At 44.5% G+C, this 215,569-nt stretch overlaps 5 protein-coding genes across 10 annotated transcripts; 1 reads left to right on the top strand and 4 right to left on the bottom strand.

Moving 5' to 3' along the window:
• The first annotated feature begins 4,763 nt into the window (after positions 1 to 4,763).
• Positions 4,764 to 70,361, top strand: LOC137306045 (cytochrome P450 2F3-like). 3 transcript variants are annotated; one of them, XM_067975075.1, is made up of 9 exons: positions 4,764 to 5,034; positions 21,556 to 21,718; positions 25,334 to 25,483; positions 27,547 to 27,707; positions 33,448 to 33,627; positions 34,829 to 34,970; positions 38,888 to 39,075; positions 43,647 to 43,788; positions 69,778 to 70,361. In XM_067975075.1, exons 1-9 carry the CDS (start codon positions 4,855 to 4,857, stop codon positions 69,846 to 69,848), a joined length of 1,377 nt encoding a protein of 458 aa, XP_067831176.1. In that variant the 5' UTR covers positions 4,764 to 4,854; the 3' UTR covers positions 69,849 to 70,361. The 3 variants fall into 3 exon arrangements, with proteins under 3 accessions (XP_067831176.1, XP_067831177.1, XP_067831175.1); XM_067975076.1 differs by lacking the exon at positions 69,778 to 70,361 and adding an exon at positions 56,939 to 57,415; XM_067975074.1 differs by lacking the exon at positions 69,778 to 70,361 and adding an exon at positions 45,699 to 49,213.
• LOC137306044 (heterogeneous nuclear ribonucleoprotein U-like protein 1) lies at positions 58,904 to 99,853 on the bottom strand. Its single transcript, XM_067975073.1, has 15 exons — positions 99,375 to 99,853; positions 90,303 to 90,458; positions 84,709 to 84,847; positions 83,452 to 83,525; positions 83,195 to 83,334; positions 78,890 to 78,989; positions 74,383 to 74,495; positions 73,391 to 73,654; positions 70,745 to 70,867; positions 69,802 to 69,930; positions 63,403 to 63,571; positions 62,703 to 62,945; positions 61,977 to 62,158; positions 60,962 to 61,129; positions 58,904 to 59,836 (listed from the first exon to the last, which is right to left on the bottom strand). The coding sequence occupies exons 1-15, from the start codon at positions 99,592 to 99,594 to the stop codon at positions 59,723 to 59,725; spliced, it is 2,334 nt and encodes a 777-aa protein (XP_067831174.1). The 5' UTR covers positions 99,595 to 99,853; the 3' UTR covers positions 58,904 to 59,722.
• Positions 99,854 to 105,271: 5,418 nt separating this feature from the next.
• On the bottom strand, positions 105,272 to 123,041 carry ech1 (enoyl CoA hydratase 1, peroxisomal). 3 transcript variants are annotated; one of them, XM_067975071.1, is made up of 10 exons: positions 122,935 to 123,041; positions 120,061 to 120,238; positions 118,343 to 118,431; positions 116,970 to 117,094; positions 116,242 to 116,290; positions 115,434 to 115,498; positions 114,014 to 114,084; positions 110,635 to 110,706; positions 108,800 to 108,950; positions 105,272 to 105,497 (listed from the first exon to the last, which is right to left on the bottom strand). In XM_067975071.1, exons 1-10 carry the CDS (start codon positions 122,969 to 122,971, stop codon positions 105,393 to 105,395), a joined length of 942 nt encoding a protein of 313 aa, XP_067831172.1. In that variant the 5' UTR covers positions 122,972 to 123,041; the 3' UTR covers positions 105,272 to 105,392. The 3 variants fall into 3 exon arrangements, with proteins under 3 accessions (XP_067831172.1, XP_067831171.1, XP_067831173.1); XM_067975070.1 differs by having other exon boundaries at positions 122,902 to 122,991; XM_067975072.1 differs by lacking the exon at positions 122,935 to 123,041 and adding an exon at positions 122,765 to 122,859.
• A 3,328-nt stretch (positions 123,042 to 126,369) lies between these two features.
• Positions 126,370 to 148,204, bottom strand: LOC137306041 (heterogeneous nuclear ribonucleoprotein L-like). Its single transcript, XM_067975068.1, has 13 exons — positions 148,085 to 148,204; positions 144,810 to 144,940; positions 142,232 to 142,469; positions 141,377 to 141,462; positions 140,063 to 140,159; positions 139,533 to 139,605; positions 133,900 to 133,959; positions 132,827 to 133,110; positions 132,444 to 132,565; positions 131,391 to 131,592; positions 128,605 to 128,662; positions 127,428 to 127,523; positions 126,370 to 126,720 (listed from the first exon to the last, which is right to left on the bottom strand). Exons 1-13 carry the CDS (start codon positions 148,157 to 148,159, stop codon positions 126,662 to 126,664), a joined length of 1,581 nt encoding a protein of 526 aa, XP_067831169.1. The 5' UTR covers positions 148,160 to 148,204; the 3' UTR covers positions 126,370 to 126,661.
• A 12,832-nt stretch (positions 148,205 to 161,036) lies between these two features.
• Positions 161,037 to 203,387, bottom strand: LOC137306040 (heterogeneous nuclear ribonucleoprotein L-like). 2 transcript variants are annotated; one of them, XM_067975066.1, is made up of 15 exons: positions 203,250 to 203,387; positions 200,360 to 200,481; positions 196,975 to 197,206; positions 195,487 to 195,572; positions 193,124 to 193,220; positions 191,884 to 191,956; positions 182,226 to 182,285; positions 179,313 to 179,623; positions 177,780 to 177,904; positions 177,491 to 177,692; positions 175,382 to 175,439; positions 173,802 to 173,822; positions 169,762 to 169,782; positions 162,916 to 163,011; positions 161,037 to 161,422 (listed from the first exon to the last, which is right to left on the bottom strand). In XM_067975066.1, the coding sequence occupies exons 1-15, from the start codon at positions 203,289 to 203,291 to the stop codon at positions 161,376 to 161,378; spliced, it is 1,593 nt and encodes a 530-aa protein (XP_067831167.1). In that variant the 5' UTR covers positions 203,292 to 203,387; the 3' UTR covers positions 161,037 to 161,375. The 2 variants fall into 2 exon arrangements, with proteins under 2 accessions (XP_067831167.1, XP_067831168.1); XM_067975067.1 differs by lacking the exon at positions 169,762 to 169,782.
• Positions 203,388 to 215,569: the final 12,182 nt, after the last annotated feature.

Here is a 215,569-nt window from a genome sequence, read left to right as displayed (position 1 = left end):
TGAAAAGGAGGAGATCGGGGAGAAGAGAGGAAGTTCGGAGGAGAGGGGAAGATCAGGGTGAAGGGGGGAGATCGTGGGGACATCGGGGAGGGGTGAAGAGGGGGAGATCGGGGGGACATCGGGGGGAGTGAAGAGGAGGAGATCAGGGGGACATCGGGGACACCGTGAATCAGAAGCGATGGGCAAGCCGCCCAGGTAAGTTAAAAATTGTTCTAAGTCACAAGTAAGGTGCCTTAAGTACCTCAATGAGGTACATTTGGCTCTTTAACTATCATCCCGCCGGCTTTAATTGCCGGCGGGACCTCCGGATTTGGGACACCCGCACGCACACAGGAGCGTCCGTGGGGAACTCAGAAGTCGGCGGGTTGGAGCCGGCTTCCGAACCCGAATGGGATTTCCCCGATTTTCGGAGCCCCCAAAGCACCCACAATTTCCCCGTAAAATTGGGCCCCACATGTCAGTATGGTGTAATAGTGAGTGGGCCCCACAAAGTAGACATCCTTGTAGACTGGTCCCGGGGAGTGTGAGGCATTTGTTGACTCAGTGGCTGGTGGGTGTTGGTTGAGCTGTCTTTGTTTTGAGGGCTGCCGAGTTCCAATGGGTTGACGCACAACCCTCTCAGATGGTGCTTGATTGAGGCTATGCTTTCTGATGTGATACCAGTAGCCGGGAGAGACCCCCCAGGAAACAAATGCCCAGACTTCATGTTCAAAACATTTGCCAAAAAAAAATCCAAATATATCAATGAAGCTTGACGATAAATTGTTTTAGGAATGAATTTATCACAAAAAGATGAAGGGGAAACTGTCACCTGGCATAATTAATTGATGCAGCCGACATAGTAGAAACTTCTGTTGACAAGACCAGGCTTGTATTCGCTAAGTTACGTTGTGCAGTCAGTTATAAACAGACCTGCTGATTTAACGGGTATATTTAACACTGCAGCATGCTTGAGGAACGCAATGCAATGATGATGGTGGGCCCTATCTTCCACAATGCAGAGCACCATGGACGCGGTCCTACCTGCAATACAGGGCCACACAGCTCTCTGGGAATACCTCGTTTTACATGTGCGAGCATAAGGATTCAGCTAGATGTGGGCGTAAGAAGGCAGCAGGCACAGCACTTAAACTGTCTGAGACAAGGGCCCATCGGCACCTGAAAGGAGGTCAGCAAAAAGAAAAAATCAGACTTTAAGAAAGAAGGATTTACATTTATATAGTGCCTTTAATGACCCCAGGACGCCCAAAAGCACTTTACAGCCAATGAAGTTTTTTTTTGAAGTGTAGTCACTGTTGTAATTTGGGATACGCTGCAGCCAATTTACGCACAGCAAGCTCCCACAAACAGCAATGTGATAATAACCAGATAATTTTTTTTAATGATGTTGGTTGAGGGATAAATATTGCCCAGGACACCAGGGAGAACTCCCCTGCTCTTCTTCGAAATAGTGGCTGTGGGATCTTTTCTGTCCACCTGAGAGGGCAGACGGGGCCTCGGTTTAATGTCTCATCGGAAAGACAGCAACTCCGACAGTGCAGCACTCCCTCAGTACTGCACTGGAGTGTCAGCCTGGATTACGTGCTCAAGTCTCTGGAGTAAGACTTGGACACACAGGGCGCTAATTTGGGCCATGTAGCGCCCGTTGTTTCGACGCTACACGGCCCCTCCGACATCCAAGATGGCGTCTTGGATGTGCACACACGTTTGCTGCGTGACATGCGCCAGACGCCATCTTGGTATAGGAGTTAGCGCAAACCCCAAAGTCTGGAATCATGTAAAATAGGGAGAAAATGGCTTCAATCAATGTGCAACGCTGATTTAAAGTGATAGACACCATTTTGGGACTTAACGCTCAACTCAACGCACAGTCTTAACCCCGACCATCTGAACGTGTCTTAGAGTGCCTGGAGGACCCCCCACCGGCGCTATTTAAAGGGACCAATCAGGATTTATAGGTTAGTGGCTGGATTTTTGCCTCTGGCTGCCGAGACATTTGTAACTGTTTTTGGAGGTCTCCTAGACTTCAATACTAGGACGCGGGGACATAGTCTAACATTTAGAGCCAGGACGTGCAGGAGTGAAGTTAGGAAATGCTTCTACACGCAAAGGGTGGGAGACGTTTGGAACGCTCTTCTGCAAACGGCAGTTGATGCTAGCTCACTTGTGAATGTTAAATCCGAGATTGATAGATTTCTGTGAACCAAGGGTATTAAGGGATATGGGGCTAAGGTGGGTCTTTGGAGTTAGGTCACAGGTCCACCATGATCTCACTGAATGGTGGAACAGGCTCGAGGGACTAAATGCCACTGCCACTTGATATGCACCACCTTCTCCTGCAAAAAAGCGGGACATGTGTCTGGGTGATGTGCCTGTCATGGTTGAATAGCTGCCAGTGTGTGTGGCCTGTGAATTGTGGGTGGGTGGCTTGAAACAGTAGTAATGTGTAAGGGCGGGAAGAAGCATCTGATTGGAAGATTTGAGTAATGATGGAAAGAGTTTATTGGTATGTGGGTGATGGGGGGGTGTAGTGCGTGGTGCAGTTGGTAGGAGACGCCACTTGACAGTTGACCTCACTCACCTTGACCACTCATATCAAAGCATTGAACTTCTCCTGCACTGCATCCATGTTCATGGTGCTGTGCGCCTGGCATTGACTTCGTCCCCCACTGCCTCCCACTGTCTTTTGGGAATATGTCTGGAGGGCCTCTTACCCCCCCCCCCCACTGTGGATATAGGATGTCCCTCCTTCTGTCCACCTCTTGCACCCAAGGTCTCTAGTGCATCAGCAGAGAACCTTGGTGCATGCACTCTCTCAGGCCTGGTACCAACTCAGATCGGCAGATTGGTGAGGTCTGGTGTGCAGATTGGAGGATGTGGGATTTAGTAATGAGCTACCTTTATTCAATATTTTAACATAACTCATCAGTATGTAAACATAGGGATGGGATCTGCATCTGTGTTTTACGTGTGCGACGTCTGATCTCTGTTCAGACTCCATGCAGACAGTAGACTGTTATTTTCATCAAATAACAGGTACAAGTTACCTTTAAGAGATTTCTAAAAAAACATCCTCCCTTTAAGAGATGGCGCTCCCTCTGGTGGTGGAAAGTGCAAATTGCATTCATTCCACGTGCAAGGCCTGGAAAGGAACGCCAATGGCAGGTGAGTGCTCCCTGGGGACCAAACTTGCGTCTTGCCTGCCCAGGGTCCATCGGGCGTGGGGTGTTAGCGCATCGCACTACCATCGCCCAGAACGGACCCTTAACCAATTTCTCCCCCACAGTCTTTTGACTCAGAGGCGAGGGTGCTACCCACTGATCCGTGCGGAGGAGGGGACGCTATGGTGAGGGAAAGTGGGCCCATCAGGCCTGGAGTGAGGTAGTTTTTTATCCTGCTTTGTTGGGTGAACTGGAAGGGATTGGCACAGTTGGATTTTCTTAGGAACATTTGCGGATATTTTCCATATTGGGCTGAGTACTGGCTCTGCGCTGTGGGAAATAGGGCCTGCCATAGCTATGAGATTGAATTTTTGTACTTTATGGTTCAAACAAAAAATTTAAATAAGTATTGTATTCATAAAAAAAAACAAATCAGAGACCTCGCACCACTATGGCATTGGATCAGAGCACACTGACCTCTGGATGAACCTAGTCTAATCCATACCAAATGTACAATTCATAGGAAAATGACAGCTCTGTGAGCCGAGCCAATATAGTCATGTTGCAATTAAGCATCATGATCCCCACCCATCCCACGCTCCCCTCCCATGTAATCTCCAGGGAGAGGCACAAAGTCAAGGTGTGCCCCCATTGAGTGGTCTCTACCTCAGTGTGTGAGACACTGTACACTGGGGCACACAGGTCTGGTGTAACGACTCCCTCATTTATAATTTTTGTTCGCATGGTAGCCTAGTGGCTATTGTACTGGACTAGCGACCCAGAAGTCATGAGGGAGGATGTCCTTGCCATGGAGAGAGTGCAACGAAGGTTTACCAGACTGTTTCCTGAGATGGCAGGACTGACGTATGAGGAGAGATTGGGTCAACCAGGCCTATATTCACTCGAGTTTAGAAGAATGAGAGGTGATCTCATCGAAACATATAAAATTCTAACAGGACTAGTCAGACTAGATGCAGGGAGGATGTTCCCGATGGCTGGGGAGTCCAGAACCAGGGGTCACAGTCTCAGGATACGGGGTACGCCATTTAGAACCGAGATGAGGAGAAATTTCTTCACTCAGAGGGTGCTGAACCTGTGGAATTCTCTACCACAGAAGGCAGTGGAGGCCAAGTCATTAGATGTACTCAAGAAGGAGATAGATATATTTCTTAATGCTAAAGGGATATGGGGAAAAAGCGGGAACAGGGTACTGAGTTAGACGATCAGCCATGATCATTTTGAATGGCGGAGCAGGCCCGAAGGGCCGAATGGCCTACTTTTGCTCCTATTTTCTATGTTTTTATGTCACGGGTCGAATATCTGCTTGAGTGAAGTAATAAAGTTGTGGTGAAAGCTCGAGAATCAGGGGAGGAGGGGAGAAAGTTAGAAAAACGTGGGGCAAAACTGGCTGATACCTGAACCAGCACCAAGTCGATGAATGCACAAAAATCAGCGAGTCGCAATGTGAGGACATAGTTTCACTCACTTTGCCATCGAGCTCTATACCTCACAATACAGCAGTCTCCACCCACAGAGGGAGGGGACTAACCTCCCCATATATCATAAGGCTGCACAGCTCACTGCAAGACAGTCACAGCTTCCCTAGCACTTGTCAAAACGCAGGCTCTATCCTGTGATCAGCCTGAGGTGTGAAGCTTTGGACGGCGTAGCTGGGAACTGAACCCGGACTGCAATGGATTTCAGTGCAGCTGGAGTGACTTTCGCAGTCCTTGTTCTGACTGTTGTACTTCTTGTGCGCTCTTGGAGAAGGAAGGGGAGACTCAGCAGGCTCCCCCCAGGTCCTCCTGCCCTCCCATTTCTGGGCAATGCACTGCAGATAGACAAGCGAGCACCTGATCAATCTCTCATTAAGGTAAGGAGACTTTCTGTCCCTCCTCTGTCTTCTTGTGTAATTCATTCTGTGTTGGGTATTTCGCACGATCTGTGAGGAGGTCTGTTTGAATGTTCGCACTGCAATACCAGCCCTAGAGCGGAGGCAGAAGACAAAATAACATGAACACTCTGCAATTGCACAAAAGCTCCTTACCTGCTGAGGTCTGTAACGGTCCTTAATGCTGCTGGATCAGCATTGTCCAATACATGGACCACTAGCCGCATGTGACTAATTGGGAATTCAGATGCGACTAATTGCATTTCTGATGAGTAAATTTAAAAAATGAGTAATAGATCCTGTCGTTGGGCAGTGTGATCTCAATACCCATAATCGCACGGCACGCGAAGTTTAACCCTTTAGTGCGTTTGTTGGGGTGTGCCAGTGTTTGTTGACTGTTGTGAGTGCTTTACCTCCTTGGTTACTGAATGGTGGTAAATGTTTAAGTAGATACCCACCTGTGAAGTACATTTACCTGTGTTGTGTGTGAGGCCTTTTCTACTAAAATTAGTGCATGTGACTAAAACTGTGTGGCCATAGCATGTATCTAGTCAGTGATTCTACTGGAGAAACACAGCTCATACTCCCAGTGTAACGTGGGCAGTCTCTAAAAGGAAAAAAATATTTATTTTGTAGATAAAAACGTAAGTGGGTCGATCTTGATTTTGTGCCCCAGTAAAACGGGCGAAAGTGAGCCAGCACCCTGGATTTACTTTCTCTCCAGATTGAAGTCAGTGGAAGTAAAAATCGGACAAAGTCAAGATCTAGCCCAAGAGTTCTGAACAGGCCGTTTCACGGGCAGTCTGGGGAACAGAACCTCCAAACACCCAGACAAGCACAAAGCACACCCTGCCTCCCCTGTTCAACATAAGGTGAAAGCTCGCAGCCAGAAAATGCACATTGCGAGAGAGACCTGTCAACAGTTGTCAGAAATATTTGGAATTTACTGTGTTTTCTGCGAGATGTGAATCTCTTCTTGTGGCGAACTCCCACCTTCCCTTATTAAAGGGTGTCAGCAAAGCAGAAATGCAGGCTGAGCTTTTTAAATTCAACTTCACAGGAGTTTATTGTCTTGGGGTAACAGGAAATGCTTGATGAGCACACAAATCAACACACTCGATGTTTACAAGGGATGGGAAATTCCACTAATAAACCTCAAGTAATGTCAAGTACATTCTTGCAATTAAACTACCACCCATCAGCCTTACATCGTCTATCTGTATTGAGCAACCCTGGGCAGTGTAAGCACCATCAGCCTCCCACAGCAGCGCACAGTGAGATGGGTCACCCTTATGTGGGAGGATTTGAGTACAGGAGTAAAGATGTCTTACAGCAATTATATAGGGCCTTGGTGAGACCGCACCTGGAGTATTGTGTACAGTTTTGGTCTCCTTACCTAAGAAAGGATATACTTGCCATAGAGGGAGTGCAACGAAGGTTCACCAGACTGATTCCTGGGATGGTGGGATTGTCGTATGAGGAGAGATTGAGTAGACTAGGCCTGTATTCTCTAGAGTTTAGAAGAATGAGAGGTGATCTCATTGAAACATACAAAATTCTTACAGGGCTCGACAGGGTAGATGCAAGGAAGATGTTTCCCCTGGCTGGGGGAGTCTAAAACCAGGGGTCACAGTCTCAGAATTAAGGGTTTTTTTTTTATTCGTTCACGGGATGTGGGCGTCGCTGGCAAGGCCGGCATTTATTGCCCATCCCTAATTGCCCTCGAGAAGGTGGTGGTGAGCCGCCTTCTTGAACCGCTGCAGTCCGTGTGGTGAAGGTTCTCCCACAGTGCTGTTAGGAAGGGAGTTCCAGGATTTTGACCCAGCGACAATGAAGGAACGGCGATATATTTCCAAGTCGGGATGGTGTGTGACTTGGAGGGGAACGTGCAGGTGGTGTTGTTCCCATGCGCCTGCTGCCCTTGTCCTTCTAGGTGGTAGAGGTCGCGGGTTTGGGAGGTGCTGTCGAAGACGCCTTGGCGAGTTGCTGCAGTGCATCCTGTGGATGGTGCACACTGCAGCCACAGTGTGCCGGTGGTGAAGGGAGTGAATGTTTAGGGTGGTGGATGGGGTGCCAATCAAGCGGGCTGCTTTATCTTGGATGGTGTCGAGCTTCTTGAGTGTTGTTGGAGCTGCACTCATCCAGGCAAGTGGAGAGTATTCCATCACACTCCTGACTTGTGCCTTGTAGATGGTGGAAAGGCTTTGGGGAGTCAGGAGGTGAGTCACTCGCCGCAGAATACCCAGCCTCTGACCTGCTCTCGTAGCCACAGTATTTATATGGCTGGTCCAGTTAAGTTTCTGGTCAATGGTGACCCCCAGGATGTTGATGGTGGGGGATTCTGCGATGGTAATGCCGTTGAATGTCAAGGGGAGGTGGTTAGACTCTCTCTTGTTGGAGATGGTCATTGCCTGGCACTTATCTGGCGCGAATGTTACTTGCCACTTATCAGCCCAAGCCTGGATGTTGTCCAGGTCTTGCTGCATGCAGGCTCGGACTGCTTCATTATCTGAGGGGTTGCGAATGGAACTGAACACTGTGCAGTCATCAGCGAACATCCCCATTTCTGACCTTATGATGGAGGGAAGGTCATTGATGAAGCAGCTGAAGATGGTTGGGCCTAGGACACTGCCCTGAGGAACTCCTGCAGCAATGCCCTGGGGCTGAGATGATTGGCCTCCAACAACCACTACCATCTTCCTTTGTGCTAGGTATGACTCCAGCCACTGGAGAGTTTTCCCCCTGATTCCCATTGACTTCAATTTTACTAGGGCTCCTTGGTGCCACACTCGGTCAAATGCTGCCTTGATGTCAAGGGCAGTCACTCTCACCTCACCTCTGGAATTCAGCTCTTTTGTCCATGTTTGGACCAAGGCTGTAATGAGGTCTGGAGCCGAGTGGTCCTGGCGGAACCCAAACTGAGCATCGGTGAGCAGGTTATTGGTGAGTAAGTGCCGCTTGATAGCACTGTCGACGACACCTTCCATCACTTTGCTGATTTGTCCTGCTTTTTGTGGACAGGACATACCTGGGCAATTTTCCACATTGTCGGGTGGATGCCAGTGTTGTAGCTGTACTGGAACAGCTTGGCTAGAGGCGCAGCTAGTTCTGGAGCACAAGTCTTCAGCACTACAGCTGGGATGTTGTCGGGGCCCATAGCCTTTGCTGTATCCAGTGCACTCAGCCGTTTCTTGATATCACGTGGAGTGAATCGAATTGGCCGAAGACTGGCTTCCGTGATGGTGGGGATATCGGGAGGAGGCTGAGATGGATTATCCACTCGGCCCTTCTGACTGAGATGAGGAGAAATTTCTTCACTCAGAGGGTTGTGAATCTTTGGAATTCTCTACCCCAGAGGGCTGTGGAGGCTCAGTCATTGAGTACATTCAAAACAGAGATCAATAGATTTCTAGATATTAAAGGCATCAAGGGACATGGGGATAGAGCAGGAAAATGGCGTTGAGGTGGACGATCAGCCATGATCTTGATGAATGGCGGAGCAGGCTTGAGGGGCCGAATGGCCTACTCCTGCTCCTATTTCTTATGTTCTTAACTGACCGTCTCCATGACAATTTCAACTAGAAAGAAAACCAGGGGCTTCTGATAGGACCCGACTGTCGTACGCTCTGTCTCAGTACCTCACATGTCCTCCTGCCTCGGGGCTACTGCTTCCCGCCTCCCTCTCCTATCTCTCTGCTGCTCTTCTCAACACTCCCTGTATGGTTTTTAAAACTACCCTCAGGATTTACATGACGTAGAAGCTGATTTTCCACCGGCTGTTAGAATTAATAGACGGTTCTCCCGCAGGCAGGTGAAACCTTACCCAAGCAGCCCATCTTTCACGCTTGAGCCAGAACGGCGAATGTTATTGGGCTATTTGACCAAGGGAGCCATCGCAGCTGAGCTCAACCTCATCTTCCTCTATTCTCCACACATGTGCGCTACCCAGAATCTTTGGATACTGTTCATGAGATGGCATTTTAACTCATTTTGGTCCTTCTTGGCACAGGGACACTGATGCCAATTGTAATGCCTCTCACACCACCACACTGCCCCAGTTGAGATCAAATAACTTGGCAGAAGATCAAACCTGGGACTTCCCTGATTAACATCGCTCAGTAACCAGGTGACACATTTATTTACTGGCCTATGGAACACACATGTTCAATATTTGCAAAGCAGAGGTAATAAGATGACTCTGTACAACCAATAATGTTATATTTTGAAAAGCGCTTGACTTAAAGAGCCTCCAATGGAGTTGTATATTCAGGGGGTTCTGTCTTCAGGAGACCAAAGCCCCAGTCATGGACTGAACCTTCATTTCAGCTCAAAATGTATTTTGTAATATATTTGACCCTACTGGCCAATACTTTGCTGCTGGGCTAACCAACTTTCTGTCACTTGATTCTGGTAGAAAAACCATCAGATTATCAGAAGTGGGATATTTAAATATTCCTAACGTACAGTGATAAATCCCCACAGTGAAAGTGTTGAGATTTATCACCAACGGAGAGATGCCTGTGGGAGAACCTTCACCACACGGACTGCAGTGGTTCAAGGCGGCGGCTCACCACCACCTTCTCAAGGGCAATTAGGGATGGGCAATAAATGCTGGCCTCGCCAGCGACGCCCACATCCCATGAATGAATTTTTTTAAAAAACATGGGGCTTTCGAGACTACTGCTTTAGATTTAAAAAGGTGCAGAATGGGAAGGTAAAGTAAGATAAGGGAGAAACAGAAAGTAAAGGTGATGGAGAGAGGGGAAGAGAGGGAGAGAGTGAGAGGGAAAGAGAGAGAGAGGAAGAGGGAGAGTGAGGGGGAGACAAAGGAAGAAGTAGAGAGTGAGGGGGAAGAAAGAGAGAGAGTGAGGGGGAGACAGAGGCAGAGAAAGAGAGATTGAGAGAGGAAAAGAGATGAGGAAAAGAGAGTGAGTGAGGGGGAGACAGGGGAAGACGGAGGAAGAGAGTAAAAGGGGAGAGAGTGAGGGGGAAGAGAGAGAGGGAGAGAGCGAGGTGAAGAGGAAGAAAGAGGCAAAGCAGGAGAAAAAGAGGAAGGTAGGGAGAGAGGAGACAAAACAAGAGAGAATGAAAAGAAAGGGGTGGGGCAAAGGAAGAGAGGGAGTGAAAAAGAGGACAGACAGAAGGTGGATAAGAGAGGGAAAGAAAGACAAAACAGAAGAGAGGTAGAGATAAAGAAAGAACTTGCATTATATCATGCCTCTTACTACACTTCAAAAATACTCCATTGGCTGTAAAGCACCTTGGGACATCCTGAGGTTGTGAAAAGTGCTATATAAATGCACACCTTTCTTTCTTTTACAATATCAGGAGGTCCCAAAGCACCTTACAGCCAATGAATTATTTTTGAAGTGTCACAGTTGTAACGTAGGCAAATGCAGCAATCAATTTGAGCACAGTAAGGTCTCACAAACAACAATGAGATGAATGAGCTGTTAGATATGTTAGATATTTATTGGGCAGGGCACCGAGAGAAATCCCTGCTCCTCTTTAAACCGTGCCATGGGATCTTTTACATTCGTCTCAACAAGCAGAAGTCTCCTTCTGAAAGACATTTGAAAGACAGCACACCTCTGACAACGCAGCACTCCCTCAAGAAAAGGAGATAGAATGACAGGGGGAGAGGGATGGGCACAGAGAGAGAGAGAGATTATAGCAGCACAGTCAATCTACAGTCAGCTCTTTAAAGGATTTTGTCAGTCTCCATGTTGAAAAGAGAAAACTGTTTAGACTAGCAGGAAATGTTTCCTAAAGGATTCTCTCGTTTAAAAACTCATGAGGAGAGGGACTTCTGAACCTAAAACCTCACATTGCCTCAGCGAATCCCTCAGAACATTTCAACATTTGAAGATTTTAGGACTCATAAAATCCTAGCTCCTTTGGTAAATGATTGTTTGTTTGTTTTCCTGGGCGAGTTTTGTTTACCCTGAGCATCCTGTGGGAAAGTTTGCTCTCTCCGTGTATAAACTGTAAGCTCCGCTGACTCGTGTGGATTCCAGATGGACCACAGCTGTCCGCTAAACAATTATTTTCCTTTTTTTTTATTAAATCTAGCATTTTTTCGTTTTAAAATTTGGCAGAGAGCAATAAATAATTAAACCGCAACCTTTAATTTTGAACAAGGCGAGCACTGTAGGAGCAAAATTCACCTGTGGGTTATGATGGATGGGTTTATATACATGTAATAAGCAGGGACCGCTCCCAAGAACAGCACAACATTTACAAGCATGATGACACAAAATGCTGGAAGCACAGAGCTAGGTCAGTTGGCATCTGACGAGCAAAACTTGAACTGGTTCTGTTGGGACATGTCACCAGAGCAAATCTTGTGACTTTGTGCAGATTGACAGACTACTAAAGGTTAACAAAGGGCAACTCCACCCCTCCCCCTCAACCCACCCCCCCCCCCCCCACCCCCTCCTCCAAAAGAGAGCCCAAGATGTCCACCAGGGAGAGCCAAGACAAGAAGGAAACAATTGGAAAATTGAACAATTTTAATAATTAACGATAGGGCAGGCACACGACCGCCTGACCTCCCGACCTCCTGACCACCAAATCACCTGACCTCCCGACTTCCCGGCCTCCCGGCCTCCTGACCTCCAGTCGTCGTGACAACCAAAGAATTGTTTCATGTTAGCCAAACAGTGACTTTTTAAAAATTCATTCTTGGGATGTGGGCGCCGCTGGCATTTATTGCCCGTCCCTAGTTGCCTCTTGAGAAGGTGGTGGTGGGCTTTCTTCTTGAACCGCTGCAGTTCATGTGGCGAATGTGCTCCCACCGTACTGTTAGGTGGGCAGTTCCAGGATTTTGACCCAGCGACGATGAAGGAACGGCCGATATATGTCCAAGTCAGGATGGTGTGTGACTTGGAAGGGAACTTGAAGGTGATGGTGTTCCCACTCACCGGCTGCCCTTGTCCTTCTAGGTGGTAGAGGTCGCGGGTTTGGGAGGTGCCGTCGAAGAAGCCTTGGTGAGTTGCTGAAGCTCATCCTGTGGCAGGATGCGCCGGTGATGGAAGGCTGGCAGTAGGCTATTCAGCTGTCGGGGACAATCGAGCCTAATCCCATCATCTGTGCACAAGCACCTCCAGACAAAAAAAAAATCAAAGGAAATGAAAATCGGACGGTCTCTATAATGGGCGGCCAGTCCACAGCGACAGGTTTATGCTCAGGTGGCAAGTTGACAATCTACCCCACAGTGTATTATTCTGCTACTAACATGAAGCTGGATCTAAGTGGCCTGTTCCTTTAAGGCCACAAAGTCTAATCACTATAAGTAAACACAGCTTGGGGTCAATCAGAGATGATTGCTGTTCGGAGAGGGAAGTTTGCAGCTTGGAATGTGCTTGTAAATTTTTGGCTCCAGGTCAGATAAAAACAGCAGAAATGACTGACCTTTTTTTAAAAAAAAAATGTAATACTTTGAATGCAGCATCTGAAGTGCAATGGATGCTGTGAAAACATTTATATAAATAGGGAAATAGAAAGAAAGGTTGATTGATTGATTCAGAAGGGCAAATTCAACCTAAGAATGTTTCAACTTTGTTATATTGTACATTTCCGGTTTCATTGTTTTAAACAATCTGACTCAACTGGAATCTGTTACATTGAAGCAGATCACGATGGGGAGATTTGTATCTTCCACTGTCATCATAGGATAAGCAATCAGTTCCTCCTTGGTGCCAGGGTCAAGGATGTCACTGAGCTGCTGCAGAATATTAAGGGGGGAGGGTGAACAGCCAGAGATTGTGGTCCATATCAGTACCAACGACATAGGTAGAAAGAGGGATGAGGTCCTGCACGCAGATTTTAGGGAGTTAGGAAAGAGACTAATAAGCAGGACCTCATAGGTAGTAATCTCCGGATTACTCCCGGTGCCACGCGCTAGTGAGTATAGAAATAGGAGGATAGAGCAGATGAATGTGTGGCTGGAGAGATGGTGCAGGAGGGAGGGCTTTAGATTCCTGGGGCATTGAGACCGGTTCCGGGGGAGGTGGGACCTGTACAGGCCGGACGGGTTGCACCTCAACAGAGCTGGGACCAATGTCCTCTCAAGGAAGTTCAGTAGTGCTGTGGGGGAGGGTTTAATTTAATTTGGCAGGGGGGTGAGCACCAGGATGCAGCATTGGAAGGGAGAAACAAGGTGCACAAAGAATCAGGGGAGACAGATAGCACCAGAGTAAGAAATAGTACAGTATTAGGTGGGATCAGGCTAAGAGAGAATACAAGAAAGTCTAAGATAGGTTTACAGTGCATGTGTGTAAACTCACGAAGTTGGTGAGCTGCAGGCGCAAAGAGCCACAAGAGAATATGATGTTGTGGTGATAACGGAGACCTGGCTCAAAAAAGGGCAGGATTGGGTACTAAATATTCCTGGATACAAGGTGTTCAGGAAAGATAGGGAAGGAAAGAAAGGAGGGGGGGTAGATGGCAGTATTTATTAAGGAGAATATTGCAGAGCAGGAGAGAGAGAATGTCCTGGAGGAGTCAAGGACAGAATCTATTTGGTTAGAGTTAAGAAACAATAGAGGTGCCATTACACTACTGGGTGAATTCTGTGGGCCACCAACTAGTGGGAAGGATATAGAGAAACAAATTTGTAGGGAAATTACAGAGAGGTGCAAGAACCATAGAGTAGGGATAGTATTGGTGTAAAGGGCAGAGTGGGGGAAGAATTTCTGAAGTGTGTTCAGGAGAATTTCCTTGACCAGTACGTTTCCAGGCCAACGAGGAAGGAGGCATTGCTGGATCTGGTTCTGGGGAATGAGGTGGGTCAAGTGGAGCAAGTGTCAGTGGGGGAACATTTAGGGAACAGTGATCATAGCATCTTAAGGTTTAGATTAGTTATGGAAAAGGACAAGGAGCAATCTAGAATAAAAATACTCAATTGGAGCAGGGCCAATTTCAGCAGGTTGAGAACGGATCTGGCCCGGGTAAACTGGAATCAAAGATTGGCAGGCAAAACTGTAATCGCACGATGGACGGCCTTTAAAGAGGAGATGGATCAGGTAAAGTCTAGGTAAAGTCCCACGAGGGGGAAAAGTAGGGCAACCAAAGCCAGAGCTCCCTGGATGATGAAAGTAGAGAGTAAGATGAAGCAGAAAAAGGGGTGTATGACATGTGTCAGGCTGATAATACAAGTGAGAACCAGGCTGAATATAGAAAGTTCAGAGGGGAAGTGAAAAAGGAAATAAGAGGAACAGAGAGAGAGTATGAGAATAGACTGGTGGCCAACATAAAAGGGAATCCAAAAATCTTCCACAGGCATATAATAGTAAACGGGTAGTAAGAGGAGGGATGGGGCCGATTAAGGAGCAAAAATGAGATCTACTCATTTACTAGTCCAGTAACATAACCACTATGCTACCGTACCCTGCACCATCACAGAAGCCAGTCTTCAGCTAATTCGATTCACTCCACGTGATATCAAGAAACAGCTGAGTGCACTGGATACAGCAAAGGCTATGGGCCCCGGCAACATCCCAGCTGTAGTGCTGAAGACTTGTGCTCCAGAACTAGCCGCGCATCTAGCCAAACTTTTCCAGTACAGCTACAACACTGGCATCTACCAGACAATGTGGACAATTGCCCAGGTATGTCCTGTCCACAAAAAGCAGGACAAATCCAATCCGGCCAATATTTAGGGTGGTGGATGGGGTCCCATCAGTCTACTCTCAATCATCAGCAAAGTGACAGTGCTATCAAGCAGCACTTACTCACCAATAACCTGCTCACTGCTGCTCAGTTTGGGTTCCATCAGGACCACTCGGCTCCAGACCTCATTACAGCCTTGGTCCAAACATGGACAAAAGAGCTGAATTCCAGAGGTGAGGTGAGAGTGACTGCCCTTGACATCAAGGCAGCATTTGACCGAGTGTGGCACCAAGGAGCCCTAGTAAAATTGAAGTCAATGGGAATCAGAGGGAAAACTCTCCAGTGCCTGGAGACATACCTAGCACAAAGTAAGATGGTAGTGGTTGTTGGAGGCCAATCATCTCAGCCCCAGGACATTGCTGCAGGAGTTCCTCAAGGCAGTGTCCTAGACCCAACCATCTTCAGCTGCTTCATCAATGACTTTCCCTCCATCATAAGGTCAGAAATGGGGATGTTTGCTGATTATTGCACAGTGTTCAGTTCCATTCGCAACCCCTCAGATAATGAAGCAGTCCGTGCCCGCATGCAGCAAGACCTGGACAACATCCAGACTTGGGCTGATAAGTGGCAAGTAACATTTGCACCAGATAAAATCTAGGCAATGACCATCTCCAACAAGAGAGAAACTAACCACCTCCCCTTGACATTCAACGGCATTACCATCGCCGAATTCCCCAGTATCAACATCCTGGGGGTCACCATTGACCAGAAACTTAACTGGACCTGCCACATAAATTCTGTGGCTACAAGAGTAGGTCAGAGGCTGGGTATTCTATGGCGAGTGACTCACCTCCTGACTCCCCAGAGTCTTTCCACCATCTACAAGGCACAAGTCAGGAGTGTGATGGAATACTCTCCACTTGCCTGGATGAGTGCAGCTCCAACAACACTCAAGAAGCTCGACACCATCCAGGACAAAGCAGCCCACTTGATTGGCACCCCATCCACCACCCTAAACATTCACTCCCTTCACCACCGGCGCACTGTGGCGGCAGTGTGTACCATCCACAGGATGCACTGCAGCAACTCGCCAAGGATTCTTCGACAGCACCTCCCAAACCCGCGACCTCTACCACCTAAAAGGACACGGGCAGCAGGTACATGGGAACACCACCACCTGCATGTTCCCCTCCAAGTCACACACCATCCCGACTTGGAAATATATCGCCGTTCCTTCATCGTCGCTGGGTCAAAATCCTGGAGCTCCCTTCCTAACAGCACTGTGGGAGAACCGTCACCACACGGACTGCAGCGGTTCAAGAAGGCGGCTCACCACCACCTTCTCAAGGGCAATTAGGGATGGGCAATAAATGCTGGCCTCGCCAGCGACGCCCATATCCCATGAACGAATAAAATAAAAGGCAGAGGTACTAAATGAGTACTTTGCATCTATCTTTACCAAGGAAGAAAATGTTGCCAAAATCAACGTAAAAGAGGAGGTAGTTGAAATACTGGGTGGGCTAAAAATTGATAAAGAGAAGGTACTAGAAAGGCTAGTTGTACTTAAAGTAGATAAGTCAACAGGTCCAGATGGGATGCATCCTAGGTTGCTGAAGGAAGTAAGGGTGGAAATTGCAGAAGTGCTGGCCATAATCTTCCAATCATCCTTAGATATGGAGTTGGTGCCAGAGGACTGGAGAATTGCAAATGTTACACCCTTGTTCAAAAAAGGATGTAAGGGTAAACCCAGCAACTACAGGCCAGTCAGTTTAATCTTGGTGGTGGGGAAACTTTTAGAAATGATAATCCTGGACAAAATTAATAGTCACTTGGACAAGTGTGGATTAATAAAGGAAAGCCAGCACGGATTTGTTAACGGCAAATTGTGTTTAACTAACTCGATTGATGTTTTTGATGAGGTAACAGAGAGGGTTGATGAGGGCAATGCGGTTGATGTGATGTATACGGACTTCCAAAAGGTGTTTGATAAAGTACCACATAACAAGCTTGTCAGCAAAGTTGAAGCCCATGGAATAAAAGGGGCAGTGGCAGCATGGATACGAAATTGGCTAAGAGACAGAGAACGGTTGTTTTTCAGACTGGAGGGAGGTGTACAGTGGTGTTCCCCAGGGGTCGGTACTAGGACCACTGCTTTTTTTGATATATATTAATGACTTGGGTGTACAGGGCACAATTTCCAAATCTGCAGATGACACAAAACTTGGAAGTGTAGTGAACAGTGAAGAGGATAGTGATAGACTTCAAGAGGACATAGACAGGCTGGTGGAATGGGCGGACACGTGGCAGATGAAATTTAACCCAGAGAAGTGCGAAGTGATACATTTTGGTAGGAAGAACGAGGAGAGGCAATTTAAACTAAATGGTACAATTCTAAATGGAGTGCAGGAACAGAGAGACCTGGGGGTATATGGGCACAAATCTTTTAAGGGGGCAGGACAAGTTGAGAAAGCGGTTAAAAAAAGCATATGGGATCCTGAGCTTTTTAATTGAGGCATAGAGTACAAAAGAAAGGAGGTTATAATGGACCTTTATACAACACTGGTTCAGCTACAACTGGAGTATTGTGTTCAATTCTGGGCACCACACTTTAGGAAGGATGTGAAGGGTATAGAAAAGATTTACTAGAATAGTTCCAGGGATGAGGGACTTCAGTTACGTGGATAGTATGGAGAAGCTGGGGTTGTTCTCCTTAGAGCAGAGAAGGTGGAAAGGAGATTTGATAGAGGTGTTCAAAATCACGAGGGGTCTAGACAGAATAGATAGAGAGAAACTGTTTCCATCGGCAGAAGTGTCGAGAACCAGAAGACACAGATTTAAGGTGATTGATAAAAGAACCAAAGGCGACATGAGGAAAAACTCTTTTACACAGCGAGTGATTAGGATCTGGAATGTACTGCCTGAGGGGGTGGTGGAGGCAGATTCAATCTTGGCTTTCGAAAGAGAATTGGATAAGTACTTGAAGGGAAAAAAATCTGCAGGGCTACGGGGAAAGGGTGGGGGAGTGGGACTAACTGGATTGCTCTTGTAGAGAGCCGTCACGGGCTTGACAAGCCAAATGGCCTCCTGCTGCGCTCTAAACATTCTATGATTCTACGATTCGATGATTCAGAGCAAGTGACGACAGGGAATGTTAAGAGTGAGGTGAAGCATAAACCTGCTTCCACATACATGCAGCTGTGTTTTACGTTGAGTGAGAACATGACGGACTTTAATAGCCCAGAAGTGAAGTGGACTGAGGAGAAACAACAGGAAGGGAGCGGTCTACGTAGATACATTGAGATAATCTTCACAACACAAGAGGAGAAGCAGAGGTTACACCACTGCTAATGAGTGGCCTGAAAACACACGACTATTAGATTTTAGTGGCCATTATTTAATTTAATTCGATATTGTAACTGACGACTAGACCAAAGGCAACAGTGTAATTGGACAAGATTTACACAGTCAAACTTTGGAGCGATGGGGACGAGATGCAGGGTAGGCCAAATGAGGCAAGGAACTAGATAATAAAACAACTTAAGGAAACTGAACGTTTCCAGAATGTTTGAAGAGACAATCGAAAAGAAATATCACCTGGAACTTCTGACTGTGCCATTTCTCCAGGGTTTCTGCTGATTACCTGCCGAAGTTACGGGCCGAGGGTATCGAGAGAAGCTGACGGCCCCTGTCTGCCCTCTCAGGTCGATGTAAAACATCCCATGGCATTATTTTGAAGAAGAGCAGGGGAGTTCTCCTGGCCAATATCTATCCCTCAACCAGCATCACTAAAAACAGATTATCTGGTCATTATCACATTGTGGGAGCTTGCTGTGCGTAAATTGGCTGTCAGGTTTCCGACATTACAACAGTGACTACACTTCAAAAGTACTTAATTGGCTGTAAAGGTCTTTGGGACATCCTGAGGTGGTGAAAGACGCTATAGAAATGCAAGTCTTTCCTTGCGCCACACGATGTTCTACTGACAGATCAGGAAGAACCCGGTTCATCGCTGATCTCTGCTCAGTCGGTGTTGTGAGCAGACTGAGGATGCAGAATTTCAGCAAGGAATTCCCCTTTCTATTCTCTGTCCAGCGAATCTTTGCTGGGGAATATCTTACGGCCTGTAATTGCTCAGCTCTTCTGGTGAGGGAGGGCGGCTGAATGGCATGGAGTCTGGTCCACCGCGTCCCGGCCTACGCTAGAAATCCCCATTGGACCCTGTAAGAGGCAGCACCTCCATCTATCCACATATAAGGTCATTGACACTAAAGGCACTCTCCAAGTTGGAAGTTTCCTCAATCAGGACTCAATGCATGATTGGCGCAGTTACACCTGGTCTCATCAGGTGCACCTGACCTTGGGGTGGGGGGGGGTGCCGGTCAGGCTGAGATTAAGGGTTGGGGTCCACTCGGGCATCTGAAATGTTCTTCTAGGGGGGGACCAAGCACGCTACCTCCACGCACCGCGCACGTTTCCTGGGGTACGCCACTGATGCGGCCACACACCACCAAAGGCCACGGCCACCGCCCCCCCATGACCTTCCAGTCCCTGGTGAGAACTGGATTAGGTTTGTAGATGATGCCCCCGCCAGTTGAATAACCTGCTGACGTTCACTGGTGAGGACTCAAACTCAAAGGATGGTCATTCGACCGAGCCGTCGGACAGCTTCCAGCACCCATGGAGCCAACGCCATCAGGGAAATAAATCAGCTCACCGTGCGTGGGGGGTGAGGAGAGCATTGCGTTCGCCTGCGATGCCTCTATGGTCCAATAGCCTGATGGCGCACAATGTCTAGACTCAGAAATGAAGAGCGGCCATCTGGGTGGGGCGGCAGAGGTCATCGGGGGTCATCACGGGGGAAGGCAGTGAAAGTCGGGGGAACACTAAGCGGATCCTTTAACTGATTTATTGTCTGTTTAAACTACAATTTGAAACCCGTTCAAATTCCCTCCGCCAAAAGCAGTGATAATGAATTCCTTCTGTGTATACAGAGCCACTAATAAACTCAAAACTCTTCTCCACCAGACCTCACAAGAAGACTGGTCGTGCAAAGGATGCAGAATGGGACACAGAGAACTTACGTTCAACGTAGTGGGACAAATGCTTTGGGGATTCATGTGAACCATCCCAAAGTAAATGCCCGATGAAGAGCTCTCTCCCTCTACAGTGCCTGCTAACTTAAGAGAGGGTCTCACAGTGATGATTCTCAAACCGGTGATTCCTCTGTGGCTGAATAGCCAACTGCATTATGCAGGGTCCCAGCTACAAACACTGGACAATGCTGCGTTAGCTGATCGGAGCGAAGGGCTATAAATTGGCCTCTTTAAGAGGGTCTTAAAAGAGGAGTGAGAGAGAGAGAGAGAAGTAATTCCACAAAGTAGGACCAAGACAGCTGAAGACAGGGCCGCCAATGTTGAAGCAAAGGCGGGAGAGGGAGGGGGAATTCACAGGAGGCTGGAGAGACTCTCCACCAGAGGAGATTGTTGGAATGGTCTGTGGTCGGTTTTCAGATGGGACGAGCTGTCACACGCAGCCCCTCCCTGCCTTCTCCTTCCGATTTATTTTGGACACACAAAATAACCACAAGCTGAAGATAGCTCTGGCTTTTGGAGGTGAATGATTAATTGTTACATGTTGCAGATAGATATTTGCACGTTTGAGAATTCCACGAATTCACTGAACTGTGCGAGGGGGAGCCGTCCTAAACCACAGGGTGAGGTCATTAGCAAAGCTTTAGGAACGTCACAGAAAACTGCATCAACGAGTATTTTTATCATTATGTAAATCCAGTTCACAGACACACCCAATCCTTGTTCCCACCGAGAGCTACTAAGGTTAACCACAGATTATTTACCTTTCACTGAGTGGCAGGGGACGATATGCAGCGGTTGTGGTAACTGGACTAATAATCCAGAGATCATAAGTTCAAATCCCACCATGGCAGCTTTAATTCAGTCAGGTCAGTACATAAATTCAGTTTTAAAAAAAGCTGGTATCTGTAAAAGTGACCATGAAGCTGTCGGATTGTCGTAAAAACCCAACTGGTTCATTGATGCACTTTACAGAAAGAAACCTGCTGTCCTTACCTGGTCTGGGCCTATATGTGACTCCTGTCCCACACCATCGTGGCTGACTCTTAACTGCCCTGTGAAGTGGCCTAGCAAGTATCTCGGTCCATCACCACCTTCTCAGGGCAACTGGGGATGGGCAATAAATGCCAGACTTGCCAACGACACCCGCACCCCCGAGGATGAATGAATTAAACTCTCCAGGGATCATGTGTTGGAGCCGTTCTCTATCAGAAGTTGATTTTGTTTCTTTGTGTTTTAGCAATGCTATCCTGGAATTCAATCTTTTTTCCTCGGACAATTTCCTGGCTTCCTCTCCTGAAACCATTGACTCCTCACTCAGAGTATGGTCTCCAGATGCTGGGAGCTGTCTAATGTTCCCCGCCATCTATTGTGCGAGAGTCCTGTCAGTGTGTCTCCGTGGGCTATTCTACTGCTGGAGGCGTCTGAGTCCAGGCCCTGTCCTCACTGGATGTCCACACACTCCAGGCGAGCAGCAACCCTGTTCCATTTTACCCTCCCTTAACCTCAGGGGCGTTGTAACCTCAAATGTAGCACCCCTGCCTCTCCCTTGACTGAGATCAGCAAAGTGGCCACAGGACAGGGAGCAAACCTGAGGCCTTCGTAGACTGTGCTCAGTCGGACAAATCCAGTGAACCATCCGGGGGGGGCGGGGAGGGGAGGGCGAGATGGGGGAGGGGAGCGAAGCTGGGAATCTCGAGCCATTTCACACCTGGAGGGTCAGTTTTGTGACCGAGCCCAATTAATCCGATTGCGCCTCTCTGTCTCACAGGCACTGATCCCCACTTCTTTGTCTTTACAGCTGAGCAGGAAGTACGGCCCGGTGTTCACCGTCTGGCTAGGACCCCGGCCAGCGGTGGTCCTGTGTGGCTTCGAAACTGTAAAGGAAGCCCTGGTCGATCGAGCAGACGATTTCGGAGCCAGAGGCACGGTCCCGTCAATCAGGAAGGTCACGAATGGATATGGTAAGAACGGGGATCAGACCGGTTGCCCAGACAACCCAACCTGATCCCTGACCCTTGACCTTTCTCTGTTCCCTCCTCAAACCCACCCCCGCCCTCCCAGACATGTCTTTCAATGGATGCAATGTCCAGTTCCACCCATATTTCCATGATGCTGTACCTTACGTTGGCTCCAAGTGCTGGATGAACCAGGTCTCTCGCAGTTCTGTAACATCACCCTTCTTCTGTCATACAATCATAGAAAGGTTACACTTCAAATGGAGGCCATTCAGCCCATCGAGCCTGTGCCAGCTCTTAGTAACAGCAATCCAGTTCATCCCATTTCCTTGCTCTTTCCCCGTAGCCTTACAAATTTTTTCCCTTCAAGTATTTATCCAGTTCCCTTTTGAAAGCCACAATTGAATCTGCCTCCACCACCCTTTCAGGCAGCGCATTCCAGATCCACTTGCTGAGTAAAAGGTTTTTCCTCATGTCGCCTTTGGTTCTTTTGCCAATCACCTTAAATCTGTGTCCTCTGGTTCTCAACCCTTCCGCCAATGGGAACAGTTTCTCTTTATTTACTTGATCCAAACCCTTTCATGATTTTGAACACTTCTATCAAATCTCCTCTCAACCTTCTCTGCTCTAAGGAGAACAACCCCAGCTTCTCCAGTCTATCCACGTAACTGATGTCCCTCATCCCTGGAACCATTCTAGTAAATCTTTTGTGCACCCTCTCTAAGGCCTTCACATCCTTCCTAAAGTGCGGTGCCCAGAATTGGACACAATACTCCAGTTGTGGCCGAATCAGTGCTTTATAAAGGTTCATCATAACCTCCTTGCTTTTGTACTGTTTGCCTCTATTTATAAAGCCCAGGATCCCGTATGCTTTTTTAATCACTTTCTCAACCTGTCCTGCCACCTTCAAAGATTTGTGCATCTATACCCCTAGATCTCTCTGTTCCTGCACCCCATTTAGAATTGTATCATTTAGTTTAAATTTCCTCTCCCCGTTCTTCCTGCCAAAATGTATCACTTCGCACTTCTCTGCGTTAAATTTAATTTGCCACGTGTCCGCCCATTCCACCAGCCTGTCTATGTCCTCTTGAAGTCTATCACTAACCTCCTCACTGTTTATTACACTTCCAAGTTTTGTGTCATCTGCAAATTTGGAAATTATGCCCTGTACACCCAAGTCCAAGTCATTAATATATATCAAATAAAGCAGTGGTCCTAGTACTGACCCCTGGGGAACACCACTGTACACCTCCCTCCAGTCCGAAAAACAACCGTTCACCACTACTCTCTGTTTCCTGTCTCTTAGCCAATTTCGTATCCATGCTGCCACTGCCCCTTTTATTCCATGGGCTTCAATTTTGCTGACAAGCCTGTTATGCGGCACTTTATCAACCGCCTTTTGAAAGTCCACATACACCACATCAACCGCATTGCCCTCATCTACCCTCTCTGTTACCTCATCAAAAAACTCAATCAAGTTAGTTAAACTCGATTTGCCTTTAACGAATCTGTGCTGCCTTTCCTTTATTAATCCACACTTGTCCAAGTGACTATTAATTTTGTCCCGGATTATCATTTCTAAAAGTTTCCCCACAACAGAGGTTAAACTGACTGGCCTGTAGTTGCTGGGTTTATCCTTACACCCTTTTTTGAACAAAGGTGTAACATTTGCAATTCTCCAGTCCTCTGGCACCACCCCCATATCTATGGATGATTGGAAGATTATGGCCAGCTCTGCAATTTCCACCCTTACTCCCTTCAGCAACCTAGGATGCATCCCATCTGGACCTGGTGACTAATCTACTTTAAGTACAGCCAGCCTTTCTAGTACCTCCTCTTTATCACATTGTAGCCCATCCAGTATCTCAACAACCTCCTCTTTTACTATGACTTTGACAGCATTTTCTTCCTTGGTAAAGATAGATGCAAAGTACTCATTTGCTACCTCAGCCGTGCCCTCTGCCTCCGTGCGTAGATTTACACGGTTCCAATTCCACACACGTGTTGTGGGGATGAAACTGTTCTATGCCAATACCATGGAACCAGTTCATGGTGAAATCAAGGGAACAGAAAATCAATGCGATGTAGAACACTACGAGCCCATCTCACAATACTGGCATAGTCCAATCTCACCCCCTCCTAAGATCATTACAAAAAGAGGCTGATTTTTTTTTCCTCTTCATTTATCATTTCTCCTTTCTCTTTTGCCCTTTTCTCTTTCCCCTCCTCCTGCCCCTTCCGACATTAAACCGGCAGCCACTTTCTCTTAGGGTGCAGCCTTCCTCGGGCGCAGTAGCCTGGTGGTTGTGGTGTTGGAGGAGTAACCCAGAGAGGGTGAGTTCAAATGCTGAAGAAAAGGTGGGAGCTAAAGTTGATGTGTTGTGAATGTTAGACTTTCGAGCCTTTGGCCAAGGGCACATTCTAGCAGCACGTCTGTCTCCTGCCATCGGTGTCTGTCAGGTTAATCTCTGTTCACTGTCAACTGTCTCAATATTATGCTCCCAGGGGACGTATAAAACCACTGAGTGCAGAATACAAGCCTCAGACATCACCTCCGACTTCCCCACCCTGACTTATAAAGGGAAGCTAGATAAATGCATGAGGGAGAAAGGAATAGAAGGTTATGCTGATAGGGTTAGATGAAGTAGGGTGGGAAGAGCATAAAAACACTGGCATAGACCAGATGGGCCGAATGGCCTGGTTCCGTGCTGTAGATTCTACGTTTACCACATTCGCCCTCTCCAAATGAATTTACCAATTCCTGGAATTGATTCCTGGGATGAGAGGGTTGTCCTATGAGGAGAGATTAAGTAGAATGGGTCTATATTCTCTGGAGTTTAGAAGAATGAGAGGTGATCTCATTGAAAGGTATAAAATTCTTAGAGGGCTTGACAGGGTAGATGCTGAGAGATTGTTTCCCCTGGCTGGAGAGTCTAGAACTAGGAGGCGTAGTCTCAGGATAAGGGGTCGGCCATTTAGGATTGAGATGAGGAATGATTTCTTCACTCAGAGGGTTGGAATTCTCTACCCCAGAGGGCTGTGGATGCTCAGTCGTTGAGTATATTCAAGACTAAGATCGATGGATATTTGGACACTAAGGGAATCAAAGGATATGGGGATAGGACAGGAATGTGGATTTGAGGTAGAAGATCAGCCATGATCTTATTGAATGGCGGAGCAGGCTCGAGGGGCCTTATGGCCTACTCCTGCTCCTATTTCTTATGTTCTTATGTGCCACTTGTAGGCCCAGTTCTCAAAGGTGAAAGGTCAGAGTCTAACCCGACTCTCCTTGTCCTTCAATCTGCCCAGACACGCAGTTCTGTTTGGACCTGGCTCACCATGACCTGATTCGGGTACAGCTAGAGACGGATTGACCTGGCGTTAACCCCGGGGTGGGGGGAACTCTGCATGGATTCTCCTGCTCGGGCGCTGTAATGTCAACAGAGGGAGCCACGGAAACCCCCGTAAAATGGCCGCCCACTCTGCTTGCACATGTTTCCTCCCCCCGGGATTCTCCCGCCGAGGCGGAGGAGCGGGAGAATCCAGGCGGAAATTCGACCCCGCCCTTCTAACAATGCGAAGTGGGGCTTTCCGGATCATGGCTGCTCTCTTCTCCCGCAGGCATCGCCAGTAGCAACGGGCACCGCTCGTGCCTCCTTCGCCGCTTCGCGGTCGCCACCCTGAGAGACTTCGGGAAGGGGAACAAGACGCCGGAAGACTTTGTCCGTCAAGAGGCGGAGCATCTGGTGGAAGTGGTCAGAAAGACCAAAGGTTAGTAGCTTCTCTTACACCACAGCAGACTGCCAACCGAACACCAATTGCGCTCAACGCTCACTCCCTCAACCCACAGACCGTGACCGTCAAGGTCGGCTGTGTAGCTGGTCCCAGTCGAACAACGTCTAGAACCCTGTGTCCCGCTGAGACTCTGTTTATTCTGGGAGCTCTGCTACTAACTGATTCCCATGGGTTTCCTGCCCTGCACCCCCCCCAACCCCAAAATTTTCTCCTGTCGTCACCTCACTCTCTTTTTTTTTTGTGTGTGGGGTACGGGTTCCCCCAAAGTGCCCATCCTTCACGTGCTCACCTGCAGAGTGAGTGTGGGCTGGATATTCCACCACGGAGGGCATCGCAGTTGAGGCCGATCCTGCTCTCGCCCAGTGACGCCGGATATGGCAACAACAATCGCTGCACAGCGATCGGGCACAGCCACTCAGACAGAGGTCAAAAAGAAAGAACTTGCATTTACATAGCGCCTTTCACAACCTCAGGGCGTCCCAAAGTGCTTTACAGGCAGTGAAGTACTTTTTTGAAGTGTAGTCACTGTTGAAATGTAGGAAACGCGGCAGCCAATTTGCGCACAGCAAGATCCCACAAACAGCAATGTGATAATGACCAGATAATCTGCTTTAATGGTGTTGGTTGAGGGATAAATATTGGCCAGGACACCGAGGAGAACTCCCCTGCTCTTCCTCCAAATAGTGCCATGGGGCCTTCTACGTCCACCTAAGAGGGCCTCGGTTTAACGTCTCATCCGAAAGACGGCACCTCCGACAGAGCAGCACTCCCTCAGTACTGCACCGGGAATGTCAACCTAAATTTTGTGCTCAGGTCTCTGGAGTGGGACCCTCTGACACAGAGGAGAGCAGATAATCAGGCTCAGCTATGATTTCCCCCGTGGTTGAATAGGCTACTCACAATTGAAGACTGGCCACTCGGACAAGTAGTTGAAGTCAACGGAAATAAAAATCAGGAGAGATGTAGTACGGGCTGCCGACTCGCTATTATCAACCATTTTACACTGGCAGACAAAGTCACGACTCTCCCCATTGTACGTGGAATGCCTTGGGGTGAGCTGTGGATGTGATGTATAAATATCTCAATGCAAGGTCCTTTATTCTCATTTCTCTTCTTATAAGCTGAGGGCTGCAGGAGCTCAATTGTTATCTTTTGTTGTTGAGTTGCCACATACTGTGAGACACTGCGACTTGAAGAGCTGAACCTTTGACAAATAATGGTATCGCTTTCAGTTAAGGCAGGGCGGAGAACACAGCGTGCATTGAGAAAAAAAACGTTTACACCAGGTCTACAAATATCCGGCCTCATCTGGATGTTTGCTCTTCAAGCTGTTAGACGCCCTTACACAGAAATCTCTTATTTTAAGGCCTTCATCAGAAGCACTTTCAGGAAATTACTGCTAAAATGCTTCAAAATTATTACCTTAGTAATATTGTGAGCAGCAAACATGTCATTTTAACTTTTTGGCTTTAAGTGTAAAATGGGCAATATCGTAGAATCTTACAGCACAGAAGGAGGCCATTTGGCCCATCATGCGTGTGCCGGCTCTTTGAAAGAGCCTATCAGATGTGTTAATTACTGGACAGGAAAATCGGGCAGGTGGATAACGGGCGGCCAATCTGATGTCACCTACTTTATCCAATCGGCCAATCCGAAGTTGCCTGTTTTATTCTATTGGCCAATCCGATGTTGCCTGTTTTATCCAATCGGCCAATCCGAAGTTGCCTGTTTTATCCAATCGGCCAATCCGAAGTTGCCTGTTTTATCCAATCGGCCAATCCGATGTTGCCTGTTTTATCCAATCGGCCAATCCGATGTCACCTACTTTACCAAATCGGCCAATCCGAAGTTGCCTGTTTTGTCCAATCGGCCAATCTGATGTCACCTGTTTTACGCTATCAGCCAAAAGTTCAAATTACTGCCACGGTAACTGCGGATAAATAAGCCTTAGCCCCTCCCCCCAACTCATGACGCTCTCCGACGTCAAGCAATACTCCACTAACCAAGTCACACTTTACTGTTCCTTATTCTCTCACCAGAGTCGCCCTTTGACCCCACGTTTCTGCTCACTTGTGCCACGGCTAACATAATGTGCGCCATTGTCTTTGGGAACCGGTTCGATTACACAGATGCGAAGCTGCTCACCCTACTGGGCATGATCACAGAAAACATGAGAGTCATTAGCAGCCCGTGGGGGCAGGTAGGTCGACCAGCGCCGCTGATTCCTCTCCATCTGCTTTTATCTGTTACTTGCTCAACAATACGTGAATTGCTTTATTTTATTACCTACCAATAAGCTCTGACCTTTGAACTCACCCCCGGTCTGATGGTGACTCCTTGTTCCAGCACATTCACCACCTCCCCCCGCCCCGCCACAGCCTGAGGTTGATCCCCCTACTACCAGAACTCACCCACATTTTCAATTCACATCTTGTTTCTTAATTCACTGGTACATTTTACATCAAATAGAATAAATGAAGGGTTGCTGGGAGCTCCAAGCCCAGAATAAGGAAAATCAAACAACAGCTCACCCCTCAACACGCAAACCGGTTCACCCTCATAACACGTTCCTCAATAAAGACCAGAAGGATGAATGCAATAACTGCAGATTCTTTAATGGCAAAACTTTTATAAACTTTACAAACATTCTGTTTGTCTAAATTCTCTACATCTGTTCAGTGTGAGAGTTGTCTATATGTTCAGTGTGAGAGCTGTCTATACATTCAGTGTTGTGGAGATGCCGGTGATGGACTGGGGTTGACAATTGTAAACAATTTTACAACACCAAGTTATAGTCCAGCAATTTTATTTTAAATTCACAAGCTTTCGGAGATTTTCTCCTTCCTCAGGCAAACATTTGCCTGAGGAAGGAGAAAATCTCCGAAAGCTTGTGAATTTAAAATAAAATTGCTGGACTATAACTTGGTGTTGTAAAATTGTTTACAATATACATTCAGTGTGAGAGCTGTCTATACGTTCAGTGTGAGAGCTGTCTATATGTTCAGTGTGAGAGTTGTCTATATGTTCAGTGTGAGAGCTGTCTATATGTTCAGTGTGAGAGCTGTCTATATGTTCAGTGTGAGAGCTGTATATGTGTTCAGTGTGAGAGCTGTCTATGTGTTCAGTGTGAGAGTTGTCTATGTGTTCAGTGTGAGAGCTGTCTATATGTTCAGTGTGAGAGCTGTCTATACGTTCAGTGTGAGAGCTGTCTATATGTTCAGTGTGAGAGCTGTCTATGTGTTCAGTGTGAGAGCTGTCTATATGTTCAGTGTGAGAGCTGTCTATATGTTCAGTGTGAGAGCTGTCTATATGTTCAGTGTGAGAGTTGTCTATGTGTTCAGTGTGAGAGTTGTCTACGTGTTCAGTGTGAGAGCTGTCTATATGTTCAGTGTGAGAGCTGTCTATATGTTCAGTGTGAGAGCTGTATATGTGTTCAGTGTGAGAGCTGTCTATGTGTTCAGTGTGAGAGTTGTCTATGTGTTCAGTGTGAGAGCTGTCTATATGTTCAGTGTGAGAGTTGTCTATGTGTTCAGTGTGAGAGCTGTCTATATGTTCAGTGTGAGAGCTGTCTATATGTTCAGTGTGAGAGCTGTCTATATGTTCAGTGTGAGAGCTGTCTATATGTTCAGTGTGAGAGTTGTCTAAGTGTTCAGTGTGAGAGCTGTCTGTAGGTTCTGTGTGAGAGTTGCCTATATGTTCAGTGAGAGAGTTGTCTATGTGTTCAGTGTGTGAGCTGTCTGTGCGTTCAGTGTGTGAGCTGTCTATATGTTCAGTGTGTGAGCTGTCTATATGTTCAGTGTTTCAGCTGTCCATATGTTCTGTGTGTGAGTTGTCTATATGTTCAGTGAGAGATTTGACTATATGTTCAGTGAGAGAGTTGTCTATATGTTCAGTGTGTGAGCTGTCTATATGTTCAGTGAGAGATTTGACTATATGTTCAGTGAGAGAGTTGTCAATATGTTCAGTGGGTGAGCTGTCTGTAAGTTCAGTGTGACAGTTGTCTATATGTTCAGTGTTTGAGCTGTCCATATGTTCTGTGTGTGAGTTGTCTATGTGTTCAGTGTGTGAGCTGTCTATATGTTCAGTGTGAGAGTTGTCTATATGTTCAGTGTGAGAGTTGTCTATATGTTCAGTGTGAGAGTTGTCTATGTGTTCAGTGAGGGAGTTGTCTATGTGTTCAGTGTGTGAGTTGTCTATATGTTCAGTGTGAGAGTTGTCTATATGTTCAGTGTGTGTGAGCTGTCTATATGTTCAGTGTGAGAGTTGTCTATATGTTCAGTGTGAGAGTTGTCTATATGTTCAGTGTGAGAGTTGTCTATGTGTTCAGTGAGGGAGTTGTCTATGTGTTCAGTGTGTGAGTTGTCTATATGTTCAGTGTGAGCTGTCTATATGTTCTGTGTGTGAGTTGTCTATATGTTCAGTATGTGAGCTGTCTATATGTTCAGTGTGAGCTGTCTATATGTTCAGTGTGTGAGTTGTCTATATGTTCAGTATGTGAGCTGTCTATACGTTCAGTGTGAGCTGTCTATATGTTCAGTATGTGAGAGTTGTCTATATGTTCAGTATGTGAGCTGTCTATATGTTCAGTGTGAGCTGTCTATATGTTCTGTGTGTGAGTTGTCTATATGTTCAGTATGTGAGCTGTCTATATGTTCAGTGTGAGCTGTCTATAGGTTCAGTGTGTGAGTTGTCTATATGTTCAGTATGTGAGCTGTCTATACGTTCAGTATGTGAGAGTTGTCTATATGTTCAGTATGTGAGCTGTCTATACGTTCAGTGTGAGCTGTCTATATGTTCTGTGTGTGAGTTATCTATATGTTCAGTATGTGAGCTGTCTATATGTTCAGTGTGAGCTGTCTATATGTTCTGTGTTGAGCTGTCTATATGTTCTGTGTGTGAGTTGTCTATATGTTCAGTATGTGAGCTGTCTATACGTTCAGTGTGAGCTGTCTATATGTTCAGTATGTGAGAGTTGTCTATATGTTCAGTATGTGAGCTGTCTATACGTTCAGTGTGAGCTGTCTATATGTTCAGTATGTGAGAGTTGTCTATATGTTCAGTGTGTGAGCTGTCTATATGTTCTGTGTGTGAGTTGTCTATATGTTCAGTATGTGAGCTGTCTATACGTTCAGTGTGAGCTGTCTATATGTTCAGTGTGAGCTGTCTATATGTTCAGTGTGTGAGTTGTCTATATGTTCAGTATGTGAGCTGTCTATACGTTCAGTGTGAGCTGTCTATATGTTCAGTGTTTGAGCTGTCTATATGTTCAGTGTGTGAGCTGTCTATATGTTCAGTGTGTGAGCTGTCTATATGTTCAGTGTGTGAGCTGTCTATATGTTCAGTGTGTGAGCTGTCTATATGTTCAGTGTTTGAGCTGTCCATATGTTCTGTGTGTGAGTTGCCTATATGTTCAGTGTGAGAGTTCCCTATATGTTCAGTGAGGGAGTTGTCTGTGTTCAGTGGGTGAGCTGTCTATGTGTTCTGTCTGAGAGTTGTCTATATGTTCAGTGAGAGCTGTCTATATGTTCAGTGTGAGAGTTGTCTATATGTTCAGTGAGAGAGTTGTCTATATGTTCAGTGAGAGAGTTGTCTATATGTTCAGTGTGTGAGCTGTCTATATGTTCAGTGTGTGAGTTGTCTATATGTTCAGTATGTGAGCTGTCTATATGTTCAGTCATGATGTGGAGATGCCGGTGATGGACTGGGGTTGACAATTGTAAACAATTTTACAACACCAAGTTATAGTCCAGCAATTTTATTTTAAATTCACAAGCTTTCGGAGGCTTCCTCCTTCCTCAGGTAAATGTTCAGTGTGAGCTGTCTATACGTTCAGTGTGAGCTGTCTATATGTTCAGTGTGTGAGCTGTCTATATGTTCAGTGTGTGAGCTGTCTATATGTTCAGTGTGTGAGCTGTCTATATGTTCAGTGTGTGAGTTGTCTATATCTTCAGTGTGTGAGTTGTCTATATGTTCAGTGTGTGAGTATTGGTATTGCTCCTTTCTGGAGCACTTGATCCAGGAATCGGCCCATCTACATTCTAGATGAGTCTTATTATGTACGAGCTGCTCTCTATCTGCACCATAGGATAAACTCACCGACCCCCATGCTACTGGGGTCGGGGGGGGGGATCAGTGCTAGAATGGAGTGCGGGTTGGGGCTGCAACTACGACATGCTAGCACCGACTTTCCCCGACCCTCGCACCCTTTCAAATGGAGCGTGCTGGTGGGAGCACAGGGTGGGTGAGTCCCCTTAGCTGGGGCACACTGTAACTACCTTCTGTCAGTTTCTTCAAATAGTCCCAGTTGCGTTCTCCACGTGCGAGGCACAGATGGCTGTTTGTGTCATTCAGCAACTGGGTCGAGAGCTTGCGCCTGTTTCTCATGCACCTTCCCACATCTGTAGCTCATCTTCCATCCTCCTGTCACTCCAACATATCTCACCGTTTAATGACTCAGTCCCCATTGCCATGACGACATTAATAACTCCCAATCAGAATCATCTGGGATGCCCTGACAAGATCCCAATGGTAACCAGTTGTGGCAGCCAGCAACACCTCACACTGACAGTCACGTTTTGGGGGCCTGGTTGGAGCATCAGCATTCCCCGAAAAACGTTAACACAGGCCAGCCCCCTCTTTTCCCTCCGCCCCCATGACACTGCCCCGAATGTACGGGGCCAGGTCACTCTCTCCCTTCCAATCCGCTTCCAATGCTGCGGCTGGATGGTGGCCCCTGTAGGTGGAAATTCTCATCAAAACAAGGGCCATGGTTACCCTGGGTTCCAAAGTACAGCAGCACACAGAAGGGAAGGCAATTGGGCCCAGTATGTTAGCAGCCAGACCGGGGTAGAAGCAGCACTGAGCAGTTGCGGGAGGAGGACGAGATGGTTGGCAATCCTGCCCCACACAAACAGTCCCCCCCCCACTCTCCCCATGGTGCTAAACACTACGGTGGATGTGACAGTCACTCGTTTTTGTTAATGGTCCAATTTCCTTCTCTTCTGCCTTTTCCGCAGCCCTCAATGGTGTCTCCTGTTGGGATAGGATTGGCTCAGCTGTACCTTCCTCAAGTGTCTAGTGTGAATCTAGGCAGCGAGTGTTGACATTTGGCACCATGAGGGGTATCAAGGTACTGGAGCCACACTGAAGCCAAGAGTTACACCCCTACACTGGCTGAGATCAGCTAATTCAGCACGGAGGGACATTCTAGGTTAATGTAGCTCAGTTACCCCCTATACAGTGTAGTTAGCTACTTAAGATGTCAGCTGTGGCTCAGTGGGTAGCACTCCCACCTCTTGAGTCAGAAGGTAATGGATTCAAGTCCCACTCCAGAGACTTGAGCACATAATCCAGACTGACACTCCCAGTGCCAGTACTGAGGGAGTGCTGCACTGTCGGAGGTGCCATCTTTCTGATGATATTAAACCGATTTCCCCCGTTTGCCCTCACATGGACGTAAAAGATCCCACGGCACTATTTGATGTGGAGTTCTAGCCAATATTTTTCCCTCATTATCACATTGCTGTTTGTGGGATCTTGCTGTGCACCAAGTGGTTGCCGTGTTTCCTACATTACAACAGCGACTACACTTTCAAAGTACTTTATTGGCTGTAAAGCGCTTTGGGACATCCTGAGGTTGTGGAAGGTGCTATATAAATGCAAGTCTTTCTTTAATAGTTCATGTCAAAACATCTGTGTAAAAAGAACACTGATCATAAACAATATCCAGTGACACGAAATAATCGAGACTTTATTCTCCCATTATTTGACCTCTGACTCTCCCCAAATAAGGCCAAATAATTGCTGATAAGGTTAGATGAAGAGGGTTGGGAGGAGGCTCATGGGGAGATAAACGCCGGCATAGACCAGTTGGGCCGAATGGCCTGTATCTGTGCTGTAGACTCTATGTAATTAAGCATTTGTTATATTTCTTTCTACAGCTGTATGATTTGCTTCCAAACCTTTTGGATTATCTGCCGGGCCCTCACAACCGGCTTTTCGAAAATGCAGCTAAAATAAAAAGTTTCCTGAGAGAAATGATCCAAAATCACAAAGACAAGCACACCAAAGGCAGCACACCAAAGGATTTCATCGACAGTTTCCTCATCAAAATGGAGGAGGTTCGTAAAGAGGTTTTGAACAAACTCTGTCGGCAATGATCTATCACTGAATATCTTTAATGGGGTCTCTGGGCTTTGGACTGTGGAAGGGTTCACTAACTCTGACTCAATTGAAGAAGAGTCGCTTTTCGATAAATGAAGGAACATTGGTTTGAGTTGGAAAAGGAGCAATGGTTCAATTTGTTTCTGAGACAGAGACCGGGGGCAGTTTTAACTAAACCCGTCTGTCAGGAAACTGACAGGATCGGGTGCAATGCTGGCTTTACATCCTGCGATTTTACTGTCTGTTGAAGTCAATGTGGAGTAATATTGGGCAGGATGTGAAACCAGCATTCCTCCCGATCCCATGGGGTTCCTGCCCAGCAAGTTAGGTTAAAATCGACTTCCCATCTTCCCCCCCCCCACCACCTAGAGATTTTATTTTTGTTCTTACATTCTGACACTCTTAACTGCCCTCTGAAGCTAACAGCACCTGCACCACACCGACTGCAGCAGTTCAAGAAGAAGGCCCACCACCACCTTCTCGAGGGGCAACTAGGGAGGGGCAATAAATGCCGGCCTCGCCAGCGATGCCCACATCCCGAGAATGAGTAAATGAAAGCTTGAGGTATCCCATGGCACTACTGGAAGTAGAGCAGGAACATTCTGCCAACATTTACCCCTCAATCAACAGCTCCAAAAAATAAAAAATACGATGAACTGTTTGTTTATTTTATTTGCTGTTTGTGGGAGCTTGCTGTGCCCAAATCAACAACAACTTACGTAACAACAGTGACTACACTTTCCAAGTACTGCGTTGGCTGTGTAGCACTTTGGGACGTCCTGAGGACGTGAAAGACGCTGTATAAATGTGAGTTCTTCCAATAATGATGTTATTACAGTAAACTACTTATTGGCATCGCCAAGGATACCAACGGCAATAGCTCAGTGGGCGGCATAGACGGAGCATGATCAGCTGACCTCCGCCCAGGAGGTCATGAGAGATCCCTATCGTTCATTCCCCCAGGCTAGAGGACGGGAAACACTGTCCAGGACTTCTCCATACCTGCTTGCTACCCAGTGACTGCTAATTGTAAAATGGATCTTGCAGAGGGTTGGGATTGGGCTCAGCTCTGATACCCAACTTGTGCACCTGCCGTTTGTCAGGCAGGGCTCGTCAACAGTGTGATAACGCCAAGCCGCTATTTTCTTTTCCTCGCAGGAGAAAGACGATCCCAATTCTGAATTCAATGATGAGAACCTTCTGCTGTCCACGTTTAATATATTTCTTGCCGGGACTGACACCACCAGCTCGACCATGCGATGGGGGCTCCTGCTATTCCTGAAGTATCCAGAGGTCCAGGGTGGGTATGAACAAGAACAAAGTCATTGCCTATTCTGCCCCCCTCAAAAAAAGGTCCAAGGCAAACTTTTCCACTGTTAGTTAGCTCAGTGGTACCATGGACAAGATACCTTTAGGTTATGAAAATCGGGGTGGGCGGGAGTCAGGCCTAACTTATTTAAATGAGACCTGAGAGTTAAAATTGCCCAGGGCGAGCTTGTTGCTCATCCCATTGGCTCCAGACTCGCCCCTCGTCCCCGGTTAAACTCAGGGCTCACCACTTGAGCACATAATCCATGCTGACACTTCAGTACAATACTGAGGGAGTGCTGCACTGTCGGAGGTGCCGTCTTTTGGATGGGATGTGAAACTGCAGCTCTGTCCCACCCTGTTCAGTTGTATGTTAAAGATCTCGTGTCACTATTCAAAGGAGAGCAGGGAGTTTTTCCAGTGCCCTGGCCAATCGACCAACTCCATCAAATTGTGTCAGCCTCTGCTCTGTTGGTAGCACTCTCACCTCTGAGTCAGAAAGTCATGGGTTCAAGTCCCACTCCAGAGGCTTGAGTACATAATCTAGGCTGACACTCCAGTGCAGTACTGAGGGAGTGGGACTATTCGATAATGAGTTCTCCTTGGTGTACTGGTCAATATTTATCCCTCAACCAACATCTAAAACAAATTATCTATTTCTTTTCATGGGACCTTGCTGTGCGCAAATTTGCTCTGTTTTCAAGATGCTACTGTACACGACTACAGTGAGACACTGTGACACTACTGTATACAACTATAGCGACACACCGTGACACTACTATACGCAACTATCCCGACAGACTGTGACACCACTGCACACAACAACAGCAACCGTCTGTGACACTACACCACCAGTGCATGCTCGCTGAGTCAATTGTAAGGATAAAAAGGAAAATCACAATCTGAAATAAAAAGTGGAAACATAAGAAATAGGAGCAGGAGTAGGCCGTACGGCCCCTCGAGCCTGCTCCGCCATTCAATAAGATCATGGCTGATTTTCAACCTCAACTCCACTTTCCCGCCCGATCCCCATATCCTTTCATTCCACTAGAGACCAAAAATCTATCGATCTCAGCTTTGAATATACTCAATGACTGAGCATCCACAGCCCTCTGGGGTAGAGAATTCCAAAGATTCACAACCCTCTGAGTGAAGAAATTCCTCCTCATCTCAGTCTTAAATGGACGACCCCTTATCCTGAGACTATGCCCCCTAGTTCTAGTCTCTCCAGCCAGGGGGAAACAACCTCTCAGCATCGACCCTGTCAAGCCCCCTTAGAATCTTATATGTTTTAATGAGATCACCTCTTATTCTTCTAAACTCCAGAGAATATCGGCCCATTCTACTCAATCTCTCCTCATATGACAACCTCTCATCCCAGGAATCAATGTAGTGTGGAATAGGGAAGTGTGGGAATAGCGGGGTGGGGGTCAGTCAGAACAATTTTACCTTTTCATTATTTTCTGTTATTATTTTGTTTTGTCAGTGTCTGTCCCTGCAATGTCCTGTAATCAAACTATTTCACTCCAGCATCACGAAAAACTATACTTTTTTTTTTAACATGAATCTGCATTGGTTGGTGCCCATTGGATTTTGCTTTCTAATAAGCTAAAGAATTGCACCCAAAATACAATTTAAAAATAAATTATTCTTAACTTAGAAAATTTCTCTTCTCACTTTTGGATTTTCTGCAGATAACGAGGCTGGGTCAATTTTTGCACCGTTCACTGTGATGTGTCAAACCTCAGCAACTCTCACAACTGTCACATGGGAAGTGCTCAGAAAGTGTGATATGACAGCAAACGTGCAACGCTGCTCAGTAATAGAAAACAACAACGGTCGTTTCAAACGTCTAGACGAGAAGATTGCCTCAAATTAAAGTTAAATATTTTTGTTAGGTAAAAGGGCATCAGGGGACATGGGTCAAAGGGCAGGTAAATGGGGTTGAGATACCGATCAGCCATGTTCTAATTGAATGTCGGAACAGGCTCGTGGGGGTGAATGGCCAATCTAAAAAGCTACAAAAAGCTGACCAATGGGTTCAAGAAAGCTAACACATCACCCAAAAAGCTGACAGTTCAAAAACCAGCTCAGAATATAGGCATTTAAAGATAAGGAGTTAGGGAGAACTTTCATTTCTATAGCACATTTCACGATTTCAGGACACCCCAAAGAGCGTCACAGCCAATTAAGTACTTTTGAAGTGTAGTCACTGTTGTAATGTAGGAAATGCAGCAGCCAATTTGCGCACAGCAAGATCCCACAAACAGCAATGTGATAATGACCAGATAATCTGTTTTAGTGATGCTGGTTGAGGGATAAATATTAGTCAGGGCACCAGGGAGAACTCCCCTGCACTTCAAAATGGTGCCAAGGGATCTTTTATATCCACCTGAGAGGAAAGACAGGGCCTCAGTTTAATGCCTCATCTGAAAGACGGCACCCTCTGACAGTGCAGCACTCCCCTCAGTACTGCAATGGGAGTGTCTACTTAGATTTTGTGCTCAAGTCTCTGGAGTGGGACTCAGAGGCGAAAGTGCTACCACTGAGCCAAGGCTGGATACAAGTTAGACTAAAAGTGCAGCAGGACATGGGTTTGTCATAACCTATGCTGAGGTTATATCCAACATTCAATGACTTTTATTGCAGTACACAAAAGCAGCAATGATAATTTGGAAATTACTGAAGAGGGATGTGAATGTTGAAGGCAGGGGAATTATTGTCAATACTCACCCTAACCCAAAAAACATTTTGATCTTTGACTCCTGATGTGGTACATTTATTGGCATTTCCGAGTGTGAATTTCTGTATCATTTGTAATGAAATAATGTAAGAACATAAGAAATTAGAGCAGGAGTAGGTCATACAGCCCCTCGAGCCTGCTCTGTAAGTAAGTAAGATCATGACTGATCTTTTACCTCAGTTCCACTTTCCCGCCCTATCCCCATATCCCTTGATTCCCCTTAGAATCCAAAAATCTACCGATCTCAGTCTTGAATATACTCAACATCATTCCAACCCCACTCCCTATTTTGTTTCCAAACTTTGGCAGTTCCATAAGTTAATTGTCATATAAAATTAGCTAATGAATTCACAGCAAGGAGTATCCATTTTGTCTCTACAAAGTAGCTGCAATCAGTATTGAAGAAAATAAACATCACATAACAGTTGGGCATATACCTGAAATGTTTTAGAAGCTGCATTTTATTTGTTATTTATAATTTCTTTGGGGACAAACACTAAATAAGCACTGGGACTCTCCGAAACCATCAACTCATTTTAATTTTTTCTGCCTTAACTTTGTCCACAGCAAACAGTGGGGGACAGTAACATCTGATTGGTTCCAGTCCCACACTCCAATCTATATGGGCCTGATAGACTTCAGTCCTATCTTCCAAATGATCTGATTGGCCCATATCGATGGACTCAATGCCCTATGAGGTTCACTCACTTCTGGTCCCATGTGTGCGAGAGACTCCCAGTGTGTGTGTGTGAAATTGGGTCAGTGACGGGGTAAGCGAATGATTTTTACAATCAGCAAGGGAGGCAGAGCTTGCAAACACGCCTAAAGATCGAGAGGGGGAGGTTTATTTTCAAGCGCGACTAAACATTTTCAAAGTGTTGTCACTTATAATGAGTGACAGTTCGTAGATCTGGAGTCAGGGCAGTTTGATTCTTGGCACTGGAAAGAATTTACACAGATCATCGAGAATGGAGAGATGGATTGGGTGCAAAGCCCCCCCAAAACCTACATCTCCCACATCGGGCCTGAACCCCACAAGCCTAAATCCCCCCCAAGCCTCTTCCCCATCCCCATCTACAGCCCCTCAATCCTGCACCTCCAGCCCCCTCAATCCTGCACCCCTTGCAGCTCTTTCCTATGCTGATGATGACTGTATTTTTTTTTAGAAAAGATTCAAAGTGAGATTGACAAGGTGATCGGGTCCAACCGAACCCCGACGATTGCAGACAGAGAGAAGATGCCTTACACCAACGCAGTCATCCATGAAATCCAGCGATACTCCAATATTATCCCGTTAAATCTCCCGCACACCGTGTCAAGGGACACCGAGTTCAGGGGATTCATGATTCCAAAGGTAACACAACCAGTGTATTTGTCGTTTTGTTTCTCGTTACTTCACAGTTTCCAGTGGGATATACCCAGTGTAATAAATCCAGTGTGATATCCCCAGTGTGATAAATCCAGTGGGATATCCCCAGTGTGATAAATCCAGTGGGATATCCCCGGTGTGATAAATCCAGTGGGATATCCCCAGTGTGATAAATCCAGTGGGATATCCCCAGTGTGATAAATCCAGTGCAGTTCCCCAGCACTGTTATTCGAGTCAGGAGATTCAGTGGGTAGCACTCTCACCTCTGAGTCAGAAGGTTGTGGGTTCAAGTCCCACTCCAGAGACTTGAGCATATAATCTAGGCTGACACTTCAGTGCAGTACTGAGGGAGTGCCGCACTGTCAGAGGTACCGTCTCTCAGATGAGACGTTCAGCCAAGGCCCCATCTGCCCTCTCAGGTGCACATAAAACATCCGATGGCACTATTTCGAAGAAGAGCAGGGGAGTTCTCCCCGGTGTCCTGGCCAATATTTATTCTTCAATCAACATCACTAAAACAGATTATCTGGTCATTATCTGATTACTGTTTGTGGGAGCTTGCTGTGAACAAATTGGCTGCTGCGTTTCTCACATTGCAACAGTGACTACACTTCATAAGAACATAAGAAATAGGAGCAGGAGCAGGATTAGGCCAATCGGCCCCTCGAGCCTGCTCCGCCATTCAATAAGATCATGGCTGATCTGATCCTAATCTCAAATCTAAATTCATGTCCAATTTCCTGCTCGCTCCCCGTAACCCCTAATTCCCTTTACTTCCACAGCTTCCTGGGGCAGCAAATTCCACAGACCTACTACCCTCTGAGTGAAGAAGTTTCTCCTCATCTCAGTTTTGAAAGAGCAGCCCCTTATTCTAAGATTATGCCCCCTAGTTCTAGTTTCACCCATCTCTGGGAACATCCTTACCGCATCCACCCGATCAAGCCCCTTCACAATCTTATATGTTTCAATAAGATCGCCTCTCATTCTTCTGAACTCCAATGAGTAGAGTCCCAATCTACTCAACCTCTCCTCATATGTCTGCCCCCTCATCCCCGGGATTAACCGAGTGAACCTTCTTTGTACTGCCCCGAGAGCAAGTATGTCTTTTCTTAAGTATGGAGACCAAAACTGTATGCAGTATTCCAGGTGCGGTCTCACAAATACCTTATATAACCGCAGCAATACCTCCCTGTTTTTATATTCTATCCCCCGAGCAATAAAAGCCAACATTCCGTTGGCCTTCTTGATCACCTGCTGCACCTGCATACTAACTTTTTGATCTTCTTGCACTAGGACCCCCAGATCCCTTTGTACTGCAGTACTTTCCAGTTTCTCGCCATTAAGATAATAACTTGCTCTCTGATTTTTCCTGCCAAAGTGCATAACCTCACATTTTCCAATATTGTATTGCATCTGCCAAATCTCCGCCCACTCACCCAGCCTGTCTATATCCCCCTGTAGGTTTTTTATGTCCTCCTCACTCTCCACTTTCCCTCCCATCTTTGTATCATCTGCAAACTTTGATACGTTACACTCGGTCCCCTCCTCCAAATCGTTAATATAGATTGTAAAGAGTTGGGGACCCAGCACCGACTCCTGCGGAACACCACTGGCTACTGGTTGCCAGTCCGAGAATGAACCATTTATTCCAACTCTCTGCTTCCTGTTAGATAACCAATCCTCCACCCATGCCAGAATATTACCCCCAATCCAGTGATTCTTTATCTTGAGCAATAATCTTTTATGTGGCACCTTGTCGAATGACTTCTGGAAGTCTAAATACACTACGTCCACTGGTTCCCCTTTATCCACCCTGTACTCAAAGAACTCAAGCAAATTTGTCAGACATGACTTCCCCTTCGTAAAGCCATGCTGACTTTGTCCTATTAAATTATGTTTATCCAAATGTTCCGCTACTGTCTCCTTAATAATAGACTCCAAAATTTTACCCACCACAGATGTTAGGCTAACTGGTCTATAATTTCCAGCCTTCTGCCTACTACCCTTTTTAAATAAGGGCGTTACATTAGCAGTTTTCCAATCTGCCGGGACCTTTGCCGAGTCCAGAGAATTTTGGAAAATTATTACCAAAGCATCCACAATCCCTACTGCCACTTCCCTCAAGACCCTCGGATGTAAGCCATCAGGTCCAGGGGATTTATCCGCCTTGAGTCCCATTATTTTACTGAGTACCAATTCCTTAGTGATTTTAATCGTATTTAGCTCCTCCCCCACTAGAGCCCCCTGTTTGTCCAGTGTTGGGATATTCTTAGTGTCCTCTACCGTAAAGACTGAAACAAAATATTTGTTCAGCATTTTTGCCATTTCCATGTTTCCCACCATTAATTTCCCGGTCTCATCCTCTAAGGGACCTACGTTTGCCTTAGCCACCCTTTTTCTTTTTATATAACGATAGAAACTCTCGCTATCTGTTTTTATATTTTTTGCTAATTTATTTTCATAATCTATCTTCCCTTTCTTAATCAATCCTTTAGTTACTTTTTGCTGTCTTTTGAAGACTTCCCAAACCTCCCACTAAGTTTGGCTACCTTATATGTCCTTGTTTTTAGTCGGATACTATCCTTAATTTCTTTACTTAGCCACGGATGGCAGTCATTTCTTTTACACCCTTTTTTCCTCAGTGGAATATTTTTTTTTGAAAGTTGTAAAATAACTCCTTGAATGAACACCATTGCTCATGTACTGTCTTACCCTTTAATCTATTTTCCCAGTCCACTTTAATTAATTCCGCTCTCATACCATCATAGTCTCCTTTATTCAAGCTCAGTACGCTTGTTTGAGAACCAACCTTCTCACCCTCTTATTGGATATGGAATGTAACCATGTTATGGTCACTCATTCCAAGGGGATCCTTAACTAGGACATTATTAATTAATCCTGGCTCATTACACAGGACCAGGTCCAAGGTTGCTTGCCCCCTTGTAGGATCAGTTACATACTGCTCAAGAAATCCATCCCTAATACACTCAATAAACTCTTCCTCAAGGCTGCCCTGCCCAATTTGATTTGTCCAGTTAATATGATAGTTACAATCCCCCATAATTATAGCTGTTCCCTTATTACATGCCCCGACTATTTCCTGATTAATACTTCTTCCAGCAGAGTTGCAACTATTAGGAGGCCTATATACTACGCCCACTAGTGTTTTTTTCCCCTTATTATTCCTTATCTCTACCCAAACTGTTTCATTATCCTGATCCTTTGTCCCAATATAATTTCTCTATATTACAGTGATTCCTTCCTTTATTAACATAGCCACCCCACCTCCCCTTCCTTCCTGCCTGTCCTTCCTGATTGTTAAATACCCTGGCATATTTAATTCCCAGTCGTTGTCACCCTGCAGCCATGTTTCTGTAATGGCCACAAGATCATACCCATACGTAGTTATTTGTGCCGTTAACTCATCCATTTTGTTACGAATGCTACATGCATTCAGATAAAGAACTTTCAAATATGTTTTGTGACACTTAGTTCCTGCTTTTTCCTTTTTTAACACTTTACCTTTTACTCCATACGTTCTGTCCCTTCCTGACACGCTTTCCTCTGTCTCCCTGCTCAGGTTCCCAACCCTCGCCACAGCTTTGATGCTGGGTTAATCGCCTTACGCCTTCTAGTTTTTATTTTTTCTGTCGTGCCTAAAGTATACTTTCTTTCCGCTGCTCTACGCTTTTCCCTTTCACTTGTTCTTGAACAATTGTTTGTACTATTTGTATTGTAGATTTCCTCTGGGTCTTCCCCTCTCTTGCTGCTCTCAATTTTATTCCCTTCTGACTCCCCACTCAGGTTCCCATCCCCCTGCCACTCTAGTTTAAACCTTCCCCAACAGCACTAGCAAACACTCCCGCGAGGACATTGGTCCCGGTCCTGCTCAGGTGTAACCCGTCTCGCTTGTACAGGTCCCACCTTCCCCAGAACCGGTCCCAATGTCCCAGGAATCTAAATCCCTCCCTCCTACACTAGGAAAAGCAAGGCAAAGCAGCACCTCCTTCCCTCTACTCCCACATGTACCAAACTCTCAGTTCACACTGTGTATCCGCACACCGTGCTGTTCGCACTGACAGGCCCCTGTATTTCTACAATTTGAGACTCAGATGAGTCAGGCCTGCCTCACCTTCAGGTACCAGTTTAACCTAGCTAACCAATTAACTTGCTACAGCAGCTCTCTCTGCTGAAGCCTGACAGAAACTTAAAAATTTAAACTTTAAAATTGAACTTAAACAGCTAATAGCAATTGAACTTAAACAGTTGAAAGCAATATGCACTAGATTTTAAAGAGATTAACCCTTAAACTCCCACAAGAGATTAACCCTTAAACTCCCACACGTACCAAACTCTCCGTTCACACTGTGTATCCACACCAAGTACTTCATTATCAGTAAAGTGCTTTGGGACATCCTGAGGTTGTGAAATGCGTTATATGAATGCAAATTCTTTCCTTCTTTAAAGGGCCAAACCACGGACCTTTCCAGGATCGAGACTGGCCAGGTTAATGATGTGGGTGGTACATTGACTTTAATCTCTGTGTTTTCTTTTAGGGAATGATTGTGATCCCTCTCCTCGCATCTGTTTTGTATGATTCCAGTTGTTGGGAGCGTCCGGAATCATTCAACCCGGATCATTTTCTGGATGAAAAGGGACAAATGAAAGAAAATGAGGCCTTCATGCCATTTTCTGCAGGTTTGGGCAATATTTATGTATGTGTGTGTTTTTTCTCTTTTAAATTGCAAAAGTGAGGTGAAGGGGTCAAGGCCCAGAGTGCAAGATGGCAGCTAGGCTGAAAAGAGGAAGGAGCGAAGACTGAGTTCCTGGGAAAGAACGAGTTAAAATAGGAGATTTCAACCCATCAGAATGTGTGTTTAAGGTTATTAAAGGAGTCGATTGGGTAGAAAGGGAGAAACTATTTCCTCTGGTGGGGGGAGTCCAGAACAAGGGGCCATAACCTTAAAATTAGAGCTAGGCCGTTCAGAGGTGATGTCAGGAAGCACTTCTTCACACAAAGGGGAGTGGAAATCTGGAACTCTCTCCCCCAAAAAGCTGTTGAGGCTGGGGGTCAATTGAAAATTTCAAAACTGAGATTAATAGATTTTTGTTAGGGAAGGGTATTAAGGGATTTGGAACCAAGGCGGGTAAATGGAGTTAAGGTACAGATCAACCGTGATCTAATTGAACGGGTGAACAGGCTCGAGGGGCTGAATGGCCTACTCCTGTTCTTATATGTGGGACAGTGTAGTTGGAACTTAGGAAGAATAACAGAGGAACGTACAGAGTAATAGAGCCTGCCCTTTTCTCTCTGAACTACCCTTTCTCCGTCTTCTGTTGTTTAGTTTTCCACCTTGCTTTATTAACCTAGTAGATCTAGGGTTGTGAGGCTGTTGAAATGCACTGCCAGAGTTAGCGACTGACGCAGAGACCGTAGGCTTGATTTTAACTGCCAGCGGGTTTCCGGTGGGAAATCCACGCTTGCGAATTAATTTGCCGGCCGCCCACGGCCGAATGTTAACAGCCAGACCTCATTTAAATCCCGCTGGCTGACTTCCCACCTCGAACAGGTGGGAATCGGCAGAAAACCACACAGACTGGGTGGTGGGATCAGGTTCTGGGGTCTTGTGTTCGCAACGTTGGGAGGGGGAGGCCTAAGCTTTCCTTATGGGGCTCGAAGGAGTTCTCCTGCTCTTCCTGGGCCCCAACAAAGGACAGACAAACCCTTCCCTTTCTTGGCCTCTCCTGGACCTGATCCTCTTCTGTCTCAGGGAGGCCTGGAGGGAAAGTCACGGCAGTTTCCCCACTCAGGCCTGAGTTAAAATGGCAGTCGGGTCCCAATGACATCATCAGGACTCGCCAGGCCTATGTAAGGAAGGACCCTGCCGGGTTTGGGCGGGTGTCCTGGCTGCCTGCTCAGGAGAGCAGGTTAAAATTGCAGATGGCAGCATCCTTGCATTTTAACTGCCTACCTGTCCGGTTTCCGTCAGGGTGGGTGTTGGGTTAAAATCACCCCCTTTAAGAATAAGTTAGATAGATGGTTGAAGGCAAGGTGAATAAAGGGATATGGGAACAGGGTGAGCACAAGGGATTAGGATACTGCTCGTGTGGAGGATAAACACCAACACTGACTGGATGGCCATGTTGTCATTCCCATGTCATCCCCCTCATAACACTTTTTGATGAACTCACATTATTGTGGCTCCCTGGTTGGAAAACAACAACAACTTGCATTTATATAGCGCCTTTAACGTAGTAAAACGTCCCAAGGCGCTTCACAGGAGCGATCAGCAAACAAAATTTGACACCGAGCCACATGAGGAGATATTAGGACAGGTGACCAAAAGCTTGGTCAAAGAGGTAGGTTTTAAGGAGCATCTTAAAGGAGGAGAGAGAGGCGGAGAGGTTTAGGGAGGGAATTCCAGAGCTTTGGGCCTAGGCAGCTGAAGGCACGGCCACCAATGGCAGAGCGATGACTATCGAAGAACCAATATAACCCCCCACCCTGTAAAAGGCCAGTTTGAACGCGTGTTCTGGTGACTCCCCATTACACTGTTGTACTGAGGTCGGTTCCTTACACCCCTGAATTACTTGTGTATGTTTTACAGGGAAACGTATGTGCATCGGTGAGGCCGTAGCTCAAATGCAGCTTTTCCTGTTCCTGACGACCCTGCTGCAGAACTTCACCCTCCGATCCCTCACAGGCCCAAACACCATTGATATCACCCCACTGTCCAGCGGCTTCTCAACCCTGCATCGTCCATACCAATTATATTGTGTTCCTCGTAAATCAGCATGAACAAAAAAATATCAAGCCACGTGGTCAATAAGGGGTTGAAATTACTCTCACGATGTTACTGTATAAGGAGCAAGTTTTAATTTGTTCTCGGGATGTGGGCTATTAGAGTCACCAAATCTCCCCGAGTGTCCTGGAGTCTCCAGCAATTGAAGATTAATCTCCTGCTGCGATTAAAAACCCGGGAGAATAATCATGCAAACAAAAATTGTGAGTGTTTTTAGAAAAAAAAAATGCTTTGACCATTTTGTTTATTGCTTCGAAAAGAAATCGGAGGTCGGCAAAAAAAAGGCTGTTTGACCAGGTGTGGCAGGAGGTCATGTGATGAAACCTCCAGGAATACGTCCGACTAGAGTTGGCAACCCTAGCTGGCAAGGCAGTATTTATTGCCCATCTTTAGTTGGGCATTAAGAGTCAACTTTATAGTGTGGATTGGAGTCATGCGTAGGCCCAGACCGGGTAAAGACAGCAGGTTCCCTTCCCTGAAGGACATTTGTGAACTAGTTGGGTTTTTACGACAATCCGGCAGATTTGATGCAGTAACATCACTGAAAGTAACTTCTACCCTTTAAACCTTTTATTTCGAGTGCCAGTCATCGGTTGAAGAATGATTGGGCAATGCTTCAGGCTGGTACCTGGAACAGCCCAGACATCCCCATGGAAGGGGATACCAGGTGTGATACTGAGCCACACCACCCAGTGGAAGCCCCGGCTTTAGTCCCTGGTCCATACCGAGTTATCTGATCCCAGCCGATGCGGCAGTAAACATGACCCTCGGCCTCAGTGCCCAATGGCTATGGAGGGAAAATCAGCTCCCCCATGGATTTCCCCCCCCCCCCCCAAATCGGGTGGGGAAACAGTGGGGAAAATCGGGCGCGTCCTGGTCCCAACGCTCTCAGCTCCCCCACCCCCACCCCAGTCGGGACCGCCACAAGGCAGCTCTCCCCTGCCAACTGCCTTTAAATGCCTGGGTTCCCGGCCCACTTCCCTCCCATCCACCCCCCAGTCCCTGGGACTGCCAGGTGAAGCCTGGCAATAGCCTCTTGCGGGATGAAGTCTCTTGAGTGAGGGACAGGGCCTAGTAAAGGCCTCCTAGATGCCAGTCGCGGCTCAGTGGGCAGTACTCTCGCCTGAGTCAGAGGTTCTGGGTTCAAGTCCCACTCCAGAGACTTGAGCCCAACATCACTGAAACAGATTACCCGTTTCACATTGCTGTTTGTGGGATCTTGCTGTGCGCAAATTGGTTGCCGTGTTTCCTACATTACAACAGTGACGACGCTTCAAAAAGAAGTACTTCATTAGCTGTAAAGGGATATGGGAAATCCATGGGTTTGGGACATTCTGAGGTTGTGAAAAGTGCTATCTAAATGCAGGTTGTCTTTCTTTCTCTCCATTTCTGCCCCAATCTCTTACCTGCTGTGGGTGTTGGTTGAGGCCTTCAGGAAATGGTTGATTGTGGCCCAGTGGCCTCTTGAACAGCTCCCGTGTCTTCTGGAGCTGCAGAGCCGCCTGGATCTACCTAGGGGCAGGGGCCATTGGGCAGGTTCCCACTCACTGGCGGATATCCTGCTGGAAACCTACCAGGCATACACGTAATGACCCCCGACCTAGGAAACCAATCCGGGGGTCAGGGGGCGGGTGGAAGTTGCATAGAATTACATAGAAGGTACAGCACAGAAACAGGCCATTCGGCCCAACTGGTCCATGCCGGTGTTTATGCTCTACGTGAGCTTCCTCCAACCCCTCTTCATCTAACACTACACCCTCCAGACCCAGTAGGGGCAGGAATAGGAAAAGGCAGCAGTGGACCAGTCTCGGCTGTGATTTCTCCCACACCCCTCCCTCAAGTCAACAGATGGGCCAACACTTGACATCCGGGCTTGCACGTCCAGACAGCGTCAGGTAGCAAGGGCAGCCAGCATCTGTGCAACAGCTGGGCGTTGCTAAATGATATTGGGTCAGTAAATCTCCTCTGATGTGTGTGTGTGTGTTTTGCAATAAAACTCGCCCGGCCCAATAACCCAGGGCGTGTACTTACACAGGCTACAGCTTGTTAAATAAAGCACCGGGCATCTCCCAGTTAACAGCAAGAGCAAGGCAGGTAGACACAGACTGTCGAGATACGGGACCTCCAGGCTCTGCATTCCAGAGGGCGTACTGACAGTAACAATGCAGTGTCACAACTTCCTCCTGAGGTGCAGGAGTTACTGGCAGTGTCTTGCTTAGCATTTGTCCTTTCTTTGGCCGATGTTAACAGGATATGTGGCATTTTTTTTTATCAGGGTAGATCTTATATGAAATGTCTTACGTATCAGATGTCAATCTAGCTTCCTATCTGTAACCAAGAAACATCAGCAAGGTCCTAAAGGCACTTTAAGTTAGTAATATGATTGTGTCTGACATTTTTGAGATATATTAATATCTAATGGGAATTAGAAAGGGAAGGAAAAATGTAACAATAAAGTTACACTTTACCAACAATCAGATGCTGGATTGTGTTAATTAACCAGTAACTAAGTGAATCTAAACCAAACCAGCCCTGGCTAGTCATATTATAGGTTCCTTCAATTCACAAACAGCAATTAACAATATCTCGTTTGACTGTTCAGACCTGATCTTTCTCCCCATTTAAATATCAAAGTTTGGAGCAAGCCCTTTCACATTCGAAATGCTCACCTTTCTGAGTATTATTTAATCCAATACGATTTAGCCACATTTTGGGCCAATTTTCATTATTATTGATGGCTTCTGATATGAAAATTAAAATCTGCTGAAAATATTCGTAAATTGCAATAATTTTAGTTAATTTCCTTTTCACTAAGATAAAAATCTGCATCATCAGGGTGTAGGTCCCACACTCACTAAGTCTCCAATCAACTAGTGAGAGAGAGCAATAGAGAGAGGGAGACAAAGAGAGCAAGAGAGAGATAGAGAGACAGATACAAAGAGGGCTTAGAAATCTTAGAGATACAGGGAGCAAGAGAGAGACACAGAGAGCAAGAGCGTGAGCGAGAGAGAGCAAGAGACAGAGCAAGAGACAAAGATGGAGAGAGTGATAGAGAGAGCCAAAGTGTTTGCATGTTAGTTGCAGATGTTCATCTGGTTAGTTGCAGATGTTCAGCTGGTTAGTTGCAGATGTTCATCTGGTTAGTTGCAACAACAACTTGCATTTATATAGTGCCTTTAACGTAGTAAAACATCCCAAAGCGCTTCAAAGGAGCGTAATCAGACAAAATTTGACACTGAGCCACATAAGGAGATTAGAGCAGGCGACCAAAAGCTTGGTTAGAGAGGAGCATCATAAAGGAGGACTGAGAGGTGGAGGGGGGGGGGAGAGGTTCAGGGAGGGAATTCCAGAGCTTAGGGCCTAGGCAGCTGAAGGCACGGCCACCAATGGTGGGGTGATTAAAATCAGAGATGCGCAAGAGGCCAGAATGGGAGGAGCGCAGAGATCTCGGACAGTTGTAGGGCTGGAGGAGGTTACAGAGATAGGGAAGGGCGAGGACATGGAGAGATTTGAATACAAGGCTGAGAATTTTAAATCAAGGCGTTGCCGGTGTGGGAGCCAATGTAGGTCAGCAAGCACAGGGGTGATGGGTCTACAGGCAGTTCAACACTTCTAACACATTGTAAAAAATATATGCAAATTATATGGAAATATTCTGATTCCTAAAAACTAGCAGCATTTCAGCTCCTTAACCCTAGTCATAAATGGTAAAAGTGCTTATATTCATCATCCATCTCCAACCCTGCCTCAGCTCATCTGCTGCTGAAATCCTCATCCATGCCTTTGTTACCTCCAGACTGGACTACTCCAATACTCTCCTGGCCGGCCTCCCATCTTCCACTCTCCATAAACTTGGGCTCATCCAAAACTCTGCTGCCTGTATCCAAACTCGCACCAAGTCCAGTTCACCCGTCACCCGTCACCCCTGTGCTCGCTGACCTACATTGGCTCCCGGACTGGGAAGACCTCGATTTCAAAATTATCATCCTTGTTTTCAAATCCCTCCACGGCCCACTCGCCCCTCCCTATCTCTGTAACCTCCTCCAGCCCTACAACACTACGAGATCTCTGCACTCCTCCTCTTGCGCATCCCTGATTTTAATCGCTCCACCATTGGCGGCCATGCCTTCAGCTGCCTAGGCCCTAAGCTCTGGAATTCCCTCCCTAAACCTCTCCGCCTCTCTCTCCTCCTTTAAGATGCTCCTTAAAACCTACCTTTTTGAACAAGTTTGGTTCTAATACCTCCTTATGTGGCTCGGTGTCAAATTTTGTTTGATAACGCTCCTGTGAAGCGCCTTGGGACGTTTTACTACATTAAAGGCGCTATATAAATGCAGGTTGTTGTTGTTGTGTTATATTTAACTTTCTGCCTTCAGTTAAACAGTAATAGGAAGTCACTTCATACTAAAGGTCGCATGCACCCCCAGTGTAAGAACATGGGGACTGCAGGAACTATTCTATTTAATAATCTGTGAAGAATATGAGTATTGATTTCTCTCTCAGTCTCCTACGGGAGACTATGACACTTTTTAGCAACCAGCCCTCATGTATTTATTCTAACTTCATAATCTGATAGAACCCAGACAAATAGGGTTTGAAATATTTATAGCAACAAAGGCCAATAAATATATTCAAATAAGTGTTCTGTTTTTTTTCATTAAAATATACTTCATTCATAAAATTTGCAGCAAAACATACAATACAGTTGTCATATCACATTCCAAATATGATTGTACAATTTGCAGGTTACATCAAGTACAGTTCAATGAACACATTGTACATAATTACAATTCATGACACTCTGGGGTGTCTCATTGCTTTATACTCAATACAGATTATTGATTACAGATTAATTACAGGTACATTACAGATTCATTACATCAATTTGAATTTTACATTCTGCCCGGGGGGGTTTTTCCCTGATTGCAGCCCCTCGGTATACAATGGTGGAAAGCCTCTAAACGGTTGCCTTTCCCCACAGAGCCTTTGCGGCGGCTGCACCCATCCTCAGTGCGTCCCTGAGCACGTAGTCCTGGACCTTGGAATGTGCCAGTCTGCAACACTCGGTCGAGGACAGCTCCGTGCACTGGAAGACCAGCAAGTTTCGGGCAGACCAAAGGGCGTCTTTCACCGAGTTAATGGTCTTCCAGCAGCAGTTGATGTCCGTCTCAGTGTGCGTCCCCGGGAACAGCCCGTAGAGCACAGAGTCCTGTGTTACGGAACTGCTCGGGACGAACCTGGACAGATACCACTGCATCTCTCTCCAGACCTTCTTTGCAAAGGCACATTCCAGAAGGAGATGGGTGACGGTCTCGTCTCCACCGCAGCCTCCTCGGGGACAGCGCGCGATGGCGCTGAGACTCTGGGAGTGCATGAAGGATCTGACGGGAAGGACCCTTCTCACCACCAGCCAAGCTAGGTCTTGGTGCTTGTTTGAAAGCTCTGGCGATGAGGCGTTCTGCCAAATGACATTGACAGTCTGCTCGGGGAACCAACCCACAGGATCCACCATCTCCTTTTCCCGCAGGGTCTCGAGGACGTTACGTGCGGACCACTTGCTGAACGCCTGTGGTCAAAGGTGTTTTTCTGCACAAACTTTTCCACGAAGGGCAGGTGGGGCGGAACAGTCCAAATGGACGGAGCGTTCCGTGGCAGTGTGGCCAGGCCCATCCTTCTCAACACCGGGGACAGGTAGAACCTCAGCACGTAGTGACACTTTGTGTTTGCGTACCGAGGGTCTTCGCACAGCTTGATAAGGATGAGGGCCATGTTTGGCACGCCTTTCCCCTCTTTCTCTGGAGGTTTGTACATCGTGTCCCTGCGGACACGGTCCATTTTTGATCTCCAGATAAAGTTGAAGATGGCTCGGGTGACTGTCGCGGCGCAGGAGCGAGGTATAGGCCAGACCTGCGCCACATACAGCAACACCGAGAGCACCTCGCACCTGATGACCAGGTCTTTGCTCACGATCGAGAGGGATCGTCGATCCCACAGTCCCAGTTTCTGCTTCACCTTGGCAATACGCTCCTCCCAGTTTTTGGTGCACGCCCTGGCCCCCCCGAACCAGATCCCCAGCACCGGCCTGACGGTGAAGGGGACAAAGGATCGGTCGGTCCAGTTCCCAAAGAACATGGCCTCTCTCTTGCTACCATTTACCCTGGCCCCCAAGGTCAGTTCGAACTGGTCGCAGGTGCTCTTCAACCTGCGGACCGACAGCTGATCCGAGCAAAAGACGGCGACGTCGTCCATGTACAGGGAGGCCTTGACCTGAGTGCCTCCACTGCCTGGGATCGTCACCCCTCTTATGCCCGCATCCCTCCTGATGGATTCGTCAAAGGGTTCGATGCAACACACAAGACGGAGGAGAGAGGACAGCCCTGCTTGACTCCAGATTTGATCAGAAAGCTTTCTGATTCCCGCCCGTTGATTGAAACTGCGCTACTGATGTTTGTGTAGAGCAGTTGGATCCAAATGTGAGATAGATAGCTTTTTGGCAACCAAAGGGATATGGGCCAAAGGCAGGTATATGGAGCTAGATCACAGATCAGCCATGATCTTATCAAATGGCGGAGCAGGCACGAGGGGCTGAATGGCCTATTCCTGTTCCTATGTTCCTATGTTCAATTGCGGATTCCCTCTCCAAACCCCATTTTGGAGAGCACGTCCATCATGCACGTGTGGGATATTCTGTCAAAGGCCTTCTCCTGGTTCAGGCTGATCAGGCAGGTGTTCACCCCCCAGTCCTGTATGTAGGCGATCATATCCCTGAGTAGCGCCAGGCTATCAGAGATCTTCCTGCCGGGTACGGCGCAGGTCTGGTCGGGGTGGATCACCACCTCCAGGGCTGACTTGACCCGATTGGCGATGACCTAGAACTAGGGGGCATAATCTTAGAATAAGGGGCTGCTCTTTCAAAACTGAGATGAGGAGAAACTTCTTCACTCAGAGGGTAGTAGGTCTGTGGAATTTGCTGCCCCAGGAAGCTGTGGAAGCTACATCATTAAATAAATTTAAAACAGAAATAGACAGTTTCCTAGAAGTAAAGGGAATTAGGGGTTACGGGGAGCGGGCAGGAAATTGGACATGAATTTAGATTTGAGGTCAGGATCAGATCAGCCATGATCTTATTGAATGGCGGAACAGGCTCGAGGGGCCGATTGGCCTACTCCTGCTCCTATTTCTTATGTTCTTATGACCTTGGACAGAATTTTGTAGTGCCAATTTTTGATTTCTTCTCCCTCCCCCTTCTGCTTGTAGATGAGGGTGATGATGCCTTTCCTCATGGAGTCTGACATGCTGCCTGCCAGGAGCATACCTACTGTAGGTGGGAGTCTGGTGTAAGGTGGAGCTAGGAGATGTGGGGAGCTGACTCGCACTGAGCTCCCACACACACACTTCTGACTAGTTGTGGCTGACTGCACCCATGGTCTTCTTTGTACTCTCCTGGGACTGCTGTGCTGACATTTTTACAAATCCAATCAACAACAGCAATTTGCATTTATTTGGTGCTTTTAACGTAGAAAAATGGTGCAAGTCGCTTCACAGAGAGACCTAATCAGACAAAAATGGATACTGAGCCAAGGAAGGAGCTATTAGGAGGGGTGACTAAAAGCTTGGTCAAAGAGATGGGTTTTAAGGAGGGTCTTAAAGGAGAGAGGTAGAGAGGTTCAGGGAAGGAATTCTGGTGTGGGGCTAGATGGCTGAAGGAACCGCTGCCAATAGTGGAGCACAGAGAATGGGGATGCACAAGAGGCCAGAGGTGGAGGAACGCAAAGGCTGTAGGTTGGAGGTTACAGACATAGGGAGCGACGAGGACATGGAGGGATTCGAACATGATGAGAATTTTAAATTGGAGGTTTTGGGGGACTGGGAGCCAATGTAGGTCAGTGAGCATAGGGTTGATGGGTGAATGGGACTTGGTGTGACTTAGGATACGGGCAGCAGAGTACAGAGCTTTGATGAGACCACACCTGGAATACTGTGCAGTTTTGATCTCCTTATCGAAGGAAGGATATAGAAGCGGTCCAACAAAGGTTCACTGGATTAATTTGTGGGATGAGAGCGTTGTCCTATGATGGGAGATTGAGTGAAATGGGCCTCTGTCCTGTGGAGTTTAGAAGAATGAGAGATGATCTCATTGCAACATATAAGATTCTGAGGGGACTTGACAGGGTAAAGGCTGAGAGGTTGTTTCCCCTGGCTGGAGAGTCTAGAACTAGGGGGCATAGTCTCAGGATAAGGGGTCAGCCATTTAAGACTGAGATGAGGAGGAATTTCTTCACTCAGAGGGTTGTGAATCTTTGTAATTCTCTACCCCAAAGGGCTGTGGATGCAGAGTCATTGAGTATATTCAAGGCTGAGATAGGTAGATTTTTGGATTCTAGGGGAATCAAGGGACATGGAGATCGGGCAGGAAAGTGGAGTTGAGGTTGAAGATCAGCCATGATCTGATTGAATGGCGGAGCAGGCTCGAGGGGCCTTACGGCTTACTCCTGCTCCTATTTCTTGTGTTCTTATGTTTTGGACGAGCTGAAGTTTACGGAGAGTGAAACACGGGAGGCTGGCCGGGAGAACATTGGAGGCAACAAAGACATGGATAAGGATTTCAGCGGTAGATGGGCAGAGGCGGGCGATGTTATGGAGTTGGAAGTCGGCGGTGATGGAGCGGGGATGGAGTTGGAAGCGCAGCTCTGAGTCGAACAGGACGCTGAGGCTGCAAACAAAATGGGTCGACCTGAGACAGTAGTTGTGGAGGGTTGCATATGACCCATCAAGGATATGTCTCTAAAACAAACACCCGTGACTTGAAAGGTTTCTTTTGACAAAGACGTTGGCCTAACTTAGTTCAGTTTCACTCATGCAGCTGGGTCTGTTCAGTGAGCATGAATTTCACATTACCCACATACAAACATTGCATCTGGAAGTCTATATTATCAAACTAAGAAATGTTCTACAGAGGATACTTTAAGTCCTTTTGATCTGAATTCTCTAAGTTATTTATGCCATCATGTGTCTTACTGCTTCGGTGTAATTATATTACTCGTAAATAAATCCAAATTTTAAGTAAAAACAGAAAATGCTGGAAAAGCTCATCTGTGGAGAAAGAAACAGAGTTAACATTTCAGGTCAAAGATCTTTGGTCAGAACTGGAAGCTGTTAAGAGTTAAAGTTTTTCAGTAAGTACAGAGCCAGGGATTTCCCTGAAACGTTAACTCTGTTTCTTTCTCCACAGATGCTGCCTCACTTGCTGAGCTTTTCCAGCATTTTCTGTTTTTATTTCCGATTTCCAGCATCTGCAGTATTTTGCTTATAATCCAAATTTTAGCCTGGATGCAAAGGCCTGACGGTGTGCTATTTGCCAGTGTGTGGAGTAAGGTGGAGAAAGTGATGAGCATCCCATATGGACGCTGGTTTAATAGTCTTGCCATTAAATGGTGACTGTTAATCCCTTGGCACACTATCCCACTCACATAAGGATGCAGATTTCAGTTCATCAGATACTCAGTCTGATGGAAACTGCTTTTTCAAAGTGTTGGGAGAAGCCCGGACTGTAACACAGTCAAGTGCGATTCAAGAACATTTTGAAGGTCATCCCGACCACTGCTAACATTTTTGCAAAATCGTAATGAGCTTCAAATTTCAAAGCTAACGTACAATATTGACCAGCTGTAGTTTGCACGTGGATGATAGAAGGGCTGTCATTGAAGAGGAAACCGATGAATTCACCTACTGTACTACTCTATAACCAATCTTTAAACATAACCTTTAATATCTCAGCTCCAAATAAGAGAGGCCAGCACTACAGTGGCCTCACAGCATGAAGCATCCATAGGTCAAGAAAGGTATAGCCTGATACAGAGTAAAGCTCTGTCTACTGTGGTTTGTTAGTGATGCTCAAATGATTGGAACACATAATCTAAGCTGACACTTCACTGCAGTACTGAGGGAGTGCTGAACTGTCTTTCGGGTGAGGCATCAAACCGAGGCCCCGTCTGCTCAGGTGGATGTAAAAGATCCTGTGGCAGTATATTCAAAGAGCATGGGGTTCTTGTAGTATCCTTAACCACCACCTCCAAAATAAAAATTAGGTGGTCATTTATCTTATTACTGTTTGTGGGAACTTGCTGTGCACAAACTGGCTGTCACGTTTGCTTATAAAACAGTAACATTTCAAAAGTGATTAATTCTGAAGCACTTTGGGATATCCCAGGGATTGAAAGGTGCTTTATAAATGCAAATACTTTCTTCAGGGCTGTAAAAATATTCCTATTTCTCTATGGCCTCTGAGGCTTCCCATGTATAATAAATTATCAACAGTTTTGTGCAGCGGGCTCAGCCCCTCGAAATATGGCAGCACAGCCATACCTGCTCTCAAACCAAGGTACATGGTCAGAGTCAAAACAAATCACAGCAACAAGCAGGTACCTGGGAATCTCGCTAGCTTTGCACCTGTTTGGTATTTCAAGAAGCAGAGATGAAACCTTCAGGTATCCGGATATGTGGGAGGCCTGTGTGACTGCGTTTAAAGCAACACCTTTCTTCCAGTGCTGGTATAACCAGTGTTTCACTGGAATAAAAACAGAAACTGCTGGAAATACTCAACAAGTCAGGCAGCATCTGTGGAGAAAGAGTTAACGTTTTAGGTCACTGACCTTTCATCAGAACTGGAAGAAGTTGAAGATCAAATAGTTTTTAAGCAAGTACAAAGCCAGGCAAAAGGGTGGTGGGGAGGGGGAAGAACAAAAGGGAAGGTCTCTGATAGACTGGAGGGCAGGAGTGATTGAATGACAAAAGGGATGATGGTGCAAGGCAAGGAGGGTGGTAATGGGACAACAAACAAAAGGAACGTTAACTCTGATCCTTTCTTCACAGATGCTGCCTGACTTGCTGAGTATTTCCAGCATTTTTTGTTTTTATTTCAGATTTCCAGTATCTGCAGTATTTTGCTTTTGAATCAGTGTTGCACTGGCTCTGCCCAAATTTTAATCCATCAGAGGGTTTATAAAAAGCACAAACATCTCTAAATCTTGGTATTTTACCTACAGGTTGATCGTCTGGGTGCCAAAGCTGGATCACAGATGCAGAAATTAACATACCTTGTCCCACATAATAGTGCCCTACCCCAATGTAAAGTTGGTTGGCGCCTGCTTAAATTGTAGACATCAAGTGCAAACAATGTACAGCTGAGTTTAAAATACATTTTTAATGACTTTTTATTTAAACATAATGGTTCAGTTTTAGGCATTGCAACAAAGTACCGACAATCACAAAGCAACAGCTTTAGTACTTAATCAAATGTAAAGTTAAATGGCAGGTATCAGGAGGGAAAGAAAACAAACATTCTCACACTATGAAGCATTCAGTCTAGATCGACAGTCTGACAGGACGTAGGCATCTTGGTGATCAATGTTCATAGGATCACATGTAACATATTTTCACTATAAACCACTGGAATAAAACTCTTGTAATAACTAGTCTTCGCCTGTGTAGCAGAGCAATGGAAATGAGAAAAGTTTCTAGTCATACACTTGTTTACAGGATAGTGAAAATGCAAGAAAAAATCTTCAAGTGTGATTTTTACAAATGCACAAATGAATTTACTTTTCCACAATAAGCAATTGTTAATCTATTAATTTCATGTCTACATTACAAGCCATCTATAAAGTCAAATAAAACAGTATCAAGAGATAGTGTATGGGTCACCACAGTGGGAGTCACTACAGTGTGGGTCACCTTGCAGGCAATCATTTCTCGTGGAGATTTTTAAAAATTTTCTCTCCCCCCTCAAGTTGCTTTGGTTTAGTCCCACAGGTGATTGGTACCATCCCCAAGTAGCCACTCTTCACCTGTGTTCACGTGTCAGCAGGTTACATTATTGCAGGATAGCAGAGTCAAATCCAGCCAATCTTCATCCACACACACACAGATATACACTTCAAGTAGGGCGGGTCACTAGATCAGTAGGACCCCTTGCTGATTTTTTCCCTCCCAAAGCAAGCAGCGTTGGGGTAGATTTCCATGCCCTATACAGTTTCCCATCTGATTTTTATCCTATTTACATCCATGGACTGAAAATCTATACAGGTTCTATACAGAGCAGGCGTTTCACCCCACCAGATGACCACCCAGACAGCAAAGTTAAAAACATACCCCATTGAGGCTAATTTTATTGTCTCTAGCTAACCCAGCCCATATCAGGAATCATAGGGGAGACCTTTCTTGGGCTGTACGGTTCAGCGATTCATTAGGGACACCTGGCTCAGGCATCATGGGGAACGCCCCTGTAGCACTCTTAATACTCTAGGATAGTTATTCGACACCAGGACTGTGCAACTTGTGCGTTCCCCAGATGCGTTATGAAGAGTTCCCCAAATAACTCAGTGAAGCGGACTGGGACAGAGAGGTGAATTATAATTTGAAATGTGCTTCCCATAGGCCAACTGTTAGCTGTTGCAAATGTGGAGAAACTGGTGGTCTCGTAACGACTGACCTACTAGTTGACAGTGGTTAGTGGCCAAGTGGAGTGAAGAGAGTAAACCAAATTCCATAAGCTGCGTAAGAGTAAACTTAACTAAGTTACCATTTCTCAGGTCTGGTTTGGGATCAAGTTATTCACCACCAGGCCACAAGCCAAGCAGTTCAGAGATACAAGGGCTCAGTTCGGGAGCTGGCCCACTCATCATACTTTTCAGAAATCCGTTTCTTATTTGGAGTCTTCCAATGTGGCCACAAGAAATCTAAACAACGACAGTGGAGATCACTTGTTCTATCACCTTGTGATAAACAGCTGGGGTTACAAGGTTACCGAGCACTCACTGTTACTGTAAGTCTTAGACTGTCACTATCTGCCTGCCTCATTTGCACAGCACCTCAGGGAGGGTAACTAGCTATGGCAATCACCTCTCTTTCCCTGTCCCTCCCTTTCTCCCCAACCCCTCCAGGTACAACCTGGTACATACCGCACACCACTTTCAGGAACCAAGTGAAGTAAAACACAACCAAAGCTGAGAGATAGGCAGATTTGTTTTTATTAACAGTAAATGTTTTGTCAGCTTCTGGAGATGGAAGACAATTCAGTTCATCAGCCACACTGGTGGGGAAATAAAAATCGACTGCCTGAATGATACTCAAAATGTTTGGTTTGTACATAATATGGAGTGTTTTATTTTCTTCTTTTGACTCCCTGCTTTTTACAATAGCACAACTGCCAGACCTGATAGGAATTCAGAGATAGCTCCAAGCATTCCTAGTCACCTAATGTAGATACAATACTAAAACCCAACATTAGGATCAAAAATATTGCTCGGGTTCTTAATTATATTTCACTCAAACACAAATTCTTGTAAGACATAATTGAGAGCAATAAAGGACACCAAAAGCCATGTATGTTGTTCACTCTTAAATTTTCCCAGATACAAAAGCTGTTTCAACCTGACTCAACAGAAAAGCACAAGCAAAGTCACATGAATTGTTATACATTATATAAAAAAAGTTACACATGTTCAAGGTGTCGCCTAATTGTTTTTTTAAAGAAATTTTGTCATTAATTATCCTGACAAAATATCGACAGCTTACTGACAAGTAAAAAGTTACATAAAAATCTAAAAAGGCGGCGTCATTACATGAAACATCCCAGAATCTTAATTGTTTATTCCTTCTTTTAGCAATTTTACAATCACTACTACTATATTGACACAATAAAATGCTTGCAAACTGGTGTGTGCCACACCTTGACGGAGCTTTTAAATCTTTGTACAACTGACGGCAAGTAGAATTATTTTGTGTTTTTTTTTAAAAAAGGTTTTGCGATGATAGCTTCAGTATCGGTTTTACTGCGTCCCAGAGCCCTGGGATCCTCCCGAGTAATTCCCATAGTTGTAGTTGCCGTAGTATTGGTTCCACTGACTCTGGTTCTGGTAATACTGGCTCCACTGCTGAGCGTACTGGAGAACAAACGGAATGCAGGCAATGTTAAATTCACAGATTTAAATTCATTAAAAGCAATATAAAACATTTCAAGAGTGAGTCCAAGATTTCAAAAAGCATCAGTCCAGCCAGCTGCTTTTTAAAAAAAAATGCACTCTCACCAAGGCAAGGAGTGTGTTGCTGGGAGTTGGAGCACTTGTTTTGCACGTCATCCAGTGTGCACTGAATACATTAAAGGTCCGTCAGAGTACAAAGACAGTAAAGCTCCTTCTGTTCTGCCCCAATGTGTCTTACCCTAACCTCAGACAATCTCTAAAGCCCCTAGTGTGCACTTTGCCACGCCAATAACCATAGCAACCAATTCCTGGCCAGTCTGTATTCTGGGTTTAAAATGGTCCCAAGCATAACAATGAGGTAAGATTTTCATCCTATCTGTCTTAGTTTGCAAACCCAAAATGCGTCACCCACTGTGCCACCCAGCTCCCGAAAACTATTTAAACATTTTCTCCATGCAAACACCACAAGACTGCCATTGTGCAGGCAGCCGTCCCAATGCAGCAAGAGTTCACACTTATCCATCAAGGTGGTATTCATAGCTGGCACTTCCATAGATGGACATTCCTGTAGTTTGAGACTGCCTACGTGGTACACTGAGCATAAATAGCATCTCTTTGAACAGTCCTCCACCTACAGGTAAATACTGAGTCAAACCTTCCTCACCTGACCTCTCTGTCCAAAGATCAGAATTAATTACGGTTCCCTGTTAGTGTGATCAGGGGACCCAGTCACACGATTCTCATTATTTCTCAGGGTGTGGATGACACTGGCAAGATCGCATTTAGTGCCCACTCCTAGTCCAGCTGTTTTACAATTGAGTAGCTTTGCTGGACCACTTCAGCCACAGTGTGGGACTCGACTGGGTTTGGGGCAGGGTGGGGGTGGGTTAGCAGATGCCCTTCCCCGAAGAACGAGTGAACCAGTTGGGTTTTTACAACAATCCAGCAGCTCTCAGTCATTTCTTCCCCCCTCCTGGTGCCAGCCCACAAAGTACCAGATTTATCCCGTACCCAGTGCTAAGAGAGAGAGTTAAGACATGCACTCCAGTTTCTCTGCCTCACACATTCCGACGCTGTGAATCTCACCTGCTGGTACTGGTTGGGGTACTGCTGGCTGTAGGTTTGTGTGGCAGTCTGGGGCTGAGTGTAGCCTTGGTTGTAGTTCCCATAGTTGGCATAGTTCCCATAGTTGTAACTCGGAGTGTATGCTTGATTGTAGCCCTGACTATAACTCTGCCCATACGTCGTCGTCGGCTGAAATAGAAACGAAACATGGCAAGTTTGTTACAAGTTTGGAGATCAAAGTTCAGCATGGCAAATTGCACAAGTTTTAACTTCAAGTCGGAAATGTTGGTACATTTTAAACAAGTAAATAAATGTTAAGCTCTTTGCAGTGTTAGGTATAAAGACCATTTTTGAGAAACTTTCTAAAACCAATGCAGCGAATCCAACAAAAGCAGGCACAGGTGGGAAGGTTGAAGAAAAAACTTCAGCACAAGTTCCTAATGAACCAACAGGCAGCTAGAGAACCCGAGGATGCACCAAGCTGAAGATTCACTGGCTCAGTGGTAGCTCTCACCACGAAGTTAGAGGGTCGTGGGTTCAAGCCCCACTCTAGGTACAGCACGGAGTCTAGGCTGACGTGGAGTACTGAGGGAGTGCTGCATTGTTGGAGGTGCCGCCTCTCAGATGAGGCGTGGAGCCGATGAACCGAGGCCCATGGCACTATCTGAAGAGCAGGGAAGGTGCTCTGGCCAATATTTATCCCTCAACCAGCACCACCAAAAACAGATTATCTGGTCATCTAGTGTGTTGTACTTTGTTGTAGATAAACTGACAGCCATGTGTGCTTACATGTCAACAAGTCATTCATTGGCTGTAAAGCACTTTGGGACAGCCTTGAGGACATGAAGGTTACTGTATAAATACAAGCTCTTTCCTTCTTATACCCAAATGCTTGCACTAAGGACATAAATCCTGTAAAACTGGTTGCTTACTCTCTCTCCTATTCCCCTAATGAGGATCGGCAAGAACCTCATTTCCAGCAGACTTCTCCACCCCGACCCCCGGACCCCAATTATTTATCTATTTAACTGGTTACCTGGCTCGGACTGTAGGTGGTTTTGTTGTAGGTCGGTGTAGGGCGGGTTGAGTTGTAGCTCTGGGTGCGATTATAGGTACCACGGCTGTTGGTGCTGCTGTTGGTGCTGCTGCTGTTGGTGCTGCTGCTGGTGCTGCTGCTGTTGGTCCAACGGTTCTGAGTGTTACCTCCACGGTTGAAGCCTAAATTCAAAAGTAGACAGATTTTATTCACGACAAGTGTGGGCCCTGCCCCTGTACCGGGGGTTAACAGGCCAAAAAGTCTACCATAAAACTTTCCAGCAACAATTAACATAGGAACAGGAGGAGGCCATTCAGCCTCTCAAGCCTGTTCCGCCATTCAATTGGATCATGGCTGGTCTGTGTCTTAACTCCATCTACCTGCCTCGGTTCCGTAACCCTTAATACCCTTTGCCTAAAAAAAAATCAACCCGTTTTGAAATTTCAATTGACCCCCAGTATCAACAGCTTTTGGGAGAATGTTTTCCAGATTTTCACTATCCTTTGCATGAAGAAGTTCTTCCTGACATCACCCTTGAGCTGCCTAGTGCTAATTTTAAGGTTCTGCCCCCTTGTTCTGGACAGATATGGTGTACGTAGAAAATTTGCGGTTTTAATCATCCTCTGTTGTTAACTACCAAACAAAATAGTGAATAAACTAGTGGTCATTTTTAAAAACGATTCCAGTACAAAGCCAGGACTTGCCTCTGCGGCCCCAGTTACAAACCTGCTCTGTACCCTCCGCGGGTGAAGCCACGTGCCGCCTGCCCGCCGCGATTGTCGAATCGAGTGAAGCTTCCGCGCCCACGGAACCCGGCGGGCCTGTTGTCGAAGCGCTTCTCTGGGGGGGGCCCGGCCTTCTTGCCTTCTTCGTTGTACTCGCTCACCAGCTTCAAGGACTCCTCCTTCTGCAGCTCGATGTAGGTCACGTCGTCCAGGAACTCGTCGGCCTCGGGCAGGGTGAAGTTCGCTGCACACCACAAAAAAGAACACACAGCAAGAGGTGGAAAATTAATGACCGCAATCAGAAACCGTCAAAAAGATCGATCTGTCACAGGACGGATCACCACACCGCTCATCACTGGGAGAAAGTGGGGTGTAAGGGGGAAAAAAAAGATATTGCGAACCCCCAGAAAACAGCTTCTGAATTTCCAAGCAGATCGCTTGGCATTGTGTAATCGGTTACCGTCAACGCACTTATGGACATCACATAAATCAGAGAATCTGGTGATGGCCATAACATTCTTGGTGTACTGACCTGGGGTCTACAACGTGTACATCTGGTAAGAGGGAAGAGGCGGTGAAATGGGTTTGATGTGGGGGCAACAATAAAGGATGAAGAAGGGGAGAGAGCTATCTGACTTTTTGCTTTTGTTTTTTTTTCTTCCGACTGGTTTTTAACAGGATTTGCGTTTCCAGTTTCCTACCTTTCATTTCTAAAACTGCATGATCAGGAACATCCTTTCCTTCCTCATCAGTGCGCTTTATTGTTCGTTCTTTTAAATCGGCATCCGTGGGACAAATTACAATAGCCTTGCGTTGAAACCCTTCAAAAGGACGCATTTTTCGTCTCTGTGCTGATCCATAAACATTTGTCTAGCAATGGTGACAAAGAAGAGGCAAAATTGTTCATTATTTGTTGCTTGGTTTGCAGACATCGAGGCCTGTAAACGACGAAATAAACATTTTTCCCCCTCACAGCTCACAAGCTTTCTGGCAGGGTGGGCACCCCCTTTCAGAACCTACCTGCAGAGTTTGGAATCTCCGTACTGGACGTTTTTAAATGTTATATAAATTATAGACGTGGGCTTGTGTGCGAAATGAACACTAGAGGTTTAGGAAGACCCCATACTGCTCCATAATTTAGATAAACCAAGCTAATCGTTTAAGCTTCTCAGCATCAGATCTTAAGATGGAAAATCTGAATCTCTTAAACACCTGTATCAAAATTGCTAAAAGGGGAAACTAGATCAGCACATGAGGGACAAAGGACTAGAAAGATATGCTGATAAAGTGAGATGAAGGAGAAGGCTCGTGTGGAGCATAAACACCAGCGTGGATCTGTTGGGCCAAATGGCCTCTTTGTGCTGTAAATTCTATGTAATACCATTCCTACAACTGTTACTGGAATATCTGAATGCTTCTAGTCTCTTGACGGTAATTAGCGAAATGTTAAAAAGCAAACCCAACAGGTAAATCAGACAGTGCTGCGTCAAACTATTCCCCCCACCTGAAAACTGCCTACTTTGACGAACCAGAATTTAGTGCACAAACAAGTAGCTCATACCTTAATTTTAAAAGTCTACAAATCACACCATTAATAACTTAAACGACACCTGAACAAATTTTTTTTTAGTCATTTTGATTGGGGTAGTTCACACATAATTGCAATAAATGTTCCTTTTCTCCTCATCTTTCCACAAGCATCACCTGATATTAAAAGCTGCAATCATGAGTTTGACGCAAATGGGTCTGATAACTGCAGAAGTGTTTTCATTTTAAAAAATCAGTGGAGACAATTATTTTTTTTTAAATTAAAAAGGCTGCATATAGCAACACCACAAATCCCAGCCGGAATGGAAATGATTGGGTAATTCCCCCATCAACTACGCCTGGAGACCGCAATGCTGTGAGCGACTGATTGATTTTACATTCACTGCATTTTGCTGGAGAAATAATCCTGCTTTTATCAGGAGACTTCCACTGTATTTTCGGTCACGAGTTCTGTATGCTGTAGTTTGTAGAGATTCTGCTGTAGTGCGTAGAGACTGTTTAAATAGACTCTGCAGTGTGGAATTGACTGTTTACTGGAAGTCTGTTTTGCAATTACAGGAGGGCTATGCACCATAAGAATTTCTGTAATTATTTCAGATCTATTTGCTGCCTCTATTGGGGAGCTCGGCAATCTGCTCCGCAGCACTCCTGTTATTATGGTAACCCTTCCATCAGCAGTATAAAATATATTAGGGCTTTTCAGCTTTCAGGCACCCCTTGAATGTAAAATGATTTCAATCAAACGATCACCGAACACTTAACTCTTCCTGTGCTGCCTGCCCATCACCCCAAAAATAACTGCACAACAGATCCATCGCTGAATGAAATTAGCACGGGATCCCCGTCCCTTCCCACTCTCCAACTGCAATCAAATCACTATCCCTCTATTAGCACAGAACAACCAATGCCAGGTGTACTTCCAGTGAGAGACAGTGTTTCCCAAAAGTTGGAAAAATAGTCTGCAGATCAGAGTTATTACAACATCACTTACAATACTGCTCTTCTTAAAAGATAAAAATACTTCCCTCTTATATTTTCTTTTGGTTTGATTTAATACTCCTTAACCTCATTCTGCAAATCCCTTATTGGATTACATATTTTTACTCCGATTCTTCACAGCTTGAATTTGTTTCTCAACACTTTTACTCCATTTTCTGTTTTACTTTCCCCTAGCTCTGTTCTTTTCCATTTCACAGCTCTGTCCCATCATCCCCTGAATGCATTCTGATTTCCTATACTCACAAGGATTGGGTCAGTGCATCTCAACCATATTTGTAAAATCACACGTGCAGAGACTTTAATTAATTTATAGTGTTTGAGACAACATATAGCCACAAAAAAAAGTATTAACTTAATAATGAAGTCATGCTTTTAAGCAAAATTCAGCCATCCATATCCTGCTCTGCACCAAGTCCCACTCACAATTACCCCCATCTTCGTGCACTGAATTTAAAATTTTCACCTTCAATTCTTCCATGGAGTCATCCCACCTTAGCCCTGCAACCCCCTCCTGCACCTTCAGTCCTCAGACTCTGGCCATTTGTACAATCTCCACATGCCCCACTTCACCTCCACCCACCTCAATCCTCTCTGGAATATTCTCCCTACAACTCTCGGCTCCTCTCCACTTTTACAAACCTTCTCAAAACTCACCTTTCTGGTCATTTCTCCTCGCTCTCCCATCACAGCCCACATCCACTTTCATCTTTTCCCCCCATCCTCCTTCCATAAAGCACCATAAAGGTGTTTTCTAAAATGCACCATGTATGAATGTTAGTTGCTGCTGTATTGACATTATAATAAATGGAGGGAGATAAGGGTAGTTAAGGACTAAGTGCTTCCAGGTCTCAGTAAAACAGGGCTCCAACTGCATCCCTGACATGATCCAATTATAATCATGAAATCCTTGATACCTTAACCTCAATATTAAAAACAAACAGCGCAGCATAAACTATGAAAACTCCAGACACTAACTAATGAAAAATATTAACCATCACAAAGCTAGGATTTGAAAGAAAGCAACAATTCCCACATTGGATGCAACAATGAGCAGCATAGCTCATCCTAGCCAGTGGAAAAAGTATATATCTATATGTACACAGAAGCATTTTATCATAGACGCTAATACAGTAGTTATACCTGAAACTATATTGTATTGAACCAATGAGATTTACAGCACAGAAGGAGGCCATTTATCCGTGCCGGTTTTTTTGCTAGAGCAATCCAAAATTGATCCCACTACCCTGCTCTCTCCCCATGGACCTGTGTTGTCTTCTGTCTCAAATGTTGATCCAATTTTCCCTTAAAAAAATACAACGGTCTCTGCCTCAATCCCTCTCTGTGGCTAAGAATTCCAGCTCCTACAACTCAGTGTAACAAAATTTCTCCTAACCTCTCTCCTCACTCTCAGTGTGAGTGTGACCATAGTCACGGCCTCCCCAACAAGAGGAAATAGTCTCTCTATGCACCCCATAAAACGCTTCATAATTTTACAAACCTCTACTAAATCTCCTCTTGGCTTTCTTGGCTCCAGTGGAAATAGTGCTAGTATCTCAAGTCTCTCCTCTTAGTTTCCCAGCCCCGGGATCATCCTGGTGTACATGACTAATGAGGCACCCAAAATTGCACTGTTCTCTAACTATGGCCAAACCATTGTTTTGCACAACTGCCTCTTTGCTCTTGTGCTCTCTGCCCCTATTTACAAAACCCCAACTGCTAATGCCCTTCTTTTTTTTTTTAAGGCTTTATTCACCCGAACTTGCACTCTCAGGGAATTGTGTTTAAACCCCTCTCTCTGTTCGTCGGCATCCTTCAGTGTTTTTCCCAAACCAGGCAACTCTAACCCTTCATATCCAGCCCAACTTCCAACTTTCTATCAGCACTGCTACATTTTCTCTTCTATCATCACTTGAATTTTGGTAACAAACCTCATGTGACATCTAATGAATGTTTTCTGAAAATCCATACACACTGCATCTACTACATTCCCTTTATCCAAGCAGTCTTCAAAAAAAATTACATTTATAAAACACAACTGGCTGTCCTTGATTTTGCCCAATTCTGATACTAACTTGTTTATAGTTACCAGTTTATCCTCCTTTCCCTTCTTGAACAGAGCTGTTAATAGTGGTTATCCTCCAGTCCCTGACAATTTTCATATCTAAGGAGGGCTGAAAAATTCTCAGTCCCTGCATTCTCCTGTGACTTGCTTCAACAGCCTATGTAGCACCCATCAGGGCCTAATGACTGATCCACCTCGAATTCTGCCCACTTTGAGAATCCAGCTCCTTTTCTAGTTACTGCTGTGGTAGCACGAGGGAAAGGTGGACGAACAAGACTACAATATCTCCCATTTCTAATATATGCATGAAAATCATCCCCTAATTTTGAGTTTGCTCTCAAAAAACAAAAAAAGTCACAGTGAACCATGATATGCATTTTACGCACGTAGGCACCACTTCTGCAACCCCCCCACAGATTGATCAAAGGACCTTAACGTTTGTGCATACATCAGAGTTTTATGCCATTCTGTAGCAGACCTCTTACATTCCTCACTACTAGTTTCAGTGGAATTTTTAAAAAATTGTCTAAAAGGGTCCATTCAAAATTGTACTCAATTTCTCCATGTAGAAGTCAATCTGGTTCAGGTTTAGTTATACAAGATTGGCACCCTCAAACTTTTCAAACAGCAAAAATAATTAAATTCACACATGCTGGACAGTCTTCAATATTTTAGTTTCTCAACACAGTAGTAAAGCATTAATGTAAATCTACACTGGAACACAATTTCACTCTCCTCCCCCTTTTAACAATAAAGTTTCTGGAGGACACAAAACTGATTTTTTTACCAAGTTGTAACTGTGTTCAACGTATTAGATAAAACTATTCTGATACACATTATGTAATTCAAAACACATAAGCTACTATCTGAGCCATAGCACTAGAGTATCTGCCCATTAATATCCATTTTGGCATGCATATAAAAACTCAGTAAAGCAACTAACAAATCCGCCCAGTTAGCATTTAAATTTCAAAATTCAAGATCACTTCCGATTTTAAGATTGAAATCACAAATTGCCAGTACTAAAAAGGATACCTAATGTTAGGGAACACAATGCAAGCCAATCCAGTATAGAATCCTGCCTATAGTCATATATTTACTTGTTTAAAAGCTATGAACTATTCGTTTTCACAAGATGGTTGGCAACATTAAATTACTACATGCAACAAACATGCAAAGTGATGATATACCTCATTACATCTGTAAACTGTTCAGCGGTTAAACTATATCTTGTATCCTTTTTTTACACAAGTACTAAAAAAGGACATTACAACCCTCCAAGATCATTTCAAAATTATGCTTAATTGCCACTCTTTAAAATGCTTCCTAATTAGAAACTCTGTGCAAGCATAAAATTTGCTTGATCTGCATTTAAAATTCAAGTCATTTCCAGACTTGGATTACAGAAATTATGGAGCAAAACAAGACCTAAAACCCTTGCAGTACAAACCAACTGCAACATACACACCAAACATGGGTGTGAAATTTAACCACACACATCTTTAATGTGTTCCAAGATGTGTTAGGTACAGACATGCCAATCTTCAGTGAACGTTTTGAGGATTAGAGCTATCTAATTCTCTTGTGGTACAAGGAATCCATACATTTAGTTAATGTGTGGGTCACTGTGCTGCTAGAATGGAGAACGTCTCATCCAAGGATCCAATTAAATATTTTCAGAAACTTTGATTTAATCAAAAAGCCAATTTTAATAACAGGATTTTAATGGTAGAACGAATAAGACGAGTGTATCAGAGCAATTGTGGCTCTGTCAGTGGATGACTGCTTATTAATTCTCGTGTAGAGTAGCAGCCGAAAACGTAATTAGAATTCCATCCTTTGCACTCCTCTGACTAAGGGATCAAGCAACCTTACAAAAGCCATCCAGAAAGTGTGATGTTTTTCCTTTCTCGACCCTGACTACACTCACTCTCACATACTTACCTTTACTTACCAGTTCTTCATAAGAACATCTGCCCCAGACAAGACAACATACAACTACTTACCAGTGGTACTTACAGTTATCCTGTACCAAAGAATGTCCTTTAGACTTGTACTTACCTCGCCCATCTTGTAGGCCCTGGCCCTGGAAAGCCAACATTCATTAGTGATAACTTACCTGCACACCAATTATTTAACAATCAACAAAGTTCCAATTACTACGTCTACTTTTAAAAATCATGTTTTTTTAAAAAAACTTAGTAACAATGGAGATCAGTCACTTACTCACCATTGGTGTTTTATTTTCTAAGCAGCAACATCATTAAATCTCATCTTGTATTTTTGCTCTTTACATGGGATGGGTATTTTCATTTGATCCCCAAGCAATGAAACAAAGTTGATCTTTTATTTACAATGTGCTTTTTTTTTTAATTACAAGAGATTTAATTTGCTGAATAAGCATATAATTAATGTGTTGCCATAAACAAGCTAAAAATAAAAGGTATCTTATCTAAATTTACTTCAGTGAAGCATGGAAACACAACAGTACCTGGTCAAGAATGTAGTTGCGTTTCTTGCGAGCAGCAATCTGGATGAGGCGGTTCAAGCACTGAGTAGCTTGCTGGATTAGGACATCCCAACGGCCTGCGTAGTTGCGTTGACGCCGAAGACCCATCACCTGTGAAAATGGCAGAGACGTCTGTTGTTGAAAGGACCTGATTCTTTGGCTTGTGGTGACCGTTCGCTTCTAGTGTGCAGCCATTATATTGCAACTGATGCAATTACCCCTACTTGTACTGAAATAGGCTTTCTAATGTTAGCCAGGACCTTCCTTCTGCAGTATTTTTTGAAAATTACCAACACTCCTTTATACTCTGTCTCAATTTACAATCCTGGCTTTTGACACCAGGGAGACAATAACCATTTGATATGCATTTTACACAGAGGCACCACTTTATGCACACATGGAAACGGTAACTTAAAGTTCAAATGATCACACTTAAGTCACAGATAAGACCCAACTTCTGCCCACCCCTATAGATTATTCAAATAAAGAACATTAATGTTTGTGCATACATTCATGTTTTATGCCGTTCTGTAGCAGAATAGAGAACAATTAAAAATATCACTGCACAAGCTGACTTTTGACCCTTGTGTAATGACACTATACTGAACGGGGCTGTTGATGGAAAAGTGTTTTCAACTGTTCTGATATTGTGCTGCAGCGCAGCTAGTTCAGTGAAAAATGCAAGTCAGTCCGCAGAACTGCTAATGGGCAGTTACACCTGTTCCCATTAGATTTTTCACTTCGCCGTCATTTACTTCTGATAGTAGATTGGATATATACTGACCTCATAAGTGTTTTACCATATTTTTGGAGGACTTCATTAATTGAGTTCAGTTTTAAAGACATCAGCTGAGCAGTTCCAAACAACTTACTGGTTCAGGCACGAACATAAGAAACTGGGTCATTCTGTACACCCTATACCTACCTTCATCTTTTCCATAATGGCATTTGTTCCGAGGATGTTATATTTCTTCCATGGAGTGCTAGCTGCATGCGTTATAGCCCATGTCGTCTTCCCTGCTGCAGGTAAGCCAACCATCATCAGGATCTAAAGAAAATGTCTTTAGTAAAATTCTGCGACTCAAAATTCTTTAAACAAGGTGTTGTGCTCCCTATTTTCTTTAGTTTCCCCTTCCCCGTAGCTTTTCCTCTTTAGTAAATCACAGCCTTACAACAATAAATTGCATTTATATAGCCCCTTTAACGTAGTAAAATGTCCCAAGGTGCTTCACAAGGGTGTTATCAAACAAAATTTGACAACAATATAAGGAAATATTAGGACAGGTGATCAAAAGTTTGGTCAAAGGGGTCATTACAAAGGAACATCTTAAAAGAAAGAGAGGGGTAGAGGGGTTTAGGGAGGGAATTCCAGAGCTTAGGGCCTAGGCAGCTGAAGGCACAACTGCCAATGGTGGAGTGATGAAAATCAGGGACACGCAAGAGGCCAGAATTGCACTATGGTCTCAGTGCCGTAAGCCTTCAGTGACGGCTGCTCCGGAACTGGCCTCTTCAGAATCTTGCCTTGAAACAGAAACTGAGGAATGCTGCGTCAGATCTGGCTGTTCAAGTCACAGACATGACTGGCAATCAGAGTGGTTATGTGCCAACAGGGACAGCAAGTTCATTCTTTCTGGATTCTTGCAGACCTCCCGAAGTTAAATCTCCCTCTGGTTTGAAAATCCAGCTGCTTTCACAAAAAGATTTGCCCGTGTTTAGCCTAACCCTTTACTGCCCTCTGCAGGATTATTTACCAGATGCTACTGGCATATTTTTAAGGCTTTTCAGCATTATCTCAATTTACTCTCTGACCTGAGAGAAAGCTCCACACACTCCTTGAATTGGGTGAAAACATGAGATTCTGAAGAGGACAATGATCTGAGCTGCAGTTCTTAAGATGTCCAAGGTGAACTAATGCAGCAATTTCACTGGCTGGAGAATGCTGTCCATATTAGGCTGCACCTGGTTCCTACCATACAAAAGGTGAATGATCGCTCGATCAACTTGGGTACAGAAATTTCACCTAGTTAGCTTGGCTACCTTCAGCTCAAGCTTTCCACATGGACAGGTTTCTTACCCCACCTTTTCATGAGCAATTAAGGCTTTTCTCCAGACAAACAAAGCCATCGTCTTCAGACCCAGTCATAAACTCCGCTCCCTCACCACCCAACAATATTCTTCCTCCCCACCTACAGTGTCAGGCTGAACGAGATTGTTCACAATCTGTGTCCTATTTGACCCCAGGTTTAGTTTCCGAACCCATATCCCCTCCATGACAAGACTGCCTACTTCCATCTCCGTAACATTGTCTGCCTCCAACCCTATTTCAGCCCATCAGGCACTGAAACCCTCATCCATGGCTTTGCCATTTCCAAACCCCACTATTGCAATGTTCTTGTTGGTCTTCCAGTCTCCACCCTTCCTAAAATTCAGCTCATCCAAAGCTCTGCTGACCAGATCCTATCCCGCATCAAGCTCACCCATCACCCCTGTCCTACAGTGGCTCCTGGCTCCCCATGCCAGTCAAAATTCTCATCCTTATGTTTAAATCTCTCCATGGCCATGTCTCTCTCACTCCTCCAGTGTTATAAGGCCCATGAACTGTCCGTTCCTCTGTTGCATCCCCCTCCTTTTGTCTCACCAATGGCATCTATGCCTTCAGCCAACTTGTCCCCAAGTTTTGGAATGAGGATGACTAAAAGGCATCAAAGCAGAACGGTCTCGCACCTCATTTAGAAAGGCGTTACACACACACACACAAAGACCACCAACTCTTATTCATTACCCCTCAAATCAGTGATTTAAAACTGACTGCCTTCCAACCCCATATCCAGCCATCCTCCATTGCCCCAGAAATCCAAGATATTACACTGTTATCCTCATTTGCTTAATAAACTGAACATCTTTCAAATATGTACACCAGCATGGCATTTTTTTTTTTTAAAAACAGCTCCTGAAATTGTCACATCCAACGCAATTAAAATAAAACCGAGCATAGGGATTGTGAGCTAAATCTTGATAAAAACATAGTTGATTTGTAGTGTAATTCTATGCTTGCACTACACAAGCAATGGACATGGACTGTGCAGATGGAATTAAGTAGAATGGACTCTAAAGCACCTGGTCAACAGGGGATCTCATTCAAGGACAAGCCCTTTCCCATTATGTTCTTGATACTGTGTAGACTTGAATCCAGATAAAACAGATTTGGGGGTGCATCACCCCCAATCACATTCCTATCTCTATCAGTCCTTCCTCTGTACCTTTTTGCATGGTTTGCCCACTGCAGAATTATGATCTGTGGGAGTACAACGGGAGAAGACCTCCGTCCCAACACCAGGCACATACTGCAAAACCAGGATTTGAGGAATGCTACATTTTCTACAAATTGAGCAAACTTAAAAGTAGGTAAAATTATTTAAGTAAAGTCAAACAAGATGGGTAAAATTAAAATTAGACCACGTGGGGAATTCGACCTAAAAAAGTGTTGCAGCACAAGGGAAAGGTTTCCTTGAAATAGGCTGTCCAGAGCTAAAATCATAATAACTCTTCCAACCTTAATCAGTACACCCACCTCACACTCAGACTTGCTCTTTGGTCCTGCTGTGCCTTGTATGCGCTGATCTACAGGCACATGCTGAATGTATGTGAACCCATCAGGAATTCTGCACCACGGTTCCTTCTGTCCAAAGTTGAATTCAATGGCGCAGTTCTTTGTCAGCACATGTGGGAACAATGGCCATCCACCAAGAGCCATTTTCTTGGCCCTGAACGCCACACCAAGCCACTTTCCATTCTTTGTAAAGGACATCTCCACATCTTCACCAGCTTCAAAGTTCTATAGATGTGACAGACAGTAAAGGTGAAATGTGCAGCAGTGAAATGTTTCAGAACTGGTTTAAACAACTACCTCCATTTCCCCCTTAGTGCAGTCCCCTCAAGCTAGCAACAAATCTCATCTCGCCATCAGTCCGCTGCACCTTGCCCAGTAAGTCAGTAACCAGGTTGCAATAGACAACTACATCCATTGCTCTATCCCCGTGTCACTCCTAACAATCTGGCCAAGAGCCAAAAAGACCCCGACATAGTATAGATCCAGTCATTCCACCAACTAGCAAAGTAGTTTTAAGCAGTGGCAAGGCCAGACTTCTCAACCATGTGGATAACCACAACTTATGATTACTGGACAGCACCCACAGCCTCTGCAGCAGAAAGCAAACCGACACTGCAAAGTTAAAACAGCAGCTTTGTCATTCTAGCATGAAATCTGTGGTAGAACAGCTTGTTAATTTCCCTTTGCAGTTCTAAAGGAAATACCAAGTTGATATCATGTGAACAAGTGAAGTATGAAGAGTCAAATCCTATTCTGACCTGTTGTACCAGTTTGAATGCTAACAAAACAATACCATGTAACAGAACAGAGCTCCAAGACATTTCAAATTTTGAATAAGAAAATCTTCAGACATTGATGGGTTCAAATGATTATGCAGGAGCATCTTTAAACAAATTTCCATAATCCCATAAACTGTCAAATATTATAATTCAAACCAAGTTTGCAATTCTTACAATTAGGCAGCCAATCACATCATTTTCAGAAAATCGCTCTCCATAGTCCTGAAACTTGCAGCTTGATGACTTCTTTGCAGTCCCTCCGTACCCATATGAGAAATCCTCCTCACCTAAAAAAAAGTACAGTTAATTTAGGATCTGAGAGGCCATTTCTAGAATAGTCGCTACTGGGTGTAACTGCAAATCAAGTACTTTCATGGAGGAGTTTCTCTAGTCAGTCAAATTCTGATACTGTGACTCTTACTGATCTCATTCAGCAATCCATGAGGTGCCCTGGGGTGCTTAGTATATACAATGAGTGATGAAAACATTCCATGGGTGTACTTGCCCAGGCACAACAGCCCTTGGGCAAGTATGCAGGCATGCACAGGTGCTTTATTGTTACACTAATTTCACTCATAAGAAACTGTCAGTCACAAAAATATTACAGCAACCTCCAGCGATAGAATTACCTGACTTAAGAGTACAATAATTGGTATAATTCACTGTGTGAACTCGGAAAAGGTTTGTGAGTATACTGATCCAGGATCACAGAGAAATAAACAGATAAACACAGACATAGCACTTAACTGTTACAACAGACAAATTATTAGAGTATTAATATTCCACAGGTCAGACAGGACTATAAATACTTTAATAATCTGCTGTAACATATCTCTGACCAAGTTGACAAAATTTTAGGATACATGGTACAAATTCATCAAACATTACAATTCTAATTTAAGCTAGCGGCAGGACTGCAAAGAAGCTTGAATCAAGGAGGCCAAGGCGCAAGAGTCAAGACTACGTGTACTTATTGATTCTAAAAAGGACAACGCCAACTTTTATTGAACTGCAGCAGTTTGTGTAGTGGATACCCAGGCTGATCAACATGACAAAAGGACAAGAATTTAAGGATGAGAAATTTAAGTACCGGTCTTTAAAATTATTTTGTGATGCTCTCTTTTTTCCTTAAAACAATGAGACAGCATTCCCACTGCTGATAATCATCCAATAAAAGGTCACTGTGATGCAGAGGTGTCATTGAAGAAGCTGACCAGCTCCTCTATCAATGCCCCAAATTTCTTGCTTTGCCACTAAAAAAAAAATCACCGTACTCATCACAACCCTCCAGAGCATCAAAAACAGCACTGAGCATAGATTCGACATAGGCCCCAACTCCTCTACTAAACAAAGGACATCGTCATTTTGGTCCACAAAACCTTCCTGAGGCTTTCAATGAGCAGGAATGTTATCTGTAGATAGCCTATTGGACAGGGGGATGGAGAAGTGGTGCAAAAGACATGGGTGCAATGGGCTGGATTGTACAGTAGATTATTGACCTGGATGGGAGACAAGAGTTTATGAAGGGATTCAAAAACAAGCAGCAATACAGTCAAGTCATCGCCTGCAAGAGGCTGGGTTGAGCTGCACTCCCTTGTCACGGCATATACCATCTGCCTCATCTAGGTAATGGATAAGCAATAGTAAGAAGGAAAATGCAGAGCCATTCCAGGTGCACAAAGGGACAGGATGCTCAACCACACAAGGGAAATCTGACTTTGAACTTGCAAATAAGAGTTAAATACAATTAGCCCACCAATCCAGGACGAACGTTCTCATCTTCCCTAGGTTAAGGCAAATCTCCCAAACCCACTGTGTGTTATACATTTTTAAAAAGCATAAAATCTAGTGCTCATTAAAACCCAAAGATCCTCTAGTAAAAAGGGACATATGGATAGGTGCGGCTCTCCCCCAAAAGTCAGCAATAGCCAATGAGTTCCTGAGACCCAAGGATCTGAAATCTGACGGTCTCTTCCCACTGCACTCCCTAGAATGAAACCAGTGCGACAGAGGAAAAATTGCACATTCTGCAAAATTTACATTACAGATACAAAGATCGTAATGTGTTCTCCACTTCCTTCAAAAAAAAAATCAAATTTAACCCACTCCCACACACAAATGAAATTCACTGCAAGGCTCTTTCATTCCCCTTCCCCTCCCCCCCCCACCTTTCAACTTTTGTTCCCACCAAAATCAAGCAAAGGGGAAAAAAAAGTTACAATTAAATGAGGAGGGAGGTCACCTAAAAATAAACTTTGCTGCTAAGGACAAGCATGGTGCCAACTACCACTTCCATCAGATGTCATGGCACAGCAAAACAAACCTAAATTAACACGGTAATATATAGCTTCCAACATAATCAGAACAACAATGCCCAAAATACACTACTGACAAGACCCAATCAATCTGCACTGGGAAAATCCACTGTGTATGCAGTAACACGCAAAGTACCAATGAGACGCAATTTACCACATCGATATACATAAAAATATTTAACCATCCGGTAATTCAAATCAAGTATTTTTTTCCACCCAGTCAGAAATATAAAATCAGCATTTCTACCGCTTATGATAGCACAAATTTCTATAAACATCTCAGGGAAATACCACAAATGAACAAATAATTTTTAATATTGACATTCCCAGAGAGTAACTCTAGCCAACAGTTTGGCACCAATAAGTGGTTTTAATTGATTGACATGATTGCATACAGAAAATTAAATTACCATTGATCAGACTGTCCAGAGCTAGGGCAACCCTGGAAACAGAAGGCATCAACTGAACCTCCATATTATTTGATATTCACTTCAGTCAACTTGGACTCAAAAGCCAGAGGTCCACTAGTCAACTATGGGAAAATAATGCTCTGCACTGCCACCTCAAACATATGCTAAGAAACATGGCTTAAACAAGTCTTATAGCATCACCAATAAGTCACAAAATACAGAACAGGTAAGCCGGCCAGCCAGCATTTAAATAAATCAGTTCATCAGCACAGTCTGCATGAGTCCCTGACAACAATCTAATCACAGAATACCGATTCACCACCATTGTCTTCATAAGTCAACCACTGCAGCTACAGTAATTAAGGGCATGATTTTAACACCAAGCAATCTATTTGAGCGATTAGATACCTAATGAGGCAGTATAAAAAGCTGGAAAGGAAAAGAGGAGCAAAACAGACAAACATTAGGGATCAGGAGTCACTCCAGGAAGATCAGAACTGTGAGCATCAGATCTAGCAGTCAGATTCACACCCCACGACAAGGTTCGGGCTACAGGTACAGCCGGATCTGCCAAGGAACAGAGTCACGATCTTCTCTTTCAGCAACTGCTAACAGCGACGCTACTAAAGGATTCAGAGTACAAATCCTTACTATGTTAAAGAAATTCTACACAGCTTCTAAAGACAGTGTTGAGGCCTCGGAGATGGGCAACGTAAGATATAGAATAGTCCCTGGCTTTTTCTCCCCGTGTATTTATTTAATAAAGAAACTTAAGTTTCTCGTGATAGATTCTCAAAACAAGAGGTGCTATCACTGCCGCTCAATCCCACACCAAGTTTTGAAAGGATTTTTCTTGAGTTTGATATAATGAGAACAGCAAGCCAACAGTAAGACGATCTGAGCGGCTTTAGGGACTAAAGTACATTGTGATAGATCCAGCTTTAGTCAGAGGGATTAGTAGGAGCTTCTGAATAAAGGGCATCATGGAGCACCTACAGCGCAAGAACCTTGAAAATTCAATATTGTTTTGCTTAAACCTTTTCTCAAAGTCAAAGACATTACAAAAGGAATTTTTCCCACTACATTAAGCGATCTTCTCCAAAATAGCTGCTCTCTGCCGCTTCAAAGCGAGCCTCCCTCGCGGCAAATTTGAGTTAATCCATCTCAGCACACCAAGGTTTCATGCTGCAAGTTTCTGCCTCATGGCCTTAATCTCATTCAGTATCATAGCAACAAATAATTCTCGACGTGTACCCAAACCAGAAAGCTCCTTTAGGAGCTGACTTAACAGGCAAACTGTAACTGTTAACCGGGTTCCTGAGCTTGCAACTGACAAAACAAGCAGCCCAGTTAAATGTAAAGGTTCACGAAGTTTCCCTTTACTCATGCTGTGGACCAGAGTCAAATATTGCAAAGCTCTGCAGGAGCAAAACTGGCACACAACCATACACAAATGTTCCTTGAGCATTTCTTTTACCACCTCATCTATTTGGTTTATAATGTTTTTTTCTTCCTTCTCTCTCAACTAGCTCCTTCCTTCCTTCATTCTTCCCATTATTTTTCTCTTCCCCATCCTGTCCTTTAGTTTAAATTTCCAATAGTTTGTATACATCTTCAGCGATCGAACAGCCATGTGGGGAGGCTGAAGTTGGCAAGTCAGAAAGTAGCCAGAGACAGCGAAACTGGATTTATTTATTTACTGAAAACTACTATATTCTTAAAGCTCAATTCCCTTTCTGTTTCAATATCGGCCTGTAGGTGGAGGATCTGCATGGAACTAGTAAAACAAGCCAATACAAAACTCCTACCAAACCACAACATAATCCACGCCATTGATTACATACCACCCGAGATAGGAAGAAAGAGTTAACACTCTAGAGCTAACCATGATCCGAATTCAATACAATCCTCGGTGTAAGTGTGACTTATCAAAAAGTTAGAGACAAAATTTCTTACCTAGCTGGGTACTGCATGAATCAAGTGACCAACCAACACGAACCACGTGGGGATCAGGCTCAGTTGGAGGGAGATGCTTAACTGGAATCTCTTCATTAATCTACAAAAAACAAATTCAGTAATTTTACTATGCTGACAGACATCTTAACTAGCAACGTCACATACTAAAGTCCTACTTGAAGTCCAAATGGGAACGTGCAAAATCAGACTCCGTGAATGGCCTAAACTCGAGCTAAAAAGTTTGTTTCTATAACTCGAGTTCAGCTACCCAATTATAGTAGTCAACGGGCATTATATACTTTTGCAAAACTGGGGTTATTTCAATATCTTTTTTTTCTACACACTTTCCCAGCAGAAAGATTGCTTCTTTTCTCCTGTCACCACCTGAATCTATTGACTCCTTGCTCAGGTATAGGTCCACCAGTGCCAATTATGCTCCAGTGCCTCAACCAGGGTCCATTACTTAAGCATGAGCCTGAACTGGGTGTATTAGACTATAAAACTGCAGGAGCATCACAGCCAAGACCCATCCTATTGCCCTCCAATATCCATGCACAAGAACTTCCAGCCAGGGTCACTGGATAGCAATTAGAAATGGGTACCCTTATCAAGTTTCTATCTTTAATACCCGGGGTGCCTAGGTCAACTTTACTGCCCCAGCTAAGATTAATTCAGCACAGAACTGTGATTGAACTTTGTACATTCCTGGTCTGTATGACTCAACCACTCACTGAAGCATGTGATTAGACCCACGTCACAAACAGGGAGAGAATCCCATAGGCCATATTCTCACAAGAGGTCATGGTGCCAGATGACTACCATGGCTCTCTCCTCATGCACTGTAAGCAGCTTCCAAGGAGAAAGTATATCAAGATCCAAATGTTACAGAATATTAGTTTATGTATGGTTAATTAACTATAAAAATAGTTAATTGTGGAGAGAAAAAAATAGCTCTACAGGTGCAGTGCACAAGTCCATCCTCCTCTCCACCCCGAGTCCTAAATCTCACCCTCTCCACCTGCCTGACTGTAGTAACCAGCTGGAGTTAGTCAACACGCATTCTCCTGAACAGTACCTGAAACATTTAGAACTCTGACTTTGAAGAGAAGAGTGTCTTTTTAAAGTGCCAGTGAGTAGAGCATGTGTTGACCAACATCAGCTGGTAACAGATAATTTGTTCCATCATCAGGTAGGGGCAGCCAGTGCTACTCCCCATTGTTTAGTGGAAGTTTGTTCATGCTACCAATAGCATAAAAATGTCCGATCTGTACCTCAACTCCACATTCCTGGAAACCCTAACCTAAGAAAAATCTATCGATCTCAGTCTTGAAAATTCCAATTCTCCCAGCATCACATCACACCCTTTTTGGGAAAGGGAAGAGGAGGAGAAAGAGTTCCAGATTTCCACTGCCCTTAGTGTGAATTTGGATCATTCGTGTAAACTGGTGACATGGGACAGGATATTTAATACTAACGTATTGCATCTTTTGTGAAATGCGTAGCTCAAGTACAAAACGAATGGAATAAAATTAACACATTCAAAAAGGACCTGCGAGTAATGGCCTCGTCACTGTTAATGGCTGAACAACCCGGTGAGGTAATTGAAAAAAAGCTAACAAAAACATGAGATGCAGAGCCAAAACGGTGGAAGTCTACTAAAGATATGCTGATGATGTATACTGCACTGTTCAGAGCTACAAGAAAATCTTCGAAGGCTCAATTTGGAAGCCCAGAGAGAAACTTTAAAAAGGTGAGCTCAAAAAAGTATTTATAAAATATATTAAATGACTTTGAAAAGATGAATCCAGAATGTTACTTTAAAGTAATGCAGGCTAAGTTATAAGTTAATTTAAATGAAATGTACCAGTAAGAACTCCTTCACACAAAGGGCAACAAATGTCTGCAATATTTTGCCAGAGTAATAGATGTAAACTTTAGGAGAGTTCAAAATGCAATTGGGCACTAGGCTAGGAGATTTCAGGCACAAGAGGACATGCTACAGTAGGCCAAATCTCTTCTCATACCTGATTTTCCTGATGCGCTTCCTTGTTCAACCCTCAAATTACAGCACGCAGTAAAAAAAAAATTGAAGATGAAAGTTCTCCGTAAACGTTCAGGGCAATCTGAAGTGCAGGTCTTAAAATGCAAGGAATTGAAGATCAAGTGAGCTCAAGAAGAACAGAACTCAAGCTTTCTTCATTAAAGATCTATATTCCAGCAGGGCACCAACTGGTTAAATCAAGTGGTTTATCTTCCAGATGCACTTCGTGAATCTGGTCACTACAAGGGATTCAATGGAATTTTCTGTCCTACACGGCAACAAGTGTGAATTCTCAGCAAGGCGGGAGACGGGCCCCAGTGAAGAAATCTCTCAAGGTGCATTCACAATTTAAGCAACGCACAATGTGGTTTTGTTTTGCATCTACACTGAAGTAATGGTGTAAATCTGACACTGAAGCAAAGAAGGACAAGTCTCCTGGAAGAGGTAGTCTCACTCTGGAGTCAGCTCAGGCCTCCACACCCGATTTACATTTCACGAGTTTAACACTGGCGCAAATTTGTAGTGTTAACATTCTAAGACACTTTCCGGGATACTGTATCGCAACGGGATACAGTCTTGGTACCAATGGAGAAATATTTCCTAATTATCAAAACAGGCATTTAAGATGTAAGCTTTAAGAAGAGTCACAACCACTGAAGGAAGGAATTGCTGTTTAGTTACCACAGTCTGCTCAATAAATCAAGTTGCTTAACAGTGGGCACTCATCTGTATAAAATCTAAGAGGAGTTGAGCAAAGTAGAGAACAAGGTGGTCTGGGAAGCATGTTTTCTTGCTCAATAAAGTCAAGAAATTATTCCTTTTTTGCTTCTTAGATCTTGGGAATGCTCTTTGGGAAACAAAGAGGGCATGAGGAAACTTCCATTCCAAAAGCTATGCCAGTCACCACGGTTCTTGCAACAGAACCGTTGTAATCCTTTGTTCTCAGACATGACAAAGGCCAAGAGAAGTCATCTAAGAGTCCATTCGTGAGATTAGCCCCCCCATCCGTGCTCAAGAGTGCCCATTTTTACAACACAACATATTGATCGAACATCACACTTATCTGACCAATATCAATGCCATTTTGCATTGCATCTAGATGCAAAACCCTTAATTCCACAACTGTTGTTGTGCTGTCCATCTGCTTGCAAACATCAAGCTATGGACATATCAGAACTTTCTGCCATTCAACAACTGCATAAATGAAGCCATTCCGTGCAGGTCCAACCAAAAACATTGCACATTAACCCTAATTCCATCCACATTCCACACTTTGCATAAGGTGAGCTTCAAACCCGATATCCAGTCCATCACCAATAGCTAACTCGATACCCGGCTCTGAAATATTGCCCATCTCCATCCCCTATGAAACCCTCACCCATCTTCATTACCTGTAGAGCGCTATCACTTGCATCCTAACCCCTAAGCCTCATTCACATTTCACCTGTCTGCGCTGACCTAAGCTGAATCCCTGCCCATCGGTGCACAAATTTCACAATCTTAGATCTTTCTTACAATCTGCTCCATGTCCTCGCTCCACTCTACTTCCTTTGCTCTTCAGATAATGGTCTGTTGTACATTTCCTCATCCTCTGCTCCATCAGCAGCAGAGCCTTCTCACACTACACTTGGATTTCTTTCATAAGCCCTTCCATCTGGCTACATCTTGCCTGATCTTTTAAAGCCTCCTTAAAACCTACCCCTTCGGCTATTGAGGTGACAGTAGATCTTGCACGGTTTCTTCTGATACCCGATAGTCATTAAATTGGATGGGTTTTTTTTCCTTCCTAGGAATAATATACTGACTCCAATGACAAAGAAAAACCTTCTGGAAAATGCATTTAATATGCACAAATAAAAGCACTACTGCTTCCTTTACAGTCTGGCTACTGTACAGGGCAATTTTAAAGTCAAACACAATTATATATGCAGAAAAATGACTAAAACAAGTCATCTTAACCTCAGCACAATGCTAACAGAGCATGTTGGAATTTCAACACATAGCACAACAAAGTACAGGGATACAAGGCTCCTCCCCCCCACCCACCTCCCCAAGACAATGAGCAACAGCCAGACGCATTGCCATTGGTGAAAGAAGAATGGGTACCCCGTAGGGCCACTATCAAGTACATCCAAGCATGTGGCTCGTGAGCAGTACTGGCAGAGGCCTAGGAGCAGCTCAGCCAGAGATACGTGGCCTCGAGAGATGTGTGGGGAGAAAAAGAAAACAGGCAATTCCATGCCCTCAAAGAAAAATATAAGTACCTTAACTTCAAAACAAACTTTCCCCTTGTTGACCCCATATGTTGCTCGCGCTCCTGACCACAGATATGCAAATCCTTCAATAGTCAAGGGGTAGCCACTCAAGCGGTCTCTAGCCACTTTAAAGTGCAGATCACAGTTATCTAGGATGGAAAACAGGGAAAAATGTAAGACAGTGAAGCAAGAAAATATCAAGTCAAACCAGTTCCGATTACCCTGAAAATAGTTTGTTACTAAGACATTGTCTGCTTAATACTTACAAGTGTCAATAGCCACACATGTTTCATCAAAGTCTTCCTCATCATCTTCTGCAGGTGGCTGGGGAGATTTTGCTCTATCAAAAGAGGAATCGTAAAATATCGTTGTTTAACTCCTTAATAGACAACTGCTTCCTGGCAGAATTAAATGCATTAACAAAGAGTTAACTGCCCCTCCGTACAAAATCTCCACTGATTTTCATGGTGCATAAAGCTAGTCTTTTTCTGTCAAAAACTCTCAGCTAGCACCACTGAGTTTTGGCACCCAACATCATTATCGAGCACTCAGACATCAACTAGAGTACATTTTATGGAAAATAAAGTTCCACTTTCTCACCAGCCATCCGAGTGGCCTTTTTCAAGCTAAGACTGCCAATGTAGTGTCGACTGCTGCCTGTCCGGAAAACTTTTCTATTGAGCACTCAAGTTAACTTGGACCAAACCCAACACACCAGCTTCAGTTGGAGCACTCACAGCTGAACACCCTCAGTATGCACAGTAAGGACCACATCAATAATTCAACAGTCAGAACTGGATGTTCTACTGTTGATCCTTAGGCATATTCATCCTAGGAACAAGTCTATGCTCCTGTTGTGAATCAGGCCACAGAATATCTGATTAACAGGTTACAGGGAGTCAGCATATCATAACTTAGGTGTGGGAGTTATGACCTAGTCATAGTTTCTCATTTCTTCTTCACCTGTTCCCCACCCCTGGGGGAAAAAAAAAAATCCAGCCTATCCAACAATTTATCCTACTTTGATCTCTAAGCAACCATTCAAGATACCAAACACACGTTATTTTTTTTTGTATATACAGAGAACCAATGAGCAAAAAAAAAATGCATATTTCTCCTTAGGACCTTCCAGGTGTGCAGCTAAACTCTGGCAGGTAGATTCCAGTCATAACTTCCTTAAATTGTCAATTTTGTTACACATCATTTTCACTTTCATGACAACAGTCATCCAATTGGAGTGACAATTCCATCTAGGTGGCCATAAAAATATAGCTAGCAGCACAAAAGGTGAGCTTATTTTATAGCTACACTGAATGATCTTCAATCACATTAAAGCAGCTATCACTTTGCATTCCTTTATCCACACTAAAGTGAAACGGACAACCTCAATAGCTTCTTTCAGTTTACTGCGAACTCCATCCACAACACATGGAAAGTGTGGTCCTGATACAAACTTGATCTTATGTGCTTTTAAATCATTCAATAGAGGGGGAGGAGCAGCAGCAGCAGCAAGTGTTACTCACCGGCTGTAACTTCTGTCCTCTCTGTATTCATAATATCCATGGCCTTGGTCAGCATATGGCCTCTTCCTGCTCAGCTGTGTCTCCTGTTTGATCTCAGTTTGATCCACAGGCTCTTGCTTTATTTCAGCTGGTTGAAATTCTGCATAATCAATGTACTGTATTAAAAGATTATTATAGGCAAATCCTACTACTGAAAGTTCAGTTCAAAGAAGAGCATGAAGAATAATTCCAAGACATTAGATACTGAGAAATCCAGTTCTGTTAACTTATCCATTCTGAAAAAAAAGTGCACAACTCCCGATCTTTAAAAACTCAGTCACGGGTAATGTGGCTGACTAACTACCAAACTGACAAGCTTCGAGTGTTTAGAATACAAGTTTCCATCTCCACAAGAGAGTGAGGGAGGATATCAGTCACGGTTTCTGCATTCCTTTTTTTTATTCGTTCACGGGATGTGGGCGTCGCTGGCAATGCCGGCATTTATTGCCCATCCCTAATTGCCCTCGAGAAGGTGGTGGTGAGCCGCCTTCTTGAACCGCTGCAGTCCGTGTGGTGACGGTTCTCCCACAATGCTGTTAGGAAGGGAGTTCCAGGATTTTGACCCAGCGACAATGAAGGAACGGCGATATATTTCCAAGTCGGGATGGTGTGTGACTTGGAGGGGAACGTGCAGGTGGTGTTGTTCCCATGCGCCTGCTGCCCTTGTCCTTCTAGGTGGTAGAGGTCGCGGGTTTGGGAGGTGCTGTCGAAGAAGCCTTGGCGAGTTGCTGCAGTGCATCCTGTGGATGGTGCACACTGCAGCCACAGTGCGCCGGTGGTGAAGGGAGTGAATGTTTAGGGTGGTGGATGGGGTGCCAATCAAGCGGGCTGCTTTATCTTGGATGGTGTCGAGCTTCTTGAGTGTTGTTGGAGCTGCACTCATCCAGGCAAGTGGAGAGTATTCCATCACACTCCTGACTTGTGCCTTGTAGATGGTGGAAAGGCTTTGGGGAGTCAGGAGGTGAGTCACTCGCCGCAGAATACCCAGCCTCTGACCTGCTCTCGTAGCCACAGTATTTATATGGCTGGTCCAGTTAAGTTTCTGGTCAATGGTGACCCCCAGGATGTTGATGGTGGGGGATTCGGCGATGGTAATGCCGTTGAATGTCAAGGGGAGGTGGTTAGACTCTCTCTTGTTGGAGATGGTCATTGCCTGGCACTTATCTGGCGCAAATGTTACTTGCCACTTATGAGCCCAAGCCTGGATGTTGTCCAGGTCTTGCTGCATGCAGGCTCGGACTGCTTCATTATCTGAGGGGTTGCGAATGGAACTGAACAATGTGCAGTCATCAGCGAACATCCCCATTTCTGACCTTATGATGGAGGGAAGGTCATTGATGAAGCAGCTGAAGATGGTTGGGCCAAGGACACTGCCCTGAGGAACTCCTGCAGCAATGCCCTGGGGCTGAGATGACTGGCCTCCAACAACCACTACCATCTTCCTTTGCGCCAGGTATGACTCCAGCCACTGGAGAGTTTTCCCCCTGATTCCCATTGACTTCAATTTTACTAGGGCTCCTTGGTGCCACACTCGGTCAAATGCTGCCTTGATGTCAAGGGCAGTCACTCTCACCTCACCTCTGGAATTCAGCTCTTTTGTCCATGTTTGGACCAAGGCTGTAATGAGGTCTGAAGCCGAGTGGTCCTGGCGGAACCCAAACTGAGCATCGGTGAGCAGGTTATTGGTGAGTAAGTGCCGCTTGATAGCACTGTCGACGACACCTTCCATCACTTTGCTGATGATTGAGAGTAGACTGATGGGGCGGTAATTGGCCGGATTGGATTTGTCCTGCTTTTTGTGGACAGGACATACCTGGGCAATTTTCCACATTGTCGGGTGGATGCCAGTGTTGTAGCTGTACTGGAACAGCTTGGCTCGAGGCGCAGCTAGTTCTGGAGCACAAGTCTTCAGCACTACAGCTGGGATGTTGTCGGGGCCCATAGCCTTTGCTGTATCCAGTGCACTCAGCCGTTTCTTGACATCACGTGGAGTGAATCGAATTGGCCGAAGACTGGCTTCCGTGATGGTGGGGATATCGGGAGGAGGCTGAGATGGATTATCCACTCGGCACTTCTGGCTGAAGATGGTTGCAAACGCTTCAGCCTTGTCTTTTGCACTCACGTGCTGGACTCCGCCATCATTGAGAATGGGGATGTTTGCAGAGCCTCCTCCTCCCGTTAGTTGTTTAATTGTCCACCACCATTCACGACTGGATGTGGCAGGACTGCAGAGCTTTGATCTGATCCGTTGGTTGTGGAATCGCTTAGCTCTGTCTATAGCATGTTGCTTCCGCTGTTTAGCATGCATGTAGTCCTGAGTTGTAGCTTCACCAGCTTGGCACCTCATTATTAGGTACGCCTGGTGCTGCTCCTGGCATGCTCTTCTACACTCCTCATTGAACCAGGGTTGATCCCCTGGCTTGTTGGTAATGGTAGAGTGAGGAATATGCCGGGCCATGAGGTTACAGATTGTGCTGGAATACAATTCTGCTGCTGCTGATGGCCCACAGCGCCTCATGGATGCCCAGTTTTGAGCTGCTAGATCTGTTCTGAATCTAGCCCATTTAGCACGGTGGTAGTGCCACACAACACGTTGGATGGTGTCCTCAGTGCGAAGACGGGATTTCATCTCCACGAGGACTGTGCGGTGGTCACTCCTACCAATACTGTCATGGACAGATGCATTTGCGACAGGTAGATTGGTGAGGACGAGGTCAAGTAAGTTTTTCCCTCGTGTTGGTTCGCTCACCACCTGCCGCAGGCCCAGTCTAGCAGCTATGTCCTTCAGGACTCGGCCAGCTCGGTCAGTAGAGGTGCTACCGAGCCACTCTTGGTGATGGACATTGAAGTCCCCCACCCAGAGTACATTTTGTGCCCTTGCTACCCTCAGTGCTTCCTCCAAGTGGTGTTCAACATGGAGGAGGACTGATTCATCAGCTGAGGGAGGACGGTAGGTGGTAATCAGCAGGAGGTTTCCTTGCCCATGTTTGACCTGATGCCATGAGATTTCATGGGGGCCAGAGTCAATGTTGAGGACTCCCAGGGCCACTCCCTCCTGACTGTATATCACTGTACCGCCACCTCTGGTGGGTCTGTCCTGCCGGTGGGACAGGACATACCCAGGGATGGTGATGGAAGAGTCTGGGACGTTGGCTGAAAGATATGATTCTGTGAGTATGGCTATGTCAGGCTGTTGCTTGACTAGTCTGTGGGACAGCTCTCCCAATTTTGGCACAAGTCCCCAGATGTTAGTAAGGAGGACCTTGCAGGATCGACTGGGCTTGGTGTTTTGCCGTTGTCGTGTCCGGTGCCTAGTGGTCCGATGCCGGGTGGTCCGTCCGGTTTTATTCTTATTATGACTTTTCGTAGCGAGATTTTACAACTGAGTGGCTTGCTAGGCCATTTCAGAGGGCAATTAAGAATCAACCACATTGCTGTGGGTCTGGAGTCACATATCGGCCAGACTGGGTAAGGGCGGCAGGCTTCCTTCCCTAAAGGACATTAGTGAACCAGATGGGTTTTTACGACAATCCGGTAGTTTCATGGCCATCATTACTGATACTAGTATTTTAATTCCAGATTTTTTTATTTAATTAATTGAATTTAATTAATTAATTGAATTTAAATTCGCCAGCTGCCGTGGCGGGATTTGAACTCATGACTCTGGATTTTAGTCTAGGCCTCTGGATTACTAGCCCAGTAACATAACCACTATGCTACCGTACCCTATTGCTTACAACAGGGATCAATCATATTCCAAACCATTAGGTCTCTTCTGAATTTAAGATGTGATTGGTCACTTTAAAATTCGTTTCACCGGAGACTTGGGTTGCTCTGTCCCTTAGAAATTAACACTGTTGAAGGGACCAGTCTACCGCATTTTTCACATACAAATAAGTGTCACGAGCTAATAGGTGTGACTCCATTAAGTAACCATGCGGCAAACATGCCAGCTATGTGCTGAAGAACAACTAGTGTCAAAGAGGGTGGGGGCTGCTGCACCAAGTTACAATCAAATTTGTAAACAACATCTATTCTGAATCGACTGGCACGGGAAGGGGTGGGGAGCAAACCCACGACAGCTGACCCACTCTGTGTGCCGGTTCATAAGGATGATTGACAGCTTTTACTGTGCAAGATACATTTTTGATTTCCACTGTCCCAGTTTCTACTTCAAAAAAGAGGTAAATCTGACCCAAGCACGCTTTGGCAATTGGAGCTTTTCCGAGCTCGAGACAGATGTTGCCATTCCGAATTGATAGATGAAACTCACATACTAGTTATGTTACGGACACTGGCCCAGATTTAGTATTACTAATAAAGTGTTATGTCTTATTCTTTTTGCACATGAGCAGATATAAGCGAGTAAAATCATCACCATTAATTTTCCACTATCTTTCACTTGTAATCAATCAGATTTCTAGTGTACAGTTTAAGTCGCGTGTTCCAATAGCGTTTATGCTTTCCAAAGATTAGGATGATGTGAGGGCTTATGTCTGTTTAGTGAGCTACACTACCAGGCACACTGCATAGAAAGCCACATTCCAGCTTCTAGGGAGTACTTATACAACTACATAAGTGGGCTTTGGCACATGGATGAAAGAAATATCTAAAAGTCCTAAAAACATGACTGCTAGTTACCCTTGCTTGAAAGTGCATGAGTGTTCCATTGAGCAAGGACAGGATTCAACTCAGCTGTGATGAGTCAGAAACCTCCAGGGGAAGAGTGAACAACAAACATGTCCTAAAATTTTTCAAGTGGTGATCAGGAAGAAATTAGTAATTTTTTATTAGAAGCATTACCTGAGGTTAGAGAAAAACATTACATAACTATACAAACTAAATATAGTCATGGAAATACAAAAATGAGATAAAATGAACTGTGCCATCAGGGACAGCTATAAATTGTCTTAGGTTTCAAAGTTTCTTTTTTTAAAATTCAGGGCATGGGAAGACCTGGCTGCAATCTCAGAAGTGGAAATGACAATCAAAAGGGATAGGGGGAGGAGAAACAATTAAACTAAGGAGATTACAAGACTGTAACAACACAGTCAAGCCTGTTTATATGCAAAATTTCTACAATCAAATCAGAATTTTAAGTGTAAGTTTCAAATGGGCTCCATTTTCTGTATTGGACAGAAGGAAACTATTTGCAGTTTCCTAAGAAATGGATATTTTAATGTCCACACAATAAATAAGAAAGATTATAACCACGTAATTGAAACAGTATGCAATTTGGCTGCAGAGAACACAGCTCCAACCTACTTTAGGTATGGTATAAGGCTAACTGTGCTTGAAGCATAATAAAAAGGGAAAAAATCAAAGTACAGACGCAAGTGTTTTCTCCACATCACTCACTGAGCAAGAGCAACTTGTCAGAATCAGGAAGGGAGGGAAGAATAAACATTTATCAGAGGGTCCATTGGGTTGGATATGAACCTCTATTAATACAACTCACTGTACGGTCCTTAAGCATCTAAAATTTATTAGAATGTATCCAACCAAATTGACTTGTTTGCATCAACAAATCTACCAATATGGATTACCAGCCTTACCTTGCTGTGCAGCTGCTTGCTCAATGGATGGCTTCTCATAGCTTCTCTCAACATTTCCTTGCTCGGACCCTCCAAAATCACCACCTTGCTTATCGCACTGCCCATAGGAGTTCAGGTCTCCACCAAAATTTGCTTCCCCATCAGCAGTTCCGTCACCTGAAAGTGAATGAAAACCAAACTGAAAAGATGCAAACAGTATAATAAGAGGAGCCATGTCCCACTTGACAGTCTTCAGGGAAATAAGGTTGGTGTGATATCAATATCTACCAAGTAGCCATAAAACTGCAGTCTCCTTGTCTGAATTGTAGGTAGGAGCTAAGGATGTTTACCAGCAATTTGTAAGGACATTCCACTTTTCAGTGACAGCCCTAAAGCAACATTTTGTGCATTTACATAGCTGACTTCAGCATTTGCATTCCCACAAAGATTGTCAGTTCAAGCTCCACTTGAGACTTGAGCACCTAATATAGGCTGGCACTCCAGTGCAGTACTTGAGGGAGTGCCTCACTGACAGGGGTGCCATCTTTTGGAGGAGATATTAAACTGAGGCTCCGTCTGCCTTCAGGCAAAAATCCCATGGCACTTTTTTCGGCGTCCTAGCCCTCAACCATCATCACAAACAGATTATCTGGACATTTAGCTCGCTGCTGTCTGTGGGATCTTGCTGGGCGCAAATGGGTGCCAACTTTCACGTACAATGTTAAATCCAGGTCCTGTCTGCCTGTTGAAGACGTAATAAATTCCATGGCATTATTCAAAGAAGAGCAGGAACTTCTCCTTGTGTCCAACATACATCCCTCAACCAACATGACTAATACATCACAGCTTGTGGGACCTTGCTATGTGCAAATTGGCTGTGGTTTGCCTACATTACAAGTGACTATATTACTTTGTTGGCTTTGAAGCATTTTGGGGCGTCCGGAGGACATGAACAGCACTATATAAATGCAAGTTCTTTTTCCAGTAAGCATAAAATACTCACTGTAACATTTGAACATTGCATGGCCCTGCACTCCAGCATGTTATACATGGGCAGATATAACAGGCTACTTTTGCCCAAAGAAGAAAGGCCAGTTTGATGCAGTAAACTTGCATGCAAACAGCCAGCATAGGACACTGGAGAATTACAAAATAGTTGCATGTGAACTCACAGCTATACAATGGTGTATATGTGCAGAGTGTACATGAGGCATCTCTACAGGGATGAACTTGCATGCACCTAATAAACTGTTCAGAGCAAGAATAGTGGAAGTATGCAAAAGAGATGCCCACCCAGATATTGCACAAGTCTGGAAGGCAAGAAGATAAAATAACATACTTAACTAATTATTCAAAAGTCTTATGCCAAATTATACAGAATGTTGTAGAGTGAATTTGGGTGTCATGATCACCAAAACCTTCCAAATGAAACGGCAGTAAGATTTTGTCTAAAAACAAGTCACGAAAGGTTAGTTTCAAAACATCAGGATGCATCTCATTACAAATGAGATGAGATGGGGGAGAACATTTTTGTGGTTGCATTATATTCTTACATTACTGGCCTTCGAGCAAGAGAGCTGTATGTAGATTCCACTCAATCGGATTACTCCTTGAAGAAATAACATCACAAAAGCCACAATGGTTAACTCAATTTACTATAAATTTCAAAGTAATTGGCAAAGGAACCAAAGGGTAGACGAGGAGAAAGTTTTTACGCAGCGAATTGTAATGATCTTGAATGCACTGCCTGAAAGGGTGGAAGCAGATTCAATAGTAACTTTCAAATGGGAATTGAATAAATACTTGAAAAGGAAAAATTTGTACAGCTATGGGGAAAGAGCAGGGAGAGTGGGACTAATTGGATAGTTCTTTCAAAGAGCCGGCACAGGCACGATGGGCCACTTCTGTGCTGTATGATTCTACGAGTCCTCGATCTTATTGTCACTGAATTATAGCTAACACAAGAGGCAAAAGAATCTTACTGTAAACGATTGACCTTTTTATTTAAAAAAAAATTGACTATATTAGTCCCATTCAAAACAGCATTAAATTATTAAGTTTTGTAAGATATTGGGAATGTTTAATTATCCTATTCTCCACTGCTGAAAATACCTGGCATACATCACTATTATAGAATTGAAAATTCAAAAATCAGATCACAACTCTTATCTCCTCCTTTCTGAATACCAAGGTCTCCCCATTACAGCAACCAGCTGTTCAAACCACCCTTCTTGGCAACCTGTTCCAACTGTTGAACAATAAATCCCAATTCCTAACGTCTGTCTGAAATTTGCCGTTCACAACCCTGAACCTGTGCCTTCTTGCCCTGCTGCCTGGTATATCTGAATATACCAATTCAGATTTATTGCACTATCCTATCAAGTGCCTTTAAGAGTTTTCCCTCTTAAAATATTTTTCAAAACAGAAGAGCTGATCAAGCTATTCCTCAGTTTAGCCTCACAGTCAGAAGAGTGCAGGTTCAAAATCCCACTACAGACGCAATCATATGATGTACATGCACGAATGCAGCATTGTCTAAGGTACAACAAGATGAGAAGTTAAACCAATACCACGTCTGCCAGTTCGGGTGGACAAAAAAGATCCCACAGCACCATTTAAAGAGCAGGGAGCCCTTGTGGACATCTTCCCCTCGACCAGTATCACCAAAAAACAGATTACTGAATCTGGTCATTCATTCGGTTGCTCAAATTGGATGCCACGTTCCATTGGCTGCAAAGCACCTTGAAGCATCCCAATAACTTGATTAATGCAAGTTCTTTTCTTTCAAATAGTTCTTCCCTCTTGCTGCTGTCCTCTGCAATGCATCTAGGGCTTTATGCCACCATTCCATGCTTTAACCTGGTAACTTTAGCATCTGAATCACCAAATGCAACGTAGCAGCATCAATATACTGAAACACTGCCGTAAAGTAGTAGGGCATGGATTTACATCCAGGATTTCTTGGCAGTATTGAGGACCTGTGTTCCCCCACACAATGACTGGTGGCCAGCTGTGTTTTTAATCTGCCTGCTTCTTCATTCAACAGAATTCCTAATGCATATATTCGATAGATCGATATGTACACACACTATGAGTCAAAGCACATTTAATTATCTGCTCCAAAAAACAGCTACCAACTTCCTAAGTGCCGTGCATGGCCTCCTCACATCTAAGCATTCCAAATGTTAAATATTAATTCAACAGATCTAGCACTCGTTAAAACGACACAGTCCAAAATGATTGAAACCCAGAATCCATTCTTTCGTTGAACAGGATATCAATAAATCAATCCCAAGTCTACATTCTCAACTCTTCTGAACAGCTTCAAGTGATTTGCTACACTCGAATTATTGAACAAAATCACCCAATTAGTTTCCGTCTGCTTCCCCTAGCAAGTGGTTATAAAAGTCACTCCTCCAATGGTAGTTTTTTTTTGAAATACCAATTTGTTTTGCCGTTACCTCTTCCTACGAAAAAGTGTCCTTGAAACTAACCTCTGGAAGTGTTTAACAGCCTATGGTTCAGAATTAAGGTTCAAAAAGTTTCAGGATTTAAAAGCTTTTAACATAAATGGAAACCTCATCTCATGGCAACACTATTTCCTCAATCTAGGATGTCGGAAGTTTTTTGGTTTTCAGAATCCGAATGGAGCATTCAGCCATTATTTTTAAATCTCATTGGCTCAAAAGGTTGCACACCGACTCACCAGAATGTTCGATTTTGTAACAAATCAATCAATCATACATCATCTGGTCAGTAACTTGTTCCTACTGACCTACCCGTGTTATTTCCCATACCTCTCACTAGGATAACAACTTGCATTTATACAGCGCCTTTAACATGGCTAGAAAGGCGCTTCAGGGAGCGTAAACAGATGAAAATCGGCACAAAGCCCAAGATGGAGACATTAGGACAGGTGACCAAACACTTGGTCAAAGAGTTAGGTTTCAAGCACAGTCTTAAGGGAGGAGAGGAGGCGAGGCAGAGAGGTTTGGGGACGGCATTCCAGAGCGTAGGGCCCAGAAGGCTGAAGGTAGAGCTGGTGGAGAGAAGAAAGCGGGGGATGCACAAGAGGCCAGAGTTGGTGGAGGTTACAGCTCCTTCACAAACAAGAACCCTACAACATGGGAATCAAGCACAAACACATATCCAAACACTGCTGCACTATAACGCACTGTACCCCCTCAGACAAAATCAAAACCTTGCTCTACTCTAACCTTGCTGCTACGCTCACCAACTTCAGCAAGGAGATCAAGACATTTGAGCTGTGAAAATCTGCATGGTGACCAGTGTCACCCTATAATGTTATGGGTTCAAGCCCCACTCCAGAGACCGGAGTTCAAAATCTAGCCTGACACTTCAGTGCAGTACTGAGGTAGTACTGTACTCTTGGAGGTGCCGTCCATCAGACAGACATTAAATCGAAGACCTCTCAAGTGGACGTAAAGGACCGCATGGCACTATTTTGAAGAGCAGGGAAGTACTCGTCAGTATCATTTCCTCCACTACACAGTGACTATACTTCAAAAAAGTACTTAATTGGTGAAGCGCTTTAGGACATCTTGAGGTCGTGAAAGGCGCTATATAAATGCAAGTTTTTTCTTATAATCAGCTGACAGCAAGTGTAGGACAGGATGATCCTATTACAGCATAGCTGACAGTTGCCACAATTCATCCAAGAATGATGAATTCTGAAGTCAATCAAAACCATGATCCAGACTTTTTCAGATGGTTTGTCTATAGACCACGTTGACAACTTGATGCACCAATATGATGTGTACGGCTCTGGTCACGTTTCATGAATTAGAACCAAAAGCTATCTTGACTGGCTGGATGATTTGAATCTAGACAAGATACCACACTGCTGGTTAAGTCGTTACATGACGTAAACACGGACCAGATATAAACATTTTAAAACATTACAAACAATAGGTTTGTGCATTCCAATAAAAGGCTCCTCTGATACCAATTTATGGTTCCGGTGACTATGACCATTAAGATCAAATAGATACAAGCACAATTTTACAGTGAATCCTAAATTTGTCAACGGTTTAAGAAACATTTTAAAGCTCAGTTTATATTAAAAGTTCGCTGTAGCAATCCAAGAGGACACTAAGTGCACATTCATATGCAGTTTTTGTATGTCCTTTAAATACAAAGAAAAAAATTAGCATTTGTCTTAGAGCATTAATTGAAAAGACAATTAAATAAAATTACACAGAAATTACAACATGGAAACAGGCTGTTCGGCCAATCCAGTCCATTCCGATCTTTATCCTCCATACGAGCAGTATCATAGTAGATACAGCACAGGAGCAGGCCATTCAGCACAACGTGCCTGTGTCAGCTATCTGAAAGAGCTATCCAATTAAGTCCCATTCCCCAGCTCTTTCCCCATAGGCCTGTAATGTTTTTCCCCTTCAAGTATTTATCTAATTCCCTTTGGAAAGTTACTATTGAATTGAATCTGCTTCCACCACCTTTTCGGGCAGTGCATTCCAGATCATTACAACTCACTGTGCAAAAAAAGTGTCCTCATGTCGCCTCTGGCTCTTTTGCCAATCACCTTGAATCTGTGTCCTCTGGTTACCGAATCTTCTGCCACTGGAAACAGTTTCTCCTTATTTACTCTATCAAAACCAGTCATGATTTTGGATACCTCATCAAATCTCCCCTTAACCTTCTCTGTTCCATGGAGAACAATCCCAGCTTCTCCAATCTCTCCACATAACTGAAGTCCCTCATCCCTGGTACCGTTCTAGTAAATCTCCTCTACACCCTCTCCAAGGCCTTGACATCCTTCCTGAAGTGTGGTGCCAGAATTGAACACACTACTCCAGCTGAGGCCTAACCAGTGTTTTATAAAGGGTTAGCATAACTTCCTTGCTTTTGTACTCCATGCCTCTTAATAAAGCCTAGGATCCCATGCACTTTTTAAAATAAGTCTTCTCAGCTTGTCCAGCCACCTACAAAGATTTGTGTATGTGCACCCCCAGGTCTCTCTGTTCCTGCACCCCCTTTAAAATTGTACCATTTAATTTATATTGCATCTCCTCATTCTTCCCACCAAAATGTATCACTTCACAATTATCTGCGTTAATTTTCATCTGCCACTCGTCTGCCCATTTCACGAGTCTATGTCCTCCTGAAGTCAGTTACCATCCTCCACATTGTTTACTACATTTCCGAGTTCCATGTCATCTGCAAACTTTGAAATTATATCCTCCATACCCAAGTCCAGGTCATTAATATATAATCAAAAAGAGCAGTGGTCCCAACACCCCTGGGGAGCACCACTGTATACTTCCCTCCAGTTTGAAAAATAACCAACCACCACTACTCTCTGCCCCCTAGCCAATTTTGTATCCACACTGCCACTGTCCCTTTAATCCCACAGGCTTTAATTTTGCTAACAAAGTCTATTATGTGGTACTTTATCTTTTGGAAGTCCATATGCACATAAACCGCACTACCCTCATCAACCCTCTCCGTTACTTCATCAAAGAAATCAAATCAAGTTGGTCAAACATGATTTTCCTTTAACAAATCCAGGCTGATTTTCATTTATTAGCCCAGACTTTTCCAAGTGCCAATTAATTTTGCCCCGGATTATTGTCTCTAAAAGTTTCCCCACCACCGACGTTGGGCTGAATGGCCTGTAATTGCCAGATTTATCCCCCTCCCCCTTTTTGAACAGGGGTGTAACATTTGCAATCGTCCAGCACCGTCCCCACATCTAACGTAGGATTGGAAGATTGTGGCCAAAGCCTCTGCAATTTCCACCCGTACTTCTCTCAATAACCTAGGAAGCATCCCATATGGACTGGGTGATTTTTGTACTTTGCATACTGCAAATCTTTTAAGCACTTCCTCTTCATCTATTTTTATCCTATCCAATATTGCTACAATGGCAGCATCTCTAGCGAAGAGACACCTCAGCCATGCCCTCCACAACATGACCTTTTTTGTCCCTGAATCGGTCCCACCCTTCCTTTGACTATTTATGTTTACAAAAGACTTTTGGGTTCCCTTTTATGTTAGTTGCTAATCTATTCTCATATTTTCTCTTTGCCCCTCATTCCTTTTTTTTTAAAGATCTCTATACTTTCTGTATTCAGCCTGGTTCTCTACTGTATTATGAACCTTACATTCATCATAAACCTCCTTTTTCTGTTTCATTTTAATTTCTATATCTTTAGTCATCCAAGGAACTCTAGCTTTGGATGCCCTTCCTTTCCACCTTTGTAGTAATATGTCTACTCTGTATCCAAACCATCTCCTCCTTGAAGGCCTCCCATTGTTCAATTATTTTTTTGCCTGCCAATTTTTGATTCCAATCCATCTGGGCCAGATCCCTTTTTAACTCAATGAAATTAGCCCTCCTCCAGTTTAGTACTGTCACATTTGATTGTTCCTTGTCCTTTTCCATAACTATTCTAAAACTAATGATATATGATCACTGTTCCCCAAATGCTCCCCCACTGAAACATGTTCCACCTACCCCACTTCATTTCCCCAGATCTAGAACTGTTTCCTTCCTCGTTGGGCTGGAAACACACTGTTCCAGAAAGTTCTCTTGTATACATTTTAGAAATTCCTCCCCCTCTTTGCCCTTTACATTGTTGCTATCCCAGTCTATATTGGGATAATTGAAGTCCCCCATCATCACTACTCTATAGTCCTTGCATCTTTCTGTAATTTGCTCCTCTATCTCTTTCCCACTATTTAGTGGCCTATTATATACACCCAGTAGCATGATAACTCTTGTGTTGTTCCTTAATTCTTGTAAGGAATCTTACAACACCAGGTTATAGTCCAACTGTTTTATTTTAAAATCACCAGCTTTCCGAGGCTTTCTCCTTCGTCAGGTGAGTGTGGTCCCACACTCACCTGACGAAGGAGAAAGCCTCCGAAAGCTGGTGATTTTAAAATAAAACAGTTGGACTATAACCTGGTGTTGTAAGATTCCTTACATTTGTCAACCCCAGTCCATCTCCGGCATCTCCACATCATTCCTTAATTTTAACCAAATAGATTGTCTATTTCTCATGTGGCTGCCCTGTTCCCATATCCTTTATTCTCCTTTCCTATTCTTAAAATGTTGACATGGCTTCTACCTCAATCACTAACTCTGGTAGTGCATTCCACAGCCTCACAAACGTTAGCATTTAAAAAAATATTAAATTCTTTATTATACTGTCCTATATTCTTTTAGGTACAGTAAAATAAATTTCTTCCCTCATAAGCAGTTTCAGAGAGCACAGGTTTACTTCAGAAATTTGCTCTCAGTCATGTAGCACACACGGAACGGAATTCCCCAAAAGAACTTCAATTGCAGGTACACTTACTGGCCAATGTTTATGCTGAGTCCTACCTACATAAGCTACTGTTAATAACAGGATATTTTGCATCATTGGAAAAACATATCTCTGGTCATAGACTGACTACTATGAAGAACTGCAACTCAGAGTATCCCATCCAAGAATAGCACAACACAGGAGATGACTATTTGGCACATCGTGCCTTGCCAGCCCTTTGATAGAACTATCCAACTCCCCTACTCTTTCCCCGTAGCCACGCAACCTTTTCAAGGACTGCTGAAACTGCTTCCACCACCCTTTCAGGCAGCGCACCCCAGATCATAACGCGCTGTGGCTTGGGCTGAATGGCCTCCTTCAATGCTGTAAAGCTCTATGAAGTTTATAGCATGCAGTCTGCTCCATCCAACGATTATTTAGCACTTCAACCCCCATTTTATTTCAAGTACTTAATTTAAATTATTGGATGATTACTCTTTTAAAAAAAAAAGTGCGAAAAACTTGCAGGTGGGATATGATACAGGCTCCACTGTACCCAGGTTAAGGCTCCCACGGTCAGACATGGGGGGGGGGGGCAACTCATCCCTTCACATTCCCAGGCGGAGGGAGGATCTTTCCCTGTCTCTGCTTGAAAGGGGAAATCGAGATCAAAGGCCAAATGGAAGGGGAGGGGGGCGCCTGGCTCCAGACCCCAGACCCCATCCAGGTGAGCCACCTCTCCCGGGCCCGCGCATGCGCATGCGCGCAGACACAAGCAGGGCCCAGCGACACTCACCTCCCTGAGCTCCCGCCGCCTCCTCCTCCGGGTACTCGTCGCCGGCGGCTTGGTCCTCCTCCTCCTCCTCTTCTTCTTCTTCTTCCGCGGCGTCGCGGTCGAGCGCTGCCTGCAGCCGCTCCTGCAGATCCGCCTTGAGGCCCTTTGTGTCTAGGCCGCGCTTGTGCAGCTCCTCCTTCAGCTCGTTCACTTTCAGTCTCCGTACGTCCAGCGAACTCATCCCTGCATTTAAAACAAACCCCAGCCACCGAAACAGCCTCCGCCGATCAACGCAGCCACGCGTCGGCCTGCAAACAAAGAAAAATAAACAAACAAAACTCCTCAGGCCGACTTGGGAAAAGTAAAAATCCAACGGACGATTCAATTCAATAAATTCTCCCCCTCAGTCGCCGCGGCGTCTGCAGGTAAAATGGCCGCCGTCGCTCTGCCTCCTGCCTTCACCCGCTTTCCTGGCGCCAGCCTACCGGCCGGCCCGTTTTCTCTCAGCGCTCCTCATTGGTCATGAGGCGCTCACAATGCGCCTGCTGTTGCCAAATCGCCAATCGGGAGCGGCCTTTCAACCCGCCGCCTCCGTTTTTCTTCCGCCGCGGCTCTGTCTCGCTGCGTCTCATTGGTTCACATTCCCCGCAAGGTGAAATGGGAAAACAGTTCAGTCGCGCTCTCTTCCCCCACCCCACCCCACCCCACTACTTTAGGCCAATCGGACGCGGCGTTTCAACAGCGTTGATTGTGGGCGGGGCTTCCCGCGGAGGCCCAATGGGGAAATCAGCTTCACGGCGATAGTAAGGCCCATCTCTTTCCCCTGCTGTGATTGGGCTACTGAGATCCAATTGTTTGTAGATGTTTAAAAGGCCCTTGGTGATTGGGCTGTTCAAATGTCAATCAAGGAGAAGCCAGCCAGATTGCACATATAAAGGGCAGGTGGCTAGAAATTGTCCATAAGGATGATACTGGGTTGTCATCAACAAAGAACAACAAATTTACACGTGTCCCCCAAAGGGGCACAACTAATAAAGAAACTTAAAACATAAAATGTTCTTTTCAACATAACAAAAGGAAACATAAAATTAAGTCATAACATTGTTCCTCTCTATCAGACAATCTGCGATTGATAGATTATTGAGGGTTACAGAACCAAGGGGGGGTAGATGGAGTTAATATACAGATCAGCCATGATCTAACTGACTGGTGGAACAGACTCGAGGGGCTGAATGGCCTACTCCAGTTCCTATGACACTATTCTCTGCAGTGCCCTCTGGTTACGAAAGGCTAAGGTTGAACAGAAACCAGCTTTGCGCTCAGTAAGAAGACTTTGGTTGGTGCCAGCTCTGACGGCACCAAGAAAGTCATAGGAAATTTTGGATGTCCCCCATGCCTTTGAGATATCTCACCAAGCTTAGTTTAAAACTTGTTATCTTTGTGAAACAATTTTTGAAAAGTGGCCTATTTTAATATATCTCACTCTGAAAAGTAAACGCATGTTTAAATAGATTTTCACAATCATTTTCCTCATAAATCTGTTGTCAATAGAAACTATTGCATCTTTTAAGGGAAAAATAGATAAATATTTGAGGGCTATGGGGAGAGAGTGGAGCAGTGGGATTAGTTTGACATTGATACAGGGTAATGGGGAGAGAGTATATTTTTATACTTGTGGGATCTTGCTGGATGCAAAGTGACTGCAGTGTTTTTTTTTAAGGCTGAGTTAGATAGATTCCTGATTGACAAGGGAGTCAAAGGTTATAGTAGGTAGATGGGAAAGTAGGGTTGAGGTCACAAGCAGATCAGCCATGATCTTATCAAGTGGCAGAGCAGGCTCGAGGGGCCGAATGGCCTACTCCTACTCTTAATTCATATGTTCGTATGTATGAGTGGGGCAGTGGGATTAATTTGACATTGATACAGGTTAATGGGGAGAGAGCAGGACAGTGGGATTAGTTTTGGATTGCTCTGGCAAAGAGCTGGTGCACACATGATGAGCCAAATGGCCTCCTTCTGTGCTGTAAACTTGCATGGTTCTCTGACACGGTGACCAACTGTCTATGTTCTTTAATATCATCCATACAGCAGTGCCGATTTTGGTTAAAAACAAAGTGGAAGTTGATTATAACAAAACGTGATAACATCATTAAAATATTCTGTACTCAACACAGGAAATGCAGGAGGAACTTTTTTTTTACTGAAAGGGTGGTCAGTATGTGAAACAGTTTACCAGTGCGGGTGGTGGAATAAGAAACCTTAATGGGTTTCAAGAAGGAACTAGACAGGTTATTGTCAACAAATGGGATTCAGGGTTATTGGATATTCACCACGGGGAATACCGTGGACAGGGAAAAAAATTACAGGGCTATGGGGAAAGAGCAGGGGAGTGGGGCTAATTGGATAGCTCTTTCAAGAGCTGGCATAGGCATGAAGGGCCAAATGGCCTCTTCCTGTGCTGTACCTAATATGATAGGTGGGCTAGATGGAGCAAAGGGCTTCTCCTGCCTGAAACTGTTACTATATTACCAGGAGTTAGTTTAGGCTGAGAGCTGAGAACGTTACAACTGACCTTATAAAACAAATTGAAAGTTTTATCCACGGTGATCTTAGCTTGAATCCTTGCCATATGTAAAGTTGTCACATATGATTTATCCAATTGGTTCTTTCCCTTTTTTATTTTTAAACAGTTTTTGTTCCTGGAAAAAGAGAGAAAAAAGTACAAATTTAGTGCTTTATCACATGTCAGAAACATCCCAAAGTGCATTACATACAATGCTTCAGTTTGAAATACAATATATATAGACAAACACTGCAGTCACTTTGCACCCAGCAAGATCTCACAAAGAGATGAATGGCCAGTTAATTTTCTTTTTGGGGTGATGGAGAAGTGTTGGCCAAGACACTGGGAGAACTCCCTGTTCAAATAGTGCTGTAGGATCTTTAACATCCACCTGAACCAGGATACAGGATCTCAGTTTAACCTCTGACAATGCAACGGTGCACTGTGATATCAGCCTAGATTATGTGTTCAATTCCTGCAGTGGAGCTTGAACCCACAATGTTCTGATTCAGAGGCAAGGTGCTACCTACTGAGCCAAGCTGACATATTTGTTTCCCTCTTGAGAAGAAGTATACATCCATCAAATTCTACTATGACCTTAGTTTCCATTTGCTGTCATTCTGCCAGTACAAGGTATCTGGTTTTGTGAGAAAGGGATTGGGAATTCAAATCAATTTATCTCCTTCTAACCCCTCAGGATCTTAACTTTGTGCTTTACAAATTCAAATAATGTCCACTTGAACATTTATATTCTTGTAATCTTAAATTTCTGACTTAAACAGTTGACCCCAGACACTAACAGTCGAACAGCCACATCACATAAGGTATGGCCAGTAGGCTGCCCCCAACTTAGGCCTCCTACTGATTTTGGAATTCTATCTGCATCATGAAGTTACTGTTCTTTTCTTTCATATTCCCCCACACAAATTGGAATTGGAATACAGATTTCTTGTTTGAATGTGAGCAGTACATTGTCCTATCACGTGGACAGAATAGAACTTGATAAATTTCAGTAGTTATTTGAGTCCTGTGGAATTTGGCACTGCCATCTCAAAATAAAGACTGCCAATTATCAAATTAGCTGTATCTTGCACTCTTAAAGAGAGAACATTAATTTAGATAGCACCTTTTAATAATATACAAATACAGATGTAGGACTTACCAAACTGTTCACAAAGAAAGCAGTCACAATCGGTGAGACATGAATCCCGTTTACCCCAGCAGCTTATTTTACTTTGATTATAACCAAGGAAAGTGGTAATGGCCCTAATTACACTGCGGCGTAAGCACTGGTCAGTAGTAAAGGGCACTGGTCAGTAGTAAAGGGCACTGGTCAGGAGTAAAGGTACACACTTACACACACAGCCATCGATTAAAGTTGTACAGTCAACTAACACGAGATCTCGGGATCCAAAGTACATTACAGCGGATGGTTTACTAAAGGATCAAAGCATCCAAAAACCTCACCAGAAAGGCAAACATACAAAGTACGGGCTTAAAGGAGCAACAAATCACAATTAAAATCATTCGAAGCCTTGTGATTTTGGGTGGGATAATGAGAGGAGGTTTACACAATCAATAATTTTTATGGTAACTTTGGGTGGTGTTGGCTACGGCACACCAATTCTAAAGTAGCCACATCATCTTTGCCAATGGATTACAACCACCAAATGTCCCATGGATCAGACCCACCTGGTTTGGTATTGTCCTGGCCAATACTGAGAACAACACAATGCCAAGGCAGTGAGCTTGGAAAACTTGTATATAGGCAGCATGGGTGTGCAAAGCAGGAGTAGGTACTTTAACAATGAAGAGACTAAGGAGGGGCTAAGTCCAGCCATGGTTTTCTGCTCCCGACTGCCGTCCAGCGGGAAGTGGATTTCAAATGAGAGCAGGATCAAGCTTGGTTGCAACGTCCCTCCCCAATGTAGGCTGTTAACACACGCAGTTAGATTCACAAGAGCAAGATAGAAGAAAACAGCCATCAGATGACACTCCAGCGTGGGAAGGGAAGGGGTTGAGGAGATTAAAAAAGAAATAAATCTGGGGGCGAGGGGGAGAAATAATATCAAATTAATGTTGCCAGCCCTCCAGGATTGTCCTTGAGTCTTCAGGAATTAAGGAATAATTTCCTCGACACTGCTGAGAGCAAACCAGGAGAAAAATCATAGGGGCATTAAGAAATGTTGTGTTTTGTCTTATCTCTTTCCCAAATTGGTCGTAGATCACTGCTACAGAATGAAGGAGTTACACATGGCGCCAGGGTAACTGGCAGACACACATCCACAGCCCCAGATTTCCAATTACAACAACAACTTCATTTATATAGCGCCTTTAACGTAGTAAAACGTCCCATGGTGCTTCACAGGAGCAACTATCAAACAAAATTTGACACCGAGCCACATAATGAGATATTAAGACAGGTTACCAAAAGCTTGGTCAAAGAGGTAGGTTTTAAGGAGCGTCTTAAAAGGAGGAGAGGCAGAGAGAGGGAGAGATTTAGGAAGGGAATTCCAGAGCTTAGGGCCTAGACAGCTGAAGGCACGGCCGCCAATGGTGGAGCGAAGGGGTCTGGGGTATCTACAAGGGGCCAGAATTGGAGGAACGCAGAGTTCTTGGAGTTAAGGGACAGAACAGTTTGAAAACTGCGAAATCACTGTCTTTCTTTGCAAATTCCACTGGTCTACCTCTTTGACCAAACTTTTGGTCACCCCCTGCCTCCATGACAATCGATCACCAGGGCCTTTTGAGCTCCTCCACCCAGTTGCTCGTGAGCTGCATTGGCCAAGACGTGGAGTGGAGGCAAGATGCTCACATGTTCAGAAAATGAATTAAAACAAAAGGGCGTCATACCCAGAACAGGGAAGAAAGATTAAAAGTAGTAAAAATATATGGACCAATTCTTGGTTAATTTGAGTCGGGGGGGGGTGGGTAGAAGCTTAATTTAAAGAGCTAGAAACGGTCAGAGTGAGTGCTGTAAGAAAGAACTTGCATTTATACAGCAACTTTAACCACCTCAGGACGTCCCAAAGCATTTCACAGCCAATGAAGTACTTTTGAAGTGTCGTAAGGTGGGAAACGCAGCAGCCAATTTGCGCACAGCAAGATCCCACAAACAACAATTAAATATTGACCAGATAATGTATATTTTTTAGTAATGTTGGTTGAGGGATAAATATAGGCAAGACACCGTATATGGATTTGGACGGATCACACATTTCCATTCCAATTCACACTTACGTTACTACGCGTGATTTAACCTTTAATGCGCTAAACAGAACGACTTTTACATGATCACCGTGGTAAGACTGCAAATTCAAAAACTGCAAGTAAATAAAATCAATGGACGCCAAAATGATCCAATATAACATTTATCTCAATGGTAAATAACTGATTTTTGTACACAAATATTTGATAAATTGAATAATTAAAAATAAATCATTCATCAGAAGGAGATATTGCGAGACTCTTTTCCATTACAGTTTGGAGTAAGGCACATCTTTGGGGGACTTCTTCTCCATCGCGGCCTGAGCTGACTTTATAATGTCTTCCGTTTGCAGCATCGACATGTTCCATGTAGCCTGAAGAGAAACAAGGAGATGATCTCGGTGAATCTTGCTCCTCGTACACAAATAGGAAATCCCGAGAGAGTACGCAGGGTGGACAATGACCACGGCAGTGTGTGAGGAGCGTCGATGTATAGAGCTGTAAAATGCTCTCCCCCAACCCCCCACCCCCCAAAAAAACCCTATCTTTCAATGTTATCCCTGCGAGCAATGCCACGGGAGATGCACGAGCGAGGAAGACATCAACCAAAAAAGAAATGTGAAAATAAATGAGAGAGAATCTTGGGGGAAGATAGAGAGAATGGAGGAAAACTAACAAGAGGGCAGGGCAGCTGAGGTCTTAAGACTATTTTTGTTTAAATATTTATTTATTTATATAAAAGTTTCTGCATCAAAGTTTTCAAAAAGGTGTCCTTTTTATCCTGAGCTGCAGCTGAAAATTTACAAGCATCTGCAAACTTTCCTCAAACAGCAATTGAACTCTGAGTGACCTCAGGATCGACTGGAACCACTTCCCCACTGGGAGTGCCTGGGCAATGGCCTTAAAGGGACAGGCCATGTGAGAAGCTAAACCAAGCAACTGTGCTCAGACCTCAGACTATCCATGAGACATGCCACAGGAGATCGGCTAAGAGTGTCCTGAGTGACATTATCACTCTCGTTATTTTTCTTAGTGCCACCATGTGTGAGGTGATATCGGAACAATGCCAGCTGAACGGAGCATAGACTTTCCCAGTGCCACCCAAGGGTTAAAGGCACACAACCTTCACAGGTGAGGCATCGTGTAGCTTGATGAAGGACGATGACTTGCATTTATATAGCGCCTTTCACAACCTCCGCACGTCCCAAAGCGCTTTACTGCCAATGAAGTACTTTTAAAGCTTGGTCACTGATGTAATGTAGGAACCGTGGCAGCCAATTTGCGCACAGCAAGGTCCCACAAACAGCAATGTGATAATGAGCAGATAATCTGGAGTCAGGATCTGCCCTGGGGGCAGAACACAACGGATGGAGGTACACGATATTCTAAGTTTCAAAAATTCAGAAGACTTGCCAGAGGTGCTGGGCTAATAAAAGACAGACCTGCATTTATATAGCGCCTTTCACGACCTCAGAACATCTCAAAATGCTTTACAGCCAATGAAGTACTTTTGAAGTGTAGTCATCGTTGTAATGTAGGAAACGGGGCAGCCAATTTGCGCACAGCAAGATCCCACAAACAGCAATGTGATAAATGGCCAGATAACCTATTTTTTTTAAATGACGTTGGTTGAGGGATAAATATTGGCCAGGATATCGGGGAGAACTCCCCCTGCTCTTCTTCGAAATAGTGCCATGGGATCTGTATCCATCAAGCACTTGCTTCAAAGAGGTGGGTGGAGACAGGGAGGTCAATTCTTAGTAGAGAGGAAAGGTCTGTTCTAGTTCCTGTTGACCCTTTGAGACTAAAAGGCCCTTTCAGCTTTCAAAATATATGTTATTCTTTAGACCTTGAATTTCCACAGCGTTCTCCCGATCTCTTGAAGCAACTTTGGCGGGAGATTGGTGAAACCCCCACGGAGTAAGGGAATAAATGGCCGTTCTTGGCCTTTTCCCCGGGGCCCCCTGCGGGGATTTCATGCGGCAATGTTGATTACCAAGCAGAATAAGGTCAATGTTTCTTAATTCATGGCGTTCATGGTATAATCTAAAACACCATCCCTTTGGTGTGGAAATTCCACATGCAAATCTTCAATGGCTCAGACACCAGCCGAGGGGGTTTCTAAGAACATAAGAACATAAGAAATTGGAGCAGGAGTAGGCCAATCGGCCCCTCGAGCCTGCTCCGCCATTCAATAAGATCATGGCTGATCTGATCCCAACCACAAATCTAAAGAACACAAGAAGTCGGAGCAGGACCCGGCCACACAGCCCCTGGGCCCTCTCCGCCACCCACAGGGCATTGACCGATCCGAACTCAGCTTCATGTCCAATTTCCTGCCCGCTCCCCATAACCCCTAATTCCCTTTACTTCTAGGAAACTGTCTATTTCTGTTTTAAATTTATCTAATGATGTAGCTTCCACAGCTTCCTGGGGCAGCAAATTCCACAGACCTACCACCCTCTGAGTGAAGAAGTTTCTCCTCATCTCAGTTTTGAAAGAGCAGCCCCTTATTCTAAGATTATGCCCCCTAGTTCTAGTTTCACCCATCTTTGGGAACATCCTTACTGCATCCACCCGATGAAGACCCTTCACAATCTTATATGTTTCAATAAGATCGCCTCTCATTCTTCTGAACTCCAATGAGTAGAGTCCCAATCTACTCAACCTCTCCTCATATGTCCGCCCCCTCATCCCCGGGATTAACCGAGTGAACCTTCTTTGTACTGCCTCGAGAGCAAGTATGTCTTTTCTTAAGTATGGAGACCAAAACTGTATGCAGTATTCCAGGTGCGGTCTCACCAATACCTTATATAACTGCAGCAATACCTCCTTGTTTTTATATTCTATCCCCCTAGCAATAAAAGCCAACATTCCGTTGGCTTTCTTGATCACCTGCTGCACCTGCATACCAACTTTTTGATTTTCTTGCACGAGGACCCCCAGATCCCTTTGTACTGCAGTACTTTCCAGTCTCTCGCCATTAAGAAAATAACTTGCTCTCTGATTTTTCCTGCCAAAGTGCATAACCTCACATTTTCCAATATTATATTGCATCTGCCAAATCTCCGCCCACTCACCCAGCCTGTCTATATCCCCTTGCAGGTTTTTTATGTCCTCCTCACTCTCTACTTTCCCTCCCATCTTTGTATCATCTGCAAATTTTGATATGTTGCACTCGGTCCCCTCCTCCAAATCGTTAATATAGATTGTAAAGATTTGGGGACCCAGCACTGACCCCTGTGGAACACCACTGGTTACTGGTTGCCAGTCCGAAAATGAACCATTTATCCCAACTCTCTGCTTCCTGTTCGATAACCAATCCTCCACCCATGCCAGAATATTACCCCCAATCCCGTGATTTTTTATCTTAAGTAATAATCTTTTATGTGGCACCTTGTCGAATGCCTTCTGGAAGTCTAAATACACTATGTCCACTGGTTCCCCTTTATCCACCCTATACGTTATATCCTCGAAGAACTCAAGCAAATTTGTCAGACATGACTTCCCCTTCATAAAGCCATGCTGACTTTGTCCTATTAAATTATGCTTATCTAAATGTTCCGTTACTGTCTCCTTAATAATAGACTCCAAAATTTTACCCACCACAGATGTTAAGCTAACTGGCTGCCCACCCAGCTACCACATCAACCTCTAGTGTGTGCTTCATACTCACAATGTAGTCCAGGCCCTCCTTAACAGAGTGGTCCCTGGAGTAGATCAGGTTCAGTTTGGTTCCTTGCACAGCCACTGGGCTCCTGCTGGCTATCTCAGACGCCATCTCGAAGGCACCTTCCAACGCAGTTTCTTTGTCTTGGAACACCCGGCTTTGGGCAAGAGGGAGAAAAAGCGTCTGATGTTAGCCCTTCTCATGCTGGGCACGATTCAACTGGTCATGCCAATTCTCCAGTGCCCATTCTTCACCTGTCTGTGTGCGTTGAACTATGGAATGGGGGGTGGGGTTGCATAGTCAAGTCTGGCCTCAACCTCATCTGGCATCCTTGCACATACCCCTGCCAGGAGGGAGTCAATGGTAGTGGGAATCCTCTCTCTGTTCCTGGGTTCACTGGGGCCAAACATACTGGCCCACTGCCATTCTAGCTGAGATTAGCTAATTCAGCACAAGTCTCGGGCTTTCCATCTCTGTAAAAGGTCAAAACTGAGGACAACTCCCCTCGCCCTCCCTCCAACGTGTTGGCGTTTGACAGGGGCAGGCAGACCTCCAGTACTCTGCCCAAGTTGCTGTTCTTCACGGTGTGGGCCTAGGTGAGCTATTTGAGCGTGTGTGGCGTCACAGTGAAGCACAATCCTGTCCTTACCCCAAATCCACACACATGCACTGATCAGCAAGGCCACTGATCACAAGCAGAAATCCCGGCCGATTTTCTCCCTTCCCAGCCCAGGGACACCGAGGAAAACTGCAGCTCCGGTTGAGATGAAGTAAATCAGAACAGATCAAGCCCAGGATCCACTTGGTGTGTGTTGCTCAGTGAGACACCGGTCTGTACAGGTGGTCACCAACACACTGGGGAACTCAGTGTCACACCGGTCTGTACAGGTGGTCACCAACATACTGGGGACCTTAGACCTTTCAAATAACGTCCAACACCAAGCACAATGTGGGGAGAAACCAGTCAGGAGAAGTCACTTTCAGAACAAGTGGGCAATGCAGATGAAGAACAGGATTATCAGGGTCTCCCAGTAGTGACCTGCTGCTGTATTACACCCATGTACCACCCATCGTTCATGCTGGCTTCAGAGTTACTGAGCCGTGTGACGTGTTACTAGATCCAATAGATGGATAGAACTTGCTTTTATATAGTGCCTTTCATGACCTCAGGACGTCCCAAAGCACTTCACAGCCAATGAAGTATTTTTGAGGTGTGGTCACTGTTGTAATGTAGGAAACGCAGCAGCCAATTTACACACAGCAAGATCCCACAAACAGCAATGTGATAATGACCAGATAATTTGTTTTTAGTGATGTTGGTTGAGGGACAAATATTGGCCAGGACACCGGGGAGAACTCCCCTGCTCTTCTCCGAAATAGTGCCATGGGATCTTTTACATCCACCTGAGAGGGCAGACGGGGCTTCGGTTTAATGTACTCCCTCCGTACTGCACTGGGAGTGTCGGCCTAGATTATGGGTTCAAGTTCCTGGAGTGGGACTTGAACCCACAACGTTCTGACTCAGAGGAGAGAGTGCTACCCACTGAGCCACAGCTGCCGGTGAGGTGCACCAACTCTTTGAGGTGATAAGTGAGTCATGGGCTTCTGTGTGACCTAGTTCAGCCCCACTTCAACAAGGGGAGGTTAACGCACGCCCTGTTCCTGATCGGGCAACACACTCATGGATCTGTCTGACCCGTGGATTCCAGCAGCGGCCAGGAGTGGGCTGGCCGACAAGACCATGGGTGAGGTGAAGCCGGCATCTTCACCTCTGCAACCCAGTAGCCTGATCACAAACACGGTGACTTAGTTCACATTTGATATTAAACCAGGCGGCTTACCTCACCAAACCACAGCTCAGTGCTTCATCTGCCATCATCTTCCTCGCTGTATAAACCAGCTCACTCACCAGACTACAAAAAAACAAACAGGAGAAACAGAATACTGTGAAACCATTCCTGGTTCACCTCAGGTCTCATCCTCCTCCCCCTCCCCCGATATATATCCCCGTTAAAAGTAAATACACCTATTGTTGAAAATCCCAACTTTCCCTAAATCATCAGAGGACCCTTGAGTATAACTCCGGTCCAAGCCTCAGTCACACGCTGATTAAACAGATTTGCCAAATCTCCTTCCACTTCAGCCATGTTACCAGTCAGTCTGGGCACACACTGGAATTAGCCTACACCAGCATCGCAAAACGGGCTCACGGTGAATGGACATCCCGATATAGACTTCAATGGGAGAGACAACTGGTGTAAAACAGGCTGCCCACTGGCTACGAGCCTGTTACGCTCCAATTCCACCCCCGGTATCAAGCCAGGTTGGCAGGGTCGAGGAGCTCAATACTGCAGGTAGCCTAGAGAAGCACAGTAAGTGCAGGGATTAAATTAAAAGAAATTTGGAAGGCAAAGAGGGGACAAGAAAAAATATTGGCAAGTAAAATAAAGGAAAATCCAAAGATGTTTTATAAATACATAAAGAACAAGAGGATAACTAAGGAAAGAGTAGGGCCTATTAGATACCAAAAAGGTAACCAGTGTGTGGAGGCGGAAGATGTGGGTATGGTTTTTAATACTTTGTGTCTGTCTTCAAGAAAGAGGGAGACAATGCAGACATTAAGGAGGAGGAATATGAAATATTGAATGGGATAAACATAATGAGAGAGGAAGTATTAAGGGGTTTAGCATCTTTGGAAGTAGATAAATTACCGTGTATCTCAGGCTGTTAAGAAAAGTACGGGAGGAAATAGCGGAGGCTCTGACCATCATTTTCCAATCCTCCCAGATACAGGCATGGAACCGGAGGACTGGAGGACTGCTAACGTTGTATTGTTGTTTAAAAAGGGAGAAAGGGATAGACCGAGTAATTACAGGCCAGACAGCCTAACCTCGATGGTGGGCAAATTATTGGAAAAAATTCCAAGGGACAGAATTAATCTTCATTTAGAAAGGCACGGATTAATCAAAGACAGTCAGCATGGATTTGTTAAGGGGAAGTCATGTCTGACTAACTTGATTGAATTTTTTGAGGAGGTAACAAGGAGGGTTGATGAGGGTAATGCGTTTGATGTAGTCTACATGGATTTTAGCAAGGCTTTTGACAAGGTCTCACATGGCAGACTGGTCGGAAAAGTAAAAGTCCATGGGATCCAAGGGAAAGTGGCAAGGCTACGGACCAAGAGCTGGAAAGTGGGATTAGGCTGGGTGTCTCTTTATTGGCCGGCACAGACACGATGGGCCGAATGGTCTCCTTCTGTCCTGTAAATTTCTATGATTCTATAATATGATAAGCTCCCTCCATCTGGATAATTAATGTTTATTTACCAGAACACATATTTCCATCGGCAAATCACCTTAATGTTTGAGTTGTCACCATTAGACACTCTGTACAGTTTGGTGCCTGTGTTTCTCAACTTGGCTCCTGATAGACTTCTGGTTGGAGACAAGTGCCCATGACTGAGGGGCAAAATCACGGACATTTCAAGATAAAACAGCAGGGCAGTGGGGTTAGTTTGGGACTGATACTGGGCTATGGGGAGAGAGTGGGGCAGTGCAATTAGTTTTGGATTGATACAGGACTATGGGGAGAGAGCGGGTCAGTGCGATTAGTTTGGGATTGATACAGGACTATGGGGAGAGGGCTATGGGGAGAGAGCGGGGCAGTGGGGTTAGTTTGGGATTGATACAGGACTATGGGGAGAGAGCGGGGCAGTGGGGTTAGTTTGGGATTGATACAGGGCTATGGGGAGAGAGCGGGGCAGTGGGGTTAGTTTTGGATTGATACAGGACTATGGGGAGAGAGCGGGTCAGTGCGATTAGTTTGGGATTGATACAGGACTATGGGGAGAGAGCGGGGCAGTGGGGTTAGTTTGGGATTGATACAGGGCTATGGGGAGAGAGCGGGGCAGTGGGGTTAGTTTGGGATTGATACGGGGTAATGGGGAGAGCGCAGGGCAGTGGGGTTAGTTTGGGATTGATACAGGGCTATGGGGAGAGAGCGAGGCAGTGGGGTTAGTTTGGGATTGATACAGGGCTATGGGGAGAGAGCGGGGCAGTGGGGTTAGTTTGGGATTGATACAGGGCTATGGGGAGAGAGCGGGGCAGTGGGGTTAGTTTGGGATTGATACGGGGTAATGGAGAGACAGCGGGGCAGTGGGGTTAGTTTGGGATTGATACGGGGTAATGGAGAGAGAGCGGGGCAGTGGGATTAGCAAAGAGCTGGCACAGGCACGATGGGCAGAATGACCTCCATCCGTGCTGTATCTGGAGTTGCTGTATCTGTCACATCCGCATGAGTCTAGGATAGTTTTTGAAAGTTTCGATACTTGACTTTGATTTGATTGATGTGCCACTTGATGAAAGTGGGATGAATTGTGAATCTCAGGTCTGAAAAATGTTTAAAGTTGGTCACACTTGGCAAATAGTCTACTTTAAAAATAATCACATCCAGTAACTTTTCATTCATAAAGTCTAAGGTGGGCACCATAAAGGTGAACTTTGCACAGTCTGTCCAACCTTTATTCTCCCTATCGAATGTTTGTTTGGTGTGATGTTACTTTGGACTGAATGACCCTGCCTTGGTTTTGTGGCATTTCCCTTTAAGAGGAGAAACCTGGAGAAAACTTAGTCTTTTTGTGGGAGAGTCCAAAACTAGGGGGTCAAAAATATAAAATAGTCACTAATAAATCCAATAAGGAATTCAGGAGGAACTTCTTTACCCAGAGAGTGTTTAGAATGTGGAACTTGGAGTGGTTGAGGCGAATAGCACAGATACATCTAAGGGGACGCTAGATAAACACATGAGGGAGAAATGAATAGAAGGATATGTGGATAGGGTGAGATGAAGTAAGGTGGGAGGAGGCTCGTGTGGAGCATAAAGCATGGAGCAGTTGGGCCGAATGGCCTGTTTCTGTGCTGTAAATTCGATGTAACTTTCCTGCGAATAAACATGGATCAGTTTAAAAATAAAACCAAAGCAAATTAGTTGCATCTTTTTGGTACGAGGGGGAGCTGGTCAGTGGCAGGGGGAAGGGTAGCAGTGGGACACAAGGAGGCGGGGAATGAAACAAGGGAACAGGAAAGTAGGAAGGACGGAGAGGGGCGTTCAGCAGGAGTCAGTAACAGGAGGACGACTGAGGTACAGGCAGGAGCGCAGGTGCACAGTCTCAGAGGCACAGACAGGACCTCACACAGTCTGCTTCTGATATTAAAACGTTACCTGGCATTTCCTATAACTTTGGGCAATCGCTGCAAAGTGCCCACATCCGCTGCCATTCCAATATCCACTTCCTGCACAGAATGGAAAGGATATGTTAAAACTTGTACCATTCCATTTAGTAAACAACAGCTCGCAGCGAGAGATAGGAGCAGGAGATGGTCTTATGGTCACAGTACGTTTTGTGTATTCACCAAAATTGATCAACACTAAAAAGAAAGGAATTGCATTTATATAGCACCTTTCATGACCTCAGGATGTTTTAGGTGTTGGTTGAAGGATGAATATTGGACAGGACACTGGGGAGAACTCCCCTGCTCTTCTTCAAATGGTGCCATGGGATCTTTTACGTCCACCTGAGGGGGCAGACGGGGCCTCGGTTAAATGTCTCATCCGAAAGATGGATACTAACCTCGATATTGCTCCCCTGCCCCGGCCAATATTTATCTCTCAACCAGCATCACTAAAACAGATTATCTGGCCATTATCACATTGCTGTTTGTGGGATCTTGCTGTGCGCATATCGGCTGCCATGTTTCCTACATTACAACAGTGACTACACTTCAAAAGTACTTCATTGGCTGTGAAGCGCTTTGGGACGGCCTGAGGTTGTGAAAGGTGCTACATAAATGCAAGTTCTTTCTTTTTGCCCGCAGTTGGGGAGTTGTACAGAGGAAGGGGTAGCGAGAACATTCATGGACCTGACCCTCTTCATGTGTTGGTGCCTTGAGTCTAGAACATCAAGGTGGTCGTTCAAACAAGCTGCCCAAGGGCCGTCCAACAGCAGATGTTCACCATGTAGAGGAAACACCGTGGCTTGACAGCTACTGGAACAGGTTACCTGGAGGCCATGAGGGAGACTCGTGGTCCTTTATCCAGGGTTAGATACCAATCACATGGTTGGGTGTCAGCTGTGGCTCAGTGGGTAGGACTCTCGTCTCTGAGTCAGAAGGTCTTGGGTTCAAATCCCACCCCAGAGACTGGAGCACAAAATCTAGGCTGACACTCCCAGTGCAGTACTGAGGGGGTGCTGCACTGATGGAGGTGCCGTCTTTCGGATGAGGCGTTGAGGCCCCTTGTGTGGCATAACTGTAAATAACCCCCTGTCTCTCAGTCCCTGAGTCTGGTGTAACTGTAAATAACCCCCCGTTTCTCAGTCCCTGAGTCCGGTGTAACTGTAAATAACCCCCTATTTCTCAGTCCCTGAATCTGGTGTAACTGTAAATAACCCCCTGTCTCTCAGTCCCTGAATCTGGTGTAACTGTAAATAACCCCCCATTTCTCAGTCCCTGAGTCTGGTGTAACTGTAAATAATTCCCTGTTTCTCAGTCCCTGAGTCCGGTGTAACTGTAAATAATTCCCTGTCTCTCAGTCTCCAGAGGGCACCAGTTGAGAAAGTAATTCACTAAACAGAAACACTCACCTTCACCTGGAACCAGGCATCCTGGGAGCACAGTCGTACGTCACAGGCCGTAACCAAATCGACACCTGCAAAAGAAAGGGCACCTTCAGTTCACTGGACACAACGCACCTCCCGTTATATTCCTGAATACCCCGTGTACGGGAATTCTAGCAGCTCCTTTTGCCCATGCCGATTCCATAGAACAGTGAAGTTAATGATGGGATTGGCGACTGTATTGGTCGTACACACAGTGGCAGTGCTGCCCTTTCACTGCCAGTGCTGCCCTTTCACTGCCAGTGCTGCCCTTTCACTGCCAGTGCTGCCCTTTCACTGCCAGTGCTGCCCTTTCACTGCCAGCGGTCTTGTGTAACTTTCATCTCCGCCTGCTCTTTATTCCACCCGGTACGACAGGGAAAGTTGGCCAAATAAATATTGCACAGCATCTGCCGTTCCACTCTCTGAGGCGAGTCAGACCCCTCTCACCTCCCCCATCGCCACACGGACAGCAGCGGTTCAAGAAGGCGGACCACCTCCAAGGGGCAACTAGGGGATGGGCAATAAATGCCGGCCTTGCCAGCAATGCCCACATCCCAGGAATGAAAGAAAAAAGATGATACACCTGGAGATGGGAACAGCAGCAGCCTTGGTAATCTGATACCTGAGCCAGGGATAGCCCGCAGTAACCCCAACTCCCCATAAATAAGCTGTTTACTGTACATGTCGGCATGGAAACACACAAGAGTCAGACCGTACCTCATGCGATGGGGATTTTGCCCTGTGCGTGATGGATCATTACTTACTGGGACGTTAAAATGAATCGTGCTCTCACCTCCTCCAATGCATGCGCTGTGAACTGCCGTTATAACTGGCTTTGGGCACTGAAACACAGCACAAAGTAAAATGACACTCAATATACAGACATTTATAACGGTTGAAGGAGCTGCCATCTGCAGTTTCTGGCACGCAAGCCAGAATTCTCCCATGTTTCGGAGAGGAGGTTGGACTTGCCTCCAGTGCCCACGGTATAACTGCAGCTGGCAGGTTGCACCAACACTGACCTGGCAGAGTCTCCCCTGCCTGTGCTGCACGGACCGGGGAGATAAAATAGGAAAACAAAGTGATCTGAGAGAATTAAAAATACATCATTAGGATCAACGCAACGTTGCTACTGCACAGGAACATCATGCAGATATTGGAGCAAAAGATTTTACATTCCGCTTTCGGGGAAGGGAGGGGAAGAGATGGGTGCTTGCATGCATGTACGTGTGTATATGTGAGCAAGTGTGTGTGTATGCATGTATGTGCGTGTGTAAATATGTGTGTATATGCATGCGTGTGTGCTGGGAGACGCACACGGGGTTATTACACTATTGATTGTTCGTGCAGGTGCAGCTCACGAAATCCAACACAACTGGTGTCGACTTGTGCTGTTTTCACTAATCGTGTAAATGTCGTGCTTGGATTTCATGAGCCCAATTACTATTGCTGCACCCCGACTCACTGTCCGGCAGTGTGTATTAGGAAGGATCCTTGTTTAATGACAGTCACAGTTCCTACCTTCTCGATCACACTGAAGCTCTCCTGATATTGGAGGATTGTGTTCCGTAGCTTCCAGGCCTTTCTGGCCACATCGTCCCCATTGGGCTGCAATACATCTCCAGCCATGTCCATCAGGTCAATCCCTGCAGAACATCACCACAATACTGATATGGATTCAGCTGCAGTATATTAGCCAGTCACCTCCTTCAGCTCCCTCCACCACTTCTATGCACATCTCCACTTCACTCCAGTGCAGTACTGAGGGAGTGCTGCACTGTCGGAGGTCCCGTCTTTCAGATGAGACTTTACACCGAGGCCCCGTCTGCCCTCTCAGGTGGACGCAAAAGATCCCATGTCACTATTTTGAAGAAGAGCAGGGGAGCTCTCCCCGGTGTCCTGGGCCAATATTTATCCCTCAACTAACATCAATAAAAAAACAGATTATCTGGTCATTATCACATTGCTGTTTGTGGGATCTTGCTGTGCGCAAATTGGCTGCCGCGTTTCCTACATTGCAACAGTGACTACACTTCATTGGCCGTAAAGCGCTTCAGAACATCCCGAGGTTGTGAAAGGCGCTATATAAATGCAAGTCTTTTTTTTTAATTGCTCCTCCTCAAATATTGCCATGGGATCTTTCATTCCTACCCTTGGTTTAACCTCTCATCCCTCAGTACTGCACTGGAGTACTGCAGACTGCAGTGTTTGAACCCGCAAACTTTGAACTCAGAGACGAGAGTGCTACCAACTGAGCCAAGCTGACACTAAGTGTTGTGCGTTTAAAAAAAATGACGATTCAGTGCAAACTGAAGGTCAGTGTAGTGACTGGACAGCTGAAAACCCAAAGAAAGGTAACTAATATATAATCAGACCAAAACTCTTTCAACCAACCAACTAAATCCACACTGTACTGCAATATACAGACTGTGTAGTCAATGCACAATACTGTGCTGTGAGCAGCTTTGAAATCTGGGCTCTTAAGGCAAATCTGTGGGCCCCACACAGCATTTTCAGTTCCGCAAAACCTAAATGCCCATTGCGGAGTGAACGATCTTTCCCTATTTGAGTCTTTAAAAGCTCTGGTCGCAGCACATTAATGAATGAAACCCTATTCTGCATCGCACTAATGGTGACCGAATTAGCCATAGAGTTATAGAGACATCACAACAGAGAGTCAGGCCATTCGGCCCACCTGGTCTGTGTTTATCCTCCATGGCCAGGAGCAATTTCCTCCTCAAACACCACCACCCCCCCACTAACAAACCGGGAGTTTTATTACGATAGTTAAGGTGTGCGATGTGAAAATACCAATAATAAATATGAATCTGCACACAGTGTATACACCCTTACCGGTTCTATGTGCTTTCTGTGGATTTTGAGGTCACATTTACCTGCAGTAAACATTTTTCCAGCTCCTGATAGAACAACAACTCTACAATCGGTGTCCTGGGCTATTTTGTTAAAGCACTCCACCATCTCTCTGTTGGACCAAGACAGCACTGTTACTTCTGTACTGAGCATGACTTGAACCTGCCAAGGCCTAGGGCTCAGGCTCAAGTGATTTAAACAACATTACACAAGACACTGAACATTCTGAGATCCTACCTAGAGAAAGTCATGGGGTTTGGAGTCACAGCAAGTGACTAGAATAGCAGTTTATCAATGCAACAATTTATCTAGTGCCCTTAATGTAGTAAAACGTCCCAAGGCGCTTCACAGGAGCGATTATCAGACAAAATTTGACACCGAGCCACATAAGGAGATATTAGGACAGGTGACCAAAAGCTTGGACAAAGAGGTAGGTTTTAAGGAGCGTCTTAAAGGAGGAGAGAGAGATGGAGAGGTTTAGGCAGGGAATTCCAGAGCTTAGGGCCCAGGCAGCTGAAGGCACGGCCGCCAATGGAGGGGTGAAGAAAATCAGGGATGCACAAGAGGCCAGAATGGGAGGAGGGCAGAGATCTTGGAGGATTGTGGGGCTGGAGGCAAATACAAAGGGTTACAGACCCGTAGCTGATCTCCCTCGGCGCTGTCTGTGGTTGAGTCAGTGTGACGGTTGAAGTGTGACGACAAGAAGGTGTGACACGTGCACAAAGTGCAAGCTATGTGCAGGACTTTTAATACATTATGGGCTGTATCCCCGCTGCTCAGTGGGAAGACGCAGATTGGGGTATGCGACATGTCCCAAGATCATGTTTAATTTCGTAAGCAACATATTATTTTAAAATTGGGATCTCCTCAAGATGAAGTTCAAGCAGATCTGGGAATGTTGTGATGCCTTGAAGACAATGTGTATGGTTTGAAGCCCAGTGGGACTTTGATGCCAAGTTACAGGGTTCTTCGAAGGCCAGGGTACTTTATTTATTCTCTCCATTTCATGCCACTCAGGCAGAGTCAGGTGTCAAAAACAAACCATTAAATGCTCCAAGAACCTCAGTTTACACCTTGCCCAACTAGGAGTTAATCAAAGGAAAAGGCATTCATATGGTGGTTCAGACCTTCCAGCAAGGGCCCTGAGGAGGAACCTGTCCGATCTTTCCCCTCCCTAGGCTGGGTGTACTGAGGCCGACTGTAGCACTTGTACTGCTGTTCGGCTAAGTTGGCACAGCCTATGGCTTTCTGGTTTGTTTGGCTTAGTGTTACACTGGGAGGTCCCTTTAACCAGTGGGTAGTCAGTGCTACACTGGGAGGTCCGTTTAACCAGTGGGTAGTCAGTGTTACCCTGGGAGGTCCCTTTAACCAGCGGGTAGTCAGTGTTACACTGGGAGGTCCCTTTAACCAGTGGGTAGTCAGTGCTACACTGGGAGCTCCCTTTAACCAGCGGGTAGTCAGTGTTACACTGGGAGGTCCCTTTAACCAGCGGGTAGTCAGTGCTACATTGGGAGGTCCTTTTAACCAGCAGGTAGTCAGTGTTACCCTGGGAGGTTCGTTTAACCAGCGGGTAGTCAGTGTTACACTGGGAGGTCCCTTTAACCAGCGGGTAGTCAGTGTTACACTGGGAGGTCCCTTTAACCAGCGGGTAGTCAGTGTTACACTGGGAGGTCCCTTTAACCAGCGGGTAGTCAGTGTTACTCATCCTTAAACAAACATCAATCAGCAGATTGAAAATGACCTCCATAAGGTTTTGTTCATCGCATTCCTCTTCTCAGGTCTGTTCAGTTCCACGTGCAGCACACTGTCTCTCGCTTGTGAGACACGGAGGGTCTCAAAGCTGTACGAAGGCACCATGTCCTGTGCCTCTGCAGACATCGCCCGCATCCCGATTTGCAAAGATTGGAACAACCTTTGACCTACGAGTTAAAGAACGGACAAAGCAGAATGAGACTCGAACAGAAACTCAAATCCTCAGTCGCAGGAAAAATGTGAACCCTCCCCACTATTTGTTTCAGCAAAACTCGCTCTGTGGGATGGCCCGAGCCTGAAGGCAGGGCATGGGGCAGGAGGAGACCAGAGAATGGGAGCCCTGGGATCGAAGGGGGGGGCTGGATAAGGCAGGGCAGCCAAGGGCAGGAGTGGGGCCATGGGGCAGGCACCCCTCATCCCTCCCATCCACCTCTCACACAACTAGCAGAGGGAACGATGTTGCTCGACACTCTGTGCTTAGTGTGAACGCACAATCTGCTAGCCCACAGCAAGACCCATCAGGAACATTTCCACCCACGCCCAGCGGGAACTCTTTCTGATGGACGGAGCCAAGAAGCTTCCTGTCCAGCGAAATTACATGGAATTTACAGCACAGAAACAGGCCATTCGGCCCAACTGGTCCATGCCAGTGTTTATGCTCCACATGAGACTCCTCCCACCCCTATCAGCATATCCTTCTATCCCTTTCTCCCTCATCTTCTTATCTAGCTTCCCCTTAAATGCATCTATACAATTCACCTCAACTACTCCAAGAGGTCCACATTCTCACCACTCTCTGAGTAAAATCCCGGAGACACTTAGGCTGGCAAGTGTGTCATTATGACGGAGGGGTATTTTCATGTTGATCGTCATATTTAGATTAACACCTGACTATTAAATATTTAAACAGGCAATCCAGTAACCAAGAAACCCTAATGGGTTTCAAGAAGGAACCAGACAAGATTCTTGACAACAAATGGGATTCAGGGTTATTAGAAATGCACCACGAGAATATGATGGATAGGTGGAACTAGATGGGCCAAAGGTCTGCTCCTGCCTGAAACCGTTACTTTCCAACAGCAGTCAGGCACGAAACTCCCTCTGCTATTCCTAACAAAGCCTGTTATTTTTACAACCTGTTGAATCTGACCTATCTCCCAGTGAATGGGCCTCTCACTCTGAAAGTTACTGGGATTATTAAATGATGATATGGGAACGCTGCAATTAGATTGCAGAGTCTCTGCTCCCTCTTTATCAGTTAGGAAGAGTTTTCTGTGTGTTAATGGGTTCTCCCTCTCTCTGCTAAATCTCTATTTATTTAATTGATTTCTGCCCAGGATTACATCATTTGCGTTCCATGAACCCTGTCCCACTTACTCGGTTGTTGTCCTGGTGATGTTGAAATGTTTCAGTCAAGGGGCCAGAAATTCATTGGGCGGTGGGGGGGGGGGATAGGAGAGGGATTCAGGCACAGTACAATTGGGGCAGGGCCCCGTTTCTACCCCTTATTTTCACGTTGCCAAATTCTGCCGTTCAGATGTGACCAGGAGACAGGGCGGTGATTGGATGATATCCCAGGAAAACCCAATCGGTCAGTCTCCATCGGTCCCAACGCCAAGTACGGCTGCGGGATGTGCCGGCGTTAAACCATGCCAGGACCACATCCTGGACCCGGGGCCCACTACACCTGGTTTTAAAATTCATTCTTGGGATGTGGGCGTCGCTGGTGAGGCCGGCATTTATTGCCCATCCCTAATTGCCCTTGAGAAGGTGGTGGTGAGCCGCCTTCTTGAACCGCTGCAGTCCGTGTGGTGAAGGTTCTCCCACAGTGCTGTTAGGAAGGGAGTTCCAGGATTTTGACCCAGCGACGATGAAGGAACGGCGATATATTTCCAAGTCGGGATGGTGTGTGACTTGGAGGGGAACGTGCTGGTGGTGTTGTTCCCATGAACCTGCTGCTCTTGTCCTTCTAGGTGGTAGAGGTCGCGGGTTTGGGAGGTGCTGTCGAAGAAGCCTTGGTGAGTTGCTGCAGTGCATCCTGTGGATGGTGCACACCGCAGCCACAGTGCGCCGATGGTGAAGGGAGTGAATGTTTAGGGTGGTGGATGGGGTGAATGTTTAGGCCAATGGTGAGATTCTCTAATCAAACACTGTTGGGAAACTGCAAGTTTGAATTTTTACGTTTGACCGACTTCAGGCCAGCGGTTAAATTCCGAGCCTCCCTCCAGCTGGGTTCAGTATTTAGTTTTTAATGGAGTTTTACCCCCAGTTGGTGGGGTGTTTACCCGGGGGTTTTACCCTAATTCGCGGGGTGTTTACCCGGGGGTTTTACCCTAATTCGCGGGGTGTTTACCCGGGGGTTTTACCCTAATTCGCGGGGTGTTTACCCGGGGGTTTTACCCTAATTCGCGGGGTGTTTACCCGGGGGTTTTACCCTAATTCGCGGGGTGTTTACCCGGGGGTTTTACCCTAATTCGCGGGGTGTTTACCCGGGGGTTTTACCCTAATTCGCGGGGTGTTTACCCGGGGGTTTTACCCTAAATCGCGGGGTGTTTACCCGGGGGTTTTACCCTAATTCGCGGGGTGTTTACCCGGGGGTTTTACCCTAATTCGCGGGGTGTTTACCCGGGGGTTTTACCCTAATTCGCGGGGTGTTTACCCGGGGGTTTTACCCTAATTCGCGGGGTGTTTACCCGGGTTTTCACCCCACTTTCACGGCTTTTATTCAGCCCGAGTCTCCCGGCTGCAGGTCGGTGTTTCCCCCCGCTCCTCGCTGCCCTCTCCCGGGGAGCGGCTGAGAGCCGAACCGGGAGCCGCGCTGCCCAGTCACCTCGGTCGGGGTCCCGATCCCCGCGATACTCACGGACGGTCCGCGCTCCCCGGACAAAGCGAACAGCCATCGGCCCGAATCAGCCCGACCCCGGCACAGCGCCGCCCAGCGGCCGGGCCCCGCCACTGCACCACAGCGCCGCCCCGCGAATAAACCCCGCCACTGCACCACAGCGCCGCCCCGCGGCCGGGCCCCGCCACTGCACCACAGCGCCGCCCCGCGGCCGGGCCCCGCCACTGCACCACAGCGCCGCCCCGCGGATAAACCCCGCCACTGCACCACAGCGCCGCCCCGCGGATAAACCCCGCCACTGCACCACAGCGCCGCCCCGCGGATAAACCCCGCCACTGCACCACAGCGCCGCCCCGCGAATAAACCCCGCCACTGCACCACAGCGCCGCCCCGCGGATAAACCCCGCCACTGCACCACAGCGCCGCCCCGCGGATAAACCCCGCCACTGCACCACAGCGCCGCCCCGCGGATAAACCCCGCCACTGCACCACAGCGCCGCCCAGCGGATAAACCCCGCCACTGTATCACAGCGCCGCCCAGCGGATAAACCCCGCCACTGCACCGCCCGGAGTAATCAAGAGGCAGAAGGCATGGGCACGATGGGTAAATGGCCTCCCGTGCTGTAAGATTCCATGAAGAGAAGCAGTTGCAGATGTTGTGCTTGTGGTACAACATGCGTAAGATGGATTGGTCAATGGGGTCAAAAGCAACAGACAGGATAGAGGTGGAGGGCCGTGGTCAGTCACACATGATACCATTTGTTGTGTGGCTGGGTAGAAATCAGATTGGAGGGTCTTGAATAAGGAGGTGGAAGTTATGTTGTGAGGCAACATGTTCCATTACTTTAGAGAGAAAAGGGCAGTAGTTAGAAAGAGTGGAGGGTTATGTTATGAGTAAGTGATATTTGAAAAAAGGAGAAAGCTTGCATTCATATAGAACCTTATCACAGCCTCAGGCTATCTCAAAATACTTCACATCCAATAAATTACTTTTGACTAAATTTCCACTAACGGCAAATGAGATGAATGACCAGTTACAGTGAAACCTGTTGAAACAAACACTTCCAAAAAATGGACATTTATTAAGTCCCAAATAACTTATAATATAAAAGATACAAGGTACTCTGAAATGGGACACTCGCAAATTACAAACTACCGACAGCCTTCAAATGTCAAGCCCTTTTACACCTTAAAACAGAGGATGCAGCCTGACACTTTAAAGTACGTCTTGTATCTGAGGCTGAAGATCATAATGTCTGATGGATTGTTATCGGATTCCTTTCTGTCTATGCAGGTATTGGGGTTTGAATGACCCCTATAGCCGCTGTCCCGGCTTCCAAAAGCAACCTTGTTGACAACGCAGGCCAGAAAACGCGCACGCACCCGACTCCACGCGGACCCAGACGTGCACCCAACTCCATACGGACCCAGATGTGCACGCACCAGATTCCACGCGGACCCAGATATGCACACACCCAACGCAGATCCATTAGCTGCACACGCACCCAATCCCACAGTACAGTTGTGACGTCCGAGTGTGGTTGGAAACAAGCTCCACTTTACAGGTGCTGTACCTGGCACATCAGTTTTGTTGACCTATTCACTTCCAAACTTAAGTCCTTAGCATTGTTGCAGCTGGTTCAAGGTTGTTGAAAATTTTTTTTACAGTACATTCAATGACTATTTTGAAAATAAAGACACGTACAAGAAAAGGACATGTGGTGCCAGTCCCTTAGATGTCTAATGTACAGGTTTCACTTTAATCGGTTTCTGATTGGCCAGAAATGGGAAAACTCCTTGTTCCTCTCCAAATAGTGCAATGACACCATATAGATCCAGATGGGTTATGCCTCTGAAATGCAATGGGATGTTTTTCTCTATTAAATTCTAAGTTATAGTAGATGGGGAGCCTGTTATTTAAACCCTACATATTTAAATGACAGTGCCTACCCCAAATCTGCAACTGCAAGGGAAATTTAATCTTCTTGCTTCTCCCTCTTACCTCAATACTGCTGGGCCAGAGGGTAGTTAATGATGCCAATGCATCTTTTAAGGGAAAAGTAGATTTAAAAAAAAATTGTAACAGGAAGATACAAGAGTGAGGGGAGAGACTGCATCACTGGTTTTCACTTCAGATTGCTATGGGGTCAAATGGCTTTTTGTGCTGTACTTACATGACTCTAAATTGCAGGAGAATGTTAAGAGGACACGGGTTCAAGCTATTAAAAGGCAAATTTAGGACCAGTATCAATCAAAAGGCATGGACTTCAAGTAGTGGAGGTAAAACCCCAAAATTAATTAACAATGGGAGGACTATTTCTGGATGGATGAGCCAAGATGTGCCCATTGACCTATCTATTTATTGCAACTTCTATGGGAAATTTGTCTGGTTGGCAACTAATATTTTTCCAAAAGCAAGTGTGGCCACAAGATGGCACTGCAGTGAACCTAATTGGCCTCCAAGAAGCCCAAGGGAGAATTACAATAGGTTTAAATATAGAAAATGGCAAAGGAACACACAGCATTCCTTTCATCCCAGTTCTGATGAAGGGGCCACACCAGAGATATATTCTTTTCACAGATGCTGCCTGACCGGCTGAGCATTCCTTTAGTTGTGTTTTTTTTCTGGTACAGACTGAAACCTCAAGCATGCAATCCTAAGACAGTCCGCCTGTACTCTGGCACTGCACGGCGTGCTTCTCTAACTGGCTACAAGAGTGTGGAGTGGTGCCAGACCCAATCAGCTTTCTTATAGGCAGGCAAGGCCTGCTTGTGCCCCAAGAGAGGTGAGCTCCAGGTCTGTGAAGAACAAGTCTCTCCAGGCACGATGTCCCAGAGTAGCTGAGACTGTGTCATCGGACACATTTGATGTTTGTGATGGGTTAAGTTGTGGAAAAGTTGACTTACATTTGGACACCTGGGCTTGAACAACCAATCTGCCAGATCAAACTGCCACAGTCCATTGTACACATCACACACCAGATATAATACAAGGATTACCTGCTATAAACAGGATCCGTCTCCCACCCATTTATTTACAGCAGTCTGATAATAAAGTGGTAGAGAAGTGAGACGTAAATCCACGCTCAGCTTCTGCTCAAAATCTCTCCCAAATGATTTGGGGGTCATAAAATGATTTGCACATTTGATTCGGAAACTTTTTTAAATTCACTTATGGGATGTAGGCGTCACTGGCGAGGCCGGCATTTATTGCCCATCCCTAATTGCCCTCGAGAAGGTGGTGGTGAGCCGCCTTCTTGAATCGCTGCAGTCCGTGTGGACTGTGTCACTGTTCCACAAAGTGGGAAGAGGGAGAGGGGCTAGCAGAAAGTAGGAAGAGAAATGAGTCAGCCAGACCCACCCAAACTAATGTGACTGTTAGAGCAGCACTCAGCTCATGCTCCTCAAAAAGACCTTCCACTGAATCTTCAAACAAAAAGGCCACAGTTGTACCAGTTAAACTGATTTTATCATTTATTGAATTGTAGTGCTGAGATCTGCAGCATCGTTTAATCACAGCAGATAAAAATAAGGGGCATTTCACTTCTACAATACAGGTTACTTTAAAAAAAGTTAAACTGAAATCTACCAAAATAAAAAACTGGAATATTTGTCGTAAATTGTGGCTCATTCCTTTTGCACAAATGAAAGGTTACTGCACGTTAACTTAGCATAAAAATACTAAAATACAACAGTCACAATAATGGAGAATGGCTAGCAGTCCATGTTGTCTGAAGTGTTCGAGTCTTTATGCTGCATGCTGCACCGTGGAGAAGCAGAGTTTCAGAGTGTATGGATAAGGGCCACCTGGGGTGGGGGGGAAAGATACATTAGTGACTCCACAATAGGTACCCGAATCACTCCTCCCCATCACTCATCTTGGAAAGGGCCTACATACAGCAAAGGACATTTAATTTCAGATTCTAGTGGACATCCCACGTCAGCTTTACAAAACTCAGGTAAAATACCACACACTAAAAAAGAAAAAAAAAATCAGATGCATTTAGGAAGAGTTTGTGGGTCAAGCAATAAAAGGGGCAACTAGAATCTGTAATAATTTGAGGGTGGACTGTGTTGCTAATACAGAACAGTGCTGTACTGGAGGGCGCACTGTTGGTACTACAGTAGTGCAAGGAATGATCTGGGGTTGCATTTGCTGGATGTAGCATGTTGTAAATCTGTCTGCAACCATTTTGTACATCAGCAACTTCTCATGGGAAATTCTGGATTGGCATCAGATATTAGGCACGCTCCTTTACACCAGTCGTAAGTGCCTCAGCAGTGCTTGCAGAGGGTTACAACAGCAAATGGTAAAATCATTTGTGGAGGTAGATAAATGTTCATTGCTCTCTGAACCAAAACACCATCCCAAGTACTTGGAAAATGAACATGGAAAAGAAAACATTTGAATGGCCAAGTACACTGATGTGTTAGGTGTTTTGAGCTAAACTAGTTGTCTTTAAAACAAGTGATTAACAAAACAACTCAGCAAGATCTTAGCCAGAAAGACATACTTGGGTTTTTCATTTGATAGTGATTCAGCAGGGACAGCGACTCCATTGCATCGTTCTTCGAGTCCCACTCAATTAGGCCGGAGGAACTTCTCTCACCTACAAGGATAATAAACTGGATTCAGATCCTGTGTGCCAAAACATTACAGCCTCTTGGATATATTAAATAAAGCTACCTAAAACCTGGCTGTAATTACAATAGCTGAAGGCCAGAGTCATTTGATAGAGGCAACACTGGAGAGCAATGGACTGGTGCCATTCAGCCTCCAGCTTATTTTTGGCAGCTGGGAAGAGACGGAAATAAAAGACCGTCAGGTCAGTACAGGAGAGGAAAGTAGTCAAGGACAGCCTGTACTACCCTGTGACTTACAGCAAATGTCACTGACAGCCAAGGGAATGGCAGGCTGTCTGCATGAAATGGTTTTCTGTTGATAAAGAATGACTAAAGCTTTTTGATTCATTGTGAGGTCAGTGTGTTGAAGGCACTAATCTATGCAGCCAGCTACCAGCACCGTTCCCAGACTATGAATGTTGTAACTGGTGTCTTGCAAAGCTGGCCACCTAGAACAGTTACACAATTTCCTGGGATTAATGCAGTCGCATTAACTGACTACATCAATGGCAGCTAATCTCTAAATTGGTCTATGCTAAAGACTGAAACTTTTGAACCTCAGTGCAATGGTCACAATGTTGATACATAATTGATGTACTGAACTGGGCAGAAATGTAATCCAAAAGACTAATTTCAAGTTTGCAGAAGAAAACACACAAGAGTCAGCACCTTCCATGCATGTAGTGGAAATTCTTTGTAAATGACAGAGTGCAGAACGGTTGGCACTTGGCTACCATACTACGGCTAGACTAACAGATCAAGCAACACTGCTGGCTGTAGAGTCTGATAACTGAAGACACTGCTTCAAAAGCCCAGACAGTAGGGTGCAAGTTGAATTTTCAACCAGAATTACTCACACAGGTGGAATAGCTCTAGATTTGAATGGGCATGCATTTCCTGACCTAGATCTAGGAACAGCCCAGTTACAAACATCAGATGCAGCAAGCTGCTCAGTAGCTTTCTTACTATAAGTGTGCTGTCCTATAATAACTCTGGGTTTACTGACCCAAGCACTCTGCAATGGGACACAAACTCACTGGTTTCTAACCACAAACATTAGGTACTTACTCTTGCCAGAAAATAATTTGAAGGCAGATGGCCTCTTCAAACCCAGCTCATCACACACCTGAAACAATAAAGTAGCTATAAGTTTCCTGTTGTAGTTAGAAGGCTTTTCAATTTACCATGGTTTCATGCCCATGTCACATTACCCCCCCCCCCCTCCCACTTTCCAAGCAAAATAGAGCCACAACACAACTTTTAAACTGACACTGGGTGTTACAGGAGACACCTTGCATTCTCTGTTTGAGTGCTCACTGTTATAAGCAGTGCTGATTGAGGGATTGAAGCCAAGAACTGCAAACACATCTCCATCTCTGCCATTACCATTCTGAGAATCACTACAATTCAGCTGTGTGGATGTTACATAGAATTATATATAATGTACAGCACAGAAACAGGCCATTCAGCCCAACAGGTCCATGCCAGTATTTATGCTCCACAGGAGCCACCACCCACCCTTCATCTAATCCCATCAACATATCCTTCTGTTCCTTTCTCCCTCATGTTTATCTAGCTTCCCCTTAAATGCATCTATGCTATTCACCTCAACCATTCCTTGTGGTAGCGAGTTCCACATTCTAACCACTCTGGGTAAAGAAGTTTCTCTTGAATTCCCTATTGGATTTATTAGTGACTCATATTTATGGCCCCTAGTTCTGGTCTCCCCTGCAAGTGGAAACTTCTACATCTACCCTTTCATAATTTTAAACACCTCTATCAGGTCACCCCTCAGTCTTTTCTTTCCCAGAGAAAAGAGCCCCAGCCTGTTCAATCTTTCCTGATATATAACCTCAGAGTTCTGGTGTCATCCTAGTAAATTTTTTTGCATCGTCTCCAGTCCTTTTATAATAGAGACCAGAACTGTTCACAGTACTCCAAGTGCGATCTAACCAAGGTTCTATGCTGAACACTTCCGCTCAGTCCAAAAACGTGACCCTGACCTGCCGGTTGCTTGCTGTTTTAATTCCCAGTCCCACTCCCTCGGCCTCTTACACTGCACCTCATCTTACGATTAGGCACTTTACAACCTTCTGCACTCACTGATTTCGATAACTTCAGATCATAACCACTGCTCCCATTTTTCCAGACAGCAGGTGCTGGTAATGGTTCTGATGTTGCCATTTACAGCTCCTCTAGACCCATCTTTTGTTTCTTTACCACCCTCCTTGCCTTGCACCATCATCCCATGCGTCATTTAATCACTCCTGCCCTCCACCCCAGAGACCTTCCCTTTTGTTCTTCCCTCCCCCACCTTTCCCTGGCTCTGTATTTGCTTAAAAACCATTTAAGCTTGAATCTTCTAGTTCTGACAAAGGGTCTTCAACCTGAAACGTTAACTCATTCTTTCTCCACAGATGCTGCCTGACTTGCTGAGTATTGCCAGCATTTTCTGTTTCTATTTCAGATTTCCAGCCTTGGCAGTATTTTGCTTTTGAAGGTTCTACATAAGTTTAACATAACCTCTGCTTTTCAATTCTTTCCCTCTAGAAATGAACCCTAGTACTTAGTATTTTAATGGCCGTTTAACCTGCATTGCTATTTTTAATCGATTGGTGTATCCCAGATCCCACTGCTCCTCTACCCCATTTAGACTCTCATTTTTAGGGAGTATTGTGGCCTCATTCTTCCTACCAAAATGTACCAACTCAGTTATCTATGTTAAAATTAATTTGCCAATTACACCCATTCTGCAAGTTTATTAATGTCTTCTTGTACTTTGTCACAGTCCTCCTCAGTATTAACTATACCCCCCCATTTGGTGTCATCCACAAATTGAAATTGTACTTCCAATTCCAAACAGTTTATGGAAACGGTGAACAGTGGTCCCAGCATCGATCCTTGTGGATCACCACTTCACACTTTTTGCCAGTCTGAGCAATCACTCTTAACCTCTACTTTTTTGTATCCATTTTGCTGCTACATGTCCCTGGACTCCACAAGCTCTGACCTTAGTCATGAATCTACTATAGGGTACTTTATCGAAAGCCTTTGAAAATCCAAATATATTACATCTACTGTATTACCCGAGTCCACTACCCTTTGTCAAAGAATTCAGTAAGGTTGGTCAAGCACGACCTTCCCTTCTGAAATCAGTGCTAATTATTCTTTATTATATTTTCTTGTTTCTAAATGTTTTTCTATTACATCTTTGAGTAAGGATTCCATTATCTTTCCTACCACCGCCATTAAGCTAATTGATCTTTAGTTCCCTGGACTTGTTCTATTTCCCTTTTTAAATATAGGAATCACATTAGCTGTTAGCCAGTCCTCTGGCACTATTCCCTTTTCTAATGAATTTTTATATATGTAAGTGCCTCTGCTATCTCTTCCTTAACTTTTGAATATTACAGGGGTTTTATCCTCTAAGTTTGATTAGTTTATTACCTCCCCCCATTCTATCTTAAATGACTATCTTTTTTGATCTCTTCTAATGTCCTGCCCGCCATGTTAGTTCCCCCCCACCCCCAGTAAATGCTGAGAGAAAAGAGTTTAATTTTTGCCATTTCGCTTTCGTTACTGAGTTTATCAATCAGCAAACTCAAAGTTTAAAGTTGCAAAACAGCCCTACTTCTAGTTTAGATCCCCGAGTGGTCTCAAAGCAAAACCACCAAGCTATCAAATGCCATATCTTTTACTCAAGTGCACATATTCAAAACAGTCACCTCATTGTCTTATAGGTCTATAGACAACGATTGGCAAGATAAAATGGCCAGAAACAGAGATAAACCAATAGCCAAGATATGCAAAATATCATACCCTTACTGAAAATAATTTTCATAACCACATAGTACCTCGCAGAAAGCTTCCTCTGTCACCTCTGGAGGGGCATTGAAGTAATGTAGGACATTGCTTGGGTGCTGGATTCGGTTCTTGCTGGCTTGCTCTGGAGTGGTGAAGCGATTGTTTCTGGACCCAGAGAAATCCTTAAAACTGCAAGAGCCATCTTCAAGCTCATATGACTGACCGGCCATTATGGCCTGTTGTTTGGACACACTGGAGGCAAAACACATCAGTAAGCACAAACATTTTCAAACACAAGTCCCCAAACGGCACTCAATTGCATCCTCCTCGCATGGAGAAATCTCCCCTTCCCACACCATAACAGTTATCAAATTCATACAATCTTCAGAGACTGTACCATGCAGGTACTTGCATTAATGTCATACCAAGCCCTACAGACAATGATAAAATGCCTGGCTACAAAATCATTTATTTTGCACAGTAAAATGATCCTCAACAGACTGCTCCAACTTTCCAAAGGGATTTTATCAGGAAGGAAGTCTCAACGTCGTAATACCTGCACTTATTTAAATCAATCCAGTCAATTTGGAAGAGACTCTCTCCAGGTCCTTCACCGAAGGAGATTTCTTCAGGCCAGACAAGACCGCCATTTTAAAGGAGGCCCAGATTTCAGAAGCAGGGACCAGATCTTAACCAACCCAAGCATTTACAGCACCAACTTGGTGCTCAGCTATCCCTTCCACACATTTGTAATGTCTTAACTATAAACCAATTTTCCAACACTTGAGTCACAAGTGATTACCAGAACTTGGTTTAACAGTGTAGCAGATCTCAAACCATGGATCTGACTAGGACCTCCTACTCTCAACCGATGGCAGCTCCAATTGTTTTACACTTTCACCTCGATCTATTGTACGTAGGTACACTTTTAACCAAGCACGTATTTTAAAGATCATACCAGACTTCCACAGGGGTATCCAGATTGGGAGTGAAACCCAAAAAAGTCAAAGCAGTGGTCCAATTCCAGTTATTCCTGGAATCCTTGAGAAATAAATCAATTTTCCACATTTCCTCACCTATATAAATTTCAAGTTGGCACCTACCAAACATTTAACTTTTGGTCAAACATATAAGTGTTATTCAAGTGGCTGATGGCACGATCCACAGCAAACCCATCTCCCATCTCTACCATGGCAGCTCCTGGCTTACTCTTCATGAATTTCACCTGAAAAAACAACAAAAGGTCACTTGGAAAGCACAGAATGAAAAAGCCACTTGGCCCAATCACAAGAGTATCCCATCAACCCTGTTTTGGTACTAAGAGAAGTTGCATCATTGATTTATGAAAACCTCCATCTCAAACAGCAACAGGCATTTATCACCTATCCAATGAAATATGGGTAGTTTATTCACATCAATCATTATATGGCCTCATCTGAAAATCCGAGGAGTAAGGCATTTAGATTCTCTCCCAAAAAACACATACCTTTTCCACATTTCCATACAGACAGAAGATGTTGAACACTCGGTCACAATTCATCCTCGAAGGGTCCAACCCATAAACCATTAGCACTGGACTTTCTGCTTGAGGCCCATATTCTGGTGGTGGTGGCGGAGGTGGGGGACCATATTGAGGCCCATAGCGTTGACTGGGAGGGCCCCTGTGAGGACCCCCCACTGGAGGTGGACCTCCCATCCTACGGCGCTCATAATGGGCAGGTGGACCATAGTCGTCATCTGGATAGTGACTATATCCTCCTTGTGGGGCTCCTTAGGAGACAAGCAAAAGGGAGATTTAGCAGGCATCCTCTTTCTGTACTAGAAGTTAACACAATGGAAAATCTACTCTACACAGCCACAATGTAGTTACAATCATATTGCTGCGCCAACACAGGTAGGGTAAAGAACAGCGATAATTCTTCAGTGACTATGGGGATATGTTGTGCCCTATAAAAATTTAAGATATACCACATGGAGCAGTCACAAGCAAAAACACTTACATTAGCATTCAGAATTCAGAATTAGCTGCAAATTCAGCTGGCTGACTTCTCCTACCAATGGCTCAGTAGATAACTGCATATGTGATGGTCAGCCATGCCAGATCATGTTGGATTCCCTGTTCAGTCAACCAATCCCAGCTAAGGCATGACTATAATTGGCCTTGTCACAACAGCAGAGATGCCAGAAATCCAAATTGATTGCCAGTGAATTCACTCCCATTGGTGTCTATTTAGCAACCCCTGCTGGAAGTGCACAGTACCTCAAAGCAAGGGCAGGATCAAGTTCAGTTGTGACACAATGAAGAGTCAACCATTCACTACCCAAGCTTACAAGTGAATGGTCACTTGAGCAACAGACAATATACTAAACTAATTACAAAAGACAAATTGAACCCAGCACAAGTTACCACCTTAAAAAAAGGGAAAAACCTAAGCAAGAATAAACTTTCTCTGCCCCCTTTCCCAAAAAAAGGGAGAACAACTATTGATTATTTTCAAAGTAATCAAGATAGCCTTTGTAGTCAAGCCAGATCAGCACCCCCCCAGCTCTAATTCTCACCGTACTCTGACGGATGATCTCCAAGCAAAGCTGGTTGCCTCTGTCGCTTGTTAGGATCTCCTGCAAAAGTGATGGGGACGTAGAAAAAAAAAGTTAAATTCATCACCCACGCTGCCAATGGCACCCCCAAAAAAATTTTACAATAGAAAAGTCACAGAGCAAATATCAAAGAGGAAAATCAGCATTGAGTACATTAAAAGTATTACAATTTTTCCACAGTACACAGAGATACATATTTAAGAGTTCTGCTTTGAATTTTATACAACAGTGTAGTCTAACAGATCTATTGCCACAAAGGTTCAAGCATAAAAAGGTCTACTTACAGCCAGAGTTAGAGAACAACGTCCATGTGCACAACATTTCTGTATTTTTTCCTTACCACCCAATGCTTCAACAGCAACTTATTGCAGTTTTGAAAGATGGCGCCCCAAACATATGCTTCAACCCTGCATTACACGTTTTACAGCAATGAATAGAAATTTTTTACAAAAGGCAGTACTAGCTTCTAACAATTGCATCTAGCAACAATTTCTTAACGTTCACAGTTCACGTAAAAGATTCTTCAGATGTCAAATGGTTCAGTAAAAAGTTGTGAATATGAAAACCCAGTGTTCCTCCATGTCGCTCTCCTGAAAGTAGTGTTGGATGTGTTGGTCTTGGGCTTTGTGGTAGCAAGGCTTACTTGGGAAGGATCTGTGTACATCTCCCACATAGGTGTCCAAAATGAAGTAGTGTACCATTGGTAATGTATCATTTATGCAGCAAAATGGCTGTACTGATGTGCCTCACACAATGTGCCTCTTATCCCTCCTGTTGAAGCTGCATGTTGCCGAGTATCATCTGTTTATGGCAGATGTCTGAATGTTCTCTGAAATGTAGGAATGTAGAAAACTGGTGTTTCAGCAGGTTGGGTTGACTGGTGGAAGGAACTCGGCATGTACTTCAAGAGCGCTGTATGAATGCACACGTCTTATGACCGAAAACTCCTCTAAGCAAAATGAGGGAAAACCCCTGAGACATTTCTGTATCAGTTCACATGAGGCAGTGTTTTTGACCTTTTATTTGAAGAAATCTTGAAAATGAAACAGTTACATTTCTTGCGAATATGCCTCATTTTGACTGCCTCCATTACCTTCACTTCAGAAGTCTAGGAAAATGGTGGTTTGCCTCACAGTATGTTAAGTCATGGCATGTCGTATCGTTGTGGCTGCAGGGTAATCTTGGGTCAATGTATGACACTCGATGTATTGGACCAGGTTTTTGTTCTTGTTCAATAAGGAAAGAATTCTGCTTGCTTCTCCAGAAAGATCTGCCTATTACTGCTGCACTGTGTGTGCCCTTACCCAGCAAATGGTTGATTATATAATGCAAGAGCAGAGTTTAAAATTAACTGACTACTAGCACAGTTCAATATTTAGCCAAAAGAAATAATTCCAGTTTGCTTTATTGCAATCATACACAAATAGCCACAGCTGAACATTTCTAAGCTAGCAAAGGCTCCTCACACACCAGATTTACATCCAAGAGATATTTGCAAACTTGCTAGAAGTTGCTGTTAATTTTAAGCTATGCATATTTGGTTTCTCCAAATAGTGGGCAACACATATACACCCCATTTTAAAAGGCATTATATAACATCAATTCTGCATTAGATGTGCTCATTACAGGTGAATCACTTCAGGATTAGATTCAGGTACAGTCTTCATTACACCCAAAATGAATTCTACTGTGCATTAAATGAAGGAATTCCATGAAGTATTTATACAAGACTGTTAAATACATGCTGTCGCAATTTACAGTCACCATTTGGGCTGCCAAAATCTCAGGTTTGACTTTCCACTTTTGTCCAATGCAATGATGAATTACAATATGGTACTGATTAAAACATACCCATCTTAACATTGCCACTTGTGACAAAACCCATGCATGTGACTACTGAGACTATAAGAGGACCATAGGTTGGGGCAAGAAGCCACCATGCCATGATGTGAACTAGTAGCATGTCTCCCAACCTCTCAATGGCGACTTCCAACATGAACATCAGGTACTACACTGAATGGGTAGCCATGAAAGTATTCTGTAATTGGCATTGGAGTCAGTAACATCAGATGATCAGGGTAAATCCAAAAGCTAAAGTCAGACGTTAAAAAACAGCTAGACTTAAAACAGACTACAAAAAGTCAATAGTTAAAATACCAAGTTATATTTTTGCTTACTTGGCAATCGATAATCAAATTTTAAAAACTTCAAGCCCCCAAAAATCACCTCCCAGTGACTACTATTAAGAGCAGCCACAGAAGAAATGATGTTACTCCATATACAGCCATGAATTGAGGCTTAGTGGTTAACTTCATATAACAAGAAATAAGTAAAATGAAGTTTGCTCAGCAATTTAACCCAATTGCATACAAATGAGGAACAATGCCAAATTAGCAAAATAAAGTCTGCCCAACCCATCCTTGGGAGAGTGGAGGAGAATTTCCAGATGTTTCAATAAGGCAATGGAAGCCTTTTACAAAACAAGATGTTCAGTGCTCAACACATCCCCCAACACAAAACACACACCCAAGAAAAAGGCCACTATTCTTTAAGGGGCAAAGTAATGGTCAAGATCTTACAGCATCAATTTACCAGAAATGATGTCCATGGTATCTGGCTGCAGAAAATTAGACTGCCTGCAAATTAGAGAAGGATATTAAGTGGTACTAACCCAGTTAGCAGTTACCTGCAGCCAGCACAGTGTTGCTACAAACTTTTGTTTTTTGGTGCTATCACCTAAATTCAGATCTTTACTTCCATTTCATAGAAGTGTTCATAGTCTATACTAATGGGTGCAGTCCACAGAAAAATCAGTCAATGCAATAACTACATACATTTCCAGTACACCAAGTGGAACAGACATGCCAATTGCCAGGAAAGTCAAACCTTGTTATGGGGTGTGCAAAAGATGAAAAACTTCCAGCAACATTCTGCTTTGACACACAAGTGCAGTCAGTGTAATGAAAGTCAGTTTTAAGTCAGAAAACATTTTAAACACAGGCCCCTCACCCAGCAAGCACGTTATACTTAAAGCTGCATTCGACCACAAAACTTAATCTGAAGTATTCACACTGCAGAAGATTTTTAAACTCAGATTATCCATTATGGAAATCCTTTCAGAAAAATGAAAGTTTACACATGTGGCACGCAGCAGTCATTAACAAGAACATCCAGGAGGCACCAAATGTAAATAATTTGTTCAATGGCTGCACAACTCCCAATAGACCCGTAATTGCATATTTATAGCTCTGGAACACCATGCACTGTGCTGGTTGCCTCACACCTGTGAAACCACCTTCTAGGTGACGAATCACCTTTACAGAACAAACTTTAAAGTTTACTGAACAAAATAAAACTGCAAAGACCTAGCAGTTGTACACAGTGCAAAGAGCAGAGTGTTGGAGCAAAGCACTCAGATAAAAAGCTGCATTATGTCTAGTCTGGATTTCACTTGAAAGCAGGTTAGGGAAAAAAAAATTAAGCTTTATTTGTACATAGGATGGAGGCTATGGCTTTGAAAGGAGTTAATTCTGCTCTATGCTTTTTGAAATTTGTCTAAACATTTTTAGGTAATATCCAAGATTTTGCTACAAATAGCAACAGGAAAACATGCTTCATACACCCATTTACAATTTTACTGGTTATCAGGAAATCATCTTCCTTTCATGCACTTGTACAAATGAAAACCTAGTAATAACAGGACATCGGATTAGCACTACCACTTGGGTCTTTTTGCTACACTACTCTGCCAAAAACACTGATATACCCATGGTCTACTGGGAGGATGCCAAGATCTCGTCCTCATTTTGTCACCCTGGCCATTGGCTTCAGCTCATTTCCTTTTGTAGTAATACTTGGTCCAGCAACAGATGCCCCAACCTACACACAGTGGTGCAGAAATCTTAATTCATGTAATTCTGAACCATTGATAAGAAAACTAAGAAAAAAGAGCCAGCTCTGGAACCAGCCGTGTCATTGCGAAGGTCGATGGCTGTGGGATTTAATGGAGACTGCTCAATCTCAATTGGCTTCTTAAAAAAATATGCACTCGGGAAACAAGTCAAGTGTGTGTGGATCGATTATAGTTAAGATTGACAAGGAACCAGTTATGTTCAGAGAGAGACGGCCTTAATTAATCCAAAATTCAATCTTGAATTGCAGCAGTGGTTAATGGAATGTAAAAAGGTAAATCCAGATGATGGCTTTAAAATAAATGCCATTGGGACAGGCACAAACTAACAAGGCAAATTTAGAGATCTTGACAGGTCAACATATGGAATGAAAACATGGATAGAGTAGTAGAGTCAATATTAACAACTAGATGCAGCAATGGAGGGTGGTAGACACACTTAATTTATAGTCTCCAGAAAGAACCTAACACTGGCCAAATGATCTTCCTAACCTGCAATTATTTTGATACAGAGTAGGCAGCTGGAACAACTTCAGTGAAAAGTGAGCCACATCCAGAAGTATAGCAAAAAGTGTAAACCTGTGATTCTGCAAAATCTCTCTCCCTTCATTTAAAATAATTTCACTACCCTCCATTCAAGATTCAGAAACAGGAGTCAAAACTCAAATACTGCAGCGCAGTTATCCAATTCTAAATGTAATGAGTCCCAATAATAGCTTTACAGTAAACATGTTGGCTTCCCAACCAGAACATTGGAAGGTCCAAGATCTCCTGCTAGATCAAACCCAGACCCAACAGCTGTAATATTTTGGTGGGAAGAGAAGCTGTAGTGTGTTTGGGCAACAGAAGGAAAAGCAGTTAGCTGCTACAAATATACCACCCTTTAGTCACAATGCAGGTAGCTGCTGGGATAAAAGCATGTTGTGAGTAGCCTTGCCTTATTGACCAAATTGAAGTAAACCAAGTACATGAGAAAAGACAGTGCATTTCAGTTGGAGAAACTAGAATGCGCTGGGTGCACAGCAATGGCTCAAAGTTTGAGCTTTCTCACCCTCTGGGTACATCTGTATCCAAAAGTCCCATCTAAATAAAAAGCAGGACTTCCAAAACACATGCCACATTGACAAGTATGCATTAGATATCAAAGCAAGGACCCCATATTTACTAGAATATAGCAGACATCAAGAACTGCCACCTCCTTCCCCCCCAATTACCAAAAGAAACAGAAGGACTTGATATTTAAGTGAAAGCTGAAACACAATTTCAGGTTAAAAATAGAAACATTGTGCCATGCAACAAAGCTACCCCAATCACATTAAAGCTTGCCAGCAGCCCAATGGACTATTAAAATGGCCAACAATGCACCCAGTCTTGCCTGAGTGCTTGCCTGTTGAGCTAGTCCCAGCTTCCATATCCATCAAATCGCTGGAAATGAAAGCTATACACCAAAGTAAGGGCCCACCACCATAAGACAGATCAATCAATTGTTAGAAGTCTATGTGGTGCAGTATTCCAATGTTGCTGGAAGCTTCTCTGAATTCTATTAACTGACAGCACCAAAGTTATAACTGTAAAATATGGTGTAGGGTTAGAGGTGAGTGCAATTTGCAAAAAAAAAGTGGGAATGTGTAAAACTTAAAACATTCACAAGAAATTAATTGCACATATACTAAATTTATATTACCTTGTCCTCCCAAATTAGGATTTGTATAGTCCCAAGTATCCTGATCATTTTTGAAGACATTCAAACGAGTAGGCTATAGAGTGGAATTCAAATTAAGTTAGTTCAATGAATTGATTAAGTGAATATCTGCCTTCCAGTTAACAGCCATGATTCCAAGCCAAAAATTAACAGTGTCCTTACACAACATAAACTGAGCTCAGTATCAACTTCAGGCCAATTTACACCTCAGTGCACACACTGAGGAGTGCCAGATACCAAACTGCTATATAATTATTAATACTTTTATAAGTATACTATATATTTATACAATCCTAATCTTGCTGCCTCAATCACAATCTCAAGGTTCGTGGCTTTCTAAGCTTAAGACTGCATTTAGATCTCCACACATTGCTCTTGTAACCCCATAGGACTTCAGAAATGATATTTTCAGCATAGAATTTAATTTCAGCCTCAACATCTCACTTCTCTACAAACCAGTTCTCTATACCACTCCTCTTTAGTCAGTATGTTGAATTTGGCAGGAAACTTACCTTTGCATACTCAATCTTCAAAGTACAACATCCAGAATAAATGTCTGCTCCATTGAGCGATGCTTTCGCTCTCTGAGCACTCTGTACAGAGTCAAATGTGCCTCAAGTTAAGGTAAATAAACAAGATTAAATAGAAAGCACACCAGTTACCTCAGTCACTAGTGTTTGATCAAGAATAAAGATACCCACCAAAACACTGCAAATGTAAGTTTTGATATATTCCATCAGCTATTACCATCAAGCTATCTCTTTTCTACTCCGAGTTACATTATTGGGATTTAAGAATGGTGGCACTTTGAAAGCAATCGCTGAGTCCCGTCAATTAGAACTTCAGTAAAATAAAGTTAGAAAAATGTCCAAAAGTGCTTCATAGCCAAAGGAGATATTAGGAGGGGCAACCGAAAGCTTGGTGAAAGCGGTGGCCTTTAAAAAGGAGGCATGGGAAGCAGAGGTCAAGGATGGAATTCCAAAGAGTGGGGCCTAGACAGCTGTTACTCAGCTGCCAATGGCTGAGCAAAGTGGATATACAAGAGGGAAGAAGGACAGTACAGATAGGGAGGGGCAATGCTGCAAAGGGATTAAAGCACAAGGATAAGAATTTTAAATGAGGCGTTGGTGGATCAGGAGCCAATGTAGGTCAGCATGGCAGCGGTCAAAAGATGGTAGATAGGTAGAACTGGGCATCATAAGCCTATATGAGGAAGCTGACATGTCTGTGGATGATGTCACCAGGGGATAACACACAAATGTGGAAATGGGGAGGGAGGGCAAGGATAGGTCCAGGCCTCCCATTTTCCATTCTTCAACCACCCCAAATAACTGGATAGTCTCCTCACCTCCTTCCTGCCCCCTCAATGCCATTTAAGCTGCAACTCATTGCACCAGATGTTAGTAATTTGGCAGCAAAGACAAACCTGTGTTGGTGAATGAAAGGTCAGTTTATGCTGATGTCAGTCATACACCCCAGTTCATTTATATGCAACTGATACAATTGGGATTTGTTAAAAGCAAATTATGAATGTAATAGCAAACTTCCCTCAAATGCTTTCTATACGCATTCCCTCCCATGTTCAATATTGTAAACAATTTTACAACACCAAGTTATAGTCCAGCAATTTTATTTTAAATTCACAAGCTTTCGGAGGCTTCCTCCTTCCTCAGGTGAACGTTGTTGGAAGGAGGAAGCCTCCGAAAGCTTGTGAATTTAAAATAAAATTGCTGGACTATAACTTGGTGTTGTAAAATTGTTTACAATTGTCAACCCCAGTCCATCACCGGCATCTCCACATCATGTTCAATATTGGCAAAGGATATTCCACCATTGCCTGGACACCATTCTTCCTAAATATTACGATCCTTTGCACAGGTCCACATGGATTGCATATCGTGTACAAAACATCCTAGGGTGAAAAGAAAACAATTTGCCACAATGAGTTTAGAATTATGCATTCCTCAACTCTGCTGCCCCCTCCAACTTCTACACAACTACCTTTAACTCAAATCATAGTTCATCAGTCTTGACACTGATCCAACAACTTGTTTTGCTGGTCCTTTTGGAAAAAAAAAGAGAGAGAGAGAGAGAGAGAGAGAGAGAGAGAGAGAGAGAGAGAGAGAGGGAGAGAGAGAGAGAGAGAGAGAGAGACTTTCCAGGCTTAAGCAGCAGACAGTGCCATAGCCAGAGATAACATCAGGTTACAGGCTCTGAGAAAATTACAATTGTCAAGCCAAATCAATTAATTTTACTAACTTCAAACCATAATCACATTAAAAATTCATACTCCACCAATGCCAAATGACTTCAATATTGTAACCCATTCGATTTTAAAAAAATAGTACTGTTTCAGAGTGAAAGTGGTAATTTCTTAGAGCCCTAGTCATGAAACCAGAATTTGGAGAGGAAGGGGAAAAGACACACAAATGATGGAAACCTTATGTTAAGGCAAAACCCCTGCCATCTTCCTTGATTATATCCTTCCTAACTGAGAAATCCTTCAGTTGTCATATTTGGATCAGACTATAATACACATACATTTAGTCAATGTGAGCTATACTGGATTAAAATAGATAATTTCCAGGAAATTTCAGTTTATAATCTTCAAAAACCACTCACTTCACTATGCTCTCGATTGTAAACACCATGCAATGCTGCAATAAATTTAAGTAACGCACCGTTGTAATCGGATAGATAGGGTTCATCACTGTGAAGAGCAGTATGTTGTTCACATTTCTGGAATCATCAGAGTCACCAGGCCTGGAAATTTTCTGACTAGTAGAGTAGTTCACAAAGGCAGGCTGTGCACCCACGTAGATCTGGCTTTCAACTGCAAAGTTCACACAGGCACACGCGCCATTCAGATCCTCAAACTCCACTAACGCCTGTCTCTTCTTGGGCATCATCACCACATAGCTGCAAAACCAAAAAACATTGATGTCAACTTTCTGTACAACATATGCACATAATTAAGTGGTATTCACATTTTAAAAAGGGCACACTCTGCTTGCACTGCATACCAGAGCTCTGCATTTTCAAATAGCTTAACCTCTCATCTCAGCTTTGTCATGATTTATGCAAGCCCAAGATGTAGCAAGACCAAAGAGTTCACAGCAGTAAGGTCGCTAAGAAAACATTGAAATGTTAAGAGCCAACCTGTCATGTGGGTTTATCTTGAGACCACAATACAGGGCAATAACCAACTTCAGTTACATCAATGTGACACTGATTAAGAGTTTACCGTGCACAAGTAGGCAGAAACATTTTCCAAGTGCTGTGAACCCCCAACACCACTCCCCCCCCAAACAAAAAAGGCTCAAGAGTATAGAACCTTATTTTACACACCAACTTGTTAATCCAGTATGACAGATATCCAGAAAATACAGGACAAACAGGTCCCAAAGCATTGCTGCAGATCAAAAAACCTGGATACTAGGCAGGAAACGCCAGTACCAGCCAAGCACTTCTGTACAGTCAGTTGATATCAAAATTCCTAGCTTTCATGTCATCTCACAAAAGGTCAACTAAGCAACTGTCTTCCAAGTCTGAATGCCAGAAATGGTGCTGTCCAAGAAATAGGAAACTTATGCCAGTAATGGAAATTCAAGTAGAAGTACACTTTATTCTGAGCACTTGCTTGTCAGCTAATGAGTAGTTAAGAGTGTTACCAGAATTTCAGTGAGGAACAGTGAGTATCAGCAGTGTGAAATTTCTGTACAGTTTCAAATACTTCCAAATGATTAAATCTGTTTGTAAAACTGGGTTAACCTTGCTGCTCACTGCTGAAATTCAATGTGAAAGCCACTGGCACAAGTCACAACAATCACTCAAGACTGGTAGATTAGCACACCTGAAACAGGGTACAGGGAACCGTAAAGCACAGCTGGGATACTTGAAGCTAAATAAATGCACATCATTCCTTTCTACATTGCACTCAATTTTTTTTGCAGCTGGCAATTCTAAATGGTTATACTCAGTTATTGATTTGATTTTTGTACAAGTTTACATAACTGGCAGTTTTCCCCCTCAATAGGCCAACATAAGGAGGGCAGAGCAGTGACAGCAACATTTACTGTCTGTACCAAATTTGTGCCACACCTTGCGACTAGAGGGTCCATATGTAGATTTACCAGTTTGCACAACTGAAGCTCTGATGCTGACGCGTAGATTGCCCACCCATATATCTGTAGCGTCACAGATTCGTAAAATTTGCATAACATGCTGTAGTCATTTCCTGAATTTGGGGAAATTCTATAAACCAAGGGCTGATCCCTGATTTGACCATCTCCCCCTTGTGGGTGAGCAACTATGATCAAGGAAATTATGTCGACAATTCCTGCAATCCAGAATTTGGTATCAGCTGCCTCTGAAATGTTAAGACTTCAGAACCCTCCCCACTCAAATTATGGACATCAACCTCCACAGCAGCTTGACGTGATGGGTAACCAATGCACCCTCATTACCAATCCTAACAGGGTGGGTAGAAACCTCAAGTAAAAACACTCGCAGGCATTTAATTTTATGTTTTTACAACCAAGTGTCCATTAAGTTCTCAGCTCTCTGGATAAAGCAAGATGAGAGCCAAAGGGATTTTCCTATTTGGGGCAATTTCATCAGTTCACTATTTTTGATTTTCTTTTAAAAAAACCTTTTATGGCAGTGAACAAGAATGAAGAATTGCTTAATTGGTTTTCCTCTTTTTGTTCAGTTAACATTCGTTATGTTTTATGAATGGGATCCGAGCCAATCGGCTGTAATAAATTTGCATACGCACGAGTGTAATTTCACTATCCTGTGATTTGCTATTACCAAGGTTAAGCAGTCGCCTCTTAATTGAACACTTGATTTGATTTCTTTTTTGATTAATGTTACCTGACAAATGAAGCTAGACATTTGGCTCTGCCTTGGATCAATTAGCTGGATTCATGTCAGTAAGTAGAATGCCAGTTCTACTTATTTGAAGAAGCACATGTGCACCAAGAGTAGCATCTGAGAAACTAGGTCAGTGTAGTTAGAAGTACAATTCCAGGAAGGGACATCAGGCTCGAGTCACAACCAGCTATGGATAAAGGAAAGGGAGCTGGAAACGGCCTGATTTCTAAGACTGCCTGTTAGCAATGTTACTTACAGAAACACTAGTTAAGAGTACACAGCACCCATTTTGAATAAGCCCAAATACATACCTCAAGAGATCATTTGTAAATGTAATATTTCCATTAGGCAAACTGCCTTCTTATCTCAACTCAAGCAGCTTACCTGATGGCACCAAACTCCTGTAGCGCCTCTACAAGGTCTGCCTCCATCACTCCATCAGATAGTCCTCTGACATGTACCACAGGAGATGGGGATGGTTTGTGGGGATCTTCAAGATAACTGCCATCCTGTTGCTGCAAAGGAAAAGTGACATTAGCACAGCAGAGACAATATTTAGATACTGCTTCTCTCCCCCCCACCCCCCAAACCTGGTGAATCCACCCCAATTGCCAGCAGGAAAGTAAACCTTTCAGAATTAGCCCACAACTGCAACTGAGATGAGCTTTTCTATCCAATGCTTTAGTTTCCAGATATACTTTGTTGTGAAACATTTTTTTTCCTAATTAGAGCAGTAACCTAACCCAATAAATATACTAGTAGCCTCGATTTGCTGCCTATTTGCTCTTGTTTTACTGCTAGCAATATACTTGAAGCTTAAATAACCACAAAAAATGCAAACTAAGCATCCTGTCTTAAAAAAAACAGGAAAACCACAAATTTATAACAGCATGCAAGTCAGATCAGAATTATGCAACAGGGGATCGGTCAGTGCAGTGTGTGGTTCTTCACCCGAGGAAGATGGAAGCAAAATCCAGGCTAGGACAAGTCTTAATTTCCTGTGGTGGGTGGCAGTAATGGTCTCAGGTAAGTGCTCTCAATCCAGTTTCTGTTAGTAATACCATTACAGCACTACCCCATATGGAGTACTGACTGACCAACCACTGACAGGGCGCTATGCAATAACAGGTTTAAGTAAATGCTATACAATAACGGACTGAAGTGGTTAAAGTACTGAAGGCACTAAAAAGATAATGTAAAATCACAGGTAGGAGGGAGGTAGCAGAATTTTAACTAGTTTCGGGATAAGTTTTTGCACAAAAACTGCAAAGCAGTGGTAATCTTGATTATGGAATATGTTAGGCACGTGTTTAGTTTTAACATTTAAAAAGGTTAGAACTGAAAAGGAAGGTGGAAAGGATGCAGTACTTCTGGTTATAACAAACGTAATTACAAGCATTTCCATCATGCAAATAAATACTGCGATTCAAATTATGACATCCGTTTTTATTCAACCGTCTGACACCATTACTACCCAAAACCAACAAAAAGGCAGTAGCTTGGTGGGGGAAGATGACTGTATAATCACTTCAGACAAGAGCAGGAGCAAGAGGTCACCATCTACAGTTGCTCTCATGCATCTCCCAGATATCAGAAAACACTGGAAGTCTAGTGACAATGCCTAATGGGTCTGCTTGGCTAAGAAATTTACTTGGTTTTCTTTTGTGAGAAGGAGAGAAATAGTAAGTATGCCTTGCAACAAGAAAATATGTTTAGGTAATAAATGTTGTACAAGGAGCTGCTACTGTTAAAAGATCAGATGCAAGAAGCTAATGAGAAAAAGTGAGTCGCAATGTAATAAAATATCCAATTCCACGGGACATTTAGCCAGAAACCTTCCAGCAATGAAGGGACTGTTTGGCAACAGTCAGTTTTTAAATTGGCTCCATGCTCCAAAACTGCCCAGTAGAGATTTTATTTAGATATCAATAGAATTAATATACTGTAGAATCCACAGGATAGGTCCAAGCAGAACCCACACATCCCAGTCATGGCTGACTTCTCTTCAGATACACGATTTGTCTAAGGATGCATTCCAACAGGAAAATGTGCTACATACGTGGACAGAAAGGGGCGTCTGCCCTGAAGAGCAGAGTTACACTGGGACTCCATTCAAGTCAGACTTATGATCTTGAGAAAATAACAGCCACTGCATAAAATGAAGTTCCTTAAATACAAAACTGTACAATTATATACCATGTCTTTGTACTGCACTATTTAGTGGAATTAGAGAATTTTGTCAAGATTTTAGAACTTAAGTCTGCATATTTCATATATTTCCTGTTTAGAAAAACAAAAAATAAGCAATTATAATACAGTTCCAAAGAGCCTAATGCAATGCAGAAAACCTGATTTCTCCACCTTTGTGCTGGATGAGAAGGGAAAGAGATGAAAGAAGGGTGGCAAGCACTACAACCTCCATCCATTTTTTTTGGTTAGCCACATACCACAACACACAGGGAAATCGGTAAACATTATCAACTAGAACCACATAAGCCCACACGGGTAGAATACCACACCTCTCAAACTTCCTAAAGACAAAAGCACTAGAATATCAGCCGAGATTATGTACTCAAATACTTGAGTCCTACCAACTGAATTAACCTGGCAGGATGTACAAGTACACTACCTCTCTATCTCCCACCCCCATTTACCCAAGTCCAGATGTAGGTTGGCAAGAGCAAAGATGTTCCTATATTTTCCAATCAATACCTTCTGGATGCCCTGCAAGCAGATTGTAGGGAGGGACCATAACATTCTTTAATGTCACTCAATGATAGCACCAAATGCGAGTTAACAAAAATTCAGACACGTGGACACAAGCAGCCACACAACTGACAACTCAGTTGAATTAAAAGCAGATTTACCAACATCAAGGATGAAGAAAACAAGTTCGCTTCAAAAGCCCCTTCATCACTACACGCATCTGTTTGCAACATCAACCAGAATGGTGAATATTAAAAACAGCCCACGTGTAAGAGAACCAGTTGCATGGGCAACTCAGGGAACTACTGTTAAACAGTAATGCGGCGTACCCCAACACACCGTCGGCAGCCAGAGAGACTCCTCACAACCCAAAAAATTGAGCACGGCTTCCAATTAATGCTGAAATGAAAGATCCAGCTCACTGCGCAGCGACACACGGGCATCGCCAACATGCCCAGTCTCAGACCCTGCTGTTCAGAGTGGGTAAACCCGCCGCCGTAATGGCGGGGAGACCGCACGGAGCTGCGAACCCACCCCGGGGGCCCCGCCGTCCGCCAACGGCGCTCAACTCGGCCCCCACCCCCCACCAGTTCCACCAAACCAGACTGTGAAAAGGCGCGGCTCGCCGCCCTCAAAAGAGAGACAAAGGCGGGCGGAAGACCGCGCGGTGAGAAGGCCGCAGGCCCCAATTCCCCGTTGAAGCGGCGCTGCCCGAAGGAGTGAGGAGGAGGGGGGGGGATCACCATCATCAACGGGGGGGGGGGGGGTCACCATCATCAACCAGGCCGTCGCCCCCCCACCAACACCAACCGCCCTCTCCTCGCCAGGCGATCCTGATCTCATTCACAGCCCGGAGCGCAGTCGTCGCCCACCCACCGCTCGAAACTCCACCATTTTCCGGTTATATAACTCCGCGTTGTATTTATCGCCGGCCGCCTCTCGGCTGCTCTTACTCGGTTGCCGTCGTTTTCGGTCCGCTGGCGTTTCGCCGCGCGCCCGTCGTACACCTGCTGCTGCCTGGTCGCCATCTTGTCACCGCCGCCTTCAGACTCCGCCGCAAGGAGACAACATGGCGACCGCGGTAAATAAACGCGCGCCGGCCCGGCCCCGCCCCCCGGGCCCGCCCCCGGCCCACGCCTATTGGCGTGCGGGAACAAAGTGCACGCTTCCACTTCGCACTGATTGGTCGCCGCTGACGAGAGCCCGCCTTCGCTGAGATCCGATTGGTGACTTTGCCGCCGACTTTTCCTGCACGCCGATTGGTGGTCTTCACGTCACTCAAGGTAACAAAGGTCCATCTGTAACAAAGGTCCCACCTGTGCCCCATGTGGGCACTCAAACAAAGGGCCAGGATCATCGGTTGGCACTGACACTGCCGAGTTCAGAGAACGCACCGCGCCGACACTGCCGAGTTCAGAGAACGCACCGCGCCGACACTGCCGAGTTCAGAGAACGCACCGCGCCGACACTGCCGAGTTCAGAGAACGCACCGCGCCGACACTGCCGAGTTCAGAGAACGCACCGCGCCGACACTGCCGAGTTCAGAGAACGCACAGCGCCGACACTGCCGGGTTCAGAGAACGCACCGCGCCGACACTGCCGAGTTCAGAGAACGCACCGCGCCGACACTGCCGAGTTCAGAGAGCGCACGGCGCCGACACTGCCGAGTTCAGAGAACGCACGGCGCCGACACTGCCGAGTTCAGAGAAAGCATCACGCCGACACTGCCGAGTTCAGGGAACGCATCACGCCGACACTGCCGAGTTCAGAGAAAGCATCACGCCGACACTGCCGAGTTCAGAGAACGCACCGCGCCGACACTGCCGAGTTCAGAGAACGCACGGCGCCGACACTGCCAAGTTCAGAGAACGCACCGCGCCGACACTGCCGAGTTCAGAGAACGAACAGCGTTAACACTACCGATTTCAGACAAGGCACAGTGCCAATACTACCAAGTTCAGAGAATGCACAGCACTGACACTGTCATGTTCAGATAGGAAGGTGTGAGGCCATGGAGGGATTTCAACATGAGGATGAGAATTTTAAAATCAAGATGTTGGTGGATGGGGAGCCAATGTAGGTCAGCGAGCATAGGGGGGATGGGTGAACAAAACTTGCTGTGGGTTAGGATACAGGCAGCAGAGTTTTGGATGAGCTCAAGTACATTGAGGGTGGAAGATGGGATGCCGGCCGGGAGAGTATTGCAATAGTCCAGTCTAGAGGTAACAAATGCATGGATGAGGGTTTCAGCAGCAGAGGAGCTGAGGCAGGGGCAGAGACGCATGATGTTACGGAGATGGAATTAGGCGGTCTTGGTGATGGAGCAGATGTATGTTCGGAAGCTCATTTCAGGGTCAAATAGGATGCCAAGGTTGTGAACACTCTGGTTCAGCCTCAGTGGCCAGGGGGAGGGATGGAGTCGATGGTTTGGGAACAGAGTTTGTAGCGGGGACTGAAGACAATCGCTTCAGTCTTCCCAATATTTAGCTGGAGGAAATTTTTGCTCATCCACTACTGGATGTCAGACAAGCAGTGTGACAAATCAGAGACAGTGGAGGGGTCGAGGGAGGTGGTGGTGAGGTAGAGCTGGGTGTTGTCAGTATACATGTGGAACCTGACGTGTTTTCGGATGATGTTGCCGAGGGGCAGCATGTAGATGAGAAATAGGTGGGGGCCTTGGGGCACTCCAGAGGTAACAGTGCGCGAATGGGAAGAGAAGCCATTGCAGGTGATTCTCTGGCTATGACAGGTTAGATGAGAATGGAACCAGGCGAGGGTAGTCCCACCCAGTTGGGTGACGGAGGAGAGGCATTGGAGGAGGATGGTGTGGTCAACCATGACAAAGACTGCGGACAGGTCAAGAAGGATGAGGAGGGATAGTTTATCATGGTCACAGTCACATGGGATGGCATTTGTGACTTTGATAAGGGCAGGTGCAGTACTGTGGCTGGGGCGGAAACCTGATTGGAGAGTATTCAAACATGTGAGAAAGATGAACATGCATTTGGGAGGTGACAACACGTTCAAGGACTTTGGAGAGGAAAGGGAGGTTGGAAATGGGGCGATAGTTGTCAAGTACAGAGGGATCAAGGGTGGGTTTTTTGAGGAGGGGGTTGATGATGGCAGATTTAAAGGGGAGGGGGAACAGTACCTGAGGAGAGGGAATTGTTAAAAATATCAGCTAACATGGGGGCCAGGAAGGGAAGTTAGGTGCTCAGCAGTTTGGTGGGAATAGGGTCGAGGGAGCAGGAGGTGGGTCTTATTGTCACGAGGGGAGATAGGAGAGAAACTGGAGAAAGATGCAAGTTCAGGGCTAGGGCAGGGGGGAACCGCAGGGGAAGTTTGGTTTGGTGGGCTGGAGGAAGGGGGGGAAGCAGCAGGGGCAGCTGAATGGATGGTCTCAATCTTAGTGTTAAAGTAGTCCATGAGCTCTTCGCATGTCATTGTTGGAGGTGAGGGTGGAGGAGGCAGGGGAGAGGGATTTAAGAAGACGGTTTGTAGCAGAGAACAGAAGCTGGGGGTTATCTTTGCATTCCAGGATGATCCTGGAATAGTGAGCAGTTTTGGCAGAGGGGAGCAGAACCCAATAGTGCTTTATGTGGTCCAGCCAGATCTGGAGATGAATGGCTAAACCAGTTTTCCGCCATAAACGTTCAAGTCTGCATTCCCTGAACTTAAGGGAGCGCAGATGAGAGCCATACCAGGGGGAACAACCAGGGTGAGAGAGAGTAATGGTTTTAATGGGGACAAGGGCATCAAAGGTGGAGGTGAGGGTGTGACTGAGCAGATCGGTAGCTGCAGAAATGTCATGGTGAATGGAGGGGCAAGTTGGGAATCTGCAAGTGCCGTTGTAAGTGACTTGGGGGAGACTTTGTTCCAGGGTCAGTCGCCGAAGGAAGTGGGGTTGGGAGGGGGATGCGGGTGGAGAGGGATACAAGGAAGTAATCGCCTTACCCGCGATTGACACGATGGGAATAGAGAGGCCACGTGAGATGGCAAGGTCGAGGGGTTAGGCATGAATATGGGTCGGGCAGTTTACATGGAGAGGAGAGATTAAGGGAGGATAGGAGGGCAGTGAACTCAGAGGAGAGAGAGCATGATGAGTTGAGATGGAGGTTGAAGTCTCGGAGGATGAGAAGTTGCTCGGTGCAGAGGCTGAGGGAGGAAAGCAGTGAAGACATTTCGGTGAGAAACTTGGTGTGGTACTTGATGGATGGTAGAGAACTGCAGAGCATAAAGGAGGCTGAAGGTTTCCTGGATCATACGTTCCAGGAGGTGGCCACCCTGCAGCCACAGTGAGTGCAGGATAGCAAGTGGGTGGCCATCCGAAAGGGTAAGAGGCTGGCAGTGCAGGAATCTTCTGGGTGTGTGGCACTCTCAAACCCTGTGGTATTCAGCATTGAATATCAGTGAGGATGACAACACCTCGAGAGAGTCATGGCACCATGGGGCAAAGGACTACACAGGGGGACAATGAAGTAATGCAGTAGTCATAAGGGATTTTGCCTGCCATGCAGGGGGGGGGGGGGGGGGGTGGAAGGGGCGGGGGCTGTAGCCATTTCTCTGTGAGGCTGAATTTGACAAATCCACAGCTTTGACTATTTTACAGAATTTAAGCTGCAACATTGGTTTAGTGAGGGTGCATTTCATTCAACAAGAACGGGTGAGGGTTACATCATTGGAAGTGACCCCACTAGCGGAGCTGCAGCTTTTTAGCACACGCTGTGAGTGACGTCATCGGGTGGCCTAGCGCATGCATAGGAGGAGGTCACGTGACGACGGAAAACCGGAAGTACGCACATTGTCAGTAATCACTCCGCCAAACTAAACACTGTGGGAGAGAGCTGCGGTGAGTGGTGGGGCATCGTGTGTGGGCCGTGGATTGTTTTCAGGTTTATTGGTAGAAAGGGACGGCTCACCTTTTACATTACAAAGTGAATAGTGATACTGCATCCGGTGATGTCGCGCATGCGCCCGGCTTTCCGAGAAATCAACTCGCTGCCATTCAAGCTCAACACTGTGATCCAGGTCTAACGGGGGAAGGCGGAGAACATGATCCATCTCCCCGACTGGACCGCGTTCTCCCTCTCTTACCCCCCCCCCCCACCTTAGACCTGGATCCCATTCGATCCCCTCCCCCCCGCCCGCACTGCTCCATCAGGGCTCCCCCCTTCCCATAAGAACATAAGAAATAGGAGCAGGAGTAGGCCATACGGCCCCTCTAGCCTACTCCGCCATTCAATAAGATCATGGCTGATCTTCGACCTCAGCTACACTTTCCCACCCAATCCCTTGATTCCATTAAGAGTCCAAAAATCTGTCTATCTCAGCCTTGAATACACTCAACCACTCAGCATCCACAGCCCTCTGGGGTAGGGAATTCCAAATATTCACCACCCTCTGAGAGAAGAAATTCCTCCTCATCTCCGTCTTAAACGGCCGACCCCTTATCCTGCGACTCAGCCCCCCTAGTTCTAGACTCTCCAGCCAGGCGCGGACACAATGGGCCGAAGGGCCTCTATCTGTGCTGTATAACTCTATGACTCTATGACAGGGGGAAACAGCATCTACCCTGTCAAGCCCTCTTAATAATTCAAATGTTTCAATGAAGATTCCCCCTCTCATTCTTCTAAACTCCAGAGCCATTCTACTCAATCTCTCCTGGGAGGGCAATCCCTCCCAGGAATCAATCAATCTAGTGAACCTTCGCTGCGCCACCTCTAAGGCAAGTATATCCTTCCTTGGGTGAGGAGGACCAACAACTGTACACAGTACTCCAGGTGTGCTCTCACCGAAGCCCTGTACAATTGTACTCCTTACTCTTGTACTCCCAACGCCCTTTGCAATAAAGGCCAACAAGCCATTTACCTCCCTGACTGCTTGCTGACTTTCTGTGCTCCCCCGGTTCCTCCCTCTCCTTCTCCCCCTTTCCTCCGGGCTCTAGCTCTCCCCCTCCTCCCTCCCTTTACGCGACTACCTGCATCTGCTGCATTTTGTTTTTTTTTGGTGCTCGCCCTCCGGTCCTCGCTTTTAGTGAAAAGGGGGGGGGGGGGGGCAGCGAGGGCCCACAATGCGCGTGCGCGGTTGGGAGGGAGTTGACCCGCAATGCGCATGCGGGGCCAGGGCCCGAGTGCGCCTGCGCTAGCCGGTGGGGGGGGGGGGGGGGGGCCAGGGCCCGAGTACGCCTGCGCTAGCCGGTGGGGGGGCCAGGGCCCGAGTGCGCCTGCGCTAGCCGGTGGGGCCCAGAGCTTCTCCCACAGGCAAGGTTAAAAAAAAAATCTCAAGCCTTTGAAACGCAGCCACATGGCGTTTCCACTGTGCTCACCTCATGCATCGATGCACAGCTGGCCAAGCCGTGCGTGCCGAGGTGGGGTTGCCAGTGGTGGCTGGGTGAATTGTACCCTGTGCTCATGTGTCACCCAATGTGCAGGCAGACAGATGGGAGGAAAGTGTGGGCATGGGTGCCCAGCCATTGTAGCATTTTGAGGCAAGGTGTTATCCAACTGCTTGAGTTGTGTTGGCTGCCCCCTCTTTTATAGGGAGGGGGGGAATCATTAGGCTGATCTATATGGATGAATGTAAGGAGTCTTACAACACCAGGTTATAGTCCAACAGTTTTATTTGAAATCACAAGCTTTCGGAGTTTGTGATTCACAAGCTTGTGATTTCAAATAAAACTGTTGGACTATAACCTGGTGTTGTAAGACTCCTTACATTTGTCCACCCCAGTCCATCACCGGCATCTCCACGTCATATATGGATGAACAACAATGTGCAATGATATAGCGCCTTTAACGTAGTAAAACGGCCCAAAGCGCTTCACAGGAGCCTTATCAGACAAAATTTGACAGCGAGCCACATGAAGAGATATTAGGACAGGTGAGAAAGGTAGGTTTCAAGGAACGACTTAAAGGAGGAGGGAGAGGCGGGGAGGGAATTCCGGAGCTTAGGCCCTAGGCAGCTGAAGAGACGGCCACCAATGGTGGAGCGAAGGAAATGGGGGATGTGCAAGAGGCCAGAATTGGAGGAACACAGGGCTGTTGGAGGCTATAGATATAGGGAGGGGTGAGGCTTTGGAGCGATTTGAATATAAGTATAAGAAATTTAAAATTGAGGCGCTGCTGGACCGGGAGCCAATGTAGGTCAGTGAGCACAGCGGTGATGGGTGAGTGGGACTAGGTGCAAGTTAGGATACGGGCAGCAGTTTTGGATGAGCTCAGGTTTATGGAGGGTGGAAGATGGAAGGCCGACCAATCTGTCATGCTGATCTTTAAGGGCCTAGATCCCCAGAATTTACCAGCTCCATGGGACCGGTAAATACCTACACATGTTTCATTCATGTTTGTTTTGGCAGTGGCTTGTGCACTGCTTGTTTTTTGACTGTGTGGATGAAGTCATAAAAGAGTTAGTACTCGTTAAGAGACACTGGAGGAATGGTTTGCATTTTGAGTATGTTATTTTTAGACTGAACAGTACCAGACCAATCTATTTGCAGAATCTAGTAAAACTAGATTTTCTAGTGTGTCTTTGAATAAGGTGAAGCCAAGAGCATCACCCAAATCAAATCTCTTGCCATGGAAAAAAAAACAGTAGCAATTTTCTGACAGATTTGCACTGGAGACCTCCTGCACAAGCAAAATTCATACAATTTTAACAACCAGCGTAAGCAGATTGCGGTGAAGTATCCAAGTGTAAAAGTATTGTTCAATAACTTGAGGAAGATACTTATTTAATTTCCATGTATCTGACGTGTATGCAGACTTGAGGTTCTAATTAAGTGGGCAGCATTTCCGATGGCTGATTGTAGCATGTTTTCCATTGTGACCTTTCAAGAGTGTGGGCCCTGCTGACTTTGTGATGCAAATAGGAAACCTCAATGGTTCTTAAAACCAATAAGGAGACAGTGGGTTGGCCCAGTGTCATCAACCCCAAAAAAAATCTAACGAAAGTGCCCCCTTCTCAGAAGGGCACAACTCATAGAAACTCAAATCATAAAAAAAAAGGAAACTTATCAAATTAATTAATGACGTTGCCACTCATGTCGACTTTACACTCCAGTCCCTGCGGTGCCCACCGGTGGCGGAAGACCTCAAGCGTACCGGCGGACACCGCATGCTCCTTTTCCAGGGCCACCCGGGTGCGGACAAAGCTGCGGAAGAGAGGCAGACCTGGACCTGTGAATGGCCACCTTGGCCAGGTCCAGGAGCAGACCCACGAGGAGGACCTCAATGGCATGAGTCTGCGACTGGAACAGCAAGCAGATATTGAGGCTGGTGTAGGTTTAAATCTATTTTAAGGAATCTGAGGCAGCATTATGTCCAGATTTATAAAATTCTTTCCAGGGGCTTTTTTATTGCGTTTCTTTGATGAGAGGTTATGTGGTCTGTCTCTGAAGATCAAATGGATATTTCTCAATGGTCAGGCAATTGTTACTGGTTTCAAACTTTCTTTCTATTGTTATGTGCCCTGTTAGGCCAGGATAAGAGAAGGTAAATTTGCTGGGTATCATCAGTGTAGTGTACGGCAATAATGGATTAGTCTTTGCTTTGTGGGCATGTCCCTCTTTTGGAGAATAGTACGCACTCTGATTTTCTGAGGTTCAGTAGAATTCCCCTTGGCACACCTGTTCCTCCAGATAACTCCGGCCTCTCTGGAGCTTTTCTGAGCTCATCTAGAATACTTAAACGACGATATCATCAGCAAACTGTGAGCAACTGACAGTCCTTTCTTCAGGTGTTGGAATGTCATGGACATAAATGAACAGGAATGAATTGAGAACTAAGCACTGAGGAACTCCTGTCACGGGGCAAAACCTGATGGAAATAATGACTACACATCAAAAGTACTTCATTGGTTGGAAAGCACTTTGGGACATCCTGAGGTTGTGAAAGATGCTATATAAATGCATGTCTTTCTTTCTTTATTGCTGTATGCACTCTGATTATCGGTTGTGCCAAGAAACTTGATATCCAATAAGTAAATTCACTGAGGGTGTCTTCCAATTCTGGCCTCTTGCGCATCTCCGATTTCTTTCACTCCATCACTGGCGGCTATGCCTTCAGCTGCCTAGGTCCTAAGCTCTGGCATTCCCTTCCTTAACCTCTCTGCCTCTCTCCTCCTTAAAACCTACCTCTTTCACCAAGCTTTTGGTCACCTGTCCTAATATGTCTATGTGGCTTGGTGTCAAATTTTATCTGTTAACACTCCTCGGGATGTTTTTAACTACGATAAAAGCCACAAAAAGTTACAGGCGCGTAAATCAGTATCATAGTGTAGTGGGAAAGACAAATCTACCCTCACCTGGGGAAGGTGGGTTTTGTTACTGCGGAGTGACTATTGCCACCGACTAGCACGTGGGCACTCGCACCATAGCGGTGGCAGTAGACAGCCAAATTCTACAAAAATCTTGTTCTGTGTCATCAGTTTTTTCCTTTTCATCAGTGTGGGATGACACCACTGTGAACTCCCCTTCTGTTTCTCTCTTCTCCCCTCCCCAATTATACATGATCACCACAGCTGTCTGGAGTCCTAGAAAATTGTGCGGGGCTGTCGGTTTTCCTGTAATCTTTTGTTCCCTGCATTGTATTGCCTATTCCTTGTGAGGCGGCTAAGAGGGGTGCAATCGTCACCCACATAACGTCACATCAAAGAAACTCAATAAAAAAGCTCCTGGAACGATTTCCTCAGCCTTATTATTTTGGAAGAAATAATATTTAGCTCAAGTGCTGCACTGCTGGTTTCTTGTGTGTAATTATCTTACTTATAAATAAATCTATTAGTTTTAGCCTTAACTTTACAGTGTGATATATACAGAGGAAAACTGTTAAATGAATAATGATTTTGCCACGTAATTTTATTTACTTAACCGTTCTAACTGCTGTATCAAGTTTGATAAGCTAACAATGGAATGCAAACTGGATTGCAATTAACAATCTCATGGTTGTTATGGATAACAATGTATTTGCTATTTGCTTCTTTACAATATACACATTACAGTACAGCAAATCTTTTTAAAAAGGACTGTGATAAGAACATAAGAAATTGGAGCAGGAGTAGGCCAATCGGCCCCTCGAGCCTGCTCCGCCATTCAATAAGATCATGGCTGATCTGATCCCAACCACAAATCTAAAGAACACAAGAAGTCGGAGCAGGACCCGGCCACATAGCCCCTGGGCCCTCTCCGCCACCCACAGGGCATTGACCGATCCGAACTCAGCTTCATGTCCAATTTCCTGCCCGCTCCCCATAACCCCTAATTCCCTTTACTTCTAGGAAACTGTCTATTTCTGTTTTAAATTTATCTAATGATGTAGCTTCCACAGCTTCCTGGGGCAGCAAATTCCACAGACCTACCACCCTCTGAGTGAAGAAGTTTCTCCTCATCTCAGTTTTGAAAGATACACCAAACTGTTTAGCGCTTTCACTCTGGGGAAACTTTTGGGCCCATTCAGTTTTGCAATTACTTTCACCTTATCAGCAAGAGGTTTCCATTTCTCACAGAGGCAGAGTTTCTGCCAGTTTGTCGCTAAAGTGTTTGCGGTGGCTAAGTTATAAGCATCACAAAGTTTGAGCATTAGCATCTGGATGAGGTGGTTTTCACACCTAAACAAAAGCACTCGTTACATTAAAAGCCAAATGCTGCGGATGCTGGAAATCTGAAATAAAAATAGAAAATGCCGGAAATACTCAGCAGGTCAGGTAGCATCTGTGGAGAAAGAAACAGTTAACATTTCAGGTCGATGAGCTTTCATCAGAACTGGAAGTCGTAAAGATTTAACAGTTTTTAAGCAAGTAGTGTCAGGGAAAGGGGGGAGGGAAGGAAAGAACAAAAGGGAAGATCTGTGATAGGGTGGAGGGCAGAAGTGATTAGATGACAAAAGGGATGATGGGGCAAGTCAAAGGGGGTGGTAATGGGACAAGTAAAGAAACAAAAGATGGGTTTAGAGGAGCTGTAAATGAAAACTGCAGAACCATTACCAGCACCTGCTGTCCAAAAAAAATGGGAGCAGTGGTTATGATCTGACCTCTTAGACAAGCCATCAGCTCAACTTGTCAGTTACTGAAAAATCCATTGGATTTGAGATCCTGAACCTTTCTCTTCCCCCAAAAGGCTGTGGATGCTGGGCCAATTGAAATTTTAACGTTTGTTAGGGAAGGGTATCAAGGGAAATGGATCAAAGGTGGGGAAATGGAGTTGAGGTATAGATCATCCACAATCTAATTGAATGGCAGAACAGGCTCGAGGGGCTGAATGGCCACCTCCCGTTCCTATGTTCTGTCAGGGTTAGCAGTAACTTTTGGCTTTCAATCACTTTGCCCCTGATTTACTTCTAACCCTATTAACCTCTCCTAATTTGACTCCTGGCTAGGCTTTCACCATACCCTTCTCTTTCAGCCCGTGAAGGATCTGTTTTCAGCAAAGGCTGTCCCTCTACACCCCTGCCTCAACAACGGATATGTTGCTGTGAACTCTTCTGTTACCTTTGCACGTTTTTTTTTTGGCTGAGAGGTATCCCTGTAAATTTGACGACTCCTCCTGGACCCTTCTCTCAGATCTTTTCATTGAGAACTGCCACCGGGATCTCTGCCATCTGTGTCCCTCTGAACATAAGAAACATTAGCAGGAATGACAGAAAGGTTACAGCATGGAAGGAGGCGATTTGGCCCATCGAGTCCAGATCGGCTCTACGCAAGAGTAATCCAGCTAGTCCCACTCCCCTGCTTTATCCCCGTAGCCCTGCAATTTTTTTTTTTACTTTCAAGCACTTATCCAGTTCACTTTTGAATGCCATGATTGAATCTGCCTCCACCACCCCCTCAGGTAGTGCATTCCAGATCCTAACCACTCGCTGTGTAAAAGCATTTTTCCTCATGTCACCTTTGGTTCTTTTACTAATCATCTTAAATCTATGCCCTCTGGTTCTTGAGCCGTCTGCCAATGCCAACAGCTTTTCTCTATCTACTCAGTCTAGACCCTATCAAATCTCCTTGCAACCGTCTCTGTTCCAAGGAGAACAACTCCAGCCTCTCAAGTCTATCCATGTAAAATCCCTCATCCCTGGAATCATTCTAGTAAATCTCTTCTGCACCCTCTCTAAGGCCTTCACATCTTTCCTAAAGTGCGGTGCCCAGAACTGGACACAATACTCTGGTTGTAGCTGAACCATCATGATTTCCTTACACTTGTACACTGTGCCTCTATTTATAAAGCCCAGGATCCTGTATGCTTTTTTAAACCACTTTCTCAACCTTCCACCTTAAACAATTTGTACCCCCAGATCTCTCTGTTCGTGCACCCCTCTTAGAATTGTGACCTCTAGTTTACTTTGCCTCTCCTTGTTCTTCCTACTGAAATGCATTACTGCATTTTTCTGCCTTAAATTTCATCTGTCATGTCTGCCTATGCCACCAACCTGTCTATATCCTTTTGAAGTATATCGCTATCCTTCCAAGTTTCATGTCAGCTGCAAATTTGGAAATTGTGCCCTGTTCACCCAAGTCCAAGTCATTAATATATATCAAGAAAAGCAGTGGTCTCTGCACCGACCCCTGTACACCTCCCTCCAGTCCGAAAAACAACCGTTCACCACTAATCTTTCCTGTCACTTAGCCAATTCTGTATCCATGTTGTTACTGCCCCTTTATTCCATGGGCCGCAATCTTGATGACAAGCCTACCAAACACCTTTTGAGTAGGCCATAGGGCCCCTTGAGCCTTCCGCCATTCAATCATATGGCTGATATTCGACCTCAACTCCACTTTCCCGCCTGATCCCCATATCCCTTGATTCCATGAGAGTCCAAAAATCTATCCATCTCAGCCGTGAATATATTCAATGACTCAGCATCCACAGTCCTCTAGGATTCTTGTAGCTCTATTCCCCATCAAACCTGCTGACAAAGATGATGCTGTTGTATGGCAAAAGGATCTCTACCTGGCCTAGGCTGAATGCCAACGATCTGATACTGTAATTCTTCTCATCTCCCTCTAGACCATGACCGAACACCAAGTCACCACTTCCCAGACTATTACCAATCTCATTTCTTCTGGTGACTCCCTCTCACACCCACTTTCTCCAATCTCATTGTTCTCCCAACTCTGGAAAGCCTGTTTCTACCTCCTTGCCCAGATACATAAACGGAGTCTGCCAGACAGTCCTTTGTCTCAGCCCCTGTCCCATCAAATTTCTTATCTACACTATTCCCCCTCTTCCCATCCAGTCCCTACCCATCAATATCCATGAATCCTTTGATGGTCTCTGCCACCAACAATGTCAGATTCTCCAGCCCCCTTCTTTTCACCATAGACCAGGAGCAATAGCGCATCTTTCTGCTGCCCTCTGGTCTCACGATTGACTTTAGACTGTAGTTTTGTCCTCCATTTTCTTGGCAGCAGGAGCTTGTGACGTTGAGTGGGTCTCTGTCCCCTGGGAGAGGGGAGGCTGCTCAACATTCGGGGTGGAAAACCTTCATGAGAACAGAGGGCTGGCAGAGGTGTGGACCTCCTTGCACCTGACAGTCACTATCACTTGCACTTTCAGTTTTAATTTCAGACTCGTTTCATCAATTCGTCCTTTTTTTTTACATTGTTTGTAAGGACCAGTCGTCACCATCTCACTGATGATCTTCTATATTATCTAATAGCCTATTCATCCCCCTCAGTGACTGGTGTATCTGGTGTTCTCATCCACTCCTTTTCTCTCACCATTTTGTCTCACTGCACAAAAATGCCCATTTATCTTTCAGCCTTCAGTTCTAATGGAAGGCTTACATCTGATTCAGAATCCGACTGACCTGCCGTGCATTTCCAGGCTGGGTGTGTTACTTGTATTGAGCGAGCTGTTCCCGAGGTACGTACACATACTATTCCAAGGTACTTTGAACAAACATTCCTAGGACTCACAAAGACTAAAAGTTTTTTTTATTAATACTTTGCAGCTGTAACACAAATAGTGTACAGTTTTATGCAGTGCAGGAGTCTTCCAATAATTAAACAAGTCCAAACAGTTGCTCATACACATTAACCACTAACACGGTCACATTCCACATTTCACTAACCATTCATTCTTGGGAAAACTAAAAAAATTGCCCTTTTACTGGAAAACATACAAATTCCATTTCATGGGTAATCACACGTTACAGCATTTAAAAAAAAACAAAAAAGCGAAAAAACACTTGAAACTAAACCAGATACATCAATAGCAGTGATCAGCCTTGTTGTGTCCGCTCCCACCTCAGGATCTTGTTAGGCAGTAGAGAAGCACAGCTTCAGCGTGAAAAGGTCAGGTCCATCTGTTGTAGAAAAAAAGACACTCAACATTAGTAGGCAATGTGGCTAACAAATGACTGACAATGCATCTATGTGAGAGTGCATTCCTGAAATCCAGAACAGTTACCTAGTGACTGCAGCACAATGGGCTAGTGCAACTGGGAACAGGTTCATGCCTGAAATACTCACACAGACAAGTTTATTGGCTAATTTTTTCCCCCCCTACAACCATATCTATTTGGCTCTACAGACATCTTTGCAGCCAAGTAATTTCCACTCCTAAGCTGCTATCCACCCCCTCCAGCTGGTTCCCAGAAAGTACCACCCAGGAATCTCTGATCTGCTTCACCCTCTCCATTCTAATGAAGATGGTACAGCCTCTGCAGTAGCTTCCTGCTCGTTGCAGCTCAGATTAGTGGATTGAGACTCAAAAATCCACCCATTTATCCCACTGGCACGTTAATGTTGAGCCCCAGTACACCCTCACTGCCCTCTCCCCAAACTAGGGAATTTTTGTTTTCTAACCAATTTTCTCTTCTGAATACACTGGGGTACATTCCATGGGCACCCCCCACCCTCATACCACACTTGTGGCCATTTTCCATGTGTAAGCATGGACACAGCAAAGGACCAAACCAAGCATTAATCAATACCCCAAGAGAACAAAAAAAAAAACAGGATTCTACTTATTTTCTGTATATCTTTCAAGGACAGTATGGAATGTATAGACTATGAAGTTACCAATCAACTTCCAGTGAAATTTTACACAGTATTTGCAGTACAGAATCAGGCCATTTGGCCCAACTGGTCTATGCCAGTGTTCATGCTCCAGACAAGCCTCCTCCCTCTCTACTTCATCTCACCCTATCTGTATATCCTTCTATTCCTTCTCCCTCCTCATGTACTTATCTAGCTTCCCCTTAAAGGTATCTATGCTATTCACCTCAAACACTCTGTGGTAGGGAGTTCCACATTCGAACCACTCTGGGTAAAGAAATTTCTCCTGAATTCCTTATTGGATTTATTAATTAGTGACCTAGTTTTGGATTCCCCCACAAATGGAAACATCTCTACATCTACCCTATCAAACCCCTTCATAATTTTAAAGACCTCTGTCAGGTCACCCCTCAGACTTCTCTTTTCTAGAGAAAGGAGCCCAGTTGCTTCAGTCTTTCCTGATAGTTATAACCTCTCAATTCTGGTATCATCCTTGTAAATCTTTTTTGCACCTTTCCAGGACCTCTTTCTATTTTTAAAGCTTAAATACAGATACCCCCTCTCTCTCTCACCCACTGGCTGCATTCAAACCCCCTTATGAAAGTCAGTATCAAAAGGGACAAAATGTAGGCTAGGAAATAGGTTGCTTGACCAATGTTTTGGGATCTACACAAAATAGAACTGATTAGTTATGAGTATGCAGCGATGTCTCAAACAATATTCACACTGCTCAGAATCCTTTACTGTGGCTAGTTTAGAATTTCTGTACCAGTGTTATACTTCATTAAAAATAACTTACCTGGATTTTTTAGCCTGTAGTGATTAAGCATAACCAATGCTTCAAAAGCATCACTCTTCGATTCGTACTCCAGAAGGCCAGAAGAACTCTTCTCACCTACAAATGAGAATTTGGGGGCATTGACATTAACTTTTTTGAATGCATTTGTTAGATCCAAACTCCATTTCTGACATCATGTATGGATCAAGAAAAAGTATAGCAACATCATAAAACTGATGCTTCCAAACAGAAACCTTCCTCTTTTAATCAAAAATCTTGTACTCTAAATAAATAGCTGCCCACTAAATATACCTCCATGTAATGCACCAATACAGCCCATTACTTGAAACTCAGTGCTGGGATCCATACAAGTGGTCAGCAGCCACAAATTATCACAACTGAAGTACCCCAAAATGAGGCCATTTCCAAGGTTGATGTTTAGGATTGCACTGTGCTTGGAATTCAATACATCAATCTTAAGTCTCCTTATGGAGGATGATAGAAAATGAAAATCATGCTCATCTTATCCATAAACTGACCAGAGACTACTGGAGCCAGCTGTAGTTGAGTGCTTCACCCTCAACACTGAAGCAAGTTATGTAGATCAAAGCACCCACACTCAGACACATGAACCAATATACAAAAGCAAATTCCATATATCATGTGAAAAAGTCCCAAAATTTTAAACAGCTATAGACAGAGGACCCCCAGCAGCATCTAGAATTAGACTTCTAGCCCCAGCAAAAGCATTACAACGAGCTAATTCTGGCTTAAAGTTTCTCCTTCAGCATTCCACTTACAAAGCAACACTGTACTGAACACTAACGGAACCGCACAGAAACATGACATTTGGGAATTTGTTTCATGTTACGGAGTATCAGAAAAAAATATTAACACAGGATGCTTCAACAATTGCCATGACAGTTGTGCCGATTAGTTCACCTTCTTCATTTCAGACAGTTTTTCCCCCCCCCCTCATGTTTAAATAAGTGTCGCCACAGTGAACTGTTTGCCAGTGAACAATTCTGAAAAGCACTCCATGTCAGGAGAGTAAAGGATCAGGCACTGAAGTGATGTCCTCCATTGTCAAATAGTCTGTCAGTCAGATACACAGAATGGATCCCTCCAAGTGTCATTGCATTTAGGAGAGAAAGGGAGAAAACGGGCCTAAAGAAAGGGGATAAGGATATGGTCTGCTGCTAGGTTGTGGACATGTTCTGAATTAGGATTGGCAGCAAAACAGCCTGCGATGTGGGTCTGGTTCTAATCAGGCTCTGAAATACAGTGTAGCTAGGAGACATTGTCTGGCAGAATGCCATACAGACTTTGTACTACAAACACTGGAGAGTTCTGTGCATGAAATACCAGTTTAGACCCTAGTGATTTTTTATTTTGAGTAACAGCACAGACTGATCTGACATTCATTTTTCACCAGCTAAATCAAGGTTTACATAAAACAAAGATTGCCATCATTTGGTAAAGACATGAATCCAAATTCAGTTCCTGGTTTGTGCTGAGTTAGCTGATCTCAGCTGGGATGATAGCCAGGCAGTTACAATAGTGTACCTAAAACACCTGCTACGGTTCCCCATTCCATATCACTGAGTGAGGGATCCTGATGGAAAGTGTGCACGTGGACAAAATTGGGCCAGGATGCTCACCACAGTTGAATAGCATCTGGTGACAAAGAATAGCCACTTGGGATGAGCCTTTGGAACCCTCCCTCAGCTGGAATCATTGTTTTTGGGGGGCGAGGGAAGGAGGGATTCTGGGCAAGAGGAGAAATCAGGAGACAACCATAGTTTATGCAGCGTTACAGGCTAGAGAAGGAAGGAGCTTCTCTGATATTTTCTTTATTCATAGTTTGTCACCAATAGCATTTCTGGGAAAAAAAAAATCGCAAATGTAAAAAGCAGCGCACTTGCTGAAGGCACCGTGCATGCAAATAGGTGGTTTCAACACACGGCTCCGACAGCAGGAACACCAAGTGACTCGCTAGAGGTAAAGGCAGTCAAAACATGCCTGCCCGCCTATATGCAGGCGGTGGCGGAGGAGAGAGAGAGAGAGAGAGAACGCAGCTTTATAAGGATGGTGGCACTTAACAGAACAGTCACCGATTTTAAAAGTTTAGAAACACATTTTCAACTCACTGCCTGTAACAGAATCTGCCCTGCAATACAAATAGGGGCAGTTTTCTTTAGGAACCGTTTCAGCAATCTTAACATTCCACACAGTCATTGGTCTCAGTAAGCCAAACTGTCAGATAGATCTCATGAAATTAGTTAGAAGAGTCTCTCGCCCTCTAATCAAGACCTGTATTTCTGATTAAAGACCTTTCAACAGTGACTGAGACGATTCACAGACTAGCAGATTTACTAGGATGCTGCCTGGTATGGAGGGGAAAAAAAACAGCTTTTTTCATTAGTTCAAGCCTTCCTAGTGTTTAAAATTATGTAATGACAGGATAGGGTAGATAGAAGCAGATTGTTTCCAGTAGTTGATTGATCGATGGCCCTTCGTTCTAGACCCAAGATTAAATGCAAGAGGTTTAGAACAAAGTGCAAAAGAAATTTTTCATACCACATTTGGGAGGCTGTAGAATTCACTTGAGGTCAGTGGTTGTGGCAGAAACTGTGTCAACATTCAAGATTAGATTGGATATGTAGATGAAGGAAAAGGGGCCAAAAGGATAGGTAAATATGATTAGGACAATACGCTCAGAGGGTAAATGCCAATAACGGACTGGTTGGGCCAAATGACCTGTTTCCGTGTTGTAACTTCTAAGTATTTCTATGTCCATAGACACAATGAATTAGATTGAGGTACACCTCCCCAGCCATCCAGTCTCTATTCTCCAGGCAAGAACTTAGGATCAGTCACTGGGGGCATGTGGTTCCACATATAATACAGGGGAATCTCTCCGGAGATGACTAACAGGAAGTAGATTGTGAAGTGAATGATTGCATGCTATCATTCCAAGCCAAACAGCAACCTACTTGGGATGAACATTCGTTCTGCCACTGAGGAAGACAATAGTGTGTACACACTCAATGAGAGATGAATCTGGATTCTGGTATAGGACTAATACTTGGATGCACAAACATGCAGCTTCCCCTCCATATGGATTCTGATTGTTACCAATGACACTAAGTTTACTCCCCCCTTCACAATCAGTCTAAACGAACTGAAATTGAAACGTTTAGGCAATAAATTAACATTTGTCTTGTGTCCAGTTCTGGCCAAGATGGAGAAGCCAAAATTAGTTTTTTTTAATATAAACACACACTAAATTATATTAAACCTACATGACTTCGCACAGCTACAAGCCAACTAACAGTTGGAGCAGTATCTACCTCCTAGCCATTAGCTGCTGCAATAAAAGTCGTTTCGGAACGAATCTTTAATCTACACAATAGCAGCTATGATTTATTTTGGAGAAATGAGCTGTCCTATCACTAAATAAAGCCATTATGTTTTCAGCTGGATTAAGCACAGAAATCCCCAAATTGTTTATAATGTTAAGTTTCTTTCAGCAGTGGAGGAGGGGGGGGGGGGCAGGGGAGGAGAAAGAGAGGGAGTCATTGGCTGCTCTTAAATTCATTTTTTTGAGGGGGGGGGTGGAGGGTTCAAGTGCTGCTGACTTTCAACTCTCAGAACTCACAGCCAGTCGCAAACTCCTAGAGTAAACTTGCTGGATTCGCTAATGCCAGCAACACCAGATTTAAAAAAACAACTCGCCTCGTGAATGTACAAGTTTACACTGGGTTGGCATTGTGTATCAGAAGGCCCCCCCCCCATTAAACCCAATGTAAAGGAAGCTGTAAACACACTTGGTTAAAGTCACTGGCAAACACTCCTGCCAGAAAGAACAGCCAGTGAAAACCAAGTGCTAGAAGATTTTTCAAACCAGTTGATGTTATGTCGCCAGGTTGTGTTTATTCAACAAAAATAAAAATCAGTGCAATTGAAATTGCAAAGTTGTGCCAGGAAACAGGGTACCCCAGTGCTTTCCTGTTGATGTACTTTTATGGATGAACAATAAATGCAGCCATGCCAATGCCTCCCATAAAAAAAAACTTACACCGCTGACTTCTGTTGACGACAAACTGGTGCCGTAAATGGCAGGGGCACACCATGAAAAGACATCTTTAACTGACGCCTTTGACAACAATGCAGAGTGGAATCACCATCGGAGGTGGACACTAATTTAGTCACCAGTGGACGAAGTACATGAAGGACACACACCTAGCCTGATACAGCCAGCAAAGTGACTGCCTGTATGGATCTTCCCCAACCACCAGGGAAGGTACTGTAGTCAGATGCTGTGGAAAAGGCCCAGCAAAATAAATGTGGAGGTTTCTACAGTATTGGAGCTGGAACTCAGGACTGTAATGCTCATCCGGAAGGCATTTTCAGTATAAATCCAAGTTGTTCAGAGCCTTTAGTCAAACAGTGTGACGACACCCAACCATCCCATACTTCTGCACAGTAGACATCTCCCAGCAATCTAGTGACAAAATAGCTTGAAACTCCATAAATGGCCACCTCACTACAATAAACACCCAGCAATATTACCAAAGCAGTAATTAACTCATCTTCTGCTGGCTTCATAAAATACTTGAACATTGATTGTATTTTGGAAGTAGTTTGAATTACTAAGCACTGTTGGTAAAAAAGCCCCTCTCCCCATATCAAAATAAATTACTCCATTTAAGCTTACATCTTAGAAAGGAGTAATTCTGCAGTAATCTTAGTTACAAATATCATGAGCTTTACTCTTTCATCTCTTCTGAATCCCTCCAGCAAGATTTCAGCTTTGTAATCACATCCAGGTGATCATTCTGTATTAAGGAGAATCATCTTGATCGCAATCTTGCCTCCCAGTTAAGAGTGAGGTTTGGAGCTACAACCTAAGACAAACACATAATTGAGACTGACACTCTAGTGCAGCACTGAGGGAGGTGTTATCATTCGGATGCTTGGTTAAACTGAGGCCATGGCTGACCACCCAGCACTAATAGAAGGAAAGCAGGAAGTATTTCTAGTATCCGGTCAAGATTCCCACCTCAGCCAACATCACCAAAAACAGATTAATTGGTCATTCAATGCAATACTGTTGTGGCACCTTGCTGTGCCCAAATTGGCTGCCACATACACCTACTTCAAAGAATTTATTGTATGTGAAGCACTTTTGTAGTCACAATGCATTTTATGCCCCATGAAAAGTGACAAAATAAGTATTGAAGATATTCGTAGAAACGTTATTATAATGACTGAGGTGGTAGAGGGCAGATTCACACCCAGTCCTTCACATCTTGACTTCCTATGAGAAACCCAACCTTTCAGGTGGGAGCAGGAGTCGGGGCCAAAGAGGAGTGAAGAAAACTCCCCTTAAATAAAAAAAAGGAATTCCTTTGAGAGATAATGGTCCTTGGAATCAAAACTCTAACCAGAAACGCTGAGCTGGTTTCAATAAATATTCAAGTAGTATTTATGTTTATAAACCCACTGCTGGATCTCCTGTATTATTGCACGAGACCAAGTGGAATCTTCAGGTGATGCGGGCTGAGATAATTGGACCAGGACGTGTAGACATAATTCAGTCTCCACTTTAAAGTCATAGATCCTATCCTTATTTTCAATTGTAAATTTCATTGTCCGCACTGATAATGAAAAGTGCCTATGTAAACTTGTCATGCTGTATGAACCGTGTCTGCCAGCAGTGGCATTGCAGCAGCTCCACTGGTGAGGGAGTATATTTACAGCCCAAAAGGCAACTTTCATTCTAAATGTGTGCATTGGAACTTATAATGAAAACAAGCTGACAGGAAATGTGTGCAGATGCAATATTTTGTTTTATAGATATATCTACATAAGTTTGTAACTAAACTGTTCTTATACATTACTGACCTGAGATCACAAAGATTACTGAAAACTGCATTTGTAGAATTAATTTTTTTAGGTAACATCCATTTTAGAATGCATTAGAATACCTTGCTTCAATATGTATGTAAATGCTGGGATACATGCCGTCCTCCCCATCCTGATGGGAAACTGCCCTTACACTAGTTTTGCAGCATGAATTAAATGGTTTACAAATAGTAAATTCTTATTAAGACGCTGAGCTCACTGGATTAGAACATAAGTAATAGGTGCAGGAGTAGACCATATGGCCCCCACAAGCCTGCTCCGCCATTCAATAAGACCATGGCTGATCTTCGACCTCAACTCCACTTTCCTGCCCTATCTCCATATTCCTTGATTCCCTTAGTGTCCAAAAATCTATCGATCTCGGTCTTGAATATACTCAATGACTGAGCATCCATAGCCCTTGGGTAGAGAATTCCAAAGATTCACAACCCTCTGAGTGAAGAAATCTTTCCTCATCTCAGTCCTAAATGCCGACCACTATGAGACTATGCCTCCTCGTTCTAGACTCGCCAGCCAGGCAAAACAGCCTCTCAGCACCCACCCTGCCAAGCCCTCTAAGAATTTTATACATTTCAATGCGATCACCTCATTCTTCTAAATGCCAGAGAGAATAGGCCCATTCTACTCAACCTCTCCTCATAGGACAACGCTCTCATCCCAGGAATCAATCTATTGAACCTTTGTTGCAACCCCTCTAAAGGCAAGTATATATTTCCTTGGGTAAGGAGACCAAAACTGTACACAGTACTCCAGGTGAGGTCTCAGCAGAGCCCTATATAATTGCAGCAAGACCTCCTTACCAAAATTACACGATCAGCGGTCATCTGTAATCCATCGCAACCTACTACCCCCAGGAGCCTAACTACTTCAAAACTTCTCAAACTGCACTGAAGGAAACAGACTCTATTAGGAAAGGAAAATGAAGTTGGGTCCTACCTTGATATCCTTTTGATCCAGCTGGACCAGGTTGGAAAATGCCAAACACCATGAAAGAGAGCACACAAATAGAGTCAACAACAGGCTTCTTTCCCCCCCCCAGAGAATTCACATACAACTTGCAGCACATAAGCCATTACACTAAACTAATTGGCCCTTTAGTGCCAGGCACATATTAGGGCTATTTCCTACTAACTGACACCAGGTCGCTGCAGTTTAAGAGAAACATATTTACTAAGGTTCCTTACATTTGTCAACCCCAGTCCATCACCGGCATCTCCACATCCACACTAAGGTAACGCAAGAGAAGTTTCTTTTGTCAGGTTCGTTTATTTATTTACTTAAAGATCCTACTTCTTCAATACTCTGGCTAAAATATAGCAGGAAACTGCCCAAGAATAAAATGCAGACAGAGTTTCCTTTGTGTCCAGTGGAAGCACTATAACAAATCTCAACTCATATCCATTAAAGAGCATGGATACTGAGTCTTTTGTGGAGCACTATACATATGTGAAAACCAGAGAAAAGAAAAACTACAGCGGATTGGGGCAAGTACACTGATGTTCCCCTTTAAAAACATTTCTACAAGTACATTTACTAACTGAAAAAAAATCTCAAAAGTCCCTAGAGATCCATTTAATGTTTATTTGGTTACAATTACCATCACCAAATCCCCCATCAACATCCTGGGGGTCACCACTGACCAGAAACTTAATTCGTCCAGCCATATAAATACTGTGGCTACAAGAACAGGTTAGAGGCTGGGTATTCTGCAGCGAGTGACTCACCTCCTTACTCTCCACTTGCCTGGATGAGTGCAGCTCCAACAACACTCAAGAAGCTCAACACCATCCAGGACAAAGCAGCCCACTTGATTGGCACCCCATCCACCACCCTAAACAATCGCTCCTTTCACCACCGGCACATCGTGGCTGCAGTGTGTACCATCCACAGGATGCACTGCAGCAACTCGCCAAGGCTTCTTCGACAGCACCTCCCAAACCAGCGACCTCTACCACCTAAAAGGTTAAGTGCAGCAGGCACATGGGAACACCACCACCTGCACGTTCCCCTCCAAGTCACACACCATCCCGACTTGGAAATATATCGCCGTTCCTTCATCGTCGCTGCATCAAAGTCCTGGAACTTCCTACCTAACAGCACTGTGGGAGAACCTTCACCACACGGACTGCAGTGGTTCAAGAAGGCAGCTCACCACCACCTTCTCAAGGGCAATTACGGATGGGCAATAAATGCTGGCCTTGCCAGCGACGCCCACATTCCATGAACGAATAAAAAAAATGCTACCACACTTTTGGAAGGATATCAAGGCCCTGGAAAGGGCGCAGAGGAGATTTACGAGAATGATAACAGGGATGAGGGACTTCAGTTACTTGGAGAGACTAGAGAAGCTGGGGTTGTTCTCCTTAGAGCAGAGAAGGTTAAGAGAAGATTTAAGAGTTGTTCGAAATCAAGAAGGGTTTTGATAGAGTAAATAAGGAGAAACTGTTTCCAGTAGTAGAAGGATCGGTAACTAGAGGACAGATTTAAGGTAACTGGCGAAAGAAGCAAACACAAGATGGAGAATTTTTTTTTTTTAAAAACGCAGCGAGTTGTTGTGATCTGGAATGCCCTGCCAGAAAGGGTGGTGGAAACAGATTCACCAATAACTTTCAAAAAGGAATTGCATAAATACTTGAAGGGGAAAAATTTGCAGGGCTATGGGGAAATGGTAGGGGAGTGGGACAAATTGGATAGCTCTTTCAAAGAGCCAACACAGGCATCACGGGCCAAATAGCCTCCTTCTGTGCTGTATCATGGAATCGTAGAAAGTTACGGCACAGAAGGAAGCCATTCGGCCCATCGTGTCCGTGCTGGCCCCCCCCCCCCCACAAAGAAGATATCCAGCTTAATCCCACTTCCCAGCACTTGGTCCGTAGCCCTGTAGGTTATAGCACTTCAAGTGCTCATCCAAGTACTTTTAAAATGAGTTGAGTATTTCTGCCTCTACCACCCTTTAAAGGCAGTGAGTTCCAGACCCCCACCACCCTCTGAGTGAAAAAAATTCTCCTCAGCTCCCCTCTAATCCTTCTACTAATTACTTTAAATCTATGCTCCCTGGTCACTGACCCCTCTGCTAAGGGAAATAGGTCCTCCCTATCCACTCTATCTAGTCCTGTCATAATTTTATATACTTCAATTAAATCTCCCCTCAGCCTCTTGTTCCAAAGAAAACAACCCCAGCCTATCCAATCTTTTCTCATAGCTAAAATTCTCTAGCCCTGGCAACATCCTCGTAAATCTCCTCTGCAGGCTCTCTAGTGCAATCACATCTTTCCTGTAATGTGACGACCAGAACCGTACGCAGTACTCAAACTGTGGCCTAACCAATATTTTTATACAGTTCTAGCATAACCTCCCTGTTCTTATATTCTATGCCTTGGCTAATAAAGGAAAGTATCCTGTATGCCTTTTTAACCACCTTATCTACCTATCCTGCTACCTTCAGGGATCTGTGGACGTCCCTCCAAGGAATCATATGACACTATAATGTAAAAGTATCCCTCCCTCCAGGTTCAAATAACAAATCAAAGAGTGATGAGATTGAAAAACATTATTCTCCAAGATCAGTTTTGTGATTATTATTATTTAGCAGCCATACTTAGTGTACCACTCAGACAGCAAGGTAACTCCTGGATAATAAAACACTGGTTACATGACTACAGTGCTGTCACCAGCTATATAGCAGATTGGTACCTTTATTGTTCCCTATAAAAGGAAAAAAATAAACCAATACGTTTGAATGTTGCACCAATGCTTTGATCCATCACAAATTATTCCCAGCATAGCAGGCAACTTAAAACTCAAATTTGGGAGGACAAGATTTAAACTTGTCCAACTGAATGTTAGAATGCTAACAGTGCAGTTCTGTGAAAATTTCAAACACCCACCATCACGTTTTATTGAAATCTGGGTTGTACAATGAAATGCTGTTTGTGGGACCTTTCTGTGCTCAAAATGGGTGCCACATACACCTACTTAAAATAATTTATTGTATGTGAATCACTTTAGGAGTCACAATGCATTTTATGCCCCATGAAAAGCTACAAAAAATGGGTATTGAAGTTATTTGCAGAAACATTAATATAAAGACATTAGATGGTGGAGGGCAGGGTAACACCCACATTCCTTCACACGTTGACTTCCTATTTCAGCTGTTTCCTGCAGGCAGGGGATTGCCAGTCCCACAGCAGCAAAGGGAAACCCAACCTTTCAAGTGGGAGCAGGAGTTGGGGCCAAATGGGAGTGAAGAAAACTCCCCTTAAATTAAAAAAAAAGGAATTCCTCTCAGATAATGGTCCTTGGAATCAGAAATCTAACCAGAAACACTGAGCTGGTTTCAATAAAACCTGTAAATATTCAAGAAGTATTTATGTTTAAAAACCCACTGCTGGATCTCCTGTATTATTGCACAAGGGGAGTCAAGACCAAGTGGAATCTTCAGGTGATGCAGGCTGAGATAATTGGACCAGGGCATGTAGACATCATTTAGTCTCCATTTATTTTCAGATTTCAATTGTAAATTTCTGTGTCCACACTGATAATCTAAAGTGCCTATGTAAACTTGTCATGCTGTATGAAGAGTGTCTGCCAGCAGTGGCATTGCAGCAGCTCCACTGGTGAGGGAGTGTAATTACAGCCCAACAGGCAACTTTCATTCTAAATGCGAGCACCGGAACTTAATGAAAAAAGCTGACAGGAAATGTGTGCCGATGCAAGATTTAATTATAGATATATCTACACAAAACTGTAACCAAACTGTTCTTGTATATTACTGACCCGAGATTACAAAGGTTACTGAAAACTGCATTTGTAGAATTAATTTATATTGTAACATCCATTTTGGAACGTGTTAGCATACCTTGCCCCAATATCTACGCCCTCCTCCCCATCACGATGGAAAACGGCCCTTACAGCAGCTTGAATTTAATGGTTTACAAAAACAGACATTAGGAAAGGAAAATGAATTTGGGTCCTACCTTGATTTCCTTTTGATCCAGCTGGACCAGATTGGAAAATGCCAAACACCATGAAAGAGAGCACATAAATATAATTAATTACATGCTTCCCTCCACCATCCCACCAGAGAATTTATATACAACCTACAGCACACAAGCTATTACACAAAACAAATTAAATGGGGCCTTTAGTGCCAGGCAAGTATGAGGAATAATTCCTACTAACTGACATCAGGTCTCTGCAGTTTAAGAGAAACAAATTTACTAAGATAATCTAAGAAAAAAAAAAGTTTCTTTCATCAGATTTATTAAAAGATCTGAGTTCTTCAACACTCATAAGCTAAGACACAGCAGAAAACTGCCCAAAAGTAGAATGCAGACGGTTTCTTTTCTCCAGTAGATGCACTGCAACAAATGCCACCTCATACCTATTGCATTTGCTCCATTAAAGTGCATGGATAGCGAGTCTACTGCGGAGCACTGTACATACATGAAAAGCACAGAAAAGAGAAGCTACAGTGAATTGGGGCAAGTACACTGATGTTCCCCTTTAAAAACATTTTTACAAGTATATTTACTAAATGAAAAATCTCAAAAATCCCTAGAGATCCATTTAATGTTCATTTGGTTACAATGTTACCACACTTTAGGTAGGATATCAAGTTACCTGGAGAGATTAGAGAAGCTGGGGTTGTTCTCCTTAGAGCAGAGAAGTTTAAAGGGAGATTTAACAGAGAAATCATGAAGGGTTTTGAAAGAATAAATATGGAGAAACTTTCCAGTGGCACAAAGGTCAGTAACCAGGGGACACAGATTTAAGGTAATTGCCAAAAGAACCAGAGGTGAGGCACGTAGAAATATTTCTTTTAAAAACACAGCCAGTTGTTATGATCTGGAATGCACTGCCTGAAAGGGCAAAAGCAGATGCATTAACAACTTTCAAAAGGGAATTGGATAAATACTTGAAGGGGAAAAATTTGCATGGCTTATAGGGAACGGGCAGAAGATTGGGACTAATTGGATAGCAATTTCAAAGAGCCAGCACAAGCATGATGGGCCGAACTGCCTCCTTCTGTACCATAATGTAAAAGTATCCCTCCCTCCAGGTTGAAATAACAAATCAAGAGTGATGACTGAAAAATCATTTTCCAAGATCAGTTTTATGATTATTTAGCAGCCAGTAAGTACACTAATACTTGAAGTATACCAGTCAGACATAACAAAAAAACAGCAAGATATCTCCTAGATAAAATATTGGTTACATGACTACAGTGCTGTCACCAGCTTATATAGTAGATTGGTACCTTTATTGTTTCCCATAAAAGGAAAAAAAAACAAGACATTTGAATGTTGCACCAATGTTTTTGATCCATCAAAAATTATTCCCACCAACATCCCAGCATAGTAGGCAACTTAAAACCCAAATTTGGGATGACATCATTTAAACTTGTCCCACTGAGTGTTAGAATGCCAACGGTGCAGTTCTGTGAAAATTTCATACACCCATCACCCTCACGTTTTATTGAAATCCGAGTGAGGACACTGCTCTAAGGTTAACCCGAGCTATTAAAAGTAATTTTTTTTAAGAACAAGTCACTTACTTTTCCCACTGAAAAATATAATACTTTTAGGCTTCTTCACATCAACTTTGTCAGATATCTGGAAATAAAGTGAAAATTTACCAGCCTGGTCTCTGCACAGACATTCATTAGTTGCATAACGGATACAACCCAGGAAGTCGGACATTTCGGGCAAGCAAGCAAGCATCAAATACAAAGCAAGGTAAAGCTGCTCTTTAGTCTTACTACTTGTTCAGTAAAGGCCCACCCTCGCACTCAAACTCTTATCTCCCCATTTTAGGGTGTGAAAGAGGGAGAGATCCACCTCCCAACAGCTCATGGATTGCAGAAGTGTGAACACAAGTACCACCACAATGGTACTTGTGTTCACGTGATATGATTAGGCAGAGTCAACATGGTTTTATGAAAGGGAAATCGTGTTTGACAAATTTATTAGAGTTCTTTGAGGATGTAACTTGCAGGATAGATAAAGGGGAACCAGTGGATGTAGTATATTTGGATTTCCAAAAGTCATTCGATAAGGTGCCACATAAAAGGTTGCAAAGAAAGAAAAGGGCTCATGGGGTTGGGGGAGGAATATATTAGCATGGATAGAGGATGGTTAACAGACAGAAAACAGAGTAGGGATAAACAGGTCATTTTCAGGTTGGCAGCCTGTAACTAGTGGGTACTGCAAGGATCAGTGCTGGGGCCTTTTACAATCTATATTGATGATTTAGATGAAGGAACTGAGTGCAATGTATCTAAGTTTGCTGACGATACAAAGGCAGGTGGGAAAGTAAACTGTGAGGAGGACAGAGAGTCTGCAAAGGGATATACACAGGTTAAGTGAGTGGGCAAGAAGGTGGTAGATGGAGTATAATGTGGGGAAATGTGAGGTTAATCACTTTGGTAGGAAGGATAGAAAAGCAGAATATTTTTTAAATGGTGAGAAACTGTTAAATGTTGGTGTCAGAGAGATCTGGGTGTCCTCATACAAGAAACACAAAGTTTGCATGCAGGTACAGCAAGCAATTAGGAAGGCAAATGGCATGTTGGCCTTCATTGCAAGGAGGTTGGAGTACAAGAATAAGGAAGCCTTGCTACAATTGTACAGGGCTTTGGTGAGACCACACCTGGAGTACTGTGTACAGTTTTGGTCTCCTTATCTAAGGAAGGATATACTTGCCTTAGAGGCAGTGCAACTAAGGTTCACTAGATTGATTTCTGGGATGAGAGGGTTATCCTATGAGGAGAGATTGAGTAGAATGGGCCTATACTCTCTGGAGTTTAGAAGAACGAGAGGTGATCTCATTGAAATATGAGATTCTGAGGGGGCTTGACAGAGTAGATGCAGAGAGGCTGTTTCCCCCGGCTGGCGAGTCTAGAACTAGGGGGGCATAGTCTCAGGATAAGGGGTTGGCCATTTATGACAGATGAGGAGGAATTTCTTCACTCAGAGGGTTGTGAATCTTTGAAATCCTCTACCCCAGAGGGCTGTGGATGCTCAGTCATAAGTATATTCAGGGCTGAGATCGATAGATTTATGGACTCTACGGAAATCAAGGGATATGGGGATCGGGAGGGAAAGTGGAATTGAGGCCAACGATCAGCCATGATCTTATTGACTGGCGGAGCAGGTTCGAGGGGCTATAAGGCCTACTTCTGCTCCTATTTCTTATGTTCTTATGAAAGCAAGACCATTAAAGGCAGATAAAGACCCAGAGGTGGGGACTCAATGATTTAACAGTTGGGTGGATGTGGCCCTAAGAATCTTCAACACAGACCGCAGACTCCACAAAATCTCACGGCTTCAGGTCAAACAAGGTTAAGGAAATTTCCTGCTGATCATTATCTACTGCCCACCTTCATGTTGAACATCATTTAGAGAAGGTTCCGTGGGAAGCAGAGGCAGAGAATGTACTCAGTGTATTTTCCTATGTTAAGGGACATATACTAAAAAGCCTTGGATTTGGAAGCCTTTGGAGTTAGCATAATGACCTCGTTCATTGATGCTCCATGGCAGGGGCTGGCGACTTTCAATCCTTCGCTGCTTGGGGCCAACAGTTTTGAGAAAAATATATTTCTAAATGGATGCCTGCTGCCCCCACAAGGGAAGAGAGATATCAAGAAAAAAAAAGAAATACAAACCTGATAGAATATCTCTTCGGTAATGGCTGGAGGAGCACTGAAGAAGTGTAGCATGTTGTTGGGCTTCTGGATTCGATTTTTGGCAGCTTGTTTCATATTTGTGAACCGGTTGTTTCGGTTAGTTGAGTAATCCTTGAAACTACAAGAGCCGTCTTCTAGCTCAAACGACTGGCCAGGAACGATTACCTTCTGTTTCGATACACTGCGGGGAGGAGGGGAAACAAACCTCAGTAACACACTCTCAAAAAGCAGGCAAAATTACTGGGACCAAGAACCACAGTTTTCTTACCACACGTTTATGTGCTGGTCAAACAGAAAGTTTTCGGTGTTCAGGCATGTGAGAGCTCTGTCCACTGCAAATCCATCCCCCATCTCCACCATGGCAGCTCCAGGTTTGCTTTTCAAGAATTTAACCTGCAGATACAGATTTATAGACTTTATTGCAGTATAAAATTGCTTTAAAAAAAAGGCCTAAAACCAGAGCTTTGGTGGTACAGTGATGTTATTAGCCATGCTATGCCACACCTTGGGTGGGGAGAAAACAAACATATCAGGAAATTTGAGAGCAAAATCTGACTACAGGGTTCTCTCAACACTTGGCCGATATTTATCCATCAACCAACTTCAGTAAAACAGATTATGTGGTTGTGTAACTCATTTCTGTTACAGAATCATAGAAAGGCTACAGCGTGGAAGGAGGCCATTCAGGCCATCTAGTCCGTACCGACTATGTAAAAGCAATCCAGCTAGTCTCACTCCCACGCCCTATCCTCGTAGCCCTGCAAATCTTTTATTTTCAAGTACTTATCCAGTTCCCTTTTGAAGACCATGATTGAATCTGCCTCCACCACCCCCTCAGGCAGTGCATTCCTGATCCTAACCACTCGCTGTGTAAAAAGTTTTTCCTCATGTCACCTTTGGTTCTTTTGCCAATCACCTTAAATCTATGGCCTCTGGTTCTTGACCCTTCCACCAGTGGGAACAGTTTCTCTCTATCTACTCTGTCTAGACCCTTCATGATTTTGAATACCTATCAAATTTCCTCTGCTCGAAGGAGAACAACCCCAACTTCTCCAGTCTATCCACATAACTAAAGTCCCTCATCCCTGGAATCGTTCTAGTAAATCTCTTCCGCACTCTCTCTAAGGCCTTCGCATCTTTCCTAAAGTGCGGCACCCAGAACTGGACACAATACTCCAGTTGTGACCGAACCAGTGTTTTATAAAAGTTAATGACTTCCTTGCTTTTGTACTCTGTCTCTATTTATAGAGCCCAGGATCCCGTATGCTTTTTCAACTGCTTTCTCAACCTGCCCTGCCGCATTCAACAATTTGTGTATATATACCCCCAGATCTCTGTTCCTGTACCCCTCTTAGAATTGTGCCCTCTAGTTTATATTGCCTCTCCTCATTCTTCCTACCGAAATGTATCACCTCGCATTTTTCTGCGAAAAATTTCATCTGCCACGTGTCCGCCCATGCCACCAGCCCGTCTGTAGGAACTTGCAGCTGCCACATTTTCCAAACTACACCCAATAACTACTTCAAAAGTATATCCATCTATCACAAATATGCCCAAGATCAAGACAGAATCAATAGTTTAGCTTCACATATAATTCCATGCCTATTTTCTGCACTTGAGGATCAAGATGGCACAGCAGTCTAACAGAAATGGAGTGCAATTGTGAGACTAATTTTAAAGCCTCTCAAAAACTGAATGGAAAGAGGCTGTAAACTCAAAAGAGCAAACCACAAACAATCAGACTTTTTAAAAAGCCATTGTGTATGGCATGATATACACGTCGAGACCAGTGCAAACGTACCTTATGCACATTGCCATAAAGACAGAAGATGCTGAACACTTTGTCTGGGTTCATCTTCTTCGTATCTAGCCCATAAACAATCAGTACTGGGCTATCAGCCAGAGGACCGTAATCGGCATGTGGTGGAGGTGGTGGCGGTGGAGCACCATATTGAGGTGTGTAGCGCCGTGACGGTGGACCCCTACGAGAACCTCCCACTGGAGGTGGCGGTGGTGGAGGACCCATTCCCCTGCCTTCGTAATGATGTGGTGGAGCATAGTCATCATCTTCATCGTAAAAGCCATGATATGCTGAAGGAGGGTAGCCATGGCCTGGCCAAAGCAAAACAAATGTATGGTCAGAAACACTACTGAAATAAGCAAAAGAATGTGCCAGTTTAGGATAAAAACTTGCCCCATTTGGTCGATACGGCTGGTTCTTGGGATCACATGATCACTGCTCTGCATCAGGTTGGCTCAGTGGCAGCAATCATACCTCAGTCAGGTGGTCATGGGTTCAAATCCCACTGCAGGACCTGAGCACATAATCTAGACTAACACTTAGTGAAAGTCATTCATCTTACTGCTATTTGCACGGGCTGCCTCGTTTGTCTGAACTTCAGAAGGTACTTTAAATATAAATACTGTGGCTACAAGGGCAGGCCAGAGGCTGGGTGTTCTTTGGCAAGTGACTCACCTCCTGACTCCCCAAAGCCTTTCCACCATCGACAAGGCACAAGTCAGGAGTGTGATGGAATACTCTCCACTTGCCGGGATGAGTGCAGCTCCAACAACACTCAAGAAGCTCAACACCATCCAGGACAAAGCAGCCCGCTCGATTGGCACCCCATCCACCACCCTAAACATTCACTCCCTTCAACAACGGCACACAGTGGCTGCAGTGTGTACCATCCACAGGATGCACTGCAGCAACTCGCCAAGGCTTCTTCGACAGCACCTCCCAAACCCGCAACCTCTACCACCTAGAAGGACAAGAGGAGCAGGCACATGGGAACAACACCACCTGCACGTTCCCAAGTCACACACCATCCCGACTTGGAAATATATCGCCGTTCCTTCATCGTCGCTGGGTCAAAATCCTGGCACTCCCTTCCTAACAGCACTGTGGGAGAACCTTCACCACACGGACTGCAGCGGTTCAAGGCGGCGGCTCACCACCACCTTCTCAAGGGCAATTAGGGATGGGCAATAAATGCTGGTCTTGCCAGCGACACCCACATCCCATGAACGAATAAAAAAAATTCATTGGCTGCAAAGTATTTTGGGGTGATCGGAGGACGTGCTATTACATGTGAGCTCTAATTAATCATTCGTACCCTCTTCTGACTGATCCCTAAGCATTTGTTTAGCTACACCAATCTGACCAGAGAATCTCAATCCACAGCACCAAAAATTGGACATTTAGGTTGAAATAACTAACCATTTAAAAGTTGTAAGTGAAAATTTAACTAAGTTAAAACAACTACAAGCATTTAAATATCAAATTCTAACTGAAGTTTTAACTAAATTGAAGGCCAGGTCTGATCAAGTTCTAGGCTCTGAACAAATTTATGAGGAACTCCAGAGGTTATCTAGTTCTGAGGCAGACTCAATCTTCCACAAATCAACACAGATATTCAATTGTTTAAAAAAATAAAGGCACTCCAATGCACTGTGTAACAGAGATTGAAGAAAATTTAACACAATGGAGTTAGTAATCTTTTAACTAATAAATTTTTGGGAGGCATTGAATAGAGGCCAATTATTTTGCCTGGGAAGTTGCTCTTGTGGGCCTGTTTATGGCCAGTTTAGAAAGCCACTGACTCTTAGTCAGGTACATTGCTCACTGCAAGGTGAAAATACACCGTAGGAGATAACCCACTACACTTCTTTATGGTTTATTAAAATCACTTTAAACAAAAGTACCCTGGGACTACAAGAAAGCCCTTTTGACAAAAAAAAGCCAAACTATTAATTTCGTATTCAAAACAGTACACATCCATTGCTAGTGGTTAGCACAGAGATAGGGCCAGTGAGATTCTGAAGTCACCTGGTTTTATTTTGCTTTTTCAGTTTGAGGGTTAAAGGGAAGCATAACAACAGGACGTGTCAGCTTTCAATCTTCCTTCTAAATGACTCATCCAACGGCTCAGCGAGTTTTCCCATTAAGCAGCTAGGCGATACAGACCACAAAGGCCACATGTTCGATCCCTACTCCATGAAGAGATAGCATATTTCCCCCCTCCCCCCTCATGGAAACTGACATTATGGAGCCCTCAAAATTTGGCCTAACACTGGCAGGCTATGCAATAAGGCAATGTCTCTCACAAGACTTTCCCCTGCAAAAATTCTGCAAGTATCAGCTAGCCTGATTACTTGGAGAGCTGAGAATGCGGTGGGCTTCAGTTTTCATGTTTGAAAAGAGAAGCTGGGAGTTTTACAATGATTGCAATTTTAAAAGATTTTAAGTGAAACCGAGCTGTTGATATAACATGGCGTGGTAGGGCTGTATGCGAGATTTCATCTAGTGAGGGAAAAGGTTAGCAAGTCTACCTACACTTGACAATGATTCAAACTAGCACATCATTCCTCACCCATTCCCCCACTTGTTGCAACATAAGGGATAGGCGAGAAATTACCAAGGACTTCGTGTTTTGATTGAGACTTTATTTTTAGTACAGGCAGATTTTATTCCTTTCCCAATGAGGTCAGGTAAAATTAAAATGAATGTCTGGGACTCAAACACACAAGCCTCTGGACTAGAATCTAAATCTCTATTATGGGTGCTGGGTATGCACACATTACATTTCTAAATTCTAGACAGATAGAGATTGAATGAGTGCATTGCACTTGAATCGGAGCGACAAAAAGATAGAACACTCTGTTCTGACCCTGGGATTTTTCTCACGCACGATCAGAGCAGATCGTTACTCACCAAAGCCAGATGGAGCATCGCCAAGTAAGGCAGGCGGTCTTGAACGTTTGTTTGGAGGGTCTGGAATAGAAATAGAAGAAAGCTAACGAGCAAATCACATCCAACGTGGAATAAAGTATTAAAAATTGTTACGCACGAAGTCCCACTTTCAGCACTAGATTAAGTAGCTTTCCCCAAGCAAATAATACTAAACAGAGTTATTAGAAGTCAATTTAAAAGTATATACAATAAGACCATAGTTTTCACGAAGGAAGACAGAACTAATACATAAATGAGTCTACTTACAGCAGTGCTAGGGCACAAGGTCCAAGTGAACATTATCTTACCACTTTTATGCCTCAACAGCAACAAATGGCAGTTTGAAAGATGGTTCTCCATCAAACATACGGTTGCAAGCAGATTCGACACAGGCTTGAAACTTCAACCCTGCATCATACGTTTTACAGTAAATGAACACCATAGAAACAAAAGATTACAATTAGAAAGAATTCTCTACACATCATAGTTCTTTATTTGCATTTTAAAGCTTACAGCACACAAAGGGAAATTACAGAAGAAATGCATTTTTAACATTTGAAAGATTGCAGGTCAGAGCATGTGAGAAGTGACTTAAGAAAAGTTGTTCTTCTGTGTTTGAGCCCTCAAGTAGCAGCATTCCCAACACGATGTTGGTTCATTTGGAAGTTTGTGTATACATTTCCCGCACTGATGTCCATTGTATAAAAAGTGAGCAGTGTCTACATTTTTTTTTAAAAACTAACTAGTGACAATAGCTTGTGGAAATGTAACTATTCCCATACAGAAGACAGCAGACACTGTGAGCCATGTTTCAGAACAGGTTCCAGAGAGTAAAATACATTTTGAAACTTGATCCGCACATGAATACATGGAATGATAATGTATCTACGTTGCCAGTTGACAGATTTTTAAATAGTGCATCATGAATAGCTCCAAATTTGCCACTTCATAATGGTTAAACTTGGCCAGTGACCATATCTGCAACAAGCTTGCTGAATTCAAGTTCAGCCAAACCTAACCTACAAGATCAGTTTAGAAAACACCATTAGGGAGCTCCCGAATGGGTCATCTGAGTCACACAGACCAGGAAGGTCAAAGGGTCAATCTTCTGTCTGTACTTAGTTCATTTTAGTTGGGGCAGTGGTATTATAATTAGCTTCGGCAACCGTAGGCCATGGTTCTCACTCTCCATTGCTTTCCAGCAACCCCTTTTGGAAATGCATGGACGTTGGGTGAGGATATGATCAGCTGCGATGCTCATGCAGTTGAGTAACCTACTGACATTCACTGTAGCCTTCAAGGCTCACACATGAATAGCTACTCGGGCAAGGTACCCAAGTACACTCGAGTGTACCTCAGGCGAACACAGAAGAGGGGAGCAGAGAAAATTTGAAGGGGGAACATATACTTCACTGAACAAGTACCTCCCTCCTAGACCTACTAAAGTTTTATGTTGCAAGCAACAAGGGGACTTGACCCATAAGGGGGTAATTTTAAGCATTTTCTGAAATCATTAAAGATGAGCCACTACTCCCACTATCCAAATAGCGTGTGAATATAAATGAGGTAACACATCAAAGTAACACATTTTGATATCACATTAACAAACTAACATTCCCACGAGGGGATGTTATTAAAATGTGTTTTGCATTTCTTCACATCTGTCTGCACTCTGCCGCTCCCCAAACTCTAATACCCCTTTAGGTAACTTACAGGGAGACACCACGCCTGCTCAGTGGGGCCTATGTTCTCCATTCCATGGTAGTACTCAGGGCTCAGGGGGTAAATTTCTTTTAAGGCAGTTCTACATTGGAGTCCACATGTTCAGAACTGTTTGGCTGAACTATGGAATTCAGCCAAGGCATTTCATGGCCACTGTTGCACACTAGTCTGTGCAGTGTAAAAGAGGCTATATAATCTCTTAAAGCATTCTACAAGACAGAAATTACTTGGGGCCAAATTGGGAATTACCAGTGCACAGTTAAGAGTCGCTAAGAGTTTGTTATTTCAGAAATGGAATCTAGAGTAGTTGACATTACATATATAGACTCCATGTGCCAACTTGTTGGAGTCCCTCCCCTTCAGTTTGGTCTTTGTGAATCCTGTCTTGCAAGACGCTTTTGAAAAGTATATAGTCCCATTTAAAACAATATGGGCAACTAAATAATCAAAAAAGAAATCCCTCGGAAAAAATGCCGAGATAACTGATCCTGGAGATCAATCAGGATGTTGTCTATGTATCAGAACAGCAGAGACATGCAAATGCCACTGGAAAGAGAAAAATCCACTTTTGTGAGATGAAGTTCACCCCCTGCCCATACGTGACCGTGGTATAAATGAACGTGCACGATTTAGAATCACGGTGGGTTGAATATGTAAAGCCGAGGCAGCTCATAGAACAGTGCAGTTTAGTGGAAACCCGGTAAAGCATTTGGGACTTGAGGTGACAGTCACTGTATAGATGGACAGAGCTGTAACATAAAACCCACCACTGGTGACACCGTGGGATTGAAATGAATAAGTGCAACTACTTCTGTGTAGCTTGCTATGGGAGCACCATGTTTCTCTTTTGCAATGTTATCTTGGGACACACAATACACATGCAGTCAGAAAGGTTCCCCTTCCAAGAATCTGAGCTACACAAGGGGTGCTGAAATAAGTCTAAATGGGAAGCTTAAAGTCCATATATTTATTGCATTTTTCAACAGAGCGCATAGATTTGGAAAAGTTACTTTTAACCCAGCCTGTGTCAGCCAGGCTGAAGGAGTCACCATTACTAGTTATAAGTAACAAAAAATAAAGATGGGCTTCTCAACAATAAATGGCATCTTGAAGCTTTACTATGCACTACTTTTCCATCCCTCCCTGCAAAAAAAATTCTCTCAAAGTTTGACTCATGCAGCAATTTGGCTCCACTGACATAAATGACCCTCCAGTACCCTGCCCTGGTGACCTTTCTATGCGAGAATCCATACAGTGACCATTTTTCTCTTGTAGGAGGAAAAGAGTAGAATGGAAGAAAAAAATCAAGACCAGGACTCACCAGATATCACACTTCCAGATGGGCTCACAAGAGTTTTCCCCATTCCTCAGCCTAGGGACACTAAACTGTAGCACTGCAACTGCTGCCAGGGCTACATTAACCCAACTCAGCAAAGAGCAAGGATCAGACCCTGGATCTTCTCAGTCAGTGGGTGGTGTGTGATATGGTACTAAGACAATGGGAGAACCTGAACTACACAAATATTGCTAGAGAGGTAATTCACTCTCCCATCAACCCTACCACCTGTTTTCTTTCTCCTGCCACCTTCCCAGGCAAGCACAGGAGATACAGTATCTTCCCATTCATCACTGTCCAGGGCTCCAAACACTCCTTCCTGGTGAGAGAACGATTTACATGTTCTTCCGCCAACCCAGTATACTGTATTCGCTGCTCACGGTGGAGTCTTCTCTACACTGGGGAAACCAAGTGCAGATTAGGGAGGGTGGTATGCTGAACACACCTGCTCTACCCGCAAGTGCGACAAAACTTACTGTCATTTGCCATTTCATCACATTCCCATGACCATCTCCATTGTTCCAACAAAGGTCAACACAAGCTCAGGGAATAGCATTGTATCTTTCTACTAAGCACTCAGCACCCCTCTGGCCTTAATATTGACTAACTTCACCTCCTACTTTCTCTCTAGCAGTAGGTGCTGGCAATGTGGGGTGGGTGCTCTGGGTGGGGGTGGTTGGAGCAGGTCAGTGGCTGGGCTGGGAGCCCTCCTCTGGTGTTGACCTGATTTTTTTTTGCCCCTGCCAGGATCCTCGACTACTGGAGTTTGCTCCACTTTGCCAGTTTTCCATGCTACCCTTTCAAGTGCCTATCCCCCCCTCTCCCTTTAGCTATTCAAACACACCCCATTTCTCATTTCTTTGATTTCTATCATTATGCCTCCTACTGTCTCATGCTTATATTATCTATTTGGCACATAAGCACTTTTGCAGGTCATTATTTCCTTTCTACGTGTGTGTTTGTATTCCACCCCTCATTCAGTTTCCTTTTTAAATGCTATTCCTGACAAAGATTGCAAACCTGAAAAGTTAAGTTACTTGTTCTCTCCACAGATGCTTCCTGAACTGCAGAAATGTTTGCTACTTAAATGGGTGTTGTGACACTATATTACTCAAGTTTTAGATAGCATATGCAAGTATCTACACCTCGGCTTAAAAAAAACCCTGAAAAATAGTAGCCAGCTGTTGCATTAAGAGCAGTCATTGTTTAATGCACCCTACAGCTCTACATTCACATGGGCATTTAAATAGGACTTTCAAACCTTGGTTCTCAAACTACATTGCATAAATAGAGCGACATGGTGCCCCATGCTCCACAAAGAAGGTTTACAAAAATTTTAAATCCATAAAAAAAGACAGGGTTTTAGAAAAGTTCCAACTGCTCAGTTCTTTTAATGTTTAGTTGCCCTTGAGCTCTCCTCACATACCCTTAGCACTGACTGTACCTGCTCACAGATGATATCAGAATGACTTCTCCTGCAGAAGTGATTGGCTCTCTGGCTGTAGAATGGTCTGCCCAGTGGAAGGAACTGGTATGCTTCATAGATTCTGTATGATTGGAGTATTTTGTGCAAAATAGCATTCTGTACAGGTGGAAAAACTTAGAAGGCTGAGTTTCAGTGCACGCCAGGTAGAGTGAAAAAGGTGTCATCTTTTTTGCAGCTAACAGGGAAAAAAGGCTTTGTAGATGAATGATTTCAGTGTCTTCGCCTTGTTAGGAGGTTGGTGAGGTAGTTATAATGTAAAGCTCAGGGCATATTTGAGGTGAATTATTCAGGTATTTCATGGTCTCGACAGCTTGAAGAGCATCCTCATTCATTGTGTTTTCTTGTGAGTACAGTGGTGATCACATGGATTATCTCTCTCCCCCTCTCCTTTTGCACAATGCTAGCTACATGACAACTTGTGCGTGTAGTCCACGTCCAGCGACGGTTAGGCTCATCGTTATAAGTGTATATACAAATGAGCATCTTGTATTGTAGTCAGTGAATAGAGGCTGTTGAGAAAAAGCTGAAGGATCGCTGTACGTAAAGGATAAGCTTCCAGCAACCTTCGATTTCTGGTTCGCACACTGGGATTGACTGGCACGTAAAAGAGTCCAAGATTCAGCACAACAATTAACGTAACCAAATCAGAAACCATACTGGGACCTTGTTACCAATTGCTGGGAAGTTTTCAGTAAAGGAATACAGGATCTACAATATTACAGGGACACTAATATTGTGCCACAGACATCTACTACCTTAGTTTGTAGTGAACGATTAAAAGCTAATAACTATAAACAATAGCTGTTTAATCCCCATTTACATTAGTCTTCCCAATCTCCAGATTGCCTGAATAACCAGTTGACTCAAATTAAAGAGCAGTGTAAACAAGGTGATCCAAACCCAGAGTACGTGGCACACCCCTCTCTGCAGAGAAATGTTCAACGTTCCTATGGCATTAATGTGATGATTTGTTCACTGAAGAAATCAATCTAGAAGAGTAGAGCTTTTTTTAAAAAAATGAATTAAACCCCACTGTATAATCAGTACTACTGTGGGGACATGGAGGGGAGGAGAGCAAGAGGTGAGGGAAAAAGTGAGAAACTGAACTTCCCCATTCACTTCCTCAGGCAAAAATCACAGAATTAAAAGATGGTTCTGTAACCCTCAACTTGTGCATAGTAACAAAGGACAGACATGAAAATAGCATTATACATACATTAATTTGTATATTATATTTACACTGTGTAAGGTTCTTGAATATTACTGTCTATGGGTTAAGGAGTGTGAACACAGGAACATATAAAAATACTGCAGAGTATTTACACTCTGAATAGCAATGAGGTGACAGGTTAATGTTCATGGACAGATCAGCAGCTCATTTTGGACAGGAACCTGGAACCCTAAGAAAACCCCTGCTCAGATTTGGTGAAAAGAAGCATCTGAAGAACTGAGGTGACATTATTCACAGGCGCACAAAATGAACTCCCTCACTTCACGGCACAAGCTAATTTTTGAAAAAAGACCGTTGCCAAGTTGTTTGTCACTAAATACCTCTATATACAATAACCACAGTGAGGTGGGCTAGATATTGTACGGTTGTTTAATTTTGTAACAAATCAATCAATTGCAGAGGACTTAAAACACTAATTAGACTCAGATCAGCATATTGGTCAATGATCCCTAATAACATCAAGTCTGGCTGGTCCTGTCGAAATCACAATGCACAAGAAATATTACACCAGAGCTACTGGCTATCATTTTAGGATTGCAATTAGCTATCCAATAGTTTTACATTAGAGAATATATCGGGAGGCATCTGACAGGCTCGGATAACAAGAACAAACCACAAGGTCAAGTTGAATTTCTAGCCTTAAAATCAATGTAATGTGTCAAACTGAGAAATGGTAAGTCTTTTTAAACTGCAAACTAGTGGCAAAGTCAATAGCCAGTGCATTGTGTTAACGCCCACTCTGAAGGCTAAATTTGTAACTGCATCAGTTAATCGAAGGGTAAATCAACTGTTTATTGGGAACAATAGGGCAAATGTATTATATGGAGATATTTTGTAATGAATTCCCACACATGAAAATATTTAGGTTTTCTTGAAGTCATAACTTCATCACACATATTGATTAGATCAGAAATTCACAATAATCACATTGTGGACCCGGTGAGGTGTGCTAACAAATGAGTGCTAGTACTGCAGGAGCCAGGTCATTGCAGAACTTAAACCAAACAGACTCAGTGGTCAGCCTGAATCCATTTTATTAGGTGCTCAATTCCACCCACTACCCCCCGAAAACAGTAGCAACATGGAGTGCAGTGTTGTCACTAGGGTTTCAGTCGAACAGTATAGCGAGTGTGAAATGTTTGTACAATCCCACTTTAACTGTGAAAAACACCCACTGCAATTCTGACTTTCCAAGCGTGGGTTACATCTACAGAACATTCTGAGCTGCACAATATTCGCGTGAAGTACTGATGGTTACAGGGCTGTCACTGGAGGTAGCAGTGACTTGAGGGATTTGAGATTATGATTTAAGTGTCACACAACAAGCCTATCAGCTATACAATATTAAAGTATATTGGTTTGAGTATGATTTTGTTAGTGCATTAACACCAATAAATGATCCCTAGTGACAACACTCAAGGGAGCAACAATGCTGTGCATATTTACATATGGTTCAGTGCTGGGTGGGCCATTTCAAATGCTATACAAGTAGTTTAAAGTTCACATCAGTGCAACTTCATTGAATTCACTTGTAACACTGTTTATAAATATATGCAGTTGGAGATTGCCGTGAACATATTTGTGAAGATTCAAGTGTGTTTCCACATGATAAAAACTTTAAAGGAATTTTAAACTGCAGTTGTGTGGGTACCCAAGTGCTTGCATTACTGTTATATTATCACCTTGCTCACACCAATCCTAAACTTTGTACCCCAAATGTGGCAGGATTGGGTAACCCCAATCCCAACATAGAACAGACCACCAATATTACTCTTAAACCAGGGTGCTGGAAGCTTAGTTGAGTGTAGATTCAAGATTTAACCTTTGACCTCCAACCACTTAATGACTTTAGGACTCAGGTTGAAAAATCTTTGCCAAATGCAGTGCTAATTACATATTAAACTGGAGAACAGGGGCAAGAAACAAAGTTACATTGAATGTGCATGTGGAACAAAGATACAGCATTACTTACTACTCAATCTAATACTAAGTGACTATAACTAACCAGTAGGAATCTAAATTATTGCATTGCATTTGAGGACTGAAAGATGTGATAGGGCCACCGATATGGCTCCTTCTGATGTCTCAGGAGGGAAATACATTGCCCAGTGTGAATCTGAGCCAGAGACCAGGAAGCCTGAAGGTTCGATTGCTGATCTGTGCTGAGTTATTTCTTAGCCGGGGCACAAAAATTAGTGCTGGCAATCCTGGGTTAGGAAAGTGGCAAAGAGGCCAGCAATTTCGTTCCTGATTGCTAACCAGTACGTCCAAAGGAGGATAAGAAAAGAGAGTCAGGCCCATAAATGCTCAGCCATCCAGCTGCATAGTGCAGCCATGTGCTGAACCCTCCCCTATTAGTGATACTAGGGGAGGCAAAAAGAAAGTCACAGACAATTTCAGAACTCTCACTAACCCCAATGAAACTCCAAAAGATAATGGTTATCTATGATACATTGCAAGCCATACTTTACTAACCCACACACTTCTGTTATGAAGCTTCTTTACTTTTCTAAAAAAGAGTGACTTTTTAAATTATGTTTCTGTTCTGAGTCCTAGCTCCCTACGTGCTAGAGTGTTTTCATTTGCCCAGAAATTCGACGTGCGCCCATGGCTCGAAGAACCTAATCCAGTTTAATCTGGCTACAGGTTTTATTGCACACCATCACAGGAGCCTCCATCTTCAGAAGGCAGTAGAATTACACTAGTTTTTAACTTGGACTTCAACTGGCAAACAAATTGTAAAAGAGCAAATGAATAAATGAGGCATGTTTTTCCTCGAGTGAAGCTGGTTTTTAACCCTTGAACTTCCTTGACAGAACTAAAATATCCCCAAGCTTCACTTTTGTCACAGCTTTAATGTCTTCTCCCTCGAGAACTTGTTAAGTCTCTCAAAGCACTGTAGCGCACCCATACAACCCTATTCCTGCTCCTGATCCTGTTTCTGCCAGAAAGCAAACACATGCAGAGGACTGGAACCAGCTCAGCTAGCACCCCACAGCTGAATAACCCACTAACACACACTCACCACAAGTCAGTGTCTTCAGTAGAGAAAAGGAAAGGCTGGGGGGGGGGGGGGGCATTTAATTTCTCAGCCAAATTTGTCTATGGATACAACTTACATTTCCATAGTGCCTTTAACATAGGAAAATGTATTCCCAAGGCATTTCATAGGAGCGTAATTAAATTAAAATTGAGATATTGGGACAGGTGACCAAAAGCTTGGTCAAAGTGGTAGATTTTAAAGAGGATCTTAAAGGAGAAGCGATGGGGAGACAGGGGCTGAGGGAGGGATCTCCAGAGCTTAGGGCCTATACGGCTGAAGACATGGCTGCCAGTAGTGAGGTGAAGGAATTGGGAGCAGCACAAGAGGTCAGAATTGGAGGAATGCAGAGTTTTTGGAGGGTTGTAGGAGGTTACAAAGATAGGGAGGGACGAGGCTATGGAGGGATTCGAACACAAGAATGAGAATTTTAAAGTCAAAGACACCCCCTTGTTCATCTGACAATTAAGGGCAGAAGGCAGAATGCCAAAGTCAACTCAGCTTTGTGAAGATGGACAGCTGCCTTAAAATGAGGAATTAAGAGTGCAAAGTTATAAAAAGCCAACCATAAACCTTGTTCAAAAATCTCAGGCTTGCAATTTGATTGTAGTAAGCCCACTTCAGCTGTTTATATTCCTGTATTCCACATACACAAAAGTTATGTACAAGATATTTTTGCCCCGGCACTCCCAATTAAGTATGGCTGAAGGTCAGAGGTTCTGGTATAGGTTTGCAAACAGAAAATGGCATTCATTGAATGAAAGCAGAAAGCAAAGACAAGTTGTGCAAGAAAGAATAGTAGCAATACTCTAATTATGATCTTACCTGGTCTACCAGGGTTAGGGTTCACATAATCCCAGGTATCAGCATCATTCTTAAAGACATTCAAACGGGTTGGCTGCAACAGAAAATAAAGAGTCATATGCACTAGCAAGCCTACACTGTAGAAGAGGACATAATGGCTCAAAAATGGCAGAAAATCTATTTTGAGACCATTTTGCACAATATTTAGACTCATGGAATGGTAATGAATGATCACTAACAAAACTGAATCCCGTAGGCAGGTAAAAGTATAACATACCATGACTCTCTTAGAAAGAGACCCCAGCAAAATTTGAGCCTATAAAATCAGATTTAGGTGGAGAAAACAGTTTACTGCCCTTTTCCAGTTTCTACTGAATTCAATGGGAACAGACTGGATGAATTTTACACAGGTAAAAGCAAGAATTGCATAACATTTGGTAAAGCTTTGAGAACATTTATCAGGGACACAAAGAAAATCAAAAGGGTAGATCGCTAATTGCCCAAGTATTAAACCCATCTCCCAGCTGGCTATGGAGCTAAATGACGTGAAGATTGTTGCCATTTACCACCCACAATTGCAATTAGATTGCCCTGCTTCCACAGACACCAGGCAGTTTCTGCTTCAGGTAACCAAAAAAAAAGCTATTGAAGCAGTCAGCCCAAGAACTGAGGATAACCAAACCTGCTATCTCCCCTAAAAGCACAGAATGGTATGAAGTCACACAGCCACAGAGTTCCAGGATCAATCTTGTATGTGCCAAATTAGTTGATGTCTGCCAGAGCAGGAATTGGCACTACAATTGGCCCCAGCACCCCAAGCTAGGAAAGGGGGTTAAAAAAACAGGCAAGATTTCAGCTCATCATTATATCACGACCTGATGGAAAGCATGTTTGGGTGCCAGAGGAGGACTTGGTTAGCAGTGACGCCATCCACAGTCAAACAGCCTGCCAACGGTCTAGGCTTACAGATGTAGAATATCCATTTGGGCAAGGCACCTGGAGAGCCGCCCTTGGAACCACACACAAGGAGTCAACAGCTTCAGGAGAGGAGTAAAAAGGGGAAGATAATTAAGGGGGGGGGGGGGGGGGGGGGGGAGGAAAAGAGGAGAAGCGAGGGTTTAAAAAAGAAAATGAGAACAGCTACAAATAGATTCCAGTAATCCAGAACAATGAGAATAAGCCCAGCACTGGATGGTTCTACTGCAGTATATCCAACAGATCTTTTCATGCACACAGATTTACACATACCACATACACTTACCTTTGCATATTCTATTTTCAAAGTACAACATCCAGAATAAATATCAGCACCATTGAGAGATGCTTTGGCCTTCTGTGCACTTTGAACAGAGTCAAATGTATAGCAAATTAAGGAAAATACACATGTATACATTCTGCAATAAATTAACATGTACAGCAAGAGCTCAGAAGCTCAACAGCTCCGCCTAATGGCTTAGTGGGTAAATGCACCACCCATTGTACAATTGAGCCACGCAAAGGATAGAATGTCCCTCTGTCCCAGGTTAATGATTTCAACCGGAGAGGAGTGAGCTTTTTTTTCGGGTGTGCAAGGGATGGGTGTTTAAAGATAGAGGGCAGTGAAAAGATAAACAGCCAGGGTTCCTTTAGTTGATTGTTTATCAACAAATTCTGCTAGAAAGCGCGCTCGTGGACATCAAACGAGATCAGAATGAGGTTCAGCTCAGAGGTAGCCCACAGTTAAATTGCCTGCCAGCACTCATCACTTAGGTACGTGCATGAAAAATGGCCAACTCTGCAGAGAATCGGAAGTGCTGCCGACATTCATGGAGCTGTACATCACCACCCTCAGCAGTGAGGGAGAAAAGAAATTTGATTTTAAAAAGTAGCGAAATTACAAAAATATACCAATTATTTAAGTAAACCAGGTATCCGATAATAAGTATGTTCATATACAAGCCTCCCCCTTTGTATGCTTTCCCACACGTGTTCACCAACAATCTACGAAAACTGGCCATCTCAGCCACTCCCGTTCTACTTGCATTTTAAAAAAGTCTCTGCCTCCCAATGAGTCAAAGAAATTCACAGCACACAAAGAGGCCATTCAGCCCTGGCTCTCAGTTATCCACTTAAGTCCCATTCCCCTACCCCCTTTTTGAATTGTTCTTTTCACATATTTATCCACTTTCCTTTTAAGAGCTCTCATGGATTTCTACTTTCACCACTATTTCGGGTAGGACATTCCATGTACTAACAACCCCCTAAATTAAAAAAATACTGACCTCTTCCTCCGTGATCTTAAACGTTCATAGTTCTGGTCTCTAACAAAAAGGATGTAGCGGCACTGACGAAGGTGCAAAAAAGATTTACAAGAATGATACCAGAACACTGATGTAATCACTATTAGGAAAGTCTGAACAGGCTGGGGCTCTTTTCTCTAGAAAAGAGAATGCAGAGGTCTTTAAAATTATGAAAGGGTTTGATAAGGTAGACGTAGAGAAGATGTTTCTACTTGTGGGGGGGGGGGGGGGGGGGGGGGGAGTACAAAACTAGGGAATAAGATAGTCACTAATAAATCCAATAAGGAATTCAGGAGAAACTTCTTTTCCCAGAGAGTGGTTAGAATGTGGAACTTGATACCACATGTAGTTGAGACGAACAGCATAGGTGCATTTAAGGGGAAAGTAAATAAGTACACGAGGGAAAAAGGAATTTAAGGATACGTTGATAGGGTGAGTTGAAGCAAGGTGGGAGGAGGCTCGTGTGGAGCATAAACCATTTGGGCCGAATTTGTGATGTAAATTATATGTAAATGCATACCCTTTAATTACTGACTAACAAATTTACCTCATCAAACCTGCTCAATTTTAAACGCCATCAGATCATCTCACCCCGTCCTTGTGTTCCAATAAAGAGTCCCAGTTTCTCCAAGTCTGTGTTCACAAATAAAGCTGCTCATCGCTGGTATCATCTTATTGAATCGCTTTTGGACCATAGACCCCCCAATTTATAAATTCGAGGCTCCTTTTTTTAAAAAAAGCAGCTTTATCAAATTATCCTCCCACTTTCTCTAATCCATTTAGAATTTCTCTGCTCCATTCAGTACATTAGTCATCTCCATATTGTTCCCTCCAAAATGCATCACATTTCCCCATATCCGCCAAATCTACTAACCTGTCCGCATTCTCCTTAAGTCACTTAGTCCTTTCAGTTAACCATGTGCACTACTTTTGTCTCATCTGCAAACTGATAGTGTACCTTATACCCAAGTCTAGACACGCCACAGTTTATATCCCTCTAGTCCAAAAAACATCCATTCACCACTACCGTTTCTGTACTTTAATCAACTTCCTATCCACGCGGGCACATTCCCTTTAACACGGTGTGTCTTAATTTTATCACCAAGCCTCCTAAAATGGAGATTGGAATTGTGTTACGATACTGCCAACTGGAAGGGAAGCATTTACAAGTACTTTATTGCCAGTTAGTATTCAATGTAACGCCACTGTGAAGGGGAGTGCAGGCAGCAGTTAATAGCAACCAATACGCAGGAATGCCCTTGTAGAATTAAGCATCCAAATTTAACTGTGGTTTTGGGAACAGAAGGCTCAAAAATTCTTCCTTATGTCACTGCGTAAAGGATATTCCACCATTGCCTGAATTCCATTCTTTCTGAAGATCACGATCCTATGAACAGGCCCACATGGATTACAAATAGTGTACAGAACATCCTGAAAAACAAGGCAGTTGCAAAGAGTAAACACTCAAGCTCAAATTCTCTCAGGACTGCAATTAAAGCATCTCATTTCCTAGGAAGCAGACAGATGAACACGACACACAATTAATGAGCTTGAATGGATTGAGATTCTAAAAAAAATGTGGACATGTCATAACAGGATATCCCAGCTTTGTGCCTTGTCGACCCCATAGGTCTGTATCATGGAGCCTCAGGGGCCAAATGTAAAGTTTAATCCAACATTGCTATTCATAATATTCCACTTTACTGATACTAACAGATTAATGTTCTGATCCAGGAGCACCAAAAATCGATCAGGAATAAACAGCAAAAAAAGAATTGAAGCACAAATTGAATGGAGTTGCCTCGGCTTTGAGGTCTGGATTGTCAGGATTCGGGAGCTACATGACCCATAAGCTGCACCTTGGACATTCCTGCTCTAAAACCTCATCCATTGGAAAGTACAGTCTAGAATTGTTAAGTGTGTTAGCAGATTTTCCCGTTATGGAAGTTATTGTTGAAGGATTAACAACCCACTGTTGTGTCAGTGACGGGAAAATCCACTAAGTGTGCATCTCACCTAACTCCCTACCAAACCCTTTGCTATGTTGCAGGTAGCAATGGACTTGGGAGAAACTGCTGGTGGGAAGGAACTTGCAGAGTAGTCTCAGTCCTCTATATGCAGCACAGGCTGTAAAGTAAAATGTTGCTGCGTGATTATAGTTGGCAGATTGCTGGCAATAGGATCTCCAGAGCAGTGATTCCACCATAATCATTTAAAGAACATCACTCCTTTAAAATGCCTGAGGGACTCAGGACAGTCAACATTTGGACAGTCAAAGAATTGAAAACTGACTTTGGCTCGAGCCCACATGGTCTTGAGAAACAACTGCAACATGATTTCCACACAAACACTGGTACTGAAAATTAAACTAGATGCTAAACCCTTCCAGGTGGATGCAAAACATCCCACTGCATTATTTGAAGAGGAGCAGGGAGATCTTCCTGGTAATGATCTAATGCGGGGTTTAAAGCTAGGTACAGTATCAGGCAGGACAATGAGGCGGTGCACCTTAAGGTTCAGCTTGAGCAGGCCTCCAGGAAGAAGGGATGGAACCCAGGGGCAGTGGCACAGAGTTTCTGGCAGGAGCCGAACAGGACGGCTTTGGTCTTGCCAATGTTTATTTGCGAAAAGTTCTGGCTCATTCACTACTCAATATCAGGCAGGCAGAAGGGCAGCATAGTCTTGGGATCAACGGTGGTAGATAAGTAAAGCTGGGTACTATCGGCAGCAACAAAAAATGACAAACCAGACAGCACTTGCTTAGTTTTATACTTTGGAAAGATACCCAAACCACTATCCTAGAGTGCTGAATACAGACTTCTGCTAAACTTACTGTATTGATGGGATAAATTGAATTAGCAATGTTGATCAACAGGACATTATTGCTTTTGGAGTCGTCATCGTCTGGCCTGGCAATTTTCTGGCTTGTGGAAAAACAAATGTATGCCAGCTGTCCAGCAACATAGATCGGGTTATCTGCTGCGTAGTTCACACAGCTACATGCACCATCGATGTCCTCAAACTCCACCAACGCTTGCTTTCTCCTTGGCATCAGCATCACGCAACTGTAAATCAAACACAAGGACTGTTACTAGCAGTTTCTGGAGTGTTTAAAATTTAGATTGTCTTTGTGAAGCACAATGATGCCCCAGCACTGTAAGCAAGCCTGCACCAAGTAAACAACCATTTAACTCGGGGTTAGGGAGTAAAAATAGTGATTCATTCCAGCGGTGGTTTACATTCAAACACTGACCACTGATGTATTGAGACTGACACCATCACCCATTAACCTAGGTCAGCACTCGTCCTCTACCCACTGTCATATGGTGGGAGTAGATGCAGTCATAATAAATAAGTTTCCCACTTGTGAGCTAATTCGCACCAACAGCACCAATCTCAAACACTCTCCCCAACTGCACAAGTGACATTTCCATTTCTCGTAGCAGGCATCCATCCTCTAAGATTGGTATTTTAGATCCATTTGTATTGAAATATGTAGTTTTCTAGTGTTGGCTCACACCCACTAAGAACTGCGTTGAGAATGCCCCAACTCATTTGTCTTCCAGCATTTAGAGAAATGTTCACCCCAATCAGAATTGAACCAAAGTCTCAAAGGTGAAAGGACAATACGGTAACCCACTATATCGGGTCCTGATGCTAAACACCTGTACTGACCACAGTAGTGTGCAAGCACCATATCTACACATGCATCCAACATCCTCTTTGCACATTAGGTAGTTCTCTAGATTCAGGAACTGTCCCTCTAGATTGGAAAATTGCACATATCACTCCGCTTTTTAAGAAAGGAGGGAGAGGGAAACTGGGGAATTATAGACCAGTTAGCCTAACAGCTGTTGTGGGGAAAATGCTGGAGTCTATAATTAAGGATAGGGTGACTGAACACCTCGAGAATTTTCAGTTAATCAGAGAGAGCCAGCATGGATTTGTGAAAGGTAGGTCGTGCCTGACAAACCTGATTGAATTTTTTGAAGAGGTGACTAAAGTAGTGGACAGGGGAACGTCAATGGATGTTATTTATATGGACTTCCAGAAGGCATTTGATAAGGTCCCACATAAGAAACTGTTAGCTAAGATAGAAGCCCATGGAATCGATGGAAAAGTACAGACTTGGTTAGGAAGTTGGCTGAGCGAAAGGCGACAGAGAGTAGGGATAATGGGTAGGTACTCACATTGGCAGGATGTGACTAGTGGAGTCCTGCAGGGATCTGTCTTGGGGCCTCAATTATTCACAATATTTATTAACGACTTAGATGAAGGCATAGAAAGTCTCAGATCTAAGTTTGCCGATGACACAAAGATTGGTGGCATTGTAAGCAGTGTAGATGAAAACATAAAATTACAAAGCGATATTGATAGATTAGGTGAATGGGCAAAATTGTGGCAAATGGAATTCAATGTAGACAAATGTGAGGTCATCCACATTGGATCAAAAAAGGATAGAACAGGGTACTTTCTAAATGGTAAGTGGATGTCCAAAGGGACTTAGGGGTTCAGGTACATAGATCATTGAAGTGTCATGAACAGGTGCAGAAAATAATCAAGGCGGCAAATGGAATGTTGGCCTTTATATCTAGAGGACTGGAGTACAAGGGGGCAGAAGTTATGCTGCAGCTATACAAAACCCTGGTTAGACCGCACCTGGAGCACTGTGAGCAGTTCTGGGCACCTCACCTTCAGAAGGACATACTGGCCTTGGAGGGAGTGCAGCGTAGGTTTACTCGAATGATTCCCGGACTTCAAGCGTTAAGTTACGAGGAGAGATTACACAAATTGGGGTTGTATTCTCTGGAGTTTCGAAGGTTAAGGGGTGATCTGATCGAAGTTTATAAGATATTAAGGGGAACAGATAGGATGGATAGAAAGAAACTATTTCCACTGGTTGGGGATTTTAGGAGTAGGGGGCACAGTCTAAAAATTAGAGCCAGACCATTCAGAAGCGAGATTAGAAAACATTTCTACACACAAAGGGTTGTAGAAGTTTGGAACTCTCTTCCGCAAACGGCAATTGATACTAGCTCAATTGCTAAATTTAAATATGAGATAGATAGCTTTTTGGCAACCAAAGGTATCAAGGGATATGGGCCAAAGGCAGGTATATGAGTTAGATCACAGATCAGCCATGATCTTATCAAATGGCGGAGCAGGCACGAGGGGCTGAATGGCCTACTCCTGTTCCTATGTTCTTCCTGGGTAAGAGTAAATATAGCATTTCCCACAGCTCAGTTTCAATTTTTGTTTTGTGATGAAGCCACCAAAATAAGTGCGCTACAGTACAATGCTCGAGCAGCATTTGACATTCAAATACTATATTTGTTTATAGTTAGCATGCACTTGATGCTGACCGCCACGTCCAAGTAGTTTTAATTGAATATACAGTATATAGTGGTGTGACATAACCTGCAGTGACCAAAGAAGAAAACTCGCATTTCGATAGCACCTTTCACGACCTCATGATGTCCCAAAGCACTTTACAATCAATGAAGTATTTTTTGATGTGTAGTCACTGTTGTATTACAGAAACCATTGACAGCCAATTTGCACACAGCAAGGTCCTATAAACAGCAACAAGATAAACAACCAGATAACCTGTTTTTTTTTAAAAAGTGATGTTGGTTGAGGGATAAACGTTGGCCAGGACACAGGGAGAACTCCCCAGCTCTTCTTCAAATATTGCCATGGAATCTTTTACCTCCATCTGAGGGGGCAGACAGGGCCTCAGTTTAATGTCTCACCTGTCAGATGGCACCTCCCACAGTGCAGCACTCCCTCAGTACTGCATTGAACTATCAGCCTAGATTATGCGCTCAAGTCTCTGGAGTGGGACTTGAAGCCATAACCTTCTGAGTGTGCTACCAATGGGCTAGGCTCAATACCTAAACCATAACCATGAAGTGTAAGCTTCACTAAATTCAATAAAACTTTTGGTTAAAAAACTGCAATGTTCAAGATTCTAATGCCTGACACTAGCCAAGCAGAAATTTCACCCAGAGTAAACTGCCACTTTATTTTGCATACAGTGCTCCTTCCCAAGCACAGAAAACTTTACAAATCAGCACTTGCCAACTTGTAAGCAACAGAACACATCTAATAATATTAAGGCATGTTCTTTCTACTGTTGATTCAAATATTCCAAAGTCTTACCAACAGACATTTGCACCAGATCAACATTTCACTTCATATTCTCTCCTTTAACATACCTGATATTGCCGAAGTCCTGCAGAGCCTCCATAAGGTCAACTTCCACTACTCCATCTAGCAACCCTCGGACATGTACCACAGCAGATGGCAAAATCTTATTGTGGTCTTCAGCACCGCCATCCTGAAGTGAAAATGGGTTAATTGTTGATCATACTAGTACTTCACAGTAATCCAGTTATTTCTCGAAGATTTTTTTTTAAAACTAGAATTTACAGCACATAAACAGGCCATCCAGCCCAACTGGTCTATACCAGTGTGTATGTATGCTCCACTGCAGCCTCCTCCCTCCCTCCTTCATCTAACCCTATCAGCATATCCTTCTATTTCTTGCTCCCTCATGTACTTGTCTAACTTCCCCTTAAAGGCATCTATGCTATTTGCCTCAACTACTCCACGTGGTAGTAAGTTCCACATTCTAACCACTCTCTGGGTAAAGAAGTTTCTCCTGAATTTCTTATTTCATTAATTAGTGACTATCTTATATTAATGGTCCCTAGTTTTGCACTCCCCCACAAGTGGAAACATCATCTCTACATCTAGCCCATCAAATTCCCTTATAATTTTAAAGATCTTCATTAGGTCACCCAGAGTTCAATCTTTTCTGTGTAATCGAACAGCACTTTACCTGACCACTTGTTACAAAAGGGAGTCATTTCAGTGCTTTATCACCTTGCCAATCAGCACAGTATTAATAGGAAATAACTCTATAAGTTACACTCCAGCTACTCCCCTCAGTGGCTTAGCTATTAAAGGAACTGCCCAGTGTGGTAACAGCCATACAGGTCCCACATCCAATCAATGGGCTGTGTACCGGCTCAGTTCAGTAGGGGTATTACAATCAACAGTGCTTTAGTTTGGGAGTGGGAAATAAAAAACAGCTGGCATTCCCACTCTTCATCCTTATCACTGATCAAATTATGTGCACATCAAGTGAGGACAGCACAAGAACACTCCCCCAGAACACATGAATAACAATCACTTGAACAAAATATTGCAGGGCTTGGCAGGACACAAACTACATCCCAACATTTGCCAGTAGGGAAATCACCTTTGCTTTGGAGGGAGGGGGGGGAAATGGTTGGATACAAGGAACCATTTGTGGTGGAGGCTTCGATCAGAAGCAAAATGTTTTTACTTAAAGAGAGAATAAGAGGAAAAAGTATCCGAGTGTAAGTTCATGGGCACCATTTACAACCACAAATGTACAGACATGTCAAGATTAGCCGCTGCATCCCTAGACAGAGGAAAAGAAAAATTCACCAAGGTTTCCACTTCTGATCACCATCCAGCACCCCAGAAGGATAGTGTGCATATCTTTTTTTATTATTCGTTCATGGGATGTGGGCATCACTGGCAAGGCCAGCATTTATTGCCCACCTCTAATTGCCCTCGAGAAGGTGGTGGTGAGCCATCTTCTTGAACTGCTGCAGTCCGTGTGGTGAAGGTTCTCCCACAGTGCTGTTAGGTAGGGAGTTCCAGGATTTTGACCCAGCGACGATGAAGGAACGGCGATATATTTCCAGGTCGGGGTGGTGTGAGATTTGGAGAACGTGCAGGTGATGTTGTTCCCATGTGCCTGCTGCACTTGTCCTTCTAGGTGGTAGAGGTCACGGGTTTGGGAGGTGCTGGCGAAGAAGCCTTGGCGAGTTGCTGCAGTGCATCCTGTGGATGGTACACACTGCAGCCAGTGTGCTGGTGGTGAAGGGAGTGAATGTTTAGGGAGGGGGCGCCAATCAAGCGGGCTGCTTTGCCCTGGATGGTGTCAAGCTTCTTGAGTGTTGTTGGAACTGCACTCATTCAGGAAAGTGGAGAGTATTCCATCACACTCCTGACTTGTGCCTTGTAGATGGTGGAAAGGCTTTGGGGAGTCAGGTGGTGAGTCACTCGCCGCAGAATACCCAGCCACTGACCTGCTGTTGGAGCCACAGTATTTATGTGGCTGGTCCAGTTAAGTTTCTGGTCAATGGTGACTCCCAGGATGTTGATGGTGGGGAATTAGGCGATGGTAATGCCATTGAATGTCAAGGGGAGGTGATTAGACTCTCCTGTTGGAGATGGTCATTGCCTGGCACTTTTCTGGCACAAATGTTACTTGCCCCTTATCAGCCCAAGCCTGGATGTTGTCCAGGTCTTGCTGCATGTGGGCACGGACTGCTTCATTATCTGAGGGGTGGCAAATGGAACTGATCAGAGGCAAGGATAGGGCTCGACTTGAATGATATCTGGTCCAAGTAACCATTCCTCATGTTCAGATCAAGTCCCTGTAGGTTATTTTCCATGCAGTGGGGTTACTAGCAGGAACCACATCTGAATTTTGTACCTCCATAACCCAGAGACACTGAGGCTAATTATAGAACCCCAAGATTTTTTAAGCATGCATCTTTACCAAAAAGTGCAATTTTTTTTAAACATTCAAAAGTATAAACCACACAACACTAAAATTATAAATGCACAACATAGATTCCAAAAGGAAAAACCCACTTTCAATCACTGAGAAGGCGTTAATTTTAGTTCATGTAATGCAACTAAACACAGAACTACAGCGGTCGCAGCAATGCTCCGTTACTCCAACAACTCAGCACCAGGTGATCGGAGGGAGGCTGGCGTTTAACGGTGAACACGCTGCGGGGCTGAATTGCCAGGAGCAGTGGCACTGGACTGTGTTGCACCCCCACCCACCTTCCAGACCCATTTAAACAGAGGCCCACTATGAACCGCCGGCTCACCGACCACCCATCATGGCCTAGGCCTGAAAGCCCCTTTGTTCAGACCCCCTCCCCGGATTAGGGGGGGGTGGGGGGGGGGAGGTGTGGCCGTTAATCCCTCAAGCCGTTACGATCGAAACACTAGGCGGGGGGAGGGCGGCTTTAAATACGCGCGGCCACTCACCCTGTCGAATCTGAAGCGTTTCGCCTGGTGTCTGCCCGCCATCCCGCTCTGACTGACTGACTGACGATCTCTCGCTCGCCGGCGCCTCACACACGATCAAAGAAAAATGGCGGCCGCACAAGTCTCCTTCCACCGGACGTTCCGCCCTCGCGCCGCAACCGGATGCTGTGGGTGCATTGACGTCAATCAGTGAACCCTCTTCCAATCAGGACTCGTCAGTCCGCCCGCTTCTTTCTCCGGTAGCTACTTTGATTGGTCCGAAGGGAAGCCATTCATCACTTGGGCACCACCGGTTTTCATTCATGAAATATTGTGGCAAACACAATGAATGCATTGCAGTGCAAACAGAAAGGGCTGGAATTATACAGCTGCTCAGTCATTACCTGTTTTTTTAGGCGCCTTTTTATAAGAAAGTGAGGGGGGGGGTGTTAGGGTGTGTTTTAATTTCAAACAAATCAAAATATTAAATAATAAGTCAAATAATAATTTCAGTCAATACCTGTACAAAGAAAAGACAGATTAATATTTGGGGTCTAAATCCTTCATCAGAACTGAATAAAGTTAACCTCAAACGTCAGCCTGTCTATTCTCTCTACAGAAAATCAAAAGCAAAATACTGCAGATGTTGGAAATCAAATGGCACGATGCCACCACCAAACATTTTTTAAAAATTCGTTCATGGGATGTGGGCATCACTGGCGAGGCCGGCATTTATTGCCCATGCACAGTTGCCCTTGAGAAGGTGGTGGTGAGCCGTCTTCTTGAACCACTGCAGTCCGTGTGGTGAAGGTTCTCCCACAGTGCTGTTAGGAAGGGAGTTCCAGGATTTTGACCCAGCGATGATGAAGGAACAGCGATATATTTCCAAGTCGGGATAGTGTGTGACTTGGAGGGGAACGTGCAGGTGGTGTTGTTCCCATGTGCCTGCTGCTCTTGTCCTTCTAGGTGGTAGAGGTCGCGGGTTTGGGAGGTGCAGTGGAAGAAGCCTTGGCGAGTTGCTGCAGTGCATCCTGTGGATGGTACACACTGCAGCCACAGTGCACCGGTGGTGAAGGGAGTGAATGTTTAGGGTGGTGGATGGGGTGCCAATCAAGCGGGCTACTTTGTCCTGAATGGTGTCGAGCTTCTTGAGTGTAGTTGGAGCTGCACTCATCCAAGCAAGTGGAGAGTATTCCATCACACTCCTGACTTGTGCCTTGTAGATGGCAGAAAGGTTTGGGGAGTCAGGAGGTGAGTCACTCACCGCAGAATACCCAGCCTCTGAACTGCTCTTGTAGCCACAGTATTTATGTGGCTAGTCCAGTTAAATTTCTGGTCAATGGTGATCCCCAGGAAGTGATGGTAATGCCGTTGAATGTCAAGGGGAGGTGGTTAGACTCTCTCTTGTTGGAGATGGTCATTGCCTAGATTTTGTCTGGTGCGAATGTTACTTGCCACTTATCAGCACAAGCCTGGATGTTGTCCAGGTCTTGCTGCATGTGGGCTCGGACTGCATCATCATCTGAGGGGTTGCGAATGGAGCTGAACACTGCAATCATCAGCAAACATTCCCACTTCTGACCTTATGATGGAGGGAAGGTCATTGATGAAGCAGCTGAAGATGGTTGGACCTAGGACACTGCCCTGAGGAACTCCTGTGGCGATGTCCTGGGGCTGAGATGATTGGCCTCCAACAACCACTACCCATCTTCCTTTGTGTTAGGTATGACTCCAGCCAATGGAGAGTTTTCCCCCTGATTCCCATTGACTTCAATTTTACTAGGGCTCCTGGATGCCACACTCGGTCAAATGCTGCCTTGATGTCAAGGGCAGTCACTCTCACCTCACCTCTGAAATTCAGCTCTTTTGTTCATGTTTGGACCAAGACTGTAATGAGGTCTGGAGCCTAGTGGTCCTGGCGGAGCCCAAACTGAGCATCAGTGAGCAGGTTATTGGTGAGTAAATGCCACTTGATAGTACTGTCCACAACACTTTCCAAGACTTTGCTGATGATTGAGAGTAGACTGATGGGGCTGTAATTGGCCGGATTGGATTTGTCCTGCTTTTTGTGGACAGGACATAACAGGGCAATTTTCCACATTGTCGGGTAGATGCCAGTGTTGTAGCTGTACTGGAACAGCTTGGCTAGTGGTGCGGCTAGTTCTGGAGCACAAGTCTTCAGCACTACAGCTGGGATGTTGTCGGATCCCATAGCCTTTGCTGTATCCAGTGCACTCAGCCGTTTCTTGATATCACGTGGAGTGAATCGAATTGGCTGAAGATTGGCTTTTGTGATGGTGGGGATATCGAGAGGAGGCCGAGATGGATCATCCACTCGGCTCTTCTGGCAGAAGATTGTTGCAAATGCTTCAGCCTTGTCTTTTGCGCTCACAAGCTGGGCTCTGCCATCATTGAGGATGGGGATGTTCACGGATCCTCCTCCTCCCATTGGTTGTTTAATTGTCCACCACCGTTCACGACTGGATGTGGCAGCACTGCAGAGACTTGATCTAATCTGTTGTTTGTGGGATAGTTTAGCTCTGACGATAGCATGCTGCTGCCACTGTTTAGCATGCATGTCGTAGCTTCACCAGATTGGCACCTCATTTTTAGATATGCCTAGCGCTGCTCCTGGCATGCTCTTCTACACTCCTCATTGAACCAGGGTTGATCCCCTGGCTTGATAGTAATGGTACAGTGAGGGATATGCCGGGCCATGAGATTACAGATTATGGTGGCATACAGTTCTGCTGCTGCTGATGGCCCACAGCGCCTCATGGATGCCCAGTTTTGAACTGCTGGATCTATTCTGAATCTATCCCATTTAGCACGGTGGTAGTGCCACACAACACAATGGATGGTATCCTCAATGTGAAGACGGGACTTCGTCTCTACAAGGACTGTGCGATGGTCACTTCTACCAATACTGTCATGGATAAATGCAGCTGCGACAGGCAGATTGGTGAGGTCGAGATCAAGTTGTTTTTTCCCTCGTATTGGTTCTCTCACCACCTGGCGCAGGCCCAGTCTGGCAGTTATGTCCTTCAGGACTCGGCCAGCTCGGTCAGTAGTAGTGCTACTGAGCCACTCTTAGTGATGGACATTGCAGTCCCCCATCCAGAGTACATTCTGTGCCCATCTTCTCCTCCCCTCCCCGTTCAGCATTCCGAAGGGACCGTTCCCTCTGTGACATCCTGATCCACTCTTACATCACTTCCAACACCAGCTCTCCTTCCCGTGCGAGCGCAGGAGATGCAATACCTGCCCTATCACCTCCTCCCTTCCCACCAGGTCCAGGGCCTCAAATACTCCTTCCAGGTGAAACAGCGATTTACCTGTACTTCTTTCAAGTTATTATATTGTATTTGCTGCTCACATTGCGGTCTCCTCTACATTGGGGAGATCAAATGCAGATTGGTTGATCGCTTTGCTTAACACCTCCGCTCAGTCCGCAAGCGTGACCCTGACCTGCCGGCCGCTTGCCATTTTAACTCCCCGACGCACTCCCATTCTGACCTCTCTGTCCTCGGCCTCTTACACTGCTCCAATGAAGCTCAATGGAAGCTCAAGGAACAGCACCTCATCTTTCGATTAGGCACTTTATAAACTTCTGGACTTAACATTGATTTCAATAACTTCAGATCATAACCACTGCTCCCATTTTTCAGACAGCAGGTGCTGGTAATGGTTCTAATGTTGCCATTTACAGCTCCTCCTTTGCTTCATTACTTGTCCCATTACCATCCTCCTTGCCTCGCACTATTATCCCTTTTGTCATTTAATCACTCCTGCCCTCCACCCTATCACAGACCTTCCCTTTTGTTCTTTCCTCCCCTCCCTTTCATCCCCTCTTTTCCCTGGCTCTGTATTTGCTTAAAAACTGTTTAATCTTCAACTTCTTCCAGTTCTGACGACAGGTCATCGACCAGAAACATTAACTCTGTTTCTTTTTCCACAGATGCTGCCTGACTTGCTGAGTATTTCCAGCATTTTCTGTTTTTATTCTCTCTACAGATGCTGATCGATCTGCTTTGCAGTTCCAACATTTTTGGTTTATCGTTCAGACTTCAAGTTTTTTAATACATCGGGGTGTATTTCTTTTTTTAAAAAAAACAAGGTCATTATCATTGACACACGAAGAATGTTTCTCCGCAAACAAATAAAGGAATTCCTAAAGCAATCAGCTGTGGCTCCTTGGTAGCACTCTCGCCTATAAGTTAGAAGGTTATGGGTTCAAGTCCCACTTAAGAGACTTGAGCACAAGATCTAGGCCGACACTCCAGTGCAGCACTGAGGGAGTGCTGCATTGTCGGAGGTGCCACAAACAGAAATGTGATAATGACCATATAATCTGTTCTAGTGATGTTGGTTGAAGGATAAATATTGGCCCAGGACACTGGGGAGATCTCCCTTGCTCCGCTTCAAGATAATGCCATGGGATCTTTTACCTCCACCTGAGAGGGCAGATGGGGCCTCTGTTTAACGTCTCATCCAAAAGACAGCACCACCAACAGTGTTTTTTATTTCAAAATATTCTTTATTTCATAAAATTTAAGGATACACACAGTTCAATGTAGATATCATAATTACAATTCAAAACAATACAATACAGATCATACACAATACGATTCCATTATTACAATTCAAAACACAGTAGATATGGTGAACAATACAAGGTGGGATGACCTTACATGATGGCTTTTCCCCATAGAGCCTTTGCATAGGCCGCATTTCGCTTCAGTGCGTCCCGCAGCACGTACTCCTGGACCTTGGAGTGTGCCAGTCGGCAACACTCGGTCGTGAACAGCTCCTTTAGCTGAAAGAGCAGCAGGTTTCAAGTGGACCAAAAGGCCTCCTTCACCGGGTTGATGGTCTTCCAGCAGCAGTTGACATCTGTCACGTGCGTCCTGGGGAACAGTGCAGCACTCCCTCAGTACTGCACTGGAGTGCCAGCCAGGATTTTGTGCTCAAGTGTCTGGAGTGGGACTCAAACCCATAACCTTCTGACTCAGTGCGAGAGTGCTACCAGTGAGCAAGGCCTGTGCTTGTAGACAGTCTTTTTTGCAGCACAGTTTCAGTGAGGGGTAGTGGGTTATTTATTTAGACTCAGTGTATAATTCCAGCCATCTTAGAGCACTGTAATCACCAGTGTGCAAAGCTGCATAGGCCACCAGATAATTTGGTTAGTGGACATGATCCAACGATGTGGGACATGAATTGTATTTGTCCGCAAGGACATTTGTCATTGTCACAAAGGCCCGATAGGTGAAGATTTGACGTGCACTGTCCCTGTCCAGTTTGAAGGCGGTTGAGAAGCACCCTACAGCATGGCCAGTTGAACCCAGGTTCACGGTCTATAGGGTCGGAGATGATATGCTGTCCAATTTTGGTCCACTCAGATGATTGGGGATACAGAGTGCAAAGGGCAGCTTCCATCAGCAGACCTGCCTCAGGGGTAATAATCTGCCCTTGTCAAATTCTCATCCTTGTTTTCAAATCCCTCCCAGGCCCCACCCCTCCTCCAGCCCTACACCCCTCCGAGATCCCTGCGTTCTTCCAATTCTGGCCTCTTGTGCACTCCTGATTTTCATCGCTCAACCATTGGCGGCTGTGCATTCAGCTGCCTAGGCCCTAAGCTTTAGAATTCCCTCCCCATTCCTCTCTGCATCTCTACCTCTAAAGGAGATCCTCCTTTAAGATGTTCCTTAAAACTTATCTCTTTGACCAAGCTTTTGGTCACCTGTCCTAATATCTCTTTATGTGGCTCGGTGTCAAATTTTGTTTGATAACCTCCTGTGAAGCGCCTTTGGATGTTTTACTACTAGGCGCTATATAAATACAAGTTGTGTTGTACCACTAGTATTACCATAGTGGTAGTATGGTGTTATCTTCAGGAGAAACGTGGTTAGAGGGCAGGGAATGGCTGGAGAAGAACACACAGACATCAGTCCCCATTTTAAAGTCACACGTTCTGCCCTTAATGTTGTAAATCCATTATAAATTCTTATGTCCACATTTTTAATAGAATGCGCCTACCTAAAATGTGTAATTACACACTCCCTGCCAGTGTTGGCGCTGCAGCACTTCCATGGGCCGGAAGGTCGCTGGGTGTAATTACAACCTGACCATTTAAATAGGCAGTTTCCATTATAAAGGTGGATCTAGGAATATATAATGGAAAAGTTGACAGAACATGTAGGCAGTTTTATTTATTTATAGTTGAACAGAAAAACTTATGACAATTTGGGAAGCAGAGAAGTAGAGTTGGTTTCAGGAGTGGAATTTTGCAGTAGGCACAGGCCAAGGAGCTGGGAGATGCCAAACTGATCCATTGCAGCACCGCCACTGGAGGGAGGTTGCAATTACAGCATGATAAGCATAGGCAGTTTCAGTTATAAATGTAGACATAGGAATTTAGAATCAAAAAAATTCATACAGGAATTGCGTGCAGACATAAGAATTTTATTAGAAAGAACATGCATTTATACATGACACTAGGACGTCACAAAGTGCCTTACAGCCAATGAAGTGCTTTTGAAGTTGTAATAAAGGGAAAGGTGGCAGCCAATTTGTGCACAGCAAGCTCCCGGAAACAGCAATGAGATAAATGACCAGATAATCTGCTTTAGTGATGTTGGTTGAGGGATGGATATTGGTCAGGATACTGTAGATAGATTGTAAGATGTAAATTTATACAGTACCAAGATAAATCAGCAGATAAACTGTGACACTGGCCTTGAAATTCCACAGGATTTTTCCAGTCTCCCACCAAAGTTACCACAGGAGACCAGGAGGCCACTGTGTTTAACTCACACTGATACTTCCAACCATTTTCTGAAACTGCTAGGACAAATTGTTCTGGAATTCTTGCTGTTCCTTTTCTCATTGCTTTAGCTGAACCTTGGATCTACATAACACGAGCGCCTCGAGTCCCTGGAGCTCCGACTTAACACAAGGGCCAGAGACCCACGGCTGGACTAAGGGAACTGAAGACAGGGAGAAAGCCTGCAGTAAATATACCAGAATCTGCGCCACTCATTGGTCCCGAATAAGAACACACTTTCCACAAATGACAAATATCTTAGAGGACATCCCAAACCCTTTCTCCACAGGACAATAATCAATATTAATTATTTTGATCACCCAGGTGGATAGAGAGGGGAAAAAAAACCCCAGCTCGTCTGACCATCTGGGGTGTTGCTTATTAGATCAAGGTTGAGACAAAGCCAATTGAAATATTGTCATCTGGCATTCCCCCTTCCCCATTCCCCTTCCCCCTCCTCCCCGTGTGAAATGTTATGTGTCAGCAAACCATCGCAGCCAACTAATGTCATGCAGACCGGAGAGAATGTCTGTGTAATTAACATGTAATGACTCCAGACAGAATTATATATTTGCTCCATCTATCTCAAGAGAAAGGACACATGAAATCCAGCTTTCATAGATTCATTTTTAATTCCCAGTGTATCGCTGTAGCTAAAAATTCATACAGATATAATACATGAAGATTTTGTAATATGACTTAGGCAGACTCTTTTGTCCCTCACACTCTGAATACTTGTCATCCCCACTTGAGCATTCACCAGAGGGCGCTGTCATGCTGATCTATATCATTTCAAAAAAATATCAATCCCAACCTTTGAAAGTGCTGAGATTAATGTGTTTGTTTAATGCTTTAACATTTAACATTCCTCCTTTAATAAAGTGAAAAGTATAATAATCACTGGAATTAATTATAATTGTAATTACATTTAGTTATACTAGACAAGTGATGTAAATCTTCCTATCAATGTTTGAGTGCCTCTATTAAGTGCCCTCTTTAATTGTCAGTCCTGGCTCAGTGATAGCACTCTTGCTATTAACCCATAATGTTGTGGGTTTGAACCCCACTTAAGGACTTAACCAGATACTCTAGACTGACATTCTGGTGGGATTTTAACCCAACCCACCCAGTCAGTGGAAACTGGCCTGGCAATTAAAGTGCCCTGAGTAACTTAGCTGCCCAAATCCTGCCATCCACAATTTTGACACAGGTTTCCTAACAGGCGGCCAAGCCAGCCACCCAAAGCTGGCGGGGTCCTATCCTGACTGCATGTTGACTTGCCATTAAGTGTCAGCCTTGACTCAGTGGGAGCGCTCTCACCTCTGAGTCAGAAGGTCATGGGTTCAAGTTCCACTCGAGAGACTTAAGCACATAATCGAGGCTGACACTCCAGTGCAGTACCGAGGGAGTGCTGCATTGTCAGAGGCGCCATCTTTCGGATGAGACGTCAAACCGAGGCCCCATCTCAGGTGGATGTAAAAGATTCCACAGCGCTATTTGAAGAGGAGCAGGGGAGTTCTCCACCGTGTTTTGGCCTATATTTATCCCTCAACCAACATCACTAAAACAGATTAACTGGTCAGTATCACAATGGGCCAGATTTTGCTGTAGCAGGGCATCTACTGGCATCTGCCATTAGTTAGACTTGCCCCTACACCCCTCAGCTCAAAAAGTTTTTGCCCACAAAGTTGCTGAATGTGCGAGCTGATAATGGTGCAGCGAAGGAAACAGGGTACCTGGGACCTGAGTGAACAGGGTAACCAACGGGGTATCTGCTTAATCAATGAGATTTAAGGATTGGGAAATAAACAGCGGAAGGACTGAGAAGGAGGGCGAATTAAAGGGGGTGAATTCGAAATCATCAAAGTTTTCAAGATATTAAGGGGAAGTGATAGGATAGATAGAGAAAAACTATTTCCACTAGTGAGTCTAGGACTAGGGGGTATAGCCCAAAAATTAGAGCCAGGACTTTCAGGAGTGAAGTTAGGAAACACTTCTACACGCAAAGGGTGGTAGAAGTTTGGAACTCTCTTCTTCAAATGGCAGTTGATGCTAGCTCAATTGTTAATTTTAAATCTGAGGTTGATAGATTTTTGTTAACCAAAAGTGTTAAGGGATATGGGGCTACGGTGGGTATAAGGAGTTAGCCCACAGATCAGCCATGATCTCATTGAATGGCGGAACAGGCTCGAGGGGCTAAATGACCTATTCCTGTTTCTATCTTCCTATCTTCCGAAATCAGGTACAGAAAGAAAAATAAAGAGAGGGAAAGAAAGACTGTATTAATAGAGAGAGAAAAAGGAGACCGAAGGAAAAGTAAGAAAAAAAGTTTGAAAATTTAAAATTTGATATTTTTAACATCAGAAAAATTCAAAACCTAAAAGAATGAGACTCCACACTTGTAATAGGTAATTTTCAGAGGAAGAGAGGTTGATTGGCAATAATTAACGCTACTAATTACTAGCCCTAAATATCTGCGGCGAGTTTAGTTCATACCTACCACGCAAATACAGCAACTTCACGACATTCCATGCATGTCAATGGTGAGGCAGACAGCGAAATGCCGTTTTTGCAAAGCTGACAGCAGAGCAGCGCAACCCGGACAGCAACTTCTAGATATTCGCATCTAACCATTAATCTGCTCCTCACCTGAAGTTGCTGCACCATTTACCATTTAATGCCATTAGCCTCACCCTTATTTTGGCAGCAAATTCTGGCCCGTTGCTGTTTGTGGGAGCTTGCTGTGCCCAAATTGGCTGCCGCGTTTCCTACATTACAACAGTGAGTACACTTCAAAAGTGCTTCATTGGCTGTAAAGCGCTTTGGGATGCCCTGAGGTCGTGAAAGACGGTATATAAACACAAGTCTTTCTTTCCTTTCCGTTCACAAACACAATATATATGCAGTACTCACCTTCCAGGAGAGAGTTACTGACTGAGAGCCCCAGGCACTGTATAATCTGCAGTACCTCAGATCTCAGAAAAGGTGTGCTGTCATAGTTGTGTGAGGTCAGACTGTGCTGGTGGAATTCAGTTCCTGTAGAGATTCAGTCCTGGCACAAGCACGACTGTATAAATAGGGTCTTAAATACAAAACTCACTGGGAGCAGGATCGAGATGAAAAAAATACAAGCTAGGCCTTACAGCTCACTTTAATTTACTATACTCTGGGCCAGTTAATGCCTAAGTACAGACCCATACCAAATAGGAACTGACATCAATGCATCTCCAAACCATTCATGTAAGACCCTTCCAGCCTACTGACTGGAGAAATCGGGTTTTATTTATTTACATCCCTTCCGCTCAATCCATCCTGTCATCGGGTGAGCGAGCCCCAGTACAGGCTGCTACCATCTGCTGTTGTTCCTAATCCATCACGCAAATGTAACACGGTAAAAGAGGCCTGGGAAGAGGACAACTCCCTGCCCTCAGTCTGCAGCACAGTAGGGACTAAAGATCTTTAAACAAAATGAGGCGGCAGTCAGAATCTGTGCCTCTTTCTGGGACCTCTGTCCCAGAGTCCTGGGGCTCAGCAACGTTCGACTACTTCACTGAATTCACGACAGATCTCTACCTTTGTGGAAATGTAATGAATGAGATATTGATTCCCCAGAGGTTTGGGGACATTTGGAAAGGGGGAGGGGAGGGGGACGACTTGATTCCTTTGTCTTTGGGAGCGCCAATGGCAACTCTGCTCACACACACTTGCACACACACAGGTGCTCACGCATGCGCACACACCTGCACACGCACACACACACCCTCACACACGCACATGCACACATACATGCACATGCTTATACAGATACACGCACACACAAACACACATACATGTGCATACACACACACACGCACACATACAAAGATAAAGACTTGAAAGACTTGTAATTGTAGAGCACTTTTCACGACTTCAGTACATCCCAAATTGCTTTACAGCCAATTAAGTATTTTTGAAGTGTAGTCATTGTTGTAATGTAGGAAACACGGCAGCCAATTTGCGCACAGCAAGATCCCACATGTGATAACGAGCTGGTAATCTGTTTTTAGTGATGTTGGTTGAGGGATAAATATTGGCCAGGACACTGGGGTGAATCTCCTTGCTCTTCTTCAAAATAGTGCTATGGGATCTTTCATATCCACCTGAGAGGGCAGATGGGGCCTCAGTTTAAAGTCTCATCCAAAAGACAGCAACTCTGACAGTGAAGCAGTCCCTCAGTTCTGCACTGCAGTGTTTCCTTTCACACAATGCTCTTGAGAAAGAACACGCATGCCCCATGATACTCTAGCTGGGCAGCTGGTAGGAAAATTAATGCAACTTCCATCCCACTGAATATTTTTGTTGCGTACCTGGCACGAACTCGAGAGTTCTCATTGGTGACGCTGTCTGACTGGCGCCACCCACACTGCCAGCACATCCATTGGCAACATGCGCAGAGTGGCATTGGCCACCGAGCCACCATTTTTAAAATTTTACTACTGGCAAGCGAGAGAATTGACAATTTACAGATTTAAGGAGAACAAGGCTAAGGTTCCTTGCGCAGAAAAAAAGAGAAAGTTCCGGAAAGAAAGAGCGAGATCATAGGATCAAAATGAAACTTGATTTATTCAGGAAGGTTTACTGCACTGGGAACACTAGTCTTGGCATCCATGTTCTGACCGCTGGTGGAGCAAGGGAGGGGGGTGGGGGGTCAGTTACTGAGACGAAGTTAGAATGATCCCCTTCAAACACATTGATGTCTTCTGTCTGTAAGTTGCAAATTTGTGCCCTTTACTTTGAATGTTGCTACTCCCGGCTCCCAGTATTAAAGGGGCTGAAAGGCCTTGGAGACGCTGAGTGTCATTGTCGTTGTGGAAACGCCATTTTTAACAACATTTTAATTTTCACTGCCAGGCTGGCGGTAGCTTGTTGGCTGCCCGCTATAAACTCTGCCCCAATTTCCTTAGCACTGAGGTCAGCCCTATGGAATCACAGAATGGGATCGTGAAGCAATGGGAAAACCCATATAAAGGACAGAATTTCACCTACCCAGTCACTGTAAACCAGAGGAACTGACACAGAGTAGAAGGCCCCTTTTTTCCTCAGAAAAATGGACAAATTTACAGAATGCTATCCCCCCAAAAAATGGTAAATAGTCCATGTTTCAAAAATGGAATTTGACTTATTCACTCAGAGTAAGGCCCCCAGTGCAGCCATTTCACGATGGGCACTGAAACTGACAAAGTGCCCTAGAAGTTGGTGTGCATGGTGACATCAGCCTGATGCCCAAAGGGCTCATTGGCACTAGTTTTAAACGCCATCCCAGCATTATTGACCAAGACACCCAACTCCCTCCTCCACAGGTTTGCAGTAGATAGTCTCTCAGCCTTTCCATGCTTCCCCTGTCTCCGACGTTCAGCTGGCAGTAGGTCGCTATCAGCCCTTGCCTTTTCAAACTTTCCGATGCTTCTTTGCCTAAAGAAAAAAAGAAAGACTTGCATTTATACAGAGCCTTTTACGACCTCAGGACGTCCCAAAGTGC

Source organism: Heptranchias perlo, chromosome 41, assembly GCF_035084215.1.
Source record: "Heptranchias perlo isolate sHepPer1 chromosome 41, sHepPer1.hap1, whole genome shotgun sequence".
NCBI lineage: Eukaryota > Metazoa > Chordata > Chondrichthyes > Hexanchiformes > Hexanchidae > Heptranchias > Heptranchias perlo.
This window is presented reverse-complemented; position numbering and strand designations above follow the sequence as displayed.

Coding starts and splice junctions, on each gene's coding strand:
- LOC137306045 (XM_067975074.1), top strand. CDS start 4,855: ATGGATTTCAGTGCAGCTGGAGTGACTTTCGCAGTCCTTGTTCTGACT. Junction 5,035..21,555: donor CTGATCAATCTCTCATTAAG/GTAAGGAGACTT, acceptor TTGTCTTTACAG/CTGAGCAGGAAGTACGGCCC. Junction 25,484..27,546: donor AGTGGTCAGAAAGACCAAAG/GTTAGTAGCTTC, acceptor TTCTCTCACCAG/AGTCGCCCTTTGACCCCACG.
- LOC137306044 (XM_067975073.1), bottom strand. CDS start 99,594: ATGAGTTCGCTGGACGTACGGAGACTGAAAGTGAACGAGCTGAAGGAG. Junction 83,526..84,708: donor GAGGACAGAAGTTACAGCCG/GTGAGTAACACT, acceptor CTCTTTTGATAG/AGCAAAATCTCCCCAGCCAC. Junction 83,335..83,451: donor ATGTGTGGCTATTGACACTT/GTAAGTATTAAG, acceptor TTTCCATCCTAG/ATAACTGTGATCTGCACTTT.
- ech1 (XM_067975070.1), bottom strand. CDS start 122,971: ATGGCTGTTCGCTTTGTCCGGGGAGCGCGGACCGTCCGTGAGTATCGC. Junction 116,291..116,969: donor GCTTCAGTGTGATCGAGAAG/GTAGGAACTGTG, acceptor GCTGTGTTTCAG/TGCCCAAAGCCAGTTATAAC. Junction 108,951..110,634: donor CTGAGCTGTGGTTTGGTGAG/GTAAGCCGCCTG, acceptor TCTTGCCCAAAG/CCGGGTGTTCCAAGACAAAG.
- LOC137306041 (XM_067975068.1), bottom strand. CDS start 148,159: ATGGCGACCAGGCAGCAGCAGGTGTACGACGGGCGCGCGGCGAAACGC. Junction 141,463..142,231: donor CTATCTATCCGATTACAACG/GTGCGTTACTTA, acceptor TTTTCACCCTAG/GATGTTTTGTACACGATATG. Junction 131,593..132,443: donor GACCAAAAGTTAAATGTTTG/GTAGGTGCCAAC, acceptor TTTTGCCTCCAG/TGTGTCCAAACAACAGGCCA.
- LOC137306040 (XM_067975066.1), bottom strand. CDS start 203,291: ATGGCGGGCAGACACCAGGCGAAACGCTTCAGATTCGACAGG. Junction 193,221..195,486: donor GGAATTCAGGCAATGGTGGA/ATATCCTTTACG, acceptor AATTTGCTATAC/ATTTGACTCTGTTCAAAGTG. Junction 179,624..182,225: donor CGATGCTCCATCTGGCTTTG/GTGAGTAACGAT, acceptor TGCTTTGGCCAG/GCCATGGCTACCCTCCTTCA.